At 43.1% G+C, this 228,879-nt stretch overlaps 2 protein-coding genes and 2 pseudogenes across 4 annotated transcripts; 2 read left to right on the top strand and 2 right to left on the bottom strand.

Moving 5' to 3' along the window:
• Positions 1 to 10,112: 10,112 nt before the first annotated feature.
• NT5DC3 (5'-nucleotidase domain containing 3) lies at positions 10,113 to 62,687 on the top strand. 3 transcript variants are annotated; one of them, XM_066634173.1, is made up of 15 exons: positions 10,113 to 10,443; positions 24,292 to 24,476; positions 33,860 to 33,934; positions 36,586 to 36,641; positions 42,590 to 42,680; positions 43,920 to 44,057; positions 44,766 to 44,826; positions 47,599 to 47,701; positions 47,839 to 47,940; positions 49,006 to 49,087; positions 51,033 to 51,119; positions 52,986 to 53,126; positions 53,589 to 53,653; positions 58,098 to 58,312; positions 61,570 to 62,687. In XM_066634173.1, the coding sequence occupies exons 1-15, from the start codon at positions 10,194 to 10,196 to the stop codon at positions 61,602 to 61,604; spliced, it is 1,686 nt and encodes a 561-aa protein (XP_066490270.1). In that variant the 5' UTR covers positions 10,113 to 10,193; the 3' UTR covers positions 61,605 to 62,687. The 3 variants fall into 3 exon arrangements, with proteins under 3 accessions (XP_066490270.1, XP_066490271.1, XP_066490269.1); XM_066634174.1 differs by lacking the exon at positions 58,098 to 58,312; XM_066634172.1 differs by having other exon boundaries at positions 58,098 to 62,687.
• A 589-nt stretch (positions 62,688 to 63,276) lies between these two features.
• Positions 63,277 to 174,254, bottom strand: STAB2 (stabilin 2). The gene is made up of 69 exons (XM_066633261.1): positions 174,171 to 174,254; positions 172,344 to 172,477; positions 169,023 to 169,138; positions 166,594 to 166,679; positions 165,994 to 166,063; positions 164,374 to 164,469; positions 158,707 to 158,832; positions 156,812 to 157,008; positions 155,028 to 155,161; positions 153,430 to 153,563; positions 151,350 to 151,432; positions 150,327 to 150,476; positions 148,952 to 149,089; positions 148,596 to 148,658; positions 148,384 to 148,497; positions 147,751 to 147,804; positions 146,794 to 146,874; positions 146,174 to 146,326; positions 145,539 to 145,609; positions 145,238 to 145,313; positions 144,327 to 144,413; positions 142,952 to 143,063; positions 140,762 to 140,942; positions 139,296 to 139,389; positions 137,235 to 137,393; positions 136,517 to 136,612; positions 135,588 to 135,683; positions 130,780 to 130,827; positions 129,101 to 129,237; positions 128,842 to 128,956; positions 127,664 to 127,741; positions 126,950 to 127,048; positions 126,128 to 126,235; positions 124,734 to 124,865; positions 124,059 to 124,187; positions 121,716 to 121,772; positions 121,310 to 121,399; positions 120,032 to 120,227; positions 118,805 to 118,900; positions 118,376 to 118,421; positions 115,628 to 115,704; positions 114,743 to 114,868; positions 113,320 to 113,393; positions 111,735 to 111,806; positions 109,619 to 109,738; positions 107,213 to 107,260; positions 105,254 to 105,337; positions 104,610 to 104,753; positions 102,351 to 102,491; positions 94,175 to 94,234; positions 93,794 to 93,970; positions 93,608 to 93,700; positions 92,576 to 92,722; positions 90,884 to 90,940; positions 89,494 to 89,617; positions 89,176 to 89,325; positions 88,106 to 88,210; positions 85,656 to 85,763; positions 80,424 to 80,617; positions 78,720 to 78,861; positions 77,793 to 77,926; positions 76,761 to 76,926; positions 75,179 to 75,285; positions 73,289 to 73,408; positions 69,977 to 70,126; positions 68,805 to 68,912; positions 66,938 to 67,066; positions 65,185 to 65,301; positions 63,277 to 63,744 (listed from the first exon to the last, which is right to left on the bottom strand). The coding sequence occupies exons 1-69, from the start codon at positions 174,252 to 174,254 to the stop codon at positions 63,706 to 63,708; spliced, it is 7,629 nt and encodes a 2,542-aa protein (XP_066489358.1). The 3' UTR covers positions 63,277 to 63,705.
• LOC136657795 (5S ribosomal RNA) lies at positions 159,053 to 159,172 on the bottom strand (annotated as a pseudogene).
• Positions 174,255 to 194,416: 20,162 nt separating the features above from the next.
• Positions 194,417 to 194,537, top strand: LOC136658116 (5S ribosomal RNA; annotated as a pseudogene).
• The last annotated feature ends 34,342 nt before the right edge of the window (positions 194,538 to 228,879 follow it).

The raw sequence follows: 228,879 nt of genomic DNA, 5'->3' as shown, positions 1-228,879 counted from the left end.
GAGCCGTATGACACGGCGGTATGGAGCCGTGCCGCCGACCATAGTTGCAAACGTGCTGCTGGGCTCCCACCAGTGCTAGCCCCGGCTGGTGCTGGGCTAGTGCAGGACAGTCACCCAGGTTCCATGGCTTGGCGGTCTCCCGGACCACCGAGCAGCAGAACAGGAGGTGGGGATGGCAACGGGGAGGAGGTGTTCCGGGGAGAGAGCCGGCTGGGGTGGGCGGGGAGAGGGCGGAGGGAGGTGTGCCAGAGGGCGGGTGGGAGGCGTGTCGGTGGGCGGGCAGGAGGAGGACCTGCGAAGCTCTGCTCCACTGGATCCAGGACCCTTGTGGAGGGCTGCGCGCCCTACACAAGCACCTTTACTGACGGCTCCATGCCGCCGACCACAGGATTGGGCTCCCAGTAGATAAAATTTTTTAAAACAGAAAATAAATCTAGGCAAAAAAAGCTGTACAAATGAGTGTACAGTGAGTAGCCCCATTGCGGGGCTACTTACCTTACTTGGGGGAAGGGGACGAACATCCCCTTCTCCCGAGGAGCCTCCCGCGGTAGCCCTTCTCGGTGCTGCCGAGCCTGGGTGCTCCGAGTAGCTCAGGATTGAGCTGTAAGGCTGCAGTCTTATACACACTTGGGAGTTAGACCCACTGAACACAGAAGTGAAACTTCTGAATAAATGTGCATAGGATTGTGCTGTAAAACTGGAAACTTTGTCTCACTGCCCACCATTTTGCTTCTTCCTTGGGTATTTCTGAGAGATGATAAATGTCTTTGACCATTTTATTTCTCAAGGTTTAGTGTAGGGAGGTCTGATAATTGAAGAACAAACACAGGTAACTGGATCCTGCTCTACAGCATTTAAACTGGCCTTTAGATGACAGGAACCTGCCAGCATCTAGTTGAGTAAGTGCTCGTTTTTGCACATAGATTACATTATTTATCTTTTAGCATTCCATTTCAATAAGTACCTATAGAATGTAAATGTACTAAGTTAAAACTGTTATAATCATATATAACTGTTAAAATCATTTGATGTCTGATTTAAAGGAAGTTTAGCAAAGTTTTAGAATAGGTTTTTTCCCCAGCAAGTTTCATCTGAATGTTTCATGATTTATTGAATATTAGTATCATATTGTTCTTAGAATCAATAGCAGAACATTTGTTTGGAAGAGATTCCAAGTTTTCCAGCTTCCAACTGCTGCAGCTGAGATTGGTAAACTTTAGAAAGTTACAATTGTTGTACACCCAATCAACACCTACACTGGGTCTTCTCAAGCCATCTTGCTTTATCTATTTACATACATCTTTATTCTGTATAAAATATTTTCCCCCCAGAGACATTTGTAAAGTGCTCGTGTAGTTAGAAACCACCTCTGTTTTAGACAATTGCTGTATTTGCTATTCAAAACTGTGTGCTGGAGCTATAGGAGATAATGAAAGCTGGCTACCACTATCTTTTATAAAGTTACCCTTTTCATTTCAGTGTAGTTTAATGCTTTTCTATTTTGAGAATTGATGCAAATTAATATTACATGTACCTACACTTATTTTGTCCATCTTTATAACGTGTGCTTTATTCTGAAGCCACTGTCAACAGTAGAATGTAGAACTTTTTTTTTTTTTTTTTTTTTTTGGTGTTGGTGCAAACAATTAAGATAGTGGTAAGAGAAAAATGCCTGGAAGACAATAGGGATGCATGAGTAGAGGAATAGGATTGATGGTCATGACTTAGGGAGACTAGCTACCCATGCACGGCACAAAAGCAGGATGTGGAAATGAGCAATACACAGTCTACATTATATACAGCTGTGATTTTCAACCTTTTTCATCTCACAATTTTGTCTACACAATTGTTAAAGGTCCAGGAGCCCTGAAGTTGAAAGTTTGGTCTCCCCTGCCATAGAGAAAGCTGGGTTATTCCAGATCCTCTGGAGATTATTCTAGGCCACACTTAAACCATTGTTGCATAGCTACAGACCTGAATGGAAGTGTTCAGGAGAAGTTGGCTTGAATTAAGAATTATGTTTGTTTTAAAACCTTTAGGGCTTGGTGATTGAAAGCAAACAATGCTTCTTGAAACACAGAGGGAAAGTGTTGCCCCACTCACATTCTGGTTTTGAAGATTAAAAACAAACTATTAGGAGTTTTGATTTCGAATCTCCTGTGTCACATCTGTTTTGGCTCTGACTGTGGACCAATGAGGCTGTTACATGAGTACATTGGCTTGCATGCTTTCTTTCTTTTCGGGCATAGCTACGTCACAGTCCCTTTCCCATGAGTTTCAAAAATAAATGTGTTTGTGTGCCTATTGCATAGGCATTTTCCATGGTTAACTGTGCACTTCTATGCCCAAGTTGCACTGGTATTACTGCTATGTCAGCGCATCAGCCATTTTCTAGTTTTTTTCCAGCACAAAGAAGAAGGGGGAAACAAGAGCCTGGACAACTCCATGGCAGCATAGCCCTCCTAATAACTCAGCCAGCATTCATGAAGACATCAGGACCACCCATCAATCATGCAGTGGCAGCCTGATGTTGTTTTGACATGCAAGGAGTTAGTCACTGCAACCTACTGAACTCCAATGGCAGTGTCTAGAAAAGAGTAAGCAGGGTGTGGTGATAAATGTAGGTCCAATAAGCAGCCACTGATGGGATGACACCCTCCCAGCAATGCCCAGGAATGACTAACAGCTGCTACTACCAACCATAAGGAGATGCCCCCCATATACCTCATCAAGTATGCCACCACACCTTCCACTATAGGAGATACTGTGGCACAGACTGCAAGGTGATAAAGGCAAAGCATGGTTAGGAATCGCAGTACCCAGAATTCAAGACCCCTTATGTCCTCACACAAACACACACACCTTATAAACATCTTTTCAATTTCAGCAGACCATAAAAGAAAGATAACTCTTTTGGGAGGTGACAGCCCTGTGAAATAAACATGCAAGGCTCTTCACAGCAAGGGTTTGAGGCCCTATGGCTAGCTGGAATGAACCATTTTGCCAGGAGAGGTACTGAGGTGAGCTGCAAAGAGAGCCTCAACAATTGTCAGGCAAGCCAAGATGCTGATATCCAGGGATTGGCCGTGACTTGGATGACTTGAACTTGAGCTTCGAAAACACGTTTTTTGTAACTCATACAACTTGATTCACACGTGTCAAAAACTTGGGCTTTGAGTCAGGGATCTTACCCTAAAAATGAGAAGATTTGAATAGACTCAAATCAAGACTCACTTTTGTGTGTGGTTGCGATTCTGTTTTGCACTTGTGCTTGCTTTTTTTTTTTTGTAAGATAAGGAGAAAAGGGGAAGAGGCGGGGTGGGTTTTGTGTGGATTTTTGAGGAAGAATTGCTATGTAGATTCTAAAGCTGTGATTAGTTTCTTGTTCAGTAGGTGGCAGACCCAGAGCCTGTTTAGGCTTTGCTATGCCTTTTAGGCTGAAGAATGCCATACAGGCCATGCACTGCTTCACAGGAAACTTGTGACTAGCAAAACAGGAAGCAACATCCTCCTTTTCTTTATGGCTCTTCTCTTTTCTAATACAGCTGTGTTGCCTTTATTTACATATATGCAAGGATAGCATAAGTGAAAGGCAACTAGACATTCCAACAAGCAGCAGATTTCCAAAGATGAGCCCAGCATCTTCAGTCAATACACAGCTCCTTACCTTTCTATCCTCTCCAAACAGCTGCTTTTCACAGAGAGACACACCATGTGGCCTCTCTCTTTATGTGGAGAGGGGATATTGCCTCCCTCAATCTTTGAATATCCTCCTCAAAAATTGAATGGTCAACAAGATAGACATGGGAATAAAAAGAACTATCAGCTCTCTACAGGCAATGGAAATCTGCATGGGATGCTGTGGTACAGAGGAACAGACATGATCTTATCCGACCTGCAACTCCCTTGTCAAAGGAATAGATGTGAGCTGTTAGATTCACACAGGCCATTGTTGTATTTTTTCCTTGGCTGTGTGTCTCTTGGCTCTGTTGATCACACAATGAACAGGTTGTTCTAAATATTTGTATCTTGTTTCATGCTTGCACAACGTCCCAGAACCATGTACACTGTGCAACAAAAGAACAATAGACTATTGATACTGACTGCCAATGAAGTTATAAGAGAGATGCATTAGGGCTAGCTGGAAAATCCCCCCCCCCCAAAAGCAAGAGAGCATCTTTTTCTTTTTTTTTAAATGTGGTAGGAGATCAGGATATATGACCAATAAAACACAAGAGGGAATGTTTTGTTTTAAACAAAATTTGTATACCAATGTGGACCAAATATGTGCACCTGTGTGTACCAAAAAGGGCTGTTTTGTATAGGGGAATAATTACACTGCCCTTATTGGAAACTTCAGGACCATAGGCTGGATAACAAGACGGCATAATGCAGAGAAATTCCCTTTTGCTTAAAGAGGAGACTGAGAGAAAGATAACTTTCACTAAAAGATTATAGTTTTATTACAGAAGCACAAAGGTAAACATAATGCACATGGAAAAATGGTAAGTATATGTTCCTTGGTTCTAGTATTTGAATCCAGTGTACCTAGCTTTATGGTGGTTGCATGTGAAAAGTATTTGGTGCATCCGAGGAAATTAGAAAGGGACCGGTTGTAGGGAAGGATTTTAGGGATCCCTGGTCTGCCGAACCCAGTTGCTAACTAAAGATGGGGAGAAAAAAAGGGGGGGGGGAGAAAGGAAAAAGTCCCAGACGCAAGATAGTTACCTGACTTGTGGAGCAGTTGGATGGGGGGGGAAGAGTCCTGTGGAGGACCCTCTGACATGGAGGGAGAGCCAGAGAGAGAGCATGTGGGCAGAAGCCCTCTCTTAAAAGGGGTTTTTTTTCCAGACCTGGAGCTGACCTGGATGTGACCTAGAGCTGACCTGGATGTGCTTGCTTACTACACTCAGTGGGGTACTTGGAATATGTAAAACATTGAAAGGATTATCAGCAAAATTCAATAGGGTCAAAAGACTGTCTTCCTAGCTGGGGGAACTTACACAATACAGTAACAACAGGAAGGCATTTCAAATTTGCATAGAGTACTTAAATTGAGTACTCTATTGATTGAGTATTGATTGACTCTAGTGATTGAGTTGAAACAATACAATGAATAGGAGACACTCAAACAATGATTTACTATGCCAGACTTCTTCCTAAAGAAGTGGAGGTTGTATCTTCCTAGAGAGGTGGAGGTTGTATCTGCTTGTGACTTGACCAGAGTTTTTGGAAACGTGTGCAGGGAGAGGTGTGGCCTGAATGATGTTAACATAACCAGATATAAAATCACAACTAAGGAAACAAGGGATTTTCACGTAACATGTGGGCAGGGCAAAAATGGGTTAAGATTGCTGCTTGTTGTCTTAGCTTCTTTAATGTGTTTATAATTTGTTCTGCTCTGTTTTTGTTTTCATGAATGTTACAAACCACCTCAGGGAAGAACCAAAAGGTGAAGTATAAATAACAAAAAAAACAGAACACAAAATACAATGGGCAGGTATTTGCAGGATATGGGCCAGGTATGCTAGTAGACCTGCTACATTTACTGAACAATCCTAGAATTTCTACTCAGATGCAAGTTCTGCAAGTTCTGCTATGTTCAATGGATCTTACTCCCAGGTAAGTGCATACAGTATAGGATTGCAGCCTTAACCCATTTTTGTCTGGCCCACAGGTGTACACAGTTGGTCCCTGTTGCATATATGCAACATTGGGCAGACATGGCTTAGGGCCCAATCCCATCCAAATTTCCAGCACTGGAGCAGCCACAATGCAGCCCCGAGGTAAGGGAACAAATGTTCCCATACCATGAGAAGTCCTCTATGATTGCCTCCCCACCACAGGATGCTGTGCACTCCCCATTAGCACAGCTGCACCAGCACTGGAAAATTGGATAGGATTGGGCCCTTAATCATCAGATGGGAGTAAAGATAGTGAGGACTTGGAGCCTGCAAATTGTTGGCCTGTTTGTTTTGTTTCTATAATAGACTTCAGCTACTGCATGACCCAACAGGAAGCTTTTTTAGCAGTGAAAATGAGAAATTGCTTGCATTACTTCCCACACTCTTTTTCACTGAAACTGGACAAATATATATTCAAAGACTGGAATGTTTCCATTCATTCAGTCAGGCCAATCCAATAAGGATAGCTGGACTTAAAGGAGGTGAGCTTAAATCATGCGTGAATCGTGCTGAAAAGTATTGTAGAGAAACACGGAAAGATGGGGGCAGCTGGGCTTAACATTCCTGGCTGCCATCAATGGGGTGGGGGCTGTTAAAAGTGTATAAAAGAGAATTTTCAGATCACTGTGTTGTATGACGTGTGAGGATTGTTTGAAGCCTAAATAACTTCCTGGCTTCAATTCCAAATCTCTCCTTTAAAATCTGGGCCTGTTCATATTGATGGAGGTGGAACTTTCACATACTTGCATTCTGCTCCTCCTCTGTAGTTTGGCCTGCTCTATGCCTGAGTTCTTTCTTCTGTTATGCCATACACTTCACAGGCTATTAGCTGTACAAATGTTGCAACGATAGACACAGAGTAACGAGCATGTCTTGGACTACGTAGCTCTATGTACAAATGTCTGCTTTCTCTCTGCTGTGGAAGTACTGTACTGTAGACGGTTGCGTCCCAAACTGTGAGTCGGGACCCACCGGTGGCTTATGAGCCAATGTTTGATGGGTCAGAAACCTCTCATGCTGATAGCTGACAAGCAAAATGAGTTGAGCCCTATGGAAACTGAAACAGAGCAACTGCTGTGTTTACTTGTGAGTAAGCAAACTTACCTTAGTCTACTTCAAAGGGCAGGCTGAGGAGAATGCAACTCCATGAGAATAATCTCAATCTAATGAACACAGACCCTAACAAACTCTCAGGAAGGAAGTCCTCTCCCCAGTGGACAAGGAAAATGTATTGAGCCCTATGGGAAGTGAAACTTAGCCACATGTGCACATTTACTCATGGGCAGGCAGTTGTGTCTTGGCTCATACTGAAGGCCAGGTGAAGAGGAATGCAAGGCCACAAGAATGGTCCTGATACAATGAACGTAGAGTTCAACAAGTGCTCTAGAAAGCAGTCTCCACTCAGCATAGTAAAAGGGATAAACACAGAGGCTTGAGTGGCTCGTAAATTGAATCTTTTTTAGTCTCATAAAGCAAGCTGGGTCCCAATAGTGTGTCATTTTAAAAAGTGGGTCCCAGCGCTAAAACATTGGGAACCACTGCTGTAGACATTTCTGTGACAATGTGTTTGTGATTCAGAGAGCCCAAGCCCATCCATGTCTACTCAGAAGTAAGTTCCATTGTAATCAATAGAGCTTACTTCCAGGAAAGTGTGGATAGGATTGTAGCCTTAGGGCCCAATCCTATCCAATTTTCCAGTGCCAGTGCAGCTCTGCCAATGGGGCATGCACTGCGTCCTGTGATGGAGAGGCAGTCACAAAGGCCTCCTCAAGCTAAGGAAACATTTGTTCCCTTACCTCGGTACAGCCACAATGCAGCAATGTGTTCCAAGCTGTTCAACTGTTGCAAGGTTGATAGAGCAACTCAAGAACAACTTGGTACTCAGGGATGAAGGTTCACAAGTTTTTATTTGAATTGCATGCAGTTGGTCCACAGGACTCATGTCCAAAGCATGGACCCCATTTGATGATGTCACAGAACTTTTATAAATTTCTCAGCTCTTTGTTTGAAAATCTAGATTTCCCATTGGCTGAAATGTGACATCAGAAATGGGGCTAACTCCTAATAGGATATAGATAAGATACCATTTGCATTAAAGATAGAAAATAGGTGGGCAATAAATGGGCAAAACCATTGATTGGCTCTGATTTACATACAGGTGGGGTTTCACCTTAAAACTTAGCCAAAATTACACAATTTCCAAAAGTTTTCAAAAACCAGCAGGGTATGCTATATTACCATTTACTCAGTTTTAAACCTTATTCACATCCATCATTTAAATTAAGAGTATTTTGACGTGTGCTCTTACCAACCTCATTAAAAGAGGGTACAAAAACACTTAAACACAGGTGTGAAGACCTCATCTTTGGCAGAACTTCAGACCCGATTCTTGGCATGCCCATCTCATTAGTGCACCCTGATACAGTCCTCTTATCTTTTACACCTGTTGCTTAACATAACACAGCAAAGTAGCTTTTGGTTCCTTTTATTAAAAGGGGTTTTCAAAAGACTGGTTTGTGGGAAGGAATTGGATGATCCTTGGTGTGCAGAAAAGACTGCTACCTTAGGTCCCAATCCTATCCAACTTTCCAGCACCAGTGCAGCCACAATGCAGCCCCATGGTAAAGGAACACATACCTTGAGAAGGCCCCAGTGACTGCCCCTCCACCACAGGATGCAGCGCACACCCTACTGGCACAACTGCACTAGCACTGGAAAATTGAATAGTGCCAGTATTGCTGTGCCAATGGTGTATGCACTGCTTCCTGTGTTGGGGGTGCAATCACAGACTCCTCATCAAGATATGGGAACATTTGTTCCCTTACCTTGGGGCTGCATTGTGGCTGCACTGGTGCTGGAAAGTTGGATAGGATTGGGCCCTTATTTAGGGCCCTATCCAACTTTCCAGCACCAATGCAGTCCTGAGAAAAGGGAACAAATGTGATGAGGCCTCCATGACTATCCCTCCCAATGCAGAATGCAGTGTACACTTGTTGGCATGGCTGCATCCGTACTGAAAAGTTGGACTGGGCCCCAAATCAGTGCAATCAAAAGGAAGTTCCACTGTGTTCAATGGGGCTGGTTTCCAGGCTAAGCATATATAGCAGTGTTTCTTAAAGTGGGTTGGGACCTACTAGGTGGTCCCATTTCAATATTTTATTTTTAATATATTAGACTTGATGCTACCATGCTATGTGACTGCATTTGGAGAAATGTTACAGGCCTGTACTTTTAACAAGCTACTATGTATACTCTTTTAATAATGACAGTAAAAGGATTTACTGCTGGGAAACAGCCCAATCCTAACCACAGTTTCCTGGGAGTAAGCACCATGGACTCTAATGACACTTACTTCTGAGTAGACATGCATAGGATTGGGCTGCCAGTGTAAGTAGGATTGCATCCTAGGATTGCTAAAAATCTTACTGCTTAATGATGTCACTTCTGGTCATGATATCACTTCCGGTGGGTCCTGACAGATCCTCATTCTAAAAAGTGGGTGCCAGTGGCTAAATGTGTGAGAACCACTGGTATACAGGATGGATTACTGACTTACAGCCCAATCCTAGCCACACTTTCCTGGGAGTAAGCCCCATTGACTCTAATGGGACTTACTTCTGAGTAGGCACGCATAGGATTGGGCTGCCAGGGCCCAAGCCTATCCCATTTTCCAGCACCAGTGCAGCCGCAATGCAGCCCCAAGGTAAGGGAGCAAATGTTCCCATACCTTAAGGAGGCCTCTGTGACTGCCTCCCTACCACAAGATGCAGTGCATGCCCCATTGGCACAGCTGAACCAGCACGGGAAGATTAGCTTGGACCCTTAGCTGGACATCTTTCTTCCACTCAAAGTGGTTCACACTGGGAGACTGACAGCCCAATCCTATCCACACTTTCCTGGGAGTAAGCCCCATTGACTCAAATGGGACTGACTTCTGAGTAGACATGCATAGGATTGGGCTGTGAGGGCCCAATCCTATCCACTGTCAATGCAGCCATAATGCAGCCTTGAGGAAGAAGCCTCCATGATTGTGCCCCCCCCCCCAGGTTGCAGTGCATGCCCCTTTGGCATGGCTGCACTGGTGCTGGAAAACTGGATAGGACTTGGCCCTGAGAGCCCACTCCTCTGCATGCCTACTCAGAGGTCAGTTCCATTATATCAATGGGGCTTACTCCCAGGAAAGTGTGGACAGGATTGTAGCCATCGCCTGTAGCTCTGACAGCCAGCCAGGCGCACCACCAAGGGGAAAGCGCAGGTAGCCGCTTGGAGAGATCCTGCGCGCGCCCTCCCTAGGACTGACTGGAAGGGGAGGCTCCCGCCCCCTTTGATCCCCTGGGAGAAGGCGGCCGGTGGAGGCGTGGCTTAAGGAAGTGACTTCAGCCGGCGGCTGTTGCAACTGAGCGGCAGAGCCAAAGCTGGCGAGGGAGCCGGAGGGGGCGCGCGTTGGCAGTGCCCAGGAAGGCAGACTCCTCAGAGCGCGCCAGAGGCTGCTGCTCCCGCTACCTGGTCATGGCAGCCCCGGGGGTGGCTGCAGCGTCTGCTGCGAGGCTCCTGCTGCTGGGGGCGGCGAGGGGGGCGCCTCCTGCCACCTCCTGCGGGCTCTGCTCCGGCTGCGGCTGGAACGGCTTGCAAGCAAATCCCTTCTGCACGGCGGCCCCGCAGCAGCACCAGCAGCAGCAGCAGCCCTCCTCGGCACCGCCTCCCGACATGAAGAACTACCTGTGGAAGCGCTATAACGAGGCCAAGAAGGTGACCAAAGGTGAGGAGGTCTGGCTGGCTGGGCTCTCCAGCGAGGGCGCGCGCCCTGTGGTCTCCCTGCAGAGCTCTGCACGTGTAGCCTGGCCAGGTCGCCCTGTGCCCCTTGTGGTGCCAGCTGCTGTGGGGAGCGAGGCAGAGGGGTCCCCCCTCTCCCCAACGCTGGACCTCCCCTTCCCTGCGCGCTGCTCCCTTCCCCTCCTGGGTCCTCCCAGACCCTTTGCCTTCAGGAGGGCTCTCTGGGCTCCTCCAAGTGCTGGCTGGATATTTCCTGGCTGGGCTGGGGCAGAGAGGCGCCCTGTGGCGGGCAGAGGCTGGCCATGCTATTGGCTGGCTGTGGGTTCTGCGGGTCCCTGCATGGTGACCTTGGCTAAGCCTTTGGGTCACTTCCCCATGGGGTGGGGGGGGGTTAGAAGCCGCAGAGCCTCCTCTTGGGCCCCACTGAGGACATCAAGGCAGGATCCAAGTGTGCGAAGTGACTCTACTGGGCACGCTTGGCTTGGGTCATGTGTTGGCCCCTAGTTACTTCTGAAGCAACCCACAGGCTCCCTCTTGACTAAGGTTTCGGACACATGCTTCAGAATCCCACCTTTGTGATGTGTGGCCAGCAGACAATTTGCCCTTTTTTCCCTCCTGCAACTGTCATGCATCATGTTTTCCCAGCAGGTACAAAGGGCAATCAGGGAGATCTCATGGTGTCCATGTTTCTGCCCCACTTGATTCTTATTTTTCCTACTGGTAGTAGTCAAGGGGATGGGGGTTTCAGTGATTTTTGACTGGAGAGATGACATGATGGGGTAAGGGTTAAAACACACCCCTCTGCCCCAGTGTGGGCTACTCTGATCATAATTGGAGCACCTAGTGGTTACAGTACTTTAAAGCCATTTTTGCCCAAAAAAATGCGTGTGTGTGTGTGTGTGTGTGTGTGTGTGTGTGTGTGTGTGTATATATATATATATATATATATATATATATATATATTTGATATATATGATCAAATGTGTACATCTGTGGGCTGGGCAGAAATGGGTTCTAACTGAGAAAAGCCCATTGAGAGAGCTTTATTTTTTTCTTCCATTTTAAGCTGCTTTGTGCAACAGTTGTGGGGAAAGTGAGGTATACATGTTTTGAAATGGGGATCCAGTTGTAGATCTTTTGTGTGGCATTTATTTTCAACCCAAGGGTACCTGATGCTGTTTTTCTGCTTTAGTTGTTTCAGTAGTCATTAGGCATAGCAGCTGGCAAACCTAGGAGGACAGAGGGTAGTCTTGTGTGTTTCTTTTTCTTTAAATCAGATCATGGGCATCTTGACAGGAGGATGATGTGTGGAATCCTTGTGTGTGTGCTTTGTAGAGGTAGAGAATATTGCAAGACTTTCAGAGAGTGGTGTCTTTATGTAAGGGGGAAAACCTGTTAACCTAGAAACAGAAAACTGTTCTGAGCTGGATTTTATTGGTTATATGCTTGGTGACAAACTTGGATTGGTTGCTATTTACTCTGTGAAATGGTACTGAAAATTTAGTGATCAAAATTATAATGATTGGTACTGCATTCATTGAGATGAAATTGTTAACTTTTAAATCTGCATATGCTGTAGATATTCAGAGTTGGGGGTCCAGAAAAAAATTGGCAAATGGTTTCGGTGTGCCTCTTTGGGGTATCTCCTGCAGTCTTGGTTTGGTACCCAATAAACCTGAAAACATCATTCTCCCCCTTCCCCTGAGATACAGTATTGTGTGGTGCTTTATGAGTCCTTTCTGCTTGCTATCTGTAATACCCACTGTGACCCCAAGATGGATGTCCACTGCTGCAAGGTGAACATGAGTTAGATACTATGAGATTTGGGGTTAGAGATCAACACGTAGAAAAATTCCATACAAATACGTTATGCCTCTCTAGAGAGGGCTGGCAGACGAAAGTGAGAAAACTCTTAACAAGAAGTGCAATGTTGGGACTAGATTCTATAATGTGTTTTAATCCATGGTTTAAAGCAGGGTTGGGCAAATATTTTGACAGAAGGGCCACATCAGCTCTCTGGCCAGGAAAAAGTAGCCAGGAAAAAAGAAATGTAAGTTAATTCTTTTTTCCTGGCCACTGACACAGTGTCAGAGAGATGATGTGGCCCTCCTGTCAAAATATTTGCCCAGCCCTCCTTTAAACCATGGATTAAAACAAATTATAGGGTTCATTTATGTAAATTTATTCAAAATTGAAATGTAATTTTGAATAAATTTACATAAATGAATACATTAGAGATGAAACTTATATATATGAATGAATTTTACTGAATTTTACTGAGTTTATTTATAATACACATGAGAACTATAATACAGGCATGTAGAAAGAACCACATGAGAACTATGAACTGTTTTCTGCACACCTCTTACAGACCAAGTCAGAAACACATGGAGACACAAGTTGTTCAGAGGCAGTGGGTGAGGGGTTAAAACAATTTCCAGGGAAAAGGAGAAAACACATGGTGACTATAAAAGGCTTTGCTCTAACTTGGCCCACAACTCACAGCTGGTGGTCATGACCTGCAGCCAATGTGTGTTCCAACAGTGTCCAGTGGGCCAGAGGCTCATTGGAGATTGGGGTTGTCAGAGGGCTGCAAATGGCCCCCGGGCCAGGGTTTGCCCACCTCTGGCTTAAAGACTTGGTTAACATGTGAAATTATGTTTTCAACTCATCCAGCTACGAAGCCTTGGTATGCTTGTGTAAAAAAAAAAAAAAAATCTGATAGAAACAAGCTAATGATACTATACCATGTGCCCATTAATTGCAACATTGTATAGTATCTTTTCCCTCTAAATAAGGGGGAATAAGACTTGTCCTAGATTTATTTGCTGAATAAGGTTGCAATCTTATCCATACTTACCCGGGAGTTAGCCCCATTGCCTATAATGGAACTTATTTATGAGTAGACATGCATAGAATTGGGATCTAAAACTGTCACAGACTGTTTAAACCAGTTTTCTGATTTGGTGCAATTTAATTCTGTGTGTAGTTATTCAGAAGTCCCATTGAGTTAAATGGAACCTACTCCTAGGTAAGTGTGTTGTATAGGCTTTTAGCACAAGACTCAGTGCCCAGAAGAAGGAGGTGGTGAAACAGGTGGTCTTGGCTTAGGCCTTTTAATGTCAAATGAAATTGGCTAAAGGCAGTGCTTCTCTTTGTTGTGATCTGTGAGTGAACCTTCATATTGAAGTATGGGATGAATGTAAAAGAAGTAATAACTCGAGTCATTTCCTAGTCCCTGTGGATCTTGTCTACTTCAAAGTTGAAGAGGTATCGCTTCATTTACAGTTATCATCATAGAGAGGGTTTAGATTTGCTGCTTCTTCTCTCCGCAGGGTGAGAGATCCATTAAAATAACCTGTTCTCAGAAACTGATGACTCAAGGGGATGTTTTTGCTATGGTCTGATGATTCTGTTGATGATTTGGATGACCTCTAGACTGAGGAGTAGACTACACAGTGGACATGATTGCTCTTAAATTCTGTCTCCTGCTGAGTAGAGCCCAGGAAGCGCCTTGGTTTGTGGGGGAACATAAGAACAACCCCACTGGATCAGGCCATAGGCCTATGTAGTCCAGCTTCCTGTATCTCACAGAGACCCACCAAATGCCCCAGGGAGCACACCAGATAACAAGAGACCTGCATCCTAGTGCCCTCCCTTGCATCTGGCATTCTGACATAGCCCATTTCTAAAATCAGGTTGCACATACACATCATGGCTTGTAACCCATAATGGATTTTTCCTCCAGAAACTTGTCCAATCCCCTTTTAAAGGCATCCAGGCCAGATGCCGTCACCATATCCTGCGGCAAGGAGTTCCACAGACCACACGCTGAGTAAAGAAATATTTTCTTTTGTCTGTCCTAACCCTCCCAACACTCAATTTTAGTGGATGTCCTCTGGTCCTGATGTTACGTGAGAGTGTAAAGTGTATCTCTCTATCCACTTTATCCTTCCCATGCATAATTTTGTATGTCTCAATCATGGCTTCCATCAGGCGTCTATTTTCTAGACTGAAGAGGCCCAAGCGCCATAGCCTTTCCTTATAAGGAAGGTGCCCCAGCCCAGTAATCATCTTAGTCACTCTCTTTTGCACCTTTTCCATTTCTACTATGTCCTTTTTGAGATGTGGTGACCAGAACTGGACACAATACTCCAGGTGTGGCCTTACCATTGATTTGTACAACAGCATTATAATATTAGCCATTTTGTTCTCAATACCTTTTCTAATGATCCCAAGCATAGAATTGGCCTTCTTTACTGCCGCCGCACATTGGGTCGACACTTTCATCAACCTGTCCACCACCACCCCAAGATCTCTCTCCTGATCTGTCACAGACAACTCAGAACCCATTAGCCTATATGTGAAGTTTTGATTTTTTGCCCCAATGCGTATGACTTTACACCTACTTACATTGAAACGCATCTGCCATTTTGCTGCCCATTCTGCCAGTTTGGAGAGATCCTTCCGGAGTGCCTCACTGCTTTTCACCTCTCTCCATTGTGAAAATTGCCCATTGACATCCACTCTCTTTTTCCTGGTCTTCAACCAGTTCTCAGTCCAGGAGAGGACCCGTCCTCTAATTCCCTGACTGTGGAGTTTTTTCAGTAGCCTTTGGTGAGGGGCCATGTCGAATGCCTTCTGAAAGTCCAGATATATAATTTCCATGGGTTCCCCTGCATCCACGTGCCTGTTGACCTTTTCAAAGAATTCTAAAAGATTTGTGAGGCAAGACTTACCCTTACAGAAGCCATGCTGATTCTCCCTCAGCAAGGCCTTTTCGTCTATGTGTTTTGAGATTCTATCTTTGATGAGGCATTCCACCATCTTACCCAGTATAGATGTTAGGCTGACCGGCCTATAGTTTCCCGGGTCCCCCCTCTTTCCCTTTTTTTAAAGATTGGTATGACATTTGCTATCCTCCAATCCTCTGGCACCGTGGCTGTTTTGAGGGACAAGTTGCATGTTTTAGTCAAGAGATCAGCAACTTCATTCTTTAATTCCTTAATAACTCTTGGGTGGATGCCATCTGGGCCTGGTGACTTATTGATCTTTAATTTATCAATGAGGTCTGAAACATCTTCTCTTTCAACCACTATCTGACTTAATTCCTTGGTCAGGAGGGGCTGTTCAGGCAGGGTATTTGCCCGAGGTCTTCTGCCTTGAAAACAGATGCAAAGAACTCATTTAATTTCTCTGCCATCTCTAAGTTTCTTTTTATCTCCCCTTTCCCTCCCTCACCATCCAGAGGGCCAACTGCTTCTCTGGCGGGTTTCCTGCTTCTAACATATTCGAAGAAGCTTTTATTATTCCCCTTAATGTTGCTGGCCATGCGATCCTCATAGTCTCACTTTATCACCTTCTTACATTTCTTTTGCCACAGTTTATGTTCCTTTTTATTCTCTTAATTAGGGCAAGACTTCCATTTACAGAAGCTTAATGGGGAACTTAACAATGGAGCAGCAGATGGCTGGAGGAGGAATACTTGTAGAGAATCTGAGTTAACACAGAGCTCATTTTAGAGCCTGCTCTTTGGCAGTAATGGTAGCAAAGAAATACCGTAATACTTTTCTGTCTCTGTTGTATTTGCCCAGTGTCATCCAGTAGAACTGTTCAGTATGTGGAACTTCAAACAATGTGGTCCACAGGGTTGCATGAAGGATTGCTTGGTAGTCGGCTGTGACCAATTTGTGCTAGACTTTGTGAATGAAGTTGCTCTTATATGTTACAACTTAAGTCTAGTTTGTGAGTAGATCTAATGGATGTCCTGTCCTTAGGGATATTTTTCTGCTTGATTTATATGACGATATGAACAGGACCTTTGAAAGCATGCTGCTGACCGTTTGCTGTCAAATGTCTTGGTTGATAAAGCCAGCTAAGGAAGATAAGAATGGGACACAAGAACAGTAGACGTTTCTTTGTGCGAAGGCATAGTTTAGCAAATTTAAAGGAGGTAATGGTGAAACTTTTTTTTATTATTTTTTAAATTCTTTCTTGACCCCTGCAGATCTTTGCTAACAAATTAGCTTCCAACCTACTGTGTTTGAAGTTATTGGAGAAAGTAGTGGTGATCCTAGCTACAGAGATTCCTAGATGAAACTGATGATTCACATCCATTTTAATCTGGCTTTCATCCTGATTTTGGAAATGGAAACAGATTTGGTAACTCTGATTAGTGGCCTTATGTTGGAAACTAGGCAACAAGAGTGTGTGTCTGTTAGTTCTGTTGGATCTCTCAGTGGTGTTCCATGCCATTTATGATAGCAGTGTTTCTCAAAGTGTGCTCCTGGGAGTCTTGGGGGTCCTTGATACCTTTTCAGGGGCTCCATAACCACAGTCCCTTGCTTGGTTTGCAGTGGTACTCTGGGTTTCTCTGTGACTCATTTAGATTGTAAGGGACTCTGGAGGCTGGAAAAGTTTGAGAATAGCTGCACTATAGTATCCTTTTGGATTGTTTGAGATGGGGCTAGATGCTGATTTTTACAGTGGTTCTCATCTTTCCTGGAGGTCAGGCTACAAGAGGTGGTTCTGAAGGATTCTGCTGACTCCTTTGAAAAGCATTATAATTGAGATGCTATGAAATCTTTGTGGCATTTGATTTATGCTGACTAATGAACATGTGCTTGTCACCTGTTGATGCAGCCAAGTGATGAACCTGTATGTATACTGTATGTAGAGTGGGCTTGTGTGTTGGTCTTCTCTATCACCAATTTAGGCTCCACTTGTGGCACCCTTTCCCTCATCCTTGATCCAACATTTTAAGTCTTCTTTTAAATACTGCCTTTAAATCCTTAAAGACTGAACAGCTACATAACCGCTTTGGTTGACTTTTTGGTGTGAAATAGTGGCGATCTAGAAGAACAGGATGCAGTGCAGTTATGGCTCATTATTAAAACTAATGAGAGAAGGTTATGGTTCAATCTGTTTTATCTTAATCGCATGCTGCAAATCATTTAGGGGTTCAATAGTACATGAAGTACTTCTGGACAGATCTATAACATCCCGTGACTGACTATAAAAGTACATATTATGGATGAATACTCCATGAGTGATAAATTTACAGGCTAAAAAGGGAAATTAACATTAGTAGGGTGATTTGAGGTGGAGGTTGCCTATGAAACTGAAAAGTGAGATTAGGTCCTTGTGTGACTCAGCCCTCTTGGAAATAAAACTGCTTCAGTAATTGAGTGCTGTGAAAAATGAATATTTGAAATGAGTTGAGGTAGACAGGAATCCGCTTGAAAAGAGCAAATGGGGGAGAAAATTTTGAGACTTGAACCTTCTTCTGAGCATGTGGAAAACAAGTTAGTCTTGGAACAGATTAAGAAATCTAATGCTGAGAGACAAATGATTACTGTATTTTGATTAGATCTGTGTACAACTGACATTCAAGTTGGATGGATTTAAATCCATCTTTTGCAAATGCCTCATAGCTGTGTTTGATTCTTTTCCATCCAGCCATAGCTCGATATGTGTGAGCCTGATGGGCGGGTTTCTCAAGCTACTTTCTGCAGGAGATGAAGTTAGATCTTTTACTTGGAATAAAACAGCTTGCTTTCTTGGAGGTACTTTGTCCAGGTCTCCTACTATTTCTGATGGAAGAGCAAGAAGGTTGTTTGTGGGGAGCAAATGCACATATGAATAAGGAAAGGGGGAAGGCTTAAGGGGGTGTGTGTGTGTGTGTGTGTCTTGTTTCTCCAAATGACTTGAGTCAAAAGACTCAAAATTTTTAATGAGTCATGATGGCCATGTGTAATGTCTGTTTTCTCCTCTCTCTTTGGCCAGCTGTTGATGGAAGAGGTATTTCACTGCATGTCTCTGTAACTGCATATTTACATGTACAGCTATTTTTGGCCCAGAATAAGGTGTAGAGAACAAAGATGTTCCAGCACTTGGAAATTCCTGTGTTTATTCCTTATTAGGAAATGGATACATGTCTAATAGTTTCCAAGAACTTGCTTGCTCCTGAGCAGCTGGTCTTCTATGTGCTCTTAGTAGGTTGTGAACACAAGATCCTAGAAGAAATTGAGTGCTTAATCCTTAGTAGTTTTTCTTTCTATTAGTGAGGTGTAGATTAACCCTCTTTATCTTTCTTGATTACTTGGCAGTTTTGAAGTACTGTATATGCTTTCTTCTGGAATAGTAGGGACTTAAATGGGGCTGATCCAAGGAGGGGCCATGGGTGTGTGGCCCTCCCAAACTGTGGTGCCAGCAAGGAAGGGCATCCACTGGGATGGGGAGCACTCAGGCATGACTGGGAACCCAGGTCTACCTGCCTGAAGAGGCAGAATGGGAGCCCAGGTCTACCCGGCAGGTCTGGGCTCCAGGTCTAGGTGGGATCCCAGCAAACCTTGGCCATGGAGGCCAGTTCAACTGGGAGCCCAGGTCTACCCACTTGGAAGAGGTGACTCTGGCAGTAAAGTTTTAACTTAAACTGATTGAAAGAAAAACATAATGCAGTGCAGTTCACTTGCAAAATTGTTTGTATCTACTTTCAGAAATGTGTTTATGTGGCACTTTTTTTGAGAGAACTGGCTTAAATCTTTGCTCTTTTTTGCACATGTGTGCGTTGTGGAGGTAGAACTTGCTCTAAGAATCCGGGTGACTTCTATTCTGTAACCTTGAGAATATGCCTTATGAATTCCTTCTAGCTGGTTAAATAGCTTGGGGTGCTAAAGTAAAGAGCTGAAGCTGAATTCAGTAACTTCATCCTTGCATAAGAAGGGAAACTTTAAAGCTTTTTTGACAGTGGAGGCATTGTTTTCTAATAACTGCAGTTTTGCGCGCATTAAATATGTAATGTTAAATATAAAATTAAGATGTCTTGACTGTCAACTGCCATTTTTTTTTCTTTGACCTGAACAGCCTGTGCAAAGCTGTTCTGTGGACAGGAATAATCTTTGCAATCTTGCAGTCTGTGGAGCAGAAAACGGTGTGAATAAGCCCTCTATTTCGTCAGTTCTAACTCCCTTAGCCATTTTTAGCCTATATAATTTGGGAGCGGCATACTGTCTCTAACAGCCCAATCCTATGGGCTGTGAGAGCAAGTGGAACTTGTGTTCCACCGGTGCTTGCTGCTGTAAAACAGCCGTAAAGTGCCTTCTGGCAGCACATTCACTACTGGGGTGCTGGTGGAAAGTCCTGGGCCTTCCTGTGCACATTAATGAACCTATGGAAGCCTGGCAAGGCAGGGTGGAATGGGGCAGGGAAGGGGCAAGACTGGGCAGAGAGGCAGCAGGAGGGGTGGATCCAGCAGTGATGGCATGTGCTGGCTCTTGTTCCCTCTGGCATCAGCCTCCCTACCCCCTTTCTTTCCTTGGACTTGCGCTAGTGATTTTGTTAGTGCAGGTTCAAGCAGACCCATTGCAGAGTGGGAGTCTTATAGATAGGTAAGGTGATTTAAATCCCATTTTACCTCTGAAACCTCCCAACCCACTCCTCCTTCCCCCCTTATTGGATTACAGCACACCCATTTTTGGTGCATCTGCACCAGTGGGGGGGGGGAGGGAGAGGATAGGATTGGGCTCTGAACATGGAGGTAGAGCGATTGCTGGGCCTCTCTTCCTCCATGGGTCTTTCTGATCCCTTCTTAAAGCCATCTAAGTTGTGGATATCATCACCTCTTGACAATATACTTCATAGATCGAATTCTGTTGTGTGAGGAGAAGCTTCCTTTTGTCTGTCCTGAATCTCTTTTCACTTGGTTTCATGAATGGCAGTGGGTCATGGGAGAGAAACCTCTCTCTCTTCGTCATATGTACTAGTACCTGGATCATGTCTCTGCCCTTGCTTAGCTGCTTCTTCTTCCTAAATGAGAGAACACCAAATGTAGCCTTTCCTTATGGGAAAAGTACTCCAGGGCACAGCCAGTGCAGTGTTGCTGCTGGATTGGCATGTGGATAGTATCCTGCAGGGGCCAGTCAGAGCCCACCAGTGGAAAGCATGTCTTCTGGCCATAGGGACAGCTGCATGTATTGGTGACTTACATTGTGATCCTATATGGTACTCTAAAAGACCCACTGTGTTCATTGGAACTTGCTCTAAGGTAAGTGTGTATAGGAGTGCAGCCTTAAAAGCCTTTCCTAGCGGCTCAGTTCTGTTGACACTAGAAAATCAGCCATCAGAATCTTCTCCTAAAAAGGAGATCTGCTGCATTCCTCACAGGATGGGGTGGGCATGGGAAGGTTGATATTGGGAAAGAGATGAAGTGCTTTTACAGTTTAAAACATTCCTTTGTATTTTCAGTTCATTCATATTAACTACTTACCACTTCTATATGGATTGGAATGTGGGAAACTTTTGACATGAGCCACCTAAGTGCAGTTTTAAACACTGTTCAGGTTAGCAGTACATCATTGGTTGTTCCAGCTGTAAGATTATTGTCTGCTAAGCTCCCTGTCATAGGTCTGTGCTCTGCCAGAAGTGTACATCTTGTTCTTATTTTGCCCAAGTGAGGCAGATGCATCACATTCCTGGGCAAAGTTATGACTGTCTCAAAACACTACCTCTATGATTTGCATGCTTTTGCAGATTGTTACTCAGTTCCAGGTTTGATGTGTTGCTTTAAATTTATACGAGGGTCGCCCAGAAAGTAATGCACCACATTTTTTTTCTCAGCCTACAGTAATGGTACGAATGCGAAACTTTAGATATACATTATTTGAATTTTCAGGAGTGCGCACACAAATTTTTGGTTTCTTCAGACAGATAGCGTAGCTGCAGCAGTGTTTCGAAATGGCGTTTGTAAGTGATGTACGTTACAAGCAGTGTGTCATCATTGAATTTCTCACTGCGGAGAAAGAAACTGTTGGGAACATTCACAAACGTTTGTGTACAGTTTATGGAGAATCTGCAGTCGACAGAAGTACGGTTAGTCGCTGGGCACAGAGGGTGAGGCCATTAGAAGGCGGTTCGGCAGAGCTCCAAGATTTGCAGCGTTCGGGGCGGCCATCCACGGCTGTCACACCTGACAAGACGCAGCTTGCTGATGTGCTCATTCACGAGGATCGACGCATAACGACTAGGCAGTTGGCGCTGAAGCTGTCAATCAGCAAAGTGTGGATGCAATCATCCGTGCTCTTGATTACTCAAAAGTGTGTGCACGATGGGTTCCGCGCTGTCTTATGGTGGACCACAAATCTCTCAGAAAAAACATTTCTTCTGAGTTGCTGAAACGTTTTGAAGATGAGGGGGAAGCGTTCTTGTCCAGGATTGTGACAGGTGATGAAACCTGGGTTTACCATTTTGAGCCCGAAACAAGACAGTCGATGGAATGGCATCATCCTCAATCTCCACACAAGAAAAAATTCAAAGCAACTGCTTCCGCCGGTAAGGTCATGATCACTGTGTTTTGGGACTGTGAGGGCGTCATACTCATTGATGTGATGCCAAGAGGCAGCACCATTAATTCTGAAGCTTATGTGAAGACATTAACCAAACTCAAGAAGCGCTTCCAGCAACTTCGGCGCCATAACAACCCAGGTGAATGTTTGATTCAACATGATAACGCTCGGCCTCACACAAGTTTGAGGACTTCGGAACACATCACTAAACAGGGTTGGACTGTGTTACCCCATCCACCCTACAGCCCTGACCTAGCTCCCTCAGACTTCCACTTGTTTGGGCCATTAAAGGATGCCATTCGCGGAAGACATTTTGAGGATGACGAAGAGGTGATTCGCACAGTGCAGAAATGGCTTCGTGACCAGACTAAGGAGTCGCACCGACAGGGCATACATGCCCTTGTGTCTCGCTGGAGGAAGGCCATAGAACTGGACGGAGATTATGTGGAAAAATAGGGAGTGTAGAAGAAACATAGTTCTTTCTTGTGTGTAAGTTTCATTGTGTTCAATAAATGTTGAAGAAGAAAAAATGTGGTGCATTACTTTCTGGGCGACCCTCGTATTTAAAAATATACTCTTCTTCAGCATGGCTTATTAGGTAAGGATTTTCAAAGCAACAATTCTCAACACCCAGATCAGAGTACTGTTGACCTACATTGTGACAAGTCTCTTTAAAGAAATAATTTGGGGGATACGAGCTGTTGTTAGTTTCATTGAAAATCTTTTAGCCTATATACAATAAACTGGGTAAGGGCGCAATCCTAACCCCTTATGTCAGCGCTTTCCAGCACTGACATAAGGGCAATGCAGCTCCAAGGTAAGGGAACAAACATTCCCTTACTTTGAGGAGGCCTCCATGAGTGACAGACAACTGCAGGATGCAGCACATGTCCCACTGGCACCACTATGCCAGTGCTGGAAAGCACTGACATAAGGGGTTAGGACTGCGCCCTAAGAATATTTTCTGTGGTGTTCATTATCTCAAATCCATCACTGATTTCTTCTCTTAACATAAAACCTCAGTGCTTCTCAGTATTTGTGAAAGCAAACTGTTATGTACCTGTGTAAACTTGCAGCCTTTTCTCCTTTATGGGTTAGTATTGGTAACCTTCAGTCTCGAAAGACTATGGTATCGCGCTCTGAAAGGTGGTTCTGGCACAGCGTCTAGTGTGGCTGAAAAGGCCAATCCGGGAGTGACAATCCCTTCCACACCGGGAGCAAGTGCAGTCTGTCCCTGGTCTGTCTCCCTGGCTATGGGCCTTCCTTCTTTGCCTCTTTGCCTCAGACTGTTGGCAAAGTGTCTCTTCAAACTGGGAAAGGCCATGCTGCACAGCCTGCCTCCAAGCGGGCCGCTCAGAGGCCAGGGTTTCCCACTTGTTGAGGTCCATCCCTAAGGCCTTCAGATCCCTCTTGCAGATGTCCTTGTATCGCAGCTGTGGTCTACCTGTAGGGCGCTTTCCTTGCACGAGTTCTCCATAGAGGAGATCCTTTGGGATCCGGCCATCATCCATTCTCACGACATGACCAAGCCACTTTATAGCTAAACTCATTTTTTTTTTGCTGAGTGTTACAGGTTTATTTATAGAATTAAGAGTTCTATCCTGATTCCCCCTTCCAAAAAAAAGCACAGGGTAGCTAACAATACAGCACAACAGTAAAAAAAATACTGTGAAATTACTCCAATTTATCTAACAAAAGCTCCCATGCCCATTCATAGCAGCAAGACATTCACATCTATAAGTATCAGCCTAGACATAAAAAACAGCACAATAGCACCAATAAAAGTATTGCATAAAAATCACATAAAGGATTCAGTGAGCAGAGAATAAGCGCCACACAACACACTTAAATGATAATCTAAACAGAGTCTTCAATTCCTGCCAGAATATCACTATAGAGGGAGTTATTCTTAAATCATAATGGAGGGAGAAGGTTTCACAACTGTGTTGCTGCTACGAAAAAGCCCCACTGTCTCCTGAATTCTGATGGGGCAGTACTCACAGCAGAGCTCTATTGGATGATAGGGCCCTTATCTTTGGATGTATAATGGTAATATAACTGTAATCTAGTGTTTGTAAAACGGTGGGTCGCAAACCAATTTCAGGTGGTTCTCCATTTGTTTCAGTGTGTATTTTATTTTTAATATTTGACTGCATTTAGGGAAATGTTACAGATCTGTACTTTTAACAGCTACTATGTATATGCTTTTAACCATGATAGTCAATGGGTCTTACTCTTGGGTATGTATGGATAGATTGCAGTCTTTGAGATCTTTGGGGAATTTTTTTTTTTTTAAACAGATTAGCAACTGCTTGGGAGGGTTCTTCTTTATTTTAAGTAAATCTTTAAACATTGTAAACTTTTAATTTACTTAATTTGTAAATGTTTCTTGTACTTTCTAAAATAGAATATGTTGACTTTATACATGTAGAAACTTATTCTTTCTGTAAAGTTTGGAATTCTTTTTCTATTTTCCTCCATCTATTCCACAGATTTAGTACCTTCAATCATGAGTAATTTGCTGAATCCAGATGCCATCTTTTCCAACAATGAAATGAGTCTCTCAGACATTGAAATCTATGGCTTTGATTATGACTACACATTGGTCTTTTATTCCAAGCATTTGCACACCCTGATCTTTAATGCTGCCCGGGATCTTCTCATCAATGAGCATCGGGTAAGGTATTTTGTTTCATGTGAACAGGTAACTGCTAAGATGTTTACAACCAATTTCAAAACATTTTTTCTTAATATACCCAGGTGAAAGGGTGTGTAAAGGCAGGGCTTCTTTTCTAATGGAACGCGGGGGGATGGAGTTCCGGCACCTTTTTGCAGGGGCCCCTCCCCTTCGGAGGCATTCCGGGAGGGGGGGAGCGAAACAGAGGCATTCGCTGGGTGGGTGCTGGGGGGTGCAGGGTGGGTGGGCGCCTGGCCCCTGCCTGACCGCACAACGAACCCCTCCCGCCCCATCTTCAAGCTCTTGCCTGAGCCCAGCCCGCCTCCCATCCCCCTGCACTCTACTTCCCTGCGCAGCTTCCAAGGGCGGGCGGAGGAGGGTGGAGGGCGTGGGGGACACGCGCCGATGCTGAGGAGGAGGAGGAGGACGACGGACAGCCAGCCAGGGAGATGGGCTGCGGCACCCACGGAATGCCCAGGTACTGGCTTGGCGGAGGAGGAGGGGAAGGAAGCTGGCTGGTGCAGCCCCTGTGCCAATCTGCACCATGAGCCTAGGCGTGTCTGCTCAGAAGTAAGTCTCATTGTGCTCAATGGGGCTTGCAAGGGTGCATAGCCTTGCAGCCTGAGAGCCCAAGCCTATGCATGTCTACTCAGAAGTAAGTTCCATTGTGTTCAATGGAGCTTACTCCCAGGGAAAGTGTCAGCCTTGCAGCTTGAGTAGACAGGCAGAGGAGGGGCTCTGAGGCTGCAGTCCTCTCCACACTTTCCTGGGAGGAAGCCCTACTGCTTCTAATGGGTAGCTGTTTCTATGTGCACCTAAGGACCCCTCTTGTGTAAGAATTCCTTTTTTGTTCTTACTCCCACAGTGGCTTAGAGTAATTTTACTACATGGAACTCATGTAAGCCATTTTTCGGAATCCATTCACTGCTTCCTCTCCTCGAAGTAGTGCCACACTACATACTACATGCTACAAGTGCACCTGTACAGTATTTTTCCCCATGTGTAGAAAAAGTAGCTAGGGGGAAGGGGATGTGGAGATTGACAGCCCAATCCTATGCATGTCTACTCAGAAGTAAGTTCATCTTTAGGGGGGAAGCACATAAAAAATATTTTATTTCTCCAATAAAAAATGGTTTAAAAATAAATAAATAAATAAAAGATTAACAAGTTGTGAGTTCCTGCACCTTTTATTTTACAAAAAAAGCACTGTGTAAAGGTAATGTCTGAAAGTATCCGCAAGGGTTTTTCAATGAAGTTCTTAGAGCAGAAATGTGCAAGAATCCAGCTTTTTGTGTGTTGGATGCTTTTTGTAAATAAACCATGTGGATATGAAATTCTTTTTTTAAATGAGTGTTCCTACGTGGATATTAAGTGGAACAAAAATGTTTACAGTGAAAGGCCTTCATTCACTGGCTGATCAAGAAGTAACGTTCAAATCTTTAAGATTTTAAATTATTGAAATGAAATTTTAAGTCTGTGAGGACCCATTATTTAGTATATATTGGCAACCTTCAGTCTCGAAAGACTATGGTATCGCGCTCTGAAAGGTGGTTCTGGCACAGCGTCTAGTGTGGCTGAAAAGGCCAATCTGGGAGTGACAATCTCTTCCACACTGGGAGCAAGTGCAGTCTGTCCCTGGTCTGTCTCCCTGGCTATGGGCCTTCCTTCTTTGCCTCTTTGCCTCAGACTGCTGGCAAAGTGTCTCTTCAAACTGGGAAAGGCCATGCTGCACAGCCTGCCTCCAAGCGGGCCACTCAGAGGCCAGGGTTTCCCACTTGTTGAGGTCCATCCCCAAGGCCTTAACATCCCTCTTGCAGATGTCCTTGTATCGCAGCTGTGGTCTACCTGTAGGGCGCTTTCCTTGCACGAGTTCTCCATAGAGGAGATCCTTTGGGATCCGGCCATCATCCATTCTCACGACATGACAGAGCCAACGCAGGCGCCTCTGTTTCAGCAGTGCATACATGCTAGGGATTCCAGCACGTCCCAGGACTGTGTTGTTAGGAACTTTGTCCTGCCAGGTGATGCCGAGAATGCGCCGGAGGCAGCGCATGTGGAAAGCGTTCAGTTTCCTCTCCTGTTGTGAGCGGAGAGTCCATGACTCGCTGCAGTACAGAAGTGTACTCAGGACGCAAGCTCTGTAGACCTGGATCTTGGTATGTTCTGTCAGCTTTTTGTTGGACCAGACTCTTTGTGAGTCTGGAAAACATGGTAGCTGCTTTACCGATGCATTCGTTTAGCTCAGTATCGAGAGAAAGAGTGTCGGAGATCGTTGAGCCAAGGTACACAAAGTCATGGACAACTTCCAGTTCATGCGCAGAGATTGTAATGCAGGGAGGTGAGTCCACATCCTGAACCATGACCTGTGTTTTCTTTAGGCTGATTGTCAAGGCTTGCTCGTTTTAGCAAGGCCTGCCATGATTAAGTAGGAGCCTAATAACCACAATGAAGATGCAGTTTTGAACCATGTATAAAGTTAGGAGTATATGTGTGGAATTTGCACTTGAGGACGGAGGGAGTGGGGTGGAGAAACTCAACTATAGTCTCATTCCCAAACAAGAGTTGTTCATACTTAACATTTATATAATACTTTCTCCTTTTAGCATGGGAGTACATCTTGTATATTATCTCGATGTAATCCTTATGACAATCCTGTAAGGCAAGCAGTAGTAGTTCATGGTGCAGTTAGGGAGCTGAGGCTAGGACGGAGTAGCTTGTCTGAGGCAGTAGTGTAGCCAGAGGGGGATCACAATGCTAAGTACTGATGGTGCAACAACTCCCTGTATAATTGGCCCCTCCCCCTTCACCATTGGAGCCATACTGGGCAGCGAGAAATGTGTAGGAAACACCTCTGTGTTGTTCTCGGTGCACAGTATGGCTCCAACAATGAGGAGGAGAGGCTGATTACATGGTGAGTTACAGCACCATCAATATTTACTATTGTGACCCCCCCTTCTGACTACACTACTAGCCTGAGTACACCTGCTGAACTCATGGCAGAGGTGTCATTGAGCCAGGGAAGTTCAGATTCACAGTGCAGTTGCCCTACTTACTGCATTCTAACAGCTCTTGTGTTATCACTGCAGCCGCTATTCTCATACTTTGTAGCAATGGCGTAGCTCAGGATTGCCCAAACCCCGGCCCTGGGGCCACATGCGGCCCTCGAGGCCTCTCAATGCGGCCGTCAGGGAGCCCCCAGTCTCCAATGAGCCTCTGGCCCTCCGGAGATTTGTTGGAGCTCACACTGGCCCAATGCAACTGCTCTCAGCGTGAGGGCGACTGTTTGACCTCTCGCGTGACCTATGGGATGAGGGCTCCCTCCACTGCTTGTTGTTTCACTTCTGTGCAAGACGATTCATTCATTCATATAAGTTCCTCTTTAATATATTCATTTATGTAAATTTATTCAAACTTTAAATTAAATTAATTCTTTTTTTCCCCAGCCCCCAACACAGTGTCAGAGAGATGATGTGGCCCTCCTGCCAAAAACTTTGGACACCCCTGGCGTAGCTAATGAACATTTAGCCCTGTGCAGAGCTCAAAATGATGCCCCAAAAGTGATGTTACAACCGGAAGTGATTTCACGACCAGGCTTTTTAAAAAGTGCAAATGGGGGGGGGGAACCTGCCTCCTTTCCCCAGCATCTCACCACCCGCTTGATCTGCCACCTCCCCTCAGCCAGTGGCATAGCTAAGGCATCTATCTGCTACGTGGGATCAAAGAAGATTTTGTAGTCCCCCTCTATGACAAAATCAAATTTAATTAAGTAAATAAAAAAATGTGCCCCTTATTGATTAGAGACACTGTGCTGGGATGAAGAGGGATGGTTATTCTCCCTCTGCTAAATATAAGAGGAGTACCACTTGAAAAAGTGCCTTTTTACCAGTTACCAGGAGTAGCTGTATGATGATACATGGAAATGAGAGCTGACTCGTATTGACACCTTATTGATTCCATGCCGTCTCATAATAACATCTCATTGGCTTTCAGAAAAATCAGTCTCATAGGTCAGGAAATCCTCTTTTTTGTTCCTTAAGGCAGTTGTGTTTTTGTTTTCTAGTTAATTGGCCACAACTTTGGATGGAATAAAGTTATTCAAATGACATTTGTTTCATTGCATTCTGCTTTAAATTACCTTTCCAATGATAAATAACATGATGGTATTATTCGCACATACCAAGATTTTCACAATTTTGGCCACTATTGTCAAGTTCAGCTTGTTGTCCCCCTAAAGCTTGTTGCCCATTGTGACCGCTACCCCCTGCACCCCCTTAGCTATGCCACTGTTCTGTAGTGCTTATTGCCAAGGTGGACTGTTCATCAATTCCTTGATAAAGCATGCATTCCAATTATGGTAGTTGCTATGGCAATTAAAATGTATTAGTTTGCAACTAAATAGAGTCTAGGAGCATAATCCAAATTCTTTAGTCATGCAAATTCATTTATGTATGCTTGGAGGTGAGATGAGTGTCTGCTTGGCAGTTTCTATATATGTAAGGATACCCTAATCTATTTGAAGGCTGAAGCAGCAATCCTCTGCACATATATTTGGAAGCACGTCTAGTTGAGCAAAGTGGGGTTTGCTTCTTAGTGTGCATAAGGTCAGGTAATTGGTGCTTAAATTTCCCAGGAGTAAGAGTTTGGCAAAATTGGCAAAACAATGTGTTTTGCTTTTTGTTTAAAATTTCCAAGCTGTTTGGTAGGCATAGAAATTCATACTTTGAGTGCTAAATAATTAGCTCAGGTAAAGACATAACATAAGATTTTAAGATCCCCCCCAATAAGTTTTCTTGATGATCCTGGAGCAATATGGGATAGCATCTCCTGAATTCTAGCAGGTCTGTTGACATCTTCCTAGTTTCTCCTTCAGTTGGAACTTTGCAAAACATAATATAGAACACATGCTGTATATATGATGATCTCAACAGTCAGATTTTTTTTAAAGGTTCTCTTTCACAGAAAGGCAGCCCTTGTCCCATGAGTTGACAATGGATAGAAGGCCTCTGCTTGATTAAAACATATAAGACTTGCTTCCTAGCATGCATACTGGGCCCAGATTGCTGTATGACATTGGTAGACATTCAAATATTAACCCTTCAGTGTTCATCAAGAATAATTTTAATGCTATCTAACCTGAGTTCCTAGTGTGGTAGTGTGTTGGGCACTTCCAATGTTGCATTTCAGTCCAAAGGTCAGTGACTATATATATGTATCCACATGTCTATAAATACATCAGGAGTAGTAAATAAGAGTCCATCTCTACACATAATTACACTTGTGTAAATCTTATTTATTATAAGTCTATTACGATTAAGTCTAAACTATTTGTGCTATTTAGTACTGGGGTAGAAAAACTAAATTATGTCCCCCCCCCTTTTTTTTTGAACTTAAATTTTCTGCATGAACTCTATTTTTAATGTGCTTGCTGTGGTTTTAGAGATAAGTGAGAAATGTTAAAACACATAATGTATTCTGTGTGTTGGTGGGGGCTGTATGAGTGCTCTGGCAAGCCCTACCCCACAATCATTTGAGTACAGTATTTGTCTGCAGCACAAATGCTGTACCCAGGGAGAGATTCTCGGCATAATTAAGGATATTGGGCTACCAGTGTCCCTAATCATGGGGAGATTGTCTTCCTGGATACACAGTTCATTGGTGCAAGCACTATGCATTTGGTGGGGAGAGGCTTTGGAGTGCTTGGGTTTCGTAGTGGGGCTTGCTTGCTGTACACCCTTGCCACTCCTAACGATTTGCTGCCTCCACATGCTGGAGGGAATGAATATATAGGACCAGTGCTTTTTTTGTGTTTAAAAAAAAAAAAAGGTGCAGGAACTCACAACTGTTAATCTTTTATTTATTTATTTACTTATGTATGTATGTATGTGTGTATGTATTTATTTATTTATTTATAAACCATTTTTTAATCGGAGAAAGAAGTAATAAGATACAACTAGACGTAGTCAATAACCACGCACACGTCCATCCCGTGTGAGCTCCCTGATAGCAAAAGCACTCCTGCCACAGCTGGAGTGAAACACCCCATTTGTTTAGGTGGGGAGGGGCTCCATTAGGCTATAGGAAACTCTCTCCATTGGGCTATAGGAAAGTCTATAGTTAAAGTGTTCAGAACTAATATATAAGGTCTTGAGCCCAGCTGGTGGCCATCAGCGACTCAAGTATTAGTTCCAAACACTTTGAGCCTCAGAGCTCTTATGGCTCAATGGCTAAAGTGTTAGTCTGTGGAGCCAGAGGCTGGGGGTTCAAATCCCTATGAGGAAGAAGTTTTTTTTTTTTAGGTGGGGAGGTGCTCCATGGCTGCAAAATATAAAGGTTGGTTGCCAGTTGCCAAAAGGGGGGCCAGTTGAGGCTGCAAAACTCCTCAAAGTTCAGTCCCAGGCAGGCTTTTTTTTTACCTTTTTTTTTTTTTAAGTCCTAGGTAGGACTTAACCCACAGCCTCCAGCAGGGGGCTTACTCCAGGAGCTTAACTGTGGGTTAAGTCCTACCTGGGACTTAAAAAAAAAAAAAAGCCTGCCTGGGACTGAACTTTTGCAGCCATGGAGCACCTTCCCACCTAAAAAAATAAATAAAAATTTCTTCCTCATAGGGATTTGATCCCTTAGCCTCTGGCTCCACAGACCAGCACTTTAGCTATTGAACCATAAGAGCTCTGAGGCTCAAAGTGTTTGGAACTAATACTTGAGGTGCTGATGGCCACCAGCTGGACTCAAGACCTTGTATATTAGTTCTGAACACTTTGACCATAGGCTTTCCTATAGCCCAATGGAGAGAGTGTTGGGCTGTGGAGTACAAGGTTGGAGGTTCGAATCCCTCCCTAGCTAGCAGTGTGGGGCGGGGTGGCGCAGGGAAGGAAAAAAGGTGGGGACTGAGAGGAGGGGGAAAAAAGGTGCCGGTGCGTTCCATTACTAAAAAGCCATTACATAAAAAGTCCATTACAAAAAAAGTCCATTACATAGGACTATGGAATAAATTTCTCCTATAATACAGCATACGTTACAGTACTGTATAGAGCTATGGTGGAGTTTCTCTGCATGTCTGTTTCTCTTGCCTAGTTGATTTTGAGAATAGTTTTAAATTGTAATTCTTCATTATACCCTGAGGTGGTTGATGTTTACAACGGAAGGCTCTAATCTAGGAGCTAAATTAACGTTGGATAATTCTGATGAAGTGGTAAGATGACAGGCATCTCATCTAGTAGGAAGCTGTGAAAATGGGAAGAAAAAGCTGTGAAAACTTAAGCATTTTTAATAGAATATTGTTTAGCAAAAAAAATTAGTCCCCTTAACTGTTGCCTCCTGGAAGACATGTTAAAAGGATATTTTCAGGACTCACAAGTTTAAAAAGAACAAATTATATACTTTGAATGATTTGCCTTATTTTAGATAAGCATATACAATTTGCAGTCTTTTGTAGGCTTTAAGTGTTTTTAAAATATAGTTTGGGTTTGTTTGTGGCTTTCTTTGTGTGAATGGCATGTGGTGGGGAAGTAGAGGTGTGGAGGGAACCAACAGCCATGTCGAAAACTGAAGTCTGAATTCACCTTCACAGTGCTTGTTGTGGTCATTGGGGTCTGACAAACCCTGCTTTTAGCCTGGGCCAGTGCCTGGCTCCCATGCACTGCCCGGGAGATAGCTGATACAAACGTGCCCTAAGGCACAACACAGAAGGACAGAAGCCATTGAGCAGGTCCAGATCTGAATACACCCATAGGGGCTGCCAGGGTGTTTGAATGTTAACACTCCATACTCTGTATGAATGCACCCCCCTGCCCCCCCAAAAAACACCCAGTTGATAACAGGTTAATCAATTTAATTTAGTACAGTGGTTAAGGTTGCACCAAAACAAAAGGCAAATTCAACATTACAGAGGACACTTACATGACTCATGCAGTTGGAAAATAACCAGGACTAGACAGCGACAGACCTCCCCAACCCCGTGCCAGGGGCAAAGGTCCCTGATGGCACCCCTGGTGGGCTATCGCTGCCCCCGCACAAAAATCCACCCCCCTACTCACCTGATGCTCAAGGAGCCTTGCATGACCCAGGACTGTGTCGGGGAAACCTCTCTGAGGTTCCCTGATGCTATAAATTGTGCTTCCAGGAAACTGGAAGCACAGTTTCTGCCCCTGTCGGGAGCCTCAGAGAAGCTTCGGTTGGGTCCTAGCAACTCACGTCCAGGGCTTTTGCCCATAGAAGTCTATGGCATGTCTGCAACTGGTACTATATGTCCTACATTAACTCTCATCCCACCTCAACTTTAAACCTTATCAATTTCTTCAGCTTATCGCATCCCTTAGCTGAGGCAACTACTCAGGTTAAAAGAAGGAAGGATTCTCTCCACAACCCTCTATTATACTTTCAAACACTAAACAATTCCTTCCCCACTGCCTTTAGTTATTAATCTCTCACAGCTGCTTAATAAGCAAACTGCTCAAAGTAGAATCAAACCTGAGCTTAAATAGCAGCAAGACAAATTTTTATTTAAAGGGGAATTGGGTCAAGGTCCAATACATTTACCTATTCTTCATACAGGGCTCGACATAATAATAATAATAACAACAACTTTATTTTTACCCCGCCATTCTCCCCGAAGGGACTCAAGGCGGCTTACAACAGGTTAAAACAGATTAAAAACATAATTTAAAAACAGATAAAAGCATATTAACACATAAGGTAAGGAAACAACTGTTCCTTTACCTTGAGGAGACCTCTGGCTGCCTCCCTGGTCTTGCAGATTACAGTGGGGCCATTTTGGTGCCATTCTAATGATGCACGGGCAGCCTCATTAGGCTTGGGCTGTGAATCCGTTTCAGTGGAGGGTCAGCTCAGCCCATATCCCTTTACACGAAAGTACAAGGAAGAAGCTTGAAACTCTAGATTTGGGCACAATCTGTGCGTTTTCAAATGCATCGCAGCTTCCAAGATCTTCCACAGGGTATTGCATCATGCAAAATCAAGGCAGAACTCTTATGTACTGCTTGTATTCTGCTTTCTAGGACCACTGTTGCAATAAACCTGGTGATCATGACATGCCTTTCTGGATAAAATAGCAAACAAATGAAGAAATTGTTGCCTTTCTTGGCTATCCAATTTCAGTGGACTGTGATGCACAGACCCTCAGTCACCTGTGAGCTCTGTCATAAAGGGGATTGTCATAAATTTTACAAAGAGTGGTACTAACTTGGGTCTTAGAGATGTTCTCTCACATGTACAGTGCCACAGGAGATAAACTGAGTATTTCCTGTTGCAGATAAGAAGGCAAAGGATTCCTGGACTTGTTTTGATAAAATAGCTCTTATCCATTTTGCATATACTTAAATGAGTTTTGTATGTTAACGTAACCTTTTTATTCATAATCCTGCCAGTATCCTGCAGAAATTCGGAAGTATGATTATGATCCCAGTTTTGCAATAAGAGGCCTTCATTATGATGTACATCGGGTAGGTATAAATGATTTTATTTGAAACGTTGTTGCATATAATATATTATTGGCCTTCTCCAATGTATGATTTGTCAGGAAATTCATTTCTACTTCTACAGTTTGTTATTTGTAATTGACTTTAAATTGTTGCCAGGAACCTTTTTTTAAAAAAAAAAATTTTTGCCTTCTGAATTGGAACGGAATATCTATTTATGCGAGATTTGGTTTCTAACAGCTTTGCAAACTCAATGACATTTAGTTAAGACAATAGACAATTTGTTCCAAGTTGAATGTAATGATGCTGTTCATACTGGATGTCCAATCACAGCTGTTAACAAGCATGTCCTTTTTCTGAAATGAGAGGGGATCTACACAATTGACCGATTTGCTTGTTTTATCTGTCACTATTTTAATGCTTGAATGCTACCCCATGTCAAAAACTCATAAGAGCCCTGGTGGATCAGACAAAGCATCTATCTGTTCCAGCATCCACAGTTTTACATGACACACTAGATCTTTCTGGAAAGCCACTGAGAGGACATGACCTCAGTTTCTTCGCACGTTGCCTCTCCATTTGTAACATTTTAGGCACCTGTTATTTCTCAGCATGAAAGTTCTATTGAGCTATTGTGACTTATAACAGTTGTATTACCTTTTCATAAATGAATTTTATCCACCCCAGACAAGTCTATCTCACAGATAAGTCAAGGGCAGGCTTTGAGCAAAATCATGGAATTTGCCATGACCCTTGGATAAGTCGGGGGTTACACTTGGGGGGGGGTGTCTGACTATAGCTTTGACTGAATTAGCCGAAGGCCAGATCCTGAAAAATAACTTACCACTAATTGTTACTTAAGAGCTGTACAGTCTCTAATTTATTAAAAACATAGTAAAAGATCATTGGATACATTTTTATTCTTTTTTAAATTCTGGTCTTCACCACCTTTTTGTAAACACTATCAGAGTAAGTGCACTGTAAACAACATACCAGTAAAACAGTGGTTCCCAACCTGGTATTCACGTACTCCCAGGGACACTCAACAGGACCTTTAGGGGTAATTGAAAAAGAATGGCATAATGGCAGAAAAAGGCAGGTCGTGCTCCAGAATGCCTTGCAAGGACCAGCAAGCCAGGAAGGGAGGTAGCTAGCTGGCTGTGAAAGCCCCACCAATAGCTAGTTTTTGGTCATCATCTATGAACCAGTGATTGTAAACCAGCACAGTAAAAAAGCTGAAACATAATATGGAAAGTGATCAGTCACCCAGAATTTCTCATCACACTTCTGGAGCAAAACAGTGCAAAGGCAGCCTTCTGTTCTTCAAACAGATAAAATGAGAAAACACTGTGATGAATACATGAAGTCTGGGCTTTCGTATAGAGGAGATAAGGGCTTGTATTATTAATTACTTTTTGCTAATATGAAGGGTACAATTTATGGAAATGGGCTGCCAAGGGATATGCAAGTGAAAAAAGCAGGGAACCACTGCAGGAGATCCATGAATCAAATCCACCTTTAAGGTGTCTGGTGTGTTAAGCCAGAAGCTCTACGTACAACATACAACCCATAACACATAACTGAAAGTGTGCAATTCAGTTCACAGCAGAGAGATGCTGCTGCATATATTTGCAACCCTTTTTACTCAGAAGTAGACCCACTGCTTTCCATGGGAGTTATTCATAAATAATGGGGCACTGAATTGTAGCCTGGGACTTTGCTTCAAATGGAAAGGAGGATTCCATCCTGGAATTGAAAAAACAGATCTCTGCTAAAGGCTTGCATTTAGCAATACAACCAGGCTGCAGCAGGGTTTGCAAAATGGAACAGAGGAGAATAAAAAGTTAACTTTGGCTGGAATTTTCCAGCAAAGTTACTACAGAAACTAATCTCTGCTCAGGCAAGAAGCTTTTCAGAGTTGAAAGGCTCTGTCCTCTGATTGACCTGGAGATAAGGCGAAGTGATAATTGGAGCTTAATTACTTGGGAAAATTTTTATGTACTATATGTGTAATTCCCTTTTAGAGCCAACTGAGGGCCAAATCCTATGCAACATTTCATTACTGATTCAGCTGTGCAAACAGAGCATGCACTGCATCCTGTGGGGAGGGGGCAGTCACAGAGGGCCTCCTCAAAGTCAGGGAACATTTGTTCCTTTATCTTGAGGCTATATTGCAACTGCACTGGTACTGGAAAGTTGGATCGGAGTGGGCCCTGAGCCAGTGGCCATCACTGTTTGTGTTCTTGCTGTGTGAAGTACCACTTGTCTGAATCTACTGCTGATCAGTTTCACTGAGTGATGAGAATAGGGAGAAAATTTCCTGTTTCTTGCATAACTTTGTATGCCTCTGTTATATTTCCCTGCCCTTTGTCATCTCTTTTTTTAAGCTAAAAATCTCAAAATATTCTAGGCTTTCCTCCATCAGGGAGGTATTTCAACTCTGTGATCCTTTTGGATACCTTTTTTCTGCACTAAAAATGGACCTACCAGAACTATGCACAGCATGCCAAATGTGGCTACATGATAGCTTTTATTTATTATGATACTGGCTCGCTTAGTTTAAATTCTTCTAGTAATGCATTCAACACTGAGTTGAAGTTTTCATGGTTGGTTGCTTTGAAACTTCTTCAAAAGTGCTTTGTGAAACTTTATCTGAAATTTATTCTTATTTCAAGGCATTACTGATGAAGATTGATGCATTTCATTATATTCAGTTGGGAACGGTGTACCGGTGAGTCCAACTTGTTTAGTTTGTACCAAATCTTTGCCATGAATAAGTGGGGGCCTCTGGGAGCACTCATGTAGTAGCAGTACAATACAGTCCATAGGCTTCTGTGTTATATACTCCTCTGTAGGAGGGTTGCAACAATGCAACAATAGCGATTTTAGTGGTTGAACTCCTTCTGAGGTTGAAGGAGAACTGGCTGGCCACTTGGCACTGACCAATGTTCCTGCTTCCAGCTGCTAAATTGCAATAGAAGGCTGCTAAAAATACTCTGCACTTAGCAATTGATCAAAGCTACACTGGCACTAGCTTTTATATATGTTTCAACATGGTTTTTGTCATTGTAAAAATATCATATTGCTGTTTGAAATACAACAGTAAACATAGTGTTAATTGTGTAAGTGGGAGCTTTTATGTTCCTTCAAAAGTGTGCAAGCACATGAAAAATCTACCTGGAAAAAATAAATGAATCTGCATGGTTGCATTTTTATCAGGTAGGGAAGTTGCTGGCCCTCTTAAGCAGCCTGTCTTAAAAGCCGAAATATTAGCTGATACACACTCTTAAAAATCAAATCAAATAAGGGGTATTGTATATACTTCAATCATAAGCAAATCACTGAAGTATCTTGTACTCAAATCTATAGTATGTTTATCCTAGCACTTAAAAATACCCATTAAGTAGACTTCTAGTGGCTAGTGCTGGTGCCAGGTTCTTGTGGGCCGTAGGGCAGTGTTTTGCAAACTGTGGGTTGGGACCTACTAGGTAGGTCATGAGCCAATTTCAGGTGGGTCTCCATTCATTTCAATATTTTATTTTTAATCTATTAGACTTGTTGCTACCATGGGATGTGACTGCATTTGGGGAAATGTTACAGACCTGTTCTTTTAACAAGCTACTATGTATACTCTTTTTAACAATAACAGTAAATTGGTCTTACTGCTGACTCAGTGTAGGTAGGACTGCAGTTTAGCATTGTTAAAAATTTCCCTGCTTGATGATGTCACTTCTGGTTATGATATCACTTCCGGTGGGTCCCGACAGATTCTCATTCTAAAAAGTGGGTCCTGGTGCTAAATGTGTGAGAACCACTGTTCTAGGGCAAAGCCCTGCTATCAATCTTCTTCCTTGGCCCTCCCTGCCTAATCCTTGAAGGTGGACTGGGTATTACTGCTCCCACTGGGACTGATGGTTAAAAGTTCAGCCCAGTCATGGGCATCCTTTGATAGGCATTGGCCACCAGTGTCAAATTTAGGTGGCCTCTGCTAGTGGCAAATATGCTCTGGCAAATGTTCAGTGTTAGAAGTTGGCAACCTTCAGTCTTGAAAGATTATGGTATCATGCTCTGAATGGTGGTTCTGGAACAGCATCTAGTGTGCCTGAACAGGCTGATTCGGGAGTGACAATCCCTTCCACACTGGGAGCAAGTGTAGTCTGTCCCTGGTCTGTCTCTCTGGCTATGGGCTTTTCTTCTTTGCCTCTTTGCCTCAGTCTGTTGGCCAAGTGTCTCTTCAAACTGGGAGAGGCCATGCTGCACAGCTTGCCTCCAAGCGGGACGCTCAGAGGCCAAGGTTTCCCATCTGTTGAGGTCCATTCCTAAGGCCTTCAGATCCCTTTTGCAGATGTCCTTGTATCGCAGCTGTGGTCTACCTGTAGGGCGCTTTCCCTGCATGAGTTCTCCGTAGAGGAGATCCTTTGGGATCTGGCGATCATCCATTCTCATGACATGACCAAGCCAATTCAGGTGTTTCAGCAGTGTTTATATGCAAGGGATTCCAGCTCGTTCCAGGATAGTGTTTGGAACTTTGTCCTGCCAGGTGATGCTGAGGATGTGTCGGAGGCAGTGCATGTGGAAAGCGTTCAGTTTACTCTCCTGTCGTGTGCGAAGCAAGTCCATGACTCGCTGCAGTACAGAAGTGTACTCAAGATGCAAGCTCTGTAGACCTGGATCTTGGTATGTTCCGTCAGCTTCTTGTTGGACCAGACTCTTGTGAGTCTGGAAAACGTGGTAGCTGCTTTACCGATGCATTTGTTTAGCTTGGTATCGAGAGAAAGAGTGTTGGAGATCGTTGAGCCAAGGTACACAAAATCATGGACAACCTCCAGTTCATGCGCAGAGATTGTAATGCAGGGTGGTGAGTCCACATCCTGAACCATGATCTGTGTTTTCTTCAGGCTGATTGTCAGTCCAAAGTCTTGGCAGGCCTTGCTAAAACAATTCATGAGCTGCTGGAGATCTTTGGCAGAGTGGGTGGTGACAGCTGCATCGTTGGCAAAGAGGAAGTCAAGCAGACCTTTCAGCTGGACTTTGCTCTCAGTCTGGAGAGGTTGAAGAGCTTTCCGTCTTATCTGGTCCGGAGATAGATGCCTTCTGTTACAGTTCCAAAGGCATGCTTCAGCAGGACGGTGAAGAAAATCCCAAACAAGGTCTGCGCAAGAACACAGCCCTGCTTCACTCCACTTCAGATGTCAAAGGGGTCTGATGTGGAGCCATCAAAGACAACAGTGCCCTTCATATCCTCATGGAAAGACCTGATGATGCTGAGGAGCCTGGGTGGACATCCAATCTTGGGGAGAATCTTGAAGAGGCCGTCCCTGCTGACCAGGTTGAAAGCCTTCATGAAATCTATGAAGGCTATAAAGAGTGGCTGTTGTTGTTTCCTGCATTTCTCCTGCAGCTGTCTAAGGGAGAATACCATATCAGTGGTGGACCTGTTGGCTTGGAATCCGCACTGCGATTCTGGATAGATGCTCTCTGCAAGTACCTGGAGCCTCTTTAGTGCAACTCAGGCAAACAGCTTTCCTACAACGCTAAGGAGAGAGATGCCACGGTAGTTGTTGCAGTCACCCCTGTCGCCTTTGTTCTTGTACAGCGTGATGATGTTTGCATCCCTCATGTCCTGAGGTACTCCACCTTCTCTTCAGCAGAGACAGAGTATTTCACGCAGCTCAGTGACGATGATCTCTTTGCAGCATTTTAGGACTTCAGCAGGGATGCTGTCTTTCCCAGGTGCCTTGCCAGAGGCAAGGGAGTCCAGGGCCAGGTTAAGTTCTTCTAGGGTTGGTTCACTGTCAAGCTCCTCCAACACAGGCAGGTACTCAATGTTGTTCAGCGATTCTTCGGTGGCTACTTTTTCTCTGGAATATAGCTCAGAGTAGTGCTGCACCCAGCGTTCCATCTGCTGCGCCTAATCCTGGATGACCTCGCGTGTGTGATGCGCCCAATCCTGGATGACCTTCAGGGGGCAATTTTCTTCTGTGTTGGACCTAGGGCCTGCTTGATACCATCATACATCCCCTTGATGTTGCCCGTGTCAGCTGCTATCTGTATCTGGGAACAAAGCTGGAGCCAGTAGTTGTTAGCACATCTCCTGGCAATCTGCTGGACTTTTCTGCGAGCCGCTTGGAGGATCTGCAGGTTGTGCTCACTGGGACAGGCTTTGTATGCTGCTTGAGCTCTCCTCTTTTCCTCAGTGACTGGTGTCAACTCCTCAGAGTGGGCTTCAAACCAGTCTGCTGTCTTGTTGGTCTTCTTGCCGAATATGGACAAGGCAGTGTTGTAAACAGCATTCTTGAAATGTTCCCATCTGTTGGGTGCATTTGCATTGGCCGGGCCTGGAAAAGTTTCTTCAAGGGCTCGTGCAAATTCCTCCACTTATCCCTGATCCTGGGTCTTGCTGGTGTCAATGTGAGGTCTTCCTTCCTTTTTTGTGTGGTACAGTCGCTTTGTTCGGAGTTTCACTCTGCTGCACACCAGGGAGTGGTCAGTGTCGCAGGCAGCACCCTGATAACTGCTTGTGATCTTGATGCTGGGAAGGCTGGAGTGTCTGGCGAGAATCAGGTTGAGCTGGTGCCAGTGCTTTGTTCTTGGGTGTCTCCAAGAGACTCTATGTTGGGGCTTCATGTTGAAGAACGTGTTGCTGACACAGAGACCGTGATGGCAGCAAAACCCTAGCAGGCATTGGCCATTTTCGTTCATCTTCCCAGTGCCGAACTGACCTAAGCAAGTGGGCCACGAACTGTGATCAATGGCTGGTTTATAGGGATCTTCTTGATAGTGGTGGCCAAGTCATCGTAGAATTTGTCTTTGGCTTCTGCTGGAGATGACAGAGTCAGTGCATATGCACTGATGAGAGTGACAAGTCTTGCTGATGACTGGAGCTGCAGGGACAAAATTCTTTCACTTCCTGCAGTAGGTGGGATGATGGCTTCCTGCAGGGTATTTCTGACCGCAAAGCCAACGCCATGTTCCCTGGTTTCGTTTGGTGGTTTTCCCTGCCAGAAAAATGAGAAATTTCTCTCCTTGACAGATCCTGAATCCAGCAGCCTCATCTCTTGAAGGGCGACAATGTCCATCTGCAGTCTGCTCAGCTCCATGTCGATGACAGCTGTTTTGCGTGCGTCTATTTCTTGCAGGTCATCAGAAAAGCCAGTTGTCATTGTCCTAACATTCCAGGTGCCCAGCTTTAGGGCAGGAGTTTTTTTTTCCTGTTGCCTGGTGCAGAGTTGTCGATCCGCTTGTCGGTTTTCATCCTAAACCCCATGCACCCCATGAGGTTAACGGACCGTGGCGAGGCAGCACCTTACTGGTTGGGGACTGCCCAGCTTAAGTGGGCAATAGGTGCCCAATGAGATGCAATGATCTCCCCCACCGTCGGAAGCAGTCCCTGGCATCACACCAATCGAGCGAAGACTTATAACCGGTAAACTGCTGCTTCCCGTGTTATGTTGACGCTGTATGGTGAAGTTGGAGTGTCCTCTCCAATGCATGAAGCCTGGGTAAAGTAGGTATGGAGGATAGGCTGTTTCTCGTGCAGCAAGTCCCCCCTTTCCACGTCGCTGGAATGGTTCAATGGAAAGGCAGAAGCCAATACGGTTGGTTCTAGCGGCGTCACAGGAGTTGCCAGAGCCGCGAACTGCCTCAGGGACTCTGGCTCCGGATTTTGCCTCGGGGTTGACTCCTGAAGCCTTTTCCGTAACTGGATATAGCCACAAGGCAGTGGAAGTTTGGGATCAGAGTTTTCCTTCTCTTAGATGAGCTGCCTTCCCAGGCTGACAAGTTCCGTCTACCTGGTGGCTGTTTAGTCACCTCTTACGACAAGTACAGTCGAGCTGAGGGCCTGTTCTTATCCCCAGCCCCCAGGGGATGATGTTCAGTGTAGGAAAGCAGTAAAATGATTCCCTAATGGCTCTTACTCGGGAATGAGAGGAACACTCACTTCTTAGGAGTTGTGTTTGTGATCAGATTTGTCCTCTGCCATTGTATTTTCTGGTCAGCACTTCAGCTGTGACTTGTTGGGTAGATTCTCCTGCTTCATCCCACAATTTAACATTGCCATCACAGCTGTGCTTCAGAAGTGGCAATCTGATCTTGCCTCTGCAACTGCAAGAGAAGCTAGAAAAGGAATGAAGAAATTATTCATATTATACCATGAACAAATGGCAGATGCCCTTTATATCTGATTCCTGCTGCTAGCTTGTGGTGTGGTAGCCTCTAATCATGACTTCTGGTGTGTGTGCTACAAATCCCTAGTGTTCGTTAAAATAATTGAGGCTGAACTCCATTAAAATTGAAAAATGGCTATAATCTGGGCTTAAATACTGTGATTTGACATATTTTAGATGGCGAGGTTGCTTTCTGCTGAGTAATCTGATACTTTAACTGCTTAACTTTACCTCTAAATTATACTAATTTGAAAGGAAATTCATCATTTATTTTCCTTCCTTTTGGAAGTGTCGCAATCTGTGAGACTTTCAGTCTGTCTCAGTTGACAGTGTGCAGTGGTCTCCACAGAACTCGGAACATCTAATGACAGATGTATTCCAAGTAGCTGAGGCCGGTCCATTGCTTTGTATAAGACCTGAGGATATCCTATGTAGAATTTCCGTATTATGTGCAAACTGCTTGAAATTCACTGTGCGGCTTTGGCACTGAAATTGCTATTGCTGTTACCAGAGGGCTGAGCCTTGTCCCGGATGAAGAAGTCATTGCCATGTATGATGGGTCTCATGTCCCCTTGGAACAAATGAGTGACTTCTATGGAAAGGTAAAGGTGCAAACTGCTTTAATTTTATATAGCATATTTCCATATGATGACAAAACTAGATTGGCAGTCTTGTAATCTTGCTAACTGTATTGTAACATGTTATACTGACTCTGCCAGTGACTCTTTATATGAATAAGTGACTTCTTGTTGTGTTAAGGGCTCATAATCTAAATTGGAACATGAGGAATAAAAGAATGAGAACCCATGGAGATGAAAGTATGTTTCCAGGTGCTGAAAGGAAGTGGTGATCATTTTATTTGTGTGTAGAGTATATACCGCCTTGATTGCCATTACTGAGAGAAAGGCAAGGTATAAATTCTTTAAATACGAATAAATTCTCGTAGTATAAATATTATCTCCATCCTTTAGCAAGGCCTCTTTGTCTATTCTGATTCATGTCTAAAAGGTATGGCTTAGTGAGGTATGAAGCAGCAATGAATGTTAATGGCAAGTTAATGCATATTCTGATTGATTCAGAAATCCAAAAGTAATTATGTGTAGTGGACTCTCAGTATTGACAGGGGATCTGCTACAGGACCCCCTTCGGACAATGAATTCTGCAGATAATTAAATCAATGGCTGGAGGTCATTGGAATATTTCTGAACACAACCAGAATTGACTTTCGGTCACATCTGGGAGGCCTTCTGAGACCCTCCAACAGCAGTTTTGGCACCTGTGAATACTAAAACCTGCAGATCAGGATGGCCCACTGAATTGCAGGGTAACTAAAGTGCTTGAATTTTTGTATAAATCTACTTGAACTTTCATGGTTTTGAATATTAAGATTTTGCCCATGTAAAGCTTTGAAAGTCTGAAAGTTTTCTGATGTTTGTTGCCGAACAAGTATTGCTTGTCTCTCTGTGAATTGATTTGAAGGCTGTTGTGAAAATGTTCTTGATTGTATCCTATGTGTCATCACCAAGATGTTTAGACAAAACATGCTTGTGAAAAGAGATTACCTTATTCATAAATAGATTTCCTGCTTAACAGGCAGAAAATGTTTTCGTAAGCAATGCTGAAAGATCCTTTTACATAACAAAACTTATTCAGCATCTGAATAACATTTGTAAGTGACTAATTCTTAACTGAAAACATTCTTAGCATCACTTGCAAGTGTTTCCTTAATATCTTATCCTGGTTTCTTGTCTGTAGACTAAGTGAAAATATTAAGCTAAAACTTTACTGAACTCTCTTGTGCCACAATAATTGTGTTTTAAGTATTATATGCTTGTTTGCAGAGTTCACAAGGCAACACTATGAAGCAGTTCATGGATATCTTCTCCTTGCCCGAGATGACGCTCTTGTCTTGTGTGAATGAGTATTTCCTAAAAAACAACATAGACTACGAGCCTGTTCATCTTTACAAAGATGTTAAGGTACTGAACTCTCCTAGTTTGATAGCTATTCATGGAGCTGTTGTCCTTCACATGTATGGGAGCTATCTACTCTCATTTCTGGATATGAGTTCCAAGGTGCTGATTTTTCTTATTGCTAATGGTGGGAAAGGCTCCATTGGTGCTGGAGGCAAGCATGGCTACCTGGCCATTTTGAGGGCTGCCCTCTTCTCCTCCCTTTTCAAGAAAGGGGAGGAGAAGAGGATGACCCTCAAATGCTGTCCGAATTTGTGCTGATAGTGGCTGCAGAAGCTCACCCACTAACAGCGTGGTTCTGGGCCATACCAAAAAATGGTGGTGGGGAAGTGGGTTGCGGGTCACGGTGCAGTCGCCTGCTGGTTGGTGCCTCGGGCATTTGCCCGCATTGCCCCCACTAGGTACATCACTGATACAAGTTCTGGAGCGCTACCCCCCCCCATATTTAATAGCACTTTACTGACCACTGAGTGGAATTTTATTTTTTGCTCCTGCTACAGTCTTCCCAGTCTGGAAGTTAACTTTCTCTTCATTGCCTTGTAAATCGGCACTTCTTGCCAGTTAAGACAACCTAGCAACCAGCCAGAATGCTATAAAAACCATGGCATAGGTTGTGAATAGGATGTGTTCTCTTCACTAACACTATACTATCAGTTAAGTAAGTTTTAATATGGAAAAAGCTCTCTCTAACTTTTATATTAATCTTACTGCCAGGATTCAATCAGAGATGTCCATATCAAAGGAATTATGTACCATGCGATTGAAGCAGATATCGGTAAGCGTTAGTGAGATTTTATGGGGAGAGAAATCATTTTTCTTCTTGTTGATGTTTTGCAGTCTAGTGGGTAGGTTTCTTTCACAAAGGCCCATCATGGATTGAATGAAATGGTGCGCAGAAATGTCCTCCCCAAGTACATGCTTCTTAGATGAGCATCCGCTTGAGACTGCGTCTGAGGTAATGTCTGCTTTTATCTGGACCTGGATCTCAGCAGGGAAGATGTCTATAAAAAAGGCAGAATCCCAGGATAATGGCTACTGCATCAAAGTAATTCAGCAGCCTTTATTTGGATGCTGAGGCATCACGGAAGTCTCTGGACAGTTAGCAGTGTCCAAAATAGTAAAAAGGTAATCAGAGGTTTTCACCAGAAATGAGGATTCAGTGAACCAGGTTTTCTGAAGTCCTCTAATTGTGTCTTGGATTCCACAGGCACTGTTTGCAGGCTAGGTTTTTTCTGTTTGGCCAAAGCGTAGTTGTTTTAGGATCTACAGACATAAACGCAACTGATTATGGATAAACTGATTATGGAACCCCTGCTAATTGGGTAAGAGGCACTTTTTCAAGTGGGTGCTCCTTTTTTTTTAGCAGGGGGAGAGTAACTGGCCGACCTCACCCCAGCACTGACTGTTCTGGTGTCTGTCTGCTGGTATTCATTTGCATCTTTTTAGATTGTGAGCCCTTTTGGGACAGGGAGCCATTTAGTTATTTGATTTTTCTCTGTAAACTGCTTTGTGAGCTTTTGAAAAGCGGTATATAAATACTGTTAATAATAATAATAATAATTAATAATAATAATAAATATAAACTGATTTTGATAGGACTTTCCATGTGGCAGTTCAAACGTTCAGAATGATCCTATAAATCTGCATGGTTCTGATTTGCTAGATCAGTGTTTCTCAAACTGTGGGTTGAGACCCACTAGGTGGGTCGTGTGCCAATTTCAGGTGGGTCCCCATTCATTTCAATATTTTATTTTTAATAGATGCTACCATGGTATGTGACTGCATTTGGGGAAATGTTACAGACCTGTACTTTTAACGAGCTACTATGTATATTCTTTTAACAATGATAGTCAATGGGACTTACTCCTGGGTAAGTGTGGGTAGGCTTGCAGCCTAGGATTGTTAAAAATATTCCTGCTTGATGACGTCGCTTCCGGTTGGTCTTGACAGATTCTCATTCTAAAAAGTGGGTCCCGGTTCTAAATGTGTGAGAACCACTGTGCTAGATAGTCTACTCTTCTCCTGATAAGCATGTGGGCAGGAGCTAGGAAAAACTACCCTTCAGGTGAAAATGTGGCAATTTGTATGTTGACTATGCTTATTAATAATTGAAATCGTTAAATGGGAAGGAGGAATAGCTTGTTGGTAAAGCACTTAGTTTGCTTGAAGTTCATCCTAGATTCAGTGTCCAGCTAAAAAAGGATCAGGTAGCAAGTGAGGAAGGAGACCCCTTCCAGAGGTCCTGGGCAGCCCCTTCCAATGGTCTGGCTTGGTATAAGGCATCTTCATTGCTCATCTCATTTTTCAGTTGCTTTAGAATGTTAGTAGCGCACATGATGCTTTTACAAATATTTAGATGAGAGACTGTGTGCTAAAAATTCTTTAGAAAGCCCAGAATGTGCCTAGAGTCTGAACTTATGATCCAGCATCATTTGAAACTTCTGGTTTCCAGGAGCAACTCATTTTATTGTTGTATAAGCATACTTCTGTACTCAAGTTAACCCATTTCTGCCCAGTCCACAGGGGTACACATTTGATCCCTGATGCAAAGTTGGGCAGAAATGGCTTAATTTAGAGCCTAATTCCAAGGCAAGACTTATGTCTAATGCGACCAAGTCAGGGCCTTGAAACTTCTGAAATGCCTTAGGAGTTTATGGGCAGATATCTTCACAGCCAATGCAGCACCCTTGGAATCATTGTCTGGTTTTCCAAGTTAAAGAGCATAGGTTTCACGCAAGCTTGAAACTGGAAAAATCAGGGCATGAGGGCCAAATAAACACAATATGTTCTGCATGCTGTAATTAAGTTACCATAAGTGTTCTGGCCCCATATACTTGCCAATACACATGCAGTGACTACATATTCTCCATCCACCAACAAGACTATATACTGTTAGTGTGTAAGTACCATCTGTAAAGGGTTAGTGCAGGTTAGTGTAGTCAAACTCATTTCATGTAGTGGGCTGAAAAGCATTTGTGGTGCTTGCTGAGGGCCAGAAGTGATATCAATAAGCACGGTGGCATCTTTATGCAGTCCAGAAATAAGCACTTTGTTCCCACGTAAAAACTTAATAGCTGCAAATGACAGAAGAGAAAATGTGCAAATCTTGTTTATAATTTCAAGATATGAGAGAGCCCAATTAGCAAGCTGGGAGAGCCCAATTATAACAGGGGACAGATAAATTGCTTTTCCAGGCCTTATGTTTGACACCCCTGTCTAGTTGCTAGAAGAGCATGAACCAAGGATTTTTTCTTCATCATAGTAGTGGCATAGAGACTGCAAGCTACTGGCAATGGTTTTCAGTAGCGCTACGTACAAGAGGCGTCTTTTCTCGTTTGGTCCTTAGCAGTTATTAGAGAAGTGTTGGCTCTCTAGTTCTTTGACATATATCTTTCTGTGCTGGGTCACCAGGATAACTATTTGCTGCTGTTGTAGTCATGGCACTATTACATAGAATTGTGAACAGTCCTGAATATGAAAATGAGTGTGTCTTTGAAACTTGTGTAATTTGGGCTTTTCCCTCCCTCTCTTTCTCTCTCCATTCTAGAAAAATACATTTGTTATGCTGAACAGACGCGTGCTGTGCTAGCAAAACTGGCAGATCATGGCAAGAAGATGTTCCTTATCACAAACAGTCCTAGCAGCTTTGTGTAGGTGGCTTGCTTTGTACATTAAAAAAAAAAAGTTTGCCTAAATGTTGAACATTCATTGCAACTTTGAAAAACAGACCAATTACAGTTGTAATTACTGATGGTAGATCTGCCTTTTTTTTTTTTTTTTTTTGCAGGGATAGAGGTATGAAGTACATAGTTGGGAAAGACTGGAGGGATCTCTTTGATGTAGTCATTGTCCAGGCTGACAAGCCAAACTTTTTCAATGATAAGAGAAGGTGAGTTCTCCCCTCTCACATGGGTAGTTTACATAAGATGGTAGTTTCTGGTACACTGAAGCAAGAGGGTCTGGTTAGGGTATGGAATCTAGACTTCAGGCCTGTCTGCTCACCTCTAATGCTCACTGCTGCCTGCAGCCTGAAACCTACCTTGGTAGATAAAATGACACCAAAGGCATATAAGAGGAAAAGAAAAAGAGGAGGCTGTATGTGTTACTCAAGACTGCGCACAAAACCTTGTATTTCTGGTGCACTTTGTCTTGGAATGAGAAATTCTAAAGGGTATCACAATATTGAAGAATAATATAAAGATCAGAAATATAATTAGATGGAAAACTCTTCTAGGCTGCACTAGAGAAGCAACCATATAGGACATGAAATTAGATCTTCTGGAATTAATTTTTGTACTGTGGGTTGCTTCCAGAAATACCTTTCTTACGAGTAGAAAAGTATTCAGCCTAACCCTGGAGAAAAAGGGTTTAAAAGGGAACCGTTTAAAGGGGGACCTCTGCATACAGTACTTGGGGCCCAATCCTGTGGGCCGGAGTACCCGTGGTATGCATGTACTTCTGGCCCTGGGTGTTACGAATGGAGGAGGGAGTGTCAGTGCTGGGTCTCAGCACCACAAGGATGACACAGGAAACAGCCACCAGTAAGTTTAACTACCAGCTGCCAGTGTGGCTTTTCAGGATGGGGGAAGGTGGAGGGAGAGGAGGATTGGACATGGGAGGGGGTGGAGACAGCAGCAGAGTCTACTGCTGCATCCTGTGTTCCCTCCCTGGCTGGGAAGCCTGACACAGGTCTCCTCGGGTCTGTGCCTGCTCCAAGGCTGGCACAGATTCAAGGAGAGCCATTGCTGTGAGCTGTGTCAAATTTTCCCTTGCCCTGAGGAGACTCCAGCAGCTGCCATGACACCCATAGGATACCCCAGTGGCCATTTCGATGACACTGTTCCTCTTGGAGCCGAGACACCATAGGATAGGGCTTTTTCCCCTCCTATTTTCATATGCTGGTAATGTCTCTCTTTCTGCTTCTGTAAAGCTGCTTTGCACTTTTTCTTTTTAGACCCTTCCGTAAGGTGAACGAAAGAGGAGTATTGCTTTGGGATAAAATTCATGAACTTCAAAAAGGCCAGATTTACAAACAGGTAGAGTGCATGTGTGATATTCAATAAGATTTTCTGTGTAGCTTTGTGGAGCAATCTAGGGATGTACATCTTTGCTTGTAAAATCTTTAACTTAAAGCTGTTGGAGCCACCTTAGTCTGCCAGCTAGTGTTTCAGATGTGGATGGGTTCATATGTCATCTTGGCTATAACTTACTGAGTGACCTTGGGTAAGTTGTACCTGGCCTCAGTTCCCCATCTGTAAAGTGAGTTTCCTTCTGCCGGTGCTGATCTTGCAGTCCTTCAAACAAAGGAGAGTGTGTGAGAATGTAAAATTAACAGGCAGCTTACACTGATAGGATTTAAGTTTAGGGATTTCACTTAAACCAGCAGTTCTCAAACTCCAAGGGAGTTTGACCCCTGCAGTAAATCCTTGCAGGGGGGCAGTAACATGATCACCAGGATTGCGTCGCTGTGAAGGGGTGCAGGGGCTTGGCTGGACTTACCAGAGCCTCCTGCAGTCTCCCAGGGTTGCGGGGAGCCCTGTGCGACCCTCCGTGGGGCTCCCTGAAGCTTAAAAAGTGAAAGCAGAGGGATCACGTTCCACCTTTGCAAAATCAGAAGTGGAGCTCAGTTGCTCCGCTTTCACTTTTTAAGCTTTGGGGAGCCCTGCAGAGGACTCCCTGTATCCCCAGGAAGCTGCTGCAGGGACTGATGAGTGCATGCCAGTCCCTGTGCCCCCCCTTAGTGATGCGATCCTGGGTATTGCATCGCTGCCTCCCCCTGCCCCTTAAGGGGGCAGAGGCCAGGGCCCTCAGGTTGGGGCATCACAACACCCTAGTTTGAGAAACCCTGACTTAAACCATTTATAAAACTTGGTTAGCTTTTATGCTTAACTGTTTTAACCAATGCTGATCCATTGGTGTATTTTATTGTACTTTGTTTTGTTTTTAGATAACTGTAAATGACCTTGAGTGCCCTCACCTGGGAAAGGCGGGGTAACAATCCATTAAATAAATGTATGAATAGTTGGATGATTTGTAACTTGGCAAAGAGCACATACTTCTTATGTAGCAGTCCCAGGCTCCTTCTCTGCCTCTTGAAGGACCAGTAATCTCAGTGATTTGAATATCAAAGGAGCTGACCTATCCTCTTAATGTAAGGCAGGTCCTACTAAAACAAAGTGACAGCTCTCTTTACAGCTGTGCTCCCAACTCAAGCAGCACAGAATCCCACCTATGGGCCTAACTAAAGGGTGCACTTGTAAAAGAGATCCTAGCCTCTCTTTAAAAATCAGGTGGTTCTGGGGATGCAGTAACTGTGTAGAGGTCTGAACTTGATTGAACTTGTAGACTGCACAGTTCCTTCCAGGACTTACTATCCGGTTTAGAGCTCTTTATCCTGCTACCAAGTTTAAGTCCGTACTTGAGCAGTTGAAAGCAGTTTCAGCAGAAGTGAACTTAGTCACTTTTAACATCTCAATAGGCTTTAAACGTACAGAAGTGTCTTTTTAAAAAGCTAGACTCTTCTTGGCATAGTAAGTAACAAGTGCATAAAAACAGACATCCTGTTGGACCAGAAAGTGGCATTGAAGACCAAGGGACACTTTTTTTATTGGTTACAGGACTATAGTTTGGTTTTTCACGTGGCTGTATCTTAAAGTTAGGATTTCCAAGGATTTGAAATTAATGGGACTTAAGTGAGTCACAACCAACTTATCCCATGGATTTCAGTGATACTTGGTTGTAACAAACTTTCTTACAGCACAATCCTAGACATATTTACTCAGTAAATCCCACAGTGTTCAGTGGGACTTACAAATAAATGTGTCTAGGGTTGTATCCCTAGAGTACAACCATTTGTGAAGAGGTGAAGTTATGCTACTCTGTCAGAGGGCAGGACAGCAGCAGTGCAATTGTACACATGCCATTCAAGACTGTCAGATTTTGTTTGTGGTTCATATCTTTGACTTTTTTTCTGGTTTCTAGGGTAACTTGTATGAATTTTTGAAACTGACTGGTTGGAGAGGCTCCAAAGTCTTGTATTTTGGTGATCATATTTACAGTGATCTAGCAGTAAGTAGTTTTGCCTGTTTGTTCTTGCTGCACTCTGAAAGCTGGTAACATCTACCAGAATGTACTATGTATTGTGGAATTAATGTAAAACTGAGATTTATAAAAATAGACAAGAGCTCTGTGTTTCTGCTATAAAAATGTAAAAAAAAAAACCTGATGGGATTACTGTACTGTTCAGAGTATCTTAAGTCTCTTCTTCCACTTGCCATATAGTTTTGAGTCTATTTAGAAGTTAATGCCTTATAAGCTTGTTCTTAGATCACCTTAGAAAGGAAGGTGGTGATTGCTAAGAGCCAGCATGGTTTTCTTAAAAACAAGTCTTGCTAGGTAAACCTTTTCCCCTTTTTATGATAGACTATCTTGGTAGATCAGGGGAATGATGTAAACATAATATGTCTGGATTTCAGTAAGGCTTTTGACAAGGTTCCCCATAGCATCCTAGTGGACAAGTTGGTTGAATGTGAGCTAGATGATGCTTCTATTGGATGAATCTGTGGCTGGCTGACAAACTGTACTTGTAACCTCCCTCCAAGTTGATGAGAAGCCATTAACAGGTGGGGTGCCTCTGGGCTCAGACTGGGGGCATCCAGTGACGTGATTGAAGGAGTAGAAGAGATGCTCATCAGATTTGCAGATGACACCAAACTAGGTTGCCTAGCTAATACCCTAGAGCAGTGTTTCTCAAACTGTGGGTTGGGACCTGCTAGGTGGGTTGCAAGCCAATTTCAGGTGGGTTCCCATTCATTTCAAAGTGTATTTTATTTTTTAGTAGACTTGATGCTACCATGATATGTGGCTGCATTTGGGGAAATATTACAGATCTGTGCTTTTAACAGGCTACTCTGTATTTGCTTTTAACAATGACAATCAATTAGGTTTACTCCCAGGTAAGTGCGGATAGGACTGCAGCCTTTGGGATGTTAGGTTTTTTTTTTAACTGATCAGCAACTGCTTGGGAGGGTGGTTCTTTGTTTTAAATAAATTTATAAACATATACTTATTATAAACTTTTAATTTATTTGATTTTGTCATATGGGGTGTTAAATTTTCCTGCTTGATGATATCGCTCCCAGCCTTGACATAAATTCCAGGTTAATGGCATTACTTCTGGTGGGTCTTGACAGATTATCATTCTAAAAAGTGGGTCCCAGTGCTAAAAAGTTTGAGAACCACTGCCCCAGAAGCCCAGAATAGGATACAGGATAATCTTGAGCAGATGGAAAACTGGGCAGATGCAAACACAATACGTGTCAACAGGGATAAATGCAAAGTTTTATACTTGGGAAGGAAAAGTCAGAAGCATGTATATAACTGGAGATGCTTGCCTGAGCAGTAGTATGTGTGAAAAACCATGGTTTTGCTGCATTTCAGTTGTTCTCCCACTCTGTTCTTTGTTAGTTTATAAAAGGGGGGAGGGGCAAAATGACCATTTTGCAAAAAATGCGGTTTGCCCTTAATTTTACAGTGAAAAATGCTCCTCTTATTTGGCCAGAAAGAGCTCCCAATTACTAAACATAGGGCATGGCCTATTAATATTTCACTACTTCTGATCTTGTAGTCCTTTCCCAAACTTGCTTTGCATCTTTTTTTTCTTTCTAGTACCAAAACGTCCCTTTCTGAAGAGCTGTAAGTGTTCTGTTTTAATGCAGGCTCTTGGGTCTGATTGTCAAGTTTTGGAATGGAAACTTTTTAGCTTGTTCTTTTAGTTATTTGCCTGCTGGCATAGCTGAGCCACTTAATTATAATTGCTGTGTGCGTATAAGAAGGAATATTTCACAAAAACCCTTTTGCAATAAAAGAATAGAAAGTACATTTTAAATGGTCTTAACACTAACACTTGTTTTGCAATCCTGGCTGGCAAAACAGGATCTGACCTTAAAGCATGGCTGGCGGACAGGTGCAATTATTCCAGAATTACGAACAGAGATTAAGATCATGAACACAGAGCGGTATGTTCAGACCATGACCTGGCTGCAAACCCTCACTGGATTATTAGAACACATGCAGGTTTGTGTTCATTTTCTCTCTCCCTTTGGAAAGGGGGAAGGATTGGCAAATGCCTGTGGGACTTGATTTGCTGGCATTGAAAATGGCATTTATTCTAATTCTAGCAATGGGTAAAATGCAAGCCCCTCCAACATATATCTATAACCTAAAGTTGAAATATTAATTTCTATTTGTAAATCTGTTTCTGTTGTGATCACGTGGCTTTCTTGCACAGAAGTAAAAAAAAAAGTAGTAATATAGTTGAAATTAACAGTTAAAATGATATTGGTGGTGTTATACACAGGAAATGTTTCAACCTAACTTTTTTTCTAAAGAAACACTTGCCATTTGGTTCTTCTTTATTGTTCCACATTGTTTCTAATGATATGCAAACAAAGTGTACAAATATAGCCATGCTAAGAGATGCTCATATCCTTCCCAGGCAAGAACTGGCAAAGTTATATTTTGTCACTGTCATTTCAGGTCCACAGGGATCTTGACTCACAGCTGATTTTACATGAGTGGAAAAAAGAAAGGAAAGAAATGAGGTAAAAATTAAAACTGGTCATTTGGTGTAGTAGTGTGTTTGTCTTAAAAATATAAACCTGATTTTTTTATTTGTAAATTAGAAGAGTACCAAACCTGCCATATTTTTAGAGTGCCTTGACTAGTAGTAGCTACTGCCAGCAGGACATTTTTATTCTTGGATTTCAAGTCTAGCTATTTGTCAAAGAGCGTAACTGGTCCAAAGCTTGTATTCAGTCTTGCAAAATTTAATCTAAAACTTCATTTTGAGCAGGTTGTGATGAAATAGAAAGAGAGGGCTCATGGCATACAAATCTTTTAATTGTTGAATGTGTGAGATTCCACAATTGTCTACATGAGTGGGGAAGTTGGAGATCATACATGTATTTCTGAGTGACTTAATTTGAGAATTAAGTGTTTGCACTTAATGCAAACACTTAATGTTTTTGTTTGCATTGAGGATGGGGAAATTCTTTGGATTTAAGAATCGGTGCCAATTTGTTGGGTTGCCCTCCAAATATATTACAAAGTTTTCTTTCCTGCCTTTATATATTCTGTTTCCCAAATCTGCAGATAGAGGCCTCCACAGTAACACTCCTCACTCCTTTATCCTGTTCCATTATTGCCTAAAAAAAGATACATCATGCTCTTCTTCCCCCCCCCCCCAGGAAATGCCTTTAGACAAGTTTAAGAAAAACTAGGCTTACCAGACTCTGTGTTTAGAAACTTTAGGATTGCATACAAACCTTGACATGAGCAGACAGAAGCTTACACGACTCTGTACTTGAAAAGTCTCTCCTGATCATTGGGGTGGGGACACATCAGGAGGGAGAAGGCTATGGGAAAGGGGATACAGAGGGGTCTACTCATAGGAGGTGCTTCTACCTTAATTTTGATGGATTCTCTCTACATCCACACCTCTCCCTTTCAAAAGATATCTTAACTTTCAAGAGAATCTTTTCAGCAGGTGCAAGTGCCGGTTGAGGGGAGGAGGGGGAAGTTTATTTGAGGACCATTGGTGTTCTAAATGTTCATTTTAAAAGATTAGTTATTATCCTAGAACTTCAAAACAGCATTAAGCATAATGGAAGTAATTAGTTTGGGAACACGACTTCTGAAACATTTGAACATTTTTTTGGATCTTTCTGCCCTACTTAAATTCTATCATTGGCAGGCACAATTGGAGATAAAGCTAGAAATGAGATGAAAGCAGGAAGTGCCCCAGTTAATGTGAGCCATAAGAGAGTTATCTGGGCAAAATAGCACATGAAAACTTTCTAAAGGTGCTGGGAGTTTTTGTTTTGATCAGGAGATTTGACCCTCTATGTTAAAATTCTGTGATTCTTGGAACCACATGCATGTGACATTGAGCTGTGTGTAATTTATTCCTGCTAGTGTGTTTGTTACAAAACCAACAGGAAGGCTGTAATTCTAAAGCAGAAGATCTGGGGTGGGCAGGGGACTGTTAATCTAGAAGAAATACCAAGGGGGGGAGGAGTAAGCAACCCATCCCCTGTATGGATCTTGTGCTTTGAATTAAGAACATAAGAACAGCCCCACGGGATCAGGCCATAGGCCCATCTAGTCCAGCTTCCCGTATCTCACAGCGGCCCACCAAATGCCCCAGAGAGTACACCAGGTAACAAGAGACCTGCATCCTGGTGCCCTCCCTTGCATCTGGCATTCTGACATAGCCCATTTCTAAAATCAGGAGGTTGCACATACACATCATGGCTTGTAACCCATAATGGATTTTTCCTCCAGAAACTTGTCCAATCCCCTTTTAAAGGCATCCAGGCCAGATGCTGTCACCACATCCTGTGGAAAGGAATTCCACAGACCGACCATACGCTGAGTAAAGAAATATTTTCTTTTGTCTGTCCTAACCCTCCCAACACTCAATTTTAGTGGATGTCCCCTGGTTCTGGTGTTATGTGAGAGTGTAAAGAGCATCTCTCTATCCACTTTATGCTTCCCATGCATAATTTTGTATGTCTCAATCATGTCCCCCCTCAGGTGCCTCTTTTCTAGGCTGAAGAGGCCCAAACGCCATAGGCTTTCCTCATAAGAAAGGTGCCCTAGCCCAGTAATCATCTTAGTCACTCTCTTTTGCACCTTTTCCATTTCCACTATGTCTTTTTTGAGATGCGGCGACCAGAACTGGACACAATACTCCAGGTGTGGCCTTACCATTGATTTGTACAACAGCATTATAATATTAGCCGTTTTGTTCTCAATACCCTTCCTAATGATCCCAAGCATAGAATTGGCCTTCTTCACTGCCGCCGCACATTGGGTCGATACTTTCATCGAGCTGTCCACCACCACCCCAAGATCTCTCTCCTGATCTGTTGCAGACAGCTCAGAACCCATTAGCCTATATGTGAAGTTTTGAATTTTTGTCCCAATGCATGTGAGTTTACACTTACTTACATTGAAACGCATCTGCCCTTTTACTGCCCATTCTGCCAGTTTGGAGAGATCCTTCTGGAGCTCCTCACAATCACGTCTGGTCTTTACCACACGGAAAAGTTTGGTGTCATCTGCAGACTTTGCCACCTCACTGCTCACTCACCCGTCTCCAGATCATTTATGAAGAGGTTGAAAAGCACCGGTCCCAGGACAGATCCTTGGGGCACACCACTTTTCACCTCTCTCCATTGTGAAAATTGCCCATTGACATCCACTCTCTGTTTCCTGGTCTTCAACGAGGTCTCAGTCCAGGAGAGGACCTGTCCTCTAATTCCCTGACTGTGGAGTTTTTTCAGTAGCCTTTGGTGAGGGACCCTGTCAAACGCCTTCTGAAAGTCCAGATATATAATGTCCACGGGTTCTCCCGCATCCACATGCCTATTGACCTTTTCAAAGAATTCTATAAGGTTTGTGAGGCAAGACTTACCCTTATAGAAGCCATGCTGATTCTCCCTCAGCAAGGCCTGTTTGTCTAGGTGTTTTGAGATTCTATCTTTGATGAGGCATTCCACCATCTTATCCAGTATAGATGTTAGGCTGACCGGCCTATAGTTTCCCGGGTACCCCCTCTTTCCCTTTTTTTAAAGATTGGTATGACATTTGCTATCCTCCAATCTTCTGGCACCGTGGCCATTTTGAGGGTCAAGTTGCATATTTTAGTGAAGAGATCAGCAGCTTCATTCTTAAATTACTTAATAACTCTTGGGTGGATGCCATCCGGGCCTGGTGACTTATTGATCTTTAATTTATTAATGAGGTCTGAAACATCTTCTCTTTTAACCTCTCTGACTTAATTCCTTGGTCAGGAGGGGCTGTTCGGGCAGCGGTATCTGCCCGAGGTCTTCTGCCATGAAGACAGATGCAAAGAACTCATTTAATTTCTCTGCCATCTCCAAGTCTCCTTTTATCTCCCCTTTCCCTTGCTCACCATCCAGAGGGCCAACTGCTTCTCTGGCGGGTTTCCTGCTTCTAACATATTCGAAGAAGCTTTTATTATTCCCCTTCATGTTGCTGGCCATGCATTCCTCATAATCTAACTTGGCCTCCCGTATCACCTTCTTACATTTCTTTTGCCACAGTTTGTTCCTTTTTATTCTCTTCATTGTAGCCCCCAGAGTTAGAGAGAATTTTTGAGTTGCACTACAAGCAAGGTTCAGTCACAGGTATAGTCACTAGTTGTCTAAGGTTGTGATGGTTTGTCCATTATTGATAATCATTTGAGACAAACTGAAATCAGCCTGAAATATAAGTTATTCAGGCATCATCTTTCATTTAACATCAGCCCCTTTTGGCATGTAAACCGCTTTCAGATAAACTAAGCGCCCAATTCTATCTTCTAGCACTAATACAGCCATGTCAACAGGGCATGCACTATATCAGGGGTCTCTAAACTTTTAAGCCAGAGGGCCACATAAAATATCTGGCATGGTGTCGAGGGCCGGAAAAATAAATAAATTTTAAATATAAAATACATTAGAAAGTCTCAAAGTCTAAGGCCTTCAGACAGCCCCAAAATGTAACTTCTGGTTTTTTAGGAAAACCAGGAAGCCTTTAGAAGACATTTTGAGGGGAGGCACATGACCTCCCTGGCCCTCAGAACACCTTCCAGTTGCAACTGGAGTGCAGCTCTGATCACATTTGATTCAGCGGGCCATACGCTTGCAGGGGTCCTGAGGCTTGCCGAGGGCTGGATAGAGGCTTGTTGTGGGGCTGCATTGGGCCCCCAGGCTGGGGTCTGGAGACCACTACACTATATCCTGCAGTGCAGGAGGAGTCACAGGGGTCTTCTCAAGGTAAGGAAACATTTGTTCCCTAACCCCAGGCCTGCATTGCTGCTGCATCAGCACTGGAAAGCTGGTAGGATTGGGTCCTAAGAAGATAGCTTAGATTAATTGTTGCATGGTAAATACGCTTTTCAACATATTCAGTGGGTTGGCAATTCTAAAAGTGTCTCTTCCTATTTTCTGTTCCTTTTCCTCCTCAAAACATCTTCAGAGAAATGACTAGAAACTTCTTCAACTCTCAGTTTGGAAGCTTATTCAGAACGGACCAGAACCCGACATATTTCTTAAGACGCTTGTCTCGCTTTGCTGATATTTACATGGCATCGTTGAGTTGTCTTTTGAACTATGACCATGATTACACCTTTTATCCAAGGAGGACTCCTTTGCAGCATGAACTTCCAACGTGGTCGGACCAGCTGTGCACTGGTACATTCAGAATACCGTTTTTGCAAGAGATGATTCAAATCAAATAAGCTCTGTTTCTTCTCCCTTATTTTTTATAATCCTGAGTTCTTACCTGGTGGCTCTGTAAAGTATATTTATTGGAACATGAGTGTGTTTTAATGAGTAACTCAAATATAACTGTAACAATTATTGTACTGTAAAGGCCTATAGAGCAAATATATTTAGTGGGTCTCTTTGTTTCCTGTCTGTGGTGAGAATTGATGGGACTTGCAGTTGCACTGAGAAGAAATAGATTCTCTTCCAATTGAGTGTGTGTTGGAAGGAAAGCTTATTTGCACATAAATCAATATTTTAATATCTCTAGACATGTAGCTTACTATCAGATGTTTATCTTTCTGGACTCTGGTCAGAAGAGTATTGGATTTGAGACATCTTGAATCCTGCTTCATTTGGCTAAAAACGCATTAGCTTTCTATTAGATATGGAGGGGAATCTAGGTGAAGGAGATACTTAATTTAGTTTTCAGAAAAAAAACGATTTGGAAAAATTGAAATATATGCAATATATATTTCCAAACTTTAAAAAAACAAAAAAAACCACACCTGATTCAAGAATGTGGAATGCATCGGTCTAAGAGCAAGGAAGCTTCTAAGGCACATCTAGGCTTGGGAAGAGTCAACTTCCTGGTATATCCAGGTAGAAGAAGGGAGGAAGGGTCAAGGAAGGGTCAACTTCCTGGTATATCCAGGTAGAAGAACGGAGGAAGGGTCAAGGAAGGGTCAACTTCCTGGTATATCCAGGTAGAAGAAGGGAGGAAGGGTCAAGGAAGGGTCAACTTCCTGGTATATCCAAGTAGAGATTTTAAGCTTGAGACATCCTTTGCTAGCCAGTGTCTATAAGTTTGTTGGTAGACCAGTGGTGGCTAGTTGTGCAAAAGCTAGATTGAGGCAGAAATGTATAACTGATACATGTAGGTGCCAAATTAAGGGCCAGCCCTTAATATTTCAAGCCATCTGAAGTGGTTGTTTTAGGCTGTAGATTAGTGGAAAGTGCCCATCCCGTACTTGTCTCCATTGCTTTTCCACCTTCTACTCCCTGGATTGGAGAAGGAAGAGGAAGAATGGGGGGGGGAGAAGAGTGCTGAGCTAGAACACTGGGGAGTGGGAGGAGCAGATGCTGGCACATTGTCAAGTGAGGAGGGCACTCTTGGCAAATGTCAGGTGGTCTTGGGCTGGCCCTGCCATTATTTATAAAACACACACTTTATGTTTGCAGATAGTAATTGGAATGGGGAGCAGCAATCTGTCCTATAAGCACAACTTTTTAACTGCTGCTCAATTAAGAGACTGTAAAGTTGTAAACAGAAATCATCAGTACTGTAATATATACTCAAATTATTTTGTGTTTGATGTCTAAAAACATTTCTTCTGCTTCTGCATAACTTATGAGCCAGCTCAGTAAATGAACATCCATATATCTGCAATAGATTATAGTACTAAGAATTAGCAGTGCATATGAATATTTAGTGAAACTTTATGTTAAACGTTGTATACCGTTAAAAGTATATCTTCATCTATGCATAGTAAGTTGAGGCTATACTGCACCACAGAGGTGTGCACACAGGAATTGTAATTGCCTAATGTTACTGTTCTTAAAGTGCCTTTGTACTTTTCAGGGTAGCAGTTACAATATTTAAAACAAATTTCAAAATTTCATGTATCCATTCTGGAAGAGAAAAAAAAATTAAGGTTTGAAAAAACAGCAGACATCTCACCCCATCTGGCCTTGGCCCCTGTCCCCACTTCATCTTCTTTTTCTAAGACCTGGGCCTGGGATGTACTGATATGGTCAGCTGCTATAACATCATTTTGGTTGCAATCCAGTGAAAGTCAGGAATGTTGAGCCCCATTGGCAGCAGTGGAAGAGAGTGTCTTGCACAGTATTTAACTGTACGTTTCTACTCAGGTTTACTCAGAACCATCTTGCATGGTGTTAAGTGAGGCTTACGTGGGTAAGATTGCCTCTCAAGTACCATTGTCCGATTGTACCCATTATTATAATGCTTTGTCAAATGCAGTAGGTTGAACCTGTTGCTTCTTGACATTCTTAACAAGTTATGCATTAACAGTGTGGTGGTCATGTGTACAAGAGGATCTCTGTTAAGTTAGGCAAAACATTAACATTAAAATTACACTACTGTATCTGAGCTAAAAGTGAAACTATGGCATAGTATTGACTTCAGTTTTGAAACACATTGTTTCATGGGGTGATAAATCCACAAAGCATTCATGAATATTGGGTTCAATCAGTTAAATTCTTCATCCACAAATGTCCTTTTTGTTGGTTTATACAGGAGACTGTTTTTTGGTCATGCTTTAGTTCAGTGGTTCTCAAACACTTTAGAAGCCCTAGAGCAGTTGATTTTCAGCCTTTTTCATTTCATAGCACACTGACAAGGTACTGAAACTGTCAAGGCACACCATCAGTCTTTTGACCATTGACAAGGCACACCATGCTGTTGGTGGGGGGCTTACATCACATCAATGGCCCTACTAATAAATGACCCTCCCCCAAACTCACAGTACGCCTGCAGATCATTCGCAGCACACCAGTGGTTGAAAATAGCTGCCCAGCGGCTGCTGCCTGATTTGTGTGGCTGTAATGGTGATTGGGCAGCAGTGCTCTTTCCCCCCTCCCAAGTAGCAGCTTGTTTAACCCTTGATGCACATAGTCTAATCTGCCATCAATTTCACAAACCACCAAAAACTGAGTCATCACCCACTGGTGGGCCCTGGACCCACAGTTTGGGAACTGCAGCTTTAGTTAATAATGGACAATGGAGTGTAGGGGCCCTCTCATAATCATGTTAAGTGTGTATGGATAGATAGTGGACAAACCGATATTGGAGGGGTTTGGCAAGAGGATCCTGCTTTCCCCTAACTCATTTAAATGCATGGGGAAAAGAGTGAACAGGGCTAGAGAAGGTGGTTTCTATAATGATGCATTTAAGATAACTGTTAGAAATGTTAACAGTGCAATCCTATACAAGTTTATGCAGAAGTAAGTCTTATTGTGCTCAATATGAGCTTACTCTCAGGTAACTATGTACAGGATTGCATCCTAAAATAATGAAAAGCTGAAGGACTATAACATATCAACAAGGACATCCTAATATAGTTATTTTTTATTATCTAAGTATACCATTCCATAAATTCTTTTTAAATTCATGCATTTTTTTTTGCTGAAGCCATTAAAGATTATTCTCACTTTCTTTTTAGGAAATAATTTGGTTCCCAAAACAGTGGTCAGGTAAAAGTTTGTAAGTTTTTCTATGTGCACATTTGCAGTTGTATTAATGCTATACTTCTGAACTGTGTGTGTTGCATACCTGCTGGCTTGATTCCCATTTTGTCCAAGATTTCAGTTCTCTGGAACTTGAAATTGACCTGCTCAGAAGTCCAAGTTAAAGCTTCTGCTGATGCTTTTCCTGTGAGCCCTTACTGCACATCTCCTGTTCTGGCAACATTTGTCCCCCAAACTCTGGTTTCATTTTCCTCAAGTGATCTCAACATTTCAAGCTTCATGTAGCAGATGTGATGACCTACCCTTGTCTGATTAGTAACATTGTATTGCAATGTAATGTATGTATGTTGTGCTGACATCACTAAAGGGCAGTGAAATCCAGTTAGACTGAAGACAATCTATCTGCATGACAGGGATAATGATTCTAGCCAAAAAATTCCATTGAACAATTTCTGCAACCTTTTCACAGTTAACGCTGTGTCAACGCCTTGTTGACGCTGAAGATTTTAAATGAAAAATATGCCCCTCTCCTAATCCTTTGGCTCAGCCTTACTTCAGAGTATTCTTGAACTACTATCTATATAGCCTTCTGTGCAAGCTGCTTCAGCTTGTCCTTCTGCTGGGGTGTTAAGCATTTGTCTGTGCCTATAAATATTACACTTGACATGCAATGCCTGACTGTCTTAATTCTCTTTGCTAAAGAGAATAACATTCTGCTGAGTCACTGGCCAAGCTATGTCAAAATAGTTACCTCTTAACATTTGTTGTCCGTTAAAAAAAACAAAACAAAAAAAACTTCTTTGAAAATGTTATTGGGAGATGCATAGAACTGATGATAAGGTTTAAACAGAGCTTAGATTTATTTAATACTTTTTGTAGCTCTAGGCTTCTAAAGCCCTTTAAAACTATGTGTATTGTGTTTATGTATTTTCTGGAACAATTTTATTCTTAATGTAAAATCTTTAAAATGTTTAGGTTTACTAGAACTCTTGAATTGGCACACAGTACTGGTGGTGTGGCTCTAGTTAAATGTGTGAAAACTGTCACACTAGCTATCTTAAGCTCTGCAAAATAAAAATTGTTTACAAGTTCATCATCTGGTGACTTTTAGTTTACTACTTGATATTGTAAAAATGTTTTGCATGAGACATGGGAGAACATCCTTTCACAAACACCTGCAGACTAATGTTTAAGAATGTTTTAGCTATTCATCTATGTTACTATTCTGATGTAACTTACACATACGTGTATAATTCTATATTTAAAAAAAAAAAAAACCAAGCTTAGAATTCTTGGCTTCAAGCCAAAGTTGTCTTCATAGTAGCTTCCCTAAAAAACTCCAAAGAGCTTTTAAACTCTCCTTGGCATGAAAGAGCAACATTAGTTGGGGGTGGTGGTGATAAAGGGTCTCTTCTAAGGAAAACATAGGTAGAGGCAGAAAAGTGCCAAAACTAAATAGTTTTAAAATTATGTGGGGGGGGGGGGGGGGAATATTAGAGTACATAACTGGAGTAGGTGCAAGAGGCTGATGTGGAAAGCTCTCTATTTAAATATTGTTGTAAAAGTGAATACAGTCCAAAGCAAGCTATTTTTTGGTGGGATAGAAAAATGAAATTTTATTTTTATCTGCCCTTTTAAAATGATCTTGTGCTATTATAACACTTTAGTTTAAATGGTGGACATGCTGTGTAGAATCCCTACAATGTCAAGCTTAGATCAAATACATCAACACTACAATGCCTTTTCTTTTGTTAATTAAGCACCATCTTAGAAGTGTAACATGCTGTAGAAGAAGGTAATGAAAATTCTAAAAAGAGCAATTCTTCCCCACTCACAAAAAAGAGGTAAGCAGTATAAGAGCAAATCCTGAAGAAGAGTTTTATCTTGAAAAAGCAGGAACTGGACAATCAAGTGGCAAGACAGGATTCTAGGAACCAAGCCACCTTTTGAAGTTCTTTTCTGGGAATTTTCCATATTATTCAAATGCTCTTCACTTGACACCCAGCATTTCTGTGAAAGAAATGCTTTCACAGTGCCTTCCTGTATGTCATGTTGTGGTCAAGCAGAAAAATGTTTTTTTGATAACTTAGACTTAAGTCATCAGAACATCATCATGGGGATTGAGTTACCAGCTGCTGTTCATCAGAATCCTGTTAACAGACACAAGCAAAAGAATCTTATTTACAGAATGCATATACTGTACTGCTTTTTAGTATTTACTTAAGGCAGTTTACACTGTAAAAACATGAACTAATAGAAAATAGTCAAACCGAACCGCAGCAAGCCTGTCTTCAATCTATAGAAACGTTATATAAAAGAGCATCCACATTAGTGGGATAACCAAAAGACCATTTGCCTAGCGCAGGGGTGTCCAGACCACGGCCCGGGGGCCACTTGCGGCCCTCGAGGACTCCCAATCCAGCCCACAGATAGCGCCAAGTCTCCAATGACTCTGGCCCTCCAGAGACTTGCTGGAGCCCATGCTGGCCCGATGCAACTGCTCTCAGTGTGCAACTGTTTTGACATCTTGCATGATCTGTGGGACGAAGGCTCCCTGCACTGCTTGCTGTTTTACAAGTGTGATGCAGCAGCAGCAGTGAAGGAAAGGCCGGTCTTGCTTTGTATAAGGCCTTGAGCTATTGCAAGACCTTCATTCATTCATATAAGTGCCATCTCTAATATATTCATTTATGTAAATATATGCAGACTTATTCAAATTTGAAGTGTAAATTAATTTTTTTATTCCTGGCCCCTGACACAGTGTCAGAGAGATGATGTGGCCCTCTTGCCAAAATGTTTGGACACCCCTGGCCTAGTGGATGCTAATCATGTATCTGCAAAATATAATATGCTAGTAGTAGTAATTGATTAAAACAGCAACTAGACTAAAAAGCTTCTGCAATTAAGATGCTCAGCCAGTTTAAGGGCCCAGTCCTGAAGCTGGCAGTGTCTGGAGCTCCAGTAGTGCCAAAATGCAACTGCAAGATCCTGTGGGTGCTGTGGCTACCACTGGAGTCTCCTGGAGGGGGGGGGGAGTGAATGCTCACTTCATCTGAGCAGATAGCAGCAATGAGTCTTCTCAGCTCTGTCCCCATGTTTTAACGGGCACAGAGTTGAGAAGGCCCATGTTGGGCTGTTTGGCTCACAGGGGGTTCAGCATATGGTGGCAGATGCTGTCCCCATCTCCACCTTCCTTGTGGGCCTGATTCTCCTCTCCCCCTGCCCTGAAAAGCTGCACTGCCACCTAGCAGGCTTGCTTACCTCTGGCGGCCACATGGCACCCTCTTCATGGTTCATGCTATGAAAAAGTGCAAACATCTCTGCAAATGCCAGAACGCTATTGGAAATTTTCTGCTTAGATGGAGGAATTGTACATGCATCCTTAACATGTTGGTTAACTCAGTGTTTTGATTTATAAAGTTCCTGATACCTTGCTAGTACAGTAAAAGCCACGTTATCTGCCCTCATTGTTATCTGTTGTCCCTTGGACTGGTGCTACACAGTGCTACAAACCCTTTTTAAACCAAACACTGTTTCATTAATTTTGTTAAGATTTCAAAGTAATGCCCTCAAATCAAAATGAAACTTACTGAAAATGGATCATATGGAGGATCTGGGGGAGAGGTGGTGGAGACTTCATAGTTTGGATTTGAGAAGTTTGCAGGCTGTGCCTTGTCCAGTGAAGTTACATCAATGTCATCCCTTTGCTGTTTTCAAAAGAAAGTATGTTTTTGCTTCACCAGTAGCTAGAATGGCTCTGAAATTAAGTTGCATAGGTTGACTTGAGGCATCAAGGTCCAAACCTGTTTTGGCCATTGTGAATGGGCTTTGATGCCTGTGCACTCAGATTTCCTATCTGGTTTGCGGAAGCTATAATTTGCCCAACTGAACTATCATGGCAAAGTATACTTATTGCAAACCATTATTTATATTCAAATCAGAACTGGAAACTTAGTTCAAATAATGGGTTACAGTAACCTGTAGGTTGCCCAGTTTTCCTATCACGGCATGCTGTAGTTACCATGAACCAGGTAGTGAGGGAGCAACTTGGAGCGCATACATGATGGTTGTGACATCTCACATGGGCCATTGTAAGTGGCCGTTTTAGTGGAACAAATCCTGCTAATTTTGTGTGATTAGTAAGTGAGCCCTGCCTGTGCATCAGTCCTTCCAGTGTGAATTTTTTCAAGGAAAGGCACTCTGTATTTGCCTGTGCAAAAATTTCCTCATATGAAAACTCACTTTCATTGCAAAATCTATGTTTAATATCCTTCCCTCACTGCTGTTAGTACTTGCAGATGAGAAGCTGACTCCAATGGCATTATCACTGATTGTTGGTGGAGTACAAAGCTCTTGCCAATTTCACAACCTCACCAAATTATGTGTCAAGATGTTCTCCACTGCAATAATATACTACTTTATAATGACAAGAGATGGCTTAGTCTATTTAAAAAAACCAAAAAACCTTTTAGGACAGTGTTGCGGTAGAGAGTTTATACTTTTAAAGAAAGTTGACTAGAATCTTTTTACATGGTTCTGTCTCTTCATGAGATATGTATTTGGTTACATTATTGCCTCTGCTGAATATTTGTGTGGATTTTTGATGCAATACAAAACTTGCAAAACCTAGTAGGAAAAGTGAGATGTGAATGTGTGCATCATGAGCAGAAACTATCTTCAATTTCTGTCGAAAATGCTATAGTCTGCCAGCCTGAAGGAGTTGGGATCCTGGGGTCGTTTTACAAAGTATCTGAACCCAGATAGAGCAGCCCAGCCCAGCCCCTCTCCCCAAGATGCCTGGTGACGCCCCTAAGGAAGCGGGATGCACAGATTGAATACCTCAGCTGTAACCTATGTATGATGGCCAGTGGGGTGTAGTGATTAGCATATTGGACTGGGTCCAGGATGACCTAGGTACAAACATCACTCAGCAGTGAAATTCACTGGCCTTGGGCCAGTCACATACACTTTACATAACCTACTCCACAGACTTGTTGTGAGGATAATGGAGAGAAGGGAGAGAAACATATGTGCTGCTCTGAGCCTCTTGGGGTAATGGTGTGAGATGCCTATTATATGCAATTTTTGTATACTGAAGGATTAATGTTCCAACATTTACAGCACCATTTTTGCAATTGTTCCCTTACCTTGTAACACAAGTTTGAGCATTCCCAATTTCTTAGGGCTAATGACTTATAAACTCATTAATTTTACATGAATATACATTCTTTATATATTACAAGAATATACATTCTTGTAAACAATACAAAAAACTGATGGAAAGTGGAAGTTATGAAACTACATTCACCCCTTTTTAACTTTCCGTTTTCATCTGTTACCTACCTTGAAATGCTGGAAGCGAATATTCCCCTGCTTGAATCTGAAGTAGGAGTACCCAACAAGAGCAATGATTCCAATAACCAGGAGGACTGCAAAGAATATACCTGTTCCAGCCCCAGGATGTAAAGAAGCCTGAGCGGTGGCAGTAGAGAGAAATGATGGTGTTAGGGTTTGACATTTTTCTAGCAAATTCCAGAGGAGTATTCATGAGAATCTGTGGGCAGCAAAAGTATCTTAAAGACTAACAAGATTATTGTGACAGTTCTTGTAAAGCCCACCTTTTCAAGTACATGATTTGTAAACTGATGGGTTTTATATAGCCAAAGGGTCAAGAAAATGCATGAGAAAACAGTAGAGGTGTCCAATTTCATTTTGAACCAAGAACAAATATGCAATTCAGTCAGAGTGGGAGAGACTCTTTTTACCCAGCACATAGCCAGTCAACATCATTGGTGACTAATTATCACTAGGTGGGAATGGGGTCCTGAATATTAAGCTGCATATGAAAGAATGATAGTATGGAATATATGTCAGACCAATGTTTCAGCCTGTCTTGTCTTCTAGATATGTGCTTTAGGGGTGATCTGTGCCAGATAAAACCGCTCCTTTTTCATGTTCGCCCTGTGTTTTTGATAGACATGAAACTTTAGAATCTCCCATACTTTTATTGCAGAAGGATGTCACTCAAATAGGGAAGAGGGTGGTAATCTCCTTCCTCCCCATGTTTTAGACCAGTTGTAGGCAACCTTTGACATAAGCCTAGTAACAGTCCAGTTCACTGTTTCATTTTCCTTTGCCAGGAAGGGACGGGAACATGCCCAAGAAGAGACCGCATATTTTGCATGCAGAAGGGTCTCAAGTCTAGTCCAGCTGGCAGCATCTCAGGCACTAGGCGGTGGGAAAAGCTGCTGCATGAAACTTCAGAGAGACCCTGCTGGTCAGATAAGACACTACTGTGCTCGGTAGACCAATGGTGCAACTTTATATAAAGGCAGTTTCCTATGTTTGCAATAGCACATGTAGTTTTGGATGAAAGTTTAACTGATGACCAATACATTCTGGGAGGATGTGACCCAGTATGAAATGCTAGAAAAAGTAGCAAGTGACTTGTGCTTTAGTTAACACATTTTTACTCACCCCACAGGTGTACACATTTGGTCCCTGTTGCATATATGCAGCGTTGGGCAAAAATGGCTTAAAGAAATACAATACTAATTTGAACATGATGTCCGAGGGTTTTGATCAAGTAGCTAGGGCAATAAATACTACATTCAGGTAGATATAGTTCTGTCCAGTTTGCCTACTTTCTCCCAGAGCAGGGGTGCTCAAACTTTCAACTTTAGGGATGCTGGACCTTTAACAAGTGTATAGAAGAGAGAATTGCAGCAGATGCAACTTGTCATCCCACAGATGACAAGCTACACCTGCTGAAATTCTCTCTTCTATACACTTGTTAAAGGTCCAGCATCCCTAAATTTGAAAGTTTGAGCACCCCTGTCCCAGAGGACAGGAGCAAGGTGACAACAGCTTCGACTCCTATCAAGTGAAGCATTCTCCCCAGAATATTAAATAGGCTTCCACATGGCTGAATGTTATCCTTTCTTTACTAAATTCTGTAAGGGCAGTCCAGCCTTGACATCCTAAGGGCACAATCCTAACCAGGTCTACTTAGAAGGAAGTCCTATTTTGTTCAATGGGGCTTACTCTCAAGAAAGTGTGGTTAGGATTGCTGCCTAAGTAAAGTTCAGATTTATAACACCATAGTCTCTACTTCATGGGAGGACAGAAACAAGTAGAACTATTTATTTGTAATAGTTTAGCAAATCCATAACAGAGAAAACATTTTCAGTAAAAAGAAAAGACTTACAGCAGGTAGAGGAGGAGCCTTCAGTGGTGCTCTGATGACATGGACGACCCCGTTAGAAGCAATTATATCCCAACCAAGGATAGCTTTTCCATCAACATACCTCATTTCTATCTACAAAGGAAAAAACCAGCATAATGTCATTTATAACATACATGACATTTTCAAAGTTTTTCCCCCCTCTTCACTTACAATTCTGCTCTTGGCTGAAAAATGCATCTCCCCTCTTTGGTACTGCTGAACTTCAGCCTACTTCAATTCTTTCTTGGACTTTCTATGTAAGAAGTAGCTGGTTAGAGGAGAAATCTAGTTTTTTCAAACCAGGAAATTGTCTTGGATATTAGATTTGTACAGATGTAATTGCCTATTTAGTGCTGCTACATTCTTTCCAGCTCAGTGGGTAATTTGCTCTGTAACAAGGTAAGTTTAAGACATAAGAAAAGCCCTGTTTGAGCAGGCCAAAGGCCCATCTAGACCTGCACTCTGTTTCTCACAGTGACCTTGTTTAATTAACCCAATTAATCCTTTATCCAGTGCCAAGTATTTACTTCAAAATACAACACTATATTGGACAGCAAGGCCTCCTTTCTTCCTACTAAGGAGATTAGACAGAGAATTATCTGAATCAGAGCTTATATATAATGAGACAGCACTATACTGGCATGCCTTAATAAGGACAATTGAGCTTTATCACATTGCAGAGTTAATTAACATTGCTGGAAGTACTGGGAATTGAAGCTTGGTGAGGGGAGAGATCCTTAGCTGCCATCACAGAACACCACTTCTCAAGGTTCTAGTGGTGCGGGGAAGAGAATGACTTGTTTATATCAATTAATGTCTAAGGTATAGATGTGCTCTTTGATTGTGGTGGAAATGTGACCCAGTTCACACATTTCCGGTGGCCAGTAATCAATTTGCAAAAGTAGTAGTTTAAACTGCTCCGATCTCAATTACACAGATATCAACTCGTATCAAATGATAACACTGTATGACCACCTGATTGACAAATTTGTTCAGGTGATATCCCTATGTCCTTTTTGAGATAGCCCTGTTCATACTAGTTTATTTGCATAATGGAGAAGAGAGGTTCACAACATTCCTAACCGAGTGCTAACCTAGATGCATACCAATTGGGTTATGTCTGTATGATCAGGCATATTGATGCACAAATAACTCACCGTTTTTGCTAAAGAAGCCTGGCTTTCACTGTGCGTAATTAACAATCTTTTACCTATCCTGGTTTGGAGGGTAGTTCCATTGGTCAAATCTTCATAGTACAGGGTGCCAGTGTTGGACAAATGATACTCAATGTCCCTTCCAGAAAGTGTCTGAAGGAAGGGAGCAATATATAGAATGGTCAGTTAAAAAAAAAAACAGCGACCATGTGGTTTCACTTGATGGGTTCTCCAAAGTGAAATTCACACTATATGTCTCAACTTAACATAGTTAATCTTGAAAAAGTTCTTTAGACCCAGAATTTTCCATTGAATACAGAATGGAAAAAAAGGTGCAGCTTTGAAGGGGAAAGCAGCTTCAGTGGGAGGTGGGGGAGGCAAGGATTCTTTGGCAGGAAAACACCACGGGGGGGGGGGAGAGAGAGAGAGAGAACTAACCACCGCCTTCCTGGGCACTGCAGTCCCAACCAGAATCCTCCTACAGCTGCATTTGTTAGAGGAGGGCTGGCTAAGCACATGCCTTGTGTGCTTTGGTGCTTAGTCACACTTGAAGGAATTCTGGGAACTGGCATTCTTGCCTTAAATAACACTATCACTGTGATGAATACTCTGTTCCCCCCCCCCCTTTGCCTATTTTCCTTCTTTTTGGACACATTCATTTCATGAACCTTTATTGGCATTTAAAAACAATTAAATACACAGGATAAAAATTAAACATTTTGACTTCGTTGTGGAGCTTGCCTTTGTTATCACATCCCGGGTAATAATTCACAAGCGACTACTTTTTTTGATGACAGCCACCAAGAAATCTGCTACCAAGTTGGTAATTAGGAGCTGTCCTCAAGGAGGAAGCCCATACGTCCTTCAGAGGGACCAATAAAGCTAGATAAAATTGGCTGTAATAGGCGTTCACAAAGGTAACTACGAGCAGAGCAATGACACAAAATATGGGCAACTGTATCGGGTTCCAGGTGGCAAAATTCGCAAATTCTACATTCATGTGGAATATTTTGAAATCTTCCGGAGAGGACTGAAGAAGGAAAAATATTAAATCTTGCAAGCGTGAAAGCTCGCCTCTTGCCAGGATTCACTAACTTTTGGAAATAGTTGAGACCATAACCAAAAGAAGGAGACAGACCAAAGTAACAAGGGGAGCAGGTGGAGGTAAGATTATGAATAAGTAACTGAGTTTCATCCTCCCCTAATCTTGTCCTTAAGATAAAATATGCTCGATTAAGGTCAGTGTCTGCAAGGGATTCCAAGGAAAGGCCCATATTTTGAAGTTTTACTTCAAAAAGTCTATGCCAGGTGAAGGTGTAAGGGTCCTTTAAAAGGTCAATAAGCAAGGAATCTGGGTGGATGTTAAGATGAAGACGTAGCCAAAATTTAAAGGCCAAAGACCATGCCATAGTTGAGGGAAGATGGATACCCAACTCAAGGATCATCGTCGATAACCTAATCATATTAGGTACACCTAGAATGTGTCTTAGAAAGGAGGCCACCACCGGATCTAAATCTCAGTTAACAGCTTCAATCCAGATCAGGGCCCCATATAGTAACTGGCTCATGATCTTAGCCTGAAGGATCTGCAATGCTGCAGGGATGTATCGATTACCGCTATTATAATGAAAGTGGGCGACTGCATTAAGGTGGAGTACGGCTGATGCTATTGCCAATTTCCTATGTAAGGACTAGTTAAGTCGATGGTGAAAGGTAATCCCCAAATAGATGAATGACCTTACTTGTTCAAAAGAGTTATTACGAATGTTCCAAGGTACTGTTTCCAAGACTTAGAGAAGATCAGTATTTTAGTCTTCTTTCTGTTTGGACACTGCGAACACCCTAGAAGCTCCAGTCTTTCTAGCCGAGTCAGGCATTCTCCCTCAGACTACCTGTACTTTTTCTACCCTTTCTGCCACTTTGTTTAGTTCCTTTCCTTTTGGTCTTTTAATAAACTGATTATATTTTGAGTCTTTGCCTAGTCTATGTTCACATGTAATGTAGTGGGTTGTCATGTCCCTTTGCCCTGCAGACACTACTGTGGGTTTGATTTTCAGTAACAACCCCTGTGGTTCAATGTTCACCAGGGTGGGTTCCCCCCCCCAAATGGCCCCTGCTCTGCCTGGTCTCTGTAGTGGGGGGGGGGGGGAAGCAGCACTTAAAAATGACCAAGTTTTTCTTCAACTACTGGTCCAGTAAAGGGATGCACTGCACACTAACTACTAGATGCTACTTCTCTCAATCAGCCTGCTTTCTCTGGAATCCTCTTCCATGACAATCACACACACACAAAATCAGAGTTGACAGGATCTTATATATCAACAGGCTGTTTATATTCAGGTCTAGTTTGTAGGAGATTAAGCTCATTCCATATTAAGGACCCTCTGACATCTGCACTCTCCCAACTGATTCACCTGTCCCCTGCCCCTGTCTGTGATGCTGATGAAAACAATTCTAGCTGGGCTAGGATTGTTATGGATAGCTGGGTCAATTTTCATGAACTGACAACAAAAGAATTAAAAGCAGAGAGAGCACTTCACAAGACCCCAAAGTGAACCTCACCTCACCTGTCACCTTGGGTTTATTCCATGTTAAGAAATCTGCCCCACATGCCTCCTGTTAAACCTGACCTTGCATCAGTCTATGATGGCATTTAAACTCCCAGAGCAGGCAACAGTGGAAGCCAAATCAGAGCTCAATCCTGTGCTCGGCGGCACAGCTCAGTGCCGCCGAGCACTGTTGCAAACATGCCTTAAGGCATGTTTGCGAGCCTCTCTGCCGGGCTCCTGCCCGTGCTAGCACAGTGCTGGCCGGTGTAGCGTGGCATGGTCGTGCAGCCTCCACAGCTTGGTGGTCTCCTGGACTGCCGAGCTGTCGCACGGTAAGCAGTGGTGGGGACAGGGCGGAGAGCAGGCGTTCCAGGGAGGGGGGAGGCTGGCGGGGGGCGGAGACAGGATGGTGGGAAAGCATGATGCGGAGGCGTGACATGGGGAGGAGGGTGGGTGGGAGGCGTGCCAGGGGGAGGGAGGGAGGCAGGTCTGCGGAGCTCTGCTCCGCAGGATCCAAGCCGCTCCTGAAGGGCTCAGAGCCCTACACGAGCGCCTTTACTTTACTGCCAACCTTTTTTCTGGTGGTAAAGTGAGTAGCCCCATTGCGGGGCTGCTTCCCTTACCTGGGGGAAAGGGATGAAAGTCCCCTTCTCCCGAGGCGCCTCTCGCGGTAGCCTGGGGTGCACAGGATCCAGTGGCAGCCTTTCTCGGTACCGCCAAGCCTGGGGGCCCAGGGCAGCTCAGGATTGGGCTGTCAATGATTTACCTCATTTTCCTTCAGTCCGTCATTGTTTGGTACAAAGAGGGTTGCATGAATGGACAAATTCGTGAGGTATTTCAGGAACTCTTGACCTTTCTTTGAAGTATTTGAATAAGTCAGGACCTCCTGTAAACAGAATTTATTCTGATGAGAAGATATTCTTGGTTGGAATGTTTTTATTGTAACAAGAATCTGGCAAATGCTTAGAAGTGATAATATAAAATTCCCTTCATAATGTATTTGAGAGAATGCACCTAATAAAGGAGTGAAAAAATTTATAACATCTTAAATCTAAAAAAACTGTGATATTTTAAGTCCTGAGAAAGTAAAACATATTAGGTACACATTAACAAGAGAATGTTTTCATTTCTTTCTAGTCCTCCTGATGTGCAACTCTATACAATGCTCTTCTTTCAGGGAGGAAATGCTCACAGAAGCAACAAAATGAAATAATGCATCAAATATAAGAACATAACAAAACAATTACTCCAGCCCCAATGGTTGGTCATTTTAACATAGTAGCATAGGTTATTTTTGCTACAGGGCAGCCATTTTCAACCACTGTGCCGTGGCAGACTGGTGGGCTGTGGATGGTCCACAGGTGTGCCTCAGGAGTTTGGGGAGGGTCATGTATTAGTATGGTCATTGGGGGATTTGAGCCCCCAACCAGCAGCATGGTGTGCCTTGTCGATTGTCAAAATACTGATGGTGTGCCTTGGCAATTCTAGCACCTTGTCAGTGTGCCATGAGATGAAAAAGGTGGAAAATCACTGCTACAGGGCCTGCATTTTTGAGGGCTCCGCCTGAAATACTTGCAAATGGTCTCTGGTGAAATTGGCATCTCATGATTTGGCAACGCTGTTGGTTAAATGTAGGGGGAGCTACATGGTACATAATCATTATGGGTGTCATTAATAACATGATAAAAATAAATTATTTCATTCAAATTTAACTTCACTGTGAGCACAATCTAATTGTGCCTCAGCGCCAGCAGAGCAGGCGTTTCAGCGATACTGCCTGTCACAAACATGTTGGAAAGCATGTTGCAACAGTAGAAGATTTCGAGGCTCCGGGGGAAAGACCTGCCAACACCTGTGGAAGACCAGCGTGTGCCAGAGCAGGTAAGCTCAGCATGAGCCATTGGAACAGCTATTTTCAACCACTGTGCCATGGCACATTGGTGTGCTGCAAATGGTCTCCAGGTGTGCCATGGGAGTTTGGGGGAGGGTCCTTTATTAGTAGGGCCAATGGGGGTGTGAGTCCGCCATCAGCAGTATGGTGTGCCTTGTCAATTGACAAAAACCTGATGGTGGGCCTTGGCAATTCTAGCACCTTGTCAGTGTGCCATGAGCTAAAAAAGATTGAAAATCACTGCATTGGAGGGAAGAGTGGAGGGCAAAAAGGAGTAGGGAGGGGGTGTAATGGGGTGGGGGAGGGCAGCGATGGGGCCCTTTATAACATAAGCTACAGGTGCGCACTAGCTTAATCCAGCCCTGCCAACAACAAATTAAAAGACATAGAGCAGCTGAGAAAAAGATCAGCTCAGCAGGGATGATCAATAAAAAGCAAAATGAAGAAGTATCTCCCAGGCACTGAAAAATTAATGGTGAGGGAGCAAATTATCTACAAGGGCAGATAATTTTGCAACCTAAGGACTGCAACTGAAAACCAAACCCAGCACAGAGCCTCAGATGATGCATGGTAGTCACAGGCAGGTATGTGTAGGAGAAGAAGGTCCCACAAGAAAAACTGGTCCCAAACTGTTTAGGGCTTTAAGACCAAAACCTTGAATTGAACCTGGAAACAAACTGGTATCCAGTGCAGGTGAAACAAAATAAAATATCATTTTCTTTCATGTCACTGTTTTGAACAAAATAATCCGCTTCTGTTACTTACAGAGACAAAGTTTGTAAATGTTGGGAAAGAGAGGAGAACTTGAAGTAAGTTCCCACTACATGAAAATCCATCACCCACATAGCCAATTTTGCAGGTGCAGTTGACATCTAAGAGGAAACAAATCCAACACAAGGAGTTTAGATGACAAGCTGGGAGGTAACATCACAATCCTGAGAACTACCACCAACTGCTTTGCAAAATCATGGCTTTGTACAAAAAGCAAACATGTATCTCTTGACTGTAAAACAGATTTAGATGACCCCTTCTGCCCCCTTGTGGTCAGAGTGTGAAAAGAACTAAGGTAACTAAGGGCTGTGTGTGGTCTAAGCCAGAGGGAGGCAGAAGCTGGAAACAGAAACCAAGACCACACAAGCTCAGAAATGGGACTTCTTGGAATTACAGGGAGTTTGATACTGCTTTCAGGAGTGTTATGCTATCCAGTCAGATACAGGAAGGAAGCCAGAACGCAGGCAAAGCCGTGCCCCTGAACCTTCTCAGTGCTTGGAGAAGTGAGACACAAGCACGTAACAATATGGACAAATATCACTGCATATGTGAGCTTTTCCATTTTTTACCCATCCAACAGACCATCACTGATCTTTGAAAGTGCCAATCATGTGGACTAATGTGGAGGGACAGTTCTCCAGATTGTGAATATAATCCATAAAATGGAGGCACACAGTTAATTCAGCATCAGTGTTGTTCCAGTTTAAGCTTCTGGGGCAACTGAAGTATGAAAGAAGGAATGTTGCTCCTAGTCTTGTGTAATCTGGGTTGGAGATGCAAGTGGGATCTAGGAATATGGTTGTGAACACAAAAATAGAGGGCCGAGTGGAGATTTCATTGCCATTTATCTCTGAGAAATTGTTTTGGATCATACCCAAGTCTGCCAAGTTGGGCTGTGTCAGCACTATAATTTACTGGATTGGGGCCCTATTCTGCTCAGCTACCACTGGCAACAGAGACCCAAACCATCCTGATGAAGGGGGACCACCAATAGCAGTGCCATGCCTACCAGGGTCTGCCTGTGGATGCTGCTTGGTGATGTTGGATCTGTCAATATGGCATGCTATAGCCCAGGGACGCCCAAACCCCAACCCTGGGGCCACTTGCGGCCCTCGAGGCCTCTCAAGTCTCCAATGAACCTCTGGCCCTCCAGAGATTTGTTGGAGCCCACACTGGCCCGATGCAACTGCTCTCAGCGTGAGGGCGACTGTTTGACCTCTCATGTGAGCTGTGGGATGAGGGCTCCCTCCATTGCTCACTGTTTCATGTCTGTGATGCAGCAGCGGCACCAAAGGAAAGGCCAGCCTTGCTTTGTGCAAGGCCTTTTATAGGCCTTGAGCTATTGCAAGACCTTCATTCATTCATATAAGTTCATCTTTAATATATTCATTTATGTAAACTTCTGTAAATTTATTCAAATTTTAAATGCAAATTAATTCTTTTTCCCCTGGCCCCCTGACACAATGTCAGAGAGCTGATGTGGCCCTCCTGCCAAAAACTTTGGACACCCCTGCTATAGCCAATGAACCTTTCTAGCACTTTGGAAACAAACTGTATTGGACAAAGGCACTTTAACCTTTGATTCTGTAGCAGAAGACATCCCAGGTTTCACTTAGGTTGACTCTGATTCCGTAGTCGATAATTCCAACAACTCCTCCTCCACATTTTGGGGCAGAAAAAGCAGTTGGATATGATACTCTTCCATCAGCCAGCCAGCCAGCAGCACAGAGGTGGAACTTTGCCTGTAATCAGCATGGCAGTATCATGAAATAAATAAAAATTGGTAGTGAAGTTAACTTACAGCCAAATCCTAAATGGGCTTTACAATAGTACTGGTGTCGTAAACAGCTATATGGTGGCATGTCCAGCAAACTGCCAAGGGCCATTCTTGAACTGCTGCCACTAATGACACTGGTGTCAGAGGCCTGCTGCTGCTGGCAGCTACTGGTGAGAGAGCAGGTAAGCCAGTGAGCAGGTGGTGGGAGGAATGGGGTGAAGAAGGAGGAATGGGGGAATGCCTGGGTGGGGAAGGGATGGATGGAGATCTGTGCTAGACTAGCACTTAAAATTGAACTGAGCCAATCAAAATTCTCGTACACAGGGGAATTTGTATAAACTGCTCCCTTGTGCTTTCATATCACACTGTAGCGGCTGGTCAGTCAGACACATGTTGCATTTCAATGTTTTACTAGGTGTTTTTCCCACCAGTAAATTGTGTTCCTAAGAAGATAGGATGGTGCTTGTCAGAGGTATACCTTGGTCTTTTGGTGCCCGGGGCAGCAACGCCGTGACCTCATGAAGCCACACAATGTCAAGATGTTATTTTCGGGGTTCTCAACAGCTGGTCGGTGAAGTAGTCCGGAAGCAGTTGGAGCAGCCAACCAGGAAATTTGCTGATAGGGTGCATATGCACCAATTGGTTCCCCAGTTGGGAAACAATTGGAGCGCATGCACTGGTGCCCTCTCCAGTTGGCACCCACGGCACTTGCCCTGTTCTTCCCCAGGGAAGATATGCCCCGTTGTTTGTCCCTTAGAACAGCTAGGTCTCACTGTTCAGTTTTCTTTGTAAGCACACATTAATTGCACGGAAAAATTAGCTCCATGTTACCTTCTGAGCGTACAAGAGTTGATTGTAGGTAGCTATGGTTGCCCCTTCATCTGCACAGGTCTTATTTGCATTGTCATAAGTCAGTTTGTACTGTCCCTTTGGAGAACGTACATGAAACACTCCAACAGTAGCATCTGCAAGAAAGGGGCAAACACATTAAATGAGTTTTAAGTGCTGCATACAGACAACAAAATCTGTGCTTTTCTTTTGCATTGCTTTGAATTTAAGTCTGTATCCTGCGACACATTATTTGGACAACGTTTTCACTGTCTTTGACACAAAGATTCGTCAGATGATTATATCCTGAATGATGGTCATGGCCCCTGAAGCAATTTTATCTGTCCTGCAGTGGAACTACCACTAAAATCTTAAAGTTGTAAGAATCAAAAGATTCAACACTCTAATGCTACACTTCCCTTTTGGATATTGTATGGGATATGTACATGTACATATCTGCATGATCAATGACAACTGAGCACCTGTGCTTTATACCTGTCAAGTCTTCACTGCTAGATAGTCCCAACCCCTCAAGGTTCTTAGAGCAATGACAGGAAAACAGAGTGATCCCTGAAATCAGAATTTGGCCATCCCTGACATAGCTAATTTCCATTTAATCTGTTTTGAATAAGTGCAGCACACCATTATAAGACTTCTAAGATAGTGGATATGAAATCAGTCCTTACGGAATTGGCTGGTCAGATTTTAGCTGTTTATAACCATTGTATCTGAGGCACATATGATGCTGCCCTATACAGAGTCAGACCATCAGACCATCTAGTACTTACTGACTATGGCTCTCCAGGGTTTCAGACAGAAGTCTTTCCACGCCCCACCTGAGCTGCCAGGGATTGAACCTGATACAAAACAGGTGCTCTTCCACTAAGCTATGCTCCTTCTCCTTTGGGTATATGCTTCTGAAGCACTGACCTTGGAAGTGGAGATCCGCGCAATCCGCATCAGCATGGCACTGTCCATTGTCTTGCAAACATCGGTCCACAGGTAGCTGTTTCACTTCACAGTTGATTCCATCACCAATGTAATTATCCGAGCATTCACACTTTCGCTTATTCTGGGATGGAAATGGAAATTTGAGTACCCAAAGTAAACAAGTGTGCAAATATCAAGCTGGAATTAAGTGTTTTCTGGAATTGAGAAATTTCATTTTTCATTTTATAAGGAAAATACATTTCTAGCTCTTGTGGTTATTGGGAAATCCTACAGTGTGACTACAGTGGGTGTGCCCTAAGCAAAGTTTATCCATAGGTTACATTGCTCAAGGAGTTGCTGAAAAAGGGAAGTCAATGGAAATCAAACTGCCTCATAAGAGCAGCTGTTGGTGTTGATAGGCACAGAAAATCTTGGAAGTGTGCACACAAGGGTCTTTTTGGGCAAACAAAACCAGTGCTATGAAGATAAAAAGACTAAGAAAGTGCGTAAATACTTGACTCCATAATAGTTATGTCAACTCAAGGAGGAGCTGAGTAGCCAACGTTGCTACTGTTATTTAGACTGAAAAAACCCTCCAAACTTTTTGATCTAAATAATAATGCAAAGAGTTTGCAGGAAAGCTGGAAAGACAACCCTACAGGTTATATAAAGTCTCTATTGCACCTGAAACTGACTCCAGATCTGATTCACCCATCACGTGACTATCATCAATAAACAAATCTGAAGACATGTTCACTAGGTTTTAACATAGCAGATCAGCCATGCTGTCCCAAATCCTGCAGTGCACACACAGGGTGCTTCAATTCACACTGCCTCTGCCCTCATAAGAACATAAGAACAGCCCCACTGGATCAGGCCATAGGCCCATCTAGTCCAGCTTCCTGTATCTCACAGCGGCCCACCAAATGCCCCAGGGAGCACACCAGATAACAAGAGACCTGCATCCTGGTGCACTCCCTTGCATCTGGCATTCTGACATAGCCCATTTCTAAAATCAGGAGGTTGCACATACGCATCATGGCTTGTAACCCGTAATGGATTTTTCCTCCAGAAATTTGTCCAATCCCCCTTTAAAGGCATCCAGGCCAGATGCCGTCACCACATCCTGAGGCAAGGAGTTCCACAGACCAACCACACGCCGAGTAAAGAAATAAAATATCAGAGAAGATATCATATCTTCATATCAGAGAAGAATACTTATGCAAAGCATGTAGGTTGGGCAGTATGGCTGGCTCTAGGAGGGTGGGGGATGCAACACATTAATCATTTTCTGTGTTCTTTGTCATGTGCCATAGTGCTCAACTGTAAGTAGAGGCAGTGACATTTCAACAAGCTCTCCAATATGCACAGAAACCAGGCAGACTATATACAGAACATATTTCCCAAACTAATTGGGCAAAGAGACACCTTTCAATAAAGTGGTCATTCTCTTATATTCAGCAGGGGGAGTAACTGTCACTGTTCAGCCAAACGGTGTGTCAATCCCAGTGGCTGTTTGCTGGTGTCTCCTTTGCGTCTTTTTAGAGTTAGGATCCCCTCTGGGACAAGGCACCATCTTATCATTCTTTTTGCTATGGAAACTGCCTTGAGAACTTTTTAAGTTGAAAAGTAGTATTAAATAATAGGAACAACCACCACTACAACACCGCCTCTAGAACATAATGCAAAGACCACAATACTTACAGGACCAGTCTTTGTACAAATAGCATGTTCATCACAACCACCATTGAAGCCATCTGCACATGGGTTGATTGCAATGCAGGTGTGGCCATCTCCATTGTATCCTTTCTGGCACGTGCAATTGACTTGCACGCCAGACTGTGTGCACTTTGCATTCTTATGACAGCCACCATTTTTTTTCGTACAAAGGTTCTCGGCTATAAAGGAAAAAAAACAAAACACACAAATAAATGATTTTATACCTTTCTCAAGAGAGTTCAACATAATTATTGAAACATAAATTTAATACAAAATGACATAAAAGCCAGAAAAGCCTCCTCCAATTGGTGTTCCTTCCCAGTGTATTCCCTTTTTTCTATTGTACTATTGCATTTTCTATTTTCTTTTTACTGTATTGTATATTACAGCTCAGTGATGATGATCTCTTTGCAGCATTTGCAGCATTTTAGGACTTCAGCAGGGATGCTGTCTTTTCCAGGTGCCTTGCCAAAGGCAAGGGAGTCCAGGGCCACGTGAAGTTCTTCTAGGGTTGGTTCACTGTCAAGCTCTTCCAGCACAGGCAGGCACTCAATGTTGTTCAGTGCTTCTTCGGTGACTACATTTTCTCTGGAATATAGCTCAGAGTAGTGCTGCACCCAGCGTTCCATCTGCTGCGCCCGATCCTGGATGACCTCGCCTGTGGCAGACTTCAGAGGGGCAATTTTCTTCTGTGTTGGACCTAGGGCCTGCTTGATACCATCATACATCCCCTTGATGTTGCCCGTGTCAGCTGCTATCTGTATCTCGGAACAGAGCTGGAGCCAGTAGTCGTTAGCGCATCTCCTGGCAGTCTGTTGGACTTTGCTGCGAGCAGTTCGGAGGACCTGCAGGTTGCGCTCACTGGGACAGACCTTGTATGCTGCTTGAGCTCTCCTCTTTTCCTCAATGACTGGTGTCAACTCCTCAGAGTGGGCTTCAAACCAGTCTGCCGCCTTGTTGGTCTTCTTGCCGAATATGGACAAGGCGGTGTTGTAAACGGTATTCTTGAAATGTTCCCATCTGCTGGATGCGTTTGCGTCGGCCGGGCCTGGAAGAGATTCCTCAAGCGCTTGTGCAAATTCCTTCACTTTTCTCTGATCCCGGGTCTTGCTGGTATCAATGCGAGGTCTTCCTTCCTTTTTCGTGTGATACAGTCGCTTTGTTTGCAGTTTCACTCTGCTGCACACCAGGGAGTGGTCAGTGTCGCAGGCAGCACCATGATAACTGCGTGTGATCTTGATGCTGGGAAGGCTGGAGCGTCTGGTGAGGATCAGGTCGAGCTGGTGCCAGTGCTTTGATCTTGGATGTCTCCAAGAGACTCTATGTTGGGGCTTTGTGTTGAAGAATGTGTTGCTGACACAGAGACCGTGATGACAGCAAAACTCTAGCAGGCGTTGGCCATTTTCGTTCATCCTCCCAGTGCCAAACTGACCTAAGCAAGTGGGCCATGAACTGTTATCAGCACCAACTCTAGCATTGAAATCGCCGAGGATGAACAATGTCTCTTTTACAGGGATTTTCTTGACAGTGGTGGCCAGGTCATCATAGAATTTGTCTTTGGCTTCTGCTGGAGACGACAGAGTCGGTGCATAAGCACTGATGAGAGTGATAGGTCCTGCTGATGACTGGAGCTGCAGGGACAAAATTCTTTCACTTCCCACAGTAGGTGGGATGATGGATTTCAGCAGGGTATTTCTGACCGCAAAGCCAACGCCATGTTCCCTGGTTTCGTTTGGTGGTTTTCCCTGCCAGAAAAATGAGAAATTTCTCTCCTTGACAGATCCGGAATCTGGCAGCCTAGTCTCTTGAAGGGCGACGATGTCCATCTGCAGTCTGCTCAGCTCCATGTCGATGACAGCTGTTTTGCGTGCGTCGTCTATTTCTTGCAGGTCATCAGAGAAGCCAGGTGTCATTGTCCTAACGTTCCAGGTGCCCAGCTTTAGGGCAGTAGTTTTCTGTTTTCTGTTGCATGGTGCAGAGTTGTCGATCCGCTTGTCGGTTTTCACCCTAAACCCCACGCACCCCATGAGGTTAACGGACCGTGGCGAGGCAACACCTTACTGGCTGGGGACTGCCCAGCTTAAGGCGGGCGGTAGCTGCCCAATGAGATGCAATGATCTCTCCCACCGTCGGAAGCAGCCCCTGGCGTCATGCTCTACGCCAATCGAGCAAAGACTTATAACCGGTAAACTGCTGCTTCCCGTGTTGTGCCGACGCCGTATGGCGAAGTTGGAGTGTCCTCTCCAGTGCGCGAAGCCTGGGTAAAGAAGGTATGGAGGATATGCTGTCTCCAGAGCAGAATCCTCTGTCTCTGCTGGAGAGAAGGTGGAGTACCTCAAGACATGAGGGATGCAAACATCATCACGCTGTACAAGAACAAAGGTGACAGGGGTGACTGCAACAACTACCGCGGCATCTCTCTCCTTAGCGTTGTAGGAAAGCTGTTTGCCCGAGTTGTACTAAAGAGGCTCCAGGTACTTGCAGAGAGCGTCTATCCAGAATCGCAGTGTGGATTCCGAGCCAACAGGTCCACCACTGATATGGTATTCTCCCTTAGACAACTGCAGGAGAAATGCAGGGAACAACGACAGCCACTCTTTATAGCCTTCATAGATCTCACAAAGGCTTTCGACCTGGTCAGCAGAGACGGCCTCTTCAAGATTCTCCCCAAGATTGGATGTCCACCCAGGCTCCTCAGCATCATCAGATCCTTCCACAAGGACATGAAGGGCACTGTTGTCTTCGATGGCTCCACATCAGACCCTTTTGACATCCGAAGCGGAGTGAAGCAGGGCTGTGTTCTTGCACCAACCTTGTTTGGGATTTTCTTTGCTGTCCTGCTGAAGCAGGCCTTTGGAACTGCAACAGAAGGCATCTATCTCCGGACCAGATCAGACGGAAAGCTCTTCAACCTCTCCAGACTGAGAGCAAAATCCAAAGTCCAGCTGAAATGTCTGCGTGACTTCCTCTTTGCCGACGATGCAGCTGTCACTACCCACTCTGCCAAAGATCTCCAGCAGCTCATGGATCGTTTTAGCAAGGCCTGCCAAGATTTTGGACTGACAATCAGCCTGAAGAAAACACAGGTCATGGTTCAGGATGTGGACTCACCTCCCTGCATTACAATCTCTGAGCATGAACTGGAGGTTGTCCATGACTTTGTGTACCTTGGCTCAACGATCTCCGACACTCATTCTCTCGATGCCGAGCTAAACAGGCGCATCGGTAAAGCAGCTACCACGTTTTCCAGACTCACAAAGAGAGTCTGGTCCAACAAGAAGCTGACGGAACATACCAAGATCCAGGTCTACAGAGCTTGCGTCCTGAGTACACTTCTGTACTGCAGCGAGTCATGGACTCTTCGCCCACAACAGGAGAGGAAACTGAGCGCTTTCCACATGCGCTGCCTCCGACGCATCCTCGGCATCACCTGGCAGGACAAAGTTCCAAACAACACAGTCCTGGAACGTGCTGGAATCCCTAGCATGTATTCACTGCTGAAACAGAGACGCCTGCGTTGGCTTGGTCATGTCGTGAGAATGGATGATGGCCGGATCCCAAAGGATCTCCTTTATGGAGAACTCGTGCAAGGAAAGCGCCCTACAGGTAGACCACAGCTGCGATACAAGGACATCTGCAAGAGGGATCTGAAGGCCTTAGGGATGGACCTCAACAAGTGGGAAACCCTGGCCTCTGAGCGGCCCGCTTGGAGGCAGGCTGTGCAGCATGGCCTTTCCCAGTTTGAAGAGACACTTTGCCAACAGTCTGAGGCTAAGAGGCAAAGAAGGAAGGCCCATAGCCAGGGAGACAGACCAGGGACAGACTGCACTTGCTCCCGGTGTGGAAGGGATTGTCACTCCCGGATTGGCCTTTTCAGCCACACTAGACGCTGTGCCAGAACCACCTTTCAGAGCGCGATACCATAGTCTTTCGAGACTGAAGGTTGCCAATACCTATTGTATATTAAATTTTTATTTATTTATTTTCAACTCGCCTCTGCTTTTAGCGGAGGAAAGGGGGTTAGAAATCTTTTAATGAATTAAAAGATTTAATTCATTAAAAGATTCCTACCCTGCGTTTCCTCTGCTGAAAGCAGAGTAATTAATTAATTAATCCAGAGAAGACTATGACAGGGCTTCTATTACACTGCAAGCTCTGCAACATTGCAAGCTATTTTTGAAGCTCCGCATCAGTTTTGTAATGCAGCAAGGGTAATAGAGGTCGGCTTTCAGGGGACAGAAATATCAACACAATCCTAAACACACTTTCTTGGGAGTAAGTGCCATTGAACACATTGGAACTTACTTCTGAGTAGACACACACAGGCTTGTGCTGTGGGATTTTTAAGCCCATCAATAATAAGCACATGTACTCTTTTAACCTTAGAGCCTTTCATGTGCAATTTCAGGCAGAATGGGAATGTATGGATAGTTATACGCACAACAACAGAGAAAATATTTTTCTCAGTTCAGAAGACTACTGACACTTTGGTCAAATAACAATAGATATAGACAGAAATGATGTCTGCAACCCTACTAACTTCAAATTTCTAGATTTTGCATAGCAACCTAGGGAAAAACAGGCACTCTTGTCTACACTCTGCCTAAACATAAACGTTTCCGTAAATAACTAAGGGAAAACCAGCCCTTGCTGAATTCTAGATCTGGGGCTACATTTTTTCTTGGACACGTTTTCGGGAGGAGAACATAGACGAGTACATAACTCTTCAAGCTTTAAGCTAAAGGCTTAGATGGAAAGGTCAGAGCTAAAATGGATAGCAGGGCTTGTCTAATTTGCTTGGCTAATTAGCACATTGGAAACTGCAGTCTTTACAAGAGAGAGAATGAAAGACCCCTCAAATCCTATGAGATCCCAATCCAGAGATGCTGTTCTTCAAATGAAGAAGCAGTGCAGAACACACTGATCAGTTCCTTCTGTATGATCCCCAGCTGCGATGAAACCCACCCCCCTTCACATCATGGGCACAAGTGGACCTACAGGGAGGAAGGGAGGACATAGCCCTATTTTGAATCTGATAACAACTCATTAAAATACATATTTGTGGTGTGTACAGATACTTGCATGCTTGATCATTTTGGATAGGAACTGTGTGAAGGAGAAGAGATGCGTGCATGAGGAAAGACTGGGGTCAAAACGCATTCATTTTCCAATGTTTAATTCACAGTTAATTTTTCCACTGGCAGTCAGCAACTTTACCTGTGCATGTGATTCCGTCTCCACTGTAATATGGCTTACACTGGCAGGTATTGTGTTCTTTGCACACTGCATTAATGGAACAGCTGGGTGAACACACAGGGGAGGAAGCTGTGAAGGAAGTTAAGACCACTATTCAAACATTTGGCATCATCTCTAGACTGCAGGAAAATTCTAAATAGACAAAACTAAGGGGGTGGTGAAGGTGGTCCAGATTGCATCCCTGCACACTGAATCAAATTAAGTAGCTCAGATGCATCAACCATAAATGGTTTCAGTTGTGGCTGTTTCATGTCTGTTATAGACCTTGCTTGTGATGACTGGCTATGGTTGAACAATGAGCAGATGTACCGAGTACCTCAGGTGTCAATAATATTCTTCTGACTTCTTGTGTGTGAATAATCAGTGTAGCCATCTCACAGACAGAGCTTATGGTTGTTGCATCAGTATGACAAAAGGCAATGAGTAATCAGTTAGTGTAGTACTGCAGTCTTTGATGTTGTTCCAAGATGGTACAGTTGTGTAATGACCAGGAAGCACAGGTACTACATCGGCAATAGCGGATTGTACTGGTTAGGGATATTGGGTGGAATTAATATGTGGAATAGGTTGTGGCACTGATGACAATGAAATCTCTCTTCTTTTCCTTTGACTAAAGTTCTGAGGTACCATAAGTAAACTATAAATGGAAATGCTGATTCAAACCACTGTGTTAAATGAAGGCATTTTGCTAGTCCTCTTTAAAACCTCCGATTTAAATCAGCACATTCTGGTTTCAGGTGTTATGATGAATGAGTGAGGATAGGTAAGGAAATACATTGCCTTCTGGAGTCATGCTCTTATGGTGATGCTTAACATTTATGCAATTGTTTTTACGTGCTTTACAGGCTTTACTGTGTGAGTTCTCACAAATTAAGGTTCACCCCATGAGATAGGCCACTTAATAAAAGTTGGTAATGTAAATACATGACATTGTATCTACATATTGCAATGGATGGCCTAAGGAACACTATTAGCTGCAATTCAAAGCAAACTTCCCAGGAAGTAACACACAATTAAAAATTAGTTGGGGCCAAATCTAAACCAACTTTCTAGCACTGGCATAGCTGTGCCAATGGAACGCATGCTTCATCCTGCAGTTGGGTGGGACTCACAGAGCCCCCCTCAAAGTAAGGGAATGTTTGTTCCCTTACCTCAGAGCTACATTGCCCTTAGGCTGATGCTGGAAAGTGGGTTAAGATTGTGACCTCAATCACTTAATTCTGATTGGAATAACTTAATTCCAGAATCTTGGAATGAATGAGAACATGTAAAAGATATTGATTCCAGCATGTTCATTAATCGGAAGCAAGATTGGTTATGGACAAAAATAACTATCAGCCCAATCCTACCCCCCTCCCCATACCATGCAGCCATGCCAACGAACTGTTTGGTGCATGCTTTGGTGGTGGTGGGAAATTGGACAATGTGCAGACAATAACTACTGTAATATTTTTTTTATTTACCTCCTGGTAGGTTACCCAATTGTCTATGGGTATCCTCAGACCTATAGCAGTCATTTTGCTGGCACAAATCCAAGGAGAGCTAGGATGTGTTGAGTTGGAAAATGGGAGATAGGATCTGGCAAAAGTCACTGCAACTGGATCCACACTCTCCTGCCCTCGACATGCTCCCTGATTCCTCCCTCTTCTGCCTAGTTATTCTCCTTGCCCTCCACTTTATGCCCATGAACTGCCCCTATGCCAGCCTGCATGTCCGGGTGCCTTCTGGGATGCATGGCAATGGGGATCCACCACTGCAGTTGACTTCTGGCAGCAGCATCAAATGGTCCAGCAGTTGTATAATCTTCAAGCTGTCATAGGCCTTTTATGCCAGTGGGACATGAGTCCCACTATAGCAGGGGTGTCCAAACTTTTTGGCAGGAGGGCCACATCATCTCTCTGACACTGTGTCAGGAGCCCAGGAAAAAAAAGAATTAATTTACATTTAAAATTTGAACAAATTTACATAAATCAATATATTAGAGATGGAACTTATATGAATGAATGAAGGTCTTGCAATAGCTCAAGGCCTATAAAAGGCCTTGCACAAAGCAAGGCCGGCCTTTCTTCACTGCCACTGATGCATCACAGACATGAAACGGCAAGCAATGGAGGGAGCCCTCGTTCCACAGCTCACGTGACAGGTCAAACAGTTGCCCTCACACTGAGAGCAGTTGCATTGGGCCAGCATGGGCTCCAACAAATCTCTGGAGGGACAGAGGCTCATTGGAGACTGAGGGCTCCCGTGAGCTAGACTGGGAGTCTGCAAGGGCCGCAAGTTTGGGCACCCCTGCACTATAGTAAAAAGCCCATAGGAATGGGCCATAAATTGTTTGACAGTCCTAAAAAGTAATGGCAAGAAAAAACCTGTTTTGTAAGATATAACTTAATGTTACTGTTAAATAATCAGACCAAGTTCAGTTTCACAGAGCCGACCAGTCCATCCAGTTTCACAGAAACAGTCTCCTGATCCAGAAATTCCTTCATCACACTGTCCATGCACTGTGCACTCACAGGCTGCAAAAAGAATATCATTAGACTGTTCAGAGCATGATAATTAGGAAGCATTCTATGTAACTCTAAAGCTTGGATGTTGCATTAAGGTCCTAATAAAGACATTTTTTTTACTGCCTCTAATATTTAGAAAATTAAGTTGAAGCCTTGTTTGTGGGGTACAAGACACAGGCAGCTGTATTATATACTGTAGGCCTGTACACTTTGTGATTCACAGATATGAATATAGCTCACCAATGAAGGGTTAAACAAGACATTCTTTTGTTCATGACACCAGGCAGTTATTTAAGCATGTGATTTGCAGCTGTGTGCTTGTTAAATAGAATATGTCACTGGAATTTTATCTCCCTGAGCCAATCACAGGGTGGACGGAAGCATAGGGGGAAATCTGGATTGGACCTGTAGTAGATTTAAAAAGGTCCCCTTTTCCACTTCCTATTGGCCTGATTCAGGCCCATACATTTAACAAGGAAAAGTATGTATATTATGCAGCTGCATAGCATACAGTAATTTCTAATTTGGCCCTTCAGTGATGGGCTATAGTACATTTTGGCCTGTGACTCACAAGTTTGCAGGCTTGCAATATACAAAAGCGGTTTCCAGTTATTATCCCAGCTAACAAACTGGGAAAAGAGGTGTTGAGATTGTGAGTTAGCTAAGGCTAAGGGTAGAGAATTCATTATTTATTTCATTTGTATCTGAACCTCTTGGCATGGAACCCGAAGTGACATACAAGTGTGGGGTTCTCAGGCAATCTCCTATTCAGGCCCTAACCAGACCCAGACCTGCTTTGCTTCAACAACGTAATTACATCATGTGCCAGCTCAGTGCATATCCTGGGCTGAATGCTTAAACTGGAAGTGTTGAAGTCAGCTCTGGATTGAGGAAGCCATGCTCACTCTCCTATCCTGATTATGTGTTCCCAGAAGTAGGATGACATAACTGACTGACATCTGCATGAAACTTACGTCTGCAATCCAAGCCATATCTTCCTGGCAGACAGAGCTCACATGAAGTCCCATTGAAGCCACTGTTACATATGCATTGCCCGGTGCCAGCGTATCCATCCTCACATGAGCCATGATTATTACATGGAGCTTCTGGCCCTCCTGGGCAGGCTGGAGAATAGATAGTAGCTCTGAGTTAGATTGCTGCTGCTGCTGATATTGCCCCCTTCCTCTCCTCAATCTACCTGCCTCCTTGGCCTGATCTCCTCCCCTCCCAGCCAAAGTTTCATGTATCCCTTTCCAGAAACTTCTCAAATGTTCAGCCTTGAAAAGTCTTACCTTGACAGTCATTCCCAAAATAGCTCTTGCAACACTGTGGTATCCTGACCATCATACTGCAATCCTGCCGACAGCCTTCCAAAATTCTATGACTGATTACATAAGTGCATGACTTTTTCTCTCCCTTTTGAATGGACATTTGAAGATGGACAACCCAAAACAAATGCACACACACACAAAAAAAAAAGAAAAAAAAAAGGGGAAATTAGAAGTCTCTGAATGCAGCCCAATCCTGGTTACCAGGATGTTCTGAGATGTTGCTGCATGTATATGGAGAGAAACAATCAAACTGAGTAACCAAATGCGCATAGGTTATGGGTGCAAAAACCTGTCCTAAGTTATTTGTGAAGGACTTTGGAAGTGTCTATACAATAGACTTCAACTGGTTTAAAAGTAATTTTATCTCACCAGGGAACACTGGGAACTGTAGTTTTGTGAGAAGGATTAAGAATGCAGAATTCTCAGCACCAGTTTCAGACTAGAATTCCCAGGATTCTCTGGGAGAATCCATAAAAGTTAAATTGGTATAACATGTACATATGTTTATATTGTATATATGTCCCTATAGACATTAGGGCAAGAGAGGTACATCATAAACATGGGCTGAAACAATGTAACAGAAGTAAAACCCCAGGATCATACATAGGAAGTTGGAGTCACAAAGCCAGGATGTGGAAGTTGGGTCTGTGTGTGTTGGGGGGGGGGGGGGGAAGAGACAACAACAATAACCACAGCTACAACTACTTACTTGAGACGGTTGATATAATCCTAAACTGTGGTGACTATTCATTAGGTTCAGCCACTGATGGCCTCTGCATGGCGACTCCCATGCTCCCATGCATAGGAACTCCCATGCTCCTTTGAGCACCACCTAGTGGTAGTGGCAATATAGAGTGTAGACTAAGGAACCTCCTAAATACATGGTTGCTAATGGGAGGGTCCCACCTAGGGTGAGCTGCTGGTATCAGCAAAGGCCACTCTCCAGGCAGCAACTGTGCACTTGCATGATGCTGAGTCACCCCTTTCCTCCAGTGCTACCTCCCAGTGCTTAAAGCTACAGTTGGGCATCCATTCCCCATTAGCTGCCACACAATGGCTGCTAGTGGTTTCCACTGAGCATGTATCAAGTAAGGACTGAGAGAGTATGACTTAATAAAGAACAATCCAAATCTGGAATCCAAATGCATCTTATGGATGGAAGCATTGGAAGCATCTTATCTTGACTCTGTAACACCATCCCTAACTCATTACTAACCATAAAGGGAGCTGAATGCTTGGAGATATTATTGTGACAGTTGCTTTGTTAATATATGGATTTGCTTACAGTTTGTCCATTTCTCTGAGGTTTCATATTACAATTCATTCATTTAAATTACATGACTGTAATTACCATAGGTTTACTCCCGGGAGGACACTGAAAATTTCTGTAACAATTCCTGCAGTCTCCCTGCAGGGAAACAGAAATACGATTTCTCTGATACAGTCTATAACTTTTAAAAATTGATACTTTATTATCTCAGTCACACTGCAAATACATAACACATCGTCTAGCCATTACATTTTAATTGCAACTCACAAAAGACATATGCATCTTGAAGCCTCACAGTGGTGGCTGTCAACATTCCAACAACAAATAGGTTCTCACATTTTGTATAAGATAGATAGCTCACATAACACCAGGGGGTCTCTAATGTATTTTTGATTATGTGGTTTTGTTCATAAACATCATTTCTTGTGATCTTTGCCACCAATCTCTTTCCAAAGCTGTATCGATTTTCAATTTGTTTTGTTCTTATATGAGCCCTGTTTACATCAAAAGTAGGATGCACTGAATGCACATGGGGAGGAAGGGTTATGGAATCATGTTAGCACCTCCAACATACGTTCTGCACATTCAGCCAAACCTCTGTACAGAGCGCACACTTGTCCATGTGTAGAGCCTCTAAATGCAAGTGGGCACATATAAAAAGCAAGCCAAATGAACATAACTTTGGTGAAAAAGGCAGAGTGGATCAAATTATCTGTGCAATCATATATAATATGGAAGTGACTTCTGGTCAAACCAGAAGTTGGGTTTGCAATTTAATCAATTAAAGTGCAGTCATATGGTAATGCAGCAATGAGGACATTTTGTCTGTTTGTATTTATTTTAGCTTGAAGTCATTCATCTTCTTCTGTAAATTAATAGGGTTCAACAACTAGATCAAATTGTGATAGTAATTAAATGAATGGGCATTCTTCCTTGACTTCAGCAAAATTAAGATTTTAAAGCAGCATACTATAGATCTCTAACTTAGCTCAGAGCCCAATCCTAAACTGAAGATCTGCTGGTGCAGCAGTCCCTTCATTCGTGGAGTGTGTCACAAACATGCTGTAAGGCACATCTTAACACCCAGAGAGTGAGTAGTTCTGGCGGAAAGGCCTGTACCTCCCTGCCAATGCTGTACTCAGGTCTTCTGCAGCACAGTGCAGGTGGCAGTAGGTGGTTCAGAAGTGGGGAGAGGGGTGAGGGAGGGTGGAAGGGGGCAGATCAGGCCTGGAAGGGGGGGCAGGATCGGTGGAGCAAGCCTCTGCCATATCCTAGCCCCCCACCTTGGCCAGCAAGCATTACAATGGGCTGCTTGGACTTCCAGCAACTAAATAGCTAGTAAAGATCTGTGTAGCTCCATAGGGCAGGCTGGGTGTTACTTGGGGTAGAGGAAAAATATCTCCTTACTCCAAGAAGACCTTAGATGAGCACTGGATATGGCAGAGGCCATGTGGCCCTGCTGAGCCAGTGCTTGTTAGGATTGGGTTGCCCATGAATTAACTTCTAAATAGCATGCACAGGATTATATTAGTAGGCTCTGATTTAGGTATATAGGTGAGCTCCAGTGCACAGAAATAGCTCCTGTATATGCAGCGATCCCTTGCACATGCAGGAGCTCTATGTACATGCACATTTAATTTTTGTCTATAAATTGCTTTGTGAATTTTTTTTAACTGAAAAACAGTTTATAAATATTCTTAACAACAACAACACATGGCACCTGCATATGTAAAATGTACTGGATTATTTTGAAATTCAGATGGAAGGACTAACCGAAAAATCAGAGGTGATAAAAGTGTCACAGCGACCTCCAAGGGTAGGATCTGTCAACATGCAGTCAATACCATAAGCAACGCCACCATTAAACTCCAACTGCCTTTGTACTATCTTGCACCTCCTTTCATTGAGGAACAATTCACCCTGAAGGAAAAAGTTTTCAAGTTAACATTGTTTCAGCAGGAAATCCACTGCATTTTTGAAAACAGGAAGCATAATCATCATGTTTGTGAGTCAAAGTTTTGTTTTCTTGCTTTTTTTTTTTTAAATAAAAAAAGGAAGTTGAGTTCTACATATAAATTTAAAATGTGCCCTGAAGCCAATATTTCTCATTTCCAAAGTAATATTTGAATTTTTATTCGTAGGATAACATTTAATACATTCAGGCCCAAAGTATGCATGTTCATTGGATGATCAGTTCTTTCATTGCCATCAGGAAGATGATTACCTAGATCACGTCAGTTCAGCTTTGGGGAGCACTTAAGAGCATCTTGCATTCTCAATGCTCAGATTGTTGTTTAGAGAATTGGGAAACATGATGTTAGGCACTGTACTGGTTTGTACATCTTAACACTATGCCAGTAATCCAGGTAAGCATCTTCTCAAACTGTGGGTCAGGACCCACTAGGTGGGTTCCGAGCCAATTTTAGGTTGGGTCCCCATTCATTTCAATATTTTATTTTTAGTATATTAGACTTGATGCCAACATGCTATGTGACGGCATTTGGGGAGATCTGTACTTTTAACAAGCTACTATGTACATGCTTTTAATAATGATAGTAAATGGGACTTACTCCTGGGTAAGTGTGAGTAGGATTACCGACTGCTTGATGATGTCATCCAGTCATGACATCACTTCCAGTGAATCTTGACAGATTCTCACTGCACTGTGCTGTTATATTTTGAATAAAAATGCAGTAATACTATTCTGGTCTCCTTTGAACCAAAAAGCCATACACTTATGATGGGGCAATAGAGTGGGAGTGGTCAAAAATCCAGAAACGGCTAATGTACTGACAGAATACTCACAATATTGGTCTCATCATCACCACACGTCACACTGAGATCAGAACCTTGAAGTGTCTTCAATGAGTCAGAGGTAGGGAGGGCATAGGATAGAATCTGTGGAAGATATGAAGAAAGAAGGAAGAGCTTTAGACAGTCCAGTACTTCCATATTATAACTAACCTGCAATGATAGACTGAAAACCCCTACCTTAGCACTTCCAATTATATGGAATTTCAAATACTGCTGCAGTTTTCCCTTGTCCGACATTTTAAATAGTAAATCCTGCTGGTCCTTTGGCAGAGCCCTGATCACTTTGTCAGAGGGCCAGAACAAAGTGACTGGTTGATGGAGAGGGTTATTGATAAGACTCATTATTCCTGAGCTCTGAAACAGAATAAAAACGGATTTTCTCAATGGTCAACTACAAACAAATTAAAGTGGATGGCTACACTGGGGTAAGGCTGAATCAGCCTCTCTCTGTTTAGTACCTGCAATCATTGAGGGATATCCACACTACAGACTGATGCTTTAAGTTGAATTGTGGACTTGAAAACAGCACTAAATGGTTGGAAAATCATACAACCTTACCTCCAGCAAGTTGGAGAACATGATGTACCCATTTTTTGCTGCAACTACTTTGAGGTTTTCCTGAGAAGAGAAATTTGCAAAGTTTATTTGACTGTTTAAGAAACATATAATAACACTGGTGTGTTTTCAGAAAGCAATGATATAAAATGTATTATTTTATTATAAGATTGGTATGCCACATCGATAGGTTGCAAACAGTGGCGTCACTAGGATTTGTTTCACCCAGTGTGGGAGACCTGCACGTCACCCCATGCAGTGGGCAGGGCAACACCCCAGGTGATCATCGTGGTGATGTACCATTGCCCCACCCCTACTGGTTTTTTGGCTGTAGCTTTTGATAGAACACAGATATTAAAATGTGGTTTGTTTCATTGCATTCTGCATGAAATTACGCATTGATTGATATATAACATGATAGTATTATTTCTCCAAACTCTGATTTTAGTGATTTTGAAAACTTGTAGAGTCTCACACACACCCGTCAACGTACTAACACCTTATTGCAGCAGTTCTCAAACTTTTAGCACCGGGACCCAGTTTTTAGAATGACAATCTGTCCAGAACCCATTGGAAGTGATGTCATAGCCAGAAGTGACATTATTAAGCAAATTAAAATAAATCAATATAAATAATTAAATTAAAATAAAAGAAATAATTAAATAAAGGGGAGCCCGTTCTGTTCCACCAAGTGAATTTTCTCTGTAGTCTGCCTGCAATAACACCCCTCCCAAAGAATCAGTAAGATTTTCAGCCCTCCCCAGTGCCCAGTTTAAAGTTCTTCTATTTCAAGCATATCAGGATAAAGACCCACCTGGCTTTACAAGTGCAAAATAGAAAACATTCCCCTTACCAGTTCAAGCCTCTTTGTTTTGTCCTTTTTAGTACGGGGGGAAGGCTGCTTTCTGGAGCATTTGTTGTGCTCCAGTTCCATAGGATCGGGACCATTCTGGTATCCTCACATTTCCCTTTGCCTGGCCTGACCACAAGCCAAGGCACATCTGTCTACTCGTGAGTAAACACAACCGTGTGGCTTAGTTTCGCTTTCCATAGGGCTCAATACACTCGCAGCTGGGAGGAAGGGACCTCCTTCTTGGGTGTTTTTTGGAAGCTGCATTCATTGGATAGGGACCATTTTGGTATCATTGGATTCCTCTCAGTTTGCCCTTTCCGATGGACTAAGGCACGTATGCCTACTCACGATCAAATGCGTGATACGGCTTGGTTTCACTTTCCATAGGGCTCCATGCATTTTTTTCTTTCTGGTTTTTTGGCCATAACTTTTGAAGGAAAGGAGCTATTTCACTCCAGTGTCTTGCATTGCATTCTGCTGGAAATTCCGCATCCAGCGGTATATGGCATGATGGGGATGCTCCTAAAACCGCGATTTTAGTGAGGGAAGGCCCTGGAAGTTACAAGTTGTATGTAGCCATTATGCTGAACCAAAATATTTTAGATGCAAATACATCTCACAAAGAAGACTCATGAGAGAGAGAGCATTTGGGATATCAGAATGTATGTATGAGCCAAATGTTATGTTATGTTAGAGGGATGTTAGCATGTTCACAAGCACAGTTGCCAAGAAGAGTTTAGATCCTTCTTACCCAGAAGCCTTAGAGGAAGGACTACAAGCTAGGAGTCCTCAAAGGAAAGTCTGTTAGGAAGGAATCAAGGATACTTCCTAATTGGTCTTTTATAAGAACAAAATTAAATGAGAAGTATAATAAGTAAAGGAAATGGGTAAATAAGAAATAAAAGAATAAGTTAGGAAATAAGTTAGGGAATAAAAGAATACAGTAAAATCAAATGAACTCTGTGTCACCCTTCAGAATCAGAGCTAGCCTAACACACAGAGGTCCCAGATAGATAAACAGAGGTAGTTAATTGCTTAAGCAATAAACCAATTTGACACAATCAAGATAACAGCAATTAGTTGTCAAGCTAACTAGGTAAAATTTATAGATTCAAGCTGAAGCTTCAAAGAATCCCCTTGACTAACTGCTTGCTGCTGGAATCCCCCCTCTTCATCTGCAATTCTAAGACAGTATTGAGCAGAGAAGGGAAAAACACACAGAAGAGCACATTGGATTATTTTAAAAGCCAAAAGACATTGTTAAACCAAAATAAAGTTTAAAATAATGTATTTACAGAGAAACAGTGTAACATCTAAGAGTTAGGCTGCAGACTGAAAGGCCTACGATTAGACAAATTCCCTTTTATGATCTCTAAAACAGTAGCAAATTAGCCAGAGCAATAACAGTAGATAGAGAGTGACAGATTCTGCTACCAGCAGAAGTGTTTTGTTTGGGTAAAAGTTGTAAAATAATTAGTAGGAGAGATTAGAGGTCAACAGAAGCCACATGAAGTCCACAAGTGAAAATGCAGCTTCTGAACAGTTTGATTCAGATGCTCAAGTACCAAATAGGGACTTTAAAAGCTGTTCTAAAGTCATTTAAAAGGAAAGTAGCAAGTTAGCAAGTATATTCTTTGCTGAATATTAGTTAAATTAATAAGGGAAAACAAAGTTAAAAGGATTTAAGTCTGCCTTAGAGTGAAGCTTGCAAAATAAAGGCAGTACAGCTAATGTGGAATGTGGAATTCTTATCTAAGCAGGAATATTTCAAACCTGACAACTAACTAAAATGCCCAGACTTTCCTAGGCGCCAGAATAGATAGTGAATTTAAGAATATTTCTAATAATAAGGAATAATAATTAATCTTGGTAGGCACAGACTCATTAACAGGGAGTCTGTTCAAACTCAAAGTTGACAGAACAGATATGAACTACATATCAAAGTTGGCAGAATCTGATAAGGAAGAAGCTTCAGGAATGTGGGAGAGAGAGGCCTCCAGCTAGAGATTTCTCTTGAAAATGCAACTTATATCAGAGAAGAGAGATTTTATGGAAATTAGAAATCCTATAATAACTTCTTGTAGGAAAAAGTTACAAAATAATTAAAATTAGATTAGAAGAGAGAATAAATTGGTGGTTAAAATAAGTATAAACACGGATTAAAATAAATGAATTATTACAAGATTAGTGTAATTGGGAAAATTAAGATAGAGGCACACTGCCCCCTTTTGAAATAGTATTGACATTACAGAAAGGGGAGGAGTTCTCCAAAATGGCGAATACAGTAACCTGAGATATTTAAGAACATAAGAACAGCCCCACTGGATCAGGCCATAGGCCCATCTAGTCCAGCTTCCTGTATCTCACAGCGGCCCACCAAATGCCCCAGGGAGCACACCAGATAACAAGAGACCTCATCCTGGTGCCCTCCCCTGAAGCATACATTTAAATGTATGCTCCAGATATGGCAATAGCCAATGGAAATATCCCCATATCCGACATCACAGGCTCTAACAAATATGACTGGAGTTTTCTCGAGACAAAGAACCCACAGGTATAAATGGTCACACCCAGCAGGGAATGTTGCTTTTTCTCTGGGACACTGAGAGACCACAGCTCTCTGTGTTCCCCTTTTTGAACCACCAAGAGAAGCCCATTGCTGGCAATGAATAAAGACTTGGAAATCACCACAATTTCAGTCTGCTGAGTTAGTTTTGAACCCTAAAGACACCGTGCAACATTAGCGCGTCATCCCCCCAGTGCACATCACCCCCCTTGTGCGTCACCTGGTGCGGCCCACACTCCCCTAGCAATGCTGCTGGTTGCAAAACCCTCAAGGATTTGTGCGCATTCTGTTAGCCAGCAACTATTCTTTCAGGGCAGGCAGTGGGAGGTTTGTGCATCCCTAATAATTATTAATAATAGCATTGGTGAGAACAGTCTAAGTGAAGGTTCTCGGAATAAAATAATACATTTTTGCAACAATGAATGATTTGCCTGTATTATACTAGTAAAAAGAACCAGTTATCACAATTAATTATCTCTGGCATTTTAGCAAAGATATGCGATGTAGAAACTTCCTGAAGCTAAGTAGGCCTGGGTCTGCTAAGTGCTGAATGGGAAACCTCTAAGGATCACAATAAAGGCTGGCCCATCCATTAGCCCAGTCCTGAGCTGTCCAGCACCCAGAGGAGCAGCAGTGCCAAAATGGTTGCCACTGCTGTTACGTGAAAATCCCCTTTTGCCTTTTAGTTGTGATTTTCTATATATCTGGTTATAATATCATGCAAGCTAAATTGTTCTCCCAGCATACAGGCCACATTTCCAGGACTCTGGTCAAGCCAGGACTCTGGTCAAGCCAGGACCAATTTCCAGGACTCTGGTCAAGCCTGTCCCAGTGAGCGCAACCTGCAGGTCCTCCGAGGTGCTCGCAGCAAAGTCCAGCAGGCTGCCAGGAGATGTGCTAACGACTACTGGCTTCAGCTCTGTTCCGAGATACAGATAGCAGCTGACACAGGCAACATCAAGGGGATGTATGATGGTATCAAGCAGGCCCTAGGTCCAACACAGAAGAAAATTGCCCCTCTGAAGTCTGCAACAGGCGAGGTCATCCAGGATCGGGCGCAGCAGATGGAACGCTGGGTGCAGCACTACTCTGAGCTATATTCCAGAGAAAATGTAGTCACCGAAGAAGCGCTGAACAACATTGAGTGCCTGCCTGTGCTGGAGGAGCTTGACAGTGAACCAACCCTAGAAGAACTTCACGTGGCCCTGGACTCCCTTGCCTTTGGCAAGGCACCTGGAAAAGACAGCATCCCTGCTGAAGTCCTAAAGTGCTGCAAAGAGATCATCATCACTGAGCTGCATGAAATCCTTTGCCTCTGCTGGAGAGAAGGTGGAGCACCTCAAGACATGAGGGATGCAAACATCATCACGCTGTACAAGAACAAAGGCGACAGGGGTGACTGCAACAACTACCGTGGCATCTCTCTCCTTAGCGTTGTAGGAAAGTTGTTTGCCCGAGTTGCACTAAAGAGGCTCCAGGTACTTGCAGAGAGCGTTTATCCAGAATCACAGTGTGGATTCCGAGCCAACAGGTCCACCACTGATATGGTATTCTCTCTTAGACAACTGCAGGAGAAATGCAGGGAACAACGACAGCCACTCTTTATAGCCTTCATAGATCTCACGAAGGCTTTCGACCTGGTCAGCAGGGATGGCCTCTTCAAGATTCTCCCCAAGATTGGATGTCCACCCAGGCTCCTCAGCATCATCAGATCCTTCCACAAGGACATGAAGGGCACTGTTGTCTTTGATGGCTCCACATCAGACCCCTTTGACATCCAAAGCGGCGTGAAGCAGGGCTGTGTTCTTGCACCAACCTTGTTTGGGATCTTCTTCGCTGTCCTGCTGAAGCAGGCCTTTGGAACTACAACAGAAGGCATCTATCTCCGGACCAGATCAGATGGAAAGCTCTTCAACCTCTCCAGACTGAGAGCAAAGTCCAAAGTCCAGCTGAAATGTCTGCGTGACTTCCTCTTTGCCGACGATGCAGCTATCACTACCCACTCTGCCAAAGATCTCCAGCAGCTCATGGATCGTTTTAGCAAGGCCTGCCAAGATTTTGGACTGACAATCAGCCTGAAGAAAACACAGGTCATGGTTCAGGATGTGGACTCACCTCCCTGCATTACAATCTCTGCGCATGAACTGGAGGTTGTCCATGACTTTGTGTACCTTGGCTCAACGATCTCCGACACTCTTTCTCTCGATACTGAGCTAAACAAACGCATCGGTAAAGCAGCTACCACGTTTTCCAGACTCACAAAGAGAGTCTGGTCCAACAAGAAGCTGACGGAACATACCAAGATCCAGGTCTACAGAGCTTGCGTCCTGAGTACACTTCTGTACTGCAGCGAGTCATGGACTCTTCACTCACAACAGGAGAGGAAACTGAATGCTTTCCACATGCGCTGCCTCCGACGTATTCTCGGCATCACCTGGCAGGACAAAGTTCCAAACAACACAGTCCTGGAACATGCTGGAATCCCTAGCATGTATGCAGTACTGAAACAGAGACGCCTGCGTTGGCTCGGTCATGTCGTGAGAATGGATGATGGCCGGATCCCAAAGGATCTCCTCTATGGAGAACTCGTGCAAGGAAAGCGCCCTACGGGTAGACCACAGCTGCGATACAAGGACATCTGCAAGAGGGATCTGAAGGCCTTAGGAGTGGACCTCAACAAGTGGGAAACCCTGGCCTCTGAGTGGCCCGCTTGGAGGCAGGCTGTGCAACATGGCCTTTCCCAGTTTGAAGAGACACTTGGCCAACAGTCTGAGGCTAAGAGGCAAAGAAGGAAGGCTCATAGCCAGGGAGACAGGCCAGGGACAGACTGCACTTGCTCCCAGTGTGGAAGGGATTGTCACTCCCGAATCGGCCTTTTCAGCCACACTAGACGCTGTTCCAGAACCACCTTTCAGAGCGCGATACCATAGTCTTTCGAGACTGAAGGTTGCCAACTAACTGGTCAAGCCACAAGCTCATGATTACACAACCACTACCCCCCATGGTTACACATTATGTGAGAAAGTCTTGTGTCTTAATCCAATCACTGTTTAAGTGTCTCCTACATTACTGTATGCAAATGATTTTGGTGTTACTGGTTCATTGTATTGTTCCTACACAGAAGCTCATGGTTACACAACCCCCGCCCCACAGCCACACATTATGGGAGGAAGTGTCTTAATCCAATCACTGTTTAAGTGTCTCCTACATTACTGTATGCAAACTTGAACTGCCTTCTTGTGTTGCTGAGTCATTGTATGGTTTCCACTCAGTCTTTGTTAAGTTCCCCCTTCTAGGAAGCCAACCATTGATCCCATTGAATTTTGCTGATTACTGATCCCCATTCAAATGTATACATACTCCAAGCACCCAGCCTTGTGTTCGCAATCAGACTACCATCCAGGTCAGCACTGTCTCCCCAACCCCTTATAAGAGAGAGCTTCCTCTCCTCGCCACAGGAACTCCCCCCCCTCCAACTGACTCTACAGGACAGGTAAATATCTTGTGCCTAGAACTCTTTCCCTTCTTACCCCCCTTTTTCTCCCCTTCTATCCCCATCTTTAGTTAGCAGCTGAGGTTGGCAGGAACCCTAAAGCCTTCCCTACAACTCCCCTTCCTTATCTGTTTTCCTCTGATGCACCAAATACTCTTCACACGCAACCACCATGAAAGCTAGGTACCAAGAAATATATTTCTCCGTGTGCATTATTTTTACCTTTGTTCTTTTGTAATAAACCATAATCTTTTGTTGAAAGTTATCTTTCCCTTAGTCTCCTCTGTAAGCAAAAGGGAATTTCTCTGCATTACATCGTCTTGTTATCCAGCCTACGATTCTAATGTTCCAATAAGGGCAGTGTAATAATTCCCCTAAACAAAACAGCCCTTTTGGTAACACTGCATCCTATGGCCATCAGGCACCTGACAGTGGTTTCTCGGGGGGGGGGGAAGGGGACATTTGTCGCCTTCCCCCTGGTAAGGGAGGAGGACCCACAATGGGGCTACTAGATTGTGCGCTGGCTATTCACCCGGCACAGAGTAAAGCAGCCCTGTGTTGGGCTGGGAGGCCTGACAAGGGGATCTGGATCTGGTGGAGCAGAGCTGCACTGGTCCCACCCCCTCCCTTCCCATTCCCTGCCCCTCCCCTGCCTTTCCCCATCCTCTTCTCACCCCACGACGTCTTCCCCCACTTCGACTTCCTATCCACTATCCACTACTCTCCCAGAGCTCCAGGCAGCATATGAGAGACTTCCACTTGGTGCTGGGTCAGCGTGTGTTTGCACTGAGCCAGTGCTGGCCAGGAGCAGAGTGCCTTTAGTCACATTTGTTACACTCAGCATCGGTGCTGGGCCGGTATGGGCCCGGTAGGATTGGGTCCTTGAGCAGTGACCACAGGCAGCAGACTAGTGAGGGCCACCCATCTTTAACTGCCTGCCTCTACTGCTTCTCCTTCTCCTTCCACTCCCTAGACGGGAAAAAGAAGAAAGGAACAGAGAGAAAGGAAATGTGGAACTGGAACATTGGAGAGCAGAAGGAACATTGGAGAGCAGGAGGGGCAGAGGCTTGCACATTAGTGGGTAAGAGGGACAGCATTTAGCATGTTGCCTCAGGCATCAAGATGTGTTGGGCTGGCCCTGATCACAGTGCATGTTTACTGAGGCCCATAGAAGGAAAGGAGGATGTAAAGAACACTCTGCAATCTTATTTTAGCTAGTGCAATCTGTTTAATTTGTTGACAACCCCGATATATTTTTTTTACATACCCTATCCATTTTTACTTGTCCAGGCAGGAACTCTTGAGTCTTCTGCGGAACCAGGACCTTATCTATGAGATGGATGACTCCATTTGCACAAATTATGTCACTGATTACAATCTTAGCTTTGCCATTCAGATAAACTGAACTCTGAAAATGCAATGCAAAATTAGCCAAGAACATTTTCAGCAGACCCATAACGTTTTAATATGAACAGAAGCATGATAAACAGACCTGCACTTTACAAGAAAAAGGCAAGAAATATGTGTTCCTTTCAATACTGTGCATAATGAACCCAAGATCATGCTTACTTAGAAGTAAGAGTCAGAATTCAATGAGACTTATACTAGAGACACATGTGCAAAGGACTATTGATCTCTTGATTCCAAAATGGGATAAACTCTAACATAGAGCTTCCTTCCATAGGTGGCAACATGTGAATCAGCCTTTAGCAATACTGTGTGATAATTCCCTATCAAGTACCTATTCAAAAAAGTAAACAGCTGTTCCTTATTTACTTGCTTCAAGCCAGTTGTGATTCTCCCTCTTTTTTAAAATGATCCATGAAGGTGAACCTATACATAGGCAGCCTAACTGACCCTGCTAACTGGGCAAAGAGGTACTTTTAAAAGTACAGGTTGAGCCTCATTATTTCATGGTGGGTTCCCTTCCAAGCACTCACAAAGCTAGCACTATAGCAAATGAATTTAAAAAACAAAGTTTCTTTGCTCAGTGATTTAAAAACAGCCCTGATGACCTTTGTGATGTAAGATAAGAGTCATTAAGAAGACAATCTATCAATCAGTCATCCTCCAAGAGCTTACCAAGGCACTTCACTCAGCCCCTCCCTTCACCAATGCAAAATGATCACCTTCCTTTCACATACTCAAGGGCAAGGGAGGGGTCCCCTGGAGAGAGAAGGATTGATGGATTGTCAGCCAGCTTCCCCCTCTCTCTCATTAAGGAGGCTATTGTTCAGTTTTTAAAACTGATTTTAAACGGGTGCATTTTTCCTCTTCTCCAGGGATCAGCACATTTATTCTCATTTGCAGGGGCCATTGTAGATTTGTTGAGTCAAATCTATGTATAAAAAAATCTGTGTATAAACAGGCTGGACCTGTAGTGTCATATTTGGCAGGGGGAGAGCATTTTCACCCCAGCATGGCATTTTTTTTCAGTGGCTGCTTTTAATGTGTCTTTTGCATATTTTTTTAGGTTGTGAGTCCTTTTAAGGCACTGATCTGAATACATCGGTAGAGGGGACCATTTATTTAGTTAGGTAAACTGTTTTGTGAACTACTTTTTGTTAAAAAGCAGTGTACAGTCAGGGTGACCAGATGTCCTCTTTTTCCAGGACATGTCCTCTTTTTAAAGCCTCATGCCCTGGAAAAGAACTTAAACATCCTCCTTTTCCCTGTGAGCAGCCCTTGCAGGCAGCGCATACCCTTTATTATTATTATTAACAGTATTTATATACTGCTTTTCAACTAAAAGTTCACAAAGTGGTTTATAGCCTTCTTGTAATTAAGCGGTTTATTATTAACAGTATTTATATACCGCTTTTCAACTAAAAGTTCACAAAGCGGTTTATAGCCTTCTTGTAATTAATAAATTATATGAAATAAATTACATGTAATATAGTTTTAAATTAAATAATAAGTAATATAGTGTTTAAATTAACAACATGAAATCAATATACAAGTGTTTTTAGCTTTTATTTTGCCATGTCCTACATTTTTCTTGTATGTCCTACATTTAGGCATTCCTTGTCCTCTTTTGTAGTTATGACATCTGGTCATCTTGTATACAGGTAGTGCCTCGTACTCACTGATTTGGTATCCACTGATTTGACTCTCCACTGATACCGAGATCTACCTTTAAACGCCTTGTAACAAGAAAAAAAGAGCACCAAAATCCAATTTCCTACCTTCATGCTGTTAGATAATTATAATTTCATTCCATTAGATTCCATTATTCACCCCATCTAGTGGCTGAATGTGGTATAGTGTTTATTCCAATGCATTCTGGGGCAACAATAAAGGAGCAGGAAACCTGGAAGGGGGGTCTTTAAAATTAATTTCCCACTGATATTGTATCCATTGATTTTTTTGACCACTAGGGGTTCTGGAATGGAATCCCATTGTGTAAGGTGGCACAACCTGTATACATATTTATTATCATCATCATATGTCTTGCAAGTTAAGTTCCATAGAGTTCAATGGTACTTAACTCCCAGGTAAGCATGCAAAAGATTGCAGCATTATTTACCTGTGCAAAGGTGATCTTGATCTGATCTCCCTGGATAGTGGTGACAGTTTTATCTGATGTCAGATCATTATAGAGGAGCCCTGTACAGGACACTATATGATAGCGAAGGACCTGAGGCATCACGCCTTTGGTAATCCAGTCAGCCTGGAGGGAGTCAAAAAAGGCAATAAATAGGGAGTGAAAAGAGCAAGTAGTGTATAGTGAACACACACACACACAGAGAAGATTGTGAGTTTGCTTTCTGATTAATGGGAATAGATTCTGAATCTGAGGGATTGAACAAAAAAGCCTCTTAATGTTTTTTCATGACTGTGGCTGTTTTCATGAATGGGCAGTTCATCTCTGGTGGTGGGGTCTGAGATGAATATTGGGCAGATTTTGTGTTAGAAATTTTGAGCTGGGGTGCAGCCTTGGGGTTCAAACGCTTTCACTGGGGATCCGATGTCTTTGCATTTTGCCTCCACTTATGCTCTGCTTATACATACGTAAATAAAATGAATGCTGCAAAGACACCATAAGCCTCCAGTGTTCTTTCATCACCAAAGGAAGCTAATCTCAGCAGCTCCAGGAACTTCTCACCACTACATGGAAAACTAAGGAGCATACAGCAATAACTTCTAGCATTGTCTTATCTGGGGGCTTACCTGTATTTCAGTCTGAAGTGCTTCTCTGATGGGTACAAAAACAGTGAAAGGGCCCATGTTTGCCAAGTCTTTTACACCATAATCCTGCAATAAAGAAATGAAGAAGATTTAATATTTTGTTCATGTCAGGGCCAAACTAAATGGTCAGCACAACCTTGTCCTGGTAAACACACACTTGCCACATTTTTCTATAAAGCAGGGCGTTAGGACTGGGGTATCTGCTTTTTATACCAAACAAGAGCATGGAGGAGGGGGGGAGAAAATCCCTGCCTTAACTCACTATGGTCAGGTGCTTGAAGCAGTTTCCTCTCTGCCGGACTCACTTCCATATTGCTTCCCTCCAGAATAACCCCTTCAGTGGCTGTTCCCTCTGGTCACACACCTGACTGGCCCCACGTACCACATGATGAGAGACAGGAGCATGTAGGTCCCTCTCCCACCTCCCAGAGCATATTCCACTTTGCATAATTGTGTAGGGAGGGATGTCCAAAACGGTCACATATGATTTAAGTGCTGCATTTTGCATGTGATTATGCAAAGCAGAACCAGAGAGTGCCAGAACCAGAGAGTGGGGGTTGCATGTGTTCAAAAACTGGCCCAATATGTAACTGGTAATCAATATGTAAGCTTTGGCACCTGAATTGGTTACTCCTTTCCCTTCTCATCCCCTTTGCCTTTTGCATCATGACTATCAGATTGTAAGCCTGCTAGCAGGGTCTGGGTCATTTTTAAAAAATATGTTTTCAGCACCAAGAAAATTATAGGTGCTTCATAAAAAATTATTTGTGTGCCTGCCCCAATAGTGAGCATACTTTCACACCATCCAGAATATTAGACATTTGGTGCACATGTTAACAAAGACACCTCAATTGTTAGAAAAGTCTGAAAATGAGATCATTTTTTAACCTTAACCCTAGACACCATAAAGATCAGAATTACAGCACAGAGGCAAGGGCTGAACTATGCAGGCTGCTGAATCATGATCCTTGTGCAGGGGAGGGAAAGAGAAAGGATATTTTAAAGGACTTCCTCTCTGATGGTTCTTCTGCTCATCCCCCCCCCCCCAACAGGCAAACATGCTGCTTTTTTCCCAGTGGCAGAAAGGACAGAGATACCCATCTCTTGTGGCTGAAATGTAGCATGGCATGTGAGCATTAGAACTTTTTAATGAAACATCTTTTATTCTGGGATCCAATTGTGTTTTATTGTTTTTTGTGGTTTTAATTGTTTTTAACACTGTTTTCATCTTACTGAAATATTGTTGCAAGCTGCCTTGAGGGCCCTTAAGAAGGGTGGAAGGGTGGGGTATAAATCTCTTAAACAAACAAACAAACAAACAAACAAACAAACAAACAAACAAACAAACAAACAAACAAACAAACAAGGGATGGAGAACCAAAAGGACAAATAGATTTGGGTTTAGAGACCACATTAATCTTGTAATTTTCTTTTTCTTTTCTGAATTGGATCTACAGGGAACCCTTTCCCCCATACAATGGTCCTGATGCCCCTGTCCAAGCTGCACAGACACTTGGAGAAAAAGCAAACTATTTAAAGTTTGTATCTCTCACCTCCCCCCTGATAATGTGGTGCCCAGCGTAGCTGGGGAGTGGCAAAAAAACCCACAAATTATCACTAGTAGTGTTTGTTTCTGGTGAGTAAGATAGGATTACACCCTAAGTTTTACTGAACCCAATGGGCTTCCTTGTGAGTAAAATAAATAACACTGTTTTCAAACACCCCTCATTATCACTAATCGGATGAGGAAATCTGTCAGAGTTGCCTCCCACTAGTGATTACTGCCTATTCTCTTGAGCGATCCTTGATAGCATAACATCATTGACCATTTCAGCCTAATGCATTCAACACAGTGTGTTCCCTTCCTTGCCAATATTATCTGTACATGTGGCTGAATGAACACTCACAGAGATCAGAGTATGGTACAGAAACCCTTCTTACCGATAAATATGTGTTAAATCGAGATATGTTGGAATCCCTTAAAAGCTCCTTCAATAAGACGACAAAAAGAAACAAGTCAGTCAATGATGGCACAATGTAAATGTATACAACCCTCACAGAAACAAAACCACATGAGTTTATTTTTATTTATTTAGAAAACTTCTCCCATTCTTTAACTAGCAGGTTCTCAGAGCAGTTTGCATAGGGTTAAAATCCAAATACACATACAGAACAACAATGCAAAACAATAAAACAGATAAGGCAAGTAAAATTCCACCATTAGAACTAATTAAACCTGATAAAATGCACTACACATGATCTTAAAGGATGTTAATACCGCATCTCCATTGAGAACTTTTGGTATTATTTAGATATAAAAAAGGGCAGTGGAAGAAAGAAAGCAGGAAATGGAGGGGTTGACGGGTGACAGCAACCCCTCCACCCAGCAAAAGTGTTCTTGAGCATTTGTCTGGGTCATGAGAGGGTTTTCCCTCCAGGATGTACAAATCTACCGCGGCTAGACTTGAGTTGAATCCTGAGTCCCTGCCCCTTTTGACTTGACTTGTGCATGAATGGACGGCCATGGGGACTTGTCCAGAGTGTTTTTAGGATTCTATTTGACTTGTTTCAAATCTTTTTGATACTGTCGGGGTTCCCCTCCTCCCACAGGTCCCCAACTTACCCAGGGAGAAGACTTCTGGGCTAGAGGATCAGGGAGGAAGCCGGTGGAACATGAGGCCACCTTCCCATATGCTGCCTGGGCACTCATGTGGGCGGCAAAGCACAGCAGAGGAACACTGCGTGCCGAACCCCCCGCTTCTCCCTCCACCTTGGAGGAGGGAGGGGGAGACAGGACGCAGGCCATTTGGCTGCTGGGCAGCCGCCCCTCCCCCGCCTCAGGGGAGAAGGGGAGCACTCCCTCGCCCAGCCAGCTGGGACCTGCCTTGCTGGGCTGGGCACCTGGCTATGATATCGGGAGCCCACAGCTGGACCTCCCGACGTCGTCTGCAGAGCTACAGGACCCAGGACTGGCAGAGCTACAGGACTGGCAAATGCTGCCAACCCAAAGAGGGGGAGCTGGGTGACACCCCCCTTTCTTCTGGTGAACTAGTCTGAGGCCTCCACAAGGGGGTCCCCCTCAGAAAGGCCGGGCGGACCCTCCCCTCCCCCCACAGGGAGACCTCACAGATACACATATCAGACATGGCTCCGTGGAAAAAACAGAGCTCTTGGCAGGGGTGTGTGTGTGTGTGTGTGTGTGTGTGTGTGTGTGTGTGTGTGTGTGAGAGAGAGAGAGAGAGAGAGAGAGATTTCATTTGATACTTCCCTGATGTCCACATCCCATCTGTAAACAAGGTGGGAGGGGGTGGGACATACTGCATGAGAGCAGGGACAGAATTGGCAAGCAGGAAGAGAGTCACACGCAGCAGCTTGGAGGTTTACAACCCAACCCTTTGCAGCTCTACTCAGAAGTAGTCCCATTGCAGCCAGTCATTCAATGAGCCTGCAGGAGCCATGCCATGAGTTTCTCTTGGATGGCTAGGGACCTCCTCTCCCCACCTTCTCCCCACATTTGTCCAGGGGAAAAAACCTTCATCCAATGATCATTGATTCCTTCAGAGATGGACAAGAGATCCCACTCCCACCTCCCTCCCCCTGGCTTCTGCTCAATGCAAAACTAAAACATTAACCCTTCCCTGCCTCCTGGCTGGAAGTTCCCTGCTGCTCACCTGGTCTGAATGATGGCCCCACAGGGTCTTTCACACCATGAAAAAAAGTAATCAAACACACCCAGACAGACTTGAGTCTGTATGCGTGGGAACTCATTTCTGAATCAGTGGTCTCAGACTTGAGTCAGTGCCGGAGTTATTGACATGCCTGACTCGAGTGTATATGAGTCAGCAAAAACATGTGTTTTTGCAACTTGGAGTCACCTGACTTGAGTTCCCATCCCTGTTTCCCTCTGATTAATAACTCCAAAATAAATAAAGAGTAGCACAGGCAACAATTTAAAATGGTTAGTTTAGAACATTGTATGTTCACTTGCACATCTGTATTAGAACTCAGCTTATGATTGAAAAGTGAGGTGAGTTCCCTTGCGGAGGAGAGGTAGAGGGTGGGAAAGGGTTCTTCGCTTTTCCCTGACTTGCTATTTTGTCTTTGCAAATGTTTCCCAGTCAGGGTTCTGTAAGTTCATTTGCCATGTCACAAAGCGAAGCAGCTGGAGGAAGAAATTTCAGGGGGAAGCTGGGAGAGGGGAAAAAAAAGATGAAGCACCACTTTCCTACCAACCAATTTTTCATTGCGAAATTCCCCTTTCTTCCCATAACTTTACTTGCTGTAGTTTAGTCCATTGCTACTGAGCATAACTTTCCTGTTAAACATTCAACAAAACAAACAATGTACCTGCAGGATACTGCCTCTGCAAGTGAATCCATCACCAATGTAGCCAGTTTTACAGGTACAAGTGATTTCTGACTGTTCGGTATCATTGCAGAGTGCATATTTTCCACAGCCACCATTATTCTGTTAGTGTTAGGGGAGAATCAAGAGTAAATAAAATCTCTTTTGCAGAGGTGCATTTCAGGGCTTGTAGAAATTATAGACTAAAATGGGCACAAGTTAGTCAAAGTCAATATCTTTTAAGTTTCCCTGATTTCAGTGGGGGAAAGTAAAGCAGGTACCTCTCCCATTGGCACCGCTACCTACTCATTCATTCACCTTCTTGTGGCACACAAGGATGGAACTCTGCAGGTTTTTGGTTCCTCTCTAGCGCAGGTACAATCCACGTGGAACTGGGGGAGGTGAGTAAGTAGCATTGCAATGCGAGGGCTGGAGCAGTACTCTATGGTTGATTGCAGCTGAACCAATTTCTTGCCAATCCATTTCTTTGGATGCAACTTTGTTCTGATATTATCGGGGAGAGAGAGAAAAATTTCTCTCCATCCACAATCTGTCCTTAATCACCTTTTTTCAATCAAAAAAGTTCAAAACATCATAGCCTTTCCTTGTAAGGAAGATGTGCCAGCCCCCAGAGCATTTGCGTTGCCCTCTTATGCAACTTTTCCAGTTCTACAATATTTTTTTGAAGTGCGGCAACCAGTACTGCACGCAATATTTCTAGATGTGGTTTTATAGGGGCCTTATAATATTAGCAGTCTGACTGTTGATCTGTTTCCTAAAGACCTTTAGCAAGGAATTTGTCTATTTCACAGCTGCCACACATTCAGTAGATGTTTTCATTGAGATGTCCAAATGACTCCACAGATTCTTTTCTAGTTCATCACTTAACAGCTCATACTGTAAGGCAGTGTACTGTATATATAAAGTTGAGATTGTTTTTGCCCCAATATGGATTACTTTGTACTTGTACTTTGTATGAAAGTACTGACAGATACAAAGTAGCAAGCTAGGCATCATTCCAAGCCAGTAAGAAGTCTTGCTTGTGATGAATTTTTTGTTTCATTTGTACATTTTTGTTCCGTCTGTATTTCAAGAAAGTGAGGGCTGCATGAATGGTTCCCCTCCCCATTTTACCTTCAAAACATCCCTATGAGGTAGGCTAGGATGAGTGTGGTGATTAGTGCAAGATCACCTAAGAAGGTTCATGGATGAGTGCGGACTTGAACCTAGAACTCTCTAGTCCTTGTCTGAAAGTCTCATTACCTCACACTGACAGGTGAGAGGCTGACAAACATTAAAATATTTTTATTTTAATCAATCTCCCCATATCTCCTCAAAAACATGGCTGCCAAGGCTGAAGGGAGAAAATGGAATGTTGTCTAATTAACCAGCATATTCTGGAAATAGGTCCTCAACAATAAAATTAATGCTTGGTAACAAGATCTGAATGTGTGTGCTATCTATTCTAGTAGATGACTAGCTAATGGGAAAGAGAACTGGGTTTTTTCAGCACTATCTGTAGGATTATGCCTTGAAGGGACTGGCTGAGTTATAGTCAGATTGGCACATGATATGACACTAATAGATGATGAGCTGTAAAGACATGATATAAAACCATTTTAAATAGCACTATGATTAATGAAACAGGAGAAAAGCTGACAAAATGAAGCCCACACAAAAAGATTGAAGACTTCTGCCCAATTTTAATTTCTAGCTTCTGGTTTATAGTTGCTCTTTGGGATTGAAATATCAGGAATGATCAATTCTTAGATCAGGCAAAAGGGCCAATCAGTCTTTGATTCTGCATGCACCAATTGTCTCTATTAGTATGCTTTTAATCTAACTTTTTCCCCCTACTCTTTGTACATTTGCAGCTCATCCATGTAAAGAATAGGTTGGTCTGTTCAAGTGTAGGTTGAACCTAGGACAAGGTTATCCAGTGAAGATTTGAATCTGGGTCTTCCTGCTGCTAGCCCAAACATACAATGGATCTCTGTCTGTGATGTTTTGTGATGACCTATGGTTTTAAACACACACATCTGAATTGAACCGATAAGTAAGAGACAGACAGCAGTAGCTTATAGTGAACTGAAAACTTGACAGAAATGAATGTACTCACAAACAAACAGCGATTGATGTAGGTGCAGGATTTGCCATCTCCAGAATATCCTTTTAAACAGTTACATGCTGCCTGCGGGGAACAGGAAACAAACCATATCAAGGTATATAATAAGTCCTTTTCAAACTTTTTTTATTACTAACTTTTTAGTTGACCTTGCTTATGAGTATGAAAAATAAACACCACAAAAACCAGACCAGCCTGTGCTAAGCTCACATTTCTTTTCTAAAGTACTGTTCTCATATGTAAATCACACAGGCAAGTGACATTTTGGTTCTATTTTTAAATGCCAGTCACGTCTGGTCACCTGGAAGAGCCCAGATACTATATTGGTTCTTTGAGTCCTAATTTTATGCTGCTTTTAAAAGATAAATGTTGCAACAAAAATATAACAACCTTTCCAAACAAGTTTTTATTTATAACTCCAATTTATCTTACATAGCTGTGCGGGAATGCTCATTACTCAGGCACCGTGTTGCCTAGACAACTGATATTTATTTAGGCCATAGAAGTATGTGTAAGAAGAATCCCCAAAATACAAGTTTTGATTTTTTTTGTTTTACATAAAATCTCAGAAGATAGGGAAGAAAAATTATTATTTTATGAACTCCAAGGTTGTCTCTGACTTATGTAATGACATAAGGTAATGTAATACATTTCCTCAAAAAATTCAAATAATAAAAAGATAACATGTAGGGAAAAACATTATTCAAATTCTAAGTGGTCACATATGTTATTTCAGTAATCCTTTCAAAGCAGGTCAGCATTATTATGTCTTCTACATTATAGGTGGATGGGGGAGTTGTTTAATGGCTTGCCAATTAAAGTTGTCACTGAGCTGAGATTTGAGAAGGTGACTTGTAGTAAACCTTATCAGAGATGGAGCTCCAAAATCTTGTGGTTAAAGCATAATGTAAAAGCTATAACGCAATGTAGGAAAGAGCCCACAGCTCACTTTATATGCATAAAATTTCAGATTGAATCCCTTAAATATACACAATTAGAAAGGATCTTAGCTAGCAGAACAGGGGGAAAAAATGGTTGGCCCAACCCTATTAGGGCCATTGGAACGAGCAACTCCCATTGGGGAGTTGAGGAAGGTGGTGGGTAGAACAGGGTGGGGAGGGTAAGGAATGAGGAGGAGGTGGATCAAGGCTGGGAAGGAGGCAGTGTTGGTGGCAGCAGCACTGCTGAAATCTTATCCCTCTTCCTGGCCTCTGTCAGTCTCCTTGGGTCCACTTGGACTTGCACCAGCAGTTTAGCAGGAGCAGGTTCGAGTAGACCTAGTGGGCCAGCGCAGGCTTATCCTGGGGCAAAGGAACAAATGTTCCCTTACCCTGAGGAGGCCTCCAGGGCCTGAAACACCCCCAAGAGATCCAGTGCACACACCCCTTCAGCGCAGCAACATCACTGCACAGGGAGTTGTGTTGGACTGGACTGTCAGTGTTACATCTTGAAGAACCATTGCCAATCAGAGTAGGCTGCACTGGGTTAGACAGACAAGTAGTTTGACTCACTATGAGGCAGCTTTAAATGTTATCTACAGACTGCTGTTGCTTTAATACTTGATGGGAATGCTTCTTACCTGATTGGGTCCAATGTGACTGCATTCTGCATTTTTATCACATCCACCATTATTCGTCAAGCAGGGGTTGATTTCTTTGTGCAATCAAATAACAAGACCAAATAAAGGTGAGTACTGTTTCAATTCTCTTGTGCCTGAATTTAAGAGGTTCTGCAAATTAAAACTTCTCATTTCCAATCATTCTTGTTGTGTGTTACCCACTATAATTACATAAGCTATTTCTCCTTCGTTAGATTAGGAGCAGGGGTCTCCAAACCCCGGCCCAGGGGCCAGATGCGGCCCACGGCAAGCCTCTATCTGGCCCGTTGCCAACTTCTGATCCCCTGAGAGCCTCTGGCCCAGTTGACCAAACACAACCAGAGTTGTGCTTGTGGGGTGGGGGAATGGGGGTCTGTTTAAGTGTGTGCTTTGGGCTGTGGTGGTGTTTGGAGAAATCCTGGACATTTGAGCCCATTTACTCATTTATCTAAATCCCATCTCTAATGTATTTATTTAAATTTTATATTTAATTATTTTTTGGCCCTCGACACTGTGCCAGACATTTGATGCGGCCCTTCAGTCCAAAAGTTTAGAGACCCCTGGATCAGAAGTGTAAAATAAGGAATTACTTGTAGAAGATTATGGGCCCAATCCTATCCAAATTTCCAGCACCAGTGCAGTTGCAGTGTAGTCCCAAGGTGAGGAAAACAAGTGTTCCCTGACCTGGAGAAGGCCTCTGTGACTGCCTCCCCACTCCAAGATTCAGTGCATGCCCCACTGGCATGGCAGCACTGGCACTGGAAAATTGGATAGGCTTAGGCCCTGAGGTTACAATCCTATTATCCACACTTTCCTGGGAATAAGCCCCATTTACTATAATGAGACTTACTTCTGAGTAAACATGCATAGGTTAGGGCTCTGAGATGACAGCGCTGAACACTGTCCTTGAATGATGTAGAGGAGACGCATCCTGAAACCTACTCAATGCTTCTTCCTGATGTGTATGTTTTTCAGGTGCAGAGAGATTTTTACATGAACACGTTAAAACAAACCCACCTCCATATGATCTCTGAAGGGCTATTATGCTATAGTACGTTCAGAACATCTGAATCCCCTCTTAAGACCCAACCTTCAATGCAGAACAATAGTCCCAGTGGGCAAGATCCTAGGCCAGATTCAGCAATCTCCACTTATACAACCCTTAGGCAATTACAACTGGGGTACTGCCTGGATAGGATAGGCCCAAGTCTGGAGAATAGCTATGTCTTTATTAAAGAAATTGTTCCTGGTTTAGTAACCTCAGTAGTAAACTCAGTAGTAACACACTCACACTCACACTCACACTCACTCTACATCCATTGGAGAAATGGTTGTCTCAGGAGTCAACACTGCTGGCTATTTCCCCAGGTCATACACAGATTGTATACATTTAACAGGTGCTTACCAAGACAGACTATTCCGTCACCAGTGTAGCCTGCTTTGCAAACACACACTCGGTTTCCTGGAGTGGTACGTCTACATTCTGCTTTGGAAGAACAACCTCCATTGGTGGTTTCACATGCGTTGATTGCTGTGAAAGGACAGAAATATAAAAGGTAGTTGCAATTCTCAAATCACTAACGTCCATTTCACATAATACACACTAGCAAACCTGGTTTTGCAAATACACTTTTTCCCAATGTTCTAAGCCTTGGGGGGCTCTGTGGAAGGCTTCCCACACCTCTTGCAACATCCTGCAGCAACTTGTAAGTAAAAGCACCCCCTTCCACCCCCGTCAGTGACATGATCCTGGGGACTGCATCACCGCCCTCCCCCTCCCCCACCCCTTAAAGGGATGGGGGACCCTTTACACAAACTGGTGGGTTGTGACCCACCAGTTTGAGAACCACTGCACTAGACAGAAAAACACAATTCAAGCTCCTTGGTAAACATACTTGCCCCTGCTGACTAGGCAAAGAGGTATTCTTTAAAGTGGTGCATCTCTTATATTTAGCAGAGGGAATGCAACTATCTCCATTCACTCCAGCGTAGAGTCTTTTCTACAGGCCGTTAGCTGCTGTTTCTTCTTTATAGACCATGTGGACAGGGAACCATTTATTTTATTATGCAGTGAAAAATTATTCTTTTTTGTTGAAAAACAAAACAGTAGTTTCATTATTTAAATCTGTATCTTTTAGAAACCATATTAAATATCCTGGGAATCATTCCTGTTCTTAACTATGGAGATATCCTACCTTCTCCCTCTCTCCCCTTCAGTCTACCACCCTGCCTGTGAACATTAGGCACAATCATCATGGTCTTTCAAATGAAGAAGGCAAAGCTCACTTGCCTGTACAGTGCGTCCCATTCCCTTGAAACCCAGCTGCACACTTGCAATATGCTGCGCCATGGAGATTGAGAAGGCAGCTAAAATGGAAAAACAAGGTAAATGTTACATATAAAACCAAACTCATTCTGCCGCATCACTGGTATTCTTTCCAATGAGCTAATACTATACATGAAACAGATATATCAGAAGCAATTGAAAAGAAAAGAAACAGTAATGCTAGCTAGTAGTGCCTTGAATTTCAGGACTCTAAGAGCCCAATCATATCCCAGAGCCCAATCCAGTGCCAAAAAGGATTCTGCTATACCCTGTGGAGGAGGGGCAGTTGCTCTGGGTAAGACTCCACAGTGCCACCAAACCTGCCCCCTTCCCAAACCTGATCCCCCCATCCCCTGACCGCCTCCCACCGCCTCCCACCTCCTCCCACCGCAGACACTCGCCTATAAGTCGATCTCACAGATAAGCTGAGAGCAGGGTATCCATGGAATTTTCTATGACCCTTGGATAAGTCAGGGGTTAAACTTAGGGGGGTGTCTGACTATAGTTTTGACTGATTTTACCCAAGGCCAGATCCTGAAAAATAACTTACCACTAATTGTTACCTAAGAACTGTACAGTCTCTAATTTATTAAAAACATAGTAAAAGATCATAAGATACATTTTTATTCTTTTTTAAATTCTGGTCTTCACCACTTTTTTGTAAACACTATCTGTGCACTGTAAACAACATACCAGCAGAACAGTGGTTCCCAACCTGGGATTCATGTATTCCCAGAGGCACTCAACAGGACCTTTAGGGGTTCTTGAAAAAGAATGGCATAAAGGCAGAGAAAGGCAGGTTTTGTTCCAGAATGCTTTGCAGGGCCAGCAAGGCAGGAAGGAAGGTAGCTAGTTGACTGTTGAAAGCCCCACCAATAGCTAGTTTTTGGTCATCAATTCATCTATGAACCAGTGATTGAAAACCAGCACAGTAAAAAAGCTGAAACGTAATATGGAAAGTGATCAATCACCCCCAATTTCTCAGCACACTTCTGGTGCAAAACAGTGCAAAGGCAGTCTTCTGTTCTTCAAACAGATAAAATGAGGAAACTGTGATAAATACATCAAGTCTGGGCTTTCATATAGAGGAGATGAGGGCTTGTATTATTAATTACAAACATTTTGCTAATAAGAAGGGTACAATTTATGGAAATGGGCTGCCAAGGGATATGCAAGTGAAAAAGGTCGGGAATCACTGCAGGAGATCCATGAATCAAATCCACCTTTAAGGTGTCTGGTGTGTTAAGCCAGAAGCTCTACATACAACATACAACCCATAACACAGAACTGAGAGTGTGCAATTCAATTCACAGCAGAGAGATGCAGCTGCATATATTTGCAACCCTTTATACTCAGAAGTAGACCCACTGCTTTTCATGGGAGTTATTCTTAAATAATGGTGCACTGAATTGTAGCCTGGGACTTTGTTTCAAATGGAAAGGAGGATCCCATGCTGGTGTTGAAAAAAACAGATCTCTGCTAAAACAGAACCAGGCTGCAACAGCATTTGCAAAATGGAACAGAGAAGAATAAAAGGTTAACTTCAGCTTGAATTTCCCAGCCAAGAAACGAAACTTTTCAGAGTTGAAAAGCTCTGCCCTCTGATTGACCCGGAGGTAAGGCGAAGTGATAATTGGAGCTTGATTACTTGGCAAAAATTTTACATACTATAGGCGAGTATCTACAGTAATTTATCTTGTGAATTCTAGGGTCCTGTGAATGTGCTTCCACACAATAAGATATTCTTTACTACATTCTAGAAAACATGACCATACTTGTAAACCTTGCCAATAACTCTAGGCAGAGGTGTAACTAGGGCAAAGCCTGGGGCACCTTCCCTGTGGGCTACACCAAGGGGGATCCCTGACTGCCCCTCTGGCTCCATCCTAGTTACAGAGACAGCACTGGTGGCTTCACACCCCATTCCTTCTTCTTCAGAGAAGAAGAGGCTCCACAGGAGAAGGAATGGAAGGCACAAACCTGCCACAATAAGCGCTCTCTCCTCTGGGGAGAACCTGGAAGTGATGTCACATTACGTTGTGATGTCACAGCTCCAGGTGCCAGAGCAGTGCTTTATGCCTAGCATCCAATGATCTCAACATTGGAAAAGGAACATCATAATAAAAATCAGTTGTATGCATCAAAGAACTGAGATTGTTATATTGTTAAACACCAAAGCTGTACATGGTAAATGGAACATTATATACATATAATGTGTGTGTGTGTGTGTGTGTGTGTGTGTGTGTGTGTGTGTATGTATATATATATATGTATACAATAGTTCCCTAGCTTTGTCACATTGCACTGCCAGAGCACTGCACTGCCTCATTCTCAAAAGGGACGTCACATTCATTCTGTAAGGCAGGAAGTCTAAGGGCCAAATTATGTAGCATCTTTTTCAGGGGCATCCTGGGGAAAATGGATGTTGGATAGAGCTGATCACCAGGAAGACCTGCAGCCTTTCCAGCATCACTGCCATTCACAAAAGGTATGTTATAAAAGGAAAGTTAAAGAAATAAAGCCAGGACAACTGTTGTGCTGCCCCTAGCCAGTAGTAAGCCCCTCCCCCATTACACATTAGAAGTTTTGCTCCCACCCTTGAAATCATCACAGTTTTGCACCTCTTCCCCCAAACACATATGATATTCCCAAAATTAGTCAAAAATCCCTTGGCAGAATTTTCCGTGAGCTCTAAGTTGAGATGATACATACTTGGCACTGGTGTGGCAAGTACTGTTGCATTCATTGTCTTTGATTTCTGGGGTGAGAAAAAAGAAGAAAATACTTTTGTTAGGCAACAATCACAAGTTGACGCCCTCTTCCTCATTTCCCTGTGTCTTGTCTGTCTAAAGCTGATCTATGCATGCAGCAGAATCAAGCATCACAAATTTTCCTGAGTTATTCAACATCAGACCTGAGGTAGATTATCACCTTTCTGAATACTCTTCTATTTTTCTACACATTATGAAAAAGAGTCATTCTTTATATGTTTCTTTCATGTTGGAGCATAGCTGAATTATGCTGATGTATGATTCTACTGTATAGCTTGTAGGAACATCTGCAGAAAAGAAGGCCTGTGCAATCTGATGATGGTTCTTGAGCTCTGAGTTCTACTTTTGTGACCCCAAATGCAACACTTACCACTCTCACAGTAGACACCTCTCCAGCCAACATCACAGTCGCAAGAGCCATCTCCTTTAATGCCACTGTTGCACTTCCCATGGATGCAGGCACATTCTAAGGGCAGAGTGGTGATTCATTCATTCATTCATTTAAAAAGTCATTTGTTGCTTTTCTATCCATTAAAGGGATAATCAGGTTGGTGTACATGCAAAAAGGACAATTTTAAAACAAATAACCTGAGAACAAGCAGCTTAAAATTTCACACAATAGTGATTGCAGTCAATTTATGGTGAGCTCTGACTGGCCACATTCTGACTTGATATTATTTATTAATATCCAATTTCCACACACATAATTTGTTTCTGAATTTTGCTAGATATAGGAATATCTACTTCTGCTCTGTCTCCCCTTCCTTCCTAGCTCTTTCCCTTCACACTTCCTCTTCTGCTCTGTCTCCCTTTTCCGGTCCCAGGAGTGGGAGCAATAGAGGCTGGTTCATCACCAGGGAAGGTGGTCTAGTGGGTAGAGCCTCCATTTGCCTGAAGATAACATCCACAAGGTCGCCAGTTCGAGGCCACCAGCACCATGCGACCTTGAAGCAGCTGACAAGCTGAGCCAAGTTATTCCATCTGCTCTGAGCATGGGTGGATGGAGGCCAGAATGTGAAACCAGATCAGAAAGAAACATCTGAATGTTGTGGTTCTTGTAAGATAGAACCTTCTTTCAATTGTAAAAATCCCTACAGGGATTTAAATAGCCTGCCTATGTAAACCGCCTTGAATAAAGTCTTGAATAAAGACCAAGAAAGGCGGTATATAAATACCTGTATTATTATTATTATTTAAAGCACCAGGTGGTCCAGAAAACATTTTTGAACCAAGAGTATTTAACCCTTTTCAGTGTCACTCATGATAATCTTCAGCCCAGGCTAGAACAGGGCACCTTTCTACAGTGGCTTGTCCTCTTTCCAAAGTCTAGCCTAGTTTCAAACCTTACCAGTAACCACATCCCCATCCAGACCCTTTTAGGGCTTCTGTACTGATGTTCCATATTACAGTGCTTTCCAGACAAATCTCACTGTTTTGCACTGTGATCAATAAGAGAGATATAAGGAAGCAGAACTGGTATTTAGATGGTTTCCTCCCATTGACTGACATTATTCTTGTTGCACTTGTGACTAAGACAGTTACTTTTAGGAACTGACCAGGTTAGCTGGTTATCTGCACCGTCTGGAACCTGAAGTACCTTGGTCACAGTTGGAGCTATATTTGCCTTCGATGCATCTGTCACAGGCCAGTCCCTTGAAACCTGCCTCACACTCACAGGAACCAGTGCCATTGATACCATCCAAGCATATTCCATTTCCAAAGCAAACGTTTCCAGCCAACCCTGGACAAGGTTCACATTGCGGGCCATAGAAACCTGCACAACATTCTCTGGTCTGAAAAGATTCACACATTGGAGAATGAACGAAAGGCATGATGTTTTAGATGGGAAAGGTATGGGTTAAAGTTGAGGTTTTCTTTTTAACCCTTTCTCTCCACAATGTAGTCAAAATGAAAACTGCCCCACCCCCCAAACTGCTATTTACCCCAGGAAAGAAGTTGCTATCAATGACACTTCCCTCCAACGGTAAAAAGCAACTTTGTGGAAGGGGAATCGTTAACTCCTTCTTTAAAAATAATTAAAAAATTTTTTTAAGACAACAAAAATTAACAAACAGAAATTCAGAAAATCTTAAACATTGTTTAAGTGCCACTGTTAGCAAGTCTAAAACACAGAACAAACAGAAAAAAGAAAAACAAACAAAAATAAAAAGATAGAAATAAATACAGATACTGAAAGTTACGTAGCAAGTGCCGAGTTCTAAATCAGTTACTTCGTTCTTCTACAAAATCTTATATTAAGGGCGCAATTCTATCCTGCACTGAAACAGGCAAGCCTTCCGCTTGCCTGCCCCCAGGGCCACAGACCACCCACCCTCCCCATCCACCCAGGAACATCTCCCTCCTGCCTCCTTCCCACCCACCCCAGAACTTTGTGTCAGCCCAGCTGGGCTGAAGCAAGGCTCTCTCCCTCTGTCGGTGCAGAGAAATAACCAGAAATGGGAAGAAAGGCAAGCAATTTAAACATGACCCTGAAGAAAGCTGAGCAGGCATCTTCATCCATGTCAGGAAGATGAGGAGGAAGAGTTAGTAATTGCTTATGCCAGTTCTGACTGAGAAACTGCTGTAATTCCAGCCCCATCCACTTTAGTCTGAGACCAGAAAAGTAAATGTGGAAAGTGATGGTTCAGGAAATATCTATGGTCACAAGGAGTACAATAGATGTTAAGACTTGACCATGGGAAGTAAAATTTTGTTTTGGTGACTTTTGGGAAGAATTGTATAGCAAATGATATTACTTTAACTCTAGTCCTAGAATTACTTGATTCTGATTCTAAATAATGAAGTCTTACAGAAGCAGCTTCTCTTGCTTGTATAGCTGTGCACTGGCCTATTGAAATCAAACCAGAATACTCACAATAACTTTTTTAGCGCATTTTGGCTGGCATCCAGAGAGAATAGACATCCGATACTGGTGGATATAATAGCATATTTCTCTCTTTCCTGGCTGTACAAAAGAAAATCAGAACGTTATTAGCTGCAGCAAAGATGCTTTACAAATGTTACTACATCAGATTGAGTTCACCTTTCTGTGATATGGTCCAGTTAGTGAATATAATCTTTCATATGAAATGTTTGCCATCGAAAAGACAAATTGAGCACGCTCAAATAAACCTGAGATTTTACCATATACTGCCAACATGCTTTCAAACTTACTACTGTGGCCATGAGGACTAGAAACCTGAGAGATAATTCAATCCCTCCTGTGCGCAGATTCTACAGGACATATTAGATTTATAGCAACCAAACTATAAAATACTCACTATGGGTGTAGTACCAGGAGGGCAGCCAGGTGGTAATGAGCAGGATAAACATGTTCCCTTAAAAAAAAAAAAAGCACACACATTTGCAAGGAAGAGGACCATGGCATGCACTTGTGCAACTTTATACAAACAGTGGACTCTGGCATGTGCAATGATGCCAGAAGAAAAGTGATGGCAATATCACTTTTCTTCTGCATGAATCCAAGATTTATGTTGACTATTATTCCTGTTCAGCTAGTGGTTACACTGGATTCTTCTACAAGTGTTCCTTGGGGGTTATATCAGCAAACTTTAATGAGGGTAGTCCTGCACGATTCCATGTCTGTTTTTATTGAATTTTGTCATCAATCATTTATATTACTTGTGCATCAGCAGCCCAGAGAACAAAAAACAGCAGAAGTTGAGGGATAAAAGACATATTTAAAAATGGCCCAATCCAACTCACTCCTCACACGAAACTGCAGCAATGGTGGTGTGGCCTCCAGGACTTTTGGCTACTGGAGGTCTCCTCACTCTGGGGCAGGCCCCAGCAGCTGCTGTGGGTCAATTTGGACCTGTGCCAAGGTCCAAGGTTGATCTGTGAAGGAGGATCGGGCCCAGGAAGGATTTGGCACCCCCTCCTATTCCCAATTTGCCCATTCCCCACCCCATTGCCCTCCCATTCCATCCTCCCTTGCCCCATTCTGTCTCCCCCAACATCTTCCTGCCTCCCATGCCATCCTCCCTGCCTCAGCAGTCTGCCGAGATCCACTGGCACATGGAGGAAGGCTCTCGCTCTCCCGCCAGCACTCTGGCAGGCAGTGCCACTGGAGCATATTGTACAGTTGCTTTGCAGAAGTCAGTGCCTGAGGAGCACCCATTCCACTGGGAGGGCAGCCCAATAGAATTGGACTGCCCATGTGCAGGTTCGGTCCTTGCTCATCCATGAAGCTGACCTGCTGACTTTGGCCCCAATTCGACTGGGGCCTTTTTGCTGCCAGAACTAGCATTCTGGCAGCACAAAGTTATGACTGTGGCAAAAGGCAACATGCCATTTTACACAGCCAGGCCAGCAGCCTTGCAACTACCGCTGGCACCAGTAAGTCATCATGGGGGAGAGAGGGAAGAGGGCATGAGCAGAATGGGGTGGGGAGGGGGAGGAACAGGGTGGAGACTGGGGAGGGGAGCACTTTGAAGCTACAAAGGGGGCTGTATGAGTGATGGCAGGACCTCCAATATCTTATTCCCTTCCTGGCTTTACCCGCTTTCCCGATCCACTTGGACTTGCACCAGCTCTATAGTTTGAGCAGATCCAGTGGGGCAGTGAGGGCTTACCCCTGGGTAATGGAACAAGCACTCCCTTATGCAGAAAAGACCTCCAGGACTGCCCACCCCACCCGCAGGATGCAGTGTGTACTCAGGTGGCATGGCTGCATTAGCAGAAGGGATTAACAGTAGGTAGGACTGGGCTGCCTATCACTCTCTTAACCTAGTTCCCAAACTGTGTGCTGTGGCACCCAAGGGTGCTGCAGCAAACTCACAGCACCCTTGAATCTTGTATGATTCAAGATGGCTGTGCCTGGGAGAAACAGGCAATGGCACTGCCAGAAAGGGCTCTGTGATCATAGGGCACCATGGCTGTGGGAAATTTGGAAGCAACGGGCCTAGTCTGACAGGACTGTTGTGAAGATAAAACAGGGAGGAAAGAACCACATAGACTTGCATGTGCTCTTTGTAGTATGGACGAGATGGGAAAAGTGTAATAAATAAATAAAAATAAAATGCTGCAAATTTAAATGCCTATTTGCATGCAAATTTACTCATGCGTAGGAATACCGGCCTGCCGTTTGAAATGGCAGATGAGTAAATAAAACTGCTTGCCATTTCAAAGAACGAGTTTGAAAGGGGCCAGCGTTTCTTGTTTATGGAAACTACAGTTTACACTGGAACTGGCTGCATGTCTAAACCTCTGGAAATGGGAGCTTGTGACATGATGGAGCATGAACTCCACAAAACCCCTGGCGGAGCAGCTGCCAGTTGGAGTAGACAGAGGGCTGGATAGATCAATGATAGATTGATAGATAGATCAACTGTCTGATAGGGGAGCTTCATAAATTTTTAATTCACCGAAACTGAACAAACGGGAACAACGAGTGGTTTCTGTTTGTAAATTACATTAGCTGAAGAAGAATACTACTGTCTTAAGAGGACGGTATTACATTTTACCAGTGTTGCTTTCAAATTGTAAAGACAACATTTAAAGAAAAAGTCATCTTGAAAATACTATATATTTTCAATACACACACACACACACACATGTGTGCATTTTTAAAACACAGGTAGTAACAGAAGGGCTCAACTTACAGTTACAACTTCTGTAGCTTGGATATCGCATCTCTTTTTCTGGATTTCCATTACTTTTCCCAGTCCATGGATTATTCCTTTATCAGTGGCGACATTTGGGTAGTTTAGAGGTGCCTCATTTATGAAGAGCTACGCATAAAATGTTATCAGTTTAGAACGCAGTGGGGGACCTGCTATATGATGCTTTCGTGGCAGCCATTGCGTGGAATACGCATTCCACCAGCACTTCCTTTAGGATTGGGTCATAAATAACCGCAAAACTGCAAGAAGTTAGCATAAATCTATTTGACTCTGTTTTTGTCATATTAAGGAGGTTTTGTCTTGACTATTCAGAAAATCATCTTCTTGCTCAAATGCAACCTTGTAATAGAACCAAGAAGTGCCTTAAAACAGATTACCTCTAGCTGAGGTCAGAAGTTAATGCCAATTCATTAGCTCTCAGTCCTGCTTTCTGCATTTAATGCATATGTTTAATGGTTACACACAGTGAGTGGCCTCGTTACACTGGAGTGTAAATATACTTATACCAGTGGAACCACTGAATAAGCCTGCCACACCTTGAAAATTTACGAATCTGCTTATGATACAATAGATTAAGCAAACATAAATCCTTCTGCGGATCAGGTATTTAGATAAAATAAAAGCAAGTATTATCTTCTGGTTTTTATTGGGCACCTGAGCATCATGGATGAAGAATCCAAGACTAAATGACAGTCCAAGCATGGTCTCTCTGAACATCCCATTATGCATGTCATTCTTAAACAGTTTCTCCTCCAGAATAATATGGTACCGGATTTGGTTTTCATCCTGCAGATTAATTTAAGTACATTGAACACATTAGCAAAATTTAGATTTTCACATTTTTTATGGCAAAACAGTTGGCAAAAACATTCTGTGGCTAAAAGACTTTATTGTCAATTATTCTTACACAGGAGTGGGGTATAGTGGTATGAAGCCAGGAAAATTCAGAGCCTAACTACATGGGATGCTTAGTCACAAGTATTTACTTTCTGACATTTTTAAATGCAAAACAGGAGGTTATAGTTTGGAGAAGTCTGTAGTTTGGAAAGGGAGAAGAATCTCCCATTAAATCTTGTTATGTGAATGGCCTCTGTTGACAAGCACCATTCCCAAGCTGCTTTTTACCTTATAGTTTATAGTAGCCTGAAAGTAGAATTCTTTGTTAGGTTGTAAGGCTGTAAGCAGGGCCAGTCCAAGAACATATATTAGTCCACTACTTTTTATATAATTGATGGAAGCAACAGAGTAAGAGCCATTATGAATTAGATTTCAGAAAATATGTGAAAATTTCATCATCATGAACCCTTAGCAAATTTGAACTAAATCTTGGAATATGCTGAGAAAACTGATCAAGAGAATTAAGATTTTTCTAGATTGTTCCTAGAAGCTTTGCCATGTGGCTACTGACCTGGCCCTGTATTGGGTTGCTAGATCCTGATAGATTATCACTTCTCTGCCTCCTGCTAGATGTGGGGGCAGCTTTGCCCAGTCCAGCCAGCACTTGAGGCTGGGCTGGGCCTCATCTACTTCGCAGTGTGAGATTAGGTAGTCACTTTTGGGGGCCCGGTAGGAATTTTTTGGTTTGCACCCAATTGATCTTGATGTGGGGTGGGGTTTTTTACACCTACCCCATACTACTGCCATTGAGGTGATTGAGCTTAGCCAGGTTGCTCACATTTGGCAAGAATAGTGTAGGACAGATAGGGAAGTGGTTCTCAAACTTACTGCTGCTGTCTGTATGGAGGAAAATAGGACACGACCTCCCACCTTGCATAATGCACTCTTTATTGTGGACATTTTCTTGTATTGTCACTATTGTTCTGATGCACAAATAAGCAAAGATGTAAGCTCTTGAGTATGGATATACCCAGGACTATGGGTCTGAAGCAACTTGGATATGGAGCACCTCTTGTGAGCTCCCTGAGCTTCTGGTGGGCCACTGTGAGATACAGGAGGCTGGACTAGAAGGGCTTTTGGCCTGATTCAGCTGGGCCTATCTAATGTTCTTAGGATATGCCCTAATAAAAAGTTTGCAGAGCAGAACATACCAGAGAAGTTGCCTGTTTATTCTTGAGGTAGCTTTCAATGGCTTCATCGTTTGGCGCAAAAATGGTATATGTGCTGGCAGCTTCTATTTCATTTGCCAGATTGTATTGCTGTTGAAGAAAAACAAATACATATTGAACGAGGCCAACCAAAATCTAGGCACGACACATCATGTCAAAGCTAAGAACTCAAAATAGAAAGACACAATTGACTTCTATGAAATTTGTTTTTCCCTTTCCATTTTTTTTATTTTCCTAGAATACCCCAATGAAAAATCTGCAAAAAACGTATTTGAACCACAGTGTTCCATTGCTTTGAGTACTGTCTTGAGCAGACTATACATGTGACAATTGTATGGATCGAACTGTGGGGGTGGGTGGGAAACTGGACAGCCAGCAGGATACAAGTAAAAATTTCATTGGCATCAGTCCGAAAAAAAGGCATGGGGCAGCCTGTGAAAGAGGGGATAGGATCCTGGAGCAAGTTGCTGCCGCAAGGATCCACACCTTCCCTCACCCTCCTTACCCTCCCTCTCCCCACTCTGAAACTGCTCCTGCCTTCCTCCTCCCTGTCCATGACATGCCTCCCAACTTACCAGCACTGGTAGAGACTTTAGGAGCTGCTGCTGCACACTTCATAATGCTGCTCATTTACTGCTGCAACCTGGAAGCTCAGGACAGTGGCCCTGATTTTGTGCTGCCTTAAAGGTGCTGTCAGAACTAGAGTTCTGGAGGCCCAAGTCCCCAATAGAACTAGGTCCTTAATCATGTGCTGTCACAAGTCTAATAATGCATGGCAGTCCTAACAAAAGCATGAATACTTACAATAATATAACCCCTGAAAATTGAATAATCTGGCATCTGTTCTAAGCGGGCAAGCAGTTTAGGCAATGTGCCACTCACTCCCCTGAGGGGTGTCAGAACCTGTAGACAAAAGCACAAGGTCAACAAGGTCAACAAGCACAACTTATTTTGTTGACCTTATTTTGTTATTCAGTTTGCATTGTGATGCTTACACCAGCAAGATGTAACATTTAGAACACTGGGGAACTAGAAACCAGACACATCTAATAGCTCTCCAGAAGGAAAATAATTTATTTGCGGCAGTTCATTGAGCTCGCAGAACTCCTATAGATTTAAATACTGTAGTGTTAGGATTTTCATTGAAAATGAAGCTCTGCAAGGGCCCATCCCTATCCAAATTTCTAGTGCTGGTGCAGCCGAAATGCAGCCCCAAAGCACGTGAATAAATGTTCCCTTACCTTGAGAAGGCCTCCATGATTGCCCCACCACCATAGAATGCATCTCACACCCCAGTGATACAGCTGTATCAGTGCTAGAAAATTGGATAGGATTGGGCCTTAAATCTTTTATGGATACTTGTTCTGAGCTAACATAGTGAAATGAATGTTATATTCTGTGGAAGGGTTTCATATGGCTCTACAAATGCCTTTCTGTTGGTTATATCTTTGTTTCACCATGTGTTAGTTGCTTATTCTAGCCTCCTAACAATTTATAATGCAGATGCAAAATCAATACCTTATCAATTACATGTATAACTCCATTTGTGGCTGCAATGTCACCAGCTACAATGTTTGCTCCGTCAACAGTGATATTCTGGAGAGGAAGGAAAAAATTAGTTTATTTTGGTAGTACAATTTTACTAGAAATTTAACTAGTGGGTGTAGTAACTTGTGGATGTAGAATCTGTGACAAATAGTAGTTTTGGAAGAACAAACCCTCTTTAGGGGGGTCAATTTTCAGTAGGAAAACACCTTGGGGGAAGAGTTAACCCTTCCTCCTTGCATGCAACATTCTAAACATGAATTAGCCCCCCCATGGCTGCCTTTTGTAAAGAAAGAGAGCATGTCAGCCAGTGTATCTAAAACACATTAGTAAAAAGTACTTTTATAAGTGGTAGTTTGGCTCATAGATTTACAGCACAATCCTATGCATGACCATTCAGAAGTAACTCCTGTTGAATTCAGTAGGACTTATTCCAGGTAATTGTGCTTAGGATTGCAGTCTAAATGTGGTCCCAAGGAATGGTCTGAGGGCAGAGATAGTCAGATAGCCAAACCTAAGCAGGTTTGCGCCTCATCACCTGGTCTGCACTTATGTTACCCTAAGCTCCATGGTGGAAAAAAAGTGGAATATCTATACATATAGCCAGGCAAATGAATGGAAAACAGTTTATGTCGATTTTAAAACCACAGTATCCTGGTTCTTCCGAAATATCTGTGCCAATCTCCCTTTAGGCACAACCCCAAATTCTTTGACCATGAAAGTGCAGGTCAGATGCCTCCTAATTAGGGTAGGGAAAAATGTGCAACAACAGAAGGAACATTCGGTGCAGTGCATAAGCATCTCTGAAACTTGTCTGTGTTGCCAACACTAAATATTGCAAAACATGTAGGTGGCGCATTGCACAGTGTGGGGTTGGATACTTAGTGGAGGCAGCAAAGCTTCATGCAGATTCAGAACCAAATGTAAAATGTTTCTGCTGTACTCTCATAAGGCCACTTAAAATAATAAAAGGCTATATATTGCTAAGCAAAGAAGCCAGTTCTCATATGCACGCTAAGAAATAAAGCAATTCCTCATTTATTTGAGCTCACAAGAGAAACATACTTAAACATTGGATCAGTATATTTCTCTTAGCGCATTAAATGGGAACTACCTGAGGAAGAAAGGATATAGGATCTTGGCAAACTTACTCCATTTTCTTTGGACAATGCCAGGAAGTTTCCCTGAAGAGATGTTATAAATCCATCAGATGATGACAAGTTTAGGAGGTCAGCAACTGTGTATATTCCCTCTAATATGTGACACCTAATGGAAATACAACACATTTTAAAGGAGATGAAAGATGCAACCATTTCTATTTCCTTACAGGCAATTCTTATAGTAAGATAAAAAGCACTTTACAAGATCATGCAAATTATAAACAGATAATAAGATGAATATTCAACATACTTGATAAGACCTATGATATTGCTTTTAGACATCCAAAAAGCTTTCTCATCTTGATCCATGTTGTCAGTTGCACGGTGAGAGGGCACAAGGATGGTTAGATTTGACAGATCTGTCAGGAGAGGCTTTATTGCAGCTGTCTAAATCACAGGATAAAGTGTATTACGTTTCATCAGGTTAGTTAAAGTGACACATGTTGTTTGCATGTATAGATCTATCATCTTTTAATCAGTTTATTAAAAATATTCTTTATTTATGAATTACTTGAATGAGAATTTTGAAGATTCTGTTAAACTTTTTCGTTTCTGTCTTTACTGCAATACTAATTTTTATTTTGTTTGGGAAAATTAAAAAAAATCTTGAATCGCTATAGAAAAAGGCTCATGGCATTAATACAATTAATGGCTTGTACTGTAAATTCTCCTAGAGACCAATTCTAAAGACTGGAGGCTAATGAAGAACGATAGCACTTTCCTTCCCATACTGGAAACATTTTCATGGTTGGAAAGATAGTTAGCTATCAATACTGAGGTTTTTGAAATGAAACTAATTATAATAAATAGTTTATTTTGAAATAATTTCATTACTCAGATTTTCATGGAAAGAGAAGAGCAGACTCTTCTTTTTCCATTTTCTTCTAAAACACAATACTAGGAGTGGACAATGAAGTGCCAAAGCTTGTCCCAGGGAGGACTGTAGCAATCAAGGCATGTAGATTCTAAGGGGGACCACAGCCAGTGGTAAAGTACATGTTTCGTGTTCAGGAGGTTACAGGTTCAACCCCTGCCACTTTCATTTATGAAAGTATATCAGGTAAGAGGTCCACAAAAAACCCTTGCTGGAGGCTCTGCTACCTCTCAGAATAAATAATACAGGGCTGCATGGTCTATCTCTGTAGAAAGTTGTTTCATATGAGAAATGCAACAAGTTGCAAAGAGACAAAGCGTTTAGTTTGTATGCTCTACATCAGTGATTTTCAACCACTGTGCCATGGGAATTTGGGAAAGGGTCATTTATTACTAGGGCCATTGGGGGATGTGAGCCCCCCACCAGCAGCATGGTGTGCCTTGTCAATTATCAAAAAGCTGATGGTGTGCCTTGACAATTTCAGCACCTTGTCAGTGTGCCATGAGACAAAAAAAGGTTGAAAGCTGCTGCTCTACAATGACATTTCTTAACTTCTGCTTTCAGCAACACCATTCTTAACATAGAAAGTTATAAGCAAAATGTATGAATTTGGCTGTTGTTTTTCTATCCCCAGCTTTTAATTAGTGTAAGGGTGCCCTACAAAATGCCATGAAACCCAAAGAGGGTAGGGGGATTTTAGATCTTAGCCCTTGCTATGATTTCTGTGCCAACTGCACCTTTGCCATGTAATTTACTGTTTAAAAAGTTGACAGCCAAAGCCATTGACAGCCAAAGGATGTTTTAAAGATGCTATTCATAGCTCTTGGGAGGCATGAGATCAGCAAATCTATGAGAGCAACAACTCCCCCTACCCCCTGCTGTGGTTTTGCCACATTTCACAGTCTACCTCCCACAAGCTGAAAGAATAAAGAAATGTTGGACTTCATCCTTGGGCACCACTGGGTTGAGTGACAATTTCTAAATTAACAAACAAATAATACATACTCAAGTGTCTCCTAGAATTTTAGTAAGATACGCTAATAAGGTATACTCACATCAATCCAATCATTAAATCCAGCTGCGTCTGACAGAGAAGACAATTCCTGAGCAGGGGGGGGGGAGATAGAGAGAGAGAGAGAGAGACTGTACATTACTAACTGGGAGAGAGCATAGCTCAGTGGTTGATTCCATGCTTGGCATATAGAAGGTCTTACTTTTAGTCTGATAGCAGCATTTGTATCTTGTATTGTGCAACCATAATTGGTTAAGTAAGGGATATACATGCTTTAAAACAGGGGTCAAACTCGTTTCATACCTTCATGGTGCCTACTGAGAGCTGGAAGTGACATCATTAAGCAGATGATGGCCAGAAATAAGCACTTTGTTCTCATATAGAAACTCATTAGCTGCAAATGACAGAACAGAAAATGTGCAAACCTTGTTCACATTTTCAAAATATGAGACAGCCCAATCATCACACTGGGAGAGATCAATTATAATGGAGGCTGGATAAATTGCTTCCAGGGGCCATATTCAGCCTGTGGGCCTTATGTTTGACACCCCTGTTCTAAAATATTGCTTTCGACAGTTGTTAACCTGTAATGTGAAATATTCATTTTCATGTACAATACATAAACATTTTGTTGCTTTTGTAGTATGGTTTTTACTACTACTATTATATATGTTGTTGGCATCCGTCGGTCTCGGAAGACTATGGTATCGTGCTCTGAATAGTGGTTCTGGAACAGTGTCCTCTCCAGTGCGCAAAGCCTGGGTAATGTAGATATGGAGGATAGACTGTTACCCATGCAGCAAATCCTCCCTCTCCACATTGCTGAAATGGTCCAATGGAAAGGCAGAAGCTAATACTGTTGGTTCCAGCGGCGTCGCAGGAGTTGCCAGAACGTGACTGTGTTCAACCAGGAACTGCCTTAGGGACTCCAGCTCCAGATTTTGCCTCGAGGTTGACTCCTGAAGCCTTTTCCATAACTGGATGTAGCCACAAGGCAGTGGAGGTTTGGGATCAGAGTTTTCCTTCTCTCAGATAAGCTGCCTTTCCAGGCTAACAAGTCCCATCTACCTGGAGTCCCTACTACTAATATTATTCTTAAGCATATTTATACACACCTTTAAAGCTGAAAACTTTGGTTTCCAAAGCAGAAAGTGAGCTAGCTGGTTCTCTGCAGCAAAGGGTTTCACAATTTTCAAAAAGAAGAAACACAGTGGAGACACCAGTAGTCACTGGAAAAGATGCTATACTGAGGCTAATAGGGACAATTGTTCTGCCCCCCCCCTTGCTAAAAATAAGACAATGCCACTGAAAAGGTTTGTCTTTGCCCAGGTTGTAGGGATAGCATAACATCCGTGCTAGCACCAGTGCTGATAATTTTGTTCAGGAGTGTATACGTAGGTCAGCAATGTAGCTGTAACTGTTATACACTAGAGACTATATACACAACCACCAAGTGGACAGGTAAGTGGTACTACATAGACGGGATGGGATCAAACACAGAATTCTGCTCCAGAAGTGATCTGGCAGACCTGGAAATTGGAATTTTTTTTTTTTTGTACCTACTAGAAATGAATGTCAACTGGGTTTATGCAATCATTGGCTTAAATTAATTCATATGCCCAGAAGTCAGGCTCCTTGGGTTATATTTATGTGAGCAATTTCATTTAATTGCTTCCACATAAAGTATCTCATAAAGCAATTCCACATTTTCTTATGTGGAAAATGGCTTATTTGATCCAGATACACAGCTTTCCATGAACTATTTTGTAGCAATTGAGTTGCCTGTTGCAAAATTGATATTTAAACTATGCCCCAGGGAAATGTTTGCAGAGCTATATCTGTCCTCATTAACAAATGAGAAAAATTTTGGTATGTGATGACAACATTCTATCATGGTTTGGAAGACTACTTGCTAGATCAATCTGCCCAATCTTATCTAAATTCTACCTCCCCACACACACACACACAAACAATGCAGCCTTACCATTACAGTGCACCTTGTGACGGGGGCAGTCATGGAGTTCTCCTCCAGATAAAGGGCCATTTGTTCCCTTGCCTGGGAGTAAACCTCCATTGTCCCAATACGTCTACAAGGACCTGTGTCAGCAATTTTGCTGGTTTAAATGTGAGTCAACCTGGGTAGGTGGATTGAGGCTGGGAAAGGAAATAGGATATTGGCAGTGCTGCTGCCGCCAATATCCGGCCCCTTCCCACCCTCGATACACCACCTCTCCAACTAACCAACCTGTTCTCTTTCCAGTGGTGGTTAGGCTGTGCTCTATGGAATGTTGAGTTTTCCTATAGCTGTAAAGTGTGCTGGGCTGCCAGAATGTGAGATCCAGCAATGTTGCAGGTCCAATTTGCCTTAAGGACTGTTCCAACCTTGCAGCTATAAGCAGGCAGGCCAGTGTGAAAGAGGTTGCAGGAGGGAGGAGGAGGAGGCCTCCTCATGAGATAGTGGCTCCTTATGAGAAGTATTAGTGCTGTACAGGAAGGAGAGGAAGAGACACTTATACAGTATACAGCCAATGGGGGAGGGGGTTGTGTTAATTGCATCCAGCCAACTGTACTTCCGACTTTTTAAGAAAGCTTCCCCAGCCCTTTAATGCCATTTAAAGACATTAAAAAGTCACTTCCAGTTTTCACCCGAAAACCAGAAGTAGTGTTTTTTTGCGCTATGGGGCAAAAGCCCATTCTGAAGCTCGCTCTGTGGGCAGGCACACGTGGCCTTTGCGGGCTTCAAAAAGTCCTCCGGAGGGGACTGGAGCATAGCTCTGCTCCCCTTTGGAGGGTTCAGGTGGAGCCAGATTTCTGGATGTAAAATCTGTGGATAAACAGGCTCTACCTGTACCCACTAATTTGGTATTCACTAGGTTTTCCAGGAACCTAATTCTAGCAAGTAACGAGAACTGACTGCACATCCTGCCTTTCCACAAATGTGCTCAAGATGACTTATAATGCCATTTAAAGACATAAAGACATTAAAGACATAAAGCAGAGTTTGTCAAACTGTGGGTCGGGACGCACTAGGTGGGTCACGAGCCAATTTCAGGTGGGTCGCCATTCATTCAATATTTTATCTTTAATACATTAGACAATGCTACCAAGGTATGTGACTGCATTTGGGGAAATGTCACAGATCTGTACTTTTAACAGGCTACTATGAAGATGCTTTTAACAATAATAGTAAATGGGACTTAATCCTGGTAGAATTGCATCCTAGGATTGTTAAAAATTTTCCTGCTTCATGATGTCACTTTCGGTCAAGACATCACTTCCGATGGGTCCCAACAGATTCTCATTCTAAAAAGTGATGCTAAAGGAGTGAGAACCACTGATATAAAGATTAACACAAAACCATTGTCAGTCCTGGCCCTGGTGCTGCCCAGGGCAACAACCGCAAGCTGCCACCTCCCCTCAACGGCCAAGCTATCCCCCCACCGGTCCTGCCCTCTGAAGGCTTCCAGAAGGCTTCCAGACCACTGGGGTGGTGCCACCCTCCAGATGTGCCACTCAGGGTCAAGTGACCCCCCCCGGACCTCCCCAAGTATACCACTGTACTAAACACAATATTATAACCACACACAAATCTGGAGAATAGAAACTGAAGTTTGAAACAATTAACAAAAAACACCAAATACCAGGAAACAATAATACTTAACGGAGCAGATTTCACCTTGCAGTGAAAGGCCTGCAAGAGGGAGTGATGTGAGCCTCTCTTAGCAGGGTGCTTCACTACGGGCACAATCCTAAGCAATATTCCAGCACTGACGTAGCCTCAGTGCAGACCCAAGGTAAGGTAACAAGCATGCCCTTACCTTGAGGAGGTCCCCCTTGACTTCTGCCCACTGCAGGATGCAGTGCACGCCACATTGTCAGTGCTAGAAAGTTGGTTAGGATTGCACCCTACATCTATAGCCACAGAAAAGTCCCTCTCCTGTGTTGCAAGGAAATGTACCTCAGAGATTAGTGGGACACAGAAAAAAACGATCTATGAAAGATCTAAGAATGAATTTTGATTGCAAGTGGAATTTAGGTAGTCCCTTCACAGGCTGTACAGGGCTTTGAAAATCATGCCAGCACTTTGAATTGGACCCACAAACTAAGTGGAAGGGAGTGGTTATTAGGCAAATTACAAGTATGTGAGGAATAAGTTTTTCTTCCAGCTGTGTATTATTTATTATCTTTATAGCCTGTTTTCCTCCAAGGAATTCAGGTTGGTAGACATGAGATTCTCCCCTGCCCCATTTTATTCTCAAAATAACACTGATAGGCAGATTAGCAGTGAGACAGTGTCTGGGTGAAAGTAACCCTGTGAGCATTATGGCTGAGTGAATCTTCCCAGTCCTAGTAGGACACTGTAACCATTACACCACACTGTTGGCTCTCATGTAGTATTGAACAATTGTGAACACTGGTCTAATTACAGGAAAAAATTATTTACTACCATGTGAAAAAGAGGGATCCCTTGAATTGTGCCAATTGGCCTGAATTCTAGTTGGGATAGAATTCAATGCTATCTTAACCAGAGCAGACAGAACTTTATTACCACTCATACAACCCCTAGTACTATATGTCTTTGCACATGTTTGTGTCTCTGATCCCTGGTGGCAAAACAGCAGGGATTAGTGCTATGTCAGATAAATGCTGCTGATATCTGACTTGTGAAGTATTTCTAATGTTGCACCTTAATATTGTATACAGTTTAGCTGAACTGCTGACTAACATCATTTCAGCTGCAATCTTCTGCATACATTCCTGGGAGTAAGCCCCATTGAACTCATTGGGGCTTGCGTCTGAGTAGATAGGCCTAGGATCTGGCAATTAGACCACTAACGGTGTCCCCCTCACCTCCATGGCATTTCCATAGCATATGTTGCCATCTCCTTCATAGCCCTTGGAGCATACACATTCCCAGAGTCCAGAAGACGTGAACTGACAAGTTGCCTGTTGGAAAAAAAGAGATTCAAACAGATTCAAACATCTGTACTCTCTTACTGATGCAATATGATTTGCAGCATAATGCATTGCAAAGCCATTCAGGTAGAGCTCTATCGACGGGCAGACTTCAGGCCGACACTATTTCAGTCCCAACGCACTAAACAGACCTTATGGATTGATGTGTATTTTTTTTGTTTTACTTTTTTTTTGTGCAAATTTTGGTAAATAAAAAAATTGAAAAAGGCAAAAAGTGGTGTCATGTGTTTTTATCCTAAGTTATATATTTTTTTCCTTTTCTAAAAATTACTTGCTGTTTGGATTGAGTATACATATACCTAGGAAGGCAATATAGGTGATCTAGTGAAAGGAGGTGCAGCCCACAGGCATTCCAGAGCTCCTGGTAAGGTGTTGGCGGAAGGAGGGGGGGCATAGAAAACAACACAGAAAAGAATGCAAATGACGGCTGCTTCGGTACCGGGGAGCGAAGCATGCAAAATAGCAAAAAAAGAAAAAAGAAAACCACTTTTAAAATCATACAAATGTATACCATCCAGGCAGGTAACAGAATGGAGACACAGTCCAATATTTACAGGGGGTGGGGGGGTCATAGCATGCATGCATTGCTAGGCAATTTTACCTGGCTAGCCCAGAATTCATTTAGCACAAAGTGGTAAGTAGATGTCAAAAACATACCATAATGTATTAGGACAGGAGGGTTTGGAAGTTTAAGACTTTGATAGATGATATTCATTCTCCTGGTCACATGAGCAAGTATATCTAGCTTAGGTTTAAAAACCTCAAGGAGTTCAGATATTTTGTAAACTGAATGAATAACTCACCAGTGGGTGACACTTCCCATTCTGTTTGGAGCACGAGTTTAGTGGCTCACATTCATATCCATTGCCCCGAAATCCTTCTTTACATTCACAGTCGTTCTGCAGTGGAAAAATGGAATAAATTTACTAACATAAAGCATATCTGTTCACTCCTTGGAGTTGCCCTTCGCTAGACTGTTGAAATCGTCATCATAAACAGCAGCAGTAGCAGCAGTTCATTTTGGTACAAGTATGTCTTCAAATATGTCAATAGCTTAGCTTTTACTTTACATATGGACAGCCAGGAACATCATGCCTTAATCTGAATTGATAATGGTGGTAGAAACTTTTTTTAAAATTGTCCACATATTCAGTTCAATCAATCAATCAATCAAACCTTTATTAGGCATAAAACATATTCAGTTCCATACCCCAATCATTTGGTTCCCATACCCCCATGAATACCCCAGGCTAAGAATATCTTAGAGATTGTTGAGTTCCATTGGCAAAAAACTTCTCTTTGATGATGATGGTTGGCAACCTTCAGTCTCGAAAGACTATGGTATAAGCCTACAGCACCCGGTATTCCCAGGCAGTCTCCCATCCAAGTACTAACCAAGCCTGACCCTGCTTAGCTTCCAAGATCAGACAAGATCAGGCAACTGCAGGGTAACATGATAATATGTAGAGAAAGCTGACCAAAGATTTGTATGATGCAAAAATGAAGGAAGATTTAGCTTACCTGACCTGGGCCTATATAAAGGCAGGTAGCATTACTATGACAGCCTCCAAAATGAGGCAGCAGGCAGTTGTTGATTTCTGAACAGTCTCTCCCATTTCCTGTCCATCCTGGTTGGCATATACACTCATGGGTTCCAGGACCAGTCTTAATACATTCTGCCTGCAGGTATATTAACAGCACATAACTATTACAGCCCATTCTTTGTTGTCATGATGAAAAGAGAGGAAAAGGGATAACTCTAATAGAATCTATATTCCATTCAAGATTCCACTTGCAAATGTAACAAAGTCATTACCATGTCACTTCATGTGATTTTGCACACCATAGAATTAACTTTAGGTATTGTCATATTTACTCAGTCTGGATTCTTTTTTTATGGAGTGTAGAACTATTCACAAATGTGGTAATAAATGACCTTATACAAATGCCCTACATTGAAAGAATGAATTAATTTCAGTTAAACAATATACAGGCGTACCCCCATATCTGCGGGGGTTCTAGAACAGAACCTCCTATGGTTAAGTGAAATTGTGGATCTAGGCGAACACCTCCCCCTCACATTCCAGAGCCTCCCAATGTCTTATAAGACATTTAAAACATCACTTGCATTTTCTCTGTGAAACTGGAAGTGACTTTTTCACTGTTAGACTCAGAGAACCCTCCAGAGGTGAGGGGAGCAGAGGCAGGATCTGCGGACACGGGAGCTCCCTTGTAAGTAGCAAAGTTCTTATTGCTTAATCTCTCAAGATCTCCAATGGCCAGAAACAAATAATGTTCCCACTGTTTTCTTACCTGCACAGGTTCTCATTCATGTGTCCAAGAAGAAGCAACAATCTCTCTATTAATCAATAAGCACTTGTCCGTTCCTACTGCATGTTGAACACCTGATATTTCTAGAACCTTCAGTGGGATTCATACATACACGGGTGGCACAGAAGGGAGAACAGTTTGCTGAGATGTTTTCTCTCTCAGTTCTTCTCAAAAGGCCCTACTAAGATGCATGTAAGCTGTGCAAGAGCTCTACCATGTTTGTCCATGTTTGCTGATATTTTAATGTGATTTGGGCAGGAGAAGTGCCTGTCTGATTGTATCCAAAGATTATAGAAGGACTCCAATCTATTTGTTTGCTGCATTCAGAGAAAAAAGTGTTTTCTCTGTGGAAAAAGCACCATGGAAACTCCTGACTGATTAGAATGGGGATAATGAACAAGGCTTTTGTGACACACTAGCAGAGAGGGGGCAATTATTGTCCATTATTGAGGGAGAACTCCTACCTATTAGATGCATGACTGGACATATTTAGTACATGATAGTCCTATTTGGATGCAACAAGATTTTAATTTTGGAAGTGACAATTTTAACTAGAAAAAAATAATAAAAATAATGTGATTAAATTATATCTTGAATATGTGCATGTCTATATTCTTGTGTCCCTAAGGACGCAATCCTAACCCCTGCTGGAGCAGGCAAGCCAAGAGGCTTGCACTGCATCCAACATGGGATTGCAGTGAGCAGCGGCTCAGCCAGGGGCAAGGGGAAGCTCTTCCCCTTACCCCTGGGTAAGGGCTGCGCGCCCCTATGGGTCTCCTTTGACCCGCACCACCTCCAAAGGTGGCGCAAGTCCGAGGAGAGCTGAGCGGCTTGAAGCCACTCCGCTCACCCCAGGGACGGGGGTTGGGATCTGGCATAACTGGGATCTGCAGGGCTGGGATCAGGTCCCAGCCCTGCACCCGGCTCCCCACGCGCCTGCCACCGGGCCCGCCCTCACCCTGCCCAGTAATGCCCCCTCCTGCCCCCTTCCCACCCCCCCATGCCTACCTTTGCCGCTTGTGCAGGTGTGCTCGGGCAGCACAAGTTGCGGTGCGGGAGCTGCGGCAGAGGCTTCTGCCTCTGTCTGCATGTCGGTGCATCTGGATGCGCCGACATGGCTCCCACCTAAGGAGCTGCAAACGTGCTTTACGGAATGTTTGCGACTCCTCCGGAGCACCTATACCGGCATAAGTGCTGGTTAGGATTGCTCCCTAAATAGCAAATATATACGCTGAGGAATTGTATACTTACGTTAGTACTGCACCCATGTGGAATCAAATTAGCGCAAGGATCTACTTCGCTGCAGGTTATTCCATCTCCTTCATATCCAGGTTTGCAAACACAGCTAAAAATGGCATCAGATTATCACATAAATAGAAAATGAAGCTAAGCACATTACCTTTGAAACTGTGGCAGTTCTACCCTGACTATAAACAGCAATCCAGGTTCTCAGGTGGGAGTCTTTCCCAACCCTACTACCTAAGATTCTTTAATAGCAAATTCTAAGAATTGAAAGCTGGCACTTTATATGTTCAAACCATACAGGCAAAATCATGTGCTGTGTCACCAGACTGTATACGTATTGGCAACCTTCAGTCTCGAAAGACTATGGTATCGCGCTCTGAAAGGTGGTTGTGGCACAGCGTCTAGTGTGGCTGAAAAGGCCAATCCGGGAGTGACAATCCCTTCCACACCGGGAGCAAGTGCAGTCTGTCCCTGGTCTGTCTCCCTGGCTATGGGCCTTCCTTCTTTGCCTCTTTGCCTCAGACTGTTGGCAAAGTGTCTCTTCAAACTGGGAAAGGCCATGCTGCACAGCCTGCCTCCAAGCGGGCCGCTCAGAGGCCAGGATTTCCCACTTGTTGAGGTCCATCCCTAAGGCCTTCAGATCCCTCTTGCAGATGTCCTTGTATCGCAGCTGTGGTCCACCTGTAGGGCGCTTTCCTTGTACGAGTTCTCCACAGAGGAGATCCTTTGGGATCCGGCCATCATCCATTCTCACGACATGACCGAGCCAACGCAGGCGTCCCTGTTTCAGCAGTGCATACATGCTAGGGATTCCAGCACATTCCAGGAGTGTGTTGTTTGGAACTTTGTCCTGCCAGGTGATGCTGAGAATGCGCCGGAGGCAGCGCATGTGGAAAGCGTTCAGTTTCCTCTCCTGTTGTGAGCGGAGAGTCCATGACTTGCTGCAGTACAGAAGTGTACTCACGACGCAAGCTCTGTAGACCTGGATCTTGGTATGTTCTGTCAGCTTCTTGTTGGACCAGACTCTTTTTGTGACTCTTTGTGACCAGAATGAATGGGATGTTAATTGCATCATTTGGCCCTGCTTATATGCTTTTGGGGGTTAAATAGGAGCTGCAGCAGGGGACTGATCAAGATTGGGACTGTGATCTTGGTAGATCCAAGACCTGGATCTTGGTATGTTCTGTCAGCTTCTTGTTGGACCAGACTCTCTTTGTGACTCTTTGTGACCAGACTGAATGGGATGTTAATTGCATCATTTGGCCCTGCTTGTTTGCTTTTGGGGGTTAAATAGGAGCTGCAGCAGGGGACTGATCAAGATTGGGACTGTGATGGACTTAGAGTTTCACTCCACCTCAGTCTGGATGGTGCCCCACTCTCATGGTTGCTATTTGCCCTGCAGTGAAAGCAACCTTCAGCAACATTGCTTAACCAGGCAATTGGCTATTAACAGATGCACACAATGGACCTACCTCATGGCGCCATTCTTAAACAGGCAATCAGCATGCGCATGACAGAACTGAAGAAAAGTCCCACATGGAAACACTTGCGTGTCACAGAGTTTTCCAGCATATCCACTTTTGCATGAACCAGCAAGGCAGATTCCGTCACTGTCTATTTGATTGTCACACTTCCCGTAAACACACAGACATTCTGTGGGAGGATGTGGGAGGGAAAAGCAGTATCAATGAAATAACAGAAGGAGGAATAGTCATTGAGAACATACTTCTTTAAAAAGCTGCTGTAGGCTTATGAGCACATCTTTAAATTAGTATTTGTGAGCCTACTGCATAATTTCTGAATATTTACCAATAGTAATGAAGTGAACATTAACAGTGGCTGTCAAAATATCTATTTTGAGCTACTTTTTTTTTTAAAGGGCAAATTCAGGAGGTGAAATATTTTTTATTTTTTTCAATTTGGCTTAAATCCTGCCCTCTCCCATACATTTTGTCTCAATTTGGACATAAAACAAGAAGCTATTGCTTGCGGTAACATGAACGAACAAGTACATGCTGGGCAACTCAATCCTATCCTCCACTCACTGGAACAGGCAGGCCAACTGGCCTGTGCTGTATCCAGCACAAGGTAGGAGATGGCTGCCGTGCAACTCAGAGTAAGGGGATTTATTTCCCCTAACTCCGTGTCTTGGGGCAGTCACCCTACTGGGGCTACCTGGATCTGCACCAGTAAATTTGCTGGCAGAGATCCGAGTAGCCTGGTGTAACACCAAACTGCCCTGGAGCAGGGTTAGGATACGGTCTAGGTTACCCAGGGCAGTTCCCACCTCTCTTCCAGGCTCAGTCCACCCAGCGACTCACCCACTAGCCCTCCCTCATCTCAAAATGCCCCTATTTTGGCCTCCTGCCACCCTCCCCAATCCCCTGTGCTGGTTTCTCTAGGCCAGTACTAACTCACCCGTCACCAACCAGGATCTGACACAGAGAGGCTGGCACACATCCTTGCACCAGCCTCCCCGACTGGGGAGTAAGCACAGACGTGCCTTATGGCACCTCTGCGACACTTCTGGGCTTGCGTAAGGGACTTGCACTGGTCCACCAACCAGTTAGGATTGTGCTCTTAGACTCATATTCTTTACCTGACCTTTCCTCTTCCTTCACAAGTGAAGGGAGGAGATTGGTACTTCTCTGGATAAGAACAGTTCTGCTGGATCAGGCCAAAGGCCTACTACAAAATTGTCTTTCCCACAGTGGCCCATCGGCTTCCCATGGGAAGCCCACAAACAGGAGAAAAAAGGCATACTTCTCTCCCACCATTGCTCTCCTGCAATTAGTATTCAGAGGCATACTGCTGCAGATTGGAGGTAGCACATAGTCATCATGGCAAGTAGCCACTGATAGACTTGTCTTCCATAAATTTGTCAACTCCCCCCTTTAATGCCATCCAAGCTAGTGGTCATCATCACATCTTGTAGCAATGAATACCACAGACTAATTATTCACTGTGTGAAACCAGTGATTCAACATAACCACACTTAGTTAGGGTTACCAGACACAAAGGGGGACAGAATGCCTATACCTTAGACAGCAACTGTTACCCTGCACATGCCCAATCTCATCTGATCTTGGAAGCTAAGCAGGGTCAGGCCTGGTTAGTACTTGGATGGGAGACCTTGGGATGGCATGTACTTGGATGGGATGGGAGTACTTGGATGGGATGGGTTAGTACAGCCTGGGAATACTGGGTGCTGTAGGCTTATACCATAGTCTTTCGAGACTGAAGGTTGCCAACCAGTAAACCATTGTACAGAAGAGAGAACTATGGCAGGTGCAGCTCAACATGGAAGGGTTTAAAAAGCTGCACCTGCCAAAATTCCCTCTTCTGTACAAAGGTTAAAGGTATAGGTACTCTGTCCCCCTTTTGTATCTGGTAACCCTACACTTAGGCCCAATCCTATGTAACTTTCCAGCACCATTGCAGCCATGACAACTGGACATGCTCTGCATACTGCTGTGAAGGGGCAGTCACAGAGGCCCCCTCTGTGAGCTTCTTGTGATCACTGGGAAGAAGCTATATTCACGAATAAAAAACAACAACAACCCCACATGAGAGCTGATCATTCAATAATATGTAAATATATAAATTTTTTTCTCCTGCAATGTGAAAAAAGCATCCTGTGAAGGAGGAAGTATTTTGCTTACTTTTCTCACACTGAGATCCATATTTATTGGGATCTGAACAGAACTGGCAATGTGATCCTTCAAATCTGGTATTGCAAACGCAAGTTCCATTTCCTTTCATTCCATCCATACACTGCAACACGAAACAAATATATTGTATTTGGAATATGTGCAATGAGGAGATTCATATAAAACAATATTAGTAAGATATTTTGCCTAGGGGAAGTAAGACCGAGCCTTTCTGCAAGATGATAGTTTCCTCTGTGAAGGTAGGACACAGGGCTGGCCCATCCATGTGGCCAACTGAAGCAGTGGCTTCAGGCAACAGATTGGTGTGGATGGGTGGGGGGGTGCTCTTCTCTTTCTTCTTCTTCAACCCTTCTTGCCTCCACTGCTCTTCTTTTCCTTCCACTCCCTGGATTGGAAACTTAAACCTCTGTATATAATTGACTTTGAGATCTGAACTGACTTTGGTTTTCAGCATGTGTGAAGAAGTCACTTCAACTTTGCTCTACTATGAACTCAGTTTTTTTGTGTTTAAGGAGCTTTAGAAGTTTTTTTTCCTATTGAACTTATTTTTTTTTAGACTTAGAAACCTTTATTGGCATATATACATATTAAAAAAAAACAGACAAAGAACAAACGACAATTACAGTATCAGCCACAAGTACAAATGCAAATCATAATCCTAGTAATTGGCTAAAGCCCTGTGTTCCGGGTCTAAACCTGCTGCTCTTCAACACTTCCTGCTGCACTTCAACACTGCTGCACTAAACCTGCTGCACTTCAACACTGCTCTTCAGCTGCTTCCAAGAAAGTAGCTACCTTTTCTACTGAGTCTGGAGCATTAACTGACAAGATATACTTTAGGATCTTGTCCTCGTGGCCATCGTACTTTTTCTTTAAATCCAACAATGGGTCAAAAAATTTCAAACGAGCTTCAGAGTGGGCAAGACAAAATTATGTGAGCTAGCGATTCAACTTCTCTCAGCTCGCACACACAACATCTGTCATTATAAGGGATTCCCAAATATCTTCCAATCGTTACAGCCGAAGGCATAACATTGCATCTTGCCAAAGAGAAAGCCCTTCATCTCTGTGGAGATTCAAGGAAATATAAGTATCTTGCAGGCTGACTGGCCATAAAGGAGATCTGGCTATTCAATGGTGAACAAGTCTTGTTCGCTGCATTTAGCATACTCTGCCATTGAATATCTAAGAGCCTTCTCTTGATAAATTGAACTTATTTATTGAAGGGGAAGGGAAGCCTTTCATGACTCAAGCAGATATGATGAAAGTGCCATATCTCAACAAAAGCAGAGGGTCATGTGAACCAGCCATCTTTTCTAAAGTGTAACAAAGGAAATGGAGCTAACACTAAATGCCTTTATGTTACCTGTCCATTGCCTGTGCAGGGATTTGAAAAACCACCAGGACATTGACTGCAGTCTGGGCCAAAGAATCCTTTGCAACAGTTTGGCTCCTGTGGAACAAGCAGATGCTTGTGATAAAGCTAAATGCAAAGCAACAACTGAATCTGTTATGAGTCTGCAAATGTTTAGCAAGCCCTTATCAGATGAGAAGGTTGTAAATGGAGGATATTTGGATTTGGATGTTCAAAGTGAGGATGCTGCATATTTTGCACTACCCTGTCCTATGCTCTCCTTTCTTCCACTTGCTGCCTCTTACAGCTCTTTACTGTTGCCTCAACGGCAGAGGTATATCTAGGCCAGGACATGCATCTAGGGATTTACAAGTAGGAAGCATGCCCTGGACAGCACTTGACTGGGGGTGCCAGATCATGCCTCCTCCTTCTTGTGTTTTAGTGGCTCTGCAGTCCAGCTGCTGCCCTGTTCCTGCTCCTTTGGAGGCTCTTGTTGAGTTTCCAAAGGAGAAGGAGTGGATGGCCATATCATGAAGTTGCTGCCACACTAGTGCCTCCTGCTTGGAAGCAGAACCCTAGAAGTGATGTCACAGTGTCATAACATCACTGCGCCAGGCGCTGCTGCCTCTAGCCTCTGCTTTGTGACTTATCCATTGTAGCTCTGGATATGCAAAGAAGCCATACCTATATACACCAAAGGTTGTGTGTGTGCATGGGGTCTATTTTTATTTTATGTGCTTTTGCCTAAAGTACTCAATAGCAAAGATGAAGATCTTGAATGTGACAACAAGTAGTGAAAGTGACTGATGCATCTGTTGCAAGTAGCAGTTTCAGGGGAGATGGAGAGATTAGAACTCCTTAAGTAAAGTTATCAGCAGTTTTACAGGAGACTACCAATAGAAGAATCTTTTGCATGTTCTCACCGTTTTTGTTACATTGCAGTACTTAGCACATCCATATCTTAGGAGGGCCTGGTCACGGTAAATGCATCTGCTTCTGCTGACAGACTGGAACATTAAAAAAGCAATTCTAATAAGTCACCCATAATCAAAAAAGTTATTTGGCACTATTATAAAAGCAAACAAAGAAATGAAATAAACCTCGTAGAAGAACAGATCATATAAAAATAAGCAAACATCTATTCTGGTATTATAACTGATATTTTGAATCTACTGTAAAAGGGAATCTCTGGTGATTGATTTGGTAATTTTTTGGATGATACACCAACTTACAACAGCTTGTGAATCTTCTGGACAACTGTTCTTATGGAATACTTGGCATTTCCCACAGTTACCCTGAAATAAACAATGCAATTATGGTTTAGGAAGGTATAACTTTGCCTCATACACAAAGTATCTGGCAGGCTGGCAGTCCTAATTTCTAAAGTACTGTGATCAGTACTTTGTTAAGATTCATATTTTATGTGCATTGTGATGCTCACATACAGTTCCTGTGTATGTACAGTATGTTGAACTATTTACATAAATGCATATGCAGGTGGATTAGCTCCCCACATTCATATGGCCAGGAATGGTCTTGTGTGCATGGGAACTCTGTTCCATGCACAGGAATGAGTTATAGCAGTGGTTCTCACAAAATTTTTTGAATGAGAATCTGTCCAAATCCAATGGAAGTGATGTCATGACTGGAAGTGACATAATCAAGCAGAAAATTTTTTAACAATCCTAGACTGCAATCCTACCCACACTTATCCAGGAGTAAGTCCCATTTACTATCATTGTTTAAAGACATAATAGCTTGTTGGTTTGTGACCCACCTAGTGGGTCAGTTTGAAAAATATTGAGCTATAGTATTTGTTGGCTACCGCTCTTTACTTGACTGTTCTTGATGAGTCTTACCATCTTAATTTCAGTTTTCTCTTCATCACATCTCTGTGGCAGAATTGGGATTATGGAGGGAGGTATAAGAACACCAGAGAGTGTGTAAATTCGGCCATTTTTTGCAATGATGTCTATTTCTTCCATTTGTTCACCATTGACCAGGATTTGTCCCTAAATTAAAATAATACAAATAGCAGCAAGAACAAACAATTTATTCTCTGAAATTGTTCACTACTACTTCAAAATGTATCCATATTTATTGTTTTTTGATCATGTGATCTTGCTTCTGTTTTCATTTTCAGTGTTAGGATTTCTCACTTTCACTTAGATCTTTCACTGACCTAAGGAATGGTTAACTCGTTTTCCCATGCACCAAACTGCATTCCTTAAATGCCCCCAACAAGACAGCCTTTATCATCTGATGTTCTGGAAATCTAAAAAAGCTATCTATCACAATTCAGTGAAAGGCTGTACAGCCTTTGTTACAGTACATCCTGAATCATCAGCCATTCTGTGCCAAAACAAAGAACAGACTTTCATAAGAACCAGCTTCTGCAGCCCAAAGTAATTTGAGTGGTTTAAACAGAAGAGCAAAATTAATTAGTTTACTAATAAGAGCTTCCTTCTTTTTGACTTACATTATCAGTGATGTTAAAATAGATGAACTGTTGAGCCAGAGTCTTGATATGCCCTACTGAGATAAGGCTGGCAACCTCAAGCTGAGAGAGAGAGAGAGAGATTTTTTTATAAGGCTATACTATTTACAATAGGAATCACTTTTTTGCATAGCAAATAATTTGTGCACAAAATATTATTTTAAAAAAAAGAATCCGTGAAAGTGTGCTTGGCAATTAAAGGGCACATTTTGTCTCTTTTGGCTCCACAACAATACTGGTGGTTTCCTTTTGGTAGAATCAGTTAAAGATTCAGAGAAGTACCTGGCAACGATAGAGAGAGCAGCACAGGAGCCTCCACAAGTACACTTGTAAGGAACACTGCCATCCCCATCCTGATCCCCACCTGGTTCTTCCCCCTCCCTGCCTCATTCCTCCCAACCCATGCTCACTGCCTGTGCCAACTTACACAATAAGGGCTCCCACAATAGCTGCTGTCACCCAGTCACCACTTGTTGCAGTTGCAGCCAGGCTGCACTCTTTAGTACACTGCATTTTGTGACAGCCATAAAGCATACTGTGCTGCGTGAATGTGAGTTCTGGTGATGCAGTAGGCCTATAGGATTGGTCTATAACTCTCTTAGCAAGCAATCCTAACCCCTTATTTCAGTGCTTTCCACCACTGACATAGTGGTGCCAATGGGACATGTGCTGCATCCTGCAGTTGGGTGTCACTCATGGAGGCCTCCTCAAAGTAAGGGAATGTTTGTTCCCTTACCTCAGAGCTGCAGTGCTGGAAAGCACTGACATAAAGGGTTAGGATTGCGCCCTCAGGATGTGAAAGTGCATAGTCCTATGTGCACGGTCCTTTGAGATGTTGTCTTTAAACCTCTTACTCACTGGTAACACTGTGTTCACACACTTGGTTCTAATGAGAAGATATTTAACAACCTACAAAAGACAGAAGGCAGTTACACTAACCTGTGTATGAGGAACAATGTGATACTGAACTAGCTCGCGAAGCTTTCGTGAGCCCTGTGCAAACAAAGAACATTTTTAAAAGTCAAACAGGCATAATACAACACTTGGATTTCCTTTATGATGTCACCAACAGCTATGTGGCACTTAGGCTGCAATCCTGAGCACACTTCCCTGGAACACACTGACATACTCTGAGTAAATATGCAGAAGACTGCACTGTACATCTGAGCTGCAGGAATACTTCTACCAGTATTTTAAAGGAACCACAGGACTGGGGCGAAATGTCAGCATTATCTTGAGACAAGATGCTGTAATTTAATAAAAAAAAAAAGGTCCTTCAAAAGCTGCTGCAAGACAAAATACGTTCTTACAACACAATCAACCGAACTGCTTTCTATGAAACCCTCATGGTATCCTGGAGCCTCATAAGGCTCTTTGTGGTACATCCTGGTCTCTTTACTCCTAGTCTCATGTTTCTGCTATCATACATTCTAAAGTGGATTGAATAATGGCATAAAAATAACTGATTTACGTACAGCAGCATATATTTTCTAAATCCAGACTGGGCTTTCGTTATAGCCTAGTGGCTACCATTAGCGTATATGAATGATTGCATTATTTAAAAATGTATACCTTACTTGACAGCAAGTAGTCCAGAGCTCCATCGTTCAAGTTCTCCAAAGCACCATTGGTTGGAATGAAAATTGTATTAGGTCCGTGATCTAAGACTGATCCCATGACATTATTCTATTTTAAAAGAATGGGGGAAGGAGGAGAACATGCACAGTAATTTAGACACACCTTTGAATAAATGCTTTGTTAATTAGTTTTTTAAACAAGCTTACCTCTAATATGGATCTAAAAGTGCTATATCTTGCTTTGTCTTGAAGCATTGCCATTATGGACATCTAAAGAAAGCAAAAATAAATTAATGTTTGAATATTAAAGTTAATTGTAAAGTAATTTGCACATTTTTGATTTAAAATCTGAGGACCAAGAAAGGCGGTATAGAAATACCTGTATTATTATTATTATTATTATTATTAATACTTTGCATATTAAAGTTAATTTAAGGCCTGACTGTATTTGTATTAAAGTGGTACACAGAAGCCTTAGTATGGCTTAATATGAACCACACTTCCCCAAGGCAAACCAGGTCACTTGGTAATTTGCTGTGTTAACTCACACTCTTTGGCCTCACCTCTTTATCACTTTCAAAGGAAGGTTCCATGTTGTCCAGAGCTTTGTCAATAATGTGCACAATTCCATTGGAGGCAACAATATCGGCTTGTAAGATTTTCCCTTTCTTCGTACCTCCCTGTATCCTAATTCTTATGTCCTAAAAGGGCCCAGAGTATGAATGAATATGAAGTCTTTTATTTCATAATGCACATGCAAAAATTTAACTGCTACCTAAAAACCATATGACATGCAGGCGTCAGTCTCATGTAACAGTCTTGAAACAGCCACTTGAAATAAAATCTAGAAAATGATAGTATGTAGTTGCACAATTCATAATCACTATGCAGGTTGCAATAGCAGAAGCTAGTATAGGTGAGCCCCTGACGGCTGCCATCTTGAGGATGTAACAGTACTAAACAGATGCATAGCAACGGAGTTGCAAATTTTGCACCCATTAGTTCTAATTTAGGGGTCTGGCAGTTCAACTGGAAAAGTATCACTACAGTATTGCTGCTGCATCTGACATCCAACACACATCATATTCCGAGTCAGCATCTTTTGGTATAGTTAACTATTGGCTTTGGCACTCATGGTTTTTCAGCTAACAATTTTGTTTTGTTCTCTGGTGTATCCTGCTGATGAAGACAGGACTGTGCTTAGTACTGCAGAGTTCTTATTCTGAAACACGCACCCTCTCTGTCCACATCTGATGAATGAATGAATCCGCATAATGCTCAGTTATAAAGACAACACATCCTGGGTGCTTCACTGCACCAACACAACATCATGTCTTTGCACAACCGCAGTAGTTGCATCTGATCCCACCATTTGTTGTCTTGCATAGCAGACTGTAATCTTAGACTTGGGTTAGTATTCTGAATTCATCCATACAAAGAGCGAAAGAAAAATCTTACTTATACACATATGGATGTAGAAACATCAACACTTCTAGAGGCCGGGAACTGAGACTGCAATCCTATACACACTTACTTGGGAGTATGTCGCATTGAATTCAATGAGACTTCTGAGCAGACATTCAAAGCTTATATAATAATGTTGTATTCTAGTCATTTTATTGCTTTAATAGGTTTGGACTTTATTGCTGCAAGCTGCTTAGGGGGCCATAGCAGCAAACAAGTGAGATATGCATTTTTAAATTATTTATCAGACATGTGCCCTGCTTTTCTACCATTACGTCCACAAAGCAGCTAACAATCTCTGTTAATTACAGTAAAAATTAATGAACATTTAACATTTGCTTCAAAAAGAAAAGCTTCAGAAACAACAGCAATCAACCAAAATAAAACAAGAAATATAAAACTCTGCCAAAAATAATTCTTATATTTGTCCCTGTTGGTAATGCCACAATAATAAAGTTAAAAATCATATATTACCTTTTCACCATTTAATATGTCCCCTGGCTTGCCAGCCACAGTATAAACTGTACCTGTATTATTCAACCTATTCAGGTCCAGCTGACCAGCAATTATGTGTAGCTTCACAAAAAATTGGGCAATCTCTTTATTAGAAAGAAGGTCTTTGACCTGGAAGGTTAACAAAATAAAACAAGCAGGATAACATATTGCATCAAGTTTATATCACAGAGAAAGCACAGTAATGTGAGAGTGACACCACCAGAATGTATTTGGAGAAACAATGGTTTTCAAGAGATGTTGCGAGAAAGTAGCCAAAATGTCTCTTTTGCTAGGAACTGCAGTGAGGAAGTGCCTAGTAAAGCAGTCAAGGAAGTAGAGCAATTAAAAAAATAAAACAGGGTCACTAAATGAAAGAGGATTGCCAGAAGAAGAGACTGCTTAACAGATGGAGAAGGCAGCTTCCCTTCTTTCATGCTGGCTGCCAAAGTACTAGTTCAAAATGTTAAAGGCTACATGAGTGCTCCTGCTTGAATGGCAGAGCAGGGAGTACAGTACTCAGTTCTAAACTTGTAGAAGCTGTTCAAAAAATCTAAAAAAAAAGTTGCATGTACGGGGTGGGAAGGAATGTGTCATCAGTGACGACACCAGCACTTGCCACCAGCTGCCTGTGACATTTGCAGAACCACAATACATACCAAAGAGCTATGGAAGCTCAAGCTACATGGAAAATTGTGATTTTCAAAAACAAAAGACTGTGATTACTGCTCAGAAAATCTGATTTCCAAACCATGGTTTGCTAACTTGGCAAAAGAAGTTAGTTAGTTGGCAGAAGCCAAGTAAGGATCACACAGAAATTAAGGCCCAGTCAGCTGCTTTCATGCAGAGTCAAATAAAATTAATAAATAAATATTGTCTTTAACTTTGGGATAGTTAAGAAGCTTCAAATGCTATGTTTTACATCATGTTTCTGGCCCCAAATATAAACAAATATCTGCTCTATTATTTTTAATATAGCACGACATTTTTAAACATTGCACTTACCCTGATTCCTTTGAACCCCTTATTTGTTGGAACAAGAACTGTAAATGGTCCCAGACTATTCAATTGCCATTCATAGGCACTTTCTTGAGAAAAAGAAAAAGGGAACAAATGGGAATGTGAATGCTGTGAAAAAAGATTATGTATTTTAAAAAGTGCATAAAGTAAATTGAAATAGCTTTAATTAACTGTACTTGAATCCACCCAACTTTTTTCAGAAAGTAACAGAACCATTAGAATTGGGCAATTACTCCCAGTAAGTAAGCATGCATAAGTGTGCATAAGATTGCTGCCAGACAGTTCAATCCTGAGCAGTCCAACACCCAGAGCTGCAGTGGTGCTGAAATGGTGACTACTTTATCCAATAAGGCTGGGAAGCAATACCAGGTCTAATCGGAGTAAGAAAGCTTATGCTCCCTTACCCTATGTAATACCCACGCAGCCCTGATGGGTCTCCTCGGATCTGCACCCGCTATTGAGTGGGTGCAGATTTGAGACGGCCGGTGTTGGGTCTCCCAGGCCAGGAGGGGGGTTAGGATATGGTGGCAGGGCCTACCACCACCTCTTCCCCCCCTTCCACCCCATTCCCTCCTCTGCCATGCCTTCCTTCCACCCTCCCCCCACCCTCTCCCATCCTCCCCCTGCTCCGACTTATCACTCCGCTGTCCAGCACTTGGCTAGAGCTCAGGGTGGTGTTCATCCTTCCTCCGCCTTGCGCTGGCTCAGACTGAGCTTGTGCTGAGCCAGCCTTGGCGCCGGCCCAGCGGTGTTGCTGGTGTGCCTTACAGCACGTTTGCGCCACTGAACACTGGTGCTGGGCTGGTGCAGGCCCATTAGGAATGGACTCTTAGTTGGAAATAACTCCATTGAAACTAATAAGACCTAAACATGCAGATTTTTCAACTGTTAATTTTGGTCTTGAGCCTGCTCTAGCCATACTTGTTGGGGTCTTAATACTTACGACATTTATTTTGATTGCCTGAATTTTGGGGTGTTTTATATTAGAGTTCTAAAAACTGTGTAAACACAAGAAGACTAATTTCTGCTATCTCTTAACAGCAGTTTCCTCCACTGTCCTCATCCATCCTGTTTCCTCTACAATACAACACACTTCTTCCTTCTATTCATCCTGTAGAAAAGCAATAACCCTTAAAAAGTCTGAACTAGTAAAACTGACATGTTTACTTTGATTTACAATGGCAATTTGTGGCACTGAACTCTTGACTGAACAACAAAAGACTTGCTTTGTCTGACACTTGCGAGGAGACCAAAATGGAATAGGACTGTGTTGCTTATTCTAGATAATTTTGCCTAAAACTTATAAAAAGTCAATCAATATGTGCCTTAATGACATCATCAGGCCTTTACCTAGAGAAAGTACCTATAACTTTAAAAAGCTAACCAGAAAGGATCATCTTGCACTGCTACTTTCATTGCCTCTTTGCTCATTCTCTCTCTCGCTGCCTCTCAAGTACTGTATAGTACAGTAACAAAGTACATTACTTGTAAGCCCTTTTTTTGAGGACCTGCTCTCCCCTTGGGGAACATTATACTCTGCATTGAGCAGATTGCTCTGGTCAGTGGATATTCCTGTCTTGAGTAATGGACAACAGGTTTTTGGTCCATTCCAACTCTAGGGATGTAAATATTTAGAAAACTTATTCTGACACTACCCAATTGGCTTAATAAATAATATAAAAAGAATTTTGCTGGATCCCACCAAAGGTCCATCTTGTCCAGCTTCCTGTTTTCCACAGTGGCAACCCAGAGACCTCCAGGAAGCCCATGAGCAGGGCATGAAGGCAACAGCCCTCGCCCAGTGTGGCTCCCCAGCAACTGGTACTCAGGTGCATATTACTGCTGAACCTGTTTCCATAGCCATCATAATTAATTTGCTTGCATTGGTTCAGACAAAGCCACTTCTAATCTGTACTCAAAATTTGATCCATTCTGGGTCTAGAATGAGATTTGGACCCCAAATATTTCTAGAGAAGTTACATTGCTAGGTTTCAGACAGCTGCAACATATAGTATAACCATTGGGTCCTCTGATTCAACCTTCATGGTTGAACATATCAACATACCAAAGAGTTCTATAGCAGATGTTAGTTTTCCTTGCCACTGTCCTCCCGGTTTGGTATTCATGTCTCTGATTTGGTCCATGATATTTCCATAACATATAAACCCATCACCTACATACCCCTTTGGGCAAGTGCATCTATGCAAACAAAAAACAACAACAACATTTATTGCAGTTTAGCTAAAGAATATACAGACAGGCACACCAATGATTTTATCCAAGTCATGTTAAGCAATTCCATCCTCATAAGACCACCCAACCTATTTCCAGCCAAGGGGAGCACTGAACTTATGATGTTTGGGATAACAATAATTAGTGAGGCACCAAAATTCACAGAAAAGAGAAGAGAGGAAAGGGGGGAATCCCACCCCCAAATAAAAACATGAAATCAATTATGGAAAGTTCTCTTATTTGACCATGTCTGTTAGGGCTCATCTGCATAGCACCCTTTTCGGTCAGTTGTGTATCTGCTGATTTTTCGCCAGTCCAAGATTGTTCTGTTGTCTGCGTGAGAGAAGGGAGGAGGGGGCAGTTGTCATTGCAAGGCAGTGTCAGAACCAACTCTTCTCAACTTTCTCCAGGCTGCAGTCCTGGACTGAATAATCAGATTGAGCTGTCTGCCAGTGAGATCATTTGGCAGGTGCAATTTTTCCTATCGTGTTCAGCTCTCCAGCCATTCCTTACTCTCTGCCTCTTAAAAAGGCACAGTAGGAATAGGCCAGCAGGAGGAGGAGCTGGAGTGGTGGCAGCCACTGTTGCTGGGCCTGGCAAATACAGGAGGGGCAGATGCATGATGAAGTGGCTGGCAAAGGTGGCAACTGGGCACAATCTGCAGAAAAAAGCAGTCATCTTGTCCCACCTTTCCCCACCTCTTTAGTGGTCCAGTCCTATGACACACCTGTGAGGAATTGGCACAATCCATCCAATGTTAAAAGTGCCTAGCTTTGATGGGACTGCATCCAATGTTATGGCCCACTTTGATACCCCCCCCCCCGATGCAGCTGTGCCAAAAGGGTGCACGCTTTATCCATCTGGGAGAGGAGAGCGAGAGGTTTCAGAAGGGGATTGAAATCCCCTTTCCTCTCCATAAACTTCCTGCCCTGTGATGGATCTCCTTGGACCAGTGCCAGCTTTTTAGCTGGCGCAAGTCCAAGGAGTGAAAGGGGGTGGCGAGGCTGTGGAAACTTAGGATAGGATCTGAAGAGTGCCATTTCTACCAGATCTACCCCCTCACACAGCCTCCCTGCTCCCATTCCTCCTCCTCTCTGCTCCCTTCCCATGCTCTGCTGGAAACACTTTACTGCTGCCTTACAGCAGCCAGTGCTGGAGGAATGCTAGTACCACTAGCGGGGCAACCCATTAGGATTGGGCTGCCCAATATGTAAATACATTGGAAATTCATATACCAAATATTTCTCTGCACAAAGGGCATAGGCATTTTGTCTTTTCATCCATTCCCCTCAGCATTTATCCTTGTACAAAACCTCAGTCTTGTTGTATTCTTATCTTTATGAGATTGCCATACAAAATAAAAACAAGGTTACCATATGGATGGCTTTTTGAATGCATGGTCTGCTGCTCATAAATAGATAATTGACTTACAGAGTTTGTCCTGGTGCAGCCATTGTGCATTCAGCATATTTATGGCAGGGGTTGTTTGTCGCACAGAGATCTGTCATGCTGCATCCCAGTCCAGGTACAAACTTCCTAAAATGTTCTTTGCATTCACAGTGGGACTGAATTGTGAAGAAGAAAAAAAAGGTTCACTTTAAATACTATTATGTTTATCAAACTTTCCCTTTCTTTTTTTGCTGCTGCTTCCCCTTGCTCTTTCTCCATAGTTTCAGCCATAGTTGGCATGTACGTTGCAAGCTCCTTGGGAATGGGACATGTCCCCTTGCCTATATTAACTTTATAAAGTGCTGCATGTATTGACATAACAATATAAAAAATTGCATATTGGGTCCTAATTCTATTCAACTTTCCAGCACTGATGTCAGTGCAATGCATCCATGAGGTAAGAGAACAAACATTCTTTTGTCTTGAAGAGGACTCCTGACTGCCCACCCCACAAGATGCAAGCACATGCCCCATTGGCAGACCTTGCATTGACACTGGAAAGTTGAATAGGATGGGGCCATAGGATAGGATGGAGGTGTCCATGTTTTCTCATTTAAAATTAAGAGACGTAGTTTAATGAGAGGTAAGTTTTACTATGCATATTAATCAATTTCCATTATTTTTTGGTTAGCTAAATGTTCTGTTTCTATTGTTGCACAAGGTGGGCAGATTTCAGGCTTGGAAATTCTATTATTAAATCCTTTCAAAACTTAACAAGAGAAGAAACATTTAAACCCTGTCCCCAAAAGGCTCACAATCTAAAAAGTTACAGAAGAACTTCAGCAAATAGCAGCTAGAAACTGATGCTGTGCTGGGCTGGAGGGGGGACTCTAGCAGGTACTATACCCCTGCTAAATATAAGAAGCACTTCATGAAAAAGTGCCTCTGTTCCCTGTTAGCAGGGTAATACACTGACTTGATCTTAATAAGGATAAACAATGTGGCTAAATACTATTTTGAAATATATATATATGATTAATATCCATTTTTGCACAAACTTGTCCAATTGTCTTTTTTAAAAAATTGCTTATAATATGTGAACATTTATTATAAGTGATAAGACCCAACAGGGCTTCCCTCTCTCCTCAGGGCTGATCCAAGACCTTACAGTGTATGAAGTGGCATACTAAATGCCCCATCTGATGATGAGGTAGCCTCTGCCCCTCCCACTCCCTGGATTATAGAAGGAAGGGGTTATGGAGCAGAATGGGAAGTATGTAGCCCATCACTCTCCTGTCCTCCAAACTTCCTTTCATGCTTTGTCCCCCTTTTCTTCTTCCATTCCAAGGAGTGAGGGGGGAGGAGGAGCAGTTAAAAAGCAAATGGGAGGTCAAAGCTGAGTGTCCCTTACCAAACCGCTGCTTGAAGTGGCCACCTCAGTTGGCCTCATGAGTAGGCCTGCCCACCACTGCCTTCTTGTATTTGCACTAGGATCTACTATGGTTTGTATTAGAACCCATAAATCCACCAACTGGACCAAGATGCAAAACAGAGAGATAGGTGTACAGCAAGATCCAAACTATATGTTAACTTGCATTAGTACTGATGGCATTAACTTTTCTTTCAAAAGTTAGCAGCCACGGAGATGAAGGGTGGGGAACTGATTCAGATTGGGAACATAGCAGAGAGGGAGACTTTAAATCTTTTGCCTCTGCCAGAGTCCCAATCTGGATTAGCTCCTCCCCCACTGGGTACTTGCTTCAAAACTTGCTTGGTTCAAAACTTGCTGGGTACTAGAGTCAAAACTTGCTTCAGTTGACACTTACCCTCCCAGGGCCATCATATTTACAGACACTAGACTCTGTAGAGCAGTTGCCAAATTTTGTTTGGCAAGGATCTATTGGAATGCAGACTTGACCATCTCCTTTGTAGCCATAATGGCAGGTACATTTGTGACGATTGGGTCCAAGGTAGAGGCACTCAGCATGAGGATCGCAAACATGCCTGGAACAGGGGTTGATAGCTGGAAGGAAAATAGTTAAGTGAATAAACATCAGGAGGGGAACAAACAAACTTGATAGTGTCTATTTTTCCACATCACTCAAAGATCTGTTCTCTGTATCACCCTGCCTAAAGGAAGAGAGCATCTTAGCACATTTTTTTGTTGCTCACCCAGAAATCCAGGGAAATAAGAGTGTCTTTGTGATTTGGTAATATGACATTACAGCAGTGGCAGCCAAACTGCAGCTCATGAGCCACAGGGAGCTCTTTGACATACAATGTGAGGCTCTCTGAAATGTGTCGGCTGAGCTCCTTTAGCACCATCTCAGCTGTTACCGGTTGTCTAGCAGCCTCTGCTGATGAAAGTAGCCTGCACTAGAGTCTGCTAAGAACAGCCACCTATTTACTTGGTTCTGACTGAGAGTCCCCCTGCCACCAACATAACATGTTGATGGCCATCAGCTTTCCCCTTCACCTACAGCAGCAATAGGTGGTTACCACTAGACAGTGTTTTTCAAACTGTGGGTCATGAGCCAATTACAGGTGGGACCACATTCATTTCAAAGTATATTTTAATGACTTGATGCTACCATGGATTGCAACTGAATTTGGGGAAATGTTATAGATCTGTACTTTTAACAGGCTACTATGTATATGATTTTAATAATAATAATGGGGCTTACTCCTGGATACGTGTGTATAGGATTTCAGTCTTTGGGATGCTTGAGGAATTTTTTTTTAAAAAAAGATCAGCAACTGCTTGAGAGCCCAATTCTGTGGTTCGCTCTGCGCCTCCGCAACGCAGACCACAGTCGCAAACGTGCCATAAGGACGGGCTGCGGAACGGGGAATGGGGCGGGGACAGGGGCATTCCAGGGGGTAGGGAGGCTGGCGTGATGCAGGGAGGGGCGCGTGCCAGAGGCGTGCCTGGGGAGGGGCAGGAGGAGGATCCGCGGAGCTCCGCTCCGCAGGATCCTAGGCGCTTGTGGAGGCTGTGTGCCTTACACGAGCGCCTTTACTTTAGCGGCGCCCTTTGGGCGTCACTAAAGAGAGTAGCCCCATTGCGGGGCTGCCTCCCTTATCTAGGGGAAGGGGACGAATGTCCCCTTCTCCCGAAGTGCCTCCCGCAGTAGCGCGGGAGGTGCTGGATTCAGCAGCAGCCCTCGTGGTGCCGCCGAGCAGGGGCTCCAGAGACAGCTCAGGATTGGGCTGCCCCTTAGGATTGGCAGTGAGAGGGTTAGGAGGGTTTTTCCCTTTAAATAATTTTTAACTTATTGTAAACTTTTCGTTTACTTACTTAATTTACTTTTGTGGTATGGGGTGTTAAAATTTTTTCTACTTGATGACGTCATTCTGGCCATGGCATCACTTCCAGGTAAATGACATCACTTTCAGGGGGTCCCAACATATTGTCATTCTAAAAAATGGGTCCTGGTGCTAAAGTTTGAGAACTGCTGCATTAGAGCAAAAACCTCACTGACCACTGCTGGTTACATGCACGCCATACCAACTTAACACTTGCTAAAGGGTCATCAGCGTTCACCCTATTCTCTTCAAATGGTGCAGGAGATTTGACATCCCTGTGAAACAATGTACTTGAACATAGTACACAGAAACAGTGTTTCATATGCCCAAAAGTTAGAAATTCTGCTGCTATCTTTCTATCCATGCTTTCCTGAATTGAAAGAAAGGAAGGCTATTGGGCTATCTAGTTACTTACGTTCACAGTGTTTGCCATCTCCCTGATAGTTGGGAAGACACTTGCATTCCAGCTGGGTTGGATCCACACTAGAGACTGAGCACCTGGAATTTTCTGGGCACTGCAAGGCCTGACAAGCTGGAATGGCTGAGATGAAAAGAAGAAAGCCAATAGTTATATAGCATGAATTGTTAAGCTAACAAGCCAATGTAAACAAATAAAATCAAATGCTGAGTCTCCCCAACTTTTAATTATACTGAAGTACACACCACAATAATAGGACTGTCACTAACTTTAACATGTCTGCGCAACCCAGAAGAATGCAGAGGTTGGTTGGCAACCTTCAGTCTCGAAAGACTATGGTATAAAACTACAGCACCTGGTATTCCCAGGTGGTCTCCCATCCAAGTACTAACCAGGCCTGACCCTGCTTAGCTTCCAAGATCAGACGAGATTGGGCATGTGCAGGGTAACAGTTGCTGTACCTACAGAGCAAAGGCAGGGAGAGAGGTGTGCTTATGGGGTAGGGGGGAGGGTTCCTAACGGCCTGAAGGAGGGAGCTTAAGGAAGCAAAAATCAAGGGTTCTAGCACTGTCTGACACTGCAAACATGTATTAAACTGATTAGAAAGGGCTGTGGAATGTGATGGAACATGGCTGCTTGGTCCAAAAAGGCATATAGAGCAGAGCAAGAAGGAATATGAAATTATTTATTTAGGCATGTCTATAGCTACATTTTTAATTTCTGCAAAGTGTTTCATTGTCGTTCCACTACTCGGAGTATTTCCTTTAAATAGGCATTATGAAAAAATAATAAAATAATAATAATTATTATTATTAATCTTGGGATAATGTCCTTTGGTTTAGAAAATGTGAAATATACACTATTGTATCTATATACAATACACATTTAATGCACTGTGACACTCAAAAAAAGTAGAGTGGACCCTTGATACGGCATATAAATATTTGGTGTCCTGAGGTCTGAGATACTCCTTTTTCCTTGGTAAAACAGCAAAAGAAATGGTGTTCTTTTTAGAGCTGGGAAGAGAGCAATTGTAAGCAATGTTAGAAATGGATCAGACAATAGGCTAGAAAGGTGGTAAGTAAGTAAATAAAGGGTTTCTTTACAGATTTCTATTCTGAGTTTCTGCTGCATAGATATCTGTGGGGCCCCTCCCCCACTTACCATCCTCCTCAAATGGTTTCTTCAGTTGCAGAAGTGCAGGACGTCTGCTTAGATTTAAAGATACCACATGAATGAATGAGCTCCTTTGTTTGTATGGTGCCTGTAAATCAAACTAGAAGTCCTGCACTTTCATGTTGGAAGAACCTGCGCATGGAGCAAGGTAAGGAGATGGACCAATTTAGTGGAAAGCAGATTGGTGAGGGCTGCATCCTTGGCAGCTGGAGGGAGATGCTGATGACACAGACTCAGGGCACCCTGGATCTACCATCTCTTGTCCTTTCCCCAGTCTGTCTCTGATGCAACCCGCATCACCACGCCTAATGGATGGGCCACCAGTGGGATGAGCAATTCCTGGGACACTCTACCTGCCATAAAAGTGTTTTGTATGCCCAGGAACTGTAATGGAAGATCAGAAGATCATCAGGTGGATGATGTGGTGTTGACAGTGATTTCATGTATTGATAGCTGGTTGACAGCTCTGGGAAGGGCAGGGCTGGCTCCACAGCTGTAATCAATCAAGGCCAATGGAGACCTGGATGGACACCTGAGCTTCATTTGACCTTGATGGGACTTTGAATGAACTAACGAGGTAGCTCACAGCTGAGCTGCATTTGGACTCGACAAGGGGCTTCAGCGGGACAGAGCTGCCCTGACCCAGGGCTATGGGAGAAGGGGACTGCCAGGACTCTGCTAGGGGACATAGAAGAGAGGACTACCAGGACCCTGCTGGAGGAGACACTGTGCTGGAGAGAACACAGAGGAGGGACTCTACTGCAGTGGACTGGTTCATTTGAACCAGAATGGAACCAGACTGCTGGCGTATAACATTAAAAAGGTGGCAGAGCAGCTTTTAAACTGATCCCTGGGGGAAGGCCGACAGGAGCCGAGGGGCATCCGGTTCGGGACTCCTCATCCCTATGGGATGAGGATGGGGAGGTTAGAGAACAACAAGACAAAGGCAGGGTAGGAGAAGAAATTGGGAAAGGTAGGGTGATGGGATGTGATAGACGGTTTGGCACAATGAGAGGATGCGGGGACAAAGGAGCGAATAAGCAGCCCATCCTGGGGCATTCCGTGTATAAATGCTTTTATGCGAATGCCCGAAGTCTACGAGCAAAGGTGGGAGAACTGGAATGTCTGGTGACAAGGGAAAATATTGACATAGTGGGCATAACGGAAACCTGGTGGAATGCGGAGAATCAGTGGGATACCGCAATCCCGGGCTATAAACTCTACAGGAGGGACAGGCAGGGGCGTGTTGGAGGTGGGGTGGCCCTTTATGTTAAGGAAGGGATAGAATCCAGCAAAGTAGAGATTGAAGGTGGGTCCGACTCCACCGTAGAATCTCTGTGGGTTAAATTACCAGGCTTGTGCAGCGATGTAATACTGGGGGCGTGCTATCGTCCTCCAGACCAGAAATCTGATGGGGACCTTGAAATGAGGAAACAGATCAGGGAGGTGACAAGGAGGGACAGGGTTGTAATCATGGGGGACTTCAATTATCCTCATATTGACTGGGTCAATTTGTGTTCTGGTCACGATAAGGAAACCGGATTTCTTGACGTGCTAAATGACTGTGGCTTAGATCAGCTAGTCACGGAGCCCACCAGAGGACAGGTGACTCTGGATTTAATTTTGTGCGGTACACAGGACCTGGTTAGAGATGTAAACATTACTGAGCCATTGGGGAACAGTGATCATGCTGCGATCCGTTTTGACGTGCACGTTGGGGGAAGAATACCAGGTAAATCTCTAACAAAAACCCTTGACTTCCGACGGGCGGACTTCCCTCAAATGAGGAGGCTGGTTAGAAGGAGGTTGAAAGGGAGGGTAAAAAGAGTCCAGTCTCTCCAGAGTGCATGGAGGCTGCTTAAAACAACAGTAATAGAGGCCCAGCAGAGGTGTATACCGCAAAGAAAGAAGGGTTCCACTAAATCCAGGAGAGTGCCCGCATGGCTAACCAGCCAAGTTAGAGAGGCTGTGAAGGGCAAGGAAGCTTCCTTCCGTAAATGGAAGTCTTGCCCTAATGAAGAGAATAAAAAGGAACATAAACTGTGGCAAAAGAAATGTAAGAAGGTGATAGGGGAGGCCAAGCGAGACTATGAGGAACGCATGGCCAGCAACATTAAGGGGAATAATAAAAGCTTCTTCAAATATGTTAGAAGCAGGAAACCCGCCAGAGAAGCGGTTGGCCCTCTGGATGGTGAGGGAGGGAAAGGGGAGATAAAAGGAGACTTAGAGATGGCAGAGAAATTAAATGAGTTCTTTGCATCTGTCTTCACGGCAGAAGACCTCGGGCAGATACCGCTGCCCGAACGGCCCCTCCTGATCGAGGAGTTAAGTCAGATAGAGGTTAAAAGAGAAGATGTTTCAGACCTCATTGATAAATTAAAGATCAATAAGTCACCGGGCCCTGATGGCATACACCCAAGGGTTATTAAGGAATTGAAGAATGAAGTTGCAGATCTCTTGACTAAGGTATGCAACTTGTCCCTCAAAACGGCCACAGTGCCAGAAGATTGGAGGATAGCAAATGTCACACCTATTTTTAAAAAGGGAAAGAGGGGGGACCTGGGAAACTATAGGCCGGTCAGCCTAACATCCATACCGGGTAAGATGGTGGAATGCCTCATCAAAGATAGGATCTCAAAACACATAGACGAACAGGCCTTGCTGAGGGAGAGTCAGCATGGCTTCTGTAAGGGTAAGTCTTGCCTCACAAACCTTATAGAATTCTTTGAAAAGGTCAACAGGCATGTGGATGCGGGAGAACCCATGGACATTATATATCTGGACTTTCAGAAGGCGTTTGACACGGTCCCTCACCAAAGGCTACTGAAAAAACTCCACAGTCAGGGAATTAGAGGACAGGTCCTCTCATGGATTGAGAACTGGTTGGAGGCCAGGAAGCAGAGAGTGGGTATCAATGGGCAATTTTCACAATGGAGAGAGGTGAAAAGCGGTGTGCCCCAAGGATCTGTCCTGGGACCGGTGCTTTTCAACCTCTTCATAAATGACCTGGAGACAGGGTTGAGCAGTGAAGTGGCTAAGTTTGCAGACGACACCAAACTTTTCCGAGTGGTAAAGACCAGAAGTGATTGTGAGGAGCTCCAGAAGGATCTCTCCAGACTGGCAGAATGGGCAGCAAAATGGCAGATGCGCTTCAATGTCAGTAAGTGTAAAGTCATGCACATTGGGGCAAAAAATCAAAACTTTAGATATAGGCTGATGGGTTCTGAGCTGTCTGTGAGAGTTCAGTTGAGAGATCTTGGGGTGGTGGTGGACAGGTCGATGAAAGTGTCGACCCAATGTGCGGCGGCAGTGAAAAAGGCCAATTCTATGCTTGGGATCATTAGGAAGGGTATTGAGAACAAAACGGTTAGTATTATAATGCCGTTGTACAAATCGATGGTAAGGCCACACCTGGAGTATTGTGTCCAGTTCTGGTCGCCGCATCTCAAAAAAGACATAGTGGAAATGGAAAAGGTGCAAAAGAGAGCGACTAAGATGATTACGGGGCTGGGGCACCTTCCTTATGAGGAAAGGCTACGGCGTTTGGGCCTCTTCAGCCTAGAAAAGAGACGCTTGAGGGGGGACATGATTGAGACATACAAAATTATGCAGGGAATGGACAGAGTGGATAGGGAGATGCTCTTTACACTCTCACATAATACCAGAACCAGGGGACATCCACTAAAATTGAGTGTTGGGCGGGTTAGCACAGACAAAAGAAAATATTTCTTTACTCAGCGCGTGGTCGGTCTGTGGAACTCCTTGCCACAGGATGTGGTGCTGGCATCTAGCCTAGACACCTTTAAAAGGGGATTGGACGAGTTTCTGGAGGAAAAATCCATTATGGGGTACAAGCCATGATGTGTATGCGCAACCTCCTGATTTTAGGAATGGGTTAAGTCAGAATGCCAGATGTAGGGGAGAGCACCAGGATGAGGTCTCTTGTTATCTGGTGTGCTCCCTGGGGCATTTGGTGGGCCGCTGTGAGATACAGGAAGCTGGACTAGATGGGCCTATGGCCTGATCCAGTGGGGCTGTTCTTATGTTCTTATGTTCTTATGACTACTATGGGAAGGACTGGACTGAACTGGACTGTGCTTTAGGAGACTGAGCTGGAATGGACTTGGACTGGAGGCTTTGGACCTTTACCCACTGAGTTAAGTGGAGCTTTAGGGAGGGAAAACCTCTGGACAAGAGGGATTGCAGGGAACGTGTTTGTAGCAATAAATTCTGGTTAACTGCTATAGATAAGGAGTTCTGTGTTCATTCCTTTGTACACCACAGCTGTTTCTGGAGACAAAAAGAGGGTGTTAATTAGCCAAAAAAAAGTGGGCATTGGGAGACGGAGTTTAATTTGGGACAGGACAAATGGGTGTAGTCACAAATTGACATAGTGGGCAGGATTTGACAAATTGGGATAGGATAAATTGGTGTAGTTGGCAGGATAGGGAAAATTAGACGGGACAGGAACAGAAACACTGTACTTACCTTTGTCACAGCTAGAACCTTTGTATCCAGAGAAACATGTGCATTTGCCATCTCCAGTTATCCCACTGTTACATGATCCGTGGATGCAGTTACATACTATGAACAGAAATGAAATCTTAATAGTGAAGTCAGTAATATTTTAGCTTCTTTGTTAAGTTATATATGGAGCCTTCAACGCACATTTGAATGGAAGTGCAGTATGATGACCAAGGGTCTCAGTGTTGAAGCAGAGTTAATTCATAGTATATGATTTAGAGCAGCCATTTTCAACCACTGTGCCATGGCACACTAGTGTGCAGCGAGTGGTCCACAGGTGTGCCACAGGAATTTGGGGGAAGATTATTTATTAGTAGGGCCAATGGGGATGTGAGCCCCCCCACTGGCAGCATATTGTGCCTTGTCAAAAACCTGATGGTGTGCCTTGACAATTTTAGTGCCTTGTCAGTTTGCCACGAGATGAAAAAGATTGAAAATCACTGATTTAGAGGATATGGCTGGCCACTTCCAACCTGACCATAGTTTGCTCACAGGTCACATGAAGGCCCGTCATAACCTAGACATTGGTATAGTAAAGCATTGCTCACTCATGTTCAAAATTATTCTGACAAAATACACAGGTAGTTTATAGACCCAAGGCAGCAAAGTGTAGTCAGGACCAAGATGGTGATGGTCACATAAATTCACCCATAATTATGTTTTTTCCCAACAAACATGTCAATAGCACTCACTGATCACTGCTATTAACACTTTCCACATTATTTCTTCACAATGCTTATACCACTTATCCATAGAGCAGCTCTGAGACGCCGGTTGTGTTTTCAGATGAAATGATGGAATTAAGACATAGCCATTTGTCCAACACTATTTAACTCAAGTGATATTTTCTATAATAATAATATTAATAAGAATTTTGATCTAGGCACCCCAATTTGAAATTGAACATTCTATCCTATGGGTGACACTAGCTTCCATATACAGTATTGTTATAAGTGGAGCCTATTTATCCATGTTAGTTCCATTCTGTGACTCAGTGTGATTAACAAAAAACGTATTGTGCTGAATTCCATAGAGTTGCGCAAATACACCGCAGCCTGACACTTCTGGATAGAAGGAAACTAAGGCAGCTGTTATCATTCCCCTCCCCTCCATACTCAGCCCTCCCGCTTCTGCCCTGCTTCTTTCACAGGTGGGATGCTGACCTTTTGAGAGTCCAGTCCTATGCGTTTCTACTCAGAAGTAAGTCCCATTCTAGTCAATGGGGCTTACTCCCAGGAAAGTGTCAAAAGGATTGTAGCCGTGCTGGGCTGTTTTGTTTCCATAGGCTGGAGCACGGAGAGCCTGCACCATCTGGGAGGGGGGAATTCAGCAAACACTCCCTGGGTTTTTTAAAGCAATCCCCTCTGTTGCTACTGCAGCTGGCCGTTTCATGTGTGTGTGTGAGCGAGTGATCAAGAGAGCACGAGCGAGCTCTACCAGTTTGCTTTGGATGGTTGTAGGATTAAATTTCTGTAATGCCTCACCAGAGTCTATTGAGTAGCAATACAATACAACTTCCATTTGGGGCTTATGACATCATATTTTTTAAAAAATAGTCATGAACAAGCATACAGACTGACATACCTGAAGTACAGTTAGGTCCAAAAAGATTGTCTTCACAGCATGTTTCACAGGCGGTTCCACCAAATCCTTTCTACCAAAAGTACCATTTAAAAATAAGGATGACAGTGAAGAGGTAACAGATAAGAGAAAACAAATCTTAGCTCCCAGTACGAAAGAATGCAACTGCTGAGATCAAGCCAAAAAGAACTGTCCAGACTTCCCTTTCCATCCCCATTGCTGTGCAGCTGTTTTATTCATTTCTTTGCTCTACATATTTTTTATCCTGCTTTTCAGCTTTATAACGTTAAGAAATAATCTGTAGTTTCAAGGATTAACCACATTTTAAAGGGCTAACTAGAAAAGAGGTGGAGACAGACCTGTGTATTAGAATGTAAATCTGCATTCTTGGGGGAGGGGACTCAGCACCTCTCCCACCCGCTGCACTTTAAATCACCCTTTATATTTTTTGTTTTAAAAACTTTATATCCCACTTTTCTCATATATGGTCCAAAGCAACTAATGTCAATGAAATAAAAACAACAAAATGCATTGTGCTAATTTCTGTGCCATTTTTCAGTTGTGATGATGCAATACTGTTGAGAAATATAAGAAAGAATATACCTGGCAGGTACAGGTTCCATTCCCAAAATCACCCTGAAAACAATGCCCTCTGTTATTGCAGGGTGAGGCAGCTCCGCCCGGACATGCTGCAGATGAAATGAATGTAAGTGAACAATCAAGAAAGCTCATCTTGATACTGCTGGGCAGTACTTAGTCAGGCAGTAAGCATAGAGGAATCTGTTCCAAATAGCATTTATGGGAATTCTGTTTTTTATTTATGAGTTCTTACTAGAACTATTTATATGGTGTTCACAAAATGGTTACATAGGAAAATGAATGAGAAGCTGGTTCCCTGTCCCAAAGGGGCTCACAATCTAAAAAAGAAGCACAAGGGCGACCAGCACAAAGTCATTGAAACATGACCATTCCATAAGGAATGCAATTCTGGAATGAATAAGGGCTGCTCTCCTCCTGCTCAATATAAGAGAGCTACCATATTGAAAGGTGCCTCTTTGCCCACTTAGCAGGTGTCGCCAACTGAGTACAAAAGTCATTGACCTGGCTAGGGTTTTTTACATTCAGACTTTCAATTACCAAAAAAGAAGAAGAGGCAAGATCATTTTTTCCAAGCTGTGCACCTTAGATGAATAGGCAACATTTGCATTGGACACTGCCCTGAACCAACCAGAAATCATTAGGATTTGCCCCCAGTGGCCATTGCCCAAGCCCCACTACATACCAACATTTGTTTTGTTTCAAGAATTGGTAGTCCAAGTTTGAAATCCATTTTACTTCCCTGACTATGTGAAACTGGAAAGTATACCATCAAAAAAGGAAGAAGGATAATTAGCAAAATAGTACCCCTGTTCTAATGGGCATCTGCATTTTAGAACTCTGTGTTGCCTACCCAGTAGCAAAAAGGGCCAAAGACTAGTCTATCGGGGGCCAAGATGCTCTTAGATCCATTGCCTGGGGTGACTCAACACAAAAGACCAGATTCAGGTTAACCAATTTCCCATTCTGGCACTTAAATTCTGGACCCAGATTGAAACTGCTGCTTAGGTTCATGCGTTGGGATTGTGATAAATACATTTTTTTTAAGTAACCACTTGAAAACTGCTGACAATTTTATTCCATTTCCCTGTTGCCTCTTGTTTTGGAACAACAGAGGGACAGACAGTCTTTTATCAGTTCATATTATTACACAATCACATTATTATATTGTTCTACAGTAGTACCTTGGCAAACAAGGCATTTCCTCTTGTTCTTTATATTTCAGACAGTTTTGGAGTTTAGTATTATCACTGTGCTGGACCAGATTTTGTGTATATAGAGGTCATGTGAGTGTTTCACAATGTAGCTAGATCTCAATTTCACATGCTGCAATACAATCCTTCGGAAGCATTGCTTGACTGAATATTAAATCAGTCTTTGAACATGCAATAAAGTATGTTCCTTTATTGGAACATAATAAGAAGTAGCTTTCAGGCAGCTACTTCACTGTATTCAGAGTCAATCCAGGCAGAATGCCATCATGGGTGAAAACAAGACCCCAGAAGTGGATATGTGAACTGATTTTAACAATAGCACTAGAGCACTGAAATAGGTTCTATTGCCTCAACTACCTCACTGCTTCTTGTAAATTGGTTGGGCAGGAAGCTTCCTGGGAGCAGAACCATTACAAGAAGCAAAGGGAGAGAAAAGAAAACAGTGGAGAAAACAGTGGAGACAGCCATGGTCTGGAGGCAGCAGTGGCTGCTTCTTCTTCTTCTCCATTGCTGTGATCCTCATATTCCACATGCCCATATTCCCCTTGCTTGCTGTCTGAGGAGGCCACAGGAAGCCATTTTACAACCACAGAACTTTGTTCCACTGTCGTTAACCCCTCCACATACTGGCTCAATCGGGCCGTTCAGTCCCAATACATTTGTTAACTCAAATTGCTTTAAATCTTTGTGTTCAGTTTCTTTTCTTTCTTATTTTTTTAGCACAGTTTTTTTTAAAAAAATTCCCTCAGAAAATATGGCAATTAGCAAAGTTGTACCAATCAGCTTCAAAGAGTGCTGTGTCAATGCTCCTCTTGTTGGTAGTTTATTACATTTATAGCCTCTTTTTTCCCCAAGGAGCTCCATAACATGGTTCTACCTCATCCATGTTATACTCACAACAACGCTTTGAGGTATGTTAGGTTGAGAGATGGAGACTGTCCTAAGGTCACCCAAAGAGCTTTGGGTGGCTGAATAATTTGTGTGGCTGAATAATTTGTGATTGATTTGAGCTTGGGACTCCCGTGCAGTACATTAACCAGTGTACCACACTCTCTCTAAAGGCCAGCCGCTTCACTCTGAACAACAGATAGTACCACCAATGTAAGAATTACATATGGAACACTTGCAAAATTAAAAACAAAATAAAGTAAAAAAATTGATTGTGAAATGAAAATAGATTGCTGTATGCCGTAAGAATGTATGGCAATAAGACACCCTTACCTAGGCAGTCTGGCCCCCAATAGCCTGGGCAACATTGATGCTGCTGGTACTCCCTTGTACATATATGTCGACATCCTGAGAGGGAGAGAGTGAAAGTCCTAATTTCAAGGTAATACCTGGAAGAAAAGGATTTAGGGCTCTTTTAAAGTTCTGAACACACCTGTACAGCAGCTTACCAACTTTCCACCAAGTTTCTCTTGAATGTGAATGGGCTGTAAAACTGCCCTTATTTTAAAAGGAATTTTGCATTATTCAAGTGGTTGAGGGCCCAATCCTATCCAATTTTCCAAGGCTGGTGTATCTGTTCCAATGGGGCATGAACTGCATCCTTTGGTGGGGAGGCAGTCACAGCGGCCTCCTCAAGGTATGGGAACATTTGTTCCCTTACCTCAGGGCTATATTGTGACTGCACCGGTGCTGGAAATTTGGATAGGATTGGGCCCTTAATTGATTCCCTGCTATTTGGCCTTGGGCAAGCTCCCAGCAACTCCCCTGCCACCTCCCACAGTGCAAAGAGACAAAACTGGAAAGTGGTAAGTGAAACAGGAACTTTCCACCTCATTCCTGCCTCGAACTCTCTAGTTGATCTGAAGTCTGGTCAACAAATTTTGCAATTTGATAGAACGGACTGTAGCACTTCAAGCAGTACACATGTGGAAATGGCCATTTTGAAGATTCTCCTGTATTAAATAGACTGCAAGAAGAGAAACTGCACAGTGGGTGAAGGGCTATGCTAAAATCTTTCTCCTCCCTGGTGCGCAAGTTTTCTGCTTGCAAGGAGATTTTCATGTGCAGGAACATTCAAAAGAGGCCTGAAGTGGTGTGCATGACTTCATCTCACTTTCCTGCACGTACAAATCATTCTTGTTCCAACTGAGGGTCAAATCCTATCCAAGTTTCCAGTGCTGGTACAGCCATGCTCACGGGGCATACACTGCATACTGTGGTAGGGGGGCAGTCACAGAGGCCAGTTAAGGCCAGTTAAGGGAGGGTTTGTTCCCTTTCCTCAGGGCTGCATTGCTGCTGCACCAGCACAGGAAAGTTGGATAGGATTGGACCCTGAGTCCCCTACTGACAATATGGGGATAATAACAGTGACCTACCTTATAGAGTTGGTTTGACTCTGTCAGCCCGCTTCTCCAGGGGCTACATTGGCTGCCCATTCGTTTCCGGGCCCAATTCAAGGTGCTGGTTTTGACCTTTAAAGCCCTATACTGCTCTGGGCCAGGATATCTTAGAGACCGCCTACTCCTGTACAATCCGGCTCGCCCTCTCAGGTCATCAGAGAAGGCCTTTTTACAAGTGCCGCCACCCAAGGAGGTCCGGGGGGCGGCTGCAAGAAATAGGGCCTTCTCGGTAGTGGCACCAACATTATGGAACTCCTTTCCTCTTGATTTGAGAATGGCTCCCTCTCTTGAGAGTTTTCGGTGAGGCCTGAAAACACTGTTGTTTATACAAGCCTTCTGATTTCTGGCCTTCTTAACATTTTTATACATCTTTTAGCTTTTTACAAGCTTGATTCCTCTGTGACTTGCTCTTTTATTCTGTCTTTTAATCTGACTACTGTTTTTATGGCCCCTGTTAATGTGTTTTTAAATGTTTTTATCTGCTATGTGTTAATGTTTTTTAAAATCTGTTTTTTTTACATGTTGTTAGCCACCCAGGGTCCCTTTAGGGAGAAGGGCGGGATATAAATAAAGTTTATTATTATTATTATTATTATTATTATTGGTGTGAAGATTACTAAATTAATATATCTGACACCCTTGGAACACTTAAAATCATTTATTTTTATATGAATTTGTCCATCTTGCTACCATGGTGCTCCAAGTCTATCAGAGTCCCTGATGGCCCTTCTGGATTTCCTACCTGTCAGCCCACCCAAGACCTCTCCCATTAGGTTTCCATCCTAGGCTAATCTAGTCCATCAAGGCCTCAGAAACTGACCTGGGGGAGAGGGAATGCACTCCACCCTATGGTCTTCCTCCTGGGCTGCTGCTCTACCTCTCACTGGGCTAGCCCCATGTGCCTCCCAGAGCTCAATGGCCTGACTACTTTCCAGTTGGAGACAATGTTCTAATTAACTACACTCAAGGGTTTATATCCCCGCAGGTAGTGGCTAGCCCCACTTCTTCCTACCCCATTTCCCTTCTTTATAGCCCTTCCTTAGATGTTCCTGTTTCTCCAGCCTTGATGAGGTGGTGTGTTAGTATCCTCTCCCACCTTTATAGCTTGTCCTCTGACAGAATAATTACTGCTATGGGTTGTTTTACATTTTCAATCATTTCTTGGTGCTGTTATTAGCCAAAGTCGTTGCCCAAATCTCTACATTGGTTCCTTTTTTTTACATTCAAGATGCACTCTTTGTCCTTCCTTTATCACATTTTAATAAATGGAGCATCACCTTAGGCTGCCCTTTGAGTAAGAAATATTTATCATCAATATGATGAGACATAAATCTTAAACAAATCTTCAAAGCTCTCCAATCCTGCCTTTCACCTTTTATTGCACCCTTACCCAAGGCCTTCATGTGACATTAGGCCTTGTAATTACGTAAAGTGAGAGCATTTCAGTCCATTTTGTACCATTTTTATTATCTTTTATTATGAAAACTACACTGAGTTCTGAGAATGGTAAGAAGCCATGATATAAAACTTCAGAACAAATAAGTAGGAAACTTAAGTGTCATGAAAGAGTGTAATGGTCAGTAGGGGCAATTTTTCCCATCACCCCAGCAGGCTGGTGAGAGAAATTGCACTTGCAGAACATGTGTCCTTTTCAGAATGCTAACAGGCCAAACTCCCATAGTTTTCATTGAAAATACTTCCACCTCCAGTTGTGACTCTTTTGGCATGCTTTGTAAAGAATATTGATATAATAAGAAACATGACGAAGTGTGCTCATATTAGCAATTTTAACAATCTGTTTGCTTTAAAGGCATAATCCTCTGCAGGCTGGTTCATACATCCATATTCATCACTTGATTACTTAACAGTGATAAGGTTGAATGTGTGAACTGCATTCATTGAAATATCCTGTGTTTGAGGTGGTACAAAATCTCTCTTTCGCTCTCTCTCTCATGCTTGATTTTTGGTAGACTTTTCACATACTCAAGTGGAGATTCCCTTGATGTTACTGCCAGTTGTACATGTTGAAGGTAGGTTCAACTCACAGCTGGTCATGGACACATAGAAGCTGGGGCCAGCAAATGTGACCCCATTCTGCCCCATCCACACATTCATATCACATAGTTGTCCATAGGTTGAACTCAAAAGTTCTTCACAGAGAAGAAAATATCTGTAAGCAATTACTTTTAATTACCTGCAGTCACGTATCCCAGAGTTATTGGTAATTTTGGTATAGCCTTCAGGGCACTGGATCTCAAAATTTAGAGAGCAAGATCTGCATTTTGTTTTTGTGGCAATCAGTGTCTTCTCTATACATATATTCTCTCCCTAGAAGACAGAAACAAATAAAAGAAACAGATAATGGGGGTAGAGGCATATGTATGCCAGGTACCCTATTTTTCTATCACATTTTTACTCCGTCCGTCTCCAAGAAGCTCATAGTAGCATATATAGCCCCTCCCCCATTTTGTCCCCAGTACAGCACTGAGAGGTGCTGAAAAATCGTGACTACTGTCCCAGTGTCACCTGATGAGTTGCACTGCTGACCAGAGATTTGAATGCAGGTTTCCTGGTCCTGCTCTAGCAGGTCTCATGACTGGCTCTACCTCCATCATTTTCTCTTCATAGTACTGTTAGATCTGACAGTGAAAGCAGGGATGATGTAATGCCCAAGGAGGGCATTGTCTTCCTGCTGCATTTAAATATCTCTGGATTGGAACCAGTAACTTTTGTCTTGCACATTATAATCAGTTGACTTTTCCAAGCACCAGAAACCCTCTCCTTCTCTCTCCATAGTGAAGGACTCAGTTTTGTCCCAGAGAGCATTCATGCAAGAAGAGCCCAATTTCTCATTTCACAGAATAAATGCATGTTGACTGAACAAGCATGGGAAGCAAGTGGGATTCTGATGGACAGTCCTGCCCCAACCTATGTGCATCCATTAGACTGTCAGAACAGACCATGGGGGATAGGGAACCTCTAATTGCCCAGAGTTTCTGACTGTGCATAGCAAGATTAGTTTGTTAGTGCACAGGGTGTGTTATGGGTTTAATGCTCCTATGTGGGTTATGAGTGGGATCTTGCTTCCTCACTACATGCATTCAGCCTACAGAGGCTAATTGTGTAGAAAGCAAAGTCTCCTTGGGAGACTACTCCTTGGGAGACTACTACTGACGTGTGTCTTTTTGTATCACAGACCAATCTCTTCTGGCTGGATTTAATAACCCAAACCACTATAGTGGCAAGAGCAACAGATATATAGATTTCAGCAAAGAGATTATAGGACTGAGCTCCAGGATCTATCTCAGAAAGCACCATGGAGTGCTTTTCTTCTGTACTTTTTTGGTTAGAGGCAAAAGTGCTCCAGACCATGTGCAGACAGCATTTGCCTCACTACCTGGTAATGACAGCTGTACCAACCTTTTGTGAGGTTGAAGGAGAATGAGGTGGGCATCTGGGCCAGATGCAGCATTTCCAGGTATGCTTGGTTGCTTCTTCTGGTCTTTCTATAAATTAAGCACTAGCCTTGATCACAGCCCTGATCACATTCAGAATTTACATAGAATTCATTAAGAAAGAGCAGAATTCTGATTGCTATTTCTATCCCCTACCTCTGTGCTTTGATGTTGTTCTGGTTGCATAGAACTGGAGCATGTACAAGCTTGAGATGCACAATCTCTGTAAAAAGTTTTGCAAAAGCAGGATTCCCAGTCACATGAAGGAGAGGTCTACATGCATATAGCTTGAACACATGCAGACTGTTCACAGTTATGAAGAAATGCAAAAAATGTTGGGGGTGAAGACAGTGGACAGATTCCTCTTGCCCCCTCCACAATGGACTGTGCTCAGATTCTGAATGATTGAATAGGGCCAATCCCAGAAGCTTCTTACCTGTGAATCTGCAGTATTATGTTAAAACTACATCTGTAAAGGACTCTTCTCTGCAATGGCTGGTACAGACTGCAATATATTAGGTTATTGCCATCATCAGTCAATATACTGGGCATAAAACAAATCTTACCTTTTCAATAACTTGCATCAAACTGGAGGTATTTGCAATCAAAGCAGACAGAAGGAATAAAACCATCACATTCTTCTCCATCATGGAAAATTGCAGAGTAGATTTTCTTCAAAATGAGTTTTAATGTTGTGGTATAAAACTTTCCAAAGGTCTGCTAAGCAAAGTTTGTCCACATTATCAGACAAATACAGGTATAATTCAAAACGTATTCTCCTTTTCCCCTTCTCCTGAAGGAAGGGAAGAATGGAGAGCACATGAAACCCAACCTTGCACAGGAAAAGCTACCCAAAAGCACTGAGTTGCTGAAACTACTTACAACAAACTCAGTTAACCCTTCCAAACTGGCATCCTGCCAGACTTTACAATGTGAACTCTCCCCATTTCAGTCCCCGGAGAAGAAGTTGACAGCAGTTTCAAGGACAAGCAGCAGCGGACAGGAGATAACTGCCTGGCTTTTCCTAGACACAAGTGACCTGAGTTTTGAAAGTCGCTTTTATACAATGTGGTCAAAAAGCACATTTAATGTAATGGTATTTTGATCCTGAGATTCACCAAATATTGCTCCTCCTTTCAAGAAAATCTCTGCAAACAAAAGACTGCTTTATTTATTTTTTTTAAAAGCAGAGATTCTGTGAGCCAAATTAAATGTAATTTAAACGCATCGTATGGGCAGCCCAATCCTAACAAATGCCCCATGCTGCAGTGGCGCTGGTGTAGCCTCCACTGCTTCCAGCACAAGAACTGCAGAGGCTGGAGGGCCTCCTTGGGGTAAGGAGACATCACCCCAAACCCCAGCAGTTGCAATGGGGTTATATGAATGGGTGTCAGCAAGCTACCTGTGTTGGGCTTCAAGCCTGGGAAGGAGGACAAGCCCAGCAAGGAGGTTGCTGTGGCCACCATTTCTGCTTCCCTCTGGACCTGATCCACCCTCCTCCCCACCCCATAATGCCTTCCCTGCCCCTGTTCAGCTCTCCCCTGCCCCCTGCTGCCCAGCAGAGCATCTACCTGTACTGGTGGGTGCGGTTCTCCAAACAGCAATGGCAGGCTGTCCCTGCCACCAGTGTTGGCACAGTGATCCTTCGCACTGCTGCAATGTGCCTTATGGCATGTTTGTGACAGTGCGCGTGCCTCTCCTGCTGGTGGTAGCCAGCTTAGGATTGGGTCGTAACTTGCCTTTATAGTAACTGTAGCCAATCTAGATGAGGACCATGGTGTGAAGAGAGCAAGGCTTTGACTCTTTATGCCCATCATGATCTTGGACCATTCCCCTATGGCTGCTATTTGTGCCAGGTGAAAAGTTCCTCTTGGTACAAGTTAAACTTTCCAGCAGTAGATTTCGGACAGCAAAAAGAAAGGACTTCTTTGCATGACCCATAATTAATTCTGGATTTCGCTGCAGCAAGGTGTGGTGATGGTGCCCTCCAGCTCAGGGCCAAATTGCATGCTACATGCCTGATTGGCCCTTGGGTGCTCCTTCTCCAATAGCAGCCACAGAAGGCACAATACCAAATGGGGCTATGGCAGTGGGGAAGGGATCTAAGTATTTGACCCACCCTTAATGGGACATAGGCTTGGACCCTTGTGGTAGTTATTGGGGGGGGGGGGATAAGCATGCAAGGGCTAATTATGGAGGATTAGTTCATCAGTGACTGTTAGCCACTTTTCTCTATGGTGCATCTCTGAAAACCACTAAATGCTGGGGAGCAACAACAGGAGAAAGTTTTTGCCTCCTGGGTCTTCTCAGAGGCATCTGACTGCCATTATGGGAAGCAGGTTGCTGGACGAGACAGATCTTTGGGCTCTTCTTCTGTACCCCCAAAATGCCCTGTGCTGGCAGTGCAAATACCATGATTACTCCATATTGCCTTATCTGCATCTGCTTTGCAAGGTTTTGAGAGTTCCAAATGGTACTGGATACGGTTTTCTCAGTGCACAGTCTGAAAGTGAAGCTCTGAACAGTGATACCACTTAGGATCAAATGGGAACTGATTCAAATTTTCTGAAGGTGCAACAGAACAGTAGATAAACTCCCCCTCCATAAACTCCCCCTCCTTCAGTTCTGGCCAAATGAATGCAAATGCCAGCATCTCAAATGCCCAGTGAGTTTGAGAACCTTGGTAAGTCTTTGCGGGGGCAGGGGGAAGGCAGCGATGTGATCCCCTGGAATGTGCCACTGCTGAGGGGGGGGGTTCACTTACCTCCTGTAGCGTCAGACCTGGGGGTTATGGGGAGTTATGGGGAGCCATGCAGAGCCTCCCACAGGGCTCTCCAAGTCTCTGCATGTGAAAGAAAAAAAACGCAATCGGAAACCACTTCTGGTTTTTGATTGCGAAACTGGAAATGGTTTCTGATTCCTTCCCCCCCCCCAAACAGAGGATTGGGGAGCTATGTGGAGGGCTCCACAGGGCTCCCCGCACCCCAAGGAGACTGATGTTATAGGAGGTAAGTGAAACCCCCCCATCAGCCCTGCCAGTGGTGCAGTGCTGGGGATAGCATTGAGCCAGAGGCAAAGCTTGAAAGCTTTTCTGCACTGTGATTCCTTTTTGGGCAGGGATTTATTTATTTATTTATTTGGCAATATAAACTGCTCTATAAACATTTTGTCAAAATGCAGCATTTAAATAATCTTAAGGATAAATCATACATTTCGTACATGCACACACAAATGAGAGAGAGAGAGAGAGAGTGCATATTGTAGACCATGGAAGCTTGTGCTACAATAAATTTATTAGTCTTTAAGGTATCATGAGTTTCTTTGTTGTTTCATCTCTTTTTTTAAACACATGTGCCCAATTAGAGCATTTGCTCATACATCTATCTGACATGCCATGTTTAGTATTTATCTTATCTAAATGTTAATGAATTTTAGCTGTTTAGGAGACTATAGCTGAATAGGGCTGATATCTCTTTGAGTAAGTTTTCTCATGCGAATACAACATTAACTCCAAATGGACTTTATCTTGCTTGGAAACCTGGAACACAAGCCTCAAACAAATCTCTGAATAGTAACTGTCAGCATGACCCTGTATTGTTCTTTTTGAAAGTGCTAAGGAAAAAAAAATGTAAAAAAAACCCCAAAAATTATACGTAGGAAACAACTGAGAAGAGGGATTTCCTGCAATCTCATCAGGTCCATTATGTGACAAGGGAAGTAGACCATTTCTTCAGAGTTCATAACGTATACATCCCACTAGGCTGTATATATTAAACACCCTTGCAGTCATTGTTTTTCCTGTGTTTGAACAATCCTTTCCACATACCTTGGATTTTGTACATAGTGAGTGATTCATGGTCAGCCATATCTGCTCAAGAAGACTGTATTATTACATTGAATTGTGTATGTTTGTATGTCCAGGGGAGCAACATACATGATTTTGGTATGCTGACGCAGGTACTGGGATCCTCAGATCCAAACTGGTGTTGCAAAGCAATGCCAGTGCAGATTCAAGGTTTAATCCATGTTGCAAAAGACATACATCCCAATCCTAACTTGCGCTGGAACAGGCTGGCTGGCAGGCCTGTGCTTTATCCAGCACAAGTTTTGGGCTGTCTGAGGCTTGGCCTGAGGCAAGGGGAAATTTTCCCCTTACCCCAGGAAGAGCTGCAGCAGTCCCAATGGGTCTACTAGAATCTGTGCCACCTGATGAGGTGGCACAAATCCAAGTGGTCTGGGACTGCCCTGGACCACCTGGGGTCATCTCTTCTCTTCCCTGTTTCACCCTCTTTTGGGCACTTCCCATTCTTCGCTCGCCCCGGGAACACTTGCTGCCTGCCCTCCCTGTCCCAAAATACCTGCCTCCTCTCCATCCTTCCCATTCCCCCCAAGACCCCTGCAGCAGCCAAGCTCAGCCAACACATACATACTGAGCCCAGGGCTCCTGTCAGCATGGGGAAGCCAGTGTACAGACATGCACTAGCCCAGGGGTCGGCAACCTTAAACACTCAAAGAGCCATTTGGACCCATTTTCTGGAGGAAAAAAAACTTCAGGAGCCACAAAACCCTTTTGACATCTAAAATGAAGATAATACTGCATATACAGTGGTACCTCGCATAACGAATGCCCCGCGCAGCGAAAAACCCGCAGAACGAAAGAGTTGTGCGAAGTTTGGTAACTCGCACAACAAATTTTTATGACTTATGCTTCGCATAACAAATTTTTTTTTATTGTCCTGGTTTGTTTTAAATCGCACAACCGTTAATACCCAGGATGCATTGTGCCTGGAGGTTTAAAAAGCCTCCCCAATGCAGCCTGGGCTCACTTCTCCACGTGCAGTTCCAGGGTTGACTTCCAGGAGCAACTGTGGCCTGTGCTGTGTGCGAACCCTGTCTTTGGTCAACTGTTCTGAGCAGTTCTGAGCAGTTCACCAACTCCTTGGGGAACCTACTACCAGCAGTTAAGGTAAGTTTCTTCGAACTTTTCATAACTTTTGGGAAGTGGTGGCCAGCATTTGAGGTACGTTTTGGGGGGCCAGCTGGCCAGTTTTGGCCTGCTGTTTTGGGGAGGTTAGGGGAGTTTTTCCAGCAGTTTGGGGAATCTGTGGAACTCATTTGCAACTGTTTTTCCAGACCAGGATTTAAGGAGCTTCTTCACAGGGACATCTCAAGCAGTGGAAAGGTAGGGAGCATAGCTTCACCATCTGCATTTGTTCTCCTGTGTTGGGGGGGGCTGTTATGCCACTTTTTTGTCCCAGGCAGGTTTGGCCAGGGGTGGGAAGGTGTGCGTGAAGCGGATGTGAAGCACTGCCTTTTGTTTTTGCAAACATAGCAACTGCTGACATGGGTCCCAAGAAGGCTGCTCCTGCAGAGGCCGGGAAGAGGACAAAGATGATGCTAGAAATGAAGAAGGAGATCATCCAGAAGCACGACGGAGGCATGCGAGTGACAGACCTCGCCAGGGAGTACGGGAGGAATCCATCCACCATCGGGACCATCCTGAAGATGAGGGAGAAGATCCTTGCGACAGATGCAGCCAAGGGAGTCACCAGGATCGTGAAGAACCAGCCAGCTGTTCTGGAGGAGGTGGAGAAGTTGCTGCTCATCTGGATGGAAGAGAAGCAGCATGCAGGGGACACAGTGACTGAGGCTGTCATTTGTGAGAAGGCCAAGGCCTTGCACACAGACCTCGTACAGCAAGAGCCAGGAACCTCAGCCGAGCCAGAAGTCTTCAAGGCAAGCAGAGGCTGGTTTGAAAGATTCAAAACCAGATCTGGAATCCACAGCGTAGTCAGGCATGGAGAGGCTGCCAGTTCCGAGGTTCCTGCGGCTGAGGACTTTGCCACGGAACTGAAGGACATCTGCCAACAGTGGAAAAACGTGCAGACTTATGCACAGCGGCACCACCCAGACAAGGCTCTGGCACATGACCTTGCGAACATGTTTGATAGAAGGATCATGTCCTCTTTCAGAGGGGTGCTGAAAAGGCGGCTGAAGCAGCAGACCATGGAGAGGTTCTTCATGAAGAAGCAAAGAGTGGAAGAGGAACCTGCTGCTTCTACCAGTGGTGCCCAGTTGCCTTCTTCCTCCTCCTCCTCCTCCTAGAAGCCTTGAAGTCAAGCCTTGAAGCCTTCTCCCAGTTGTCCAAGTTGTTAAGGTAAGTTAGAGCAGTGATGCTGAGACTTGGGGGACAGAGGGGTCTGTCTCCAGGTTGTCTTTGGCTAACTGTAAACTGCTTCTGTCCTAGCTAGCCAGCCTGAGACCGTTCCTGCATGCGCCTTCTCCACGTTTGCCAGTGTCCCTGCCTACTCTACTGTGCCTTCTCCCAGTTGACCAGCGTTCGTGCCATCCCCAGAGAGACCCTCCGCAGCTCTGGGAACATAAAAGACTGCTGCTGTGATGTGCAGACAGTTCTGTCTGCCTCCAGTTTCCTGACTTAAAAGACTGGTCCTGTAGGTTGAGACACTTCAGCCTCACTTGGTAACCTTAAAATGTTTGTGTACAAGTGTCCCCTAGAGCCTTAGAGAGCCCTTTGATGATTTTAAAAAGTTTCTGTATTGGTTTCTGTATGATGTCCCTGTTTACATGCCTTAAAAATGTACTTTCTGAAGAGTTTTGCACAGTCCAAGGACTGTTTGTGACTGTTTCTGTTCAGTTTCAGTGTTGAGCCTCAAGTCAGATGGTCCTGCCTCATGTTTGCTGATTTTTAAATGTTTTTATGTCATGTTTAAAAAGTTGAAGTTTTGTGCTTGAAATTTTTGAAATCCTCAGTACAGTATGTATGCCTTTAAAGAGCACTTAATAAACACTTTGTAAACCAAATTTGACTTTGTTCTGTCTTTTCTTGCCCATAGGAACGCATTAATTAAATTTCAATGCATTCCTATGGGAAAACACGATTCGCAAAATGAAAAATTCGCATAATGAAAGGACTCGCTGAACGGATTAATTTCGTTATGCGAGGCACCACTGTATAGTTTTTTTTTCACCTTTATGCTCTTATAGGTCCCATTTTTATAATGTAGTCCCCTCTTGTAGCTTTTAGTTAGTTTTGTCATACATTCATATCCTGTGTTTTCAGACGCCTGGTCCTCTATGGTGTTTTGCCTGATTCCAAGGCCATTCTCTGCCTGGAGAATTAGGCCCACTTTAAGCAAATTAGCTCCCCTTCTTTCCCCCAACAAATGACCCTGGTTCTGCCCTACAGTCCTGCTGGACCCCACCTCTAGGGTAGCTCGCCTGTTCAACCTGCAGAGGTCCTCTCTCCTGCCAGCAGCCTCCCACTACAGCAGACCCTGGGTCCTCAGCAGGTCTTGGGCACAGCAGCCACACACCAAACTCCAGTGTCTCCAGCAGTCCATTAGTCACAAAGTCGGTCAGAGCATCCAGGGCAGAGTCCAAAGTCAATAAGCCAAGTCACAGTCCAAGATCAGATACCAAAGTCAGTCAGTCAAATCAGTCAGAGTAACCAAGTCAAAGTCAATCAGCCCAGCCCAGCCCAGCCCAGCCTCCTCTCCTCTCCTACCTCCAACCTGCACTCCTTCTACAACCCACACCCCCTTCCTCAGGTGCTCCTTATATCCCTGAGGGCCCTATTGCCTTCAAGTGGCTGCAGCAGTGCAGCACACTCTGCTGGATGCCCAGGCGTTACCCTTAAAGGGGCCACTGCTGACACCACATCTACCTCCTCACCAGATCTTCCAGGATTCCAATACCTATGTCAGTTATGACATCTGCTTATCTTACATGGATACTAAAGAACTCCCCCCACCTTCCAGAGACACCCTCCTGGAAGGAAAAAAGGACACCGATTCCAGAGGTGGGGAAGAGAAGAAGCCAGAGCTAGGGGGGGACCACAGGCCAGCTTCTGCCCTGCCTGCCTGCCTGCCCTCCCTCACTCAGGCTGGAACCCTCTCCACACTATCCTGGGAGTAAGCCCCATTGGCTACAATGGGACTTCTGAGCAGACAGGTTGGTTGGAGCTCTCAGGCTGCAGTCCTCTCCACACTTTCCTGGGAGGAAGCCTCACTGACTACTTGTGAGTGCACTAGCCTATCTCCACTTTTGCGACACTCCTGGACTTGTATCAGCTCACAGGTGCTTCAGGATTGTGCCCTTAGCCATAGATATCAACAGAAGTCTCACAAGATTCTAGGCAGAACAAGCCTTAAGACCTGTAGTTGCCTGAGGTGATGCACCAAATGCTGTCCCCTTATTTGATGGCATTCCAGTTTCTGCTGCTGCTCCTCTTCCATGGATGTATATACTGATTGACTCAGAAGATTTATACCACCTTTTCACTCTTCAGCAGCTCAAGATTCATTTGAAAAGAGGAGAACAGGGCAGTGGAGGAGTGGTGGAGACGGGTGGCAAGAACTTCTGTCTACCAATTTGTCTCTTGAGGCAACTGCATCAGATGACTTCATGGATAGGCCAGCCCGAGGCAAGGAGGAAGAAGAACAAAGAAGAACTTGGATACTCTTCTTTCCTAAATTACCCCTGCGAATTGTGTAAGAGGCACTTTTTCAAGTGGGTGCTCCTTTTTTTAGCAGGGGGAGAGTAACTGGCCCACCTCACCCCAGCACTGTCTGTTCTAGTGGCTGTCTGCTGATATTCATTTGCATCTTTTTAGACTGTGAGCCCTTTTGGGACAGGGAGCCATTTAGTTATTTGATTTTTCTCTGTAAACCGCTTTGTGAACTCTTAGTTGAAAAGCGGTATATAAATACTGTTAATAATAATAAATGTCACGAACAGCCTATTCCAACCTAAATCCCTGCACAGCGATGCAGCACTGTTGCCTTGGCGTCCACTGCATCCTGCAGGGAATTTTTGGCTGCTGGAGGTCTCCTTGGGGTAAGGGGTATGGTCTGGAGGTTGAACTGTCACCTTGCCTGAAAAAGCTAAGCATGTTCACCTGCCTTTCATGGGAGACTGAAGCTGCAGGCAGATCTCTGTGGAGGAGTGTGAAGGAATGTGGAAGAGTCAGCTGGCAAGAAACTAATAACATCCTGAGAACAGGTCTAGGGCTGCCTGCAAAAGCTTGGAAGCACAAGAGCTGGCAAGCTAGGACGATGACTGCACTATGAAGGGAAACATTTTGAGCAATTGAGGGTTCTATGAGTCTCTTTCATGGAACAATACTTGCAAAAACCTCATTGAAAAATTGGGTTTATGGTCAGCCTGCCTATGTAAATTGACCTGAATCTATGAGAAAGGCAATTTATAAATACTGTAATAAACATATTCAAACCTGCACCAGGAATACTGCAGGCACAAGTCCACGTTGATCCATGCAGGCAGTTCAGGCCTAAGAAGGGTGTTAGGATGTGATGTGTGCCACTGTCATTGTTCTTACCTCCCCTTCAAGGCCTGATCCAACCATCCACCACCTCATCTCTTCCGTTTCACCCTCTTTTGGGCACTTCCTTTGGATAGGATTGGGCCATTTGTAGCTTTGTTAGTGTTAAATCTTTGGGGGTGGATTTAATGCATAAAAGAGAAGGCAGTGTGATGAACAAAGAGGGCTGAAACAGTTATTCCTCAGATAGGATGACTGAAGCCAAGAAACTATGAGAGCAGAAGAATTACATGATACCATATTATGTGACCCTGAGCTTTCTATTTCCGGATCTGTACAACAGAAAAAGAAAGAGGAAAGTCTCAGACCTCTCATTAAATGTAATGTGCTTGTTTTTCCTCTGCTCAAGTTTCTGGTTCAGATCTCAAAGGGCTCTGTAGCAATTTGGGGTCAGCATGGTTTCTTTTCCTGTTTTTCCTGTGTCAACCAGGACAGCCATCAGAAGGCTAGAAATCAGGCACTTCCCTTTTCCTGCATGATGGATCAGCACAACACCAACATTCATCATTGTCTATCAATCACCAGGATAAAGATAAACCTTTTATTCCTATGAGACTAGCGCTTCCCCTGCTGGGGTCATCATTTATCAGGCCTGAGCCCCATTTCTCCTTGATCGCCCTCATCTTTTTTCACGTACCTCTGTGGATGCTCTACAGTTTCCTTCGGTGACCCGCACTTCTACAGGTCCCACAGGTGCCTCGGGAGAAATTTTTTTTTACAGATTTTACACTACACTTCAATGTACTGAACAAACAACTAGAAGGTGTAGGGAAAACAGCAGAAAGGATGTTTTGTGATGTCAGAACATTTGAGAGAAAGCTGCAGGTTTTTGAAATGCACCTTGAAAGTGGGTGGCTGAAATATTTCACCAAATCTAAAAATGCATTTAGAAAATTCTACAACATTTGCAGACAATCCTACAAGCCATCAGGAAATCTACAAGGAATTTTCTAGCATTGTAGCAGCTGCAAAGGTGAATTTTAGTAACAGATTTTTACAGTTCCGTAAGATGGAGACAACCCTGTGTTTTCTTACTTCTCCAGATAAAGCCAAATTTGAAGAACTTGATCTTTCCTGCTTATACTGGTTAGATTTAGGAAATCTGGAAATTGAGCAATTGGAATTTCAAGAAAGCTCTATCTGGAAAAATAAATTCTATGGCCTGCGTGAAACACTTGAGAAGGGATGACAAAGGACAGCACAGTTAGTTCTGAAAATGAAATCCTTAAAGTGTGGAATTCTCTGCCAAATAATTTTAAGTCAACGAAAGCACTTGGGATTGCTTTCCTTACTTTGTTTGGATTATTTTATGCTTGTGAGCAGCTGTTTTCAGCTTTGAATTATATCAAATCTGACACCAGAAAAAGACTAACAGATGACCTGAGTGCTGCATGTGTTGCTCTCAAACTTACAAAGTATGAGCCAAGGTTAGACAAATTGTCAGCATGCATACAACAGCAACAATCACATTAATTGTTCAAAAGCTTGCCAAATGCAAACATTTACCTTTCAATAAAAAAGTTGTTTGTATCATTGAAAGCTCTATTACTGTGCTTTTCTTTTCAGACAAAAGATGTTAATGTATGAGTTGTTTTTTCTAAACTAAAACCTCAGTATTCAGGTTAAATTGCCCTGTTGGCACTTTTTTTTTTTTTTAACACCTGGGGCAATTCTTATATCCCAGCAGCGGTGCAGATCTTTAAGTCCAAGGTTCTGGCACGATTGCTGTTTGGTACCCCTATCTGGATTTCAGCCATTTCCACTCTAATAGAACGTGTTCAATCCAGATTCCTCTATAAGATCTTTGCGATACCTCACTGCGTCCCTTATGCAGCATTGTGCCTCAAAGCTGGTCTGCATAAAATTGAAACACTGGCCTGGCTAAGATTCTTGAGATTTTGGCTAAGGGTTGGTTTCGAGGCAAATCCATGCTCTCCAATATTCTTGCTGATGTTGCTTTTTCCCCTGGTCTAACTTTATTTCACAAAAGACTCCAGCTCCTAGGTTTATCAACTGATCTGATAGGAAGATTACCCATGTCTGCGGCTTACAATCTTGTTCGGACCCGACTATTTGATATAGAGAAACAAGATTTGCAAGCTTCAGCCTGTAAGTCTTGTTCACCTCTAAATATTGGTCTTTCATGGCCCTCTGATTTCTATATCCATTCCTGGAAAGCTTTCATGGTTCAGATACAGACTTGGTCCGGTACTTGTTAGACGGGAGAAATGAGTGCCGCTCATCAAATGTAGCAAAATATATATATTTAAAACACCCTTGAGGCGTAAATTCCCCTGTATTTCTTTGCCTGATCAATGATTGGTGCTTACCCTGAATGTTTTAATCTTGTTTTCTTGTTGGATTGTTTATGCCAATAAAGGTGAGTGAATGAATGAATGAATGAATGAATGAATGCTATTCACCAAAGGAAACTCTGGAGCATCATCAGCGTTTATTGGGAGAGGATGAGGGCGATCATGGAAAAACGGGGTTCAGGCAAGTTAAACGATGACCCTGGGGTCATCAAAAAATTAGGTGCAAAAACTTTTTTTCCCCTAGGCCCGGTTTGGACAGGCAGGATCAATGTTATTCACCAAAAATAACTCTGGAGCATCATCAGCATTGATTGGGAGAGGATGAGGCTATCCTGGAAAAATGGGTTTCAGGGCAGAAAAACGATGACCCCGGGGTCAACAAAAATTTAGGTGGAAACATTTTTTTTCCCCTAGGCCCATTTTTGACATGAAGGAGCAGTTCTGGATACCCAAGGAAACTATGGGGCATCAACAGAGTTGATTGGGAGAGGATGAGGGCAACCATGGAAAAATGGGGTTCAGGTGGAAAAAAATAATTTTCCAATTTAGGTGGGGAAAAAATATTTTCCCTAAGCACACTTTGGACATGCAGGAGCGTTGCTGGTCACCGAAGGAAACTCTGGAGCATCAACAGAGTTGATTGGGAGAGGATGAGGGCAATCGTGGAAAAATGCGGTTTAGGCCAGAAAAACAATGACCCCGTGGTCATCAAAAATTTAGGCGGAAAAAGAAAAATTTCCCTAGGCCTAGTTTGGACATGCAGAAGCAGTGCTGGACACCCAAAGAAACTCTGGAGCATCAACAGATTTGATTGGGAGAGGATGAGGGCAATCGTGGAAAAATTGGTTTCAGGCCAGAAAAACGATGACCCCAGGGTCATCAGAATCTTAGGTGGAAATAAAAATTTCCCCAGGCCCCGTTTGGACATGCAGGAGCAGTGCTGGACATCCAAAAAAAATTCTGGAGCATCAACAGAGTTGATTGGGAGAGGATGAGTGCGATCCTGGAAAAATGGGGTTCAGTCCTGAAAAACGATGACCCTGGGGTCATCAAATATTTTGATGGAAAAAAAATATTTTTCCTAAGCACACTTTGGACATGCAGGAGCATTGCTGGTCATCCAAGGAAACTCTGGAGCATCAACAGAGTTGACTGGGAAAGGATGAGGGCAATCGTGGAAAAATGAGGCTCAGGCCAGAAAAACGATGACCCCAGGGTCTTCAAAAATGTACGTGGATAAAAAAAGTTTCCCCAGGTACAATTTGGACATGCAGGAGCAGTGCTGGTCACCGTATGAAACTCTGGAGCATCAACAGAGTTGATTGGGAGAGGATGAGGATGATCGTGGAAAAATGGGAAAAAGTTTTTCAGGCCAGAAAAACTATGACCCTGGGGTTATCAAAAAAATAGGTCTAAATTTTTATTTCCCCCTAGGCACACTTTTGAAATGCAGGAGAAGTGCTGGTCACCCAACGAAACTCTAGAGCATCAACAGATTTGATTGGGAGAGAATAAGGGTGTTCGTGGAAAAATGGGGTTCAGGCCAAAAAACAATTTTTTGGACCTATTTTTTGATGACCCTGTGGTCATCATTTTCCATGCCTAACCCCCATTTTTCGGAGATCGCCCTCTTCTTTTTCCACGTACCTCTGTGTATGCTCTACAGTCTTCTTGGGTGACCCGCATTTCTCCTGCAGGTCCCAGAGGTGCCTCGGGAGAAAAATATTTTTTGGACCTATTTTTTTGTTGACCCCCGGGGACATCGTTTTACATGTCTGACCCCCATTTTTTCAAGATCATCCTCATGTTTTTTTCATATCTCTGTGGATGCTCTACAGTCTCCTTGGGTTACCCGTATTTCTCTTGCAGGTTCCACAGGTGCTTAAGAACAAAAAATTTTTTGGATCTGTTGTTTAGATGACCCCAGGGTCATCATTTTTCCAGGCCTGAACCCCATTTTAACTCAATCACCCTCATCTTTTTCCACGTACCTCTGTGGAAGCTCTACAGTCTCCTTGGGTGACCCGCAGTTCTCCTGCAGGTCCCACAGGTGCCTTGGGAGAAAAATTTTTGGCACCTATTTTTTCCTATGACCCCAGGGTCATCGTTTTTCTGCCTGAACCCCGTTTTAACTCGATCACCCTCATATTTTTCCACGTACCTCTGTGGGTGCTCTACAGTCTCCTTGGGTGACCCACACTTCTCCTGCTGGTTCCACTGGTGCATTGGGGAGAAAAAAAATTTTTCAACCTATTTTTATGATGGTCATCGTTTTTTAGGCCTGACCCCCATTTTTCCTTGATTGCTCTCACCTTTTTCTTTTTTAAAATTTTTTTATTATTTCCCCCCAAAAATAAATAACCACAAATATAAAGAAACACATAAGACACACAAGCTCAATATACAACACAAAAACACACTGTTGGAGGGTGCAGGTAATCATATATCAGTATATCTAATCAATCAATACATATCTCCTAATCTTGTTCCTCTTCTAGTTTAGCCTCTTAATATCACTTAGCCTCTTAATATCACTTGTTTATCATATTGTATCATATGTAATATATCATGCGTACAATACATTCATCTAAATGCCCTGTTTGTACATCTACAACTTCATTTTCAAACAAGCATTAAATGGTCTCCATTGCTCTATCCATGTTAGTTTGTGCTCTTGATGCAATATCTCTGTAAATCTATCCATTTTTGCCACATTCATTATTTTCTCTATTAATTCATCTTTCGTTGGAATTTTAATGTCCTTCCAGTATCTAGCACATAAAATCCTTGCAGCAGTTAATATCATAACAACTAAATACACATCATTTTCTTTATCTATAATGATCTAAAGTAATATTAAGCAAAAATAATTCTGGTTTCAACGCTATCGTAAATCCAACAATCTCTTGTATTAGATTCCTTACCATTCTCCAATATACTTGCATTTTTTTACATGTTCACCACATATGATAAAATTTCCTTCCTCACATTTACACTTCCAACAATTTTTTGATATATTCTGTTTCATTTTTACCAGTTTTACTGGTGTCATGTACCATCTATAGAAGATTTTATATACATTTTCTTTAAAATTTGTTGCTCTAGTAAATTTTATATTATGTTCCCAAATCTGTTCCCATTGTTCTAATGTAATATTATGGGCTATATTTTGCACCCATTTTATCACACATTCTTTTATTATTTCTTCTTGCATCTTAAAATCCAGTAGGAACATATACATTCTTTTAATATATTTTTCTTTTGTTTCTAAGAGTATTCTATCAAATTGTGTCTGTTCTGAATAGAATCCTTCTTGTTTATCTTTCCCAAATTTTGAATCAAGTTGCAAGCGAGTCCACCAATCCATCTCCACTCCCTGTCTTAACAGTTCTTCTTTTGTCTTTAATTTCCTATCTTTCTTCAATAAGCTTTCATATCTAAGCATTTTTGTTGTCTCTAATAGATTCGGCCAGGCACATGCTTCTAGTGGCACCACCCATCAGGGGATTTTGATATACATCTATCCTTGTATTTTAGCCCAGATCCTTAATCGAGATTTCCTTAATGTATGGTTATTGAATCGCTTATATTCATTTGCTTTTCCATACCAGACAAATGCATGCCATCCCCATTCAAGATCATGTCCCTCCAGTTTAAGTATTCTTTGATCTTCTAATATAATCCACTCTTTAATCCATAGTAGCGCCGTGGCCTTATACATAGTATAAAAACCAATCAGGAAGCTTCATGCCTCCTCATAGTTTCACATCTTGCAAGGCCTTCATTTTAATTCTTGGTTTCTTTCCCTGCCAGATAAATTTTGAGATATTTGATTGATTTCTTTAAATATATCTTGCTTCAAAATTACAGGGATTGTTTGGAAAAGAACGTTTATTTTAGGCAAAACATTCATTTTCACTGCAGCAACTCTTCCCATCAACAAAAATTGTAATTCTTTCCTTTTTGTCAAGTCTTTTTTATTTCTTCAATCAATTTCAAATAATTATCTTTCACTAATGTACTTGTTTTCTTTGTTAATTGAATCCCTAAATAGTTAATTTTTTCTTCTTTGAAGTTTGTTTATTCCACTAATTCATGTATTTTCTATATTTGCATATTCTTTGTTAAAATTTTTGTTTTCTTGACATTTATTTTCAGTCCTGTCACTTCAGTATATTCTTGCAACACATCTAATAAATTTGTCAGACTCTAATGGTTCTTCTATAATCACCATAAGGTCAAGCGCAAATGCCTGGATTTTAAATTCTTCACCTCTTATTTTTAATCCTTTGATCTCTTCTGTCTTTCTCACTTGATTCAAAAGTACTTCCATGATCACTACTGGAGAAAATCATGAAGTCATGGAGAAAGTGGACATCCCTGCCTCGCTCCTTTTTCAATTTTTATCTCCTCTGAAAGCTCTCTGTTTATTCTAATTCTAGCAATTTGATTCTTATATATAGCTTTAATTATAGCGATAAACGGAGTTCCTGCACCCATTCCTGCATTTCAAATTGTAGAATCATAAAACGCCAATTCACATTATCAAATGCTTTTTGAAAGTCTATAAAGAACATCGCCATTTGCTTATCAGGTTGTGCTTCATAATATTCTAAAAAGTCAATATCTTTCTCATATTATTTCTAATTTGTCTTCTTGTTAAAAACCCTGCTTGGTCTTGCTGAATAATATTTATCAAAACTCTTTTCAGTCTTGAAGCTAATATTGTTGCAACAATTTTATAATCCACATTAAGTAAAGAAATTGGTCTGTAATTTTGAATCTCTTCTTGGTCAAGCCCTTCTTTATGTATAACTGTAATAATTGCTTCATTCCAGGTATCAGGAATTTTATCCTTTTGCTGTATTTCTTCTATCAATTTTTTAAATGGTAACATCAACTCTTCTTCAAAACATTTATAAAATTCGGCTGGTAATCCATCGCTTCCCGGCGATTTCCGATTTTTTTGTTTAGCAATTGCTTCTGAAATCTCACTAACTGATATCGGTTGATTTAAAATTTCTTTTGTTGCTGCAACATCTTTAATTCATTATTTTTTTGTAAGTAATTCCTTTGAATAATGCTTGCTCTTTAATTTATAAGCCAGCCATTTTTCCAGTTTTATTGGCATTTTCAAAAAAAAAATTTGTCTAGCAAAAGCAAGTTTCTTTGATAGTTCTTCTGTCAATAAGATGTTTAATTTGTGTTGTACCTCTCTCATTCTCTGTTTTATCTTTGTTGCTGTAGGGTTTTGCTTTGCCATTAATTATTGTCATTTCAATTCTTTCTCTAATTCTACATATCTTCTCTCTCTTTCTTTTCTTGCACCTTCTCTTATTGCCAATCCTCTAAAAACTAGCATCCCAGACCGTGGTCATTGGAATGTCGGGTGTAATGTTAACTCTAAAATAATATTCTATTTCTTCTTTCAAACTCTTTTTAAACTATTAATGTTAAATCTCCATTGAGATGGCTTTTGAAGAGTTTTAAATTTACTCATTACTGGGTTGTGATCTGATAATATCTTTGGTAATATTTCCACTGCTACCAAATTTTTAGTCCAGGCTCGTGGTATTCAAAGAGCATCAATCCTTGACCACATCTGATGTCTGAATAAAAAGTATAATCTTTAGTTTCTGGATATCTTGTTCTCCATACATCTATCAGATACATCTGTTCCACCAATTGTAAAAATGCTTTAGGAATTTGTGTTCTCCTTTTTTCCTTCTTTTACTTGTGTCGATGTAGAATCCATTTGTTTATCAAAAACTGAATTAAACTCTCCAACAATACAGCACTGTTCATATTCTCAAATTCTTGTGTATTTCATATACATTCTCAAATTCTTGTGTATTTCATATTCATATAGCTTTGCAAAGAATTCTTGCTGATTTTCATTTGGTGCATAGATATTCACAATTAAGACTTGCATTTTCTTTTTGTACTTCCACCATCAATATTCTTCCATTGTGTGAAACATATATTAGTTTTGATCTCAATCTTTTAACAGATGGCCACATCCTTTTAAAAAAAAATCTGAGGTTACAAATACTTCTAACTTTTTGTTCACAAGCAATGCATTGTTCATATCTTTGATGTGTGTTTCTTGTATACAGGTTATATCCATATTTAACTTTTGCAATTGAAGGAAGACTTTCTTTCATTTTTGAGGTGAATTTAAGCCATTTATGTTGACAGAGTAAATACTCCATCTTCACTTAACCATCATGTTTCTTTTTACTATTTACCTTCTCTTTTTGTCTTCTTCTTGTTGCTTTCGATGAATGCCTCCTTGCCCCCTAGTCTCTTCCTTCTCTGATTCCTCAGTTGTCTCCGAATCATCTGATTTCTTTTCTTCCAGCTCCATTTCTATACTTTCTAGTTCTTTTCTTCTCAGTTCCTCTTCCTCATTTTCTTCATTTCTTTTCTCACCTTTCATCACTGTACTCAGAAAATTTTCTGCTTTCATTGCTGAATTTATATTGTACCTCTGTGACTGGAATTGAAAAAAAAATACCTTCCGAGAAAAGCCATCTATATGGTTGTATTGGAATTGCGGAAGAACTGGCGAGGAGATAGATGTGGTGTCAGCAGTGGCCCCTTTAAGGGTAAGACTTGGGCATCCAGCAGAGTGTGCTGCACAGCTGGAGCCACTGGAAGGTAATAAGGCCCTCAGGGATATAAGGAGCACCTGAGGCAGAACGGGTTGGTGGGTGATAGGAGTGCAGGTTGGAGGTAGGAGAGGAGACTGACTGGGTTTACGGAATTGGGAATCGGATTGTGACTGGACTTTGGCTTTGAACTTTGATTTGGATACCCTGATTGATTGGACTGACCTACCTGGAACCTGACGGATTGGACAGTGACTTGGCTTATTGGCAACTCTGATTGATTGGACTGGCTTGCAAGGCCCAGTGGATTGGGATTTGGCAAAACAATGGTATTTGCTATTCTCTTAAAAATTTTTACTAGCACTTCATATTCTTTTCTCTTCTTTCTCACTCTCCATCTGACATGTCTCAGAATTTTCACTTTACTACCCTCCACCATCCATTCCTTTTCCTGTGAGATCTTCAATATTTTACCTCTGTAAAAAGTTCTGATGGATTTCACATGTATTTCTCTTGGCAATTCATTTTTTCTTAGATAAAAAGTGCTCACTCTTCTTGCTGAGTCCAAATCCATAAGTAACTCTTCTGTTGGTGTGTCAATCCACCCTTATATTAAATCACCAATCAGGTGTCGCGTGTCTTCCCCTTTCTGTTCTGTTACATTTTGTAGTCTCACCACTCGAGCTGCACTCTCTGTCTGAATTTCCATTAATGTTGCCTCTTCATCATACTGGTGTTTTTTCTATATCCAATATTCTAAATTGATCTTTTGTTGTCTTTTTTTCTAATCTCGGGCAGCCCAATCCAGAGCTCCCTGCAGCACCCAGGCTCAGCGGCACCAAAAAGGGCTGCTGCTGAATCCTGAGCCTCCCGTGCTATGGCGGGAGGCACCTCGGGAGAAGGGGATGTTTGTCCCCTTCCCCCGAGTAAGGTAAGCAGCCCCGCAATGGGGCTACTCTCTTTAGCGCCGACCAAAAGGTTGGCGCTAAAGTAAAGGCGCTCATGTAGGGCGTGCAGCCCTGCACGAGTGCCCTGGATCCTGCAGAACACAGCTTTGTGGATCTGCCTCCCTTCCTCCCCCTGACATGACTCCCACCCACCCCTCGGCATGCCTCCTGCCCGCCCCCGCCGGCCTCCCCCCTCCCTGGAACACCTCCCCCATGCCCCTGTCCATGCCCCCACCTACCATTCTGCAGCCCGGCAGTCCAGGAGACTGCTGAGCTGTGGAACTTGGGCCACTGCCCGGTGTTAGCCCAGCACCAACCAGCACTGGTCTAGCACTGGCAGGAGACCAGTGGTGAGCCCCGCAAACATGCCTTATGGCTCTTAATCTTTTGTTTATTCTCATCTGTTTGGCAGTTGACATCTTTGTGTTGCACACTAAGATCATTTAGTTGTGTAGTTATAGCATCCAAACTAGCTTGAATCTTCAGATATTGATCTATTTGTTGCTGTCCCATCGCCACGAATTTCTCTATATTATCTTGTATTTTCTGCTTCCAATCTTTCCCTTTCGGTTCATCTTGTGTTAGTTTTCCCAAGCTTGACTCCAAGTGGGAGCCCAGCTCTACCTGCCCAGCAAATAGCCACAGAGGCTATAAGCTCAATCAGGAACCCAGGTATACCCAGCAAGTAGACCTGGGCTGCAAATCCAGGCGGGAGCCCAGGTTTACCCACTCAGCAAATAGCCACAGAGGCTACTTATCCCTTCATTTTGCACACCAGAATAGATACCCAACATAATTGCCCCCCCCCCTGAAAAAATAGTCGCCTCTCCATCTCTTGAATCGTGGCTACAGGCCTGCTCTGTACTGAAGTACAATAGGATGCAACTGTACTGAGACTTCTTTAGGTCTCAGCTACATTAAGGCTGCAATCCTACCCATACTTTCCTGGGAGTAAGCTCCATTGACTATAATGGGACTTGCTTCTGAGTAGACATGCATAGGATTGTGATCTCAGCCAGTTTCAGCTGTCAGGAACAATATTTCTATAGATCTATAACACTGATTTGCTTCTGAGCTAAATTCAGTCTGAGTTCTTTAAAGTTCTATATGGTCGGGCAGCACAATCCTACTTAACTCCCTGCGTGGCAATGCAGCTGCACCAACATAGCGCATGCTGTTTTCCACAGGGGAGTATCCCAATGCGCCCTCCTCCCTACCCTACCCTACCCTACCCCTCCCTCTTCTCCCTCCCACCTTGTGTGCTGACTTACCTGTGCCAGAAGATGTCCTTGAACTTATAGTGGTGGCCAGGCTGAACTGAATGGCTTGTCACAATTGACAAACCATTGCCAAGATTGAAATTGAGCCTGGGGCCTTGTGTAAGCAAAACAGAAGCTTTACCAGTGAGTTCTCCAGCACACCACACCCGTGTTTGTTCACTAATCAGTGAACCAAGTGGCCCAAGACCTCCTGATGCCTGGAGCAGTGTGCCAAATTCTGCCCCTGCTCTTACCAAGCTGCTTGTTCCAGTGGAGGCAACTAGAGGTAATAGAGATGGGCATCCCTTGCCAATCTGCTGCTTGAAGTGACCGTTTACCCTGCACATGCCCAATCTCGTCTGATCTCAGAAGCTAAGCAGGGTCAGGCCTGGTTAGTACTTGGATGGGAGACCGCCTGGGAATACCAGGTGCTGCAGGCTTATACCATAGTCTTTCGAGACTGAAGGTTGCCAACCATAGATGGGATGGTCCTGATGATAACACTCAGTATAAATAAGTTGCAAGTATTATTTGTTTATACCTGCATTTCTAGGACACTTTTCTGCTTCAGCATGGCAAGTAACATCAAAAATTTTTAAAAAGCAAACTATTTAAAAACTTACATGAGATAAATCAAAGCCAAAATTAATTATATGACCACCAGATGGCAGCAGAATAAAAGCAATTGCAGTAAACTACTGCCTTAAAAAGTAGAGAGCAACTTCAACATGTCCATTCTACTTTTTTGTTTGTTTCTTTTTGTATTTTTGGTTTTGCTACCACTGTTCTGGAGCCCTTTTGGGCCATGCTTCATGGTCACACAGGGTCACACAGGGAGACCAGATACAATGGATGACAGAGTGCTTATACCTTTAACCATTGTATAGAAGAGGGAATTTTTGCAGCTCACTGTGGAAAGGTTTAAAAAACTGCACCTTCCAAAATTCCCTCTTCTGTCCAGTGGTTAAAGGTATAAGCACTCCGTCCTCCATTGTATCTGGTCACTCTGTGGCCACAATGTGGATGGTTAGGCTTAGAGCTCCTGGGATTCCATGCCTGCAGACTTTAAAAGCGTGTGTTTGTTTTACTTTTAAGGCTGCAATCCTGTGTATACTTACTTGGGAGGGAGTAAGCACCACTGAAAATAGACTTTAATTATTTTAAGCATGTCTACCCTGTGTTTTGCCCCCATATTGCATTTTCCACTGGGTCATTAAAACCTATAGAAAGCAATCAAGTGACCTTGCTAAGACGTTGGCTGTGTTGTGTCAGCAGAAATGGGATGAGAGGAACATACCCTGTCAAGCTAAATGATTGAACTGAGCTATGAACTTTTGTTTGACTGGCATTAGTTCCAGTCATGCCATCGGAAACACAATTCTCCTTTGTATGTAGGGGTCTTGCTTTCACCTTGCCTGTGGGGGTAAAAGAGGTATTTAATGTCACCTCTTTGAAAGCGGCATCGTGTGTGTTTAACCCCTTGATAGACACCCTGTCATAATGGGAAGCTGGCAAATGTTGACAGCTTGAATGAGTGCTGTCAGTGTCCTCATTTTCTCTCTGATTCAGACGCACAGTGAGCAGGTCAAGCTTTCTAAGAGCAACTTAATTAATGCTTCATTTTCAGCTGCAGAAGAAGCTAGCAGAAAATGGTGCACATCTGGCTGAACGTTGCGTTGTGGCGATTGAGAAGGGCCAAACGAGGTGTGCACCTAATTGCACAATGTTCTTGGATGGGGGTAGCTTCATTTTCAAATAGCCAGAAACAGGGGCCCTGAAATGTAGCAAACCCATGGCAGTGAGCCATTAGTGCCTTGCTTCCATAATGATTTTGATCGCATTGTCTTTAGATTCAGAATGCTTTCATTGGCTTTCAGCAGAAGGTGCTTTTTGCCTAAAAAAATAATGTGGGGGCAGACTGTGATTGAGATCAAGACCATGGCAGGTGCCAAGGACTAATGCTCCCTACTTACTCCCACCACAGTTTTGTCATGTTTTGTGACCCCCACAGGCTTTTAAAAAATGAAGCTAATCCCTCATTCAGTGACATTACACAATCAGGCTCATGTCTAGTTTGACCCTAAAATAGCTTAAAAAATGTCAACAAATGCAAATACCTACCTGAGATGGGAGAACTAGTATAATTAAGAGCCCAGTCCTATGGTCTGGTGCCTCCACGTGGTATAGCAGCACCAAAATGGCCGCCACTGTATCCTGTGAGGCCAGGAAACCTGCCGGAGATCTCCTCAGGGTATTGATTTTCTTACCCTGTGTAAAGTCCCAGCAGCCCCAATGGGTTTCCCTGGAGCTGCACCAGCTCTTTAGCTGGTACAGAATTGAGGAGACCCATGTTGGGCTGTGTGGCTGTGCGGGGGGAGGGGATAGGATTCAGCGGCAGCTTCTGCCGCCATCCCCACCCCCTTCTGGGCTCGATCCTCCCTCCCTCCCTCTGCCCAGTTCTGCCCCCCCCCACCTTGCCCCTGCCCTCCCTCTGCTCAGTGGGGATACTGGGCGCTTATAGTCCATGTCCGGCCAGTGAGCAGGACATAAGGCATTTCACCGTGCACTCCTTGCCAGCAGTGAAGTGCCTTATGGCACTTTCACAACAGCCATTGCCAGGGCAGCACACTGGATGCCAGCACTACCTTAACCTAGGATCGAGCTGTAGGTATCTTTGAACCCAACATGCACGTATTATGTTACTTACATGTGCCATATAGCACTTTCTAGTGTCTGATGTTAAAAATTGTTAATGGTAGTTTTGGAGGTGGTCTATCTAGTCAGACTTTTCTACCAGATTTATGCACATGGTCCCAAGTCTACCAGTGACTCTCACGTTCACCCCACATTATTAGCTTTTACCGCTATCTTATTTGGGACGTTCCAACTCCATCTTCAGGTGAACATGATGAAGACAGAGCTTCTTCCCATCCTAAAATTGCCCCTTGCAGATGCCACTCTCTGGTTTTTGATGATACTGAGAGGCACATAATTCTGGAATTTTCTTCAACTTTTCTCTTCTGTCACTCCCCTTTATTCAACTGTTCATCTTTAGTTAAACCCAGCCCAAAGCATATTTATTCAGAAGTCCAACCTTGTTCAGTGGAGCTTACTCCACAGAGATGCACACAGTGATGCAGGCATTATGATGATCTGAGTTATGAGCTTTAGAGAAGCTTGGGCTCAGCTCACAATTAGCTCAGTCCATACTTAGCTAACCACAGGCTTCCCTACTACTGCAGTTGCCCCTTTCCCACTGAAGTTTTTCAGCAGCAGCAGTGTGTTCACAAGTCCCCTGAGAAATGTAGTTTCCCAGAGCTACTGGTCTCTTACTCAGAAACCCAAAGCTCAGGAAGAAAGGGACATACTGTGTGTGTGTGTGGGGGGGGGGGGGAGTGAGGCAGAACCACTCTACTAGAGTCCTTTGAAAAGTGCTGTGGGTTGCAAATGCTTGTGCACCTCACATGATGGGAGCAGCAGTGCTTTTTGAAGGGCTGCTTTGGTGCAGTTCTGCCTCACATGCCACCCTGCACCTCACATCCCTGCTGGAAGATCCTAGGGATTCTGATACCCAGGGCACTGTTGCTCTATCTGAAACCTTTCCATGACCCTTGTCATGGTCACTGTCACCACTTCTGGGTATGAACTCATGAAACTGATTTATACGGAGTCAGACCATTAGTTCACCTACACTGATGGTATTGTCTAGTAGTGCACTGACAGTCAGCGGTTTTACAGAGACTCAAGCAGGAGTCTTTCCCTACATGGACACGCCAGGGATTGAACCTAGAACCTTCTGAATGCAAAGCATGTGCTCTACCACTGAGTGATGCCCCTGGTCCATAATGTGACTTCCTTCAATGCACGGTTGATGGAAAAGGGAAGATGGTAGTGGTGGGAGCAAACGTGACCTGAGCTCAAGGGTCACTTGAGATAGGGGGAGGGAATGACACTTCTTCAGCTGACCAAGCCATCCTGGTTCTACAAATCCCCCCCCCAAAAAAAATAAGAGGGAGGGAAAGAAAGGGAGGGGGAATTCCCCATCCCTTCCCTTTGAGGCAGCGGCAGTAGTGCTGGAGAGAGAAAGGGGAGGAAGGCACCACTGGTGCCACCTTCACCTCCTCTGTGCTCTTTCTGCCCACTTAGCTGCAACCAAGTGGGCAGGGATAGGGGAGGAAGGACGACTATCCTTCTTAATGCACTGTTTGAAAAGTTCAGAGATTCTGCTCAAACATACTCACATGTTAAGGCTTTGGGCCTTGGCACAAACAATACATACCTGTATACAAACATAGACATAATCCACAAATACATATAGCTCCCTACAAGCCAGCCATATGTTTCCTATACCAAACAAATCATATGGTTCACACATACATTCATATACTCTATATCAGTGGCTCTCACACATTTAGCACGGAGAGCCACTTTTTAGAATGAGAATCTGTCAGAACACACTGGAAGTGATGTCATGACCGGAAGTGACATATCAAGCAGGAACATTTTTAACAATCCTAGGCTGCAATCCTATCCACACTTACCTAGGAATAAGTCCCATTAACTATCATTGTTGAAATATGTCTTATTACTATGTAATACAGTAATATGTTTGGCTTGTTAAAAGTACAGGTCTATAACATTTCCCCAAATGCAGTCACATACCATGGTAGCATAATATCTAATATACTAGAAATAAAATATTGAAATGAATGGGGACCCATATGAAATGGGCTCACGACCCACCTAGTGAGTCCCCACCCACAGTCTGAGAAACACTGCTCTATATGGCTCATAAAGCATGGTCTCACAGTCTTACAGCAATAATTCTAAGGCTAATGTATAGCCTCAGTTTTACCACAACAATTCTATAGCCAATCAATTTCAGAGTATTCTAGCCCAGGGATGCCCAAACCCAAGCCCTGGGGCCACATGCGGCTCTCAAGGCCTCTCAGTGCGGCCCTCAGGGAGCCCCCAGTCTCCAATGTGCTTCTGGCCCTCAAGAGATTTGTTGCAGCCCACACTGACCTGACACAACTGCTCTCAGCGTGAAGGGAACTGTTTGATCTCTTTGCATGAGCTGTGGGATGAGGGCTTCCTCCACTGCTTGCTGTTTCATGTCTGTGATGCAGTAGTGGCAGCAAAGGAAAGGTCAGCCTCGCTTTGTGCAAGGCCTTTTATAGGCCTTGAGCTATTGCAAGACCTTCATTCATTCATATAAGTTCATCTTCAATATATTCATTTATGTAAACTTATGTAAATGTATTCAAATTTTAAATGTAAATTAATTCTTTCTTTCTCTGGCCCCCGACACAGTGTCAGAGAGATGATGTGGCCCTGGAGAAAACTGGAGAAAGGGACCAAAGAAGAAAATAATGGAAGTGAAGAAGAGATGTGAAGAAAGTAGTTTGCACAGGACTATAAAAGATGGAAACCAGGGTGTGGAAGTCAGTTGGGTCCCTGGGTTGAATGGGTATTTGTTTCTGTAACATCTCCTTCGTTCTGCCAAATGCAAAGGCAAATAAAGGGATTAAACTTTTGAAAGTACTTGCTTATTTCTTCTAATCTGGCTGTACTCTAAGAAAGAACCAGAATTATTTCGATCAGCACCAGCTCTTTGCTTGTTGTCATAAAGGGCTATTTTGAAAATGAACAGTAGGAGCAGAGCATGCTGGGCTCTTCCTATACAAGCAAAGAGATGATGATGGGGGGGGGGAGCGAAGAAGTGGGGTCACCCTTCCTTCCCTATCCTTGTCCACTAGGCTGCAACAGAACGAGGAGGAGGCGATGTTGGCACCTCCACCTCCACTGTAAGCTTATCTGGAATCCAGATTCAAGTCTCCTCATGATGACCTTGGGAAGATAACAATTTTATTTATTTTTCACAATTTCATACTATCCTTCCTCCAAGGGGCTCAGGGTGGTGTACATAGTTCCTCCCCTCCTTATACTTGCAAGGCAGGTGAGACTGAGAGATAGTGGCTGGCCCAAGTTCACCCAGGAAGCTTCATGGCTGAGCAGGGATTTGAACCTGGATCAGGTCTAAGACCAACTCCCAAACCATGACTACACCATCATGGCGCTGTTGATACCTTTTAGATTGACTTGGAGCAAGTGGTTTGAAAGGCTTCAGCAAAGGGCTTTTATATGCAGTGTTACCTGGAAGGCCATTCTTTCTGAGAGAACCTTATTTCAGACAATATTTTGAGATACTCTGAAAGCCTGGTGCAGTTTTCAGGGGAAGCCCTAATATCCCTGAGGGGCCTCAACACAGACGCTGTTTATACAGACACAATTCCGTGGCTGTCTCCATGATAATTAATTAACAGCCTCTGTGTGCCTCCTGACTTTCCACTCCTTTTTTTTTCTGTGCCTGCTCAGATATCCTCAGCACCCCTATTTGAATAACTTTAGATGCATGGAGTGTAATCTTCAATACATGTGTGTGTGGGGGTGGGGGGGTGGTCAACAAGAAATGAAAATAATCTGGTTGTGTGATGAGCTTAAAAGAAGTTTGTGTGAACTAGACATATTTTTGGCCACTGACAATATACTGCTATACAATCCAAGTTTTTTTTGTTAATGTGGATTAAGTATATGCATAAATAATCCTCTTATCTAGCTACAGCAACTCATGTAAGTAAGCCCTGATAGAACAAATGAAACAAGTTAGTTCCTGTTAAATCTCATTACTTTCAATGAGAATTGTAACCTGATTTTTGCATTTTTACTCAGAGGTAAGTCCACTGATTCAATGGACCTGACTTCTGAGTGAATGTGCATAGGATTGCAGCCTTAATCACAACTAATTTTAGCTGGACTAGTGCCTATTCCCTCCCCCCCCACACACACACATAGAGTGAGAGAATTCACTGACTGAAAATTAATTAATTCATCCATTCATTCTATCGTTCTAACAGGTATAGATGATGTCTAGATCTCTTTCTCTGCCAAGGATGTAAAAGTGCCACCAAGTTCCTCAACACAAGCTGCGTTTGGCCCTTGTCTTACGCCAGTGTAAAGACATAAAGCCTCAAGCCCATTGAAAAGAAATGGGGGCAGCACATGGTACTTTCCCATTCCTCACAAATGATGGCTGCTGTGCTTGTTAACCTTTCCTGGGACTCAAGCCGCGAATGCTGTGGAGCAGGGGTGATATTTCAATGGAATAAAAGGCTTGCAAAGGCTGGAACTCCCAAGCACAGACAAATGGCATCTTTCTTAAAGAAAAACAAGTAAGCTCTCTCCCTCTCTCTCTCTTGCATCAAACATTTGATACATCTGTTCATAGCTCATGTGGTGGTGACAGTTCAGGTTCCAAAATGTATGAGCTAGCTTAACTGAGGCATGGTCTACACACGCAGCAGGATAAGGTGGTAGAATGGAGTGCAGGCAGCAGGTGCATCTCTGTGTGAGGAATAATATTAAATTGTCTGACCTGTCAAAATCATCTCCTTGAAAATAGAAAGTTAGCAGATAAATGACTGGATTATCCCTGCTGTGCTAGCTTTCTACTTGCATGGAATTTTTATTTTAAACATAGGGGAACATTCAAAAGCATAGTCTGAAGTGGTACCACTGATTTCTACTGCATATGTAGACCCAGCCTTAGAACAATGCGTTCCAACAACTATTAAGCTGGAGACAAGACTGTAATTTAAAAAGAGAGCTTGTGTTACATTCTTCACCTATGCCATAAGATTACATTTACAACTGGCCTGCCAAGTAACACACCAGGGACCCCAACACAGTCTCACACCTGTCAGTTGTTACCACAAATGCCCTAGGTGGACACACCATTACCATATACATACTTCCTTAGACACGTGTAAGGCATCTTTGCCTTTTGGCCATGATGCAACCATCTCCCAACCAAAGAAAAAGAAAATCAGAGCTTAAATATGTCAGAAACTCATACACTATTTACAGTCATAGGGAAAGGCAGGCATACAGGCAATATGGTAGCAAATAACTAACACTGACTATCACACTGGTGCTGCTCTGGAAACTAGTGACCCAATCCTATCCAGGCTTCGTGGTGCTCATATCCATGTTCAGAACTTGTTCAGTCAGCACAAGGCTTGGGTCACTGGTGCAGCAGTTGCTGCGATGGCACATGGGCTGCGATGGCACATGTCCAAGTGCCAGTGCACTTGGACAAACAAAGCCAAAGAATTGCGGAGGACTTACAATAGCCATTCTGGGCACTCCAGAACAAGCATGCTCTTCTTCAACACCCTTGACCAGTTCCTCTGCATGGATCGTGGATTGGTCATATTCAACAGGAGCAGGTCAGGACTGAGACAGCAAAGGAGATACACTGCATGACCCCTGTCCTGATACTCACTTACCAGCACTTCTTTTGTGTGCACATATAAATAGTTGTTGTAATTATCTGTTACAGATGAAGAGTTGTTTTGAAAAAAACACTTGTTATATGTGCATTTGTGAATAGGCTTTGTTGTATTGGAATGCAATAAACACCATTCAGGACTTATTTTGGATTTTTCATTAACAGGTAATAGGACAGTGAACTGTTTTAAAAATAAAGCCTTGTATGTTCCAAAAAAAAAAAAAAAAACATCTCTTTATTTGAGCCACATATTAACCCAGCCCATCACTGCTTAAGTAGCTGCATAGTCCATCTCTGATCTTTCGGGCAGAAATTGCATAGATCCAGCCTGTCAACCCATTGGCTCCCTTCTCTGGTTCCATTGTAGAAGATCATCCTGAGTGACCAGGAATCAGTTGGCTTGGGGAAAACCCTGCCTTCTTCATCAAAGAATAGATTATAGGGGGGGGGAATTTACCTATTAAAGAGAGGGGCCCACTGGGCCTCAGCTTTCTAAAAGTAGTAGCCATCACTTGAGGAAAGGTGAAGCTGCCTTATCATTCAAGCTTGACCAAAATGCTGCATTTAAGAGTGATAGAGTAAATTAGGTTTGGAAAAGCTTCATATTCTGCAGTTTGTAATGAAATAGGAAGCGGGCACATGTGGGCACATGCTCTCTCTCTCTCTCTCTCTCTCTCTCTCACACACACACACACACACACACACACACAAATAGCAAATAACAAGCCAATTTGCTTGCTTTGGACGATGGAATGCTCTTAACTGCTGCATTCATTACATGCCTTATCACTCGTGAGACAAGAATATTTCAGAGCATGCCTTATAAACATATAAATGTACAATTTTAAATGGGTATTTGTATTAAAATGATATCTCCTCCTGGCAGTTTACATGCTTTGACAGCCTCTTGGGAAAATGGCAATGATTAACTGAAAGCTGCACTTTGGTTTTCACTGATGCATGACAGGCACCGCTTAAAGTTCTGAGCATTACACAGCACTGAAATGGAGCTTCAGTGTGCTGGAAAAGGTAACAACAACGTTAAGCACAGCCACTAAATAATTCTAAGTACATTCAAAAAGCCTCTTTCTCCATCAGTAGCTTCTTGCCAAATAATTCTATTTACCTGTGCTGACAGATTCTCCTGTCTGAAACAAATTTATTTTGCAAAGTCTTGGTTTGATTCAAGGAAGCTGATTGAAGCATATGAGATTGGCCTTGTAGGGTTAACAAGCTATGCTGTTGGTTTCCAAAGCATAAATTCCTCTGCAACAACAACAACAAAATCATAAAATAAAGCTCTGGGCAAAGATGTACTTAAATATTTTGATGCAATATTAACTTATTATTATTTCTATAACAGCATAATCATTGCTTATATATTGTCATCAATGTTCTATATTTGGCAAAGTACAATAGCACAATTCTATGCATGTTTGTTCGAAAGTAAGTCTCAGAGAGGTTGCTCATTGTGTTCAGTGAGGTTTACTCATAGGAAAGTGTATGTAGGATTGCAGCCCAAGAGGACAGAAACTGATACTAGAGATTGCAATCAAAAAATTTTTCTCAGGGAAGGGGAATAATAGTGGAAACAGGGAATGGAGAAAGGTCATTTTTGTTTCCATTTTACAAAAGGCAAACTGTAAAGAACAATTTGCCTGTTACCTTCCTAGTTTGGTTGCTGTTGGCTTTACTGCAATTTGCCCTCACACTGCTTTTTGAGTGCATGAACACTTCTGCCAAAGTGGTACAGCTATACTGCACTCTCACACCCATGCCTTCAATGGCCAGTCCATTGGGACGTGCGCTGCTAGAATGGATGTAATCACAAGATACAACCAAGTCTCCCTGCCTTCTACAGAAATGTTTTCATGTTACCAGAGCAGCATGGAAACCAACCAAAGTTTAGCACATCAGCAGCAACAACTATAAAAATAATAATGGAGTTTTCTAAGATAGTCAATGTGATATGAACAGAGGCCCCCACGTTGGTAGCTGAACACTCACCTTGTGATCACACTAACTTCTAATTTAACATTTAAACAGTGCTGTCAGAATGAAACATGCTCTCTGGAACAGATTCTCTGTGCTACTACCACAAAAGCTGGTTTGTTTACCTTCAGGGTGGTGTTTTTCCATTTCACTGGTGCTACGCTGATCTGCCTCTATTGTGCCCTTTCTTAGCAGGCCGAAGTTCAAAATTCCTCTTATTACCACACTAGTGCTGAGACACATCTAATATATAAAACTTGGTGTGTCCAGTTTTGCTTTTCTTTGAATGTCTGACTCAGTGGAACATACTTCTACGTAAATGCACACAGGAGCATGGAAACATGCACAATGACAGTAGCAACCAAGCACATGAGTGAGTGGAGAAAGGGAAGAATGACATACTGGCATTTGGTTTGTTCATTCTCAAGCCACCTCACCATCTGCTTTTCAAATTTTCCTCAAAGTGCCCAAACCACCATTAGGATCAGAGACCCTTCCAGTGCAATCCTAATGTGTGCTGGAACAGGCAGGCCAGTGGGCCTGCACTGTATCCTGTGCAAGTTCAGGGCTGTCTGTGGCTCAGCCAGGGGCAAGGAGAAACTTTTCCCCTTACCCTGGGAAGAGCTGCAATGGCCCCAATAGGTCTACTTGGATCTGTGCCACCTCAAGAGGTGGTGCAGAGCCAAGCAGAATAGAGCAGCCGCCTGGAGCCATAACTGCCAGGTTCTGGCCCCACCTCCCACTCCCCACCTGCCCGTCTGAGGAACACCCACCGCCTGCCCTCCCTGTGCCCCAAAATACTTCCTGACTACTCCCCACGTCACCCTTAGACCCCTGTGTCAGCTGAGCTCGGTGGACATATATGCACCAGCTGCCACGACAGAGGCTGGATCTGGCGTCCATGGGCCAGTGCAACTCCGTGCGCTGGCATATTTGTGACACTCTCAGGTCGGTGCAATTAAGACTGCACCCTTAATGAAATCCACAAGCCCCATCCCACATCATCCCTCATTTTAGCCAAATCATGAACCCCTACCCTTCTAAAAACAGATGCAGCTGCCTTATTCCAAGTCAGACCCTTGATCTATCTTGATCAATAGTGCCTATGCTAACTGTAAACTGATCATTGAACCTGGGAAACCTGGCAAACAAAGGGTGTGCTCTACCACACACTGAGCTATGATTCCTTCCATAAGCATGTAATAACAATGGCTGGAGGCCCAGCACAAAAGGAAAGTGGGTCAACTCTCCTCTGACTCTTCTTATAAATACAAGCACTGAATAGACCCTGTTCTTACCTTTGTATACTCACACTGACCCCTCCCCTGACCTCTCCACATTCAATCAAGGTGAGAATGGCCTCTGTGCGTGCAATTGTATACATGCAAGATCATCAGTCACAATCAGGACTCTTCATCACAGATAACATTAGGACTCCCAGTTCCACACACACAGACCCCACATATGTACAGCCTGTTATCATTAACTAAACATGTGGAAGTTGGGGGAGCGCCAGGTTCTCTCTATGTATTCAATAAATGTGAGATTACAACAGTGGGGCTACTGTTGTCAATATAAAAACAGAGCTGACAGCAGGATGAGTTCTTTTTCAGATATTACCTGAGCCTTTAGCATAACTTATCCAAATGGCACCTCCTGGTGGCAAAGACAGAAATAAACTAAATACTGTATCTCACAATTTACTGCCCTACAACAGTACCTCAGATTCAGCTACTTAAGACAAACTGCCTCTCTTTGCTTAGTGATAGGCTGGCCTGAAGCTCAGTAACAATGAAGCTGGGTGAATCACTCAGAGGGATTACCTAGCCAACCTGAGTTTTGCATAAAATGGCAGACTCAATGACTAACTGCAGGGTTGACTCCTTGGAAAAATTCAAAGCACCTGCATGCCATTCAATGGAATGAATAGGATCCATATGTCAGCAAGGTGAGGTTTACTATCATGAAATAAAAAGCCTCATAAGAAGACATCCAGACTCACTGAGGACTGCTTTTGTAAGTCACTAATTCTCTGGTGGTAACAGTAAAGGGAACAGCCATTGCTTCAAGGTGAAGCATATTTTGCATGTATATAAGGCCCCGTTCAACCCCATCATCTGCAGGGAAAGGACGTCACATAGTTGGGTGGCAACAAACCCTCACATAATGGAGTCTTGGACTGCTGCTGCCAGTTAGAGCAGACTGTACCAGGCTAGATGGATAGTAGTCTGATCCTATCCAATTTTCCAGTGCTGGTGCAGCTGTGCCCATGAGGCATGCACTGCATCCTGTGGTGGGAAGGCAGCCTCAGAGGCCTCCTCAAGGTATGGGAACATGCATTCTTTTACATTAGGGCTGCATTGCAGCTGCACTGGTGCTGGAAAGTTGTAGGACTGGGCCCTAACTCAGGGCAAAGCAGCATTATATTTTCCAGCTCTGACACTGACATTTTGAAGGAAAACACAAAGCTCATCAATGCCTGCGTCTCCTGCCATATTCCCCCCCCCCATAACCACTTACTCTTGTTCAGCCACCAATAACAATTCTCCCACTGTTAGCTCAGAGGGGGAGGGGGAAGAAGAGACCACAGTCAGAAATGTTGACTTGTTGGTTGAATCTGCTTGCTTCTCCCTTAAAACTCCCTATAGCTGGCCCATCTGAAGAAATGGCTAACAAGGCATCTACCCATCACAATTCTGTCTCACAGCACCTGAGGCTGCAATCCTATCCCTTCTTTGTGAGTAAGTCATCCACTGAATTCAATGAGACTCACTTCTGAGTAGGCATGTGTAAGATTGCTCAGTTAGGGCCCAATCTTACCCAACTTTCCAGCACTGGTGCAACTGAAATGCAGCCCCAAAGTAAGAGAACAAATGTTCCTATACCTTGAGGAGACCTCTGTGACTGCCTCCCCACCACACGATGCAGTGCACACCCCATTGGCATGGCTACCCCGGTCCTGGAAAATTGGATAGGATTGGGCCCTCAAATGCCTAAACGAAATACTACTACTAACTCAAAGGGTTAAGTCCCCTTTTACACATTTTGGCCTCTCCTTCCTTCCCCACATGGCATGCACTAATGGAAGCAACTGACATGATGTCATCATACTGAACATTCCTTCACATCAATGGCTGCCACTGGGTGGTGGTGTAGGGAGGTGGGGAAACATGCCCTGAGGACATTACATTGTGCATTGCCATGACAACATGCTACAAAGGAGGGTGGGACAAGGCATTTTCAGCAGCAACCCTGATCTTGGGGTCACATCATCTCCTTCTGCCCCCCCTTAATGCCCACACTGGACAATGTGTGTAAGATGATAGGCTTCTTTGGTGCTACAAATGACACACCCAGCAGCGCAATCCTATGCATGCCTCCTCAGAAGTCAATCCTATGGAGTTGAATCGGACTTTGCAAGGGAGCAGACTCAATTTTCAACCTTTTTGCATCTCAGGGCACATGGTGCTAAAATGGTCAAGACACCCCATCGGTTTTTTTGACCCTTGACAAGGCACACCATGCTGCTGGTGGGGGGATCAAATCCCCCAACAGCCCTACTAAGAAATGAAGGCCAAATCCTATCCAATTTTCCAGTGCTGCAGCAGCCGTGCCAATGGGGCATGTGCTCCATCCTGCGGTGGAGAGGCAGTTGCGGAGGCCTCCTCAAAGTATGGGAACCCCTTACCTTGGGGTTGCATTGCAGCTACACTAGTGCTGGAAAGGTGGACAGGATTGGGCCCTGACTTGCCCCATACTCCCCAAACCAGCAGCCCATCTGCGGCACACCGGTGTGCCACAGCACAGTGGTTGAAAATTGCTGGAGAGGAAGATTGCAACCTTCCAGGCTGTGCAGGGTCTCAGTCCCAATGAGCTCCTCTTCTGTGGCCCAGCCTGGGGTCCCTCCTCCCCATCCAGCCCAGCCACAAGGCACGGATGATGCATGGCTTGCGAGGGGAGCAGCCCCCCCTCCCTGTTTGGCATTTCAGCAGAGGCAGCGCAAGGGAGTGGCTGACCCTTGGCCGCCTCGGGGAGAGCAGCAGCATCCCTCGCTCCCCCATCGCCACTGCGCCTTTATCCGGGCAGACAGCAGCGAGAGGCGCTCCAGCCCAGCCCGACCCCTCCCTCCCTTTCCCCCCATTTGCAGCACAAGGCGAGGGAACAAAACCAGCTCCCCGCACCCCTTAATCCCTCCGCCCACCGGTTGCCCAGCCAACACACCAGACAGGCAGGTGATGCATTGACAGGGAGCAGATGGTCTCCCGCAGAGGCAAGCGAGGCCCCACAAAGCCACCATATTGATCATATTGCTCCCTTTCTATTCTGCTCTGCAGAGTCAGGCTTGGAGTTTTCTCACTGGAGTTGGCTCTCTCCTCCCCCGCCCTGCCTGCCTGCCTGGATGTGACACAGCAGGTTCCCCTCTCACTGATCCCAGTGAGGAGATACAGTAAGCAGAAGAAAGCAATACACTTGAAAACAGCCCCCTTCTCTTCCCCACCACATAAAGGAGCACTGTACAAACAGGAGGGGGGGAAGCCCAGGCCCTTCCCTCTCTTTGCTAGCATTCTTTCATTGCATCATGCTCCTCTTTGCACTACCAGTGGCATCCTGTACTCCTGCCACATCCTTTCTCGGGGCTGGTCCAAGACATTGGGCCACCCCAACAAGCCGCAGGACATGACCTGTGGGTGCTCGAGGACAGCCCTAGGTGAAATGGCACGCCAGGTGTGGCGCATCGGTGGCGCACCTCCTCCACTGGGTCAGCTCATGTCTTGTGTTTTTTTTCATTACATTTGTAGCCCCTTTCATGACTTTGGTGCAGGATCCTGGCGCATGATGTGTTCGTATCACAGGAGATAAAAATATGTATGCACAGACCTGTAAACTTTGTGCCACATAGAATTTATTTGTATCACAGGAGATAAAAATATGCATTCGCAAGACCTGTACATTTGGTGTTTATTTGTGCCATATATATGATGCATTTGTATCACAGAAGGTAAAAATATGCATGCACAGGACCTGTACATTGGTCTCTATTTGTGTCATATATATGTTGTATTCATATCACAGAAGATAAAAATATGCATGCACAGACCTGTAAGTTGGCCTTTATTTGTGCCACATACATGCAAATAAAACCAAATTTGTCTCCTCTAATATTATAGACTTTCTAAATTTTGAGAATACAGTAACTGAAATATCCTGTGTCTCCCAAGTCCAGCATCTCAGGCAGTCTCCTGCCTCTTAATCTAACCCTTGTATCCTCAAATCCCTCTCAGTGTTGTAAAGGGTGTTAAGGGCTTGTTACATTTACCGTATCAGGAGCAAAACTGAGTACTTCTATGTATTCGTATTTATAATATTTATATGCAGCTTTCCAATTTTAAAAAAGTTTACCAGGAGGTTTATATAGTAGATGAGAAATGAGAAGATGAGTCCTTGTTGTACAGGGGCTCACAACTGTAAAGGAGTGCAGTAGAGACATAGAAGACAGCCCTAAAGGGATGCTCTGTGGGGATTAATAGGGCCAGTTGCTATTCCTCCCCCCCCCCCACTAAGTATAAGAGAGCCACTACTTTAAAAGGTGCCTTTGTGCCCAGTTAGTAGGGGATCCACCTCTCTCAGGGACCAATCCTATCCAGCTTTCCAGTGCCAATGAAGCTGCAATGCAGCCCTGAGGCAAGGGAACAAATGCTCCCATACCTTGAGGAGGCCTCTGTGACTGCCCCCCCCCTGCAGGATGCAGTGTGTACTCTGTTGGCCCGGTGGCATCAGCGTTGGAAAGTTGGATCAGATTGTGCTCTATTAAAGATGTGTGTTTTTCTGTATTTGCATTTCCAAAGTTTATTTGTAGCAAAGGGGCATCCATGTCCTTATTGTTGATCTGAATGTCTCCCACCCTATTGCCCAGTAAGTTACAGAATATCTTGGACAGATGTTCATTATGTTTAGCTCATGCACAGCAAGATTAACTGTGTTTCCTCTCCCATGCACCAAGATGTACAGCAACTGCTCTAGGAAATCTGAGTAAAATGTGTACCACCTTGAAGGCACTCCTTGCCGTTATTGCCAATAGATGGGGCCAACAAGATGGACATGCTCTGGGTGGTGAAGGACAGGAGGAGAGCACCTAAGGATGTGTGTGTCTGGGGTGGACTATGATGTACAGTCGTTGAGTATGGAAAGTCAACATACTCTGCATATGCTTAAAGACTTTTTTCTTTTGTTTACCCCTGTGTTCCCAGAAAAAAATGTCACAGCCAATGCATGATATGAGACATTCACATTCTAGAATCTACTGCATAGTTTTCAAATGGATTTTGAGCCCCAGTACTGGTGAGTCACTGCTGATAATGTAGAGCCAAAGTGAATATATTCATTGCTTTAGTTTTGAAAATGATTGCATCACTAACCCGTTGCATCACTGACCCATACTTGCCCAGCTGAGGCCTGTAGAAGTGCAGGGAGTGGAGCAGAAGGATGCACATATTATTTTATTAATAGTATTTATATTCTGCTTTGCAATAACAACAATCAACCCAATACCATATAGCCAATGGAATGACATCATGCTCTGTCCTGATGCATGATTCAAAACAAAACAAACTTCTAGGGTTCCATATAGACAGTCACAGCCATGTAGGAAATAGGATATCGTTCCAAACATGAATGATGTCACTGAGCAAGATCGTGCTGTGCAGTTGAATTGCCTTCTGCCTCATGATCTCAACAGACAAATAGATTCTGTTGTGGAAGCTCTTCTCTGTATACTGTCATTGAATGTGACTCAGTTGTCATTTATGTAGGGCAGAGCCTTCCCTGTGATAGCCCCCGCAGATGTGGAACTGTACTGTAGAAGAAGTGTAATGCCCGTTCCTTCTAGTGCTTTTAGAAGCGAATCAAGTCACATTTGTTTTGCCAGGTATTTGGGATGTGAAAGGGAGTAACGTATGTTCCCACAGTATGGTGGGGGCAGGATTTTAACCATTTGCTCTAAATATGGCCCTGACTGGGACTGGGGACCTCCCTCCCCAATGGCCTTGGAAGGTGCTCTGGGACTGGGGACCTCCCTCCCCAATGGCCTTGGAAGGTGCTCTTTGTCAGAGAGGTACTAATTAACAAAACCCAAAGAGTTCACATTTTTGTTATAAGAAAAATGTTGTCTACTTCAAACATTTGGATCTCCTCTCTCCCCTCATATGGGTCTCCAAGAAAGCTTGCAGCAAATGATTGAAACAGTAACATGCATTAGGGTGCAATCCTAACCAACTTTCCAGCATTGACATAGCTGTGCCAATGTGGCATGCACTGCATCCTGCAATGGGGAGGCAATCAAGGGGACCTCCTCAAGGTAAGGGCATGTTTGTTACCTTAACTCGGGGTTGCACTGCAGCTAAGTTAGTGCTGGAAAGTTGGTTAGGATTGCCCCCTTAGCCTTCCTTCTCGCTGAAGACTTAAAATTGAAAATGCAGGCATTGGTCATTTTTACTTAAGCCTAATCCAAACTTTAGGTTTTCTGCTGCCAGCTACTTTCCTACTGTAAAGGTTATCATCAAAACCAGACAGATCAGACCCACAGTTTTGCATCTTCCATTCAACCAAATTCTGTTTTCTGAAAACACATGCTTCTATAGATAGGATAAATGACAAGAGAGTGGCCCTTCATGGTTTGTGTCAATTTCTTCCCATCTCAGCATTAAGGGAATAATACATAATGGAAAGTTGGGGCCCCTCAGTCTACATGCTCTCTCCCACACCATCATTCACCCAGTCTGGCTTGATATTCACTGCTGTGTGGCAAATTGTGATGCTATTAACAGAGAGGGTTTGCAAACTGTACGCACTTATTCACAATTTCCATCCTACCTTCATAGCTGTCACATAAATTCATTGCCAGCCTTGCACAGATAAAAGAAAGAAGGAATTTAAAAAGGGATGGCCTTAACAACACCACCACCACCACCCGAGGGCTTGGTTTGCTACGGTATTGGCGCTTGCTTGCAGGTGGTTGTGGAAACCATAACTACACTTGCGGCGTCTGTCATTTTCTCCAATAGCTGCCACATAGATTTTAAGATAAATTTGTCCTCCCCTCTTCCAACCCATTTTACAGTAGATAAAAATTTTAAAAAAAGAAATGAAAAGAAACAGGTCTGTGAATAAAAGCCAGACAATACAGGGTCACAAAGCTGTCTCAACTAATGTCATAGTGGAGCTGCAGGGCCAGCTTACAGAGGGCTTCTTGTTCCTTGATTTTTATGGTGATTGGTATAACGCATGTAACACTTTGCAAGTAGTTTTAGGACAAGTGGAAAAGAAAAGCCTTTTCACAGTGAACTCTCCTCTGAAGCTTTTGGAGCATTATGCGCGCCTAAACACCTGTGGTTGACAAAGAAGGAGCTGGGCGAGACAAACATAAATAAATAAACAGAAGGAACAAGTGATTGTTGCGCTTTACACAGCCTCTCTTGGTTGAGCACAACAGAGCTTTCAGCTTGAAATACTCCAAGTTAGCATTTCATGAACTTCAGGAATGAGACAGCAGTGTGAGGAAAAGAAGGCCATTAACAGTGATGGTGACAGTCTTGTTCTGCAAAAGCTGTTTCAAAAGATTGTAGCCTTTCAGGCCATCTGGGAACATTTCTACATTGTATTTTATGTGATGATTCACAACTTGTCAAAGCCACAAGTGTCCAGCAGCCTTGGGAGACTGGAAACTGTTGTGCCATCAGCCCTAAAAACAAAGTTGCATGGAAGATACTTTAATAAAATAATCAATAGTTTGAAAATATTTATGAATGAGTACCTCACAGTGCTATCCTATGAATGTTTACTGAGAATTGTGTCCCACTATGTTCAATACACACTCTAAAGTAAGTGTGTGTGAGATTGCGGCCAAGACATTTATCTGGAAGTATTCTTCAGCTGTGAGCCCTTTCCTCTGTACTAGGGAGTACCTGGCAGAGGCAAAACTAGTTCCTCATCCATAGTGCCTTGTGAAATTGTTCTCTTGGCAACTTGCATGGGGCACTGGCCAGGCCTTCTCACCTTCCTCTCATCTAGGAGTGTGCTCTGCAGTGCACTTAACTGAGCATTACATGGCAGGTGGATAGTGGTGGGCAAATGTTTTTTTAGAGAAGTTTGTCACAGTGCATCTTATTATTGAGAAATGTTTGATGGGCTTCCAAGAACCTATTCTAAACCTATTCTAAAATGTCCCATAAAGTGCTTTGTAAGCTAGTGTGCTAGTGTAGCATGGTAAATGTTTTGTTTACTGCACTTACATGTATGAAAAATTTGGTTTCCTCCAAATTCATGGAGGAGGTGTCTGTCACGTGTGTGTCTGAGAGGCTGTATATCTGTATCTGCATATATATGTTGTTGTGGGCAGAGCGTGGGAAGTAGGATAGACTGTTACCTTCATTTTCTGCTTGAAGGCTTCCCAGAAACATGTGGTTGGCTGTATAAAATCAAAAACTTGATTAGATGGATCTTTGATCTCAGCCAGCAGGGCTCTTTGTACTGTTTTGTGGTGGAGGGATGGGGGTTGTGATCGGTTGTCACAGGCAGAAGTTGTGGTCTAATGTATTATTTTCCAACTGTGTTTAGATTTGCATTTCTTTTGCTACACTGCAAACAAAGGATGTTTCTCACACTAGTAGGCTTGGTAGTATGCATGATTATGGAGCTGAGTCTGCCCTATTCTTATAGGTAGGGCACTTATTCTGCCCTACCTAGGAACAAATGATCCATCTCTCTCATCCTTCCATTCTCTGTGCAGAAGACAATGAATTTAAGACCAGTGCTTGGATTTGGCCAAAGGACCAACTCATCCAGTTTGTGCTTGGCACACAGGCTAACCAGATGCCTTAAAGAAGCCCTCATCCAGGGTCTCAATACAATAACCTTATCCCATTGCTGCCCACAACACCTGTCACTCAGTGTCAGAGTGCTCCTGAACTTGGAGGTTCTGTATAACCAACATGATAAATAGCCATTGATAGACCTCATGTCCACGAGTTTTCTAACTCCCTTAAAAGCACATATGGAAAAGCTTGCTATTCCTCTCTTCTCAGTATAATGGAAAAAAAAGGAAAGGCAGTAACTTAACTCACCCTGAAGGGACAGCTCAAATACTGTAGAGACCAATGGTTCGCACCCAGATCCTCTTTTAAAAATGACACTCTATTGGAAACCACCCAACTTTACATGCCTAAAAAAAGAGTGTTTCGCTATACTGGCTGCTCAATTCTCTGTTTTGATCCTTTTTACTATAATGGGGGGTGCCTTATGGAGGGTTTGCATTGGATTGAGACCATTCTGGTGGCATTCTATTCCCCTTGAACCAAGGCTGCAGCAGCCCTAAAGGCTGCTGCCTAATTTGAATGCCAAGGAATGTGGTCATTGTGGTGATTGGGCAGCAGTGCTCCCCACAAGTAGCAGCTTATTTATCCCTTGATGCACATAGCCTAATTTGCCTTGTCAGTTATTATTATTGCTATTATTATTAACAGTATTTATATACCGCTTTTCAACAAAAAGTTCACAAAGCGGTTTACAGAAAAATAATCAAATAACTAATGGCTCCCTGTCCCAAAAGGGCTCACAATCTAAAAAGATGCATCACCAGCAGATAGCCACTAGAAAAGACACTGCTGGGGTGAGGTGGGCCAGTTATTCTCCCCTTGTTAAATAAAAGAGGAGCACCCACTTGAAAAAGTGCCTCTTAACCAGTTTTGCTGCCTCTCTAATGAACCACACTGTCTCTCTAATGGAAGCAAGCAAGAGGGATCTCTCCAGCTGCCTGGACACAAATCTGGAATGTCCAAGAGTGCCCCTATTTCTCATTTTTACAGTCCGCATTTCAGATGCCTTACCATTAGGTTGCTGCTTGATTTATGAATGCCAAGAGGTGTGGCTATAGTAGGGATTGGGCAGCAGTGCTCCCTTCCACATAACAGTTTGTTTAACTCTTGATGCACATAGCCTAATCTGCCTTATCAATTTCACGAACCACCCAAAATTGGTTGTGACCCACTGGTGGCCCACAGTTTGGGAACCGCTGCACAGAAATGAAGTGCTTGAAGTTAATAAAGCTAACAAAATGGATAGAGGCATAGTGCAGAGTTCATGATTTACATGCAGACTTTTCACATTACCAAATAACAGGCTTTAGGTTATAGGGCTGGGAAAGACATCTGATTGTATTTAACTCCTAATAGTCTGAACTTCATATACGTTGTGGAAATAATGTACTAGTGCTTCTAAAGATAGGTATGAACGTATTTTATGGGAGGGAAAATAGTGAACCTCTCTAATAATTTCATATCCTTCAAAACAAATTGTTAGATTGTGGAGAACTTGTTGTATAATTGTAATAAAGGAGTGTGATTTGATACTGCTTCATAATAACTAGGAAATCACACGTAATCTTCTTTAGCACCACACAGCTGGAATGATTTTCCTTGGGATAAGTCTTGTTTTTCTCCCTTATAGGACAGGTCAAGCTTTTATTTTTGTCCCCTATCATATCATTGAGATTGTTTGGCCTTAGAGTTTCAGTGTAAATAAAGGGGAATTTAGTATGGAAGCCAATGTTGTAATTTAGCATTGCATGGGGTCTATACCATAGATTTTAAAAGCTCAGGTTCAGGGCAGTGGCTGCCAGAAAAAGTTTCCTGCTGTTCTAGGATTGTCTTGAAGGAGACTCTTCAGTTTATGAAAGTCACAAAAGAAGAGATTATACAGATAGATTTTCACAAAAGATCTGATCCAAAGCTCATTGAAACCAGTAGGAGTTTTTTTTTTTTCTTCTTCTTCAGATATCTGTTTCAAATCATCCTTTTTAACCAGGGCGCCTTTTCAAGGTCTTTCAAAATTGTAGGGAAATTTTGGATTCCAAAGCAGAATTCAGTGAATTTCAAATAAGATTATACATGCTTCTTTCGATGACATAAAGTATATAACTGGACAGAACTGACACCCCTAAATTAAGCAATCTGTGAGAGTCAGTGTGATGTCGTGGTTAATGTTGTGGGTGTAGAGGCCAGGGAGATATGGGTTCATATCCTCACAAAATTTACCAAGTAACCTTAAGGTCCAATCCTATTCGACTTTCCAGCATTGATGCATCTGCAGTGCACCCCAAGGTAAGGAAACAAATTTTCCCTTACCTTGAGAAGGCCTCCGCAACTGCTTTCCCACCTCAGGATGCAGCGCTTACCACCATGGCATGGCTACATCAATGCTGGAAAGTTGAATGGGCCCTTAGACTATTTGCTATTTCTCAGCCCACTCTCCCTGACAGAATAGCTGTGAAAATAAAGGGAGCGGATGTCATATAAAAAGTAATTTGGAGGAAGTGTAGAATACAAATCTAACAGAGAGATAAGTTAATCAGTCATTGTTGTATTCCTTACTATGGTCCTGAAACTTACATTTGAGTTCCTTGGTGTAAGGGTCTGTCTTCTCCCAACTTGTATAATTCTGGGTAAGTTCAGACAACAAAACAAACCATGGTTATTCAGTCATTAATATGGTCTTTAAAAATCCTCCCTGCCTTTAACCCTCTGTTTGCCTGAGAAATTGTGGTTTGTTAAACTATAGCTCTATGGATTGTCTGAACCCCGAATGCTGTTTAACTGTGGTTTACAAACCATGATTAAATCAGAATGTGAAACCAAGATTCAACTGTGGTTTAATTCTTCAGGAGGGAGGGGGAGAGTGTGGGGATGGGAAGTGAATGTGCAGACAATGGATAGATGTCTCTTTAGCACACCTTTCTATGAATCCATATGCATGAATTCTGAGCCGTCATATAATACATAGGCTGCCATTTCACCCGTTGCAACTGCCGAAGTAAATTTGGAATTAGGTTTTTAAGTATCTCTGAGGAAAAGAACAAATTGCCTCTTGGCTTTCTAATTCACAGAAAAGAGCCTGATTTGTTGAGGACTAAACAAATAAAGCAAACAGAAAGTGGCAAAGAGTCTTCAGCCATGTATAATACTGAGGTGGCGGTCCCTATTTTCACTTGTGAAATGTTGAAGAATATGCACTCCTGTCATATCTCAGAAACTTCAACATTTTGGGTGGCTGGCTGCATAAGGGGAAACCCACTAGTATCCTCTAATTTGACAAGCGAAAGAACAAACATTTCATACCTCAGAATGCCGTGTTGTAGTATGTGGGATGGTTTTCGATTCCCTCATGTTTCCCCTCAGTTACTTAGCAATGGCTAATCAAGATATGCACACACCATATTGTTTTACATGTTTGACTAGGACCCTGACAGATTAATAGGAAGGGTAAATAGCAGGCCTCTCCGTGGTGGCTCAGTGTGGGCTGGCAGGATTGACTGCTGCCAGACTTTGTTGTAGCTGCACAGAGGAAGCCGCAGCAAAAGCCTGCTGGGGCAAAGTGACCTGGGTCATGGGTATTTGTTTCTCATCTCTGTAGAAAACAATTGTCCCCTCAAAGGAAGACGGCTTTTTGAAATGTTGTGGTTCCACAGTAGAGGAAGCAAGTTTGCTTCCACAGGAGTATAAAGATACTCACAGCCCAATCCTATACATACTACTCAGTTGTAAGTCCTTTTGTAGTCAGTGGGGCTTACTTCCAGGTAAATGTGCATAGGATTGCAGTCTTATACATGTACAGAAGCTTTCCAAAGTACTACTGAATTGCATGCAACAAAGTTTAGGATTTGGGGATGGCGGAATTGAAAAAAATTATTTTTGTGAGCTTTCTGTCAAAGTAGCAGAGAATCTAATGAGTAGTGAGTGCTACATAGGACATTTGCTATAGGACTTTGTTAAATTGTACTCTTCCTTATACCTTGTATTTTCTGGCATCTATAAGTGTATTTGTGTCATGGCATTGCCTGTTTATTCCACACACTTCTCTAATGCAGGCTGACATGCCTTGCTGTATGACATTTGAGTACCATGTCTTATCAACTAATGTTCTTAACCGCACATTAAGGCTGCACACTTGCTGAACCTTTACCACACCACACCACACCACAGATTGCCTCTTTCAGCACTCCTTCAGCACACACTGCCAATACATCCTCAGAATGTTCTCAACAATGACATGGGCTGGAAACCTTTTATTTTCTTAGTAAAGGAAAGCAGATATTCTATGTCCGATATTGGCATTCAAAGTTGCAAAGCTTCATCAAAACACCTGTTGCACAAGCCTATGCATGTTTACATGGAAGTAAGTCCATATTGTTCAATGGGACTTACTCTCAGGAAGGTGTGTATAGGATTGCAGTATTGAATGTATAATACGGATTAAGATTTGGACCTAGAAGACAAATGGATGGTTCACACAAGCATGTTAATTATTTGGTGTTTACAATACCAAGTAATAACTTGCATGTGAGAATGAACAACCTCAAATATAGCTTGTTCTTATTCTACCAAGGCTGGATTATTGCAATGCCCTTTTTGTTGATCTTCCTTTATCTCATCTGAAACCACCAAAGTTTCTTCTCTGTTCCACAACTTGGCTCATTTCTTTCTCATAAATATGACCATATCTGTGCTCTTCTTTTCTCTTTCCACTTTTCCTTCACAGTGTCCAATTTATAATTCTATTACTGTACGTTGAAATGCCCATATTGTATTGTTCCTTCCTATCCTCTCCATTAATTCTTCCACGAAATCTGCATTCTTCAAGGACTGAAAATTTCATGTGCTGTTTCCTAAATCTATCTTTTTCTCTTGACAACACTCTGTCATTGGAATTCATTGCTCCCAGATATCCATCTAGACATCCATATCCATGCTTATACTCTTCCACCCTTGAAGAAGTGCCTGGCAATTGTGTACTTCCTCCTTGACTGGGGTTTTTCCTTCTCACACTCATAGGAACATAAGAAAAGCCCTGCTGGTTCAGGCCAAAGGCTCATCTAGTCCTGCATGTTGTTTCCCACAGTGGCCCACCAGTTGCATCTGGGAAGCCCCTGAGCAGGAGAGAAAGGTGCACTTCTCTCCCACCATTGCTCCCTCGGATGTTCAGAGGCACATTGCTGATGGATCTGGAGGTAGTATACAGGTATCATGACTAGTAGCCATTCATAGAACATTAGCAGTCTGGTTCTCAATCCTTTTCCTAATGTCCCCTAGCATGGAATTTGCCTTGTCCATAGCTACTGCACACTCAGCGGACCTTCTCATGGAACTATTCACCATGAACCCAATATCTTTTCTGGTTCACCACTGACAGCTAGAAACCAATCAGTGCATATGTGAAGCTGGGATTTTTTTGTTGTTGCTCCAGTGTGCATTTGTGTTACACTTGGTGCCACTGAACTGCATTTGCCATTTGGTCACCCATCACCCAGTTTGGAGAGATCGTTTTGAATAAAAGAAGAGCCCTGCTGGATCAGGCCAAAGGCTCATCTCGTCCAGCTTCCTGTATCTCATAGTGGCCCACCAGATGCCTCAGCAAGCATACAACATAACAATAGACCCTTGGATCTGGCATCTTGGTTTTTGCATGACTTGCATCTGATTTTTATTACACTTGGTTTTTACCATACTGAATTTAATTTGTGTAATTTGCAAACCTCACTCCCCCATTGGCTGGCCATTTTTCATGTTTTCTTTCAATACTTCTTCCGACGTGGTGTTACAGTCCTCTAACAGGGTCTACAGAAACTTGTTTCAATCTTGGACTATATTTCTGCTGGCCACTGGCATAGCTAGAGGGGGGGGCAGCGCACTAAGTTTTGCAGGGAGCCTCCCTGCAGTGTGCAAGTGGCTCCTCCCCTTCCCCTTGGGAGCCATTCACCTCCATTCCCCCACCCACCCACATGGCTCCAAAGGGGAGGGGAGGAGCCGCTTGCAACCTGCAGGGAGGCTCCCTGCAAAACTTAGTGCACTGCCCCCCCCTCTAGCTATGCCAGTGCTCCTGGCTTACTTTGGCCTTGTTCCTGCTATCCATAGTTCTGTTCCTGTTCAAGGCCTTCATATCATAGCACTGCTCATCTGTAGCCCATAGCTCTGACTAGGAAGACCTTCACTTTGGTACAAGATCTAATTGCATGCTGTGTATTATTTCAGTGGCTGACTTTACCCGACAGCCAAGACTGGAACATGAAAACACGAGAGCAAATTTTGTCATAAATGAGCATGAAAAGCATCTCCCTGTGATTAAAGTTTGTTTCTGATATTTTGCTTCTCTATGATCTTTTAGAATGCACCATAAATTAAACAATTTATTAAGAATATGACTTCCTGCTTTTAGTTGTAAAATTGTTAGTGTATTGAGGTTAAAGAGAATAAAAAATTTCATCTGGCCTTCTAAAGCTGGCTGAAAAATTCCCATCTAGCTAGGCTGAGTGAGACCTGGCAAAACACACTTATTTTAAAGATTCATGATGGGAGCGCTTGATAGAATCTGCCGTCTCCATAGAGCCCAGCACTAGATTCCCCTTTAATGTAATTAAGCCTCAAGATTTATGAATACAAGAGGCCAAAACTTGATCCATGTTCATTTTCAATTACTGCACTGAAAGGCCTCCATCCAGATGTCTCTATTTACAGCATTCAAACAGACGGGACCAGGGGCCTTTTGGGGAGGGACTGCAAATTGTCACACTTGTTAATTCTTCGCTGAGGATACTCAGCAGAGGTCTTGGCTTTGACCCAGTTACAAAAGGCCGGGGTCTACTGGAGCAAGTGCATCAATGATTAGAGGGCTGACCCTCTGACCCACGAGGGCCCCTCCCTCTGCTTTGTAGGTATTTGTGTAAAAAAGGCTGGAGGGGGGGCGGTTTCATTCCTTATTTTTATTTCTGTTACAGTTCTAGGGTACAGAAAGAAAGCAGCTCACTCTGATGTGAAAGACAAACATACATAATGAGAAGATCAACCCTCCCTTGGCAACAGTAACTACTATGAAATGCTACAGGGGAAAGACACAGTACTTAGTGACCCAGATAATCGGGCCTACTTTAGTAACATTGTTTTATATTTCTTTTGAAGGGGTTTTTTTCTCTCCCCCCTTCCCCCCACCCTATGTTCCCAGAATTTGTAATTCAGTTGGAATATTGGAACATGGAAAAAACACTAGATCTAGCTCAGGGCTTTATGGATCATTTTACTAGTTTAGACATGAATTAATGGGAGAACTGGAATCTTCATGCTTTTTGTCTTTATTTCTCTATATTTTTCCCTGCAAAACACAGGTTAAGGATTTTATTGGATTAAAAAAAATACAGGGTACATCTACAGCAAACGCACACAAACACACAAACCACAAACAGTTGACAACAGCTCACTGTGTTCCTCTTTTTATTTAAAAATACCAAAGGAACATATTGTGTTTTCTAAAAATATTCTTCCACCATCTTCTCACAGCCTAAGGGCTGCAAATGTTGTTTGTATGTCATATTCTATAAATATGGTTTCGTTAAGCACTCTCTTATGTTTATCCCCCCCCACCACCGTTTAATTGTTGGTACAGCATCCTCCATCTACCTTTTTGAAATATAATTATAGATGTTGTAAATTGGCTTACATGCCCAAGTGCTGTTCTGAGGATGTGAACGGGCCTGTGCCGTGTTTAAGTAGGAAAGGTCATGCTATCTAATGCAGGGGTGTCAAACCCGTTCCATACAGAGGGCCAAGTAGCACTCATCATGCCTTCTGAAGGCTGGAAGTGATGTCATTAGGCAAGAAGTGATGTCATTAAACTAGTCATAACCAAAAATATGCACTACTTTTTCTCACTTAGAAACTCATTAGTTGCAAATGGCAGAAAATACACATCTCTTGATAATGTTTCAAGCTATGGGAGAGCCCCATTTTCATGTGGGCTGCCCTTTCAGCAGTAACATCTCAGCACTGCTCAGTAGCTGAGAGCCTAAGGGCCAGATAAAAAGCTTCCACAGGCCACATCCGGGCCCCGGGCCTTATGTTTGACACCCCTGATCTAATGCATCTAATACCCAGTACAACCTGTGTTTTCCTTCCTGTGGCAAAGTGGATGCTCCTGAGGCCTAAATCTCAAACGTGTCAGATGAGGAGGCAAACCTGTTTGTGGGCAATATTGCTGCAGTCAGGGGCTCACAGGTCTGAATGTTCTGTTCTGCAAACAAATTCCCTGCACTTAGTAAACTAGAGTAATGTTAGAGAAATGATTAGGCTATAAGCTCTTCTTGACATGCTTTTTTTTCTTCTTCCGTGTGGGTAGGTACATAAGAATATAAGAACAGCCCCACTGGATCAGGCCATAGGCCCATCTCCTGTATCTCTCAGTGGCCCACCAAATGACCCAGGCAGCACACAAGACAACAAGAGTCCTGCATCCTGGTGCCCTCCCTTGCATCTGGCATTCTGACATCGTCCATTTCTAAAATTGTGAGGCCGCACAGGTACAACCCTTGTACTCAGGAAAGAATGCTAGCAGAGGAAGAACATCAGCCAGGAAGCCCACATCCTTACCCTTAAGGTAAGGGTAAACAGCCCTTACCACTGTTTGGGCTGTCAAACCGATCATTCTCCTTTCCTTGCCTTCTTAGAGCCCAATCCTGAGGTCACTGTGCCGGCCCTCTGCCAGTGCCAAGTGTTGCAAATGTGCCATGAGGCATGCCCACAACACTCAGTGCTAGGTCAGCACCGGTGCCGGCTCAGTGCCAGTCTGCGCTGAGCCAGAGCCAGCTGGAAGCCTGCCACGTGCCGCCTGGAGCAAGGGACAAGCTCCAGGCGGCAGAGAGGTTGGTCAGGGCAGGAGGGAGGTGGTCAGGGGTGGGGGGGAGGATGGGGGGAAGGTGAGGGGAGGGAGCAGAGAGGGTGCTCTGCTCTGCCAGATCCAGAACCCTGCATCGGGCCTCCTGGCCCAGCACAGGGCCTCTCAACTCTGCCGGCAAAATATCCGGCACAGACTTCAATAGCCCTATTGTGGGGCTTGGGCCATTGCCCAGGGGAAGGGGACGAATGTCAGTTCAAGATTGGGCTGTCAGTTTGCTAGCCGAAAGGCAGGGCTTGTGTCTCATTTTCATCTGCTCAGTGTCTGCCACCAGCACTACAGTACAGTATCTTGAATGTTGATGGGTAGGAGCCACTGTGGGAAATAATATTTGCCTGAGAAGTGGGTTAAATAAGTGGATACATTCTATTAGGTGTGCCCTCGGCTGCAGTGTGGTATGGTATAGCCCAGAGAGAGAGGCTTCCAGTTTTACCTTCTGCTTGTGAAAAGAGGACCTTTTATGGACCTGTGTATGCAGGTTGAGTTGTTGTCTGGGTGAGTAGTTGCCCAGTTTTTACAAGCAGTGGCTCTGTGCCCAGCCACTGCATGGCATGTCTGTTGCTACCTGCTTATGTCCTATTTGTCTGAGTGGTGAGATACACCGGAACAATAACCGTGGTTTGGGCTTCTTTTGACGGAGAAAGCACTGAAGGCTTGGCTTCCTCATGAGGAAGCTGCTTGAACTGTTCACTAATGAAGTTCTGCTGTATCTTTGAAAATAGGTGTGAAAGGGCAAAACTGATGCCATTTTTGAAATTAGCACCCTGAATTCATGTAATACTACGTACCATAAATTTTGGAAAAAGTTTTTCGGACCCTCCGTTTCACTGGCCTGTGTTATTGTTGAAATTTTTTCATCTGTTTTACTTATGCTTCAGGTGTTGTAAGATGCTTTGAGGGTGTTGTGAGAAAGCAGCATAGACATAAAATTAGTAGGTAAATATTTATTTTATTTATTATTATTATTATTATTTATTATTTTATTAATTTATATCACGCCTTTTTGCCCCATGGGCACACAAGGCGGCTTACAACAATAAAAATACAAAAATAGCAATTAAAAACAATAATTAAAACAGATGCACATAATTAAAAAAATCTAAAACAAGCCCCGTGGATTCTAATATAAAAGAGAAAAAAGAGAGAAAAAGCCAGCCAGCCTGTCAGCAATTAAAAGCTTTTTGAAATAAAAAGGTCTTCAGTCCACGCCGAAATATTAACAAAGAGGGAGCAGTTCTCAATTCTAAGGGAAGGGTATTCCAGAGTTCGGTGGCCACCACCGAGAAGACCCTCTTCCTGGCTGCCACCCCTCTCACCTCTCTTGGTGGTGACACAGTCAAAAGGGCCCCCCCAGATGATCTAAGGGCACAGGCAGGATTATAAGGAAGGAGGCGGTCCCTCAAATTTAATTTTCACATTTTTATACCACTCTTTCTGCAAGAAGCTCAAGGTAGTGTCCATGGTTCCTTCCCCTCATTTTGTCCTCACAACAACCCTGTAAGGTAGGTAAGGCTGAGAGATAGTGATTGGCCCAAGGTCACCTAAGAAGCTTCAGCTGGTATAGCTTTTCCACAGCAAATATATACAGCCACACACCTAATGTACATGAATCTGGGAACTCTGATAGGGCCGTTGTTCCTAGTTGTATGTATGTGGGTGTTTAAAGATGTGTGCATACCACTGTTGGAAAAAACCAATGAGGTTTGACTCGAGTTGCAGAGTCACCACCCCCTGTGACTTGACTTGAAAAAGAGTCCTAACGGGGGCATTTTCTGAATCTCCGAGTCACACCTTAGTGACTCTAATCGACTCGAGTCGAGTCGCCCCCCCTTTAAAAAGCCCATCATGGAAAAAACTCAGTTGCTGTTGGGCTGTGTGTGTGCGTGAGAGAGTTCTCTTTACTTACTCCCCTGCTGTCTTCGTCCATCTGTAAAGAGGGTAGGTAGGGCGGGAGGGACTGAGTGAGGAAAGGTATGAAGCTCTGCTTGGCGATAGCCGCGATGTAGGTTGTTTGCATGCTGTTGACCATGTTCCTTCACTCAGGCCTCAAGGGTGTACATTTCCTACTGTAGTTTATCATGTCCCAGATGCTTTCATTAACCTGTTGGAAATGCGTGAAGAATTTATCTTTGCTGCTGTAGGCATTGTTTGAACAACTATTGGACTAATGTTTCTGTCAGTGCTTGATGCTTTTGCTTCAAGGTTTCTGAATTATGCTGTTCCCACACAAAATGAAGAGGTTATAGATATAGTGTGTACTGAATGAAAACTGAAAGAAGCAAATATGAAGCACTTTGGCCAAAACAGACGCCTTTCTTCATTTTGCACAGAAGCTTGATATCAACCTAATGTCAAATGTTTGTGGGTGTTCATATGCAACCAAAGTCCAATGGCAATTTCATCTCTTAGACACTAGAAAAATGTAAAACTTGATAGACTAGGCAGCCATGATGAGACATAGTTGTTACCTATCCAGGAACATTTGACTGAGTCAATAAAGCCAAAGAGTTCTACATAGAATAATTTTAGTATGAAGTGCACTATTGGACTAACATGTTTGCCTTGCAAATGTTCTTAATTTAGTTGTGAAAGCCAAGTACTGGTTGGCTTGCTGGACTCAGCTTGGGGAGAACTGAATTCCAAACTTTGTGCAGCCACAAAATATACTCTGTGATCTTCAGCCAGTTACTAACCTACTTCCAGGATTGTTGTAAAGAAAGGCATAAGGAAGGGATAGTGTATCTCCTGGGGTCCTTAGAGGAAGGGCAGGAGAAAAATCTGGTGGATAGACAGAATCAAAACTTATTTTATTTTTTATTTTTTTTAAATAATGCCTGAAGGTGCTGTAAAGTTTTCAAAAGGCAACCTGGTGCTGAGCACAAATTAGTTATGTAGAATTTTATTTTTTTAGAATTTTAGTCACATGTGGCATTATTTGGGCTTAATGGTAAACTGATTCTAAACCATAGTTGTTAGAATCATAGAGTTGGCATGTACCCACAAGGTCATCTATTCCAACCCCCTCCCTGCAGCAGAAAATTATCACTCGTAGATCAGGGATCTCCAAAACCCAGCCCGTGGGCCACATCTGGCCCTCGATACCATATTAAGATATATGATGTGGCCCTGGGGTCAAAAAGTTTGGAGACCCCTGCTCTAGTGCATATCCGGCAGGTGCGTATGAAGCCCTTGTTTGAAGCTCTCCAGTGAGAGAGAATCCACCACCTCTGTCCCCTTGCCAAAGTGCCCTTACCATCAATAATTTCTTCCTGAGATACAACTGGAATCTCAACTCTTGCAGTTTGTACTCATTTGATTTAGTTTTAACAGCTAGAACAGTACATTCAAAACATAAATTGCTTCCAGTTATAGAGTAACATCCTTTTGTCATCTTTGATATAGTGATTTCTGTGCATATATGCTGAGTGGTAGCTTTTGTATCCTAAAGGGTCTGTGAATCTTACTGCATTCTAAAATTAAATGAACAGGTCACACATGTGTATTGTTCCCTTTTCTGGCAGCAAGTAACAAGTACTGGCTTGCATGTGTGAAACAGTCCCCCCTGTTCAGATAACTTAGTATTAATTAAAATAAAGATGACCCCTCTGAGGTTGCAATCAAGAAGTTGGTAGTTCACTCCTTAATTAAAATTTCAAGCTGCACATTTTTGCACTGTGGATTTCAGACTAGAGTTTGCTGCCAATGTAACGTATACCAATGCTGTGTGTGTGTTTTCCTGAATAACGTGGAACAAGCTGAAAGCAAACAGGTCAAATGTTATCTGCCTCCAGCATGTAGCCAGGGGAAAAAGAAATAATGTACTCCTTCATGCTACCGGTTTTGGCTGGAAGTGAAGCCAGGTCTATACATATACACTTTTAGCTATGCATATACACCTTTCCTTCTTTATATGTACCTAATCCAGTCCTGAAAGTGGTCCTCTGCAGACAGGTGCTGAATGTGGGTAGAGTTGGGATCATGGGCATGAAGTGCATTGGTGCAGATTATGTGCTAGCTTGCTAGCAAGATCCCATTTGCTCCTCACGTTAGCCCTCCTTGGAGCAATAATATATGAAGAGGGCTTCATAGGCATTGACTGGCCTTTGGAAAGCTGTTTAAAAATGCAGAAAATGAGGATCATTTCATCTCCTAATATTGAGAGACAATATTGCTGCTATTTTGTGTAGTGTGGAGTGTTGCAGCACCTTAATGATGGCTTTGTACATTCTGGCATGAGTTTAGAATACCCTTTCTTGAATGCTTGAAGTTCAGTGAAGATGCGTCTGTCCAAGTGGGTTCTGGCTTGCAAAAGTTGATGGCACAGCAGTTAATCTTTGAGGTGCCACAGGACTAAGACTGCTGTTCTTTTAGAATGTGACTGTTGCTGATCCATTGGTATAAGACTAGATTCTCTAAACTCATACTATTGGTGTTGATCATCCAAATGGATGATTTTTTAAGTTAGAAATGTTTGTGTCCTGCATTCCATATTCTGTACTTGTGTTTCTAACATTTGCTTTTGAAGACTAATGGTGCTGTTATGGTTTTTTTTTAGCATACTTTGATTTTTTAAAAAATCAGATAAATATATAATACATGCAGATGTCGCCACCAGACCATTTAAATCCATACATGCAACATCGCTTTGTGCTCTTGTGGCTGTGGATGTTGGATCTTTCTGAAGTGTAAAAATGATGCTTCTTGATGCGTCCTGCACATGAGACAATCCAGAAGGCAGCTCCTAAATTTTAAACTGCACACATCTGTCAACTTTTGACAACAATGAATCTTAAGTAGATTTGCAAGTTATTTATGGGTATCAAAGTGATGTCGCCATTGTAGACTGAAAGTCATGGGGAGCGTCCCTTGTTTCCTAACTTCCCTCTTGCCATGCTGTAAATCTAACTTCTGCCCATCCCATTGTTAAAAGAAAAGCAGCCATATTGTGCTGATTGCTATTAAATTAAAGCAGAAAGAGTGAGAAACAAACGGGAAAGCCCATCTTACCAGCAGGGATGCCGCTACCTTTTATTTGGCCTTTTGGAGGTCACAAAGTCATTGCAGGAATCTGACCTCCGATAACCCTCTTTGCTGGAACTGCATGCAGTTTCTCTCTGGAAGAACTTAATTAAACACAATTGAATTTCCTTGCTAACATTTGTAGCTGAAAAGCTTGCTCTTTGATTGCTGGGTGTTTGTTGGTTAGGAGAAAACCAAGATGCTGCTTTTGTTCCCAGGAGAAAAGTAAGCATACGTTAGGTCAGGATTCGTTATTTTCTTTAGCTGCATGCTGGTCTCTTTTAGTTTTTTCCATCGCAGTGCTCTTAACAGTGTAGAAAAAGAAAAATACGGTTGAACCAAAGATGATGTGCAAATAAACAATTACATTATACCTGACTGAAGCTGTGTTTGGATATTTGAAAGAAGCATATGACTTGACTTGGTTGAACTGAAGTAATGCCCTACATTGTTTTTGTGGCAGACTGTGTTTTTATAGCGGGCACTATGCATTATGCCACGCACCAAGAGCATAACTTCAAAATACTTTGAAGTGCAGACAACAAATAAACTTATTTGCATATTTAAAGGAGTGCGGGTTTTTCTTGTGGGTGGCTTTGCATCTGTGTGTTTTTTTGCTGACTGTCTGCCTGGTGTTCCCCACCATGCCGCCCTCA

This window comes from Tiliqua scincoides, chromosome 7, assembly GCF_035046505.1.
Source record: "Tiliqua scincoides isolate rTilSci1 chromosome 7, rTilSci1.hap2, whole genome shotgun sequence".
NCBI classification, from domain to species: domain Eukaryota; kingdom Metazoa; phylum Chordata; class Lepidosauria; order Squamata; family Scincidae; genus Tiliqua; species Tiliqua scincoides.
This window is presented reverse-complemented; position numbering and strand designations above follow the sequence as displayed.

Bases quoted from the DNA above. Each gene is read 5' to 3' on its own strand.
- NT5DC3 (XM_066634172.1), top strand. From the start codon at position 10,194: ATGGCAGCCCCGGGGGTGGCTGCAGCGTCTGCTGCGAGGCTCCTGCTG. The intron at 10,444-24,291 runs GTGAGGAGGTCT...TCTATTCCACAG, and splicing joins GGCCAAGAAGGTGACCAAAG to ATTTAGTACCTTCAATCATG. The intron at 44,058-44,765 runs GTACTGAACTCT...TCTTACTGCCAG, and splicing joins ATCTTTACAAAGATGTTAAG to GATTCAATCAGAGATGTCCA.
- STAB2 (XM_066633261.1), bottom strand. From the start codon at position 174,254: ATGATGGAGAAGAATGTGATGGTTTTATTCCTTCTGTCTGCTTTGATT. The intron at 105,338-107,212 runs GTAAGAAGGGTT...TCTTTATTGCAG, and splicing joins GATTTAACACATATTTATCG to GATTATGGTGTAAAAGACTT. The intron at 77,927-78,719 runs GTCAGTGCTTCA...CCTTTCTTGCAG, and splicing joins CGCGGATCTCCACTTCCAAG to ATGCTACTGTTGGAGTGTTT.